General features: G+C 41.3%; 2 protein-coding genes across 2 annotated transcripts; one reads left to right on the top strand and one right to left on the bottom strand.

Moving 5' to 3' along the window:
• The first annotated feature begins 24,578 nt into the window (after positions 1 to 24,578).
• On the top strand, positions 24,579 to 32,676 carry VIM (vimentin). Its single transcript, XM_080716899.1, has 9 exons — positions 24,579 to 25,166; positions 25,756 to 25,816; positions 28,210 to 28,305; positions 28,392 to 28,553; positions 29,182 to 29,307; positions 29,820 to 30,040; positions 30,440 to 30,483; positions 31,153 to 31,238; positions 32,133 to 32,676. Exons 1-9 carry the CDS (start codon positions 24,604 to 24,606, stop codon positions 32,172 to 32,174), a joined length of 1,401 nt encoding a protein of 466 aa, XP_080573025.1. The 5' UTR covers positions 24,579 to 24,603; the 3' UTR covers positions 32,175 to 32,676.
• A 62,332-nt stretch (positions 32,677 to 95,008) lies between these two features.
• Positions 95,009 to 232,096, bottom strand: ST8SIA6 (ST8 alpha-N-acetyl-neuraminide alpha-2,8-sialyltransferase 6; the record flags this gene model as incomplete). Its single annotated transcript, XM_080716898.1, has 8 exons — positions 95,009 to 95,477; positions 97,140 to 97,232; positions 100,584 to 100,696; positions 104,831 to 104,975; positions 130,144 to 130,230; positions 162,965 to 163,054; positions 231,688 to 231,786; positions 231,996 to 232,096. The coding sequence occupies 8 exons, from the start codon at positions 232,094 to 232,096 to the stop codon at positions 95,009 to 95,011; spliced, it is 1,197 nt and encodes a 398-aa protein (XP_080573024.1).
• Positions 232,097 to 267,241: the final 35,145 nt, after the last annotated feature.

Here is a 267,241-nt window from a genome sequence, read left to right as displayed (position 1 = left end):
CCCTTTTTCAAAATAAAGAATAAAAACAATTAGGGCTGGGAGTGTAGCTCGGAGGTAAAATGCCCTGGGTTTAACCCCCAGTACCACGCAAAGAAATTCTTCTAAGTTTGGCATGATAGTGCATGCTTGTAATCCCAGTAATTGGGAGGCTGAGACAGGAGAATAGTGAATTCAAGGATGCCCTCCTCAGCAACCTAGTGAGACACTGTTTCAAAACAATAAATAAAAAGGTCTAGAGGTGTATCTCAGAGGTAGGATGACCCTGAGTTCAAGCCCCTGTTACACACACACACACACACACACACACACACACACACACATACACACAATTCTATAATGAATTTTGTTGTGGTTATAAATGCAGTCTAGTCATGGGCCTGCACTTTCTACCGATGTGACCTGTAGAAAGTCACTTAGCCTTGTTGAGCCTAAGTACACCTCTAGAATGTATAAATAATAGGACATATGATCACTGTGAAGATTCAATGAGGATGAAAAGCTCTTAGGCTAGTGCACAGTGGAATAAAAATAGGTGTATGCTTATTAAATAGTATATATTAAATAGTATATATTAAATATATACTAATAGTATATATTACTATAATATATTACTATAGTATATATTACTAGTATATATTACTATTAATATATACTAATAGTATATATTAAATATATATAGTCACATATATTATGACTTATTTGCTGTTTCTCTCTCTAGTTTCAGTTAACTGCAGTCAACTGGGGTCCAAAAATACTAAATGGAAAATTCCAGAAACAATAAGCTTTAAATTATGCATTATTCGGATTAACATTATGAAGTCTTGTACGATTCCATTCCATCCCGCCCTGGACATGAGCCACTTGTCTGCCATATCCATGTCCTATACTATTCAAGTCCCAAGTAGCCACCTGTGGCCGGAGGTAGCCTGCTGCTCAGCACAATTACAGCATGTTTCCATTCTCTATTCTGCTGGGCAGAGCTACTCTGAAATCCCCAAGTGACATCTCCAAGTGATAGCCTTTATGGGTAGACCACCCATAAAGTGCCAGTTGAGATGGGCATCAAAACACTAGGAGTTGCATCATGAACGCTGATTTAAAACATAGGTGCCCCAAAATTTGGAGTCAATGGAACTCAAATGAAAGCAGATCTTGAATCAGAACATTTCTTCTCTTTGTCTAGTGTTCAGTACTGCCAACGACATTAGTCATTAGATTAGCTATAGAGATATTACCATGTTTGTACTCAGTAACCTTTATTTTACTTCATAGGAACACCAAAACACAAAAGTTAATGACGCTGGTAATTTTAATACAGTATATTTTAATTGTTCAATTCTATTGTTATTAATTTCTTGCTGTGATTAATTTATAAATGAAACTTGCTCAGATAGATAGCAAAAAAGAAAAAAACTCACATCATATACAGAGAGTTCAGTACTGTCCATAACTTAAGGCATTCCCAAAGGTCTTGGAACACAGCCACGGAGGATAAGGGGGCTCTGTTATGAAAACCTCCGTGATGCATCCTTGGTCCTTCAACTCTGTCATGTGAAGTGAGTCAGACCCCTCATGTCAATCACACTCCATTTGATCATGCCCATCTTAGGAATAAGAGGTAAACAGTGAGCCCTTGAACAGGTCAGATCGGGACACCTGGTCTCCTGGGGAGCTTGGGGCCTCACTGGAGATGTTTAGGAGTAGACTGGGCCAGAGTAGAGCACAGACTGGACGTCTGAAAGCCACAGACCGAGGGATGCTGAGCGTGGAAACACAGGGAGTCAGAAGACAGACAGCAGGACACATGGCAAAAGACATCAAACAGTGTGCCTGTTAACAGCACACAGTCACTTACTGGCTCTGGTGCCAGGCACTGAAAAGTTTTTCAGTCAAAAATGTTAAAGACAAAAGATCTTTTCCAGACCATAAAATTTTCAATAGTTAAAAAAGGAAATACATTTTATTTCTTAAGCAAAGGACCATTTTACTAATTTGGTTTTCAATAAAATATTTTAATTGATTCTCTAGAGCTAACCTGTACAATAGGATATCTGCTAATTATAGCTGGTGATTTAAATTTACAGTTATTTAATTAACATTAAAAATTTAGCCCTGAGCTGGGTGTGGTGGCACACGCTGTAATCCCCGCACTTAGGAGGCTGAGACAGGAGGATCGCACAGGTTCAAAGCCAGCCTCAGCAACTTAGTGAGACTCTGTTTCCAAATAAAATATTTAAAAAAAAATGTAGCCCATCAAACACGCACATTCAAGTTCTCAATAGCTGCCGAAAGCCAGCTAGTCCAATGGGGCGCGAGTTTGCTCGCGGTCGAGGGTCTCAGTAAAGGTGGGGAAGGACAGAGTGATTTTCTGCAGATTCTTATCTGTAGCGGTTCTTTCCTAGGAAAATAATCCTATGATTGGCGCTTCTAAAAAGAACCTGACATGGATCGATGCTTCTTGTGCAATCGAACACTTTATTTTGGACACAAGATTTTTTATATATTCCCCTCTCCCAGTGAATTTCTAGTAAAAAGAAGTGCAAAACACCCAAGGTACAAAAGAGAGATACACATGCAAATAGCCACATGTGGCTGGTGGCTAACCGACTCCTCAAAGCAGATACAGAATATTTATATCCCCACAGGAAATTCTATTGGGCAGACCAGATGGTCTCTAAGTTTAAACCTTAACTGGTAGACTGTCCATAAACTACCAGTCAAGATGTGCATCAAACTGCTTACTAGTTGCATATCAAACACTGATTTTATTTTTTTTATTTATTTTTTAACAATTTTTTATTGAACATAAATAGTATACATTTACACTATATTTGGTGCCCTCTCCCCTCCGCCCCCGTTTTCCCTTCCCCCTCCCACCAATGGTTGTCCAGGTTAACCATGTCTTATTCATAATTTTACACATGTTCAGGTGTAGACCCTCATTAATCAAGATCAGCCTTCCTCCTCTCCTATCTTACCATCCAAACTTAGCTAGTATTTCCCCTTCAATATCTGGAGTCCCACTGGTATCCTTTGTGTTTCCTAGTTTGGGCATATTAGAGGAAACATATGTATCTTCTCCTTCTGTGCTTGGCTGATCTCACTTAACATGATGTTCTCCGGGGCTTTCCATCTTCTTGCAAATGATATAATTTTGTTCTTCTTTATGGCTGAATAGAATTCCATTGTGTGTATTTCCCACAGTTTTGCTATCCATTCATCTGTTGATGGTGATCTGGGTTGGTTCCATATTTTGGCTATTACAAATTGTGCTGCTATGAACATAGGTATGCATATGTTGCTGTATTTCTCTGAATTCAATCCCTTTGGAAAGATACCCAGGAGTGGTATAGCTGGATCATATGGTGGATCTATTCCCACCTTTCTTAGGAATCTCCACACAGATCTCCATAGTGGTTGAACTAGTTTGCATTCCCACCAACAGTGTAAAAGAGTTCCTCTTTCCCCACATCCTCGCCAGCATTTGTTGTTGTTTGATTTCTTTATGCTTGCTATTCTGACTGGGGTTAGATGGAATCTCAGTGTAGTTTTGATTTGCATCTCCCTGATGGCCAGTGATGAAGAACATCTTTTCATGTATCTATTAGCCCTTTGTATCTCTTTTGTGAAGTGTCTATTTAGTTCATTTGCCCATTTCTTGATTGGATTGTTTGTTTTGCTAGTGTAGAGTCTTTTGAGCTCTTTGTATCCTCTGGATATTAGCCCCCTATCAGAATGGTGGCTGGTAAAGATCCTTTCCCATTCTGTAGGCTTCCTCTTTAGGTTATTGATAGTTTCCTTTGATGAGAAGAAACTTTTTAGTTTGATGTTATCCCACTTGTTTATTCTTGCTTTAATTTCCTGAGCTTTGGAGGTTTTGTTGAGAAAGTTACTGCCTGTGCCAATATGTTGTAGTGTTGAACCTATGCTCTCCTCTACTAACTTCACAGTCTCAGGTCTAATTTCTAAGTCTTTGATCCATTTTGAGTTGATTCCTGTGTTTGGTGAGATATAGGGGTTTAGATTCATCTTTTTACAAATGGTTAGCCAGTTCTCCCAGCACCACTTGTTGAAAAGGCTGTCTTTTCTCCAGCGTATGTGTTTGGCCCCTTTGTCAAAGATTAATTGACTAAAGATGTGTGGGTTTGTTTCTGTATCTTTTATTCTAATCCACTGGTCAGTATATCTGTTTTTGTGCCAGTACCATGCTGTTTTTACTACTATTGCTCTATAGTATAGTTTGAAGTCTGGGATTGTAATGCCTCCTGCGTGTTTCTTGTTATTGAGAATTGCTTTGGCTATTCTAGGTCTTTTCTTTCTCCATATGAAGTTCATGATTGATTTTTCTAGGTCTCTGAAGAATGTCACTGGTATTTTAATGGGAATTGCATTGAACCTATAGATCAGTTTTGGCAGAATGGCCATTTTGATGATATTTATTCTGCCTATCCATGAGCACGGGAGATCTTTCCATCTTCCAAGGTCTTCTTCAATTTCTTTCTTTAATGTTTTATAGTTTTTGTTGTAGAGGTCTTTTACATCTTGAGTTAGGTTTATTCCTAGGTATTTTATTGGTTTTGAGGTTATAGTGAATGAAATTGTTGTTTTTGTTTCTTACATTGTGGATTCGTTGTTGGCATAAAGAAAGGCCACTGATTTCTTTAGGTTGATTTTGTAACCTGCGACTTTGCTGAATTTGTCAATCAGCTCCAGAAGTCTTTTGGTTGAGTTCTTTGGATCTTCCAGATAAAGGATCATGTCATCTGTGAATAAGGATAATTTTAATTCCTCTCTTCCTATGTGAATTCCTTTGATTTCCTTCTCTTGTCTGATTGCTGCAGCAAAAGTCTCAAGGACTATATTGAAAAGGAGTGGTGATAGTGGGCATCCTTGTCTTGTTCCTGACTGTAGCAAAAATTCTTGCAGTTTTTCCCCATTCAATATAATGTTGGCTTTGGGTTTGCAGTATAGAGGAAGTTAATAAGTGGGTCATTTAAGTAAAGAAGAAAGATCACACCACCCAAGAGTAGACAGAACACAAAATGGCAGAAAACAAAAATCATATTTCAATAATATCTCTTAATGTCAAAGGACTTAACTCACAAATCAAAAGACATAGACTGGCAATGTGGATTAGGAAACATAATCCAAATATATGCTGTCTGCAAGAAACTCACCTCACAGCCAAAGACATTCACAGGCTCAACGTGAAAGGATGGAAAAAAATATACCACGCCAACAGTGACCAAAAAAGAGCAGGGGTAGCAACCCTAATATCCAACAAACAGACTTTAAACTAAAACACATCAAAAGAGACAAATCAGGGCACTTCCTTTTATTAAAAGGAACAATACACCAAGAAGATATAATGATAGTAAAAATTTATGCCCCAAATATGGGTGCAACCACATTTGTAAAATAAACCCTTCTGGACATAAGATCCCAAGTAGACCCAAATACAATAATTCTAGGAGACTTTAATACGCCTCTCACACCACTGGATCGATCTTCAAGGCAAAAGATGAGTAAAGACGCTTTAGAACTAAAGGAAACCATAAACCAAATGGACCTAATAGACATTTTCAGAGTATTTCAACCAGGAACTACAGAATACACTTTCTTCTCAGCAGCCCATGGAACCTTCTCCAAAATAGATCACATCCTGGGACACAAAGAAAATACCAGCAAATTCAAAAAATGTAATATAATTCCATGCATCTTTTCAGACCACAACGGAATAAAAGTAGAAATCAACAACAGGAAACTCGAAAGAAAGTATTCAAATTCATGGAGAATGAATGATACACTATTGAATGACGAATGGGTAAGAGCAGAAATTAGGGAAGAAATAAAGAAATTTAGGAAACAAACGAAAACAGAGACACAACCTACCAAAACCTATGGGACACCATGAAGGCAGTACTAAGAGGAAAGTTTATTGCATTGAGTGCCCACATAAGAAGGATAGAGAACTACCAAGTATAGAACCTAATGACACAACTCAAGGACCTAGAAATTCTGCAACAGTCTATTCCCAAAGCCAGCAGAAGACAAGAAATCATCAAAATTAGAGCAGAAATAAATGAAATAGAGAACAAAAAAACAATTCAAAGAATCAATAAAACAAAAAGTTGGTTCTTTGAAAAGATTAATAGAATTGATAAACCCCTGGCCAACCTAACCAAAAGAAAAAGAGAATCAACTCAAATTATCAAAATTAGAAATGAAAAAGGAGATATCACCACAGATAGTGAAGAAATTCAAAAGATTATCAGAAACTACTTTAAAAATTTATACTCCAATAGATTTTAAAACCTGGATGAAATTGACAGATTTCTAAGCACAGTTAACCTTCCTACACTCAGCCAAGAGGACATAGCAAGCCTAAACCAACCAATAGCAACCAAAGAAATAGAAACGGCAGTAAAAATTCTTTCACCAAAGAAAAGCCCAGGCCCAGATGGGTTCCCAGCTGAATTCTACAAAACCTTCAGTGAACAACTAATACCAATACTACACAACATGTTCTGGGAAGTTGAAAGAGATGAAACTCTCCCAAATTCCTTCTATGAGGCCAGTATCACATTAATCCCCAAACCAAATAAAGACACCTCAAGAAAGGAAAACTACAGACCAATATCTTTAATGAACATAGATGCAAAAATTGTAAACAAAATACGAGCTATACGCATTCAAAACTATATCAAGAGAATAATACATCATGACCAAGTCGGTTTCATCCCAGAAAAACAAGGCTGGTTCAACATACGCAAATCAATACATGTTATTCACCACATAAATAGAACCAAGAACAAAAACCACATCATCATAGCAATAGATGCTGAAAAAGCATTCGACAAAATCCAACACCCATTTATGTTAAAAACACTGCAAAAAATTGGGATAGAAGGAAAGTACTTCAACATCATCAAACACTGATTTTAAATAAATGCCACAAAAATATGAATTCAAAGGAATACAAATGAAAATGAAATCAAGCCAGGTACAGTGGCACACACTTGCAATCCCAGCACTTGGGAGGCTGAGACAGGAGGATCCCAGGTTCTTGGTCACCCTCAGCTATTTAGTGAGGCCCTCTGCAACTTAGTGAGACCCTGTTTCAAAATAAAGAATGAAAAGTAGGGCTAGGGGTATAGCTTAGAGGTAGAATGCCCCTGAGTTCAATCCCCAGCACCACAAAAATAAAATGAAAGAAAGAATGAAAGAAAGAAGCAAATGTGCGTGTGTGTGTGTGTGTGTGTGTGTGCATGCGTGCGTGCGTGCGTGTGTGTGTGTGTGTGTGTGTGTTTTGATCCCAGGCCATCCCTATTTAAAACAAATTTTGTTTTGTTTTGTTTTGAAACAGGGTCTCACTAAGTTGCCGGCAGCCTTGCTAAGTGGCTGAGTCTGCCCTGGAACTTGCAATCCTCTTGTCTGAGCCTCCCAAGCACTGGGATTACAGGCATGGGCCACCATGTCCAGCTGAAAGCAAATCTTGAATCAAAGCATCCCTTCTCATTCTCTGGTATCCAGTTACTTTACTGATAAACTGTCACAAAGGAAAAGAAACAGGAAGTAGCAGATGTGTTCTATCAGAGACAGGATAAACTTTTAAGAAAAAGACCAGATGGAAAATGAACTTCCTAGTGTCTTCAAGGAGCAGCGCTTTTCTGTTGTAAAGTACATTCTAGTGACTTCCAGCTGTGAATGATGTTATTCCATTCTTACCTCAGAAGAAGAGAAAGAATAATGTTTTTAAAAGCTAGCGTCAAGAGGAAATTTATCTCTCTTCCGCTGGAATGCATAGAAGCCATGCAGTTTTCCTGAGAGCCTGACATGGTTTTGATCTTTGATGTTATTTCTGAGATTTCTAATTGAAAAAATGTTTTGCACAAAACTGTATGCTTTCATTAAAGATAGCGGGATTCTGTCTTCAAGACTATTTTCACAAGGTCACAGAAAGTTAGAGTTAGAATCTTAAGAACTATTTGGTCTTGTAGTTTGTTTGGTTTTTCAAACTATTTTTAGAAATAAAACCTTTTATTCAAACAAGATTTTATTTAGAATCAGGGCAGAGAGAGACAGAGTAGAACAAGTGTATGGGCCTGTGCACATGCCCGCTCGTCTGGTCGGTTGTGGACCCTCTAGCCCATCCACTGGAGGTGCCTCTGCACGGCACTTGCATCATAAACCCCTGCATCCATCCAACCTCAGATCAGGGATAAACACATGGAGATCCAGCAAGTTGCACAGATGCCTGGCTCCACAGCCAGGTGGAGACCAGGGAAGCCCAGCTCAGGTTCCTCCACAGGACTTTCCGATGGCTGGTTACATGATACTCTGGAACAAAAGATGCTAAATAGGCTGGCTGGAGCAAGGCCTTCTGGGCCCCTGAATACAGAAGCAAAGCCAGAGATTCACACTGAAGTTGCTCTAGGACCCAGAATACGCTGCTGCCTGAAGGCAGGCTGACCTGAGGACTGAGAGCAAATTTTGAGATCTATGAAGCAAACCTGAGCCAATATGGCAATGCATGTTACAAAGGCCACAACATAGGTGAACATTACTTGGTAAAAGGGATAAAACCTCCCAGACTAATTAGTAACCTTTATGAAAGACTCTCTGCCCATCACTCTTGCAAAGAGAGCTTTATCCAGTGTAAGGAACATGGTCCTTAGAATCAGGTTAATTACTGTGTCTTTCTTCCTGCTTCTAATATTCAAGTCTTCTCCTATGAAATGAATTTTTTCTAATAAGGCATTTGTGTGCATTCAATTATGTTTAATATGAATATGAATATATGAATAAATATATGCATATATTAAGTGTGCATACATATGAAAGAAAAGTCAGTAATATGCCTAAGATAATAAGCATTGGTTTCCTCCCACGTTCTGGTCAACTTTGTTATAACAAAGATAAAACCTATTCATTTCAAAAGAATTATAGTATACTTTCCAGAGAGTATTAGCAAGAGACCAGTTTGCATATTACCTAACAAGATGTGTATCCTTACTGTTTTCTCCTGTAGCCTTCATTCTTCCAGCTGGGAAAACAAGCCCCGTGTTGAGGGAAGAGGGGACCGGATGGGAAGCTGAGGGACAGAATGGGAAGCCTCGGAGAGCCGCTGCGGCCTCGCGTCCTTCCTTGAGGAATTCAAGGGAGCAGAACACACAGGCCAGAACCGGCAGATCAGGAAAAGGAAACACACACACACACACACACACACACACACACACACACACTTCATAAACCCCTGTGTTCATCTTCATAGTCTTTTTAAAAGTTGCTACATCATCATAAATGATAAATGAGAGCCAGGCGTGGTGGCGCACGCTTGTAATCCCCGCACTTGGGAGGCAGAGACAGGAGGATCGCTCAGGTTCGAAGCCAGCCGCGCGCGCTGGCTTAGGAGACCCTGTTTCCAAATAAAAATGTAAAAATAGGTCTGGGAGTGTACCCTGGAGGTAGAAGGGCTTCCAGGAACCCCAGTACCACCAAAAAAAAAAAAAATGATAAATGAGAATTCAAATAAAAATCATACAATAGATTTGAGTTTGGCCTTCCTAGGGAAGCAATACAAGAGTCATCACTTAAAATCATTCTCATATGATCCAACAATAACAGACAGAGATAAAATGTAGTAACAGTTCCCTGGCATTGCCATCACCAGATCTATGCACTGTAGGTAAAAAAAAAAAAAAAGCCTTAATATTTACTTTCAATTGGTAAGTTACCTTATCAGATTTCAAAGTCACTTATGTGAGCCTAATGCAAACACACTGTATTCCCCAAACTTGACTTCGCGCTTGGAATGCAGACTTCATCAATCCTGTTTTATAGGGTTAGACTTTTCCCTGAAGATCAACGATAAATGTTTCATTTCCATCTAAGGTAATTACTGCTAAGTAAAATGTCTAAATTCCCCAAAGGGATTTGCACGGTTTAGTCACTCAAAAAATGCCAAGTAACTAAAATAGACTAGACTTCACTAGATGGCAAAAAAATATGATTTAATTAGGTATTATCAGACTACAGACTTATATGCATTGAAGACTTTTATAAATGTTTTAAATGCTTATGAATCAACATTAGATCTATCGTGTTTTTAATATTTTTACAAAGAATAAAAATTCACCTTTTCAGGTTAACAAACTTATCTACAAAGCATTTATTTAAAAAGGAAAATTAGAATATAGCACCGGTTTTTGTAATGCCTACCCATCATCAAATAAACAGCCAAAAAAGGCGCTGGCATATATTTTGAGGGAGAATTTCACATTAGCTGTTAAAAATGATTCTGGTTAGGAAAGAATGCCAGGAATCTGCATGTCATGTCTTTTATTACCCCTGCCACTTTAAGACTACATTCTACAAAAGGGCCATAAAAGAATGCCACAAAGACCGTTGTTTTAATGTTCTTGCAGTTTTTAGTTTTAAAATCCAAACGTAATATCACAATTGCATCGTATTACCTGGTCCCTCTGGGGTGAGACATTATTTTTGGAAAACAAAATACTGAGTTTAACCTGAAGTGGAAGGGACCTAATAAACACACACCAGAAAGCTTGGAATATTGGAGACAAATGATTTTTAAATGTTATTTTTATTTTTCTAAATTTTAGAAATAACACATGCTAATTTTGAGGGATAAACAAATTATACAAATGTATAAAATAGAAAGGTACATTCTTATGTAAAAATTGATTCTATCTCCCCCCCACCCCAAGATCCACCAATTTTTTTTGTGTGTGTGGTACTGGGGGTGAATCCAGGGGCTTTTCTATCTCCGGGCTATTTTATACTTTATTTGTAACAGGGTCTCACTAAGTTGCTGAGAACCTCACTAAGTAGCTGAGGCTGGCTTCCAACCTGTGTGATCCTCCTGTCTCAGCATCCTAAGCGCTGGGATTACAAGCGTATGCCACTATGCCCGGCCAAATCTACCACTTTCAACAGGTTATTTTTTATTTTGTTTTGGTACTGAGGATGGAACTCAGGGGCATTCTACCTCCAAGCTACACCCCCAGCCCTATTTTATTTTTTTATTTTGAAACAGGGTGTCACTAGGTTGCTGAGAATCCTGCTGTGTTGCTTAGGCTGTCCTTGAACCTGCAAATTCTCCTGTCTCAGCCTCCCATGTACTGGGATTACAGATGTGAACCACCTTGCCTGGCATTAACAATTTACTGAATTTTCCTGCCTGATTTTTATAGTTCATAAACAATAATTTATTTTTCCATTCTCTCAGCAGTTTTCGTTTTTCACTATAGGGAAAACAACGTAATGAAAGAAATTATTACCTAAATTCTGGAAACATAGAGTCCCAGTTGATTTCCAGAAAGACTAGTGCCCAAATCCCATCAGCCATGCTGGAGAATGCTCAGCCCCATCCACCTGTCTCCGATTAACATTGAAGATAAATTAGTATCTTTTTTGTCTGTTACATGTGTTTATTCCATTAAAAGTAAGGACAATGTTCTCTTGGTAAGTCTAGGTTTTTACATTAGTATTAGACCCCAGATCAAAGACATAAAAAGGAAAATACCTTGCTGTAAAGCCTTACTTTTAAAATGCACATATCTCATTTTATATAGTCCCCAAACAGCAATATTCTCAAGGGTTATCACTTTGTTTGGAAAGAGGATAAATTATCTATTAGTCATCATCTGTATTTTGTCAATTGCTGGTCAGATGTGTTCTTTTCCTATTGGAGTAATAATGCATTTCTTATTGAATTATTACAATTTGATTTTTTGTCTGTTTTAATACCATTAATCATATATACTATAAAAACAATCCCCCAACTCATCATTTTCCATGCAGTTGAGCTTGCCCTGTTTTATGACACTAAGGTATTTCATTTTGTGATCTATCATATATAGTGATCTATCCCATTGGTGTTTTAACTTACAAATTCCTCTACTTAGGAAAAATGATCAAAATCCCCCTATATGTTCTTATTTTATATTTTCTTTTCATATATAATATAAAATGAGGTTTTTAAACTGAAATTTTCCCAATACTTAGTTTCCCTTCCATATTGGCTTATGATTTGAGAGGGAGGATACTAAGATTCAACCTAAAGGCACCCTGCCTCCAAGTCAGACCACAGACCTCCACCTCACTTTGTTTCTTTAATTTTTAAACGGGGACTCATTGAGTCGCCGAGGGTCTCGCTATATTGCTGAGGATGGCCTCAAAACTGTGATCCTCCTGTCTTAGCCTCCCAAATACTAGTATTACAGACATGTGCCACCATGCTTGACCAGAAATTTCCTTTTTTAACATATTATATTCTTATTTACTATGATCTGCATTCTCTTCTTTTGATATGTCTGTATTTTTGTTGAAAAATTAGCCCAGGTAGTCTGACTTCAGTGCCCCCCACTCCTTGTTCTCTAAAAATTAAATGAAATATAATCTCCCAGAAAACACATGTGGATCTCCCCCATTTCATAAGAAAATGAAAACACTCTGCTGCGGAGAGATTAGTAGACAAATAAACATCGCTTGTTTGTATAATCATAAAATCTGCTGATGTACATGCTCTCATTCCACAATTGTGGTGATGTCATTATGTCAACAGCGTGAAACTGAATCAACCCAGACACAAAACAACAGGAATCACAATACTATCTAAAAGTGGTCAGGCTTGGTTTTTTAAATTGCATTTATATACTTATCTAATTATATTTTCACAATAATTCTATGAGGATGTATTGTTAACACAAAGTTTTTTGATGGAGAAAGAAAGTTTAAAAGTTATTTTTTAAAATGTGGTTTGTTTAAAATTATACAACTCATACATGACTGTCTTAGGACAAAAAGGTACACATATCAAAGAAAGACTACAATAAGCCATTAATTTGTATAGCACTTTATCATCAATGTTCATATTATTCTTCATCCACATGTTTTGCATTTCTTGGGAATAAAAATGCTTCACAAATCCTCTGACACACTGACTCCCTTGCTTCACACAGATGAGATCACGCATGGCGAGGAGCAATGCATATGGTTTTCAGATGTGCACAATGGGCCTCAAGAGACAAGTTGGCCACGTCAGCCAAGTAGAAGCATTTTATAGAATTTTATAAGCCTGAGTTGAACTTATTTCCTAATATGGAAAAGCATGCCTTTTCTCACCAGAGCGAGAAATTATTCTAGAATTTCAGAACCAAGCTAATATAGTTCCTTGTCATCTGGATTGCTTCCCTTTGAGAAAGCAAAAATTCATGCAAATAATCAGTCCTGCAAATTAAGCTCCAGGATTTTAAAATACTTTCTTTTTTTTTTGAATTTAGAAAACATGCAACCATTCTTGTCTATCATTTCTTCAGGTCCTCATAAGTCGATTCATCAGTTTCCTCCACTCTCCAACCACTACACCATTCACACCCTAACATGGCCAGATATGCCCAGGATTCCCTAGCATGGTTTTTCTCAGAATCCCCTGGAAGTCTCGTTAAAACAGAGGTTGCTGATTTCCACCCATCCTTGGAGTTTCTGATTCCATGGTCCAGCCTGGGAACTGAGTGTTGGAATTTCTACCAGCTTTCCAGGTGGTGCTGATGCTGCCGCCCAGGACACCACGCTTTGAGAACCATCATAGTACAACGTCTCCAGCATGTTCTTTAAAAAGCTCCTTCTAGAAAATGGCTAAAATGCCGAGGCTCATGCACTTATGAGATGCATGCTGCCCAGTGCCTTGGCCTCACACCTATCATAGCTCATCACCTTCTTTCCTGCTTTTCCAGCTACAAAATTAAAAACAGAAAAGGCCTACAATTGAACGCACAATGGAAACAGCTAAAGTAACTAAAAGTAAAGTGTCTAAAATTCCAGATTTATAGGATGGTTTCTAGGTTAGGACAGATAATCTAACAGCGATCCGATGAGTCCTCCTGGCCACGCTGGTACCATAGAGGCTCCCAGCAAATCCTGGAGCCCAAGCTAGGGTGTGGCTGGAGGAATCCCAGAAGCCAGCTCAGATCTTGGGCTTCTGGCTTAATTTAATCTATCAATAATAAATTCTATATCATTCTCCCAATATAATATTGACTGACCATTCTTGTAAATTACTGATTTTTCTACAACTTCTCTATAACTGTTTTTATTTTTTAATACAGGAAAACATCAACTGTGAATACATACTATTAGAACAAGTCAGTAGACTGAAAATAAGAAGAGAGAAGCTGGCCGAGAATTTGCCTTAGGTTTCTTCGTTTTTTGTAATTGATCGTTTTTTGTAATTGACATCTCTAGAAAACTCTTAGAGGAAACCTTAATTTCATTTTTACTTCTTTGGAGGAAACATAAGGCACTTTATGTTACAGTACAAAGTATTTCAATATTCTATTTTAATTACCCAAACTGACTTAGTATTTTAAATAGCACTATCACGTTTTATACAAAATAATCAACCAGAAATGTTGTTTTGAGATATAACATTTCTGCTTAATAAACAAACTGCTAGTTGTACCATTAATATTGTCAACATATTGAAGAAACCACTGACCTTTATACGAGGAGTCCATTCCATTTCAAATTATGAGCAACGAATAATGTACTTCTGAGTAGTCAACTTCTCCAATACAAATGTAGTTTTAGTCCAAAGGAAAAAAAAAATAGAAGCATAATGGTAAGGTTACTGAATGCCCAGATTTTGAAATAAGTCACTCTGTATGAGGATTAGTCATTCAAACAACTTCCTTAGTGATAAAAGTTACCCAAGTAACGTAGATTTCTGCCTTTCCGTGCACAGAAGCGCATGGGCTGTGAGTCGGGTTTCAACCCACTAGTCATTTCCTTTACTTACTCGCTAACTGCTCTTCCCCGCTGCAGTTTGAGGCCTGTGTTTTATGCAGTAACCCGGCAACTCAGTACTGTTCTAGATTACCAGGGAGTACAAAACATCAAACTACATTCCCATGGGTTTCAGAGAAAAGTTATTTCCCCAAAGCCCTCTGACTTGCGGGGTGGGGCCATTATCACCTACAACTCAATGTAGCCACACCATTATGCAAAAGATAGAGACGAAATTATTAAGCAGAGAAACGAGAAGTAGATGAGGCACCCTTTAAGCACAAGGGAGGCAGGTGTTCTTAATCATTTTGTGTTCTTAGCACATAGCAGAGAACCTGGACATGAAAGTGATGGAAATACAGAAACTGCTGGTCTCTTCAGAATGGTCCTGTCTGCAGAGTAATGTGACATGACCGTGACACTGCTGGCTTAAAATTGGGTTTTTAAAGATTTGTATGCACACTTTTGCTCATATAGCCACAACAGAACCATGTTATGTACTGTTTTTGCCCCTCACATATATGAAGTGCTTTACGGATGCTCTCACCTTAAAACAAAAGCTTGTAGGTGGCCATTGATTATAGGTACATTCCTCTGATCTCAGTACTTGGGAGGCTGAGACAGGAGGATAACAGGTTTGAGGCTAGTCTCCGGAACTTAGCTAGGCCCTCCACAATTTAGTGAGATGAAACTGTTTAAAAAATAAAACAAACAGGCTGGGAGTATAGCTCAGAGGCAAAATGCCCCTAGGTTCAATCCCCAGTAGATAAAATAAAATAAAAGTTGTATTTATGAGCATAACTTAGAATAACTGAAACAGGTAATGGGATTAGTATTGCATAAGAAAATTTGAAAAATGGGTAGGAAGCTCATATGAATTACCTGCAATACTGCTTTGGTTTGGCCTTGAAAAATCTTAATTGTCCACTTAATTCCTTCAACCTCCTCTCTCTCTTTATACAACTTTTCTATTATTCTCAAACTGTACAAAATTGGTGTCCTGAAGGATGGAAGCAGCTCATAAATATCTCTAAAATTCAACTTAATAGAGAGTAAGTAGGTACAGGCAGTTGTTCTCACTTATGGAAGTCCAAGGTTCCAAAAATGTAGACTGATTTACTTTTCCACTAGCTCATGTGGCTAAGCATTTTTATTCATTTCACTGTATACAGGAATCCACTGTCATACGTATTAATTCCTTCTGACAGATTGAGTCAGAATCAAGAGATGACATCTCCACAGAAAAGCCCCTGAAATGTCTCTGAACATCACAATGATCCATCAAGGGCACCGTATTCTCTGAATCGGAGTCCTGGCTTAGAACAGCAGCAGAAAAATCCAAGAGACAGACACCATGATACGAATGGCAAAGAGACTCGGGGAATCACAACAGTGGTGCCAAATTGACGTGTATTTGGAGCACCGTAGTGCAGTGTGATTTAGACTTTGGAGCCTGAAGCTAGAAGTTCCAGGTTCAAATCTTAGGTCTGCCACTTCCTGGCTGGGTGACCTTGAGTAGCTTCTCTGGCCCTCAGTTTCTTCACTTGTCAAATTGGACAGTTATGCCAGGAGTGATGGCGCAAGCTTGTAAGCCCAGTACTTGGGAAGCAGAGACAGGAGGATCCTGGGTTCATGGCCAGCCTCAGCAACTTAAGTGAGTCCCTCTGCAACTTGGCAAAATAAAAAATAAAGTAGGGCTGGGGGTGGAGCTCAGAGGTGGAATGCCCCAGTTTCGATCTCCCGTAACACACACACACACACACACACACACACACACACACACACACACGGTCAGTTATGAGGTACGGCTACATAGTAGGCACTCAATGTATGGAAACAATCACTGTGATTACTGTTAGTGTTCTTATCTGTGCCAGACTCTAGTTCCAGTAATTGTATCAAAATGTGCCTGGTTATCTCTACTTAAACTCGTAAAGGGTTTTGAAAGCCAGCCTAGAGTTAGGAAAAGAGCAACATTGATTCAGACATGCAAACATTTCTGTACAGTCTCATGCGTGTCTAACCTTCTAACATTCTAGAGATGACTCATGAGTTAGCTGTAACATGGTATCAGAAGAATCCCTATTATAATTTCGTTGATAAATAACATACATTTAATCTATATTAAACTTAAATCCCATAGTGATCTTGGGCATTCTTCCTCATGCCCATATGAACTGCATGAGACAGCACTGTGTTCAGTATTTAACTAATTAGAAGTAAAAACTTAAATTAGTATCTTAGGAACCAGCACAGTGGAATCATGGAGAGGGCTGCCTATCCCTTTATTCTGCTATCGTTTAATTGGATGGTCTCCCTTGACTAATATCTTGCTGGAAATATAATGAAATATCTTAACCTTTTTTCCCGTGCATAGTTTTATCATTAGACCACTTTATATCCCCTTTACTTGCCAGATGATTTCATTTAGGGATACTATCTTTATGTATTTATTTTTCTATACTTTATATTTTTATTTTCATTTCTTTTTGTTCTTTTTTATTTTCAATTTATTGTATCTGTACATTGTGACTATACATCATAGTGAGATTCAATGTGTTTAAAAACATACATGCAAGCCGGGCGTGGTGGCGCACGCCTGTAATCCCCGCGCTTGGGAGGCTGAGACAGGAGGATCGCACAAGTTCGAAGCCAGCCTCAGCTACTTAGTGAGGCTTTCAGCAACTTAGTGAGACACTGTTTTCAAATAAAATATATATTAAAAAAGGTCTGGGAGTATAACCCGGAGGTAGAAAGCCTCTGGGTTCCACCCCCAGTACCACCAAAAAAAAAAAAAAAAAAAAATACATGCACACAGCTCTTTGAAGTTTCCCTCTACGTCCCAGCCCCCATTTCTAACCTCTGCAAACCATACTAGTTTTATTCACTATATGTAGAAACCAAAGCTCAATAGTGTAATATTCTACATTCCAAGTTTTTCAAACATACTCACAAGTAAGTGTTTTATCCAACATCCAAAAGAAAGTCCTTCACTGGCTGAATGGTGGGGTATGCCACATCTGAAGCCTCTCCCAATGGTTCATTTTTTTTAAAAAAACTGCTCAATTCACTAATCAGTTTTGAAATAAGGGTGATGTAATTATTTTATTTTCCCAACTATATAAAAAAAGGAATTCACGGCTATATAAATAATAGATATTCTCTTTTCCCTTATGGTCCAGGTTACCATAAAAACAAGTGAGAAATTACTTTAAACTTCTTTTCAGTTCTTTAAAAGAAAACTGTAGTGTGTGTGTGTGTGTGTGTGTGTGTGTGTGTGTGTGCGCGCGCGTGGTGTACTGGGGGTGTAACCCAAGGGCTTTTCTACCTCCGAGCTACACTTCCAGACCTATTTTTTACTTTATTTGGAAACAGGGTCTCACTAAGTTGCTGAGAGCCTCACTAAGTAGCTGAGGCTGGCTTTGAACCTGTGCGATCTTCCTGTCTCAGCCTCCCAAGCGCTGGGATTACAAGTGTGAACCACCACACCCGGCTAGAAAACTGTACTATTAAACAAAGTTATAATCATTATAATTCAATCCCTTACCAATACATCTGGTTAAAAAATACTCCCAGCACTTGGAAACTATATGATCCTTTCAAAGTAGGCAGAATAAATTCCGAGGATGCCACTGCAGCTGGCAAATTTTCTAGCAGTAGCATGACCTCTTCCTTGATCTTAAAAATGCGGCAAAACATTGTAAACCACTGAGGAAATAATCTACTAGTTTTCTTGTGATACCTCACCAAGTCAGTAATACCACTATATATCATTTTAGTCTCTTTTATATATGCCTTGTTTTTACAACTGGGTGGTGGCAGGATCTGTTGTTGTTGCTCCTTCCTTCCTTCCTTCCTTCCTTCCTTCCTTCCTTCCTTCCTTCCTTCTTCTTCCTTCCTCTTCCTTCCTTCCTTCCTTCCTTCTTCTTCCTTCCTCTTCTTTCTTTCTTTCTTTCTTTCTTTCTTTCTTTCTTTCTTTCTTTCTTTCTTTCTTTCTTTCTTTCTCAAACCAAGTCAACCAATTCTGAAAATCGAGTTCTACTTCTTTGTCTAACATTAGCCGGGATTTTTTTGCACTAGGTTTTCCTTCCTTCTGTTATTTAATGTCTTTTGTTCTTCCTACACCGGTACCTTCTTCACTTTCTTCTGATGTAGATTGTAAATAAGATTTGCACAGTGATATAAATTATGTATAGTTTCATGGAAAACTGTTATCTACTTTCTTCCCCTCAAAAGTCCAGACATCTTCAGGAGTGTGTCAATATAAGTTTCTTTTTCTCTGTTCCTGTAAAAACTGTTTTCAAGAATACTGAAGAAGTCCCTGGTTTTATACTGTTGTGGAAACCAAACTAGCACACTGAAAGGAGCCTAAGAAGAGCAAAAGGCAATCAAGATGAACTATTCCTTTAAGCAGACAAGTTTGCAATGCAATAGAATGTAAACCTCCACGACCCAGTTGAACCTCACCTTTGCAAGATTTTACTTTACACATACTAGAGAAGGGAAGAAATTTCCAGGTCAAGGGACCCAAATTAATCATCTTTCACCTCAAATTAACTTCCCACCTCAATTTTCTACCTGGAATGAATCTGTTTTTTTTTTTTTTTTTTTTTTTTAGCTGTTCTGTCCAGAAAACTGAGTTCATTTGACTTTGTTTTTCTTCCTCCCTATCTTCAGTGTCTAAAAATCATTTCTGTTTCAGATTCCTTTTACCATCCATTGATCCACTGCTAACAGCTCTCAAATAATCTCCCCATATGATACCAGGGAAACTCCCTGAAGAACAACGACAAGTGTGTCTTTCTCATGAGCAAAGATTGCAGTGAATTCCCACTGCCCACCACATTAATTATCAACTCCTCTCCCTGGCATTTAATCCTCCAACGCACTGTCTCCTGTTATGTCTCAGTTTTCTTTCTCCTTTGCAAGTGCTCCATAAACCAGCAGCGCTGGGATTCCTGCCACTCCCTGAATGTCCCCAGCGCTCTGCCATCTAGGCAATTTTTGCTTGTACTGTTTGATTAGTTTAGGGGTGTCTTTTCATGACCATGAGAAGCTGTAGAAATCATGCCTAGTCCTCAAATACCATCTATGATAATTTCTTCAGTTCCCTTTTAGCATTTCATTGACATCACCGCACTGGTTCTCACTCACCACATTCTACCAATCGCAATAGCATAGGAACGAGGTATGAAACTACTGGGGGTGAATGACCGTACCTCCGCCCATGATGGGCACGGGCAGCAGCGAACCATGGTGCTCACTGGGTCTAAGTCATCCAAGGGTAAGGAAGTGGCAGTGCTAAGGGTTTTCTCTCTTGTTGCCCTGCTCTGTCGTGCAAATAAGAAAGCTGAAAGGAGAAACTGCTTGTGGCTGGTGGGTTTTAGTGTGTGAGATGAGCTAAGCCTGACTTTGGGTAGGATGCCTCTAAAGAGACACCAGGAATCTAGGAGGATGATTAACTCATAAATGAGAGTATGGGTTGAGAGTACAGGTCAAAATAAATGTGCATGTTTACCTTACATCCCTTGAGTAGCACAAAACATGGCATTCCATATGTCTGCCAAATTCCTCTAGGAATCTCCTCCTTCACAGCCAGATCTGTGTTTAGTATTCCATCTTTTGAGTTTCTGGAACATAGCAGGTACCTCAATGTTATCTTTTAATTGAATTGGTTGATAGTAAGCAAAATTTTTTGTAGTACTGGGAGTGGAACCCAGGGGCTTTTCTACCTCCGGGCTCTATTCCCAGACCTATTTTTTATATTTTATTTGGAAACAGGGTCTCACTAAGTTGCTGAGGGTGGCTTCGAAATTGTGCGATCTTCCTGTCTCAGCCTCCCAAGTGCTGGGATTACAAGCATGCACTACCATGCCCAGCTAATAGTAAGCAAAATTTTATCATCATCAAGGCCAAAATAAATAACACTAGCAGCCGGAAAGGCCTCGATTCAAATTCTTGCTTCTATAGTTAAACAACCATGAGAAGGTTATTAGCCTAAGTCTGTACTTAGGCTAATACTGTAATTTTTGAAATGAATAATCAAACCTATCTTGAAAGACATTGCGAGAGCATTACTTTGAATTAAATGTATGCACAATGCCTATCATCTGGTAGACACAAAAATTAAATGATCACATTATTATCTTTATTACCATCCTGTTAAGATTTGCCATGATTTTCAACCTCTTTTTTTTTTTTTTTTTTTTTTTTTTTTTAGTACTGGGGATGGAAGCCAGGGCCGTTCTACCTCTGAGCTACACCCCCAGCCCTACTTTTTATTCTTTATTTTAAAACAGAGTCTCATTGAGTTGCAAAGGGCCTCACTAAGTAGTAGCTGAGGCTGTCCACAAACTGTGATCCTCCTGCCTCAGCCTCCCAAATGCTGAGAGTACAAGTGTGCACCACCACACCCGGCTCTCAACCTCTCATTTTTAATACAATTTTAACCTACACATAATTAATACAATTTAACCTATACATAAAATTATATGTTTCCAGAGTATTAAGTGATATTTCTGCTTCTCTTTTATCCACCTTCTCATTCCTGCCAGCAGTAGCTGTGTTCCTGGCGTGGCCTCCTGTAGCTAGCGTTCCCAAAGCCTCCAGAGGCCACTAAGCTCCCGTCCACACGGCTGGCTGGCCTGTCAGTTCAAGTGGCCCAATTCAACTGACATCACCACTAGGCTTGCAAATTCCAAAATCACTGTTGGTATTTTAGATGTCATCGTCGTGTGTATGCCTAGCCCGCAAATCAGACAGCCATGTCCTTATTTATATGTAACTTGTATCACATAAATCCAGCCTTTCAAAATACTTCTGAGATAGGTTTTCACAGCAATCAAAAAAAAAATAAAAATAAAGCTATGTCTGTGCACTGTTCATGTAACTAAGCGCATAGCACTCACCAGCAGGGTGAGTTAGCGTGCTCCGTACCCCTCCCTGACCACCACCGCCCACTGGGTGAGGCAGGTGCCAGGCACCACGTATTTTATCTCAGACAAAATAAATTCTTTCCGAAGTGTCCTAAATTTTACATGGATGAGTAAAAGTGTTTTTGTAGATTTCACCTCTGTACACTCAATCCTTCTCCCAAATACAGTAATTTCTAATAGGAAGGACACATTTTATACTGCACATGTACGTATATATACACAGATGCATGCACATGCATACATACATACATGTATTTATTAACACTGGGGATTGAATCTAGGGGCATTCTACCCCCAAAAGCCACACACCCAGCCCTTTCTACATTTTATTTTGAAACAGGGTCTTGAGGTTTTGCTAAATTGCTGTGGCGGATCTTGGGATCTGTGATCCTCCTGTCTCGGCCTCTCAAGTACTGGGATTACAGGCACAGACATACACTTTATGTATTTTATGGACATCAAGCAAACATCAGTTGTAAGAAGAGAGCAGCCATGGGACTGCGGAATGGGGGCAGGTGAGAAGGGATACCCCTGGATGACTAGAAAGCCAGAGCCTATCCCAGAATAAGTCATCACAGCCGCGAGGAATGTCCTGTGAGTGCCCACAGGACAGGGCACCCTGCCACAGGGCTGGGCACCGGAGCCTTTGCCCTCATTTTCCAGAGTGAGTCATTCAGCAAGTGTCCCCTGACAGCGCCTCGGGGCACCACAGCTTTGCCCTGGGACCCACATTTCGAGCAGGGGGAAGGTTCCCCTCCGTCCCCCATAGGGAAATCACTTTTCTCAGCCTAAGGGCTCCAGGCACACTCACAATGGTGACATTTGCTGAGCAGTGGTTTAAATAAAGAGCTCTCAGTGAGCAAGACGGTAACGTGAAGCACAGGCTAGCCCAGGAATGCTCTTTGGGAAGGCCCCGCAGCCTCTCCCAGTGAATAGAATAAAGAAAGCCTCAGTGCCAGAGCTGGGCCCCAAAGGGTCCTGCAGCCCAGGCTTGGCAGATCTGCCAGAACCCCGTGAAATGGGGTAAACAAAATATTGCCTAAAAGAGACTTGTACAAAGGAGGGAGCACAAATCCTTCCTTCAGCTCTAAACTATTTTTCTAAAATACCAGGTAATCTCCAATACTCTCTGCCCACCCCACACACAGAAAGACTTCTCTTTATCTGTTCACTGTAGAAATAATTTTACAGTGGTTTCTGCAGTACTTCAGAGACACACAGGAAACCTGCTATTTTTCAAATGCTGTGTAATCACGGGAGACTTTGCCTCGTCCCTATCGTACCCTGGGGCAGGAGAGGGAGCAGGGGGAGCTGGTTACCCCTAAGTCCTGTTACTAATGCTGAAACACAGCCCTTGAGTGGAGGGATTTTGCTAGAAAGATGAAGGCCAAGTCCGAATGCTGTGTCCTGAGCCCCAAACTTTTTGCTCTGTGGACCGTTTAACCAAAGTCAGTAGCGTGATGCTGTGGAAGGCAAGACCTGCGACATTCCCGTCACCTGGCCCCTGCACGGTGCATGGGTATCCTAAAATTAACACACACAGTTATCTCCTTCACATATCCCATCATTTGAGTGCTATGACTGCGTTTTATTTGAACTTATTACTCAAACAAGGGTATTTAAGTAAGACCTAATTAATTCTTTTAATCGGCTCAGATTATACCACTAATGACTTCCACGAGCAGAAACTCAGCGATCTCCGAATGTGATTTTGAAACGACAGACGCGCTTCCTCTTTCGCCCAGAACTTTCAGATCCTGTTGAGCCCCGGGTGTGGTTTCACAGCGGGGAGGGGAAGCGCGGGGGGGGGGCGGAGGGAAGCGGGTGGCTTCGCAAGAAAAGCCTTCCCGAGTGCTTGGGCGATCCCGGAGACCCGCTTTGGCGACCCTCCAGGGTCGGCAGAAGTTTCTTCTTGAGAGAGTTCCGTGCATTGAAAGGAAGCCAGGCTTTGAAGGGTCCTTAAGAACTCAGAGGCGCCCTGGTTCGCCAAGGCCGGGGGTGCGCACATCTAAGCAGCGGCCCAGACCGAAGTTGGCAAAACTCAGAACAAAGAGCGCGCGTCCGCCTCGTCTAGCGGTTTCCCGGGAACCGCCGGGAGCCCGCCCGCCACCCCCGCGGGGCTCGGAGACCCTCCCACCCTGTCCCGGGCTTCCTCGGCCGCGGCCTCCCGCGCCCTCCGTCCCAAGCCGGGCTGAGCTCCTTAGGGCCCCGAACTGGACTCCCCAGAACACGCCCATGAAAGAAGCGCGGGCCGCGCTGCCCGAGCTCTGCGCCCCGGGCGCGGCGCCCCCACCCAAGCCCCAGCCCCGCGCCCTCCTTTGTTCCCTTCTCCCCGCCCTCCGACCCGCGGGGTCTGCTCGCCCGCCTCCCGCCCCGGGCCCGGGGCCCCCGCATCCGCCCACTCCCCCGCGGCCGCGCCCCTCCCACCCGCGCGCCCCGTCCCTCGCCCCTTGGCGCGGATCCCGGACCGCTTTGGTCCACTTTCCGCGCCCCCCCCCCAATACCGCGGGACCCCGCCCTTTTCGGCGCCCTGGGCTGGGCAGACCCCTGCCACCCTCGGGAAAGTCCCCGAGAGTCCCAGCTCAGCCCTAGAAGTAACGGGACGGCGCCCAGCCCGCGGCCGAGACTCCAGGGACCACCCCCCAGCCCCGGCGCTCGCGGCGTCCCATTGGCTGGCGCGCCCCGCGGCTGGGATGGCAGTGGGAGGAGACCCTCTTTCCAAACGGGGTTATAAAAACAGCGCCCTTGGCGGGGTGCAGTCCTCTGCCACTCTTGCCCCGGGATCCCCGCGACAGAGACGCAGGAGCGCTCCCGCCGCCCACACCCTCCACCGGAGCCCGTGCGCACCGCCTGCTCAGCCATGTCCACCAGGTCCATGTCCTCGTCCTCCTACCGCAGGATGTTCGGCGGCCCGGGCACCGGGAGCCGGCCGAGCGCCAGCCGGAGCTACGTGACCACGTCCACCCGCAGCTACAGCCTGGGCAGCGCGCTGCGCCCCAGCACCTCCCGCACCCTGTACGCCTCGTCCCCGGGCGGCGCCTACGTGACCCGCTCCTCCGCCGCGCGCCTGCGGAGCAGCGTGCCCGGGGTGCGGCTGCTGCAGGACTCGGTGGACTTCTCCCTGGCCGATGCCATCAACACCGAGTTCAAGAACACGCGCACCAACGAGAAGGTGGAGCTGCAGGAGCTGAATGACCGCTTCGCCAACTACATCGACAAGGTGCGCTTCCTGGAGCAGCAGAACAAGATCCTGCTGGCCGAGCTGGAACAGCTCAAGGGCCAGGGCAAGTCGCGCCTGGGGGACCTCTACGAGGAGGAGATGCGGGAGCTGCGCCGGCAGGTGGACCAGCTCACCAACGACAAGGCCCGCGTCGAGGTGGAGCGCGACAACCTGGCCGAGGACATCATGCGGCTCCGGGAGAAGTAAGCGCGCCTGGCTGGGCCCGGGGACGGGAGGCGGGGACGGGCCCCGGGGGCTGCCACACCCTTGAGGATGTGGCCTGGGCGGCGGCTGTCTGGGGGAGAGGGGCTGAGCCCCGCCCTGAACCCAAACCGTGCAGAAAGCATCGCCCCTCTCCCCCAACGCATTGCCCCAGAACGCTTCCCGTTACAGATTTTTAAAGCCACCACGTTATCTGCTAGTTGAAGGTCCTTGGATGGCATGAGAGCAATTTCTCCAAACTTTCAGGAAGTTTCTTGGCCTCCTGGCGAGCTGCCAGGTGCCTGGCAGCAGGAGGAAGAAGGGGTGGGCGACGAAGGACGGGAGACAAAGGAATGGCAGAGGCTCCTCGGTGGAGGTGCGGCCACCGTGATGGCCTTCGCACCAGGCTCCAGGTCTCCAAACACCTGTGCAGCGCCGCAGCTCTGAACGCAGGAGCCCCGGGTGCTGGGCGGCGGCTGTGGTGCAGCCGCTTCGCTGGGGCTCGAGCTGGGGCGACGTGGTGTTTGGGTGTGGCCGCCCCGCCCCGGGCGGTTTCCGGGTTCCCCTTTGGCTAATGTGCAACTGTTTCAGATTGCAGGAGGAGATGCTTCAGAGAGAGGAAGCCGAGAGCACCCTGCAGTCTTTCCGACAGGTTTGTAGACTCTCCCCACTTGCAGCCGCAGGACCGCACCCAGCCAAACCACGAGCAGTTCTCCAAAGTTACTTCACCGAACTCCCCAGAAGCCTAAACTCACATATGTGCGCAAAGCCTCCTAGTGGTGGAAAGACCACAGATCCGAGCCTTTGAGAGCAAAAGCAGTTCCTCAGGACCTAAAGGGTTTTTATCTGTTTTTGTTTTGAGATTTTTTTTCTTCCCTAAGAAACACCTCCCCATTTCATTTTTGCAACAGATTGACGTTTTGATTTTTTAACAGTTACAGTTTGATTCAGGTTATACTTTGCCTAAAGCCAAGTTGGCTAATTTTCACAAGGTCATGGGAAAGCAGTTATGCCTCCCAGTTTAAAATGTAAAATGTATTGGATGATAAGGAACTCAGTTTGGCTGGACACAAGCCAACGGGCTTCTTTTCTCCTCTACACGTCCTATTGTGGCAGTAAAGTTGGATGGAAGTAATCACCATGCACAACTATTTTGTGATCTAATAAGGGTGAAAAGAAGCCATCTGTCCCCATGGCTGAAGGGCATTAAAGGTTTCTATGGGCTTCGGTATGGAATGTAGATAGACATTCTGGCAAATGTGGTGGCTCTGGATAGAAATAATAGGAGTCTTTGTGTTCCCGGAGCAGCCTTGCAGCAAGCTACATTCTTACTGAATATGTAATGATGTAAGCACGGTTCTCACTCTGGACACAGTATTTGCTAACATCCGTTATCTAATATCTGGCCCAGACTGCTGTAGTGTGTGGTGTGAAAAGTTCTTAAAGCTGCTGTCACCCCCTCACATTTTGAAAAGCCCTTCTTTTTTTTTGGGGGGGGGGAGTTATAGTCTTTAGCGCTCTCTCCATAAACAAAAATAAACTCAAGGCTGAAGAAAGGAATTTTATGAAAGGGCTTTTTTTTCCTCCAAAGAAGAATGGACTCACAGCAGGAAGATTCTCAGGATAGGTATATTCTCAGGAACACTTATGGGGATTGTCTGCAAAACTCTCTTGATAAATAGCCTAGGCGATTTTGTAGCTGAAACATATTTGCCAATTAATTCAAACACAGTAGTATGTGGTTCATTTAGTCACTAAGCATTTTTAAGATGGTTTCTGTAATGTTTTCTGCAAAATAGTGAGTTAAAATAGAACATAGAATAAAAATTTCCCTGTTTAAGGAATAATAAATAAATTAGGGCATCACATTAAACTTTAAAAAAAATAAGTTACTAAAATATCTTTTACCATTTTCAGGGCTTAACAAGAAGCAAAACTGAATTTTCCCACACCACTTTTTTATCATTATTGTATTATTTTTATTTTTCATGAAGGTGATAGTAGTGTTTCAACATTTTAAGACAATAATCTCTACTCCAATACAATTGCTTACAAGATAAGGAGTTAAGTACTATCATGACAGTTCCTTGAGAGGAAAAAGAGTTTGAGTGGCAAGATTGTATATTCTGGTTTGGAATGTACACTTTATAAAGTATTGGCAGTATAGAAGGAGAGTCAGACCAATAAGAAATCTATGCACAGTCTCATTCTGTGTAAACGTCTTGACCAGTCACTCTGAAACAGACAAGATAACTGCACTGACATAGTGACAGACACACCCTTGCAGGATGAGTCAGGGAAATTTCAGGAGGAAAATTAGTCAAAGAAGACAAAACAAATGTATTTCAGGATTACATTTACCCTACTTTATTTCCAATGCATATCCTGAATTGGAGCATTGAGTTGCTACTTGATAGAAATTTGGCTGCGATAAGTATAAATCTATAAATATATATGATAGACTTACATAAATCTGTAAATCTATGCCAGATAACTAAATTCTTGCTCTGAATTCCATGAATAAGTATCAGAACATTTGCGCAGACAGAAAAAAGAGCTTAGGTATATACTGACACTTCTCACACACATATGTCTGTTCTACACATATACATGTAAGACACGCATACATGAGGTTGTAAAATCTGGTCACCACCCTTCATCACAATTAACTATGACGTTACAACCAAAATTTGAAAAAATGCTATCGCGTTGATTTTCTAGACTTAGTAATAAAACTGCACTGGTTAAAAATGGGGACTCAATAATAATTGAGTGTACTTTACCTTGTTGGTACACATTTATTTATTTTTATGTTGTTTATTAATTATGTAAAAGAAAAAATAATGGTCACAATTCAAATTTCGCACTAATTAGAAAGCACAGTATAATGTAGCACTAGGTGATTTATAAATGAACGCAACGGTCATAACGTTGTCAACACCTTTTCTGTAGTCAGGAGACAAGGTTTACAGGATTGAGGTGAGAAATGAGGCCAACATGGCCATTAGCATCCTCTATATCCTACCTTTTCTCTGTTCAAAATAGGATGTCGACAATGCCTCTTTGGCGCGTCTTGACCTTGAGCGTAAAGTGGAGTCCTTGCAAGAAGAGATTGCCTTCTTGAAGAAACTCCATGACGAGGTAAGTGGAAGAGCTTTCGGAGAATGCGTGAGGTTGAAGCTACCCCCGACTCAACGCCGCTGACCTTCTGGCTGTTCTTTCCTCAGGAAATCCAGGAGCTGCAGGCCCAGATTCAGGAACAACATGTCCAAATAGATATGGACGTTTCCAAGCCTGACCTCACAGCCGCCCTGCGTGACGTGCGCCAGCAGTATGAGAGCGTAGCCGCTAAGAACCTGCAGGAGGCAGAGGAGTGGTACAAATCCAAGGTAAAGAGCAAGCCAGTGTGGCACCAAAGAAAAGCAGTGCATTCTGGAAACGTGAGGCCCATGAATGACTCCTAAATATCCTGTAGCTCTACTCGAAAGCTGGCTTTAACATGTTCAGATTCTGGCATACAGCCGGGTGCGATGGTACTACTTGTAATCCCAGTGCTTGGGAGACCAAAACAGCTGTATTGTGGACCCAAAGCCAGCCTCAGAAATAGAATGAGGGGCCGGGCGTGGTGGGCACGCTTGTAATCCCCGCGCTTGGGAGGCGGAGACAGGAGGATCGCGCTGGTTCGGAGGGATCCTGTTTCCAAATGAAAAATATAAAAAATAGGTCTGGGAGTGTAGCCTGGAGGTAGAAGGGCTTCCAGGAACCCCAGTATCACCAAAAAAGAAAGAAAGAAAGGAAAGAAAGAAAGAAAGAAAGAAAGAAAGAAAGAAAGAAAGGAAGGAAGGAAGGAAGAAAGAAGAGTGAGGTCTGCAGCAACTGAGTGAAACCCTGTTTCAAAATAAAATAGAGCTGATGATACAACTGGAAGGTAGAACACCCCTAGGTTCAATCCCCAGTACTACCAAAACAAAAATTCTGGAATGTAAGCAATCTCCATTTCTGTTTTCTATCCAACAGTTTGCTGACCTCTCCGAGGCTGCTAACCGGAATAATGACGCCCTGCGCCAGGCCAAGCAGGAGTCCAATGAGTACCGGAGACAGGTGCAATCGCTCACCTGCGAGGTGGATGCACTCAAAGGAACTGTGAGTACCCTGCCACAGTCAAAGGAGGGAAGTAATGGGCTTGGGTCCATTCTGTTGACCAAACAGCTAACGGTGACAACTGAACACAATTTTTAAGTGGAAAAATATTATACTTTTATCCAAAGAAAATAAGTTATCAAAAAGCTAGGTATGGTGGCATATGCCTGTAATCTCAGTATTTAGGGAGCTGAGACAGGAGGACAGTAGGTTTAAAGCCAACCACAGCATCTTCGCAAGGATTTTAGCAATTAGTGAAAACTTGTTTCCAAATAAAAAATAAAACAATAGAAAAAAAGAGTTATAAAGACAGATTCAAAAAGCACTTGATGGCTAGCTTGAAGGTTTTAGCTTACATATGCCATTGCTTACAATAAGAGGGACTTGGTTCTTGCATGCTCTGCCCAGATTAGGAGAGGGCACCATTTACCATGAAGGGACCAGTGCACTTTGGTCTGTCTTGGTTGCTGGAATGGCTGGGTGTTTAACCTTGGAAACCCTTCTCACCTCCTCAGAATGACTCCCTGGAACGCCAGATGCGTGAAATGGAAGAGAACTTTGCTGTTGAAGCTGCTAACTACCAAGACACTATTGGCCGCCTGCAGGATGAGATTCAGAACATGAAGGAAGAAATGGCGCGCCACCTTCGCGAATATCAAGACCTGCTCAATGTCAAGATGGCTCTGGACATCGAGATCGCCACCTACAGGAAGCTGCTGGAAGGCGAGGAGAGCAGGTAAAGCGCACAGACGTGCACGTGTGAATCAGTAGCCAGCATTCTCTAGGCACATTTATGCACATCACCACTTAACCCTTAGAACATTTCTTCAAAGTTGCTCCTTTCCAGTTTTTATAGATGAGGAATTTTAGAACATCTTGCCGTAGAGCTGATTAATAGTGGAGCTGCTGTCTGAACCTACAACTTTGTCAAAACACTCTTTCCCTTGATTGTGCTTTCATTTATGCCTCCGTAGAGAAAATGCTTAGAGTAAAATATTTTAGATGACCTAATGAGACCAGCCATAAGTAATGCTCCTGAAATAGATCCCTAACATATTTAAGAAGTATGTAATGTGTCCCTTGTCAAAGCTATTGTCCAATAATCTGATTGCCTTTTTTTTTTACTCTTTTATAGGATTTCTCTGCCTATTCCGAACTTTGCCTCCTTGAATCTGAGAGGTAAGCATTTTATTTCCTATTATGACAAATTTCACCAAGTTGTAACTGTACTATTTGTGGTAGAGTATTTATTTTTTATGATGCCTAAAAAATGCCATACAAGAAAATATAAAGCATCCTGTGTCAGGCACCTTCTCACTGCTGTGCCCCCAAAGACCTGACCACAAGTTAGAAGAAGTAACATTATTTGCTCACAGTTTTGGAGATTTCAGTGGTTCTGTTCATGCCGGGCTGGGTGGAGTCTGTGGAGTGCAGGGTATAGCATGGGAAACGGGAGCAGAAGGGCTGTTTCACATCACTGAAGCCAGAGCAAGAGAGACACAAGGGAAGAAAGGACCATATTATAACCCTGAGACCACACTCCCAGGGACCAATCCTCAGCAACCAAGCCTCACTTTCAACACCTTATCTCTGTGAGATCTAGGGGTACATTGTAAATCTAAACCAGGAGGCATCTATAATTTTCAAATCCAAGTACTCGCTTGCACAATATATTTCATGTTGAATGTAAACTCCACTTTATTTTTTCCTACCGGAGTACAAACTAAGATGCCATTATTTGGAAATAGCACTTTAAACAACTGCAAAACAAAATCATACCTCTTTGAGTAAAATAAGTACTTTTAAAATTTTTTCACTTTTCATTCATTTTTTACCTTCTTTCTTCAGAAACTAATCTGGATTCGCTTCCTCTGGTTGATACCCACTCCAAAAGGACACTTCTGATTAAGACAGTTGAAACTAGAGATGGACAGGTTGGTGTCATTTAAGTAGAAAACGAGATAAAATAAAATTAAGATATTAAAAAATAAATAAATAAAATGGAATAATTTCAGATAGGTTTTTATCCCTTTTAATATCAATAAACCTAGAGCCAGCCGCGCTGGCTTAAGAGACCCTGTTTCCAAAAAAAAAAAAAAAAAAAAAAGAATGAGCTTCTCATTCCAGTAGTATAGATGGCCTAGTAATTATTTGGCTGCTGGATGTTAAGGTGAAATAGCAATTTTCTGCTGGCACTACAAAATTAGTGATTTGCTCTGGTGCTTAATTTGAAATTAGAATAAAACTTCCTTAAGTGACGTTCTAGATCAACTTTAGACTACTTCACTAGACTACCTCCATCTTAGGAATGTTTTGATCTTGGGCATATGGTCCTCTCTTCCTACCTGTCACCTGAGCACTCTTCAACCCATTTGCATTGTACAATGATGTGCTACGGTATCAGTCTGTCTCTTGGTTACCTCTCTATGCCAAGAAGGAAATGGTCACAGTTTACTGTATGGAATCTTCCCTTGTACATAAATTTAAAATGTATTTGCCATACATTTTCATATGTCTTAATTGCTTTTAAACCTTACTGCACATGATTATTGTAGTATTCTTCATAAACACAGTTTTTATTAAGTTTTCTTTTTGTATGTCACAAAATTCCACTGGATAATTATTTTGCCTGGAGGGGAGGGATATCTCACATTTGTATCTGTCTCTCCTTGCTAAAGACCTTGCCATGTAGAATCAGTACAACGTGTCCTAGATCGTACAATAAATTATATCTGTTTAGTAGGATTTCTTTCTGCCATGATTTATCAGATAGTTTTGACTTTACATGATATATTGTATTTGATTTGAGTTTTATTGGTTTTTAACAGGTTATCAACGAAACTTCTCAGCATCATGATGATCTTGAGTAAGAACTGCACACGTTCAGTGCAGCAATATATTACCAGCAAGAACAAAAAAGAAATCCATATCTTAAAGAAACAGCTCTCAAGTGCCTTTCTGCAGTTTTTCAGGAGCGCAAGATAGATTTGGAGTAGGAATAAGCACTAGTTCTCAACAACCGACACTCCTAAAAGATTTAGAAAAAAAAAGTTTACAACATAGTCTGGTTTACGAAGAAGTCTTGTGCTAGAATACTTTTTTAAAGTATTTTTGAATACCATTAAAACTGCTTTTTTCCAGCAAGTACCTGACCAACTTGTTTCTGCTTCAATAAATCTTTGGAAAAACTCTTGGAGTATGTTCTTTATTTCCTAATATCCAGACAGCTCTGTCTTTGGTCCTGTAGGTTAATCTGTCACTAAAATCATTTTGAGATTTTAAGTTGATAAATTCAACTTAGTTATTCTTGACTATAGTTTTAATTTTATAGTTATTTTAGATAAATCTCACTTATTTTTATTTTTATTTATTTATTTTTGGTGGTACTGGGGTTCCTGGAAACCCTTCTACCTGTGGGCTACACTCCCAGACCTATTTTATACTTTTTTATTTGGAAACAGGGTCTCTTAAGCCAGCACAGCTGGCTTCGAAACTGCGCAATCCTCCTGTCTCCGCCTCCCAAGCACGGGGATTACAAGCGTTGCTTGTAGTCCCAGTACTTGGGAAGCTGAGACAGAAGGATCAAAGGTTTGAGACCAGCCTCAGCAACTTAGGGAGACTCTTAGCAACCTAACAAGACTCTGTTTCAAAACAAAAAATGAGCTTGGGGTGTAGCTTGAAGGTAGAATGCTCCTGAATTCAATCCTAGTAACACACACACACACACACACACACACACACACACACACACACACACACGGCCCAGTGGTAGAGTACATACTCTACCACTGAGCTTGGTTCTCAGCACCAAAGAAAACTTTACAAATAGATGCCCTGTTGATATTCCCCGACTCATGATGGTTCGGTTTGTTTTTTTAACTCCACGAGGATACAAAATCCAAACACATTCAGTAGAAACTGTACTTTGGATTGGGGTCTTTCTCTGGGCTTTCATAAGCAGAAGCCATAGCTGACATCCAGCCACATGATCAGGAAAGAAAGCAACAGATACACTATAGTGTACTCTGCTTCTAAGCTACGATATTCAGTAGGTTAGCTTTACTAAGGGCATTCTCAATTTGTGTTTTCACTTTATGATGAGTTTTTCAGAACGTTACCCCATTGTAAGTTACAGGGACATCTGTATAAGGAAATAGCTATACAATAATGATGTTGGCCTCTTCACAAAATAGATTCAATTGCTCCACTTTCATGAGTGATATCAATTCTAACAAATGGGCTTCCTAACATTAAAAAATGAGTACATTTTTCTAATATGTGCAGCCTACGAGGAGCACAAGTTCCATCTTGGGATTGAAAGCATCGAGAGTGATGGCCAAGAGGCAATAGCTTCATCTTCTGTTAGCAAGATGCACACGAAAGGGGCAAGTTCACCACGTTTTGATTTATGACACTGGCCTGCTTTTGTGGATGCTTGCCTGTGCCTATGTTTAATATCTACCTCTCTATAGATACAGAACTTTTATAGCCCTCTCCAGGCCTGTCCCCTGCAGCCATTCTAGCTGCCATTCAGGGTGGCACCTGTGGAGGACAGAAAGATATTTTTAATGACCTTTGCATTTGGAGAATGGTACTACGTACAAAATGAAAAGCCCTGTCTTTCCAGGGGAGATGTGATTATTGCACGTGACTCAAATGATAAAACACTGCTAACTCGAAGTATAAGAAGGTTTAGGAAGATTTCAAAGCCTGGAGCAATGAGAATAAGTAGTCTTGGCACGAGGAGCTTCCTCTAGGCCATGCCGCCTGAGCAGGCCTCAGGGCGGTGCAGGAAACTCAGATACATCCAGGAGGGAAGGCTTTGTCCAGATGCAACAGAGTTTTCATGGTTCCTCATCTGTGTTCTGCAGTGAAACTCCTTTGGTACATCTTTAGACTTCTCTATGTCCAAAATTCCCATATCATTATTATGACCTCTCCTCCAGGTATTGGTCGTAATTTTTCTGTGTTTGCATTTATCCTCTTTCTGGAGTTGCTGAGGGAAACGGTAATTGTTTCTGTAAAACTCTACAAGTAGTCAGTGATGTTGGCTGTGTTTTATTTTTAATCGTTTTGTGACCATGGGCATGATAGGAGTAAAGAGAGGATTAAGCCTGGGGTGGTGGTGTATGTCTGTCATTCCAGTTCTTGGGAGGTAGAATCAGAAAAATCACAGGTCAGAAGCCAGCCTCAGAAAGTTGGCAAGAATATCAGGATCTTAGTGAAGCCCTATTTAAAAGCAAAACGTAAAAAGCGTTGGGGTTGCAACTTGGAGGTGAATTCCCCTGGGTTCAGTCCCCAGTGGATCCCTACACACACACACACACACACACACACACACACACACACACACACACAGAAAAGATTGGCTACTGAAGTGACATCTAACTAGGGAGACTTTTTGCATCCTGACCTAACTCGGACAGTCATAGTTTATAGTTTGTATATTGTATCAGCATATTTTTTTCTTTTTCAATTTTTTATGGTATTGGAAAGGGAATTGGAGGCACCCTTCTACTGAGCTACCATCACCTGCCTCTTTTTTCTTTCTTTCTTTTTCCCTTTCTTTCTTTCTTTCTTTCTTCCTTTCTTTCTTTCTCATCTCTGGGGTTGGAACCCAAGGGCATTCTACCTCCGAGCTACACCCCCAGCCCTATTTTTTTTTTATGGTACTGGGGTTCCTGGAAGCCCTTCTAACTCCGGGTTACACTCCCAGACCTATTTTATTTTCAGAAACAGGGTCTCTTAAGCCAGTGCGGCTGGCTTCGAACCTGTGCAATCCTCCTGTCTCCGCCTCCCAAGTGCAGGGATTACAAGCCTGCGCCACCACGCCTGGCCCCAGCCCTATTTTTTATTCTTTATTCTAAAAAAGGGTCTCACTAAGATGCTTAGTGAGGCAGAGGGCCTCACTAAGTAGATGATGCTCTTCGTGAACCTCGATCCTCCTGTCTCAGCCTCCCAAGTACTGGGATTACAAGCGTGCACCATGCCTGGCTTCTCTTCTCTTCTTTTCTTTTCTTCCTTTTCTTTTCTGTTTCTCTTCTTTTCTTTTCTTTCTTTTTCTTTCTTTCTTTTTTTTTTTTTTTGAAAACAGGGTCTTTCTAAGTTGTCCAGGCTGGCCTCACACTCATGATCCTCCTGCCTCGGCCTACCGAGATGCTGGAATTATAGGTGTGCACAACTGCACCAAGCAATACCATTGGCAAAAATATTAATAATGCCCCCTTCAGACTAAAAATATAACATTCAGATGCTCTTATCCTTAAACTAATCTAATAGGAAAGGTTATTCATCTGAATTTCTATTTATTTATTTATTTATTTATTTATTTATTTATTTATTTATTTATTTGGTGGTACTGGGGTTCCTGGAAGCCTTTCTACCTCCGGGCTACACTCCAGACCTATTTTATACTTTTTTTATTTTTTGAAACAGGGTCTCTTAAGCCAGCACGTCTGGCTTCGAACCTGCGTGATCCTCCTGTCTCTGCCTCCCAAGTGTGGGGATTACAAGCGTGCGCCACCACGCCCGGCCTTGGATTTCTTTGAATGAGCCTGGCCTCCTTGTTCCCCATATTCTAACAGCTGATGATGTGTTGAATGGTGTGATCAGCATTATCAGTGTAAACATCAAGACCTTTAGGCTTTTAAAAAGTATTTTCTAAGCCGGGCGTGGTGGCGCACGCTTGTAATCCCCGCACTTGGGAGGCAGAGACAGGAGGATCGCGCAGGTTCGAAGCCAGCCGCGCTCGCTGGCTTAGGAGACGCTGTTTCCAAATATAAAATGTAAAAAGAGGTCTGGGAGTGTAGCCCAGAGGTAGAAGGGCTTCCAGGAACCCCAGTACCACCAAAAAAAAAAAATAAATAAATAAAATTAAATTAAAAAAAAATAAAAAGTATTTTCTACCCAGGCATGGTGACGTATGCCTGTAATCTCAATATTTGGGAGAATCACACGTTCAATGCCAATCTTAGCAACTTAGTAAGACCCTCAGGAACCCAGCGAAAATTTGTATCAAATTAAAAAAATAGTAGTAGTAGTAGTAGTAGTAGTAGTAGTAATACTAACAATTATAATAAAGGGCTGGCAGTATAACTCAGGGTAAAATGCCCCTGGGTTCAATCTCAGTACCATAAAAATTATATCTACATATATATGTATGTATATGTATACACATGTAAATATATGTATGTATATGTAGATACACACACACACACACGCACAGGTACAGCTCTGTATGTACCACCTACAGAGGGAAGAAGAGCCAGGGAAATGTGTCCACATATAGTTCACTACCAGGATTCCCACCCCTCAACATCTCTTATAACTCTTTTAAAAATTGCATCTCAGAAATGAGCTAGCCTCTGTTATCTGTGACTGTCAGAAATTAGACCTGTTGAAAAGCTTCACAGGGCCAATCTCAAAGGAATTCAAATCTCATTAAGTCTTATTTTATTTTTATCTTTAATTATACTGTTAGCATGTTCCTTATCTTCTACTTTGAAAAACTCATAGAGGGAAACTATGTTCTTGCCACCTGGGGTGAGACAGAGATTAATGCTTGGTTCTTTTATGTATACCATTAATCCGAGATTGAAAGGAGATAACAACGAAGCAGGGGTGGGGAGAAGGAAATGATGACATAAAGCCAAGTCTGACAAAAGCCTCGAGGGCCTGGAGAAGCTCGGGAATGCCCTGCCCGGCCCAGCTCAGTTTTCTCACGGCAGTGACAGGTGGAAGCTCTGGTGCTTGAAACAGGTGGTCTGGCTTTAGCCTGACGTGTGCACTAAAGATGCACCTTCTCATGACCAGCCTTAACAAAGGCACTAAGAAAACAGTATCTCTTTTCTAAAGCTACCAGGTTAAGGGCGTGAGGGATGATGGGAGAGGAAGAAGGGGAGGAATGCAGCTCTCAGCCCAGTGTGGTCTGAATGCTCACCCACCCCCAAATCCGCCTGCTGAAGCCTAATTCCCAACATGCTAGCATTCTGAGAAGAGCCTTTGGGAGGTAACTAGGTCAGGAGGGAGGAGCATCATCAGTGGGGTTAGTGCCTTTATCAAAGACGCCTGAGGAACTTCTTGTCCCTCCAGCAGCAGAGCACAGCAGGAACGCACCATCTATGAAGCAGGTGGCGGGCCCTCACCAGGCACGGAGTGTGCTGTGGTATGATCACAGACGTTCACCCTCCACAAAGATGTTGCTGTTGTTTCGAAGCCACTCAGTATAGGCATTTTGTAACAGCAGCCCAAACAGACCGAGACAACTCTGGAGTCCTATGGCGCCCTGAGAAAGAGAGAAGTGAGCCCTATGCCATGAGGACGCTGCTGAGCAGCCCAGAAGACCCAGCTAAACGAAGCTCGGGATTGCTCTGCTCAGGCCGCCCCAACCATGGAGCTCAGGCACAGAGGTCTCAACAACAGGGGTGGGTTTTCTCACAGTTCTAGAAGTCAGGGAGGCCAGGATCAAAGTATGGAGAACATGGATAATTTTTCTTGAAAAGAAAAAAAAAAAAAAAGAACAAGAACAGATGATCTAACAGTTGAGTCCTGTCGTTCAACTTGCAAATTTCAAATAATCATAAACACTTCCCGATTATAAAATGAGGGAACGCTTTTTAACTCGTCATATGAAGAGAGGTTTCTTAGTTATCTTGGCAGCCTTTACAACATACCCGAGACTGGTAATCTATGAAAACATACATTTATTTCTCACAGTTGGGAGAAGGCTGGGAGTCCAAGGGCAAAGCTTCAGCCAGTTTGGTTTCTAGTGAGAATCTGCTTCCGAGATATACATGGAGTTGTCAGTGAATCACACTCCCCAAACCAGAAAATGTTAGTGATAAATTTTTCTCACCACTACATAAATCTAGCAATGTGTTTTAAAAAGTCTCCATGTGTTATAAACATATTAAAACCTGAGTTACGTTGGATATAGCTCAGAAATATAAGATTATTTGAAACTGGTAAATATAATTTAACATCTTAACATGTTAAAGATCCTAAGATCAACTTTCTAGATAGAGAATAAAACATTCTATGAAATTCAATATTTAATCATTATCAAATATTTTAGGAAAATAGGAATATGAAGACCTTACTTAACTTGATAACAGGTAGCTATAAAACAATAAGAATAAAGATAAAAAACTCTAAAATAATATAATTAGTCTTCATAATATTAGTATGAATAAGGATATCCACTATCTTCATTCCTATCCAATATTATATAAGAGGAAAAAATAGAGAATTAAAAGGCATAATATTAAGAAGGAGACATCAACAGGTCACTTTTTATTTGGAAAGCCCAAAACTATCTTCAGACAACTTATGTATCAAGAAAAGCAAAAGGCCAACAGGAGAGAAGACACTCCTAGATAAGATAAAATAAGCCAGACATGGTGACACACGCTGGTAATCCCGGCATTTGGTAGGATAAGACAGGAGGATTCAGATTCATAGGCAGCCTCTGCTGCTTAGTGAGGCCCCTTGCAACTCAGTTAGAGCCTCTTTCAACATAATAAAAAATTAAAAAATAGGGCTGGGGTGTATCTCGGAGGTAGAATATCCCTGGGTTCCACCCTAGAACCACACACACACAAAAAAGTAAGTAGAATATCAAGGTCAGAAAACATGTTCTTCCAGGAGCACTACATTATAGTAGAATATTATAATAGTATGGATTGGTATAAAAATAAACAAGGAACAAAAGTATGCCAAAATAAACCCATGTATATAAAATTTTCATTTATGATGCAGTGAAAATTATTCTAATAAGTATAACATTGAAATTAAGTTGGGGGTCACAAAGGAAGAAAACACCAGCCAAGTTATTAAAGACCTCTTTAATCAACCGGCACCTTGGGGCAAGGTCTGCCGACCATGGGGGAAGGGACCAATGACTGAGCAGCAGAGTCAGGCAGTTGGCAGAGTCACGGTTGGTCGGCAGAGTCACAAGGATATTTATAGCAGGGGTGGGGCTGGGGGTCTTGGGGTGAAGCTAGCAGCTTGGGAATGCTGGTTCTCTCACGACATCCGGAGTTTCACGGCATGTGGCATCTGTATAGCGATGTTTGGAGTCTCGAGACCTCTGGAGTCTTGGGACATCTCTGGCTTCCAGGGTTCTGCCTCCAGTACCCACTGTGGGGTCCCACGGAGGAAAGGAGGGACCCGACCTATCAATAAGCATTTGTTGAACAGTTATTATATGTTGGGGTTCTTACATGGAAAATGCTGTCATTGCATGCCTAAAGTTTTTCTGATGGTTTCTATAACATGGACCCAATATTCTTTTTCTGGCCACATTCAGCCTAAACATGAAGTGACATGTACCTCTTTTAGGAAAAGAAATGACAACTGAATGGTTTTAATGTTCCTTAATGACTTTCCAAATATTTGACAATACATAAATTTTATATTTACAGGTGTGGTGGCACATGCCTGTAATCTCAGGATTTAGGAGGTTGAGACAGGAAGAAAACAGGTTCAATGCCAGCCTCAGAAACTTAGTGAGGCCCTCAGCAACTTAGAAATATCTTATTTCAAGATAAATAATAAAATAGGGCTGGGGGTGTAGCTTGGAGGTAGAATGCCTCTGGGTTCATTCTCCAGTACCAAACAAAAAATTATATCTAATTGTTCACTGTTTATGAACAAATTAAGTGTACATAAGTATTCAGTCTGAAGTTAACTCTAGGAAGCCAGCCTAATGTTTGACAGTCTTAAATGTCTTTATTTTCCCATTTATTGATGACTTCCCTTTACCACAATGCACCCCATCTCTCAACTCCAACTAAATATGTAGCTTATGGTTAACATAAGCTACAATTACATAATCAAGTATATCTAGGGTTATGAGTAAAGTAAATGAACATTCTCTTTGCCACCTCCAGACAAATTTTCTTCCCCTCTGTGACTCATCAATCATAAATTGGTTTTCTGTGAGGAAAAAAAAAGAAAAGAAAAGAAATGGATACGATACGGTGAAGCTGTCCCCAGGTGGTAGATAGGATGAACTACTTCTGAAACAATGCAATCTGCTCCAAGCAAATTTCATTTCAAAATGTTTCTCCCCATGGGGTTTGACAGAAACAGGCAATTTTTGTTCCAATTGCCATGTGCTTCAACAAATCATTCTGCCTGTTCTCAGTTGTCACCTTTCAAGAGTTACTGTTTGAGTTCTTCCGCTTCAAACTGGCAGAGTGGAAGCAGAATGTTTCATCCACGCTGCCCCGGTCTTCCCTCTGCAAGAATTCAACACACTCAGACCTAGAGCTGACTTTCAGAATCAGAGATGAACGGCATATCCTGTGGTCATAACGTTCTCTTGACAAGACCATGTGGGTGAGATCTTATTGTCTCTGCTAAAGTCAATAAATAACATAAATGCTCTGGGAAACTACACGGTGACCTATTCCAAAGTAACTTTGCATTCACATAATTTGGTTCATGGAACTTCTTTAAACAGGCCTTTGCAAATAAAGCTTAAGTTTATAAAATTTGAGCCTATCAGAATGCCACAAAATTGAATTTTAAATATTGTGTGTGTGTGTGTGTTCTAAAAATATGTTGTTGCTGTGTTCTTGCCAAGGATCTTTAGGCTAAACCTGGAGAAGATGAATGAAGTCTAAAATCCAATCTTTTGCTCACAGAACAAGTAAACCTTTTTTTTTTTTTTTCGGTACTGAGGATGGAACCCAGGGGCATTGTACCTCTGAGCTACACCTCCAGCCCTGTTTTCAGTCTTTTTAGTTTTGAAACAGTCTCACTGAGTTGCAAAGGGCCTCGCTAAATAGCTGAGGCTGTCCACAAACCATGATCTTCTGGTCTCTGCTTCCTGAATGCTGGGATTATAAGTGTGCACCACCATGCCCGGCTTAGTAAAAATCTTTTTTTTTTTTTTTTTTTTTGGTGGTACTGGGGTTCCTGGAAGCCCTTCTACCTCCGGGCTACACTCCCAGACCTCTTTTTACATTTTGTATTTGGAAACAGGGTCTCCTAAGCCAGCGCGCGCAGCTGGCTTCGAACCTGTGCGATCCTCCTGTCTCTGCCTCCCAAGCGCAGGGATTACAAGCGTGCGCCACCACGCCCGGCTAAAAATCATTTTTTGATTTCTGGTTGCACATACCAAGTGTAGAGGTCCCCTGAATCTTTTTTGTGTGTGTAGTACTGGGGTTCCTGGAAACCCTTCTACCTCCGGGCTACACTCCCAGACCTATTTTGTATATTTTTATTTGGAAACGGGGTCTCTTAAGCCAGCGCAGCTGGTTTCAAACCTGCACAATCCTCCTGTCTCTGCGTCCCATGCGCGGGGATTACAAGCGTGTGCCACCATGCCTGGCGAAGTCCTCTGAATCTATATCACAGGCAAGGGTGGGCAGGCTATCTTGAACTTTCTAATCTGAATCAGCAGTAGCTATGCTCTAGTTCGAGGGTGTCCCATAATAATGACTGGCTAATGTTGAAAGGCCAAGTCATTTTCTCCACGTGGTTCTTTCTTCCGTGGAGTATGCTTTCTGGTGGGCACTAACATATGATAAGTTTTCATATTTTATGCATCTTCTATATGTAGCCAATTTCCTTTCTAGCCCTTGACCAGCCAGATGTAATATTGATCTCAGCCCAGGAATCTCTATAAACTGTGACCTTGGACCACTCCTTTCATGCCAGGTGTACCAGGTATATTCAAGGCCACCCACAAACATGGTAACAATGGAGCCCCCACGTGTTTTCAATTTATACCAAATAACTGAGCCGACACTTTTGTGGAATAAGCCAGGTTGTTCCTTCTTCCTTTGGTTATATAGCACCTCTACCCATGCAGTCACCGGTGCGAGCTGGGGAAGGTCACTAAAGCAACCAAGCTGATGGCCTGGGGCCTGAGGTACCTGCATTGCACCTGTGCTCTCTGCTCTTGCTCAGGCTCAGTGTGTGTGTGTGTGTGTGTGTGTGTGTGTGTGTGTGTGTGTGTGTTACTGAGGATTGAACCCAGGAACATTCTACTTCTGAAGTACACCCCAGCCCTATTTTATTTTGAAATAGGGTCTCACAAAGTTGCTGAGGCTGGCTATAAAGCTGCCATTATCCTGTCTCCGCCTCCCAAATCCTGGGATTACAAGTGTGCACCAGAATGCCCGGCTCTGGCTCAATTTTGGATGTACCAGTTTTCATCTTTACTAGAGCTTAGAAATGGGAATTGTTCCTCAATGACATGGTTCTTCCGGAGACACAGACTTCCTTCCGAACTCAGAGCTCTACGTAGTATTTCTCCAACTCGGGCTTTCCACCAATTACAGTCTGCCTCTCCTCTTCCCACGAGCCCTCCTTAACACCTTGGAGTCCATTGGACTTGATGGCCAGTGCCTCAAGGCTACTTGATCCATGGTTTGACCTGATGTACAGCCCTTTCCTGCCAGCAGCCTCTGTCATATTCCCTGGCACCCGGCAGAGCAGTCAGTGTTCCTGTGGGAAATATGTTGCTTCCATAACCCAAAGAGGTCTCAGCAGTAGTGTGCTATTCTTTGTGGGAAAAGGATGCAAATGTAGCAATTGTTTTTCATTTTAAAGGGAATATGCAAGCGTGCCTCTGGCCACTAGGTTTCTAATACTTTGCCCAAGTAGCAGGGCTTTGATTCTTGACAGGATGGACCTCTGATTCCTGGAGCACATGTTTCTTCCCATGGCCTCTGGTGTGCTAGCCACTTCATCCCTGCTCTGCTCCATCGGCTCGGTGGCGTCAGTGGAATGGGCCAATGTGAGGCTCTGTGGGATGGCTAGATGCTCTGTGGGATGCCTAGATCTCTGAATTACGTTATGACTGAGGGTGGGAGCATCAACAGAAGGCTGGAGCAAGACCGCAAGTTAAATCTGTATTCCATGCAAATGTAAACTGTTTTAGATAAGAATAGGGAAGAGAAAAAAAGCCCACTTTTGCCAATTCCACAGTCACACACCCTCGGCCTGAGGCGTTGTCACTTTGCATTTGCAATAAGACCATGTCCAGCACAGCAGCTGGAATTGGGCTACTGCTTGGCTGAGTGTACAGTACACAGTGGTCTCCACTCATCTTCCTGGACCTAACCAGTTTCTGAAAGGCTCAGAGACCAGTGCATTAAACCTGATAGAGCCACTGCTCCTGTAGTCTTTTGGGGTTCCATGGTAGCAACCTCCTGGGAGGTGGTATTCTTTCTGATTTACTATAGGTACTAAAAGGGTGGGGGGACAAGAGTTGGACCAAGTTCTTCTTGGTCTTTCCTAATGAGAGAGTTCTTACTTCATAGGTTAGTGTCCCAAGGAGATACTCCAATTTTTAAGTATCTCAATTTTAACAACAAACCCAGGGACTGGGAAAAAAACCAGTGGGCTAGTCCATGGGCCCACCATGAACTGGAATTTATCCAGAACTCTGAGGCAGAGACAGGAAGATCACAAGTTTGAGATTAGCCTCTGCAGCTTAGCAATCTAGCAAAGCCCTATTTCAAAATAAAAAAATAAAAAGGGCTGAATGCCCCTGGGTTTAGTCCTCAGTACCACACAGAAAAGTGGCTTTTCTTGACCTTTGTTACTTTCTATTTCTATTTCTATTTCTCTCCAAAACGTTTATTTTTCTTCAATGCACTCATTATTGTTTTATTACCTATTGATATGATTGTTCATGTTACGGTTTTCTGTTTCTCTCATTCGAAGGTGAACTGCATGCGCGGGCACCTGCTTGGTCTTGTTCAGTGGTGTAGCTCCAAGATGGAGCAGACACTGGCTGATATGCAGTATGTTTGTAATAATTACTGAATAAGCAAATCAAACCTTTCAGGCAGAATAATCTCCTCATATATTTTGGTTAACGTTTTCACTTTTGTAATACAAAATACTGACCACATAACTTAGAGGAAGGAATATTTATTCGCTCATAGGTGGCAGAAAGAGAGAGAGAGCCAGGCATGGTGGGCACGCTTGTAATCCCCGCGCTTGGGAGGCAGAGACAGGGGGATCGCGCAGGTCCGAAGCCAGCCACGCCGGTTGAAGAGACCCTGTTTCCAAATAAAAATATAAAATAGGTCTGGGAGTGTAGCCTGGGGGGAGAAGGGTTTCCAGGAACCCAACCTGTACCCACCTGCCTGGTTATCACCCAATAAATCCACCATAATGGATTTATACACTGATGAATTATAGTCCTCATGACTTAATCACATAAACTCTGAACATTAAAACATGAGCTCTTTGGGGGAACATTTATATCTAACCATTTACTATACATATCTAAAACCAGTTCCTGGGGTGGGAAATGGAGATAGAGAAAAGATGTTTTCCTCATTGCATTATGGACACATCATAGTGATTTTTTTTTGTGTGTGTGTGATACTGGGGGTGAGAACCCAGGGGCTTTTCTACCTCCGGGCTACACTCCCAGACCTATTTTATACTTTATTTGGAAACAGGGTCTCACTAAGTTTCTGAGAGCCTCACTAAGTAGCTGAGGTTGTCTTCGAACCTATGCGATCCTCCTGTCTCAGCCTCCCAAGCAGGGGATTACAAGCGTGCGCCACCACGCCCGGCTACATTATAGTAATTTTATAAACCAAGCATTATAATCCCCATTTACAGATAAGTAAGATGAGATCTATGAAACTCAAGGGATAGAAACAAGGTCATCTAGCTAGGTAATTATAATCTGTGATTTTAATCCAGTTCTAAACATGTGCTGTCAACCACTAATAGAAATAAAGAATGAATGAAGAAAAGAAAGAAAATAATAATAATAACAGCCTGTAAATAGATGAATTCTGAGAAACACTAAGGTACTCAATTTCCAAATTTCTTGAACATAATGGCTCTTGCCATCATTCTACATAATTGCCAAATTATAAAACAGGCATTGTGAATAATTCTAAGGCACTTCTGAATTTTTCAGCCAACAATTGATTACATCCTCTTAACAAAGTGAAGTAAAACTGTTTGCTAATCAGGCCTCAATAGGGCTTAAATGCACCACGTAGCATATTAGAAACCCAGAGAACCATTAAGTCGTTACCTAATGCCAAATTGAGTGCTACGGTGTATTTTTCTAGTATTTTAACCTGTCTAGCATCTAATGACTCAATAAGTGTTTCTCTTCTTTAATCCCTCTCAGGATTCTTTTTTCCCTCACAGAGAAGCTACTAATAACTTCCCTTGTCAGGGAAGCAAGTCTCTTCAGATGATACCTGTCAAATGATTCTATGTGGTTAATCTTAAGCAACAGTTTAAAAGAAAAGTAGCAGAATCATTCTTGAAAGCAAACAAAGGAAAGATCCAGCTGAGAAGATTCTGATTGTTATTAGCACATCAAGTCCTGGCAGGAATAGGAGCAAGCCACACAGATCACACAGCCTCAAAACCCAGCCCCAGTCACTGGTTAACCCCATCGATTATTTGGCCTTCTTCCACATTTCATCAAACTCTGAAACAGCATCCAGAACATATTTGCATATAAAGTATTATTTGAGAAATACATAAAGCTTGGTATAAAGTTACAATCTCACTAATGCTGTCTGTCCGTTGAGGCATGACTCTTTTCAAAGGGTTATTACTGGCAGATTGGCTTTAGCGTGGTGGGACTTCTAAATTCCTGGATGGTGAATTTTGCTTGATTTACCAGCTGGAGTGAGATGTGCTTGATTTACCCTGACAAAAATCTGGCTTCAGTGTGCTCAGCATCGTCTTCCACATCTGCACAGAAACGTGTTCAGAGAAGGAAGTCAACTTTCCAATAATAAAAAAAAAAACTGGGTCTGGCTTATTTTGCTTAACAGGATGATCTCTAGTTCCCCACATTTCCCTGCATATGATGTTCTTTATGGCTGAATAATACTCCATGTTGTATCTGTGCTATATTTTCTGTATCCATTCATTTGTTGACGGACACCTAGGCTGATTCTATAACCCGGTTATTGTGAATTATGCTGCAATAAACTTGACTATACAATTATCTCTGGTATGCTGACTGGAATTTCTTTGGGTATGTAGCATGGAATGGTATAGCTGGATCATATGGTAGTTCTGTTTTTAGTTTTTCAAGGACCCTCCATACTGATTTCCATAGTGGCTGCATTAACTTATGTTCCCACCAACCGCATATAAGAGCTCCCCAGAAAGACAACTCTGGCCTCTTTCCTCTCATATGCAGAACCTGGGGTGTGGAGACAACATAAAAGTAGAAGGAAGACTGTTATAAAAGAGAAAGGGAATCATGGAGGGTGTTGGGGAGGTGAACAGGATCAAAGGAAATGTGTATGTTACATGCAAGTCCAAGTAGACCACAATAAAACCCATTATGCTGTGCAGTTAGTGTGCACTAACAAAAAAAACTGAGTGTGCAGGTGAGTGAGGCTGTGAGGAGAAAGGGAAAGGAGAAAAGGAGAGGGAGGGAGAGAGAGAGAGAATTTCTCTGCGGCTGGGGATATGAGTCAGTGGTAGAGTGCATGCTCAACATGCACAGGGTTCTGGGTTCGAACCCCACCATCCCCCACAAAAGAGTGATTGCTTTGGGTTCACTAATATCCTTGAAGCTATTTGCCTTCTAATGTGCCTGCCCCTTCTTTAAGCAGGATTACTCAACTGAGGCAGAGTGGGAGGGCAAAACCTTGAGAAACTCTTTCTGTGCCCAAAGAAACACTTCCGTCTACTTGCAGGTCCATAATTTACAGGGTGTCTACAAGGGCCATATTTAGCTTCAGGAAATTAGAAGCTTGAAAACCCAGTGCTATAACTCAGCCTTCACGAGGACCTATTGTAAGTAAAATAATAATAGCAATCTGTATATTTTTGAGACTATTTACAGGCTTCTACATTACTTATTACAGTTCTTCAATCCACCAAAGTCCCTCTGTGTTTAGACACAGAGAAGCACAATCCAGGGAAGAGTAAAATGAACAAAATTCTCTTCTCTTTAGACCCCAGAACACACCTTTCAAAAACAATGCTTTGAAGAGCAGTAAGAACGGTGGTCAGTAATATCACTTAGAAGACAGACCTGGGGTGAAACGCAGGAACCTCCATTCGTGGGCTGCCAGTTCCACCAAGTTACTTAATGTCTTTGGAGCTCAATCTCCTCCATTGGGAGAGAGGGATACAGACAGCTACAGTGAATGACTCTACCAATGATGGGAGAGTGGTACAAAACGCTGGGATCACACTAAACACTAATAATGGGGCTGCTATGACATTTAAGGGACAGAAACATTCTGGAACCGTTTGCTTCTTGACTGACCTAGCAGAGATTTAGGAGAGTGCCTCTCAAACTTCAATCCGCACACGAATTACCAAGAAACCTTGCTACAAGGAAGGTTCTGATTCAGCTGGTCAGGACAGGACCCAGGATTCTCCATTTCCCTCAGATTCCCGAGTGCTGCCCTACTGCTGCTGCTGCTGCTACTGCTGCTGGTCCAGTACCAAGCACACTGAGCAGCAAAGATCCATGGGGTGCAGCCCCCTCTAGTGGCCAGGAGCATCATAATGGCCCCTATCAATTATCTTCCCTGATGGGGGGATTTTTTTCCTTCATTGGTGCATTTTAATTATACAGACTGATGGTTTTGGTTGAGTCATATTTTCACATTCAAATATCATACTTTTATGTCTCCCCATTATCTCATCTCATCTCATCTCCGTCCTCCTCCTTACTCCCTTTCTCTTCTCTAATAATTAATCTCCCTTTTGTTTGAGTCCCCAGATTCCACATATAAGTGAAAACATGCAATACTTGTCTTTCTGAGTCTGGCTTATTTCGCTTAACATTACGATCTCCAGTGAGGGAGCTTTTAAAATGAGGTTAAATGGCTCCGAAAGCTCAGTCATCTCAGTGCATGGATGAAGGGTGCATCCGAAAGCTGCGGGAAGATGAATGTGCCAGATGTAGCAAAACTGAAAACTTAATTTCCGTCCCTGTCCAATTTATGGATTCCACTTATCACGAGAGAGCTGAGATGTGTGGGTTCTGAATCAGAAATGCTCCTGGAAGAGGAGTTTGGAAATTAAAGCTCAGCGGTTAATTTGTTCTGTTTCAACTTCAGGCTTTCTGCACAGTCTGGCAAAGGCGAGCAATTAAAACCATGGGCCTTGGAGATGCAGGTGAGTCTGCATACTGGCTTTGCAACTCACTCTCTGCAGCACTGTAAGAAACACCTTTTTCTGGGCCTCAGATTTTTGGGTTTATTTGGAAAGTTAAAGGAGATAATGCCAATAAGATGTTAGCATACATATTGCTCAATAAATCATAGGATTATCATGAATTTTGGATAAAACAGCACAGTTAACATTTTCTTTTTTAAATATACATTATAGCTTTGAGGAAAAGGGTTTTAGAGCAAATAGTGGAACATCACAGAAGGAGGTGCTGGAGGAGGCAAGACAAGTTTAAATCCCAGTTTCATCACCAGCTGAATGGCTGTGGGGAAAGTTATACAACATCTCTGGGATTCAGGGCCCATGTGCACAACAGGAAAATTCAATTTGCTTAGATGGTCTAAAGATTAGAATAGTCAGGCTCCTGCTACATAATCAGCCCACAAAATAAGGTGCTAATATTAGTGGAATATTAATATCAATACAGCATTTTTGACTCATCAAATTTAAGTCATGGAGATCCTGGTTCTTCTGACTCTCTTCCTAGAGACCTGCTCTTTCAGGAAATCAATCATTATCCTCTGTGTAGCCAGCTGAAGAATGAACACAGGAATTGTAGCCCTTACCTTTTGTTCATCGGGTAACTGTGTGAGTCATATTTTTAAAGTCAGATTTTAATTATTATCATTAGTTCCGTGGTATCTTAAATAGGTTTATGCTAGGCACTGTAACAAATGTCTATAATTTCAGTACTCTGAGGCTGAGAACAGAAAATCACAAGTTCGAGTCTAGTCTTGGCAACTTAGCAAGACCCTGTTGCAAAAAAAAAAAAAATTTAACAAAGGGTTTGGAGTGTAGTTCAGTGGGAGACTGCCCCTGGATTCAATCTCCAGTAAACACACACACACACACACACACACACACACACACAATAATATATTGGTACTGGGTTCAATCCTTAATATACATACACATACCCAGACACACAAATATATACATATATACATATATATATATACACATACATACATATATTTGTTATATATATATATATATATATATATATATATATTGGATTCAATAAGCCCCAGTACACACAGACACACATATAACATTTATATGTCTTACATGTGCATATATATAACATATATACATATATACACATATATTTTTAAAGTTATGCAAATGTTTTTCTTATGAGTTATCACAATAATTTTGTAAAACAGTGGCCTAAGATAGGAATAATGAATGTATTTGCAAATTTTACAGGTAAAGAAACAAACGTCCTGAGATTAAGCTATTTAAGTTCATGGAGTTTTTTGTGGTACTAGGAATGGAGCCCAGGGGTATCCTACCTCTGAACTACACCCTCAGCTCTATTTTTTATTCTTTATTTTGAAACAGCATCTCAATAAGTTGCAAAGGGCCTCGCTAAGTACCTGAGGCTGTCCAAGAACTGCAATCCTCCTGTCCCAACCTCCCAACTGCTGCGATTACAAGTGTGTGACACCATGCCTGGCTTATATTTTTATTTTGAAACAGGGTTTCACTAGGTTGCTGAGAGTTTCATTAAGTTGCTGAGGCTGTCCTCAAACCTGTGATCCTCCTGTCTCAACCTCCCAAGTATTGGGATTACAGGTGTGAATCCCAATAGTTTCCTGCTGAAACTATTACTTTCTGAGTAATGTTGGGCAACCCATGGTTACTCAGAACTTTTCCCATTACCTATAAAAGAAAAACTTTGAACAATATTCTTGTTTTTATTTCCTTTAATTGAATGATCGTTGTTGCCAGGGAAAGAGAGATAAGATGAAATATAAGAATATAAGCCGGGCATGGTGGCGCATGCTTGTAATCCCAGTATTTCGAAGGCTGAGACAGGAGGATCAGGGTTCGAGGCCAGCCTCATCTACTTAGTGAGGCCATTTGCAACTCAGTGAGATCCTGTTTCAAAATAAAGAATAAAAAAAAATAGGGCTGGGAGTGTAGCTCAGAGGTAGAATGCCCCTGGGTTCCATCCCCCCAAAACAAAAACAAACAAACAAATAAAAAACATGTTATCTCGGTCAACATTCTCACTGCTATAATCCAAAAGCCTGACCACACAACCTTGAAAAAGAAAGATTTATTTGTTCTCAGTTTTTTAGAGTTTTTTATTCAGTCCATGTCGAATTAGACTACATGTGCAGAGCTCAGCATGGTGGGAGGAGCAAAAAGAGGGCGAGAGCAAGGGCCCTGTTCTCATATCATGGAGGATGGAAGCAAGAGAGCAAACAAGCAAGGGAATTCAAAGACAAAAGAACAGGTCCTGAGGCCACATCCCCAGGGATCACCTCCTCAGCCACAACTCACCAGGCTAGGTTAGCACCCAGCCATGGTAAATCCATCACAATGGACTGATTAACTGATGAGATTACAACCCTCAGGACTTAATCATATCAGCTCTCAACATTAATACATGACTTTTCAGGGGACATTCTATATCTATCCATCACATGTTATATGCTCTATTTTAGACTAGCTTGTCCTTGAAAGCCGGGGGCATATAACATCTGAGACATTGTCTAACATTCAAACTAACCTTGCATTGGTATGTTGTTCTCCCCTTAGGGAAGTCTCCTGTAGCGTGGAAGTCTTTCTAAGGAAGCTTAAGTAACTAAGCATTTCCTCTCTCTACCACAACACAATCGGAGAGAGGGGCTCTTCCATTGGATTGCACATCTTCTTGAGTGTGAGAAAAGTAGAGAGATGGTTGGAGGTTGATGCTGTGGCCCCAATGTTGATGATTTGTGAACTATGCCATGGTGTCACTCTTAAACGTTTCCATAGCCTACTTTCCCCGTGTTTCTTGGCTGTTTGCCATGCTTGGTGCTCTAACTCCCTTATCATTCCAGTAAATACCCTGTATGTTCACAACAGCCAAAGTTGGATTCTGTTGGTTGCCACTAAGACCCTAACTAATCAAGCAAGAGATTAGCAGCCCTTTTACATTTCCTTCTTTGCTAAAGCTACTGCCAATATTCTTGTTCATTATTGTGTAAGGTCCATGCAGCACTAAGAAACGCAGAGGAAGGAATTAAAAAGTTGTTATCCATCTTCTAAAAATTTTAATTTGAATATCATTTCATTCTCTGTGAGGCAGGCAGTAATCTTCCTTTCTAAAAAGGTACTGGCACAGTACAAAAGTCTGTTAGATAAATTTATGTATGTGACTGGCACCTTGTGATACTGTTAGTATAGGAAAAAATGGCTGTATGCTTTGTACATTTAGAACTACATTTCCTAAATGTCAAGTGTTTATTACCAGGGGAAAAAAGGAGGAAAAATAACTCTACAATTTAAAAATGTTCTGCAGCTTCATTGATGAGACATTTTAAGGATCATTAGTTATCTAAATAAAAATTGTATTTTAGAGAGGGGGAGAAGAGGAAAGATTGCTCTGTAGTTTAAGGTTACATCATTTACCTTGGAATAGGGTTGATCTGTAAACTCAAGTAGGCCTCTGGTGTTCTGCTTTTCCAAGTCATCTTTCTTCTCTCTCCCCCTGTATGCCTCCTTCTCCATTTTAAAAATAAACACATTTAAAAATACCTACACAGACCCAGATTTGTGGGGGCTTAATAGGTATTGGTTTGTTTTCATTCTTTCTTTCCTTAATAGGCAGAGTAAATTCTATGACTGTAATCTGAAGGCTAAAAACAATCCATCTCAGCCAGGCCCCATGGCACATGCCTGTGATCCCAGTACTTGAGAGCCTGAGACAGGAGGGTCACAGGTTCCAGGACAGTCTCAGGAACATAGCAAGAGTCTCAGCAACCTAGCAAAACTCTGTTTCAAAACAATACATAAAAAAAAGAAAAAGGGCTTGGGATGTAACTTGGAAGGAGAATGTCCCTGGGTTCAATACCCAGCAACACACTCATACACACACACACACACACACACACACACACACACACACACACACACAGAGTAATAATAATATTAATAACCTATATGAATTTTAGAAGGCGATAACTGTTTTGAAAGAAAATTCTGCCCAGATTTTAATAATAATAATAATTTATTCATAATTGTTTTTATGTGGTAAACTAGAAAACCTTTTCTCATCTGCTTTCTTTTTTACGTTTTTTTTCTTTAAACCAGGGTATAAAGAATATAAAAGTCTCATTTCATCAGTTAAAAACATCAAGGAGAGTAATGTATAATGGATACATGCTGTTTAGGAAGAACACCAGTGGATAAATAAATGAGCCAATATTTTGGAAGAAAAAAAAAAGAGTCTTGAACTGGCTTCTCTTGACTTGGTTTGTGTAGGCTGCAGAGTTGAATCCAAAGAGGTTATCTCTTACTCTCTTAATCTCTGACTTTTCTTGATTTAGTGGTTGCTACAGCGAACTAGAAGTCTTTGGTTAATCAACACTCAATTTGCCAACATTTATTACACATAATTTACATGAAGAACAGTAGGCCTAGGCACTTAATAACAGTAAAACATTGTTTTCAAGAATGCACAGTTCAATATAGCTAATGAGTGCATGCCTTACAATAACCTAAATATGAGGTAGTCCTTAAGAAGAGAGGGACTTTGGTGGTAGGAGACAAGGAGTCCCTTTTATGGGACAATCAAGCACAAAAGCTATATTGCATGACGTCTTCTACTGCAGTCCCAGAGAGTAAATAGTTCACCTTTTCATGGGAAGACATGAAGGCTCAAGCAGGATGGAAATCCTCCAACAGGCAGAGGACCTCAACTGCCAGCGATACAGCCTGGTCCTGGGGCCCTGTTTGCTTAGCACCTGGCTTGTTACTGTGTTAGTTTAAAAGTTATTAAATGGTGCCATTATCTTTTGCATTAAACGTTATCTCTCAAGTGGCTTATTGGCTCTCCTTGAGAAAGTTTTTTCTAGAATTAGGATTTTCTTTACTACTATGAAGACTTGGAGTTCTTGGGATACACAGAAAAAAGAAATAGCACCTTCTTTTTTTGCTTGGTGCATTATAATCATACATCTTGTTGCAGGCGGGGTGATAGAGGCATACATGCACACAGCACCCATTGAGCCTCCCCCAGTTCCCACCGCATTCCTTCCCCTCCCTCCCATGCTCAGCACAGTGAATGACTTTGATAAGTTGTGTATGTATACCATGTCCATTGAGGTGCTTTCCTCTTCCCCCTCCCATGTCCCTCAGCTAGGTCTCCTTCTTCACTCATCTAAGGTTTCTCCTCCTTTGTCTGGAGTCCCTCCTATGTCCTGTCTTCTCCCTAGCTTCTGCAAATGAGGGAGAACATCCCACCTTTCTCTTTTTGTGACTGATCTCACTTACTATAGTGTTCTCCAGTTCCATCCATTTCCCTGCAAATGACATAATTTTGTTCTTTATGACTGAGTAAAATTCCATTGTGTACATATCTCATAGTTTTGTAATCCTTTCATTGGTTGGTGGACATCTTGGCTAGTTCCATAGTTTGGCAACTGTGAATTATGCAGATAGAAATAGCACCTCCTATGCGATACACCAGAATTCTTTACACAGGCAAAGAATTCTTTGATCTTAAGTAATCAAAGCCTCAGTCTAACATCTATGATGATTACATCAATTATCACCACTAGAATTTTTTACTGGGCATCGTAAAAAGTCAACATGTGCAGCCAGGTGTGGTGGCATATGCCTGCAATCTCATTACTTGGGAGGCTGAGATAGGAGGATCACAGTTTCAAAGCCAGCCTCAGCAACTTAGCGAGGCTCTCTGCAAATTAATGAGATCCTGTTTCAAAATAAAATAAAATAAAATAGGGCTGGGGGTGTAGTTAAGAGGAAGAGTGTTCCTGAGTTCAGTCCTCAGTACCACACACACACACACACACACACACACACACACACACACACACGTTAACATGTGTAATGAAGTAGTTCTTTAAGTCTCAAGGTCAAAAATCTAACTTTGGCCCTGGCTCTGCCACTCATCAGCTCTGGGTTCTACATTTCAGAGGCCATATAGAACCTCACCAAGCTGTGGCTTTTCTTTCTGCAAAATGGAGACATGCACCTGCTTGGGCTGTATGGGTAGTGATATCTGTAAAATGGCTATGAGGATTGCAAAATTCTACCCATCTATCAGTGTTGCATTATTATTGATGACTAATATGTTGGAAAGAATAGATTCTGATGTATAATCCACAGAAGAGAAAACACTCACAGAAGGAAAGGAATGGGTAATAACAGTTTAAATAATCGAGACAGTGAGGTTTGTCGGCACAGCAAACTTTTATGCCACTTTCAAGTTCTGCGTGATTGTGGTGTATAAAGCATCCCAGAAATGAGACAGAATCCATTGAGCTGCCTTGACAAGCAGGAAGAGCAATTATTTCCTATTAAATACATGTTACAAAGCTGACTAATACATTTCCAGCCAGAACATACTGCTGCTCCATTAGCTGGATAATTAAAAAGGAATTTCATATAAATTTTATATAAAAACACTATTAATAAGTGGCTCGGTGATAGAGCTCTTTCCTTGGGTTTGATCCTCAGAACCAAGAAAAAGAATCACTACTAATATGAAAAATGGAGGAAGCATGTTTTAGCAGGATGATCCGGGGTTTATGGCAAGAGTAAAAGATCAACATCATGAGTTTTTCTTTCTTTGAGAATAAAACTTTTATTTTAACTTGAGAAATAAAGCTGTTACTACGATATAACCTATAGTTAGCACATCAAGAACTCTATGAATTTATTTAACATTTTGAGAAGCCTTAAAACAGCTACATAACAGACCACAGCACCAGGACATTAAATGCAAAGTGTGGCATCATGCAGAAGAAACTGGCTCAGTCAAAGCAGCACTTTCCTGCTTTCCCCTCATTCTCCTAACTGCTTCCCTAACCTCGAGCTCCAATTCAACTCAAGGAGATGTTTAAAAGTTGCGGTTTACATGAGATAATTTTAAAAAGCTTGAACGAGATGAACCTCATGGTGCTTTTTAATTCATCGTTTTTTCAAATAGAGAAAGCCCAGCTTCTCAAGAGGGCCCACTTCCCATTTTGTTTTATTATTTTATTTTTTCAGTGCCAGGAATGAAATGGAAGACATTCTACCTCCAAGTTACACCCCCAGTACTTTTTATTATTTGTTTTGAAACAGGTTCTTGCTAGGTTGCTGGGAGTCTTGCTAAATTGTTAAGGCTGGCTTTGAACCTGTGATTCTCCTGTCTCAGCTTCCTATGTACTGGGATTACAGGCATGAGCCACCATGCCCGACTCTCTTTTATTTTTAATACTTCACAAAGAACTGAGTGGAGATAATCAAATGAAAAAACTCCAAGCAAAATATAATATGTAACCTTATTTAGGAGCATAAGCACGTTAAAACTGTTAAAATAATATCAGTCTTAGTTTTGGTTCTTTTCTAATCTACCCTCTCACTGATCTAAAGATAAGAAAAAATCCAATATTTATTTCCATCCTTTTGATGATTCCTGCTCTGTCCAGCTATCTTAAAGAGTAAATATAAAATCTCAGCTTGATGGCTATGTGAGATCTGGAGGTGCATTAATACTCCGCATCACTGTAGACGAACTGTCCTCCCGGCTGAGCCACGGTGCACATCATTCCTTCTTCAGAACCCTAAACTATCTTTTACTTGCAGTAGATCAATATTATGAAGCCCATTTTCATTCTTGCACTTACCTCAAATCCTTTAGAAGGAACTTTAAAAATATGAAAGGTTGCACTATTTCTCTTTTACCAAACAGATGAGCTCACAGTCCTCCTAAAATACTAACCTCTTTATAGATACACTTTTATATATTTATTTCTTGGTTTAAAGAGGAACATGGAGCATAGAGATGTTTTTTGGAAGCATGAGGAAACTATTTTTAGACTCATCTCTAACTTATTTAAACACCTATTCTTTGTAATAGACCCTTGCTGTGTAAATTGAGGAGTATGGGGTAGTTATTATTACTTATTTTCTCCTAAATAAACATTAATGTCCCAAACCCTATGAAGATAGGCACTATAAATAACATCTTTCAATTGCTAAAGCAAAATGAATAAAATTAAGATGTAATAAAGTAGAGGAAGTAGATAAAAGCTTTATTGAGAAATCAACTATAAAGTCTATTTCTCTATTCTTGTCTCAATAGCATCTAAATTTGATATTATATAAATATCTGCCAACAGTTCTCTGTGGTTGCAGAAAAGACATTAGAAAAGCATAAAGTTTGACTCAAAAAGTCAGAGTTACAGCAATAATATCAGAAGAAATATCTGTAAAAGTAAATTTAACATGTATTTAGTCCCTCTGGTGTCTCAGGTAACAATTTAAGGGCTGAGGATGCACAGTAAACAAGATAAAGTAATCCCTCCAGGAGCTTAGGCAGTAAAAACAAAATCACTTTAAACATTACTAACTAAACAGCACACACACACACACACACACACACACACACACACACAGTGAATTCTCTTTTCTTTCTGAGACTGAGTTTAAAGGGACATTTAGCATAATATCTAAAATATTTCAGTTCTCACAAAGGAAGTACTAAAATCCCTTCCTTCCAGGAATGAAACCCCTGCTGTATACTAAGCACTTGGCAGGCCTTACAAACCCTCACCAAATGACAGCTTGTGAAGAAACAATGATTAGTTGCAATTAATGAAGTCATTGAACACCACATGAAAGATGTTGTCAAGTGCTAGAACACATGCATTTAACATGAGATAGAATGAACTCTTGGACTTGAAAGGATTTGGAATTTACATATGTAATTTTGTGTTGGGTGCAATTGGGGATTGAACCTAGAGGGCATCCCATCTCGGAGCTATGCCCTCAGCTCCTCCCCCTTTTCTGTAAACAGTCTCACTAAGTCGCTGAGGCCGGCCTCAAACACGTGATCCTGTGATCCTCCTCTCTCAACCTCCCAAGTAGTGGGATTACAGGTGTGCCACACTTGTTTTACTTCATTTTGTGAGGTGTCATTATCCTTTAGTCTAATTTTCCCTGCCTTCTACCTATTTTTGCCCATGTTAATACAAAATGTTCATAGAGAAGCGTGCTTGAGAGCAAATTTCCTTCATTAAAAAGAGTACTGCTGCATATATATATATTTTTTTCCAGTTAGCAGTAATTATTGTTAAATAGAGCAAGGCTTCTAATTAACAAGCAAATTCCATGTTTTAAGTGGTGTACCAGACTACTTAATTTGATTTGTTGCTTTTAAATTCCCTACTGGGAATCTATCTAAGGCATGGATTTCTATCCATCTAGATAGTCCTTGTTCCTAGCCTTCTCTTGGTTGTATCTTAGATCCTGTGAGTTACTCCCAATACTTTGCTTACCCTAGGTAGAGGTCCGGTTAACACAGTTCAAGGAATGTCAAAATCTCTGACACCCAGTTCTAGTTCCACCTCTGACAGTGCTTTTTAAATCCAGTTCTTTTGTCCCCCTCCCATTTCTATCCTTTTGCCTACAATGTTTACACTCATAACACAAGTGAACACTAAATTTTTAAAATTTTTTATTGGTGCATTGTAGTCCTACATCTTAATGAAGTACAAGATAGTAGAGGCACATATGCACACATCACCCAGTTAATCCTTCCCCAATTCCCAACCCTTCCCTCCCCCTCCCTCCTTCTCATGATTGGCTTAGTGATTGACTTTGATATGTTTGTGCATTTATACCATGTACAGTAGGGAGTTTCCCTCTTGTCTCCTCCCATCCCCCTCAGTGAGGTCAACCTATTTGCTCATCTATAGTATCTCCTTCTTGGTCTAGAGTTCCTCCCATGACCCATTTTCTCTCTACCTTCAGCATATTAAGGAGAACATTCAATTTCTTGTTTTTTGTGACTGACTAATCTCACTTAGCATAATGTTCTCCAGTTCCATTTGTTTCTGTGTAAATGACGAAACTGTTTTTCTTTACGGCTGAGTAAAATTTCATTGTGTACATACCCCATAGTTTTGCAATTCATTCATCTGTTGATAGACACCTTGTCTTGTTCCATAGTTTGGCAATTATGAATTGTGCAGCTATGAACATAGATAGCCATGTATTAATTTGGTGGTTTGGTTTCCATTCTTTTGGTAGATACCCAGAAGTGGTATTGCTGGATCAAATGGTAAGTTCGTTCTCCTTCTTCGCTATACTGTTTTCCAAAGTGGTTGCACTAATTTGCAATCCCACCAAAAACATATTAGAGTTCCCACTTCTCCACACCCTCACCAGCATTTGTTGTTGTTTGTGTTTTGAATGATTGCCATCCTAGTTGGAGTTAGGTGAAATCTCAGGGTAGTTTTTATTTGCACCTCTGATTGCTCACGATGTTGAGCATTTTTTCATGCATTTATTGGCCATTTGAATTTCTTCTTTTGTGAAATGTCTATTTAGTTCACTTGCCCATTTTTTGATTGGGTTATTTGTTTTCTTAGTGCTGAGTTTCTTGAGTTCTCTGTATATTCTTGATATTAGTCCTCTATCAGAGGTGTAGGTGGCAAAAATCTTTTCCCATTCTGTTGGCTTTCTGTTGAGGTTCTTGAGAGTTTCCTTTGGTGTACAGAAGCTCTTCAGTTTCATGCAATCCCATATAATGATTGCCTTTTAGCTTCTTGTGTCTTTGGGGTCTTGTTGAGAAAGTTTTTGCCTGTGCCTATGTGTTGCAGTTTTGGACCTATGCCCCCTTCAAGGAACATAACTGTAAGGTCTCTGGTCTAATTTTCAAGTCTTTGACCCATTTTGAATTGACTCTTGTGCAGGGTGAGAAAGTTGGGTTTATTTCCATTTTTCTGCATATGGTTAACCAGTTTTGCCAACACTACTTGTTGAAGAGGCTATCTTTTTTCCAGTGTATGTTTTTGGCTCTTTTGTCAAAAATCAATTAGCTATAATTGTGTGAACTTGCTTCTGAGTCGTCTATTCAGCTCCATTGATCTATGTATCTGTTTTTGTGCCAGTGCCATACTGTTTTCATTACTATGGCTTTTTAGTATACTTGAAAGTCATATTGTGATTCCTCCTGCATGGTTTTTGTTGCTGAGAACTACTTTGGTTATTCTGAGTACTTTGTTGTTTCAAATGAATTTAAGGACTGATTTCTCTATGTTTGTGAGGAATGACCTTGGTAATTCAATGGGTATTGCATTGAATCTATATATCACTTTTGGAAAAATGGTCATTTTGATGATATTTATACTACCTATCCATGAACATGGAAGACCTTTCCATCTTCTAAGGTCTTCTTTGATTTCTTTTTTCAATATTTTATAATTTTCTTTGTAGAAGTCTTTTATTCCCTTGGGTAACTTTATTTTTAAGTATTACTTTTTGTGTGTGGAATATTCTGAGTGAAAATGTTTTCTGGATTTCTTTTTCAGTGAATTTATGGTTGGTATACAGAAAAGCTTCTGATTTTTTAAGATTGATTTTGTATCCAGACACTTTGCTGATTTTGTTGGATTTTGTCAAATGCTTTTTCAGCATCTATTGAAATGATCATATGATTTTTGTCTTTGGTTCTGTTTGTGTGATGAATTACATGGATTGATTGTCATATGTTGAACTAGCCCTGCATCCCTGAGATGAACCCTACTTGGTCATGGTGTATAATTTTCTTGATGTGGTTTTGAATGTGTGTTGTTAGTATTTTGTTTAGCAGTTTTGCATCCAGGTTCATCAATGATATAGCCCTGTAGTTTTCTTTCCTTGAGTTGTCTTTATTTGGTTTTAGTATTAATGTGATGTTGGCTACATAGAATGTATTTGGGAGAGGCCTATTTCTATTTCACAAAAAAAGATTGACGAGTATCAGGATGAGCTTTTCTATAAAGGTTCTATAAAATTCACTTGGGAAACCATCTGGTCCTGGGCTTTTCTTTGATGGTAAGCTCTTTATTGTTGCTAAAATCTATTTGATTTGTATTGGTTGGTTTAAATTTTCTATATCTTCTTGACTCAGTTTAGGAAGGCTGTATTTATCTAGAAAGTTGTCATTTTATTCCAGATTTTCCATTGTCATTTTATTCCAGATTTTCCATTTTGTTGGAGCATTGTTTCAAAGTAGTTCCTGGTGATCCTCTGGATTTCTACATTGTTGGTGGTAATATCTACTTTTTTATCTCTTATCTTTGTAGTTTGAGTTGGTTCTTTTTAATTATTTAGTTGGCTATTGGTTTATCTATCTTGCTTTTTTTTTTTTTTAGAGAAACCAGCTTTTGGCTTTGTTGATTTTCTGTATTTTTTATTCTCTACTTTGTTGATTTCTGCTCTGATTTTAATAATTTCCTGTCTTCTACTGGCTTTGGGGTTAGACTATTTCTGTTTATCAAGGGCTTTAAGGTGTGTCATTGGGTTATTTATTTGGTGATTTTCTGTTCTTCTTATGTGGGCACTCAGTGCTATGAATTTTCCTCTTAATACTGCCTTCAAAGTATCCCAGAAGTTTTGATATATTGTATTTGTTTTTTATTTTTATTTGTTTTCAGGAATTTCTTGATTTCACCCCTTCTTCTATGACCCATTCTTCATTCAGCAGTATAGTGTTCAGTCTCCGCATGTTTATGTGGTTTCTCTGGTTCTTCTTATAGTTGGTTTCTAGTTTCATTCCATTATGGTCTGAAAAGACACAGGGATGTATGTCACATTTTTTTAATTTTCTAGAGCTCACTTTGTGGCCCAGAGTGTGATCTATTTTGGAGAAGGTTCCATGAGCAGCTGAGAAAAATGTGAGCTCTGCTGTAGTAGGGTGGAATATTCTATATGTGCCTAATAGGTCCATTTGGTTGATGATGTTCTTTAGATCTGAGGCATCTTTACTGACCTTTTGTTTAGAAGATTTGTCTAGCAGTTTAAGAGAGGTATTGAAGTCTCCCACTATTATTGTATTGGGACTTATGTGTGACATAATGTCACAAAGAGTTTGTTTTATGAAAGTAGCTGAACCTATGTTTGGGGCATAAATGTTGACTATCGTTATTTCCTCATCCTGAATTGTTCCTTTTACCAGTAAAAAAAGATTTGTTTTGTCTCTTCTAATAAGCTTGGGCTTGAAGTCTAAGTTACCTAATATCATAGTTGCTACTCCTGCTTGTCTTTAAATTCCATTGACATGGATTACCTTCCTCCAACCCTTTACCTTTAGTTTATTACTATCTCTACTTGTAGGGTATATTTCTTGCAAGCAGCAGATAGATGAATCCTGGTTTTTAATTTATTTTGCCACCCTATGTCTTTTTACTGGGGAGTTGAGGCCATTTATGTTCAGTGTGATTATTGAGAGATGAATCTTAATTCCTAACATTTTGAGTTTTAACTTCTGTTTGAGGTAGTGTTTGTTCTTCTTTTCTTAGTTGTTTGCTGGGTTAAAATTCTTGTTTCTTTGGTTCTTATGTGTATTACTTATTTCTTTGCAGTTAATCTCTTTGAGTATTTTTTCTAGTGCTGGTTTGAAAGACAAATTCTTTCAGCTTCTGTTTGTCATGAATAATTTTTATTTCCTGATCTAATTTGAGAGATAGTTTTGTTGGATAGGAAATTTTTGGCTGGAATTTGTTTTCTTTCAGAGTTTGGAATACGTTACTCCAAACACTTTTGGCTTTCATGACTTGGTTTGGGAAGTCTAGAGTGATTCTAATTGGTTTGTTTCTGAATGTCACTTGGTCTTTTGTTTTTGTTGACTTTAAGATTCTCTCCTTGACTTCTACTTTTGTCAGTTTGACTATTATGTGGTGTGGTGAATCTTTTCTCTGATCTTGTCTAAAGGGCTTTTATATGCTGGGTGTGATGGTTCATGCTTGTAATCCCCGTGCTTGGGAGGCGGAGACAGGAGGATCACACAGGTTTGAAGCCAGCCACGCTGGCTTAAGAGACCCTGTTTCCAAAAAATATATAAAAAATGGTGTCTGTCTGGGAGTGTAGCCCGGAGGTAGAAGGGTTTCCAGGAACTCCAGTACCATAAAAAAGTAGTTAATTAATTAAAAAATAAAATAAAGGGATTTTTATAAGTTTCCTGTACCTGTGTATCAACCTCTTGTTCTGTTTGAAAAATTTTTTGATATTACTTCTTTGAAAAGATTGTTGATTCCTTTGGTTTTACCTTCTATTCCCTCTCCTATGCCTATTATTTTTAGGTTTGCTCTTTTAAGATGGGTCCATATATCTTCAATGTCCAATTCATGCTGTCAATTTGTTTTTTTCTAAATTATATACTATGCATTTCATTTTGGAGTGATCATCTAAGAGCGAGATTCTATTCTCCATGTGGTCCAATCTATTGTTTATACTTTGAATTGATGCATTCATTTCAATTATTGCATCTTTTATTTCTTTCAAATTCTTTCTAAATTCTTTTCGGAAGGCCCGTAAAATGTCTACTGTTAAAATTCTGATTTGTTTTCCTGGTGATCTATGCATTTCTGTGTTGTCAGGTTCTATTATTGTGGGGTTATGGGAGCTCATTGCTTCCTTATTGTTTCTCCATCTCATGATAGATTTCTCTCATTCTCTAGTTGTCAGCTGGTATTCCCAAGGTCTCCCTCCACACTTTCCATGGATGCAGAATCTGAGTTTCTCCCTGCCTGAGTAGGCAGTGGGTGCCTCTGGAACCAAACACAGTGTAGACTCTCTTCCACACCTAGGGCTGGGTTGGTCTGACTTCTCCCCCTTCATCACAATTGAATGGTCTGTGGTATTCTCAGAGATCCTATTAGATTTGTAATACTAGATCTTAGAGATCTAGTATTAAGAATAGATCTCCCTCCAAGATGATCTCCATCATTCCACTGATACAGATCCGGAGTCTCTTGGAGCCTCTGCTATGTCCAACAGTAGACTCCACCCCACCTTCGCTGGGTTGAACTGCAGAGTCTCAGTCCTAGCCAGTTTATTGTAGCTATGGGTTCTCCCATAGGAATGATGTGTTTACTTATGGTGTTTCTAGCATCACTATGGACCTCTAGAGGGCTTGGTGAGCTTGGCCACCACTTCTGCAAGTTGTAGCTGCAAGTTTGCACAGAAGGAACTGATGGCTTACAATTCCAAAGAGCCATAGCCACTTACTTCATTTCAAGTCATTGGTTGTTTGCCTGTGAGTCTCTGGCAGTTGGGTTCTGTGAGCAGGATGGCACTGCCATAACACCATGGCTGCAGCCATTGGAGGCAGGTGGAGTCCTTTTCTGCTCTCTGATTGGCCTTCTAGGTGTTTTTTTTTCTGCCACCTTTTACTGATTGTGTTTTCTTTCTTTTATAAGAAAGCTGTTTTTATTGCTACAGAGATCAGGTGTCAGCAGTACTGATATGTGCTGCTTCCCTCAGTTGCCATTTTCCGGAAGTCCAGACTTCTTAACACTAAAGTTGAAACAATTCAGAAGAGGACTTTGTGGCTTATTTTTATTAAGGAAATGACCCTAGGGCTAAAGTGAAGGTACTTTGCTAGAAATTGGCAGAAGGGAAGATTTAACCAGCAAGTAGTGGAGGCTTTAGCCAAAGAGATCCTATATGCTTCATTGCTGTCCCCTCTGGACTCCAGTTTCCACCTGTTTCTCTACAACCTGATACCTCCTGGCCATTAGCACATGCACGAGGAGGAGAGGAGCAATTATATCTTTTTATCTCGCTAACAGGAAGATGCTGAGGTAGGAGTTATTCATCTTGTTGCCAGACCAACTATATTACATTCCTATCACTGCTGTTACAAATTATCACACATGTAGTGGCTTAAAAAAAGGATGAGTTCATTATATTGTTCTGGAGGACAGATGTCAAAATGGGTCTCACTGGATGAGAATTATGGTGCCAGCACGGGTGAGCTCCTTCAAGAGGCTTTAGGGGGGAATCTGTTTTATTGCATTTCCCAGCTTCTAGAGGCTGCCTGAATTTCTTAGGTTTGGGGCCTCCCTTCATCCTCAAAGCCACTAGAATAGCATCCTCCAATATCTGTGGGACTCTGAATTTTCTGCCTCCTTCATTTACTTATAAGGACCCTTGTGCTTATTGGGCCCACCTAGATAATCCAGTGTAATTTCCTCATCTCAAGACCATTGGATTAGTGACCAAAATTCCATCCACAACTTTATATCCCCTTATGATGTAAGATATTTAAGGTTCTTAATATTAGAACATATTTAGGAAAACATTATTTTACTTACTATATCAACTAAGCCTAGGATTCAACAACTGTGAGTTCTAGAAGCATGTATATCTTGTATATCCTATGTATATCCTATGTATATCTTGTCAACATTCCTGAATTCTAAAATAAATAAAATTTTACAACATTGTAGACAAAAATATTAATTCACAAACATTTTAAACTGGCATTAAGTTTAGCTTTAGGATGAACATGGAAAATTACTGATACCTACAAACTAAAATTTAAAAATAGATGTATTTGAGCTGGGCATAATGGTGCACACCTATAATCCCAGTGCTTGAGATAAGAGGGTCATAGATTTAAAGCCAGCCTCAGCAGCTCAGCAAGACTCAGCAACTTAGCAAAATTCTCTTTCAAAATAAACAATAAAATAGTGCTGAGGTATAGCTCGAAGGTAGAATGCCCCTGGGTTCAATACCCAGTAACTAACACACACACACACACACACACACACACACACACACCCCTATCATTCACTCATCAAGGAAAATAATGATATTTATAAATACACAAAGATTTTAAAAATACAATTCATAAACCTCAATCAGTAAAAATCTTAAAGAAAAAAAACTTTAAACCAGATAATAAAATTCTTAGAGTTAGCTAGAAAGGTCCATGATCTCTGAAATTAAACTATACACTAACTCAAATGAAGATTTTATACTTAAATTTACTGATAATTATGAGGGGGGAAAACCTCTTGAGAAAGACAAGGCTGTGACAACCAGGCTTGTAAATATAATGGCTTAACCACAACACTTCACTGTGTTTGTGAAGGAAATTGATTTTCTTCACTTCACCTGTAAATTAACTCATCAGCTATGTGATAAATAACCTACCACTCTGATGTGAACTTTCTGGCCTGGTGATAATGAATCCACCACACTCCGCTTGCTCTCCTGGCGTTCTGAGAGCTTTTTACAGGTTCTTTCCCCAATAGTCACCAAAGTGCTTCAAGCTGCCTCTGACAGATCGTATCCATGCAGAGCACAAAGCTTTTTTCCTCTGCACACTGTGAATGAAATACCAATAATAGCCTTATACTAAGAGTTATAACTCAGCAAAACCTGAGACTTGAGGGGATAAGAGAGAGCTAAGTAAAATTTTTAAAATTTGAAATTTTTCTTTTCTCTGGTATATGGGGAAGCGGTGGAGAAAGAATATCTGAACTCTATAGTGATTATGTCTTATTTTGAAAAATAGCAAAGAAATAGTATGTGATTATGCTCTTAAAAAGAAATCTTAAACATTTTTAAAAGTCAAAACAATGTGAGGGAGAATGAAAGGAAAAGGGGAGACAGGAGAAGGAAACAGATAAGTAATGTCCCATGCATATGTGAGTGCATCACTGGGACCTCACTGTCATGCACAACGATGCCTGGGTCAAAAATGATGTGAGCGTTTATGTTTGTGTCATTTTGAACCTCACTTTGACAATAATTACAATGCACCAATAAAAGTACAACATTTTCAATAAAAATATTAAGAAACTATATTAGACAGAATAAATTAGACACAATAAAAATATGACCTTGTTACTTAGAAAATAAGAAATGTACTTCTAAATAAATCTGGCATATGAGAGAAAAATCAAAGTGAAACCATGGATTATATAAGCAAGGACAGAGACCAGTGGAATAGTGGAGCAGGTTGGGGAGGGAAAGGGGGAGGGAAAGAGCCCCAGGGAGGGTCAGCAATGCTGTGTCCACTGGGGCAGGATCCAGAGAAAAACACACCAAGTGCTATGTGCGTGTATGTCTGTGTCACTTTGAACCTCACTAAGATGTAAAATTACACTATGCCCATAAAGGTACATTCAAAAACAGGAGTTACAGAGCCAGGTGTAGTGGGGTACACCTTGTAGTCGAGTACTTGGGAGGCTGAGTCAGGTTTGAGGCCAGCCTCAGCGTAGCCAGGTGCTCAGCAACTTAATAAGATCCTGTTTCAAACTAAAAAATAAAATAATATTGAGGGAGTAGCCAAGAGGTAGAATGCCCCTGAGTTTATTTCTCAGTACCACAAAAAACCAAAACAAAACAAAACAAAAAATACATGAGCAAAGAAAACAATTACAGAAAGACCACTGCATTCCAGGACCTCTGAGACACAAGAAAACTGTACTCGCTGGACGATTATAACCTCAAAAACTGTGTCCAGGCTCCCCGGGCCTGCCCTTGGGCTCAGCCACTCTCTAGAGAGGTCATGGGACTCAGAAAAGCCATCGTACTTACAATATGATTTATTGCATGGACAGGATCTGTATTAAAACCAGTCAAGGGAGAAGGCTCTGGGGTAAGGTCCAGAGAAAGCGAGTGTGAACGTCCGAGCGTCCTCTTCCAGCTCAATTCTCTGAAGCATTAAACCTCGCTACAAGGCTGTGCCTGCTCAGGGCCTCTGCCCCAGCGACAGCGGACCGCAACCAGCCTCCAGCACCCCGTGACTGGCCTCGGCCTCTCAGAGCAAAACAGGCACTCGCTGTGACCTTCCTGTTAACATAACTATACGATTAAACTAGCACCTTGTGGCCCAAGGACTCACACAAAGACACTGGGAAGAAAGAATCTCCAGGCTCTCTTTCGGCAGAATTCGCGCTTCTCCCATCGAGAGCTGGAGAAAGGCCCCCCGCAGGTACTCAGCAGCTTCCCTCAAGGCTCCGTGGACAGAGCAAGGGGCAGGTGTGGGAGGGACGGAGGAAGAGAGGAGAGAGGGAGAGGGAGAGGGAGAGGGAGAGGGAGAGGGAGAGGGAGAGGGAGAGGGAGAGGGAGAGGGAGAGGGAGAGGGAGAGGGAGAGGGAGAGAGAGAGAGAGAGAGAGAGAGAGAGAGAGAGAGAGAGAGACTCCAGATAAAGATGTCTGAGAGGCTGAGAGGCAGGGGCCAGGATTAATTAGGGTGATGGGATGTAAGGAGATGTTTTACTCTCTTGTCCTGGCATTTTTTTTTTTTTTTAGTATTACTGTTTTAATTAGAATGTCCTAGCATATTATTACAGTAAAAAATAAAACTTTTGAGAAATAAAAGAAACCCAAATATATGTGTGTATGTATTCACCTGTGTGCGTGCATATACTTTCATGTGTTAGTGTGCATATGTATGTGTGTTATGGGCACATGCAGTAATTTGATTTAATTTGGTACTGGGGATTGAATCCAGTATTCTACTCCTGAGCTATACCCCCAGACCTTTTTATTTTTTATTTTGAAACAGGGTCTTGTTAAGTTGCCCAGGCTGACCTTGAATCTCAATCATTCTTTCTCAGCCTCCCAAGTACTAAAATTACAGGTGTGAGCTACTGTGCCTGACTCCTTTTTAAATTTATTTTGAAACAGGGTCTTGCTAAGTTATTGAGGGTCTCACTAAGTTGCTGAGGGTGTCCCCAAGCCTGCAATCCTTCTGTCTCAGCCCCCCAGGTACTCGGATTATAGGTATGTGCCGTGCCTGAATTCACATGTAGTAAATTATCTTCTCTAAGTCATAATTTCTCTGAGAAGACTAATTCTGTGAGATATTTATTAGACATAGCTAAATTAGGAACTCCATAATTTAGTAAGTTTGGGAGATACCCAACTAAATGAACCTGAATGGCTATTTTTGCTTTGGAACTCTCAGAATCTCCCATATACTAATGTGCATGGTGAGTCCACCCAGTAAATGGTATAGTACAAAATCCTTTTTAAAATTTTATTTAACCACAAAATCTTTCACTCCCGCCCCCTTTTGGGTTGGGGAGTTTTTTGAGACCCGATATTTCTTGGACTTTCTCTAGGGAAGGGAAAACCACTCAAGTTTTTTTGAGCTGGCAAGTGTTTTAGGAAAATTAATGGAGAAATGAGGTGCTAGACACTAATGGCTTGTCTTTCTGAAGACATAAGCCCCAGCCTAGCAGTAGGGTTTTTCAGGCTGAGATCATTAGTGGGACATTTTTCTTCACTTTGTCACTGGTATGTCCCTTGTGATTTATGCTGCTTCACAGCTTTGTAGTTTCCTTATCTGCAGAACAGAGAGAGGAGGAGAGCAGAGGCTAATATCAACTCTCTGCTGGGATACCTGGTGGTAGAGACACCTCGCAAAAGCACAGTGATGAATTTTGCTGTAATTGGTGTAGAAGTAAGTGGAGCATCACCATGGTTGTCCAGAGAATGGTATTAGCATTCATTATCGTAAGCCGCTCCATGCTTCGTTTTAAATGTTCCAAATACTTTCTTTTACTTTTATTCATCTAGCTCCCAGAGAGGCCCAACTCAAATGCTCCTCTGCCTCCCTCATCTTTCCTAATTGCCACAAATGAATGCACCAGCCACTGTCCCACAAAGTACTTTAGCTTTAAATATCAGTGCAAACTGCCCAGGGATGAGAAGTCAAGATAGAAGTATACATGCAAGAGTAAGTTTAGTAGAGATATGACCTTGGAAGGTGAAAGGGGACAAGAGCCTGAAGACCAAGTCTGGTACTTGGGAGAGGAGACAGGAGGAAGGAGGGGAATACAAGAAACACCTCTGACTCCAGTGCAGCCTGATGTGGTCTCTCCAGCTCAGGAGGAGCACTAGACAAGCAGATTGTCTAGTGGAGTCCTGCATTGGGCAGGAATGGTTGTGCTCTGGGACTCCAGCTTCGTTGGCTAGGTGCATCCCAGGAAAGGCATGTCCAGGGTGACAGCTTTGCAGGGAGTCTTGAGCTCCTTGGCTAACTGTACTCCTCACCGCGGGCCCCCCTCAGGATGGAAACAGGTAGAAGGATCTGTGTAGCACACTACACTGCCATGCCTCCCCACAAGCCGTGCCTCACTGTCAGGCTTTTTTGAATTGTCACATATCTTATCTGTTAGCTAGTTCATTGGATTCTTGGGTGTAGGACCCATGTTGGGTTTAATCTCAGGATTGTGCTAAGCTGTGACAAACTTGGAGGGACCTAGAGACTGGTAACATAAAACAAATAATCAGAAATCAATTTAAATTATAATCATTGTTTCTCTAGTGCATTGGATCATGGTGTAGTGGAGGGCTTTCTCAGCTATTGCAGCTGCCTTTAGCAATTTTGTTTCCTAAATACTTTGCCTTCCTCAACAGTGGCATGAGGCTGAGTGAGGCAGTCATCTGTAGAAGAAAATACTTGCCCAACATCACGTTTCCCAGTCCACTTGGATGCTATGTATATATAACAGGAATTCTACACTTAGGAAAACTTTACTATGTACTAGGTAAGGGTCCAAGTTACATGTCAGTGCCACACATTACAGAGGCACCTGATGAATAATTCTAGTGTGAATGAATCAAATTCAGCTCCCCCTTCTTACAGGATAGACGCATAAACACACAAAAACTAGACTTTGCTACACACACCAAGACTAGTCCAGATGATCTCCATTCTCAACAATCCCTTTTAGTAATATTAGATGTGTTAGTTGGGTTTTCATTGCTGTAACCAAAATTCCTGAGAAAATCAACTTAGAAGAGGAAAGATTTATTTTGGTTCATGGTTTCAGAGGCTTTAGTCCATGGCCAGTGGCTCTAAGGCAGAAATACCATAGCAGAAGGACTTGTAGAGGAAAGCTGCTCAGCTCGTGGCAGTGGCAAAGCAGAGAGAGACAAGAAGGTCCCAGGAGAGGATGAACCTTTGCAGGGAATGCTTGCAGTAACCTACATCCACTAGGTTCCACCTCCCAGTGGTCCATTTAGCTGTAGACTAACCCGCTGGTGAGGTTAGAGCCTTCCTGACCCAATCAGTGCCCTAGGCCCACCTCTCAACCTTCTGCACTAAAGACCGTCTTAGTCAGCATTCTCACTCCTATAATCTAAAAGACCTGACCATGCAACTTAGAGGAAGCAAGATTTATTTGCTCATAGCTTCTTTAGAAATTCTGAGTTCAGTCCATGTGAGTCTGGCATCTGAATCTCAGGGAAGCAGAGAACGTGAGGGAGAGCATGCAGGCTCTGCTCCTCACATCCCCGAGGCTGAATGCAGAGAGCAAGCAAGCAAGGGTAGGTGGAACCATATATATTCCCCAAGCCCACACAGCCCCAGGGACTTACCACTCCCTACCAGCCACTCCCTACCAGCCCCGGCCACCACCCAGATGCATCCACTAATGTCAACTCTGAGCTTAACCCATAAGCCCTTCAGGGAGTGCTCTGTATCTAACCATGACGGAGACCTTGCTTTCAACACATCAGTCTTTGTTAGATGCTCCAGATCTAATCCATAACATGGAGCCCGCATTTTTAGATTGTATAGTTATTTTTTCTTTCTTTCTTATTTATTTATTTATTTATTTATTTGTCTTTGTGGTACTGAGAATGGAATCCAGGGGACTTCTACTTTGAACTACACCCCCCAAGACTTATTTTTATGTTTTATTTGGAAAGAAGGTTGAAAGCCTCACTAAGTAGCTAAGGTTAGCTTCGAACCTGTGCAATCCTCCTGTCTCAGCCTCCAGCATACTAGGATTATAAGCATGTGCTACCACACTCATCTTGTTTTTTTCTTTTAAAATAAAACATAAAAGTTCCTCTTCAGAACTAACGATTAAGAGCTGCCACCCTGAAGACCTCGTGAAAAAAAATAAGGGAAAAGAAGTGATAACTCTTTTATTTTCAGTGTGATGTTAATATTACTCATGCTGACCAAATCTACTATTCTGCTTTCTTAGAAATCATAGTTAATTAAAATCACAGAAGGTGACTTACATACATGTAAGCACACATACATGCATACACAGAAGTTGACCTTTCCTTTGAACTACTGTATTTCAGAATGCTGAGAACATTACACGATTGATGTCTACCCTGAGAAAGGGGAGAAGGAGAACTGTCTTACTGGCCATTATTTTATTTAAAAAGAAATGCTATTCTTTTATTTTCCCATCATTTGTACCACATCTATGAAATTATGAATCAGTAAATATATTTGAGTTCCCACTAAGTGACTTATATAGATATAAGAGTCACTTGGAAAAAGAGATTTGGGTTAAGACTTTTTAAAACTGTCTACAATAAAGAGCATGTGAGCTCAAGTTTATAAATACTGAGGCCTTATAAGCTAAACACTGAGCAAGTGAATGGAAGACTCTCCTCTGTACTGTACTTTGTTTCTGAGGGTAAAATTCTCACTATACCCAGGAGGTAAGAATTTTATTTCTCTATGAAAAAAAAGAAGAACACTGACTATGAGCAATCAGAAACATCCTTAGAAACCTTGAAAGTTACAAGCAGATCACTACCACTTCAAGGTACCATTTAGCATTCTGGGTGGGGGGGATGGTTTAATTTTTGGTTAGTGCTGTGATTGGGAACCTATAATTTTTCCATCTCCAGAGCCTACAGTTTGTTTGTCATGTTCTGTATATAATAAGGAAGAATCAGCCATTAGTGAAAATACCTTTCTATGGGGCTAGCAGCATTTCTGCATTCTACTGGACACCTTTGTGTTTCATATGGTGCCAATGCTATCACCTCTTTCAAACTGCAGAAAATAGAAGCTTACACCAAATTGCCGTCTCAGCACCTGCAATTCCACTAATCCTTCATTCCAGTCCAAGAATAAATCTGATTGCAACACAGTGCGAGTTATTAGGAGATGGTGGTGATTATGAAACGTCTGACCCATGATAGCTACTCTCGGCTGAAAAGTAATAATCCTTTAAGAAAATATGATGGTGCTCCCTTCCTTCATCCTTCACATATTAGTTCTGCACCTAGTGGATGAAGTCAAATAACATGCTGAGGAAAATTTCTTGATGGCCAGGTGGGGCTGAAGCTGAGACTCAGCCTTGATGGCTTTACCTCTGATTTTACTTCTGATTGGAACCAATCTTGGAGATTGCAGTTCAGTCCCTAGAGGGCCCTACAGGATAGTAAATCCACATCAAAAAGCCATTGTATGTGTGAGCTCCTGCTGATTTTATGTGACAGCTGTCTCCATTCAGACAGGTTCTAGCACCACAGAGCGGTATTGTGTGTCTCCTGGTAAGATTAAAAGCATGCTCATTTCTGCACAGAATTTTTCACCCAGTATTGCTCTTATTACTTCTTGTTTTCCCAGAATCATAAAAATCTTTGCTTGCTCATGACAGCAAACATTTCATCATCAATCATTCACCTTCGCTTCTCCTTGCAGAGCAGACATGCTAACCAGGGAACCAGCTGGTTCATATTGGGCGCCTTCATTGCAGTTAACAGGAGAATTACAGGGCTCTGACCACAGCGGAAAGTCAGCACTGAGAATCTAAAAATGTCACCGCATGAGGAACCATTTTACCTACTCAATGGGGTTCTCGTTTTTATTTATCAAAGAGGTAAACATTTTCCCTTGTATGTAATTTCTGGGCTATCCACTGGATTTAGTGGGAAAAAAATAACATGAAGACTTTTAAATCTTACTTGTTTCTTCAGTGTTGAAGAAATCCTAAAGGAGATCAGTTAATCATTATATATAATTGACATATGCATTCATCAATTATTGTGAAAATGATTACAATTGTGAAATGATTACCAGGATTTAGCTAATGAATATAACTATCACCTACATAGTAACCATTGTGTGGGTTTGAATGTGTTAAGAACACTCAAAGCCAGGCGTGGTGGCGCAGGCTTGTAATTCTGGAGGCTGAGACCGGAGGATCACGGTTAGCGGACAGCCTCAGCTACTTAGTGAGGCCCTCTGCAACTCAGTGAGACCCGGTTTCAAAATAAAGAATAAAACATAGGGCAGGGGGTGTAGCTTGGAGGTAGAATGCCCTTGGGTTCCATCCCCAGACCCGCAAAAAAAAAAAAAAAAGAACACTTGAGAGGTATTCTTTCTTTCTCTCTCTCTCTCTCTCTCTCTCTCTCTCTCTCTCTCCTCTCTCTCTCTCTCTCTCCCTCCCTCCCTCCCTCCCTCCCTCCTTCCCTTTGCAGTATTGGAGATGAAACCCAGGGACATTCTACCTCCTAGCTACATCCCCAGGCCTCAGGCCTCTTTTTTAGTCTTTTTATTTTTTGAAACAGGATCTCACTAAGCTGCAAAGGGCCTTGCTAAGTAGCTAAGGCTGTCCGCGGTCCGTGAACCAGGAACCATGCTCCTCCAGTCTCCACCTCCTGAATGCTGGGATTACAAATGTGCACCACCACGCCCGGCAGAGATGTATTCTCTTAGCAAACATCAAGTTTACAATACATAATTACTTGGACACTAAATTGTATGTAAGGTTGCTATATTTAATTTTCCTAAACTGAAAGTTTTTATTCTCAGACCAACAAGTCCCCATCTCTTCTGAGTTCCCCAAATCTCCTGTTATCACATTACTGCAATACATATATTGTATTGCATATATATTGTAGTAATGTGGTGTATGAGCCCAGGGTTGGTATAGTTAAGTCTTGAGTGTTGGTATATATCAGATATATGGTATCTGTATATGAATATCCTATACATATATATGTATGAATATGAATATTCTATACATATATATGTATATGTATGTGTATATGTATATATACACTTATATATCAATATATATAGTAATTCTTTAACATATTAATGCTACTCCTAGAATTTGAGTTTCTTAAGAACCAACTATCTCATGTTTACAAATCTAGCAATGAACAAATATTATACTACTACTTGGAGAATTAAAGAATGGAACCTTAGTTTTCATATGAAAGTACACACTAGATTTTAAAATTGGCTTATTATCACTTACTTCTCAGAACCTAAACCTCAACATATTTAAGAAATAGAACTGAAAGAAAATGGAGAAAAATGTTATTTGACAGGCAATAACAGCTTTCTAGAGTAATTTTCTCATAATGATAAGTCCTAGATGTTAAAACATAGATGATTATTTGTAAAAAATGTATATCTCACAATAAGGCAAATTTAGAGGTTAAAAAAACTGTTCTTTCTTATAGTATATGTGTGTTAGAGGTATGAACCAAACTAGGAGCATTCTACCTCTGAGCTATACCCTCATCTCTATGTTTTTATTTTTCATTTTCAAACAGGATCTCAGTAAGTTGCAGAGGGCCTCACTAAGTAGCTGAGGGTGGCTTCGAACCTGCATCCTCCTGTATCACACCCCGAAGTGCTAGGATTACAAGCATGAGCCACCATGCCTTGCATTCTCTTTCAGTTTTTATTGCATATTTCCTCAAGTCTGGATCAATTGGAGCATTTATATTATTTAATATTGAAGAAAAAGTATTTATTTTTAGTTTAGAGCCAACTACTTCCAAAATTTCTTCAGGTAACTGATAGGTGAATATATAAATAACATTTTGAATCTCACTATGATATTTAATCATATTGTACCAATGAAATTCTTAAAACATAATTATTTGTGTCTAAAATTCTCACACGAGCCATCTGCTTCACTAATGCTCTTTTTCTTTTATCTTGGACAAAATTATCATCACTTTTTTTTTTTTTGCTTTGGAGGAGTCCGAAAGGAAAGAACTGCAGCACTAAGAACAAGGGACGTTAAGGTCAGGGGTCTCTGTGACCTGGTGGGCTGCTGAGCAGACACAGCTGAGCCAGAGAAGGAAGAGGGCTCCCCAATTCAGCCAGCGGGTCTGATACACAGAGAAAACACTGAAAACTTCAACAGCACGATGGCTTTGAGGCCAGAGGCGCAGCTCATAGTACAGCACTTGCCTAGCATGAATGATATCCTAGTTCCATCCTCAGCACTGAGGAAAAAAATATTTCAGCTTTAAGCTTTGATAGTGCAGACATATAAAAACTAAAACAGTATCATTGTCTCCTCAGGAATTTACCTTACACCGATGTTAGGTGTAGAGTAATATACGAACTGTCTTGAGTGTTGTAATCTTGTCAGTAGATAAATCCATTCTACTGGATAAATCCATTCTACTGGATTTATCTGGGTGATAACCTAGGGTAGAGAAGGTGGGCCCCTGGGGTGTGGCCTTGGGGATCGTGTGTGCCTCTGAACCCCCTTGTGTGCTTGCTCGATCTCTGCTTCCAGGCTTCATGATGGGAGGAGCAGAGCCGTGAGCTCTCTGCTTCCTGCTGAAGCCCTTGTCTCACATGGACTGAACCCAGAATCTCAAAAAAAAAAAAAAAATGACTGTGTGGTCAGTCATTTTGGATGATAGCAGTAATAACATTGACTGAGACATGGTGAGCGTCACAAGCACCTTTTCACACTGCTGGCCATTCACCAATGTGCTTCACAACCTCATGCGTCATGGCCACTGGAGAGTCACATTTCTAAGTGCCCAATATTCCACAGATAATTTTTCTGTATCTATAGAGCAACTTGAATTATAAGCCAAATTTATCACTTGAGATGGAATGATGGAAGGGTTGGGCGTGCTTTTGTGTGGGCACCAAAACTGAATGCTCAGAAAACACCAGGAAGTAAGTGTGCAGCTCAGTTTTGGGTAATGAAATCATAAAGGTTGAAATTCACTGGTTCCAGCCTGTATTATGAAGAAGAAAGGAAATATCCTTAGGACACATCCTTGGGGAGGAGGCAGAATCCTCTGCTTGAGGTCCTGTGTGAAGCGGGCTCACCACCCTGCTGGAAAGGAGTGGACACAGGGGAGCCATGATGATAGGGAAGCCGTGAAGCCTTCTGTCCTTAGTAACTACCCCAGAACTCCTGGGAATAAAACGCACCGCTTGAACATTCTCTTAATGCATACAGAAGTCAGAGGCTTTGAAGACCTGAGGGTTCTCTGTTGTTTGATCCCCTTCGGTAAACACATTGGTGGATACTGTGTAAGAGGAAATCTGCTGACTCGATTTCCTGATTTGCATCCAGAGGTCATACAGGCTGTTTGGAAGCTGGCTAAAAATGAGTTACAATAATCAAAATTTTGTGAAGTGTCTTCAGACTGCATTTCCTGACAGATCAAAATAGCACAGCAAAAACACTTGAAAAATTATTCCCAGAACCCAATAAATGATTGAATTGGGGGATATACATGTAAATAATACTTTCGTTTTTCATCTAGATAAAGGACACAGTCTAGAATGTTAGTCAGAAGGAAGCTTGTTTCCTGAAGTTCATTACTAATTCAATTGGGGTTATGTAAGAAAATGACCCAATTCTTAGAAAACACTTGCTGATTTAGTATAAATAATCATGAACTCATCCATTTCCCTCAAATCAGTCGGTGATTCCTTGTAAAAGAGCACATAGGGAATGTTTTATGTAATTCTTGCATATTTTCTATACATATATTTCAAAATAAAAAATTACAAAAATGTAGATTCTCAGGTCTTCCATTTACCAACTATGTAATCTAGTTAAAGTTGCTTTTGCTCTTTTGAAGCCTCAGTTTCTTCATCTTACAGTGAAAATAAAATACTGGTGACAACTTCAAATAAGTCAATGAAATAATCAACTCAAGAAAAGTTAGTAATAATTTAAGACAAATTTTAAAAGTTATTTTCTACTTATCCCTGGTGATACATTTTGGTTTGGGTCAATTATCAGCAGCTAATTCTTTACACAATACTCACTATGATAATAAAATACACTAATCATCTTGGTTTAGTATCCATTAGCATTTAACAATATTCAATTTTTGTGAATACAAACATTGCCAAACAGATTATTATAAAAATATGATTTAACTATAAAACAAATATGTACATCTGAAGATACTGAGTAACTGAAACTTTTTGAGAATTTATGAAATATTAATATTTAATAAACTGTGGAAATCTAAGAGCTTCTCAAAAAATATGACAGAATGGAAAAAGAAAAACCATGAAGCAAAAAAGATATTTAAGTTTTCCTAGATGCAGCCAAAATGGTAATAATCATTTTTGGCATGTAGAGACAATGAAGTCTTTTACTGCTATCACTGTGTCATGGAAGTGGAAGAAATATTTTATCCAGAGGAAAAATAAGTATTAATATTGCCTCTTGTGTAGGCTAACACTCATGCTATAATTGAGACCGGCGCTATTCCTCACATGCAGATGATTTTCCTCATCTTTATGAGAGTTATAATTACTCTACCAACTTTCATGTCTCACTTTAATTCTACCTAGAAATATTTTGACAAGCTGACAATAGTTAAATCTGTTTAAAGAATTGAATGATAGGTTGCTTTTATCTTTAAAGCACCAAAAATATTAATGCATGAAGATCATCTGTGGAGCAGGTACCTGCAACCACATTTCTTAGCATGAAAGAAAAGAAGAGAGAATATTAAATATATTCACACCCCCTCAAGGAACCTGGTATTAGAATGGATCAGAGAAGGACTGAAATCGACCATTAGTCTTCTAATTATGTACCTTTAATAGATAGCTGCACACTTAATAGATACAACCTCCATCCACTTTGGATACAAAAGGCATTCAAAATCCAGAGCTGGTTGTGGTGGTGCATGCCTATAACCCGAGTACTGGGAAGTCTGAGATAGAAGAAATCCAGATTCAAAGCCAGCTTTACCCATATATCGAGCCTCTCAGCAATTTTTGGAGACCCTGTTTTCAAATAAAAAATAAAACAGGGCTGGAGGTGTAGCTCAGAGGTTCAGAGGTAGAATGCCCCTGGGTTCAATCCCCAGCACCACACACACACACACACACACACACACACACACACACTCCAGGCAATTCCTGTGATGAACTTTATACTCTCACTACTGTCTTCTTGAACCTCAGATAGGTGACGGTATCCCATCTATAGCCAAGAGATTTCACAACCTGAACTTTCAAGTGTGTGTATGTGTTGGGGGGAAGGTGCTGGAGATGAAACCTAGAGACATTCTGCCTCAAAAGTATACCTTTGACTCTTATTTGATTTATTTTTGAGACATGGTCTTGCTAAGTTGCTGAGGCTGGCCTGAAACCTGTGATCCTCCTGTCTCAGCTTCCCAGGTACTAGTATTACAGTTGTGTACCACTACTCACAATGACAATAAAATACTGTTGACAACCTCAAAGAAGTTAATAAAATAATCAATTAATGGCGGAGGTGGCGCCATTCCTGCTGTATGACAGGGTCGCAGCTGGGAAGAGAATTCCGCAGGGCTGGAAGACTCTGGCAAAACTGAAGCCATTATCCCTCTTGATTTTAATTATAATAATGATAATATTAATGAAATTTGAATATTGCTTTGATTGAGGATTGATGTTTTATAATAATCTGAAAATTGATGTGAATATGATTGTAAAATGCCCTAAGGTTTGTGATGGGAATACTGTGCAAAGCCCTCCATATGACTGCTTATAAGTTAGGGGGTCGACTATAGTATCCCCCTCAAGGGGCTAGCGCTAATCAGAATACTTTTCCACATCCAACAATCCTCCACTTTCCTGTACAGGAGCGATGATCATTGGAAAACACAGAGTTAATATTACTGGAAAATGGCTTGATGTCAGGACTCCGCCGTTCCTATAGAGGTTTGGGCAGGCAGGGACCTTCTTGGTGCCTGCTCACTAAAGACAAAAGAGTTCTCTTGGTAAACAACTTAATAGGTATTATAGGAAATTAGATGTAGGCATTGTATGTTAAAGAAATAGAATACGTTTAGCATAAATTTGGCGGTTGGGTCAAAATAAGTTATAGAATACCTAGTAGTTAGAAATAAGAGATAAAATTAGCAGCTATTTTTAGAAGTAGAAATAGTAAGTTTAGCATTTAGTAGTTAAGGATAAGTTTAGTTAAAGTTTATTATGTGTGATGGAGAAATCGACTAGGCAGACCCCCTCCCCCTTTCTGGTGTTTTTTATTAAAGATCATAAAAATTTAGGAAAATTAATTGTATATTTAGTATATTAAAATATAAAATCTAAAAGTAAAATGATTTGTGCCCCTTAAAGATCTTTAAAAATCTTTGTGTTCCTTCTAAGGGAAAAGCCCCTTGTTTTCTGTACTTTCGGATTCGCTTTAGGTTTGAACGTGCTTTGCAGAGCTCCATTGTTAGGTTAATAATTAGAATAAAATTGATGTTTGTGGCTAGGTAACCAGAATGATTTGTATGATGTTAATTTGGATCATTTTGGGTACTGGGATATGAGCTCATTGAGGCAGGTTGAATTGTTCCAAATAAAGTGCAAAATATACCTAGATATATTAAAAACATGTATTGCTAAAAGTTGTTTATATCCAGGTGTATTAAGGACATGTTTTGCCAAAAGTTGTTAATACCAAACATTTAAGTGTAAAAGCATACAAAAAAACAAAAAAACAAAAACAGAAAAAACAGGTGGCTTCAAGGAGTGCCTGCTACATGGAATTCAGGTTAATGAAAAACTAAATGAAAAACAATGTATGTGTAGTGTGGTTTTAAAAAACTAAATGAAAAGCAAAATACGTATGATGTGGCTTGCTGTAATTTGTCAGATTCACGTATAAATAAAGTATATTCTAGGGCACAGGCAGAGATGCCTTCCCCCTGCTACTAAGCACGGCGTCTCTCATTTTTCAATTTTGCCGACCCTACACTCCTTCAAGACCCCTGGACTGGCCGAGGCTGAACCCCAGCAAATTAACTCAAGGAAAGTAACTTGTTTAAGACAAGTGTTAAGTTTATCTTCTACCTATGCATGCTCATAGATTTTGGTGTTGGTAGGTTATGAGCAGCCAGGCTCAAACTTTCAACTTTTGTCTAAGTAGTATGGCATACCCCAACTTAATCCTGTTTATAAAATTGTAACTTCGAAGAACCTGGGTTGGCTATGGACACTGCCATTCCAACTTAACACCTCAGAGAATGAACAGGGGTGAACTAGGACCATCTGGGTAAACCAGGACATGGGATTACCCCGTTAAAAATAAACTTTCCATAACTGTTGACTTAGTGATACAAAATGGACGAGTGGATTTTCTTCAGAGATTTTTATGGCTAGGGCACCAACCATTCCCTTCTGACTAGAACTACTATGGCACTGCTAATATAGAGACAATTTCATGATCCTTAAGAGAGGAATGGGGTGAACACCTAATGAGAATGTTACCATTCTGGGAAGCTGTCTGTTTGACCTCTTTGAAAAAAGCGTTAAAATATCACTATAAACCAGTCATGGTGGTGCATGTCTGTAATTCCAATAATTGGGGGGCTGACACGAGAGGATCACAGGTTCAGGGCTGGTCTTAGCATCTTAGCAAGAACCTTAGCTCAGAGGTAGAATGTCCCTGGGATCAATCCCCAGTACCAAAAAAAGGGAAAATATCATATAACCCAATGACCCAATGACCAATGACCCAATGAACCCAATGACCAGTAGACCCAGGCATTTAGTATTAGGTGAAGTTTTAATAGCTATTTCTAATGCTTCACATATGAGCAAACATTTCATTTCACATATTTGATGAAAAATGAATCAAGGCATTGTCTTATACGAAAGGCAAACAGAAATACTGGATCTAACACATTATATTTTTATTTCATGCATACAAAGGATCAATGCCCAAAAGGAATTGTGTAAAGCTAACATTTATAGAAGAATTGCTTCTGAAATGAATGCATTTCACGGATAGTAACTAATTTTGTGGAAAAAATTAAAAATGTTACTTATAGCATATTTTTTCATTAAATGTTCATGTTGGATGGCATGCTAAGAAGCTTCAGGGCATGAGACGACTATGGAAATTGAAAAAAGAAAGACTTGGACTCAAATTCTAGTTTGATCGCTTACTAGATGAGCGACATGAGGAAAAGTACTTGCAGAATGTGGCTAGATGCCCATCCAGCAGCAAATCTGCTCTTCCTCCTTCCCATCAGAACCTCCAATTTATTCGGATGACACTTGGAGACCCTATGTCAGGGTGTACTAAAGTTAAGGCTAAAGCCACATCCCTTTGTCGATGATTGGCTCAGAAATAGACACATGGCCAATTGGAACCAAAAAGAAGCACGAAAGGGTTTACTGGAGTTCTTCCTTCTTCTGAGATGGTCCAGAGGTGATGCTCTGCTCTTCTCTGGATATGGATGGGTGTACAGATATGAGGTCCACATATCTGGATTTATGCAACAACCAGTCCAGTCCAGAGTTTAAGTCAACACTCAGAGGTAAACTGGGCTGAGACACACCCAGGGAAAGGAAGACAAGGCCAGCAGATAAAGGAAACTATTAAACTGAAGTGTCTCTGGACTTCGAGATCTGAGGGCCAAGCATTCCAAACAGTTTAAGCTATACTTATGAATATTTTCAGCTGAAAGCATTATAATCTTTTTTAGTTTTTCATCTGCAAAAATTAGATGGCTATCTTCTTGCAATCTTACAAGAATTCATTATAATATGTGGAGTATTACATGCAGTGCTTGGCTCAGTACAAGATTTTAATACATGATAGCAGACCTGGGGGGCTGGTTGTCTGCACACTGTGTACTTGCTATTAACTTTGTTAACAATTAATTTAGGCAAATCTATAGCAGCCTTGATCCCTCTGCCCCACTGAGCTACACCCTCAGCTCAGCCTTTATTTTTGATTGCTTGCATTTCCATATCTGATGAAACCAGTGGTATTAGCCTCCAAGGGACATACTTTAATAGCTGAGCTAAGGATTAAAATCTCTCTGAGATCCACTAAGAAAAGGAATAGAATAATAATGTAGTGACATTTTACTGGCTATCACATGCTCACACACACATATACAAGCATACACACACACTTAAAAAGCTCCTAAGAGAAACTAATTTATTACATTAAATGATCATTTTAAAAATAACTCAGGATGATACAGCATGTTGGATACTTCCAAAATTAAAATGAATCTAGTAGCCAGGTGTGGTGGCGCACACTTGTAATCCCAGTATTTGGGAGGCTGAGACCGGAGGATTGCAGTTCGAAGACAGCCTCAGCTACTACTTTAGTAAGGCCCTTTACAACTCAGTGAGACCCTGTTTAAAAATAAAGAATTAAAAATGAGGCTGGGGATGTAGGTCAGAGATAGAATGCCCCTAGGTTCCATCCCTAGTACCGCAGAAATTTTATATATAACACATATATATTAAAAATGAATCCAGAAGAATACAATAAAAATTTATAACAGCCGGGCATGGTGGTTCACACTTGTAATCCCTGCACTTGGGAGGCGGAGAAAGGATGATCGCGCAGGTTCAGAGCCAGCCTCGCTGGCTTAAGAGACCCTGTTTCCAAATAAAAAATATAAAAAATAATAGGTCTGGGAGTGTAGCCTGGAGGTAGAAAGGTTCCATCCCCAATACCACCAAAAAAAAATTTATAACATAATCCTGAATGATAGTTTCTTAATTTAAAGAATAAAAATCTGAAACTATATAAAAGTAATGACAAATAAAAATATAACAATATAATAAGATTTTAAAATTTAAAAATTTTCACTAGTATTATGTTTCCAAACAAAACACCAAACATATCAACGTCAATCACTAAGCCAAACATGAGAAGGAGAGAGGAGGAGGGAATGGGGCAGGAATTGTAAAGGGCTAATTGGGTGATGTGTATGCTTCACCATCTTGTACCCCATTAAGATGTATGACTAAAATGCATCAATAAAAATTATTTAAAGGCCCACAAAACATCACCAAGAACAATAAAACTGAAGAGAGGATAAAATACCAATTAGGCTCATGGGCTTCAGGTACACAATCTGAATTTGAACTTGAACTTTGAAACTTGTGTGTTATATAAGCTTGCATAAGTTTCTTTTTTCTTCCTTTCTTTCTTTCTTTCTTTCTTTCTTTCTTTCTTTCTTTCTTTCTTTTCTTTCCTTTTTTTTGTGGTACTGGGGGTTTTCTACCTCTGGCCTATACTCTAGGGGCTTTCTACCTCCGGGCTATACTCCCAGACCTATTTTATATTTTATTTGGAAACAGGCTCTCACTAAATTGCTGAGAGCCTCACTAAGTAGCTGAGGCTGGCTTCAAACCTGTGTGATCCTCCTCTCAGCCTCCCAAGCACTGTGATTACAAATGTGCCCCACCACGCCCGGCTCCTTGGGAGAGTTTCTTAATCTAATGAAATCTATAAGTCAACAGATCCAAGAATCTCAAAAAAAAAAAAATCCCAACTACTAGGAAACGAAGAAAATGACAACAATGAACATAAATAACAAAAGTGCTTAAAACCTATGATAGAAACATCTTAAAAGCAACCAAATAACAAGATAAAATATGTAACTGGGAACAAATAAATGACAAAAGATTATAATGGAAGCAATTTAAGTCAGAAGAGAGTAGTGTAGTATCAAAAGAAAACACAGTCAATTTAGATTTCATACCCAGCAAAAACACCTTTTCAAATAAAGATAACATATACATTTTTTTTAAATGTACAAAAACTGAAAGAATTTGTCACCAGTAGTCTGGTACTGAAGAAACAGTAAAGGAAGTTCTTCAGAGAAATGACACTCAGTGAAAACCTAGATCAAAATATGAAGAGCACTGGAAATGGCATGTGTTTGTGGATATATATTTTTTCTTCTCAAAAATATTTTAAAACAAAGCATCCAATAACAAAATGGGCAAGTGAACTAAATAGACACTTCGCAAAAAAAGAAATTCAAATGGCCAATAAATGCATGAAAAAATGCTCAACATCACTGGCAATCAGAGAGATGCAAATCAAAACTACCCTGAGATTCCACCTAACTCCAACTAGAATGGCAATCATTCAAAACATAAACAACAACAGATGCTGGCGAGGATGTGGAGAAGTGGGAACTCTTAAGACATTGTTGGTGGGATTGCAAATTAGTGCAACCACTTTGGAAAACAGTATGGAGAATCCTCAGAAGAATGGGAACAAATCTACCATTTGATCCAGCAATACCACTTCTGGGTATCTACCCAAAAGAAAAGAAACCAAACTACCAAACTAATGCATGTGTATCTATGTTCATAGCTGCACAATTCACCATAGCTAAACTATGGAACCAGCCAAGATGTCCATCACAAATGAATGGATTACAAAACTGTGGGATATGTACACAATGGAATTTTACTCAGCCATAAAAAAAACTCAATTACATCATTTTCAGGGAAATGGATGGAACTGGAGGACATTATGCTAAATGATATTAGTAAGTCACAAAAAATAAGAAATCAGATGCTTTCCCTAATATGTGAGAGTTAGGGAGAAATGAGTCATAGGAGGAACTCTAGATGAAAAAGGAAATCCTATGGAGGAGCAAACAAGACAACCTAAAGGAGGAGAAAGGAGGGGGGAAGAGGAAAATCTCTAAAACATACAATGTACTTAAACATATCGAAGTCAACCACTAAGCTGAGCAAGGGAGGGAGGGACGGGGAGGGAATGGGGTGGGAATTGGGTAGGGGTTAAATCAATGATGTGTACATGTCTGTACACACAAGTGTTTTACCCCAATATGATGTATGAATATAATGCACCAATAAAAATTTTTTTTAAAAAATAAAAAATAAAAATATTGGTCCATACTTAAAAAAAAGAGATGACAGTTTAAAGCAAAAACAATAGCAAATGTATATGGAAATAAAATGGGTGACATTTTATTTATAGATGGCATGAATGACATTAATTACAAATGGTATAAATACACCAAATAAAAAGCAAATTTTCAGGTTGTATACAAAAGTAAAATCCACTAAAATACTGTATATAAGAAAGTGATATATATATATATATATATATATATATACATACAAATATCTTGAAAGTTAAACTATAGGAAATACACATGCAAACACTAATGGTAGAAAAAAGCTGGTGTGGCTACAGTAATATCATCAGACAAAGTAGATTCAGAAAAAATGAACATTACTAGGGAGAAAGAGGATCATTTCAGAATGATAACAGGCCACCGATTGGGAGGATATTGTTATCCTAAACATGTATGTACCTACTAACAGTGTTTCAAATAAATAAAGCAAAAATCGGTAAAACTGCAAGAATAAATCGATGCCTAGTTCCAGCTGAAGATTTAACATTCTCCTCCATATAACTGATAGAGCAAGTATACAGAAATTAGAAAATATGCCAGAATATATGAGTAACTATATTGACCATATAATCTACTTGGTATCTGTAGGATATTCCAGACAACAATATATAGTAGACTATCTATTCTTTTCAAGAAAGATCATATTCTAGATTGTAAAAATCTCAAGATTTTTAAGTGGTTTCTGATCACACAAAGCATGTTCACTGACCATTCTGAAATTAATGATCTACAGTAATGGATCTGAAAAAGTTAAGAAATCTTTGGAAACTAAATGACAGAGTTCTTAATAACATATTGTAGAAAGGAGAGAGCAAAAGTCAGTGTTTCAAAGTGAATGATAACGAAAATGTTGTATCAAAATTTGTAGAAAGCAGCTAAAAGAATTCTAGAAAAATCGAGCACTAAATTCTTAGGTAAAAACACTAGCCAGGTGTGGTGGCACATGTTTATAATCTCAGCACTTGGAAGGCTGAGACAGGAGGATCGCAAGTTCATGGCCAGCCTCAGCAACTTAGGGAGGCCTTCGCAACTGAGTGAGATCGTGTTTCAAAATTAAAAAAAATAATGAAATAGGGCTGAAGGTATAGCTCAGAGGTACAATGCCCCTGAGTTAAAAAGCAAGTAAAAATGAAAGAAAAGACAAGGAAGGAAATAAATATGAGGGATCCAGTTGGAAGCACAAAAGCCGCTTTTAGATAATCTGTAAAATTCATAAACCTCTAGCCAGATGGGTAAGGAGAAAAGACAAAAATACGAATGATCAACGTAAGTACAAATATAAACCAATTGATCCGCAACATAGGTGTCAAGAATACAATGGGGAGAAAACTCTTCAATAAATTTTACTACAATAATTGGATAGATGTATGCAAAACACTACCTTTGACCCTTACCTCAAACCCTAAACACACACACACACACACACACACACACACACACACACACACATTAACTTAAATTGATGCATGCAACTAAATATCAGAGCCAAACTATAAACTTTCTAGGCAAAAAAAATGAAGATATTTGGAAACCTTGGATTTGGCAAAGCTTTTTAAAAAATTTGACACAATAAGCCTAAGGCAAAGCACAGACTGGGAGAAAAATGCTTGCAAAACATGACCCTATAAAAGACTTTAATTTAGAATATATAGGACTTATTTCTTTTAAGTCCTTTTTGATTTTTGGTACTGGGGATTGATTGACCTCAGAGGCATTTTATCTCTGAGCTACAACCTTAGTCTGATTTTAATTTTATTTTGAAATAGGGTCTCAGTAAGTTGCTAACAGTCTTGATAAGTTGCTGAAGCTGACCTCAAACCTGTGATCCTCCTGAGTCAGTCTCCTAAATACTGGGATTATAGGCCTGTGCTTGCTTATAAATTAATTTTTAAATATTATTTTATTGGTGTATTGTAATTATACATCATAGTGTGATTCAGTGTGTTAGAAACATATGTGCCCACAGCTGTGTATTCCCCTCCAAATCTCATAACTTTCCTTCTCCCTTCCTCCCTCCCCACAAGTTAGTGAGTTAGAAATGCCTTCACATATTGCCATAGTGTGTGTGTGTGTATATATATATATACACACATATATATATATATATATATATATATATATATATATATATATACACACACACACACACCTAGGATGGTTTCACAATTTGACTATGTGAATTGTGCTGCTATTAACATGGGTATGTGTGTATCACTAAGGTATTCTGATCTTTAAGAAGAGATCTCTATTAGAAATGGTCATACTATTTGGTCAGATACTTCATCAAAGAAGATCTATGGAAAAAAAATAAACACATCAAAAGATAACCATAAGGGAAAGGCAAATTAAAAATAAAAACAAAAGCCAGGCGTGGTGGCGCACGCTTGTAATCCCTGCGCTTAGGGGGCGGAGACAGGAGGACCGCGCAGGTTCGAAGCCAGCCTTGAGAGCTTAAGAGACCCTGTTTCCAAATGAAAATATAAAATAGGTCTGGGAGTGTAGCCCGGAGGTAGAAGGGTTTCCTGGAACACCAGTACCACACACAAAAAATCAAAATAATATACAAATACACATTTATTTGAATGTCTAAATTTGAAGACTATGCCAAATTTTATCAAGAATGTGAAGAAATTACAGGCATCCACTCCTGATAGGAACATAAAATATTATTACCACTTTGGAAAGAAGTTTGGTAGTCTTTAAAAAATGTTAGACACACATTGATCATGCTACCAAGTCATTCCAAACCTATATATTTGTCCCAGGGAAATAAAAATACATGTTCACACAAAGATTTGTACATGAATGTTCATGACAACTTTATTGGTAATAGTGAAAAGCTGGAGACAATTAAAAGATATATAGACAGGTGAAAGAACAAACAACTGCAGCACATGCGTATAACATAAATGTACTCGACAAATAAATGAATTATTGATATACAAACAACCTGGGTGAATCTCAATATTATTATATTAAATGAAAGGGTAAGACAAAAACTGAATGAAGACTATGATTTCATTGATACAAAATTCCTAAAAATATAAACAGCCTGTGGTGTAAAAATGTAAACTAGTCTATAGAAAATCAGAACTGGGACCTCTTGGGGACTAGGGTAGCATGAATCAGGAGGAGCAAGATGGAACAATCAGTTACAAAGGTGCACAAGGAAACACTGTCTTGATCAGACATCTTCATGGGTATACACAGATCAAAACTTTTCAAATTGTGTACTATAAATATGTACAGTTGGTTACATGTCACTTATATCTAATGGTATTTTCTTCTTCACTTTATAGTTGCACACTGGAAAAATATTAGCTTTACGGTCACATATGTAAGTTTGAATGCGAGCTTTGCTGTTCCAATGCAGCCTTACGCAAGTTACTTGTTTTGAGTCTCAGCTTCTATTTGTTTATGTGATAGTTGGGATACCCTGTGTGATGGTAAGTAGGTATGTGTACATAGCTTGCTGTAGTAAACATGATAACATAAATATTATCCTTACCCTCCTCCTTTACCCACAATAGGCACCCCTCTTGTATTTGATATGTTCCCTTGAATATGTATGTGTGTATTCATGTATATGCTTTTAGGTAATTAAGTGGCATTATGCTATAGCTCTTATTTTCCTGTTATGGTAAATTTTAAGGACCTATTCTTGTTACTCTATGTATCCAGTAAGTTGCTTCTAACTGCTCTGATATTTTCCACACTACATATCCAGATTCCTGAAGAGATGGCACCCACATGTTCAACTGCCTGCTACCAGAAACAGTAATAAACACCTTAGTACTTGTCTCCTTGTGGACCGGCACAGGAAGCTTTCTAGAACATATATTTAAAAATAAGTGTTCTAGACCACAGGACAGACATATAATTAATTTTAATCAGTACTTCCAAATTTTTCCCAAAAAGGCTGAATAAGTTTATACTTACACCAGCACTTGAAATTAACGGTGTTAATGGGGTTACTATTTTTGCCAGTCCAATGGATATAGTATCTCTCTTTAATTTGCATTTTTCATATTATTATTACGTTTGAACATCACTTCCTATTCTTACCAGCATCTTAGCTTTTTCCCTTAAGTCACATTCTTTTGCTCATTTTATTTTGGGTTTCTATCTTTTATTTATTGTTATACTCCCTGGAAATTTCTCTCAGCTGGGGTTGGAGATGTGGCTCAGTGATAGAGTTCCTGCCATGAGGCCCTGGATCCAATTCTCAGCACTGAAACAAAAGTTTAGAAAACTTTTCTCTATTATCATCATTAATTTTACGTATTCTAAAGGCTATTCCAGCGTGTCACTATTCTGTGAGCTCTAGGGTGTCATTTATTGACTAGAAACCTTTTTTTTAATATAGTCCTAGGCGTAATTTCTTAGCCTTATTCCTTAAAAAATGTTTTGAGGTTCTGTTTTGGGTGTACAATTCCTCACCTATATTCAGACATTACAGTCCTACACTTCCTTCTGTCAGTTTTATATTTTTACTTTATCCTTCTTCAATCCATCAGCAGTCCAACTTTCTACGTGGTATATCGCAGGCGAGTTTTTTTTTTCACAGAAATGTTTCAATATCATGCTCAAGAGTTTCTCTTGTCTCCATTATGTAAATGGTATATCTTTATCACATGTCGTTCACTTTTTTTATCTGTTCTTTTGTTTGTCGTTTGTTACTGGGGATTGAACCCAGGGACATTCTGACCTACAAAGTCTCACTAAATTACTGACCTTGAACCAATGACTCTATCTCAGTTTCAGAAGTGCTGGGATTATAGGCATGTACCATCACGTCCAACTGTGCATTGCTTTGTTGTGTTTTATAAACAGAAGAATGATCCTGGAAGTGTTTTATAAACAGAAGAATCATCCTAGAAGTGATGACCCAGAACAATAAAGGTCAAGAAAAACTCTTGCTTGTCCACCCTCAGGAGGAGAATGAGCCGCTGACTATGAAATGACTTAAACACACCCAATGTTTCCAAATGAATATTTAAGGAAGAAATAGTATTCTTAGGCCAAGTGCCTCAGGTATATCAAGTAAATTCCTGCAATACCATTAATGTTTTAGCATAATAATATATTTCCATGTAATGCTACAAAAATATTTTGAATGCCATAAACATATTATATATCACATCAAAACTATACTTCAGCAATAACTATTTATAATGTTAGACCAATTATCCACAAAATTTTCTAATTTTTCCAATGCCGCCTCCTGAACTTCATGGGATGATTTAGGGTCCTTCATACGATACAGTTATTTAACTGGTAAATTTTCTGTAAGGAAAAATCTAGGCAAAAAATAGGTCTGATTTATAACTTAATTCAGCATTCTATGCACAAAAAAGTTTTCAAAATGACCTTGTCTATCTGGCTAAGAGCCCACATGTTTACTGGATTGAAATTTACATGCAGAAGGAAATATTTTTCTTCCATGGAAGTCCAAATCTATTTATCTTTGCCTTCTGTTCAGAGGAAAAAATACCAGAGGCTTCAAGGGCTGTTACACTGTGTAAAAATTAACTCTGTGCCATTCTTCATAAAGTTGTTTTTAAAACCACACAGCAATTTGTACCTGAATGTTTCTTTTCTGTTCTGAACTTTGCTGGAAATTCTTTTGAAATCTCGCTTTTCTCTTACACTCTCCAGTGTACCTACCTAAACAGGTAGAAAGTAAAACTGTAGAAACTATTTCCCTTAAAAACTGGTAGTGTATGGCATCTATTATTGGGTAGCATCAGTTCAATTTCAATGCCCACAGATGTCCTTGAACTTTAAGAGCAAAAGATCAAACTTAATCTAACAACAATTAAGTAATGCTTGTTACACATGGAGACTTTTTTTTTTGCAGGTCTGGGGATGGAACCCAGGGGCATTCAGACCTCTGAGCTACACCCCCTGCCCTATTTTTTATTCTTTATTTTGAAATCGGGTCTCACTGAGTTGCAGAGGGTCTCACTAAGTAGCTGAGGCTGTCCGCGAACCACGATCCTCCCGTCTCAGCCTCCCGAATGCTGGGATTACAAGCGTGTGCCACCACGTCTGGCACATGGAGACTTCTTGAGAGTATTCAGTCAGACTTGGTGGCAGCTAATCTACAGGTCTACAAGAAGTTGTTTAATTTTGTGTGTGTGTTTCAATCTTGATGGAACATTTGCAATAATTCACCATTATAAAACAACAAAACAAGAACCCACGGCTTACATTTTACAACTTACATAGATGATATGCTGCATTGTCAAAATGCATGTATCCCATTTTAGAAATGCTGTGTTTTGGAACAAAAGGACATTATTGACATCAGAGTGGAACAGGTAGAAGGTCATGCTCTATCAGGAAGAAAATGTTATGTTATAAATGAGGCATATGTACCTTCCAGCCCATGTGGTCTCCACAACACTTAGACTAAGCTTTAAATAATGGATAGGAATCCTGACCTTTGGTGAAATCACAGCGGAAGATCAATTTGGGCACCACACATAAAGAATGTACATAACACATACATGTTGCACATGTTAACATAACATACATAACATATACATGTTGCACACGTTAACATAACATACACAACAGAACGTGCATTTTGACAATACACTCTTATCAGCTATGGGGATTCAAAGACATTACTCATAGTTGTTTTTTATTCTATGGTGGTGAATTACTACAAGCTTTTTACCAAGATCAGAACAAAACAATACCTATGAACTCCATTACGTAGATTGATAGTTCAAACACCATTAAGTCAGACTGTATTCTAAAGATACCTCAGAGTCCTTCTGACCAACGTGGGTGATGTGGCTCTACACAGAGTTGTGACAAAATTTCAAATATGTTTTTAGGATAGCACCCTCAGTGTTAAACATGAAATAAACTTTAGGTGAGCAAAGGTCTGCAATTTTCTCCACAAAAAACTGCACTTCTTTTTATTAACCAAACTTCACTGGAACGTGAGTAAAATTTCACTCCTTGATCTCAAAATGTTTTTGATATTTCTGAAATTTATGGCAGTGACATTGGAAATCTGTTTTGATATTGTAGAGAAAATTACCTCAATTAAAATAGCAGGAGCCAGGTGTGGCGATGCACTGTAATCTCAATACTGAGCGGCTGAGAGGGGATCACAGGTTTGAGGTTTGTCTCTCAACGTAGTGAGGCCCTCGGCAGCTTAGTGAGATGTATGCACAAATAAAAATGGGTTGTGGGTGTAGCTTGGAGATAGAACACCTCTGTTTTCAATCCCCAGTGCCACCAAAAAAATAAACAAATAATTTGTGTGTGTGTGTGTGTGTGTGTGTGTCACTGGGGTTCCTGGAAACCCTCCTACTTCCAAGCTACACTCCCAGACCTATTTTATACCTTTTTATTTGGAAACAGGGTCTCCTAAGCCAGCGCGGCTTCGAACCTGCGTGATCCTCCTGTCTCCACCTCCCAAGCGGGGGGATTACAAGCGTGCGCCACCATGCCCAGCAAACAAATAAAATTTTAAAAAGTATTTTATATGGAAAAAATGTTAGTAGACTCTAAAGTTCCTAGTCTTATATAATTAAAATAACATGTAAAGTCTCCATATTATACATTTAATGATTTATTTCAGTATATTCTATTATTTTTACTCAGCATTTGTATATTTCCAACATCACTAAAAAGCAATAGTTTAAATTATTCTCTTATGAAACATCTTATTAACTACAATACTAAAGAGTTTTTATCTATTTTTAATAATACATTGTTAGTAACATGATTGAAACATTACTAATTCTGTTAAGAGTTTATATAAAATTAATCAAATACATTAGGAGAAATAGAAAAAAGTTACCCATTTACCACAAAAAGAAAAAGAATAAATAAATTAGACTTCATGTGACAAGAAGCACTATCCTCTAGAAAATATTTATACTTAAACTTTCGCTCAAATTATGAAGCTAACACATTTCATTTACTACAAAGAAGCAAATGAAAATGCAAACTCAAAATAACATCATAAATGTCAAGTAGAGAGTAAAGGTGCACTTTATCAAAATAAACAATTTACAGCACAGTGTTCTTAAAAGTAGTATTTAGTAAATGATAACCTGGCTCAGAAAATAATTTAAAATTATTTTGATAATTATTTGGCATTCTTCCTATTGTTATATCTCTATTTCTTTGTGCAAAGAAAGATAGTGATGTGCAGGGTATGTGCTCATGTAAGTCAAGTAACCTATTGAGTAGATACAGGGATGAGCTGCAGTAACCGACGCCCTTATAATGTACGGGAGAGGCATAAAGATGCTAACATTTAATATTCACTTTAGTTATTTTTTATTGGTACCAAAATTATAAGCCTTATCTCTCATGTAGGAGTACATCTTTGCTTGCGAGATTAAGTTTTGGATGTTTTCATCCTTAGCCTTCCTATAAAATCACTCAGGTGTGACTTATTCCCACTTTATAGATGTGAGCCCAAGCCCCCACCCACAAATGGTACCTTCACTTTATTATTATTATTATTATTATTATTATTATTATTATTATTGTTATTTTTGTGGTACTGGGGTTCCTGGAAGCCCTTTTATATCTGAACTATACTCCCAGACCTATTTTTTAATTTTTGGAAACAGGGTCTCTTAAGCCAGCGCGGTTGGCTTCGAACCTGCGCGATCCTCCCGTCTCCGCCTCCCAAGCACCGGGATTACAAGCGTGCGCCACCACGCCTGGCTACCTTCACCTTATTTTGCAGGGGTTTTCTTAGGAGGTGCAGAAAACATGATTTACCTTCAAACATTCTCATTTTGATGGATGAGAATTAAGGAAACAGCTCTTCCCCATCATATTCTCTCTTCCTAGAATTTTCATTTGGTAAAATCTTACTCATTTTCTGATTTTTATTATAAAATTATCTCTTCTAAGAAGTAGGTACATTGAAATAGATTACACTGGAATGTATCTAATTATTCTCGCCTCTGATATGACACTTTATTTATAACTAGTGTCATTAAAACACTTATTGTACCACATCAGTCAATGATAGGCATACCTGTCTCCTGCTAGGGACAATCTTCTTCATGACCCTTCCACAGAACCTGGTACAGGCCTGGCATAAAGTGGCTTCAATACAGTTTTAGATTAAATGGAATGAGTGACCCAACAGACCCAGCAGGTAAGATAAACAGGATATTGTGGCTATTCATGTCTTTGAAATATAACCCATCTGTGGGAGGGAAAAGGCCTAAGGGTGAGGTAGGAAGTTAATATAAAATTAGAGCAAGTGGTTAAACATGTAGATAAAGGAGGAATAGAATGGCTACCACATCCAACTTACACATCAACAAAGGTGATAGGACAAGTGGATTTAATCAGGAGCAGGCACATTACCATATGAAAAGCAAAATTTCATTCCTGAATAATCAAGGTTTTCTCACTTAACTGTGATTTTCTTGTATGCATTCTACCTCTGAGTGACCCCCATCCCCAATTTTTTATTCTTTATTTTTGAAGCAGGGTCTCACTGAGTTGCAAGGGGCCGCACTAAGTAGCTGAGGCTGTCCGCACACTAAGATCCGCTGGTGCCCACCTCCCGAATGCTGGGATGACAAGTGTGCACCACCACGCCCGACCACTGTATGCTCTTTGAATCAGGGAAAGCAAAACAACAAAGTTGTAAATAAAGACAAGCCTGTGAGAGACAAAAACCCAGTAGATCTTGGCAAATTCAGTCGTCATCTTTGGAAATGATCTTCAAATCAGCATGCCTTTTAAGACATTAATCAGTCTAGTGAGGGTGAAAATCACTGTTACAAATATCAACAAGGAACAAGTCATTGAGTCCCTACCTCACACCAAATGCTATGCCACAAATGTTTACGAATGATTTTACTTGTGTAAACCAGATATCATGATCCCTATTTTACAGGGAGGAGACTGAAGATTGGAATGATTGAATGACTTCTGGCAGTTGCAAAGTTAGTGAGGAGCTTTGGTCAATACAAGTTTTGTAGCTCTTTCTATAATATTCCACAACCACCTTCTTAACAATGTTTGAAAGCATCGTTACTGGTTTACTGCAGTATAATAAGATTATTCTCCTTTTAAGAAACTTTGATTAAGCTATTTCACATTTGCTGAATTGTAGCTTGAGGATTCCTTTCACGTGAAGTTGGAGAATCTGGCTGTATTCTTTGGGCATCTGATGGAAACCACGTTTTGGTAGCGTGTTGTCATAATAGTGATGGCTAACAGGTGCATCTTCTATGGTTTTCGAGAAGGGCCAGAATCCATACAGCTTCACATTTTCACACAGCTCCACAGCAACACTGGTGATCATCAAGCCGGTTGACAAGCGGTACGCAATCACACCTTTAGTTCTCCAAAAAAGGGCAAGATGTTTCAGGTATTTGGGATGGAAAAAGAGAACTTTTTGTCTTGCTTTAGACTCCTTGAGTGTGTAGTACACTTTAAAGGACGCACCAGTGTTGGCTCTGAAGGAAAATGCTGGCAGGAGGAGGAACGCATCTCCATAGGTTGCAATGTCCTCCAGAAACAGTTCTTTCTTCTTCTTTAAGTTCCCATATCTGCCAAATTTTAAGAGATCATAATGATCACAGTAATAATAACCAAAGTGGCAGTGTTGGTAACATGAGGCTGAAGTTACCTCTGGTCAAAACACTGAACCATTTGTATCCTCTATACAAAAGAGATCAACCAGGAGCTCGAGGAGAAATTGAGTATCACGGAAATAAATATCAAGGGTTACATCTTCATTCCCTTGGTATATCTAGGTTCTAAATTTCTACATTCTTACTGGACTACACCCTTATTGGACAGACATTTCTTATATTATTGAAAATTCCATCTCAGTAATATTTTTCTAATATTGCTTTTCGATGTTTAAACAATTTCCAAGTATATGACCAAATATTTTTCAAGCGTAGCATATATCTATACATTTTTAAAAATTCATTGAGCTATACCCTTGTGGTTTTTGTGTCTGTTGTAAATATTTAATTAGGCAACAGAAGTTTCCTTTGGAGGACCTGAAGTATCTATGTGCAAATACAGACAGACATATATTGGCTTAAAAATCTCTATGCATTTTGCAATTGCAACTATGTGTGATTTAAGGGACATTTTAGTAAGTGTCCTAGAGTTTGTGTGAGCATAATTCTAAGTGGTTATAAGGTAAAATTTTGGAAGGCAGTTCTCATACTTTTTTTCTCTAGAGCTTCTACAACTGTTTGGAGAAGCATATTCCACTAACAATTATCAGTTACTTTTTTGTGTGTATGGTACTGGGGCTAGAACCTAGGGGCCTTCTACCTCTGGGCTACACCCCCACACCTATTTTATTTTTTTATTTGGGAACAGGGTCTCACTAAGTTGCTAAGAGCCTCACTAAGTTGCTCAGGCTGGCCACAAACCTGCCATCCTCCTATCTCAGCTTCCCAGTACTGATATCACAAGCAGGCACCCCCACACTCTGCTATCATTCACCTTTGATGAACATGATGGATTAAAACTATATATGCTATTTTTATGAACCAATCAGCATTTTATAGTAGGCGCACAGCACAGATGCAACATGGAAATTATCTTATAATAATAAACTATCTGAAGTGAAAACTCTATTTTGCCAGTCTATCCTAGGGCTTAATTTGAAATTTCTAAATAAACTATCTTCTCAAGAAAATGCTATCAAGATAAAAGGTTAATGCTAAAACTTAAAGAAAAAGGAAGAGACTAAATTAAATATTGTTGAAAAAGAAAGAGAGCTGGGTGTGGTGGCGCACGCTTGTAATCCCTGCGCTTGGAAGGTGGAGACAGGAGGATCGCACAGGTTCGAAGGCAGCCTTGATGGCTTAAGAGACCCTGTTTCCAAATAAAAATATAAAAATAGGCCTGGGAGTGTAGCCTGGAGGTAGAAGGGCATCCAGGAACCCCAGTACCACAAAAAAAAAAAAAGAAAAAAGTAAGAAAAAGATGAAGAAGTAGATAAGTCCTGTCTCGATTAGAAACATCGATCTGATAACATTAGAAACACACTGAGTCATTCCTCTTATGAACCACACCTTGAAAGGATGTCAAATTTTGCTAATGTATTCTTTTATATTTCCCCCAGAATCCATTCCAGCTGTGTTGCCAGTCATTCTCATCAGCGAGATTAGCTCTTAAACTGAGAAACATGTTAAACAATGAGCACATGTTCTCTAACAGTTATGTAACTTGGAGGTACTTACTTTAGTGTTATGATACTAGGGTTTACAGTCACAAGATTTGTTTTACTGCCAACATCTTTACTAATATTTCCTGTAATTGGAGGAAGGTTACATCTGAAATATGGAGAGAAAAAAAAAACTATTTTCAAAATTCAGCTTGTAAAAAAACAAGTGCCCATGCATATACTCCTTTGATAACTGTCCTCAGAAATCTAAGGCGCTACCAGTAAGAGACCCTCAGAATCCATCTGATTTTCCTCTTTAAAACCATTTACTAACTACTGAACTCTTAGCTGAAATTTCAAGATTGTACACAATATACAAATATGATAAGTGCTTTCTATATTTTCAATGACTATAAATATCAAAATCAGAAATAAAACAAGAGTGGTGGCACATGCCTGTAATCCCAGTACTCAGGCTGAGACAGAAGGATCGCAGGTTTGACAAGGACAGCCTCAGCAAGCTAGTGAGTCCCTGTTTCAAAAAAACAACAAAAAAAGCTGGGGATATACCTCAAAGGTAAAGTAGCCCTGGATTCAGTTCCCAGCAAAACACACACACACACACACACACACACACACCATAATTATACTTTGCCTACTTTTTGAAACATTTGTAATAATTTAACTAAAATAACAATTTATAATGATTATATTTCCCCAGTGATATAATAACTAATTTTTGGATTAAAAAATGAGGCTCTGGAAGTAAGGTTAGAGCATCTATCAGAAGAAAAGGCTATATAAAAACATCTAAATCTCCTGATTCTTGTGAGGATTGTTCTGCCAGAAAATGATGGCATTGATAAATAAAATATATTTTTTTTGGTGATACTGGGGTTCCTGGAAACCTTTCTACCTCTGGGCTACACTCCCAGTACCTATTTTTATACTTTTTTATTTGGAAACAGGGTCTCTTAAGCCAGCGCGGCTGGCTTTGAACCTGCGCAATCCTCCTGTCTCCGCCTCCCAAGCGTGGGGATAACAAGCGTGCGCCACCACGCCCGGCGATAAATAAAATCTTAATGTTCTTATAGCAAATGGTTTCACACAGTTGTTCTCGTCTTCCTTTAAGTACTAATTTTTTCACTGTAAAACAAATTAAAAGTATACTTTTGAGTATATTCCAATCATATAAAAAGGGGAAGATGGTCATGACACCCTAAATATATGTTAAATTTCGGGTAGATTATTTCTTGAAAGCTAAGCATAAAAGAGTATTACGTGCTTCCCAAGAAAGGCTGCTTAAAAGATGACATAATCTGTGATATGACTGAGGTTGAAATATCCTATAGTCCATGCTCTAGGACACATTTGGATAAGTGAAACATTCACCTTTCTGAGAATAACTCAGAAAGTAAATAAGGTGCCTTGAGAAACATTAATTCTAGAGATGAGGCCAGAGAAATGACCTTATTAGCAGGGCTCCTATAACAAGTCACAACATCATATTCTTTTGAGGAATCAAAAGAGAGTTCCAATATAATATCACATGAGACTATACTGGAAATAATTTCCTAGGTGAATTGGGATTATGTAAATATATGTAACATATAATATATCACATATATATGCATAGAATATTGTATATTATACAGCATTGTATGTAGCATATTACACATGGATATATAACACGTATTTATATATCACATATGACTGTATAATATATACATGAACATTATATATGTGTAATATACAACATATACACACAGACATGGTAGTATAGTCTTAGTCCTGTTTTATTTCTCATGCACTTAATTCATGGTTTCTAAGCTTTTTTTTAATTATTATTGGTACTGGGGATGGAACCCAGGGGCATTCTACCTCCGAGCTACACCCCCAGCCCTATTTTTTATTCTTTATTTTGAAACCGGGTCTCACTGAGTTGCAGAGGGCCTCACTAAATAGCTGAGGCTGGCCGCGAACTGCAATCCTCCGGTCTCAGCTTCCCAAATGCTGGGATTACAAGCGTGAGCCACCACGACTGGCAAGTTTCTAACCTTTTGAAATAAAAAATAAAGTTTTAAACTGTCTTATAAGTGACCAGAGTGGGACATGGCGGGAAATACTGTAAGTGTTGTGTGCATGTATGTCTGTAACACTTTGAATCTCACTATGATGTGTAATCGCAGTGTACCAATAAAAGTATAAAATGCCTATCGACATGCATAGGCAAGATAAGCGCAAGCTTAAAATATTAAATACAATTTACACCAACCACATCTTGCCTTCATTTTGCCTTTAAGTTTGAATGGCCAGCTTCAAAGAGATCTCTATATTCAGAAAAAATGCCTTGCCTCAGCAAAAGTAGGATCTAGAAACACAGGTATTTATTTGAGAGTTATAAATCAAAGAGCTGCTCAGACTTTGTTTTTTAGGCTTTAAACCTATACTCGTATTTCCTAGACTTGCTATAAAATAAAACTGATGTTTAAGCATAATATTCCCTACAGATGTTCTAAGAGTTTTAGGTCCATAAAAATTCTATTGTATGAAGAATTATGTATCTTCATTATGGCTTTTATTTTTCTCCCCACTGAGAACTTGAAAAAAATGGCCAACTCATTCAGATACTGACCATTGTAGTGCTCACCATAGAAAACACATTTGGTAATTGTTGGACTGTGGGGTTTATTCTATCACTAACTCCAGCATAAAATTTAAAACTTAGATTAAAGCAGGGAGGAGTTACTTTTTTGAAAATTACATTGTTGTTGTTTTTAATTTGTAAAAGAAGTAACGTCAAATCACTAGAGATCAAAGAACCTTTGATGTATGAAATCAATGCTCTGAAAAACAGAGAGAAAGAGATTTCCATGTACTCTTAAAAAGTTCTACTTCAATTGAAATCCATCCTCAGATGAATGGATCACCTTTGTGTCATATTCTGAAAGTGGAGTTGCTTTGTAGCATGGCTCATTAGTACTAAGTGCACATGGAGACAATTTTTGTTTCTATTTTTCCAAACTAGCTGGTATTGAGATAAAAATGTTTAAAGGACCAGAGTTGCACAAAATCTCTCTTAATTTCCAGCCCCCCCAAAATGAAACAATGATTTTGCATACCCATAAACTGCCTAAATCAGCAACTTCCTTAGTATTATTAAAGAACAAAACTTCCTTGACATGCTGTAAGGAAAAAAAGTCATCAAGGTCAGGTGAGTCTGAGAAATATTCTTTGAAGGAGTCATTCCAAAAAGCCATCACTGTGCCCAGTCACGCACTAAGGCTCTGATCAGTCTAAAGCCCTCTTTCTCCATGATTTCACTCCATTTCCTAGAGAAAGATGACCATAGTATCTTGTTTTTCTGGTATGAACATCCCGAGGAATTCATGAGCTTACTTGGGTAATTTGTAGACTTCAGCAAATGCAACTCAAAAGTCAAAATGACACAGGGCATTTTACCTTTTTAATATAGCCAACAGATCTTTGGTTTCAAAGAAATTATTTTCACAAGTCTTACCTAAAGACGAAGTCAGATTTATCTATCTCTGCTCCACAGAGAGACCTGTTCAGAATGCCTCCGTTTCCAACCACTGCACACTGATTATAAGGGCGTTCCACAAAAGGCTGGGCCTGGCGGGGAAAAGCGAGGGAGCTGCATGAGACAGTGGTTAAGAGCCACGAACATCAACAGCTTAACATCAGCAATTCACCTTTTCCTAATGCCAAGGAGAAAATAAACAAAAATGGCAATAAAAAATAAGCACAGCATGCAACGTAAACCTGTGTTCTCTCTCTGCTTTTGCTTAGGTGTTTTTTTTTTTTTTTTTTTGGTGCTCAGGATGGAACCTGGGGCATTCTATCTCTGAGATACACCTTCAGCCCTATTTTACTTTTTATTTTGAAACAGGGTCTGGCTAAGTTGCTGAGACAGGCTTTGAACCCACAATCCTCCTGTCTCAGTCTCCAAAGTCCTGGGGTTACATGTGTGCACCACCACACCTGGGTTCATTTCTCTTTAAAGGAATAGATGACATAAAATATGGACTAAAACTTACGCATACAAAGTATAATATTGTATACACAAAGCAATATCATATATCTTACAGCCCATAATGAAGTAATAAAATGAGAATTGTGAAATTCCACATTATGCCAACAAATGGGGACATTTTCAGCACAAAAGGGAGAAAATAAATTCAAAGGTAGCATGAAACCTTTTATTGTAGGGCATAAAATTAATAGGTAACTTAGCAAACATTTCCTGTGTTTCTTAAATAGTTAGACTTCCAGGCTTGATAATGTTATTAGATTAATACTTGCTGTCTCTGCAAAGGACCAGCCAAGGTGCTTCAAGGGACCTGCCACCTCTGGGATGACGTATTTCAGATTACTTTCAGAGGTCTGAGTATTTTTCAATTCCTCCTACGACAGGCCTTGCTTATCCCCAAATGTTTCCCATGCCCTCTAAGTCCTCCATAGTCTGAAATACAACTTTCCAGTTCAATAGTGCATGGCTTCTTCCCTGGTCACTTTCCCTCAAGTCACGGTCTGTCCTTGAGCCAGCAGCAGGGGTCCAGCTCGTATCCCACTGACTCGCCCACTTTGTCTTTAGTATTAGAATGTACGTCCTCAAGGGCAGAGAATGGTCCTTAGTTCTGTGTCTCTCCGTCCTTCCCTGAACATCCACACCATCAATCTGTGAGCATATTACAGGTGGGGAAGTGGAGGTGGGAATTTAAACATCAGCTGCACAGAGGCACAGCTGGACATGAACCCCGGAGATCTGCTTCAGAGAACCAGCCCTTCGCCATCACAAAGTGCACACTTTACTAGTTGGCAATTACAATGCTAACTCAATTATGTACCTTACTTCTCTTTATATATACAAGGCTTAGAGTGTTGGCTCTTAAATGGGTCGCAGATACCCAGGCTATTCCGGGTCACTGGACTTCTAGCCCAGGATGTCTTCAGACTGTGTTCACTCAATGAAACCACAAGAGATTCTGAATTTTATAGATTGAGTAGGATGCAAAAATGCAAATATGCTCTTGATGGTGCAACAGGAAAGATTACTGAGGGAAACATATCTCACATTCAGCACTCCAAATAATGAATGTTTTCACTGGCTTCTTGGTAAATTGGGGGAGAAAATATCCATATGCTTTGGGATCTCATGTTCAGGAGGAGTGAAATAAATTACAAATCTCTGACATTCCTAAGATAAACCTCCCAAGGAAAATGCAAATTTGCACGGTTCAGCTCCCTGCTTATTGCTCATTCTGGTTGAAAATCAACTTTCCTCTTATCCTTTCCAAGGAACTTAGCAACGATTTTGGAGGAAGTTACCTTGCATTATTTATTCAAAAGCCTTTATCGCGATCTGCTGTGTGCAGGGCACTCTAGCAGCTGTGTGCAGGGAGGGCAGTGTGGAATGGGGCGGCAGGGGGGAAGTACGAAGGGAGGAGGGCAACCCCACTCTGAGCCCCATTCAAGCAAGGTGAAGGCTGAAGCAACACAAGAAAGTGACAGTGCTGGGTACAGTGGCATATGCTGTAATCCCAGTACTTGGGAGTCTGAGACAAGAGGATTGCAAGTTCAAGGTCAGCCTTCGCAATTTAGCAAGACTCTTAGCAACTTGGCAGGTACAATGCCCTGGATTCAATCCTCAGTACATAAAGAAAAGAAGAGAAAGTGACATAGCTTTGCAATGGTGGCTGTATTGATCATACAATTTTCTCTCCCCAATTAGAAGAAAAAAATCAGTCTAAACTGGAAAAATAGGTGCAGTAGTTAATTTCATTTAAAATTATCTGCCTTATGTTATTTATTTCAAGGTGCCAAGTGAAAGACAGAATAGCTGTTGCTTTTTGGTGCTACTCAACTTAAAACAAGATAAACAGCAAAAAATACACTGGTAAAAGAGTGGCTTGCTGTGGAACTCTCCACAGTCTTCCCTAATAGGGAATAGAAATATTCTTTTATTATCTTTTCAATTATTGGTAATTTCAATTCATTGTGAAAATGCTTTTCAAGATTTTTCTTTAAGCTTTGAGGTACAATTAAGTAAAATAAACTGCATTCATTTTGTTCACAATTCAAAAGACAAAATTTTGTCTTCCTAAAATTTTTTTCTGCTGCTATTGTCTTTGAGTTACTTTGTGTCCCTCTTCTCTTCCAGAAAGTTTGCAATGTGTTGTTTTCTTCCATTGTTGTCGATTTATTTCTCACTAGATCTCAGTGAATTATATTTCCTTTGAATTATAATCCCCCAAAATTTTGAAACAAGTTTCATCAGCAAAAATGAGTTAGTTGAAAGAAGTCAAAAGTCCAACAATTGGAGCTTAATTATAGGAATCTAACAGATGGTAAACTGCTACCATCCTGACTTGGCCCAGGTGCTTCTAAACACATGAAAAGATACGAAGAATATGTTTATAACCAAATGGACTTTCTGTAGGACAAAATGTCTGCAAATTTACATTTGTATTTTGTGATGAGTTTCTCCAGGCTGTGTCCAGTGGACTATCGTTACTCATTTGCTTATTTAATAAATTTGTAACGAGTGCTCGCAGATGTACTACGGAGTGTTCTAGCAACTTGAGATCCACAGAGCAGATAATAATCTCTATGTTGTACATATCATGTTTATTCATCACAAATTCTTACATATTTACTTCCCAAAAGTAAGCCATATAAACAGTTTCTTTTCTCTTTCTTTTTTTCTTTCCTTCCTTCCTTCCTTCCTTCCTTCTTTTCTTTTCTTTTTTTTTTTTTTTTTGAGATACTGGAGATTAAACCCAGGAGTATTCTACCTCTGAGCTACACCATCAGACCTATTTTTTAATTTTTTTACTTTGAAATAGGGTTTCACTAAGAAGCTGAAGCTGCCTGTGAACTTGCGATCCTCCTGCCTCAGCCTCCCAAGTACTGATATTACAAGCATGTGCCACCATGCCTGGCTGACATAGCTTCCTTTTGAAGGAATTGATTTAGCCACCATAAGGGTTTGGATATAGAATATGCTCTGGAAAAGCTCATGTGTAGGCAATGCAAAAACATTCACAAGTGAAATAATTGAATGTTTAGGGTTCAAATTTATCAGTGGATGTGTCAACCGATGAATGGATAACTTGAGTGGATTTGCTGGGTGGTAACATAGGCAGGAAGGCTGTGGTTGGAGGAGCCAGGCCCCTGGGGATGAGACTTTTGGGATAATATGTGCCCCCTGTTCCCTTCCCTCACTCTTGTGCTCTGGCCTCCATGGTGAGAGCAGCATCCCTCTGTGCACCCGCTGCCACTACTTAACACTTCAGAGCAGCCCTATGGACTGACAACTCTGAAACCTTGAGCCCAGTAAATCCTTCTTCCTCTAGGTTGTTCTTGTCAGGTAATTTGGTCACAGCAATGGGAAAGGTAACAAGAACAGCCACCAAACATTAAGTCACTGACAACAACAAGAATCTTATTCTAGGTTAAAAGAAAATGGCTATCTTTGCAAGCTCCAGAGATAACAGTGAAGAAAACTCAGGTGCCTCATCTCACTCAAAAAAGAGTTAAGAAAAGTCAAGGACTGATCTATCACTTAAGATATTAATGATAAATTCCCTTCTCTGCAGAGCCATAACACATTCAAAACTGCCTTTTTAGGGAATAGGGTATAACTCAGTGGTAGAGCATGGTAATATTTCAATCATTCATTCATTTATTGCTATAAGTTACAACATGAAAGGAAAGAAAATCCACCCCGATTAAATCTTTACTCACCACTGGAAACATATGAAAAATATTTTCTTTAATTGGGATTTCTTTTTTACTTTCCACCTCGTAACTCATGTTAGTTCCAACTGGAGTGTTACTCTGGGAAACCACGAAGTTTTGGATAGCATCACAACAGGAAGCAAGTTTTGCTCTGCAGGAGGTAAGAATAAAGGTAAGCCAAGGAAGAAAACGAGGCAGCCAATAATGGAAACCGTGACAGATGAGGCAAAAGGTTTTGCCATACAGACTTTCAAAGGAAGTTAAATAATAGAGATGACATTTTTATACCCTTCTGTTCTAACTAGCCCTGGAAGGTAGGATGGTAGTAACATGATCAGTTAAAATAGCAAAGCATGTTAAACAGTTACCTAAAATCAAGCTATATTTCAAAAATATTACCGTGGAATAAAACATAATTATTAGAATGCAGTTTCAGGAAAGTAGATTCAGGGATCGTGAATTAGCGCTCAGCCTCTGGCAAGTGAATCAAATGACTCAGAATTAGTATTTTTGTTGATGTAATTCTCCAGGGATGTAAATTCCAAAGAATCTCTTCATAATTGCTTAAATGTTTAATCAACCTCAAAGTCAGGAGAGTATTCCATTTGCACACACACAAAAATCTCTCTAACACATTTTTTTGTTAGATTTTCATAGACTTTTTTCATAGAAACACTTCATGTAATTGAACATAGTAATCAAGCACTTGATCAACCTTTTGATCTTGGGAAGATTTGACAGAATTTCCTCTTGTCTCAGACTTTCCTTATAAGACCAGTTTTTCTTTGTTTTAGGTATCTTGTTCCCCTTTAGACCTCTCCATGTTACTTTAAGAATAACCAAAAAGAAAGAAAAAAAAAACCCACAAATGCAAGATGAATCCAACCCCAGGAGGAACGACAGTGGGCAGTGAGCAGGAGCTGACTGTGGGTGGGTTGATTATAATTGGTCCTTCCCCATTCAACACTTTTATTACGGGGTCTTGGTTCTAAAGGGCATACTTTTATACATGTTCCTACTGAATTTGGTCCTTTTCAAAAAATACAATGCTCAAATTTGTCATGTTCACTTTAAATGCAGTCTCCTGAATTCCAGTAATTTTAGGGGTTTGTAAAGTCAAGGTGACATTATTGCATCCCAAGGTCAAGGTTTTCAACAGTGCTGCTTAGCATTTAACTAATTTAATAAAATAGTATATTTTTCTTAATTGAATTCTGTCACCTGCTCATTACTTTTTTTTTATTATTTTAGAACTTACCATATATAAAAGATAGTTCATGGAGATTAACAAACAAAAATAATAAAAAATTAAATTATGTGTATTTTATGTAATGACATGTGCTTCAAAAACATGGTATTAAGTGGTTTTAATTATAAATTCAATTTGATAACAATTCATGTGGTACACTGCAAACTCAGAAATCCTTATGTGTTTGATTTTTAAATATCTTTTTTTGGGGGGGTAGTACTGGGGTTCCTGGAAACCCTTCTACCTCCGGGCTATACACTCCTAGACTCAATTTTATATTTTTATTTGGAAACAGGGTCTCTTAAGCCAGTGAGACTGGCTTCGAACCTGTGCGATCCTGTCTCTGCCTCCCAAGTGCAGGGATTACAAGTGTGCACCACCACGCCCGGCTAAATATCTTTTTTATCCAGCAGTCTCATTTATTTTTGACAAGTACCTTAATGTCACCAAAGATATTCAGTGTTTATACACATGTTGCACCACTAGAAACACTAGCCAGAATTCCCTTTGTCCATTTTTAGATTAATAGGTTCCCCTTCCTTCCTTCCTTTCTTCCTTCCTTCCTTTCTTCCTTTCTTTCTTTCTTTCCTTTTTTTTTGGTACTGGAGATTGAACTCAGGGACATCATACCTCCAATCTATATCCCCAGCTTAATTTTACTAATTATGTATGTATGTATGTATGTATGTATTTATTTATTTATTTATTTGCAGTACTAGGGATTGAACCCAGGGGTATTCCATCTCTGAGCTACACCCCAGCCTGATTTTTTATTATTTATTTTGAAACAGGGTCTCACTAAATTGCAGAGGGCCTCACTATGTAGCTGAGGATGGTCACAAACCTGCAATCCCCCTGCATCAGCCTCCCAAGTACATTACAATAGTGTGCCACCACATCCAGGTCTACTTTTTATTTTGAAACAAGGTCTCACTAAGTTGCTGAGGATGGTCTTGAACCTACCATCCACCTGTCTCAGCTTCCCAAGTACTGGAATTATAAGTATGGGCCACCATACTTGGCTTAGATTTTTTTCTAAAATAATATTTTTTAGTAAGACTATGTTTCAAAATTTAAAAAGACAATTAAAAAGGGCTGAGGAAATAGCTGGGTTCAATCCCTAGTACAGGAATAAAAACTAGCAAACAAACAAACTAGAAAGAAACAAAGTAGATTTCAGATTTTAATAGTACACATCACTTCTAAAACACTTCCTTCCTCCAGCCCTTTCTTAGCCCCAGAGGCAACCACGTCTGGGGTTATTTACTACCACAGATTGGTTTTGTTGTAACAGAAAATCATTTAGCATGGATGCTTTTGTGTAAGACTTCCTCACTTAGCATCAATGTTTTTGCGATTCACATGTTGCTGGTACATCAGTAGTCGCCTCTTTTTACTGTTGCAGTAGTATTCCATTGTAGGACGGTACCGAGGTTGAGACACTCATCCTTCTGACATTTCTTAAGAAATCAAAAACTAACAGTAAACACCTAATCATGCATAACAATCTCCTAAGAAAAATTTTTGCATAATAATCCAAAATGCTATTCCTGAAGCTTACTTTAAGTCACAAACAAATAGGACGGTTAAAGCCATTATTCTGCGGCAGATGATAAATGCATGCTCTTTGCCCCTCCCTAGATCACCCAGGTGGTAGAGTAGCAGCTGATAACAACATAAAACTGAGAAGCTTATAACAACCAAAATAAAGTGGATCTTGCATTTGTTCTTGCATTTCCGTCAGCCCTAAAAAGAGTTGGTTCTGATCTTCAGTTTCCCCAAAGTCAACTAGGCATGTTCATAGTATGGCGGTGTTGCCTTCTTGTGGAGAAAAGGTGAAGACATTAAGGTATGCATGGTAGTACATGACTATGATCCCAGTACTTGGGAGGCAGAGGCAGGAGGACTGCCAGGTTCAAGGCCAGCCTCAGCAATTCAGCAAGACCCTTAGAAACTTAGACCCTGTTTCAGAATAAAAAATAGGTCTGGGGTTGTAGCTCAGAGGTAAAATGCTGCCAGGTAAAATTCCCAGCATCACACACACACACACACACACACACACACACACACACACACACACACGAGAGGATTAAACCCAAGGGCATTCTACCTCCAAGCTATATTCTCAGTCCTACTTCATTTTTCTTCTTTTGAAACAGGGTCTTGCTAGGTTGATGAGAGTCTCACTTCTTGCTGAGGCTGCCTAACCTGTGATCCTCCTGTCTCAGCCTCCTGAGTACTGAAATTACAGAGGGTTCCACCACACCTGGCCTGGAGAATGCTATTGATATATTAATGTTAACTAGAATGCCCACCCATTTCATGACACCCAACCTGCCCATCATGGGAACTTTCACCTTCCCCAACTGTCAGTGTCCTGGCCAGCTCAGCGAGAACAAGCCGGCCTGTAAGCACGAGACACGCCCCACAGCATCTGCACACATAATACCCCATCTGATTCTCACGGTAGACGAGGAGGTAGACATTACTAACTACTCTTTCCATTTTACAGATGGCAAAACTGGGGATGAGAGATAGTAAATGGCACGACCAAGGAACGCAGGCCATACACCGGGCGTGGTGGCACAAACCTGCAATCCCCCTACTTGGGAGGCTGAGACAGGAAGATAGCAGGTTTGCGGCCAGTCTCAGCAATTTAGTGAGGCTCTCAGTAACCTAGTGAGAACTTGTTTCAAACAAAATATAAAAAGAGCTGAGAGTATAGCTTGGAAGTAGAATGTCCCTGCGTTCAATTCCTAGTACCACATACAGCCAACAAACAAACAAAAATAGAATTGCAGGTTACGAAGAACTCAAACCTGCATCTTACGACATTTATTTCTCTGCAGTCCACCCTAAACTCTATTGAAATTGGGACAACACATTTAAACTTCTTCCTTTGGGATGCTTTTCAAGATAGTACCATGATAAAAAAAAAAGTTGGCTGTGCACAGCTGCCCAGATGTGACTTGAAGTAACCATCCCATTTACAGCAGTGATAAATGCTTCAAAACCTTTCACATGGCGGAAACATCTGAACTCTTCTTTTACACCAAGGGTGCCCAGGGTTAGCAGGTGATCCAGTCAATGTGCCCTAAACATTTTCTGGGTCCCAGCTACTACAACTTCCTCCCCATGACCCAGGTTCAAAAGATACTACATGGTTCTCCACGCCTAGAAATAACTGGAGCCCTCTGAACTTCACAGAGTCCCACAATTCAGAGGAGCTGTCATACCTCTGAAAGTGCTTAACTTTCAAGGAGTAGGATAGTCCAGGTAGAATCCAGCTTGATACTTTTAGCCTTGGTCTATAAAGATGGAACCTAGACAAGGTGCAAACTCATCATTACAGATGTATAATACATATACTTTTAATAAAAGAGTATTTGTTAAGGTATTGGAAATTCCTTTTCCTTTTTTGTGATATTTACTTTTTTATTTTTTGCTTGATTTTATAATTTTTTAAATTCACTTAGAGTTGCAGATCAAAATCCTCCTTGAGTTCTATGTGGAATGCTCCCTGAGTGCCCATGGAAGGGTAGTGACTCCTTATGGCATACACTGGGCTGGACACTGCAGGACACGCTGAAACCAGCCATGGCTGCCAGGCGCGCTTCTGCTCATGGAACTCTGTCAGGCTCACTCCTGAGATGCGGGCCGCTCAGGCAAAGGCGCAGGCACTGCCCAGTACTGACAAGAGGCCACCATTCCAGGACTCATTCTCTGATTCTAATGAGGGTCTTGGAAAAAGAATTTTAAAATATAGGCATTTGAAGAAATACAAATGATATATTTGCCAGTGTAAACACTGATAATAAAACAACCCACTCTTTTTTCTTTCACCAAAACCATGGCATACCTAGGCCAAGCAATACATCGACCGCCTCTCTCCTGTTAATGTCACCCTCTTCTTCTTCCTCTCCTTGCCTCGCCGCTCCTCTTCTCCTCCTTCTCCTTATTTTTCCTGTTAATGTCACCTTCTTTTTTCTTTTCTTCTTCCTCCCTCCTCCTCCTTTTTCTTCTTCTATTCTTCTGTACTGGGGATTAAGCAGGGGCATACTAACTCTAAGCTACACCCCAGCCATACTTAATTTGTTTATTTTGAGATAGGGTCTAAGTTGCTGAGGACCTTGGTAGGTTGCTGAGACTGGCCTCAAACCTGCAGCCCTCCTGTCTCAGCCTCTCTCTTTCCTCTTTTCTTTATTCGTTATTTTTAACTTATCATGAACAGAAACTTATGTGGTGCTCCTCTCTTTTTGCCTTTCCTCTGGCCCCAGCTCACCTTATAAAATTCATTGATTGGCCAATAGTCCCAATCACAAATATTTAGTGCAATTTTACTGGGTGCTAGATACTTCATAGAGATTATTTTAATTTTTCTTATTTGTGGTTATAGGGATTGAATCGAGGGCCATTCTACCCCAGCACATTTTATATTTTTGTTTTGAAATAGGATCTCATTAGGCTACCAATATTCTTGCTATGTCACTGAGGCTGGCCTTGAACCTGTAATCCTCCGGAGTCAGCCTCCTACTGACTAGGACTGCACATGCATACCATCACGCCCGCTCAGAGTATAATACTAAGCCCTTTAATAACTGGCCAAATAGGTACAGCTGACACTCTCTTACAGGTAAGGACAAGCTCACAAAGTCAAGGAAGTCACACATCACATATCTGTTTATCTACTCATATGTACTTAGCATCTACTAAATATTAAGAAACGTGTGAGTACTATCTATACATTGGGGAATAAAATTAAAATTTTCTCTGCCTTTATAGTAGTAGGGAAGATAATATGGATGAATTATAAAGCAGTAAGTGGAAAGCCAGGTATTTTAAGTCATTCTGGGGATTGAACCCAGGGGCACTCTACCTCTGAACTACACTCCCAGCCCTTTTAAATTTGTTTATTTATTTGTTTGTTTGCTAAGAGTCTCACTAAGTTGCTGAGGCTGTTCTCGAACACGAAATCCTTCTGTCTCAGCTTCCCAAGTACTGAGATTATAGGCGTGCGTTACCATACCTGGCTGAAGCCAGGATTAAAACCCAGGACTCAAACCCTTACTCTAAAACCCACGCTCAGTGCATGCCCTACATAGAACCACATTGGGCGATGCTCCCCCAAACGATCTTGTGGATTTTTTGTGTGTGTGGTACTGTGTTTCTTGGAAGCCCTTCTACCTCTGTGCTACACTCCCAGACCTATTTTATACTTTTTATTTGGAAACAGGGTCTCTTGAGCCATCGAGGCTGTCTTCGAACCTGCGCAATCCTCTTGTCTCCGCCTCCCAAGCGTGGGGATTACAAGCATGCGCCACCATGCCCAGCGATCTGGTGGATTTAACATAAATAAAATGTTCTAGTCTGAATCGCCATATCTTATTACCAATTGGGTAATGAGAATAGAATCCCCAGTTCATAACTGGAATCACTGTTGGGTAATGAGAATAGAATCCCCAGTTCATAACTGGAATCACTGCAATAGAGTAAGAGAGCTGTGCAGACTCAAAGAAACTCTCCACCAGGATCCATGTCCCCTCAGCCTCCACCTCTCTACACAGTCGTCTTGTCCGAGTGGCCGGAGACTGGGCTCGTCTGCATATCTACACGTGGACCTGTGTGCGCAGCTGCAGGGGCCAAGCATGGGGAAGGAGGGAGAGAAGGAATAATTTAGTTTTGGAGGCTGAGACTGAGTCAGCCCTGGTTAGGGGCCATTTAAGGGATGCTGGATTTGCAGGTTTTTAATTGTCTAGCTATAACTCAGCAGTGTGCACTGGCTTAACTAAATTCAAAGGTGGTACGGGCTTGTTTAATTAAAAGAAAAGAGGCGAGGAGAAAAGGGAGAGATACATCCCACTCCATGATGCTCCAGTCACTTGGATCTATTGTTAGAGGCTTTTCTTTCCAAGGCACAAACATTCCTGTCCAGAGGAAGTAGATTGAAATCCATGACAGATGAGAAACTACTAATGTCTGGAAGGGAGAAGAGCAGGTTCGGGGGATTTAAGAGTTGTCTATTTTAAGGACTATAAAGGAAAGGAAGAATTAGAGTTAACCTGTATAACTACAAGATATAGAAAAAGGAATGCTATTGTTCCTCAAATTCATATGTTAAAATCCCAGCCCCCAGAGAGATGGAATTTGGAGGCTCAGATGAGAGGATCCTAGGGTCAAGCCATCCTTGATTGTTTAGAAACAAACAAACAAAAAAATTTACAAAGCACTGGGGGTGTAGTTCAGAGGTAAAAAGTCCCTGAGCTCAATCTCCAGTACTACAATGAATGAATGAACAACATTTAAAAATACTGGGCGTATAGTTCAGAGGTATAATGTCTCTGGGTTCAATCCTTAGCGCAAAATGCATGCACACATACATACACACATACATACATACATACATACATACATACATACATACACACTAGCCAATGCTAAGCAAGTGGTTTTAAGATGAAAGGGGAGGACACAGATTTGAGATCTATTGAGTAGGTGCAAAGACCAAAGATGAGGGGTAAACCAAGATTGCCAGGAGGTAAGATGATGGTGGGGGAGGAACTTCTGGGGTGTTTCCTCCTAAACATGCCAGTGGAGTTCACTCATCTCTCAAGTGTTTATCAGGAGTGTCTCGTGCCCTGGGCACTGGGCTGGGCCCAGATAGAAGCCATCACATGAATGAGGTCCCATCCCAGCCCTCACCTTGGCACTGTACAATTTTGGCCAGAAATCAAAAACAGAAGCTTCAGAGCAAAGCAATAAAGGAGATTAACAGGGTGTTAACCATGATCTAGAGGGAAAGGTCAGCCAAAAAGGGGAATCTTTTTTTTCTACAAAAGTTTGCTGAACAGGAAAGGAAATCAATAGATCCTTGAGCAACCAAAGAATAGTTTAACCCCCACCCCGTCACAGAAAATAACAAATTAATATGCTTATAAATTTTTAAAAACAGAATAGAAAAACCATTTAATGCATTCAGAAAATGTTTCTTAATTCATTTTTTTCCCTGTTAACTGCAGAAGAGATGTAGAAAAGCTAACGGAGAAAAGCAAACTAAAAATTGTAGAGAAACCAAGGAGAAAAATGAAGGAGGAGGAGGAGGAAGAGAAGGAGAAGAAGGAAAATGAGGAGGAGGAGGACACAGTATGATACAGAGAAGAGACAGAAGTGATAGGTTTGTTAAAGAGAAACAAAGTTGGGTGTTGTGGTACACACCTGTAATCTCAGGACTAGGGAAGCTGAGACCACAGGATCACAGGTTCTTGGTCAGCCTCAGAGGCTTGGCAAAGCCTCCACAATTTAGTGAGGTTCTGTTTCAAAATAAAAAAATAAAATAGGGCTGGGGTATAGCTTGGAAGTAAAGCGCTCTTGGGTAAAATCTCCAGTATCCTCACCAGAGAAGAAAAGAAACAGAAAGTCTTGAGAAAGGATGAAAGAAAGTAAACGATAGTCCTACAGAAACATAAAGGATGGACGGCCACATAAATACACAGACACGCAGACACGTGCTGTCCACAGAACCACAGGTGACACAGAGAGAGCATTCCACAGACAGGATACACGCTGGAGGTCCAGATGACAACATCTAAAGGAGAAACATGTAGATCAGAGGCTCATAACACTGATACATCAGTAAAAACAGTAAATACGCACACAGCATTCTTCCAAGAACTTCCCACATTAACTTGTTTAATCTTTATAACTGCCTAATGAGGAAAAAACTACTGCTAGCCAGGCATGGTGGTGCATGCCTGTAATGCCAGTACTTGGGAGGCTGAGACAGGAGGATTGCAGGTTTGAGGATAGCCTCAGTAAGTAGCAAGACTCTCCGCCACCTAGTAAGACCCTATTCCGAAACAAAAAATAAAATGTGGCTAGGAGTGTAGCTCGGAGGTAGAATGCCCCTGAGTTTGATCCCCAGTATTAAACATTAATGAATTAACTAATTACTTAACTAATTAATTACTAGCATCATCCCCGATTTGTAGACATGGAAGTTGAGTCACACTTGAAGTTACTTGCCTTGAAATAACAGCTAGAGAATGACGGGACTGGGATTTGAGCCCGGCAGTCCAGTGTCTGCACACACCTCCTTCTGCTCTCTGGTCCCTCTGAGTGCTGTCTCCATATGCACAAATCAATCAGAAGAGAGATACAGGAGAAAGGCACAGACAGTTCACTCAGCCACCGTCTCAAGAACCATGGGTTAACCTGCCTTTGTCGGACAAAATCCACATCTTGAGCTATTTTGGAAATTGTGATTCAATATTTTTTAAACTGCTGAATTTCCACATCTATATTCAAGATAAAAGAGGGAACAATATCCAAATCCCTCCCTCCCGGAGGCCAGGGAAGAGTCAGGGGGGTGAGGATTGGGAACAGGGGTACGTGCAACCAAGGTTAAGGCTAGAAATTCCTACTCAGGCAACAGATTGCTAGGGGCTGGTGAGGTGGGCCAGAGGACCTGGGTACAGGAAGGGTTAAAATGGTCTATCTATATAAAGAACAAAAACAGGGAAGCTCAAAAAGTTATAAGAAGAAGCCGGGCGTGGTGGCGCACGCTTGTAATCCCCGCGCTTGGGAGGCTGAGACAGGAGGATCGCGCAGGTTCAGAGCCAGCCTCTGCTGGCTTAGGAGATCCTGTTTCCAAATGAAATATGAAATAGGTGTGGGAGTGTAGCCTGGAGGTAGAAGGCCCCTGGGTCCCATCCCCAGTACCACCCCAAAAAATAAAAAATAAATAAAAAAGTTAAAAGAAGAACAATGACCAGGCAGACTATGGATATCAAAACAGAACGTCAGCCCCTGCTGAGGGCTGCATTCTGAGGACATGTTAAACAAGGATGGGGAGAAGTGAGTAGACAAATGGCCTAGGAGATTAGAGCCCAGAAGCCCATGAGACAAACGTTCAAATTAAGGACTGAAACTGTGCAGAAGACATGGGCCCCCCAAGACTCATTTCTAGTCAATCATAAAAGAGCAGATGAGGAACTTCAAGAAGGTATAAAAGCTCACCTCTCAAAAACGTCAAGGGTTAGTCTTCTTCCGGGACACCTCCCTGCTGTGTGAGGACAGCTGTTTTGTCTTCTATCTTTCCTTGACTTAGATAAACTTTCATATTTCTATATCCTTCATTCATCGAAGTCCCCTCAACAAGGACCCAGTAAGAGGAGATGTCCTGTATCACTTTGACAACTCCGATGGGATTCTGAGGGAAGGACCAGTGAAGGAAGTATTTGTTTAACTGGATGAACCAAGATGAGGAGTGGGGAGGGAGGGAGGAGGGCACTGAGCAAGGTCAGTAGATTGGAAGCATATTGAGGGTGTGAAGTGATTGGTGATTGACTAGAAATGGGGACGGAGCGGGAAGACGAGGTGAAGGCCAGGCTTCTTATGGGGGCTCCTGGGAGCCTCCAGGAAAAGCCGAATGAGGGAAGGGAGGCACAGGCCTGTTGGTAGTGAAAGCAGAGACTTGTGGTTTGGATTCAAACTAAGACCCAGAGAGGGAGAATGGCATCACTCTGCAGCCGTGGAGCCAGAGGGTGACTGTGAATGGCAGGTGGGGAGGGCTTTGAACATGGGGACCGCTGGCTCCAGAGGCCTCAGGACGAGCACAAAGCCACCTGAACACAGTCTCTCCAGAAGCCCCCGGGGCTCCAGTGGATGGCTGCCCCCTGCCTTTTCAAAACTGTTAAGCTAAAGTCAATCGTGAATTATGTAAGTGCGAAAAAAGGCAAGTTCTAAAAATACAAAATCAACTGTGAAGATGAATGTTAAGATGTCTGAATATATTTTAGTTTCCAGACAAAACAAATCCAGGTCGCTGCCTTATCGTTCAATGTGTGAAAAGAATGTAAAGAAGTCGTTTATATCAAACTTGTACTAACAGTTTACACTTTTATTCAGGTTTTTTATTTCTTTTTTTCCTACTTGGGACTGAACGCAGGGGCATTCTACCTCTGTGCTACCTCCGCAGCCCTATTGTACTTTTTAGTTTGAAATAGGGTCTCACTAACTTGCTAAGAGTCTTGCTAAGTTGCTGAGGCTGGCCTCGCAGTGCAATCCTTCTGTCTTAGTCTCCCAAGTACTGATTATAGACATGTGCCACCACACCTAGCTAGTTAGATATTTTTAAGGGGAGGGAAAGAAAAGAGCAAGAAATTATTTATTTATTTATTTAGCTGACATTGCCCGGCAACATACTGATATTCTGAATTAACATCCTAAACCTAAGAAGACAGAGTTTTGTAGTTACAATGTTGAATCGGTCTTATGTTTACACCAATGGCGACTCTGGAAGCATTCATTTCTCAAGGGAAGGTTCCCAGGATACTTTCTGTCGATGCCACTTTCTTTTATTCAAGGCCTCATTGTTTTATAAGCTTCAGCTCTCTGGACCCAGTCTAACTGTATGCCCCAGTGAAAAGCACGCGCATCTCCAGGGGCTCCGTAATGCCACAGGTGGGAGTCAGCACGTTGAGCAAGGGGAAGGCCAGGGAGGTGGTCCATGTTCCTCCTCACTTAAGGAGCCCAGTTTACATACAAAAAGGGGCCCAGTGCTCCTAGAAAGCCAGCTCTGCCTCTGCCAGGGCAGCTCCTGGGACTCACAGAATTCCTCACCTGTTCTTTGGGCTTCAGTCCCAAGTTTAGCTCCCCCTCTGTTTGGCCTCTGGGAAGAGCCAACCTCAGATCTTGCTTTTGGCCTCTGGCTTCTGTCCAGTTTATGACTTATCTTTGCCTTCAGGCTTCACCAAACAATCTCAAATATAAGCTATCCATCCAATCCCCGGACTTGCCCTCCCTCATGGAGTCCCAGTTGTGGGCTACATAATCTGGGGAGGGGCAGGAGGCATAATTCTTGGCTCTGTCCATGATGAGAGTGATTGATTTTCAGTCAATTCAGAATCATGTCAGATTTGACCTCAGCGTGTGTGATTTCCGGCCACCTAGAAAGAAGGGACAAGCCCTGGACTATTCACGTAAAAGTCCTTTTCTACTGAAAACACTGCATTGGAGGATTGGGACGTGGAGTGCTGACGCGAGTACTTGCTGCTCGGTGTGGCCTGTTTTCCATCGTGAAAAGATCAAAGAAGATTCAAAGAAAACAAATTGAAGAGGAAGTGTTGGTGCTTGCCAAGTGCATGATACACGCCAAACAAAATGGCCACAAAGGCCAAACCAGAGCATCTATGTCTTGTACCTCTCAGCAGGCAAGAGAGGACTGGAACTGAGACTAGCACCACTTCATTGCTACATCACGGACTTGCTGTATGTATTATACACACTAAATGTCTAAACCATGCTCAGTAAAATACTAATTGCAGGCTATCAAAATGATATTAATTTAGAAATGCTGATAGTTACCAGGAAGTAAGATTCTAACATATAACAGATTCTGTACTGAGCATTTAAAATAGTGAATATTCATAAAACTCTAGAGACAAGTATTATCTCCGTTTTTTTTTTTTTTTTTAGTAAAGAGGCTGGCTAGGAAAAGAGGCTCCACCCAGGAAGAATGAGGAGGAGGAGGGGGAGGAGGAGGAGGAGGAGGGGGAGGAGGAGGAGGAGGGGGAGGCCACCAACAGCCAACCGCCAAAGGTAAAATGGCACCCTTAAGATTCTCTAGAGGAATCCATCCACTTACAGAGGAGGCCAAATATTTATTTATAACTTATTTATTTGGTATTGGGGATTGAACCTAAGGGTATTCTACCTTCAAACTACACCCCCAACCTGCGATTCTCCTGGTCTCAGCCTCCCAAGTCCTGGGATAACAGGTACGCAGCACCACACCCTGCCAGAGGAGACATTTAATATATAATAGCTCCTCGGATCCATGGTTTTGCTTTCTGAGGTTTCAGATACCTATAGTCAATCTAAAAAATGCGAAATGGAAAATTCCAGAAATAAACACCTTTCAAATTTAGAGCTGCATGACATTCTGAGTTACATGATGAATCTCAGACTGTCAGGTGTCCAGGGAGTGAGTCATCCCTTGTCCAGGGTACCCGTGTTGTAATATGCTATGTGCCTATTCCTCGTTTGGTGATCACATCAACTCTCATCATCTTGTAATGCCGTTTAAGTAACTCTTACTTAATAACAGCCCCAAGCTGGATGTGGTGGTGCGTGCCTGTAATTTCAGTGCTTGGGAAGCTGAGGTGGGAGGATTGCAGGTTTAAGACCAGTCTCGGGAATTTTTAGTGAGAGTCTCAGAAACCTAGCAAGGCCCTGTTGCAAAATAAAAAATACAAAGGGCTGGAGAGGTTGGGGAGTAGCTCAGAGGTAGAATGTGCTTGGGTTAAATCCTCAGTATCACCAAAAAATAAAGGCCTGAAAGTGCAAAGGTGTCGATGCTGACAATTTTATTAGAGCATGTGGTTATAGTTATCCTATTTATTAGTAGCAATTAGTTACTCTCTTACAGTACCTAATTTCTAAATTAAACTTTATCATAGGTATGTATGTATGTATGTATGTATAGGAAAAACAGTGTATAAAAAAGGTTTTGTACTATTTGTGGTTTCAAGTATCTACTGGGGATCTTAGAACAAATCTTCTGATGATAAGGGGGGGGGGCTTCTGTGAAATTAAAGCCAATGCAACAGGTGAGTGGACACAAAAACATGGAATATATACACGGTAGAATTTTACTCAGCCATGAAGAACAAAATTATGTCGTTTGGAGGAGAGGAGCTGGAATGAGAGAATATTATGCTAAGTTACACCAGCCACTCTCAGAAAGTCAGAGGTCGAATGTGGAAGCTAGAGAGAAAAGAGAAAAAAAAAAGAAACTTTAGATAATTGATGAGACTGACCAGTAGAATAGTGGACAGGAACAAGGGAGGGGAGGTGGGGAGGGCAAAGGAAGAACTGATGAAAAGAACAGTTCAAATTAGGCTGTGCTCATGTACAAAGGTGTCACTACCAACCTCACCATAATGCTGGGGGGACCTGAAGGGAAGCACACCAGGATCGGTGTGCACGGTGACTGTATCACTTGGAATCTCACGCTGCTGTACAATCACAACACAGCAATAAAGTAGAAAAAAATTAAAGACAAAGGATAATAAAAAAGGAAAGCCAATAAGGAGACACTTGGGGCAACTTAAAGCTGAGCCTATGCTCCTGAACCAGAGACTGAACTATACTCTCCAACACCCACCTCCTGTGAACCCACTTTCAGGACCTCCTGGAAAGGTTCTTGATTGGTCTGGTGAATAAAAGCTAATACTGTAAACTCCTTAAAGAAAACATAGACATAAATCGTGGATCTCAGGTCAGGGAATGCTTTCTTAGATATAACACCAGTAGCACAAGTAACTAAAGAAAAATAAATTGGACTCTATCAAAATGTAAAAGCTTGCCAGGCATAGTGGCACACATCTGTAATCTCAGTACTTGGGAGGCTGAGATAGGAGGAGCACAGGTTCAACAGTCTTCGCAACTTAGCAAGACCCTGTTTACAAATAAAAAATAACAAGAGCTGGGGGAACAAACAAACAAAAAAATGCTTTGCGCTTCAAAGCACATGGTCAAGCAACTCATCGAAGAGGAACAAATCATGTATCTTATGAGGGATTTGTGTCCAAAACACATAGAAAACATTCACAACGGCAAAAATACAGTCCAATTTAAAAAGTGAACAAAGAATAACAATGTACATTTCTTCAAAAAAGACATAAAAATGGCTAATAAGCACATGAAAAGATATTCAACATAGTGACTAGAAAAATCAAAATCAAAACCACAATGAGATATAATTTCATACCCACTTCAATGACACAAGAATTTATTTTTTATTTTATTTATTTATTTATTTTGGTGGTAATGTGGTTCTTGGAAACCCTTCTACCTCCAGGCTACACTCCCAGACCTATTTTATAATTTTATTTGGAAACAGGGTCTCTTAAGCCAGAGAGGCTGGCTTCGAACCAGCGCGATCCTCCTGTCTCCGCCTCCCAAGCGCGGGGATTACAAGCGTGCGCCACCACGCCCGGTGACACAAGAACTTAAAAAGACAAGAGGAAACCCTTCATGCCTGTCAATCCAATACTTGAGAGGCAGAGAGAGGAGAGTGACAGGTTCAAGGCCAGAGCCTGGTAATTTAGGGAAACTCAGTTTCAAGATAAAAAGAACCAGGGATGTAGCTCAGTGGCAGAATACCATTGGCTCAAACTCCAGTAAGACACACACACACATGCACACACACGCACACACATACACAAATGCACACACATGCGTGCGCGCACACACGCACACACACACACACGCATGCACGCACACACACGCGCACACGGGTACACACATACACATACACAAACGCAAGGACAATAAGAAATATTGCTGACAATGTAGAGAAATTAGAGCCTCACACATTGGCTATTGGGAGTGTAAAATGGTGCCAACATTTTGGAAAGTAGTTCTATAATACCTCAAAATATTAAACCATATGACTAGTAATTCCACTCCTAAGAATATACCAAGAGAAATTAAAACATATGGTGACAGACAAATACAAATGTTTATTTTTTTTAAAAAGCATGATTCATAATAACCGAAAGCAGAAACAAACCAAATGTTCAACAAGTAATGACTGGTAACAAAATATGGCCGGTCCATATAATAGGGTCTTACTTGACACTATGCAGGAGTGAAGTCCTGATCCATCTCAACAATGGACAAAACAGTGTTAGGTGGAAGCTGCCAGTAAGTAAAGGCCAGAGTTGGTACAATTCCATGGGTATGAAAGTTCCAGAACAGACAAATTCATAAGTGCTTAAGTAGATTATTAGTTGCCAATGGCTAGGGGAAGAGAGAATGGGAAGTTACTGCTAATGGGAATGGATTTCTTTTGGGGGTAATGAAAATATTCTGGAATTAGCGGCGATAGTTGTACAACTCTGAGTATACTAAAACTCACTGAATAATACACTTAAAAATGTCGCCATGCACTGAGCGGGCACTCGGGTCCCTTAATCTATATCTACTATGAGATGGTCTAGCACAGGTCAGTGGAGGCCTCCCACAGTAACCAAAAATTAGAGAAAGAAGGAGAAAGAGCATTCGGGAACGTCGAAACTGGACATGGCGGTGCCCCTGGGCGCCCCAAGCACTGCACTGCGGGAGCAAGAGGAAGTCACTGGGGCAATTTAGAGAAGACCTGAGAAAGGGGCGAGGGCAGGAAGTTGGCCTGGCATGGATATTCCCCCACTCAGAGTTCTCCTGCTGAGCCCGGCAGCCAGGGTTAGATTAGGAGGGCTGCGTGAGCCAATGGTCAACACGGATCTAACAAAGTCTCAGTCTAAGAATGAATAAGGGCCGAACACAGTCGGAACTCAGATAAGTGAGTTGTCTTGTTTTTCTGGGGTTTGTTTTTGTTTTTGTGCTTGCTGTTTTTCCTTTCATGGAACACATGATTGTTTTTAAGTTTATGAAGGAGAAACTCATATATTTATATTAGTAGAATATAAGACTAAAGCAAGGAAAAATAAAATGTGAATTAATATGATGATCAAAGCAGAGGAGAAATCTACTAAAATGTAAAGTGAGCAGTGAAAACACACTGGAAGACGTCTGTCTTCTGGACTTGTCGCTGGAGTTGGGAAATAAAGAGATACACAGAGGAAGACAGTTTGGACAGTGTTAAAGGAGAGAGGATTTGAAAGGCAGGGCGGCCTTGAAGGAGGTAATAGGGTTAACACTGAGCGCAACTCAAGAGAGAGGTTTTGAAACAACTTAGAAAAACAGTGAATCCCACGTGCGTTCAGTGTGTTTTCTTAGGGCAAAGTTTATCTTCTGAAGACTATGAGAAGCCTGTCCCTAAAGTATAAGAGTCCATTTCTATTATTAACTCCGGCAGGAGTAACGACATGGTGTGTTGTGTGTGGCTTTTATAAACGCTCAGGCACACTGTGTGGCCTGACAAACAGAAGATGATAGGACAGGATATTAACAGAGAAAATCGGCCTCTATGCAGAGGAAATGAGCTTTTCCAATATGACAAGTGACCCAAAACACCTATCATAAAGTACACACATCTTCTCAAATTTGAAAAAAATAACATATGTATTGGTTTCAGTCGTCCCCATAGTCACCCTGGATGAAATGTAAGTAGCAAAAACTTATAAGGAGGAATGAGTGGCTCAGAAAAACAAACACTGTCTTGTATAATCAAAAGAAGTCCATAACAGAGAGGATGTTTGCATCTCTCCAAAAATAATCTGTGCTACAGAACACAACGCCTGGAACATAAATATTGTTCAATAACTGTCAACTGAATGGAAAAGCTTATGCTCACCCTGTGCTTCCTAAATAAGCAGCACGATTGCTCTCAGAGAAATATCCCAGAGACAAGTGAAAACTGGCATTTCAACCAGTCTGGTTTTCCTGTTCTACAGTTTCTTGCAAAATTTGATTAATTTGTCCTTCTACTTATTTGTAAAATGTCTATCTTTGCACACAGCTACATCATAAAATGATGCTATTTTAACAATGCAACTGTTATGTCATTTTTAAAAACTAACATATGTGATATGGTCCGTAAATTTATTTTAACACTGTATTTTTTTCTCAAGGAGTTTGAAGAAAAATGAGAGCAACATGTGAGCTGTTATTTAAGGAAAATCAATGAATCTACCGATATAATATTGGGATCTTTTCTTACATCTCCAACATAAGATAGATCGAGGAATAACTTTTAAGACATTGTTTTAATTTAATCAACCCTGAGGGGATCATTCGAGAAAATAAAATTGCTAAATGTAATAGTTATCTGTAACAAAGTCATTGGGCAAAAAGTACCTGTTTTCCACATCATTTGAAAGGTATCTCATTTACATTGGTCTTAATGGATGGGTTTATATACTAACACTGTTTTCTTGCCACTAAGTTTCCAGTAAATACGTGATTGATAACATTCAATCTTTTGGATTTCATCCTGTGTCTTTGAAACATGAGGATGTTTAAAGAAATAAAATGGTATTAGAAGGTCCCAAGCAAAGCAAAACAATAATAACAGTGCATGTATTTCTGTGGGGGAATGGGATGGTGACATGAAAATTAAGCATTAATGCTATGTACCTATTATTTTGGTAATTGGTTACACAAATGGATACAGTTCTTTTAAGTTAGAAAACCATTCAAGAAAGCTAATGCAGTCATTACCATGCAAGTTACCTAGGGAATCTGAGACTAATTACTGATGCTCCGGATCTGCTGGGATAAAACCTGCTTACCAGAAGTTTCTACATCTTCACAAAGGATTTTCCAAGGTTGAAGGAGAGGAAGTGGGGAAGGAGCAGGAGGAGGCATTTCACGTCCATTCCCGCAGCTCAACACATTCTCAGACACCTGAGTGCCATGCTCAAGCACAGGGCTGGCCATTGGTTTCTAAAACCAAGAGGGAACCACTGTGAAGAATACTAATTTCTGAGACTGAAATCTGGGTTGATGTTTCATAAATTAGTTTGTGTACTGGCTTGTGGTTGAGGGGAAGAAACATAGCAGAAGAATTAATCAGTGATTTAAAAGTTATTAAATTAGTGCCGGGCGTGGTGGCTCACGCTTGTAATCCCTGTGCTTGGGTGGCGGAGACAGGAGGATCGCGCAGGTTCGAAGCCAGCCTCGCTGGCTTAAGAGACCCTGTTTCCAAATAAAAATATAAAAATAGGTCTGGGAGTGTAGCCCGGAGGTAGAAGGGCTTCCAGAACCCCAGTACCACCAAAAATAAAAAATTAAAAAATTAAAGTTATTAAATTATTTAGAAGCAGAGAAAGTAGGTAGCTCAACCTTATTGAATCTGTCTAGGTATATTTAAGTGGAATTATATATCGTCTCAGTTAACGTTCTCAAAATGAATGACTACACAACTTATAGGAACATTTATTTGCCCACAGGGTTGTTTTTTTTTCTTCTTTTATTCTGGGTTCAGGTCATGTGAGGCTAGGGTCTGAGGCTCAGGACATGGTAGTGTGAGGCTCTGCTCTCATAGAAGCCAGAGGGAGGGAGGGAGGGAAAGAAGAAAGGGGGGGGGGACTCTGTTCTTACAAAAGCTAGAGGAAGGGAGGGAGATGAAGGGAAGGAGGGAGGAAGGGAGGGAAAGAGAGAGAGACAGAGAGAACACATGCTCAGGGCAGGATTAAAGGAATTTATGTAATTCCAAGTCCACACCCGGGAGGACCCCTCCTGAGCAACCAAGCCGCACTTTCAACACTGCTGCATTGTCTCCAGAGGCAGAGGGAAACATTCTAAATCCAAACCTTTACAGGCTGTAATCCTAAGCAATTTAGCAACGCCCGCGACAATTTAGTGAGACCCTGTTTCAAAATAATAATAAAAAGTGCTAAGGGCATATCTCAAAGGTAGGATGCCCCTCTGTTCAATCCCCTGTACCAAAACAAAACAAAACAAACAAACAAAAAAAGCATCAATTCACATTTGAAACTTGGACTGGAGAAGAAGGAGGGGTAAATTTGAGCCGGCTCCATCCCTGGGCTTGTGATAACCATGCCTACAAGGAGGGTGAAGGCAGTCAAATCCCAAAGCAATCAGAACTCCAGTCCAGAAGCATCCTTAGAAATGATCTGGTCCATTTGGGATATCCTAGATTGCGCAAGAAGCTGATGGAAGTTATGGATCCTTTTCCCAGGAACATATTCCCATACAATCTCAAGGCCTCTATGAGAGCTCCAGCATGGACTTTGGATTAAGAACTATTCTAGTCAAGTCTCTCATGTTTCCAGGTAAAGGCTAAGAGAAGTTACTGATACAAACACCAAGCTACAAAGTTCTTGGCACATAATTAAAAACTGAACAGACAAGGGATGACGGCACACATCTATAATCCCAGTACTTGGGAGGCCGAGATAGGAGGGTTGCAGGTTAGCACCTTGTTGAGACCATATATTAAAATTTTAAAAAGAGAACAAAATGGGAGGGGGGCTGGAAGTGTCTGAGAGGTAGCATGTCCCTGGGTTCAATTTCTAGTACAATGAAAACGAGAGAGAGAGAGAGAGAGAGAGAGAGAGAGAGAGAGAGAGAGAGAACTGAATGCGTAAAACCTCCAGAATTAAAAAAAAAGGGGGACAAACTCAGAGCACAATGGATAAAACTATTGTAAAGACAGATTTCCAAGGGTATATTTCTACATAAGCCATCTTTTGGGAGGGAGAGGCCATGTACATTATCATATGCAATTATAATGCACAAATTAAAATTTTTCTTTAATTTCTAATAAAAGATCTCACAGTGATCTTGCACTAACAATAATAGTATTTATCGAAATCACTCATTCTGACATTAAATAACAAGCATTCATATTTTTCTTTCTTGTCTTTCCAAAGTGATCACACATTCTTTGAAGTCAGTAGAAAAACCTTTCTTCTTTTGTTACTTTCATGCATCCATTTAATTAATTAATTAATTTATTTATTTATTTGGTGGTACCGGGGTTCCTGGAAACCCTTCAACCTCCAGGCTATACTCCCAGACCTATTTTTTTTATATTTTTTTATTTGGAAACAGGGTCTCTTAAGCCAGCGCGGCTGGCTTCGAACCTGAACCTGCGCGATCCTCCTGTCTCTGCCTCCCAAGCGCGGGGATTACAAGCGTGCGCCACCACGCCCAACTTATTCTTGCCCATTTTTCTAAGAAAGAGCATATTTACTTGAGGAAGATGACATTTATGCTCTCTTATTTTGAGATCACTTAACCACAGGAGTCACATAATTTCCAAAGAGTCCCTAGGTATCAATTATAGGAAGCTTCGGCAATTGAGTTGCAGATGGGCTTAGAAATATTCACTTGCTCATATTCTTCAGAATTTACTGTAACTTTTATAATGGCTGCTAAAAGAATATTATGGCCTTTTTAAGGTTCACATTTTAATTCCCTTAAATTTGATATAAAATGCTATAAATAAGTAAAATGGAAAGCTACTTAGCTATCTGACAGCTATAATAACAGGGAATGTTTCTATAGTACCAGCTTTATAAATAGGGAGCGACTTCCAGACTTGGCCAGTTACATTAGCAAAAAAGTTAAGTGGCTAAATGGTTTATTATGATTTAATTGCACAGACTTCTGTTGTGGATTTGTATAATTTAGCTTACACATATGTCCATAAAATAAACATTATAATATAATGTATATCTGAGTAAATAAATGTCACCATGACTATTTTCTTGAATGATAATACACAATACGAGTATAGCCCCAGATGTTCACTTTAAATTGGCCCAGAAGGGATAAATAGACAATTGAGTAATTGCCATGGTTACTGATGCACTTTTTATAGTGAGATGATACCAAGGGGGAAATGTACCATCCGTCATATAGCTTCTATCAGTCACAATCTACAGCAAGGATGCTCACACAGCTTTGGGTTTAAAGGGACTGCTGATTTTTGTTTTGAAACAAGAAAAGGGAAAGGAAAGAAAGAAAACAACACTTTAAAGAGAAAATAGAGTTTTAAAAAATTGAGCCAGATATTGCGTGGGAAAACTTGTAGAGATCATTTAAGGCTCTGAGTGGCATTACCTTCTTCCAGGGAGGATTTACCTTGCTTCTATTAGTTATCTGGGCTAAGGGAGATCTAAATCCAGCTGAGGATAGAAATGACTCAAAGCCAGACTTCGGTTCTTCTGAGAACTGGTCTTTTCCAGGGATTGCAGGACGCTCTGCTCAGCTCCCTGCCTCTCATCCTTCCAGGGTCGGCAAGTCTCGGGAGGGGGGGGGGATATCCAGGATCAAGGCGCGGCTCCCTTGGCCGCCTCTTTGCCTGGATCTTGGTCTGGTCAAGTCTCCCTGCCCAGGAGCTTTATAACGCTCTTGACAGATGTTTGGGGTACTTTGTGTTGCTCTCAAAGGCCTGGTTTGGATTGAGTTTGCTGGAAGCAGAGGCTCTTTCTTCCCTGCTTTGATTACTGCTGTCACTCCTCAGCTGTCTATCTAGCCAAATCTTTTTTTTAAATAAATTTTTATTGGTGCATTGTAGTCATACTTCTTAATAGGATAAAAAAACCTTGAGATATACATGCACACATCACTATCTTAGCCAATTGTTTTGAATGGATTTGCAATAGCTTGATATCTACCTCACCCTTTTTTGCCTAGTCTACACATGCAAAAGGTCTGTGAACATCAGACCACTGCACTTGTTGCACCTGTGATGGTTCAGGCTATGAATGTTTGTGTAGCTTTCTATCAGGTCTCTCTGCCAACAGGATGTCTGAGGCCCGTCTACAATTAATTTCCTGGAGATGGAAACAACTCACAGAAATCTGTGTTTCAGCTTCTCACCTTGAAATGACGTCAAGGAAAAATGCTTAATGGGATCCTGCAGAAAGTCATGACACCCATGTCTACCCAGTGGAGGGAGACAATCACATTAAGTTACTCATTCACCCACGGGTCACTGGCCAGAACCCCTCTCATCCTGCCGGCAGAATCAGAGGCAGTTCACGGAGCTTTCCCAGAGCACAGTAACTGAGGAGGGACAAGCAGGACCTGAGCAGGAGGCAAAGAGAAGACCTTCCTTCCCACAGAAAGGAGCACAAAGCAGCAGGTATTTCTTAGAGCATTTCAGGAAAAAGCAAAATCTCATTATTGAGATTTCTAGACTTCATGCCTAAAGTAAACTTTGAAAATATGAACAAGCGAGGATAAAGAAACGCCTCTGGATTGTAATACACTAGAACAACTTGGCACAGATCAAAATCCAAGTGGGATACACTGCAAAGAATCAGATTCCAGCTGGGTGTGGCGGTGCACGCCTGTACGCCCAGTGCCTGGAGTGCTTGGGAGGCTGCGACAGTATGGCTGCAAGTGCGAGGTTAGCCTCAGCAACCTAGCAAGACCCTCGGCAACTTGTACCAGGACCCTGTTTCAAAATTTAAAAATAATTTAAATAGCAGGGCATGGTGGCGCACGCTTGTAATCCCTGTGTTTGGGAGGCGGAGACAAGAGGTTAGAAGCCAGCTGCGCTGGCTTAAGAGACCCTGTTTCCAAATAAAAAAGTATAAAAAATAGGTCTGGGATTGTAGCCCGGAGGTAGAAGGGTTTCCAGAAACCCCAGTACCACCAAAATAATAGTAATTAATAATAATAATAATCATCATCATCATCATCATCATCAGAACAACATAGACCACAGAAACACAGAACAGCTGACATAACTCTATGATGTGGATGTATGGATGGCTTGAGGAAAAAGGAGACCAAATAGGTGCCCATGCACCACAGCAGCATGACTTAACCGAAGTTTTTTCTATTTGGGTACACTGAAGTTCTGTAAGCACTGCAAACAGCTCATCAACAGCCAGTGGTAACCCAGTTTCACCAGGTCAATAGCTTCTCTAAGTCATTACCTAGAGCAGACTCATGCTCCTGTAAATGGCTTGTGTTAAGAAGCTAGAGAGCCAGCTGTGGTGGCAACTACCTCTAATCCTAGTACTCGGGAGGCTGAGACAGGAAGATGGCAGGTTTATGGACAGCCTCAGCAACACAGGGAGATTCTTAGCAACCTAGCAAGACCCCATTTCAAAACAAAAAATTTAAAAAAGGACTGGGAGTATAGCTCTGTGGTAGAATGTCCCTGGTTTCAATCCCCAGTACCTCCTTCCCCCCCAAAAAAAGCTAATGAAAAACTGCAAGAAAACATGTAGAAAACAAAACAATTTTGGCTCTAAGTGATGAGATCATGGATGCTTTTTGCCTTTTAAAATTTCCAAACATTTTCTGGGCGTGGTGGCACACACTTGTAATCCCCGCGCTTGGGAGGCGGACACTGGAGGGTCGTGCAGGTTCGAAGCCAGCTGCGCTGGCTTAAGAGACGCTGTTTCCAAATAAAAAATATAAAAATAGGTCTAGGAGTGTAGCCTGGAGGTAAAAGGGTTTCCAGAAACCCCAGTACCACCAAAAAAAAAAAAAAAAAAAAAAAAATTAAAAATATTCTCTAATGCTATTATACTTAGTTTACAAAATAAATTTATACCAAACACAAATGGTATAGAGAATTAACATTTTCTAAAACAATGAAACATTGATAAAATTTTCTTTTCATGTTTATTTATTTATTTGGTAACATTGTCATCACACATCATGATGAAGTTGGGAGTGCTAGAGAGGCTCCCCCATCCCCACACCCGCCTCATGAGACCTTGAGATAGGCAGTGATAACTGTGTGTCTGCAGTCATGCCTGCAGAAGTGTTTCCTTCGTCTTCCTCCCCGCCTGCCTCCCTCCAACACTTCACGCTCTTCTCCTTTACCTAGAGCCCTTTTGACTTCCAGTTTCTCCTTATCTTCCTCGTATGGCGGAAAACACCCAACTTTTGCTTTTGTGACTCACTAATCCCACTTAGCATAATATTCTCCGGTTTCATCCATATTCCTGCAAATGGTATAGTATTATTTTTCTTTATGACTGAGTAGAAATCCATTGTATGTTTATCCCATAATTTTTCAATTCGTGCAACATCATTAGCAACCAGAGAGATTCAAATCAGAACGACACTGAGATTTTACCTAACCCCAATTAGAATGTCAATCATTAAAAACACAAATAATAATAAATACTGGTGAAGATGTGGGGAAATAAGAACTCTGACACACTGATGATGAGATTGCAAATTGGTGCGGGCACTTGGGAGATCACTGTGAAGGATCTTCAGAAAAGTAGGAATGAACTTACCATAGGACTCAGCTATACCCCTCCTGAGTATCTACCAAGAGGGACTGAAACCTACAGACTACAATAGTAACTCACACATATCAATATTTATAGCAGCAATTTATAACAGTCAAACTATGGAACCAGCCTAGGTGTCCACCAGCAAACACTTTCTTTGAAACTTGGTATTTTTGCAATGGATTCTGATAGCAAAATTAAACATTTCTATGTACACAGTGGGGGTGGAACATCTCGTGCCCCACAGGAAGGCTTTCTTAGCATTTAGTCATCCTGATTGCCAGTTGGCCCCTCTATCTTTCTTTTTAATAACACGTTGTCTATTTTTCTGTGAAGCAAATGAACATTTTTTTCATTTAAAGAATTTGTGAAAAGTCTTTTTTTACCTGAAATTTGCATATTCCTCTGCTTGTCGTTTCCATGGGCAGCTCTGTATGTTTGTGATGATCTGAAGATAATCATCTTCTGAATATCTGAAAGTTAAATGTCGATGAGATTAGAAAATAAAGATCTCACGTAGTGTATCCTCAGAGGACACTTCTATAATCTATTTCTTTTAGCCTCCAAATGTTTCTGAAGTAGAAAATATAATTAAATACTATACCCATTTCAAAACACCTAGGAATCTACAACTTGCAATTAATTACTATCTTGGTTTAGGTATGTGAATTACACATCAAGTCTAGTGTCACAGACCGTATGTAAACAGCACACCAACTCATACATGGGTCTTACAGCCATTTCATCTTAGCTTTAACTTACTGACAAATATAAACTTACTTTATAGATGTTTATTATGAGTTTACTATGTAATATTTCTTAAGACTAAGTTGACAGATGTACTTTGGGATGTATAGTTAAAACTTCCCCCAAATAATTTCTTAAATTTTAGTTTTGAACAGTATATTAAAAAGGCAGATCGTGCTAAGGTAAGATACAGAGAGAGAAAGAGACAGACAGACAGACAGAGGCACTGTTTGAAAAGCATGGAACAGGATCTCAGTCCCCAGTGTACCAGTATTGGGAATGGCCTAGGAAGATTTGAGAAAGTTCTGATTATTAATAAATATATTTCAGAACTAATTGGGTAAAAATGGAAGACCTGGGGAAAGACTTGGTTTCGATTTTGGTCAGGAAGCGAACAGCTACTGAAACTTAAATTGACTTAGCTAAAAGTAATTAGCAAGTCCATAGGAGAGAGGAGCTAGGACTTCCTCTTTCTAAAGACAGATCTACATAATAATTGAATAATCTAGTTTGAATGGGAGGAGGGGGTCAACCTTTGGGAAAGGAGAAAAATGGGCATAAACTCAGTTCAGTGGAAAAGTACGGGGAGGAACTTAAAGGGACTTTTTACTATGTCAGAATTGTGTGAAACAGGCCGGGTGTGGTGGCGCACACTTGTAATCCCCGAGCTTAGGAGGCCGAGACAGGAGGATCATGCAGGTTCGAAGCCAGCCTCTCTGGCTTAAGAGACCTTGTTTCCAAATAAAAATATAAAAATGGGTCTGGGAGCGTAGCCCGGAGGTAGAAGGGTTTCCAGGAACCCCAGTACCACAAAAAAAAAAAAAAAGAATTACGTGAAACAAGATGGAGGATGTCATGTATATAAAATGTCTGTTCTGTGCTTTGTATTTCGGTGATTTCGTTTGAAGCACCCCCTCATGTTGGGTAACATGAGACTGTAACTGTCTTCCATATTTCTATCTTTTCTTTTATTTGTTGGTACTGGGGTTCCTGAAAGCCTTTCTACCTTCAGGCTACACTCCTAGACCTACTTTATTTATTTTTTTTGAAACAGGGTCTCTTAAGCCAGCCCGGCTAGCTTCAAACCTGCACAATCCCCCTGTCCTGTCTCCACCTCCCAAGCGCAGGGATTACAAGCGTGTGCCACCACGCCCAGCATATTTCTATCTTTTGAATAAACTTCTTTAAATCTTCAGCAAGAGTCCGGACTATTGCATATTTATCCTTAGATCAGGACAAGAACCCACAGTTTTTTTGTGTTGGAGGGGAATTATTCCCAGGGGTCTAACAAAGGTCCCTGGGACAGTTTCCCCAGACGGTAACAGTTACAGTCCCAAACGGTAACATCCATCTTTCACCATAACATCTTCTTAAACCGGAACACCAAGAGACTTTCCTATCTGAAATTGGAACATTAAAAATTAATTTCTAAAGCAAAGACTACTAAGTGAGTGAGTAAATACTTAAATGTTGTTTCAATTACTCCTTTAGACATTCATTTCCAACAATTACAGATCAAGTCTGTGCAACAGTGAGATGGAGTACACATTGGCGAGGTGGGGAAGGGAAGACGCAGCCTTGTTCTGAAAAATCACTCCCCAGCCCACATAAACAAAATGAAATTTGTCTAATGTTCTTTCTTACCCACCGGCCCTTCCTTCCTTCCTTCCTTCCTTCCTTCTTTTTTCTTTCATACTGAAGATTGAACCCAGGGCATTCCACCTCCAAGCTACACTACCAGCCCTTTTTATTTTGAACCCGGGTCTTGCATCTTGCTAAGTTGCTGATGCTGGTCTCAAATTGAAGAGTCTCCTGTTTTGGCCTCCCCAAATACTGAGATTGTACCACTATACCGGACAATAAGGTTTATTTCTTTCTTTTTTTTTTTTTTTTTTTTTTTGGTGGTACTGGGGGTAGAACCCAGGGGCTTTCTACCTCCGGGCTATACTCCCAGACCTATTTTATACTTTTTTTGGAAACAGGGTCTCACTAAGTTGCTGAGAGCCTCACTAAGTAGCTGAGGCTGGCTTCGAACCTGTGCGATCCTCCTGTCTCAGCCTCCCAAGCGTGGGGATTACAAGCGTGTGCCACCACGCCCGGCTTGGTTTATTTCTTTTCTTTTCCTTTTTTTTCCTTATAAAGAGGAAATGTAGTCAACCAAGCAACTACTTTGTCCCTGAAATTTACTTTCCTCCTGGATTTCTCTCCACTCAATGACTATCAACATGAATTAAAAAATATTTTCCTTTGGATCTTACTGATCCAGCTGGGAAAAGTTGAACACTTGAGTTTGTTAAATACTAAAAGAAAAGAGCTACCACTAGAAAGACTAAAAAGACTTATTTTAGTACACTAAATACCTTGCAAGATCTGTGTTCTGACCCCAGAATTTTGTACAGAGGAAATGTTCCTGGGGAACATTTCCTGTCTGCACATGATGGATGACACCCAAGGATCTTTTGCAAGTAAACTCAAAAAGAATAAATTTACATTTAGCAAACTACCCCAAACTATGTCAATTCTAGTTCTTTAAGAGAGACATAACGTCATGACTTCTCTCATGTCTGGACCTTAGGCTTGTATTCATTTCTTTTCATAATATTGATGAGTCAACAATAAGAGGACTGACTGTATATGTATAAGGGTCCATGAACCAAAGTAATAAAAGAATGTTCTATCACAAAGCTCAACTGAAGAGACATTGTAAAGGGAGGGGGCAAAAATAAATATCCTCTCTAGAAATGACAATTGTGTTTAAGTCATCAAGTTAAACTATAACATGAAAATAAATGGAAAGCTATTGTCCTACTATAAAACTAAATGTTCCAGAGTTTAAATTTTTATTTAACTGTTATTTATTAGATGAAAAGAAAATTAAATTTCTCGTGATAGATGAATAAGATAAAAAGTTAATGAATGTGAAGATTTAGCAATAGAAAATATTGAAAATTAACATTAAAGAAAAAAGACAGAATAAAAAAATGAACAAAAAAATCTGTACTTGTGAGACACTCCAAAATGGCCTAGTTTATGTGTAATTATAGTCCTAATGAGAGAAAACAAAAGTAAGTATTTGAAGAAATTATAGTGAACTTTCCCCAAAATTGAATGAAAACTATGAATCTGGAGATCTAAGAAGCTAAATAAACCCAGAGCACATAAACAAGAACAAAAATGAGACACACAGTAATAAAATTCGTAAAACCGATGATAAAAAAATCTTAAAAGTAATTAGAGAAAAAACATATTTCCTCTAATATGTTAGAGAAAAACCATGCCATGTCTTTCTTGAAGAAACGGGGAATGAAGCAAGGAATGATGGGAGATTTCTTGTGGGGAACAATGTGAGCTGGAAGATAGTGGAACACTAACAGAAAATACCAAATGGGATTTGTGGGAAATTGTCATCCTAGAATTTTATACTCAGGAAATATTTTTTAAGATGAAGGTAAAATAAAGACGTTACCAGACATACAAAAGCCAAAACAATTCATAACTAGCAGATCTACAGTAGAAGCGCGGTTAAATAAACCCTTTAATCAGACTGGTATCTAGATTGTCCGAAAGTAGTGAAGAACACTGAGAATAAAATGTGTAAACATAGATGTAATTGTTTTATTTTTCTAAGTTTCCTTAAAAGATAATGGAGCATTTGAAAGTAAATATAATAATGTTATATGGGGGCTATAGTATATGTATAAATAAAAAATGTGATATGGTCAGAGGCCAAAAGGCAGGAAGGAAGGAAGGAAGAAGGAGCAGGAATAGAAGTGGTATAAATTACTTGAAAGCAGAAAGGAATAAGAAAAATATATGTACTCTAAGGTGACCAGTAAAAACAAACAAAACCATAAAAATTTAATCATAGGAGTTCTCAATCCAAAGGAAAGCAGGAAAAGAGGAAGAAGCAGAGACGGGGCTAATAAAAAACAAATTGCAAGATGGTAGATTTGAACCCAATCATAAGAATAATCACATTAAATAAAATGAACTAGACATACCAATTAAAAAGCAAAAATTGTTAGACCGGATTGTTTAAACCTACCGATTGTTTTATACATAAGAAACCAACTACACGTAAATAAGCAAGTAAGTTAAAATTAAAAAGATGAGAAAAGAAATACCATACAAATAATTAAAACAAAGCTGGAGGGTGATAATCCTAGTAGATTCTGAGAAAGAATATTGCCATAAAAAACACCATAAAAAAGTTGGGTAAGATACAAATCAATAAAATTACAAGGAAAGAATCAATGAAGTCAAAATCTGGTTCATTCAAAACATCAATAAACTAGATTAGACTCTTGCTACACGGATCAGGAAAAAGTGAAAAAAGACACAAATGACAAGTCAGGAATGAGAAAAGGTTAGTGCAGCAGTCTTAAAGGTATAATAATAGTGTAATAACTTGATTGACTTGAATGAAAAGGACATAGCTATTGAAACATACAAACTGCTGAAGTTCACTTAAGAAGAAATCGATACATGAAAAGTCCCATAATTATTACAGAATTGTAATTAAAATCCTTTCTACAAAGGCTAAGTGGCTTCAATAGAGATTTTATCAAACGCTTAAGGAATGTTAATACCACTCTACACAAACTTTATAAAAAATTAAAAGGGTGGGGGCATCTCCCAACTCACTCCATGAAAACGTGTTACTCTGATATCAAATCAGAAAAAAAATTAAAAGAAACTACAAATGTGCCTTATAAACATAGATGCAAAAATCCCCAACAACAAATTGAATTCAATCATATAAAAATAGGATTAAGTTTCATAATCAAGTGAAGTGTATATATTAGAAATGGAAAGTTGGCTTATTAGAATATCAATATTCTAACTGGTCTATTAAAGTATCAATACAACTCACCATATTAACATAATAAAGAAACATCAAATGAGAATCTTAATACCTTAAAGAAGAAAAAATCTGGCCCAATCCAACATAAATCCATGAAAAAGACTCTCAGGAAATTCAGGAACATAGAAGGATGTCGACTCTCACCACCTCTGCTCTACACTGTACTAGAGCTCCAACCATTGCAATAAGGCAGAAAAAAGAAAGAAAGCTACTCAGATTAAAAAAGAGAAAGTAAAATTGTCTTTATTCCAAAATGACATAATCATTAATAGAATCTACAAGAAAGCTACACTAATAATAATTTAGCAGAATTGTAGAATACAAAAATTAATGTACTAAATACTTACATTTCTATATATTGACAAGAAAGAACTGGAACTAAAATGAACATTTTCACTTATATAAAATATAGGAAATGCAGCCGGGCGTGGTGGCGCACGCTTGTAATCCCCGCGCTTGGGAGGCAGAGACAGGAGGATCGCGCAGGTTCGAAGCTAGCCCCGCACGCTGGCTTAGGAGACCCTGTCTCCAAATAAAAATGTAAAAATAGGTCTGGGAGTGTAGCCCGGAGGTAGAAGGGCTTCCAGGAACCCCAGTACCACCAAAAATAAATAAATAAATAAATAAAATAAAATATAGGAAATGCATAAGAATAAATTTGATAAAAGATGCAAAAGGCCTAATCACTGCAAAGTAAATACTGATAAGAGAAATCAACAAATTAAATAATGGAGCCACCCTGGCACAGTGGTATATCCCTGTAATCCCAGTAATTGGGAAACTGAAACAGGAGGGTCATAAGTTCAAGGCCACCCCACAATAATTTAATAAGACCTTGTTTCAAAATTTAAAAAAATAAAAATAAAAAAGGCTGGGAGTAGCCAGTGGTAGAATTCCCTTGGATTCAACACACACACACACACACACACACACACACACACACACACACACACACACTGAGCCAATGACCATGTCAGAGACTCAAGATCATCAATTTACTCCAAATGTAGCTATGTAGCTATAGTTTTGGTGCAATTTAAATAGAAATCCCAGCAGTAATTTTTATAAAAACTAAGATGATTCTTGCTGGGTGTGGTGGCACACGCTTGTAATTCCAGTACTTGGGAGGCTAAGACAGGAAGATCTGGGTTTGCAGCCAGCATCAGCTACTTAGTGAGGCCCTCCGCAACTTAGTGAGACCCTGTTTCAAAATAAAGAATAAAATTGGCTGGGAATATAGCTCAGAGGTAATATGCCCCTGGGTTAAATCTTCATACCACAAAAAAAGGAAAGAAAAGAAGAGAAAAGAAAAGAAGATCCTTAAATTTGTATGGAAACTGAAAAGCCTAGGATATCCAACAGAACTGGAAAACTAGGAAGCATACTAGAGTAACTATACTACCTGATATATGGACTCACCATTGCACCACAATAACTAGATGAGTGTCTAGCTTGTATCAGAACAAAGAATCAATTAATAAAATAATAGAAAATCCAGAAATAAAAATGTTCAACAAGGTAATTCAGTGGGAAAAGAATAATCTAAAAAACACTGCTTGAACAACTGAATAGTTACATCAAATGACAACAGCAAACCCTCAACTTTTACCTCATACACAAGTGAATCACTAACCTAACCTGAAGAGCGATAACTGGAAAACTTCTTGAAGAAAACATTAGAACAAAAAAATCTAGTGACATCGGGTTTTATTCATATTAACAATTACTAGGAAAATGTAATTAAAATCTAATGATATATAGCCGGGCATGGTGGCACACGCTTGTAATCCCTGTGCTTGGGAGGTAGAGACAGGAGGATCGCACAGGTTCGAAGCCAGCCTCCCTGGCTTAAGAGACCTTGTTTCCAAATGAAAAATAAAGTATAAAATAGGTCTGGGAGTGTAGCCCGGAGGTAGAAGGGTTTCCAGGAACCCCAGTACCACCACCAAAAAAAAAAAAAAAAAAAAAAAAAATATAATGATATACCACTATCCATCCACCAGAATGGCTACAACTAAGAAGGTGGATCATACAAAATTTGAGAAGAAATAGAGATTTTGGACCTCTCATATGCTTCTGATAGGAATGTAAACTTACTTTGGAAAGCTTTTTGGCAGTTCCTTCAAAAGTTAAACATACACCAATAGTGTGGCCCAGCTGTTCTACTACTGGGGTATTTGGTGTTCAAGAGAAATGAAAATATATGCTATACAAAGACTTGAACAATTATTGCTGAAAACAGCTTTATCTGTAACAGCTCCAAACTGAAAATAATTCAGATGTCCACTGAGAGGTGAATTCAGAAGAAAAATGTGCTATCTATATAAAGAGGTCATATTAAAAGTCATATAAAGAGGTCATATAAAGAGGTATTAAAGGAGAAACAACTATTGACAGTTGACACTGATCTATCTCTAAATAATTTTGCTGAGTGGAAGAAGCCAAACACACACACACACACACACACACACACACACACACACACACACACACTGTAGATCGCATCCAGAAAATGCAAACTAGTGTAGAGCATGTTAAGTGATAAAAACTGTGCTCCTAATTTTTTTTTTTTTTTTTTTTGGTGGCACTGGGGTTCCTGGAAGTCCTTCTACCTCCGGCTACACTCCCAGACCTCTTTTACGCTTTTTAAATTTTTTTTTGAAACAGGGTCTCTTAAGCCAGCACCGTTGGCTTCGAACCTGCACGATCCTCCTGTCTCCGCCTCCCAAGTGCGGGGATTACAAGCGTGCACCACCACGCCCGGCGTGCTCATAATTTTGATTGGAGCAAGGGTAATAATACACTAAAACCCTTCAAATTGTACACTTATATTGGATTTTACTTAATGTCATTTACTTCTAAAAAAAAAATACTGGAGATGGAATGCAGGGGATATTCTACCTTTGAGCCACACCCCCAGGCCTTTTTTTTATTTTTTAATTTTGAAACAGGGTATAAGTGGCTGAAAGTCTTGCTAAGTTGCTGAGACTCGACTCAAACCTGTGATCCTCCTGTCTCAACCTCCAAAGTACTGGGATTACAGGTGTGCTCCATGATGCCTGGCTCAAAAAAGTTTTTTTTTAAATTAATTTATTTTTTCTAATTGGTGCATTGTAGTCATATATCAATCACATTGGAGTACAAGATTTGAGAGGATATACAAGCACACATCACCCAATTAGCTCTCATCCAGCCCCCATCCCATTCCCTCCCCCTCCCTCGATCCCATGCTTCTTTGGTGATTAATTTTGATACATTTGTTTATGTATCTCCTGCGTTTTAAAGAGGATCCGTCCTCACTATTCCATACCCTCTGATTGGTCCCATTAGTTGCTTCACTATAGGGCCCTTTCTATAGCTCAACCTCTTCCTGTTGCCCCTTTCCTCCTAGTTATTGCTGATTAGGGGAAGTGTCTGATTTATATTTTCTGTGATATTTCTCTGTACATGCCGCGTTGCAAGTACCGATCCCACTCTTGACGGCCCCAGTAGTGGCCTGGCTACCTGGTGGACTGATCCAGACCTTGCTGGCTCAAGCAGTGGCCTTGCCTCATGGGAGGCCCTGATTCTGGTCTCGCTGGCCCCCACACCAGCCTAACCCCTCAGCTGGCTTCGATCCCGGCCTCGGAGGCCACAGTAGTGGCCTTGCCTCAAGGCAGGCTCTGATGCCGGCCATTGTCCCTGAAACCGGCCTAACCCCTCGGCAGGCTCCGATCCCGGCTTCGGGGGCCCCAGCACCGGCCTTACCTCACGGCAGGCTCTGATGCCAGCCTCGCTGGCCCCAGCACCAGTCTAACCCCTCAGCAGGCTCCGATCCCGGCCTCAGAGGCCTCAGTAGCGGCCTTGCCTCACAGAAGGCTCCGATGCCGGCCATTGGCCCCGGTAGTAGCCTAACCCCTCTGCAGGCTCCGATCCTGGCCTCGGGGACCCCAGCACCGGCCTTACCTCACGGCAGGCTCCGATCCCGACCTCGCTGGCCCCAGCACTGGCCTACTCTCTCGGCAGGCTCCGATCCCAGCCTCGGAGGCCCCAGTAGCGGCCTTGCCTCATGGAAGGCTCCGATGCTGGCTGCTGGTCCCGGCACCGACCTAACCACTCGGCAGGCTCTGGTGCCGGCCTCGGAGGCCACAGCACTGGCCTTGCCTCACAGCAGGCTCCAGTGCCAGCCTCGCTCGCCCCAGCACCAGCTTAACCCCTCGGCAGGCTCTTATCCTGACCTCGGAGGCCCCAGCATCGGCCTTGCCTCACGGCAGGCTCCGGTGCCGACCTTGCTGGCCCCAGCACCGGCCTTGATTCACGGCAGGCTCTGATGCTGGCCTCGCTGGCCCCAGCACTGGCCTAACCCCTCGGCAGGCTCTTATCCTGGCCTCAGAGGCTCCAGCACTGGCCTTACCTCACGGCAGGCTCTGATGCTAGCCTCGCTGGCCCCAGCAAGGGCCTAACCTCTTGGCAGGCTCCGATCCCAGCCTCAAAGGCCCCAGCACCGGCCTTGATTCATGGCAGGCTCCGGTGCCAGCCTCGCTGGCCCGAGCACCAGCCTAACCCCTCGGCAGGCTCCAATCCCACCCTCGGAGGCCCCAGCACTGGCCTAACCCCTCGGCAGGCTCCGATCCCGGCCTCGGAGACTCCAGCACCAGCCTTGCCCCACGGCAGGCTCTGATGCCGGCCTCGCTGGCCCCAACACTGGCCTAACCCCTCAGCAGGCTCCGATCACTGTCTCTGGGGTTATTGTTTCAAAGTTTCCAGGTGTATTGTATCAGATCTTTGCTTCCTCTGAGTACTGGCCACTGCCATTGCCACTGCCTCCACCATTTCAAATCCTTCCAAGGCTCTTTTTCCATTCTGAATGTTGTCCAGTGTTCCTAAGCATGCGTGACGGTAGCATTCGACATTTGGTGTAATTTCTCCAAAAAATAAGGTTGGTAGGATCCGGTTTCTGCTTCTCCTGAATACAAGTCTCCACCGCCATCGCGGAGACCACTTTCAACACCACCTTTCTCCTTGGTCTCCGCTAAACTCTCTCCTTACAGGTGATCTCCAAGAATCCTAACAATATAGAGAAACAGCAGTCCTCCTTCACAGGGAATTTTTCCAGAAGTTCCAGTGCATTTGGATAAGTTTTGTCTGCATCTCCAGTGTCCTGGCATCTGCAACAGCTTTCTTAACTCCTCTCCAATATTTTTCTTTTTCTTCTTCTTTTTCTTTTTCTTTTTTTTTTTTTAATAAGAGAAGACAGTATATGTGGTTTGAGGAGGTAGTGGGATCAGGCACTCAGTAGCACTGTGACCCGGTCGGTTTCCCCATGGGTCCAGAGTGCTCTGCACTACTCTGCCTGGGGCCCAGAGTCTCGCGACCCGGGCCCCAGCTGGCATGCCTCACGCGGCCCCCACCTGGGACCCAGGATACTGGGCCCGGTTTCTCCTGGGGTCTGGCGTACTACGCGCGTTCCGGCCCGGGGCCCAGAGTCCCGCGACGCGGGCCCCGGCTTGCATGCCCCGCGCGACCCCCACTCGGGACCCAGCGTCTTACTGTGCCCGGCTTCTCCAGGGGTCTGGCGTGTTACGCGCATTCCGGCCCGGGGCCCAGAGTCCCGCGACCCGGGCCCCGGCTTGTGTGCCCCACGCGACCCCCACTCGGGACCCAGCGTCTTACTGTGCCCGGCTTCTCAAAAAAGTTTTAAAATGTTTGTTATTGGACTAAAAATTACAATGATGATAAAGCAAAGACAATAATAAAGCACAATTTTATCAGCCACTGTTATGGACCAAATATCTAAAACTGAAGTTCTAATTACTATAAACCCAGAACATATTTCAACCTATGAGGTACTTTTTAAAGAGTTTCCTGGATAACTAAGTTGCTATTTCCTCTGAGCTCTCAGAGTATGTGCCCAGTATTTACACAACAGCTTTTCTTACCCTGAATTTAATGATGCATTCGCATGTTAGTTCCCACTCTATCCCCTTCCCCTCAAGCCTTTGAAGCTCCACATTTCTAACCCAGCATACTCCCGAAGACATGCTGATTATTATTGCTGATCTAAGAAATGAATCCATAAATATAAACATGAAAAAGACTGAGACTGTAGGCCTCAGAGTGACATTTCCCTCGTCCCTTAGTGGTGGCTTCTACTTGGTAACTCTCCCAGGACTGACTTCCACTGACCTGCACTATCTACAAGTCATGTTCTCACATGACAAGGACTCCAATAACCCAACACACCCTGCCTTGTTTCCCAGTTTCTTAGCATGAAAGGGCCAAGTATATGGGCATCTTCTGCTACTTTTGCACGTGTTGGCTTTTTTACATGTTGACTGTACTCATCTTCTTACCTGAGCTCCTACAATAGTGAACAATGTAGAACTTGCTGAACACTTCACACAAGAACTCAAGAAAGAGCCAAGTGTGGTGGCACATGCCTTGAATCCCAGTACGTGGAAAACTGAGACAGGAGGATTATAGATTTGAGGCCAGCTTCAGCAATTTAGCAAAACCCTGTTTCAAAATTTAAAAAGGCTGGAGTATAGCTTGGAGGTATAATGCCCTGCATTTTATCCTAGAATGAAAATAAAAAGGGAAAAAAAAGTAAAAAGATATAAAGAAAGGGCCGGGCATGGTGGCACACATCTGTAATCCCAGTACTTGGGAGGCTGAGACAGGAGGACTGCAGGTTTGGGGCTGGCTTGCCTCAACAATTTAACAAGGCCCTCCACAACTTAATGAGACTCTGTTTCAAAAAAAAAAAAAATAGGGCTGGGGTTATACCTCAAAGGTAGAATTCCCCTGAATTCAATCCTCCGCACCACATACACACATACTTAAAAAAAGAAGAAAAAAATAGAGAAAGGGCTTATGTTGTTATATGGTCACAACATAATAAAAACCTCTGCAATTTAAAAACAGAATACAATTCCTGCCTGTTCTTTTTGGCTAACTCTGGGATTTAAGTGTACTCTCCTTTCCCTACTCTCTATTGGCACAGGGTGGATATGGACGACCTCTCTTCCCTTCCTCCATCCTCTCTCATTAGCGTGCTGAGTTGGTTCACACAAGATGGTGGGAACTGACTGCTAAGCTTTGGGGAGTGTTGTCAGCAGGTTGTTAAACCGTTGGTAAATTGAAACTGGCCAGGGTGGGAGTATTTACACCGTAAGAATCGGCAGATGTGACAAATGAGGCCTGTCTGCCCAAGCTGGTTATTAAACTTGCATGAGTTCCCGCCGTTTCTACATCTCTTCACTTAAATCGTGCAATGCTGGCCTGGCTCCCAATTGCTCCCTATAGCTTGAGCCTTACCGTGGCCACCACAGGGGCAAGGAGAGACTTTGCTGCCATGCCTGACTCATCAAGCAAGACCGATCCAGAGGGGTCTAAAATTATGGAAATGATTAAACAAATTATCATCTAGGGGCCAAAACGTGACTATTACTTTGGGAAGTTAGAGATGGCCTTATTTCCACCGAGACTGTGTGCAAATGATCTTGAGTTGTTATAGTTGGACTTATTTGAAAAACAAAGTGGTGCCCTTTTGAAGTTATTCTTGCCTATATGAGTTTAGTGTGGAACAGTAAAACTGCCATCCATTGTCAACAAGAATAGAAGTGCACTGTAAAGTGTGCGGTCTTTAAAACATTTTGTAATGAGATATGTCCCCCAATAAATTGTAGCTGGCTCCAATTTAAGTTAATATTGAAAGCTGTCAATCATGATGTATCTAATTCTGCTAGGGAAGTAGCTGCCTGAACTGGCTTTTGACATTATAGTCACTCACATTTAAAGGCATATAAGTGAGTTATAGCAGATGCAACTTTTAAAAAGAAAAAACTATAAATAATATATTAGAAAGAAAAATATATTCCTTTCCATTTTATAACAGGAAGATGATACTCAAAATACTCACTCCTTTGAGATATTTGTGTTCAAAGACTCCCGATGTCCCATCTAGAAATGAAGCATTATCTTCTGATATTATAAAGGGGAAGACTAAAAGAATGTGGACTATCATAGAGAGTTTTCTTTTACTAAATACTTATTATTTTCTACTGAAAAAGAAATCACTTGTCTTGGAAAATCAAGACTGGCCCAGTGCCATCATAGTCATAATGTGGTCTATGGCTATAGCAGAAGATTGAGGGGAGGTTTCTACACGTGTGGACCGGTTTGTGGCATAAATCTCTCCAAAAGCTGCCTGTTCAGTAAAATACTCTGAAGCACAGCACACTTTCTGCTCGTTCACTTTACAGTGGCTTTTCAGTTTATAAAGCCCCGCTTACGACATGACTTCTGCTTTAATGGATGACGAGATGACGAGTCCTGGCAGGTAAGCTGGTCGCTTCATGCTACATTGTAAGCGGCTGAGCTAAGAATTAAGCTCGTGTCTTTTGATTCACGGCCTGCCTTTCTTTCCAATATATCATGCGACATCTCATCTATTTTCATAATGAAACTTAAAATTAATCCCATCAGAAACACTTTCTGGTCCCAAGACATACAATAAATCACACTAAATAATGTAGCAAGTTGTTTTCAAAAGAATAAATAATGTCTATTTAAATCATTATTAATAGTACTCAAAATGAGATAAATTATAAATAAGATAATAACTGATTCTAAGCAAATAGCATATTAAATGTTTAAATATTCTTTCCAGAAATATCCCTTTTAAAGATGAAGACCCACATGCTGAGACTCATTTTATCTCAATTAATATACAAATAGGGCATTTAAGTGCTCTAGTTTATGGTTAATTAATTGAGCATTAAATATTTATTGAATACTTATTAGGTGCCTCTAAGTTATCTCAGGGAGATTCACTTACTAGTCTCATTCAATCAGCTGACACACTAATTTAGTTTCTTATAACAACTCTTCATGGTGCAAGTCAAGCTCTTCTGTCCACTGAAACAAATGGGGGCAACCCATTAATATTAAGTTGGCAGGTTTGCAAACGAACACAAGGTTACCGGATTTTGAAGCAATATTTCCATTCATTTTCTCTGGAGAATTACATAAATTTATTTTATTTATTTATTTATTTATTTATTTATTGTGGTGCTGGATATGTAGGCAATACATCTATCTATCTATCTATCTATCTATCTATCTATCTATCTCTCCTATTCTGAAACTCCAGCCCTTGGACTGCTTGACTGGCTGCCGGCCCCTCCACTTCTGCCTGCTGGCAGCCACATGGGACTACACGGCTTTTAACTGTAGGCTGATTTGACAAATCCCCCTTTACTATATATATATATATATATATATATATATATATATATATATATATTCCTGTGAGTTTTGTTATGCTAGTGAACTCTGACTAATATGAAAGCTACACTAAGGGAAGTATATGGCCCAGAGACTGCATGGAGCTATGCAGTGGTACCAGCACAGCTCTACTCATGGTAGATTTCAGTTTCTATTGGTTTTTTAATTCTTAATGATGGTAACTTCTAATTAGCATGTGGCAGGTATCATCAATGGGTACGGGAGACAGGCACCTCAAACTTCCATTCATTCTCTTCATAATGTTTACTATACCTCAGATCACTTAGATAAATACAACAAAGCAACTTCAGAGATTAATTCCTAAACACACCAATATACACCAAATGTCATACCACATAATTCAAAAAGAGTCAGATATTGATTTTTTTTAAAAAAAATACTTCATCTGCCCTAGAAAATTAAATTTGAGGGTACTGGTATTGATTACATAAAACAGGTGCTAGGAATGCTGCGAGGAATGAGTAGCCTTAGCCAATGAAGAGGACCGAGGAGAGGCCTGGGAACGGTCGGGCTGGCAACCAGGTAGAGTGGAACTATTGCCGCTCCGTGTCCACAGTTACCCAGGTCAAGAAAGGGCTGCCGGGCATGAACTGCGGTGCACAGTAGAAGGTCCAGGCATCCCTGACCTCAGCCCACAGAGAGATCCAGGGGAACAAAGCCTCCAAGTCCTGCCCGGGCCAATTACTCTCACAGGCTAATCCTATCCAGAAGCCCAAGGGTAAGAGAGTCCAACTAATGTGGTCCAAGGAAGTCAACCTCCAGTAACCCAGCAAGAAGGAAAAAATGGAGAGTACACTGGACAGTCAGCAAACAATAAAGAGCACAGATGAAAAGCTATGCCCGGTGCTGTTTCTTGGTATTATTTGGGAGTAAACGTACTTTACTTGAGTGAACTAGTGTGATATGATGCAAAAATAAAGCAGTGCCCCCTCCCAAAACACAAAATGTGATTTCTAGTATCTATAAGTCACTTTTTCACAAATACATGCAACATTCAAATATATCATCAGGACATGGATAATAAGCACAGAATGGACCTGTTATTTAAGATTTTCATATTTTCTCTTGTAATATGACCATTGTCAGATCTCTGAAGATGAAAAATGATGACTTTCTTTTCAAGTGTATACAAAGACACCTCCAGACACAGGAAAATATGCAGAGATGGAAGTAACAATATATGATCTTATTGTGCCAATTTTTACAAATATCTAATACACTGCAAATGGCCCAAGAAACATCAGCAAATTTAACATTTTGCCATTGCTTAACATTATATGAAGTGAGCTATAATCGTTAAAGAGCTAGCATGATAAAGCACAAGATAAGATTTTTCTTTTCCTTTTGCAGTGCTGGGGGTGAAAGCCAGGGCTGCGTGCGTGCTAAGCAAGCACTCTCCACTGAGGGACATCTGCAGCCCCCTTTTTAAAGCCCCATATGAGTGGTTATTCACCCTGTCAAATTCTTCTCACTCACATAGGCAAAGGTGATTCTTCCCTCCTCTGTTTCCCGTTTATCACCTCTGTATCTGTCACACATACCTACAAAATTTAGCCTCTTATTATTTTTGAGGGTTAATAGGAATGGAGCCCAGGGGCATTCTACCTCCAAGCTACACCCCAGCCCTATTTTTTATTGTTTATTTTGAAACAGGGTCTCACTAAATTGCAAAGGGCCTCCCTGAATAGCTGAGGCTGGCCACAAACCTCATCAGCCTCAGCACCGGCCGCAGACTCAGGTGCTCAGCCCGCACCAGGCCCGCGCCCAGTTCCTGGGCCTGCTCAGTGCCTTCCCTGTGTTTGGCTCCTCCTTCTTCTTCATCCAGAGCTGCAGCAACAGCGGCTGTGCCAGCCCCCTGCATCCTTGCCGTCAACCACAACGGCCTCAACTTCCTCAGCACCGAGACCCATGAGCTGATGGTGAAGTTCCCCTTGAAGGAGATCCAGTCCACATGGACCCAGCGGCCCACAGCCAACTCCAGCTACCCGTACGTGGAGATCGCGCTGGGGGACATGGCGGCCCAGCGCACCATGCAGCTGCAGCTGGAGCAGGTGGGCCAGCCCGTGGTCAGAGCCTGGCTTCTCGTTCTACTCTCTAGCTCTTTTCTGGGTCTGCTCCATGAGAGGGCAGGTTCTGGCCCTGCCCGAGGAGCATCGGCCCAGGTCAGGGGAAAGAAGTGCAGGCCGAGATAATGGTCTTCCAGGAAAGTACGCGGTGGCGGGACTGTGGGAAAGGGCCTGGGATTGTTTGTAGAATAGTGGGTAGAAGAGCCAGGTGTACTGTGGCCCAAATAAAATATAAAATAGGTCTGGGAGTGTAAAAAAAAAAAAAAATCCTCCTGTCTCAGCCTCCCAAGTACTGGGATTACAAGCGTGCGCCACCACGTCTGGCTCTATCCTCTTATTTTCATGTATTTATTGAATAAATATTTATTGGGCATCTGCTATATATGAGGCATTATATGGGCACCCTCAGTACACTCAACTAACGTAAAAATCCATATTCTCATGAAGTTCTTCTTGTAGTAGGAGACAATAGACAGTAAAACAAGATAAAACATAAATTAATGGCATGTTAAAGTAATAGGTACTTCTATGTACTAAGTAACATGAAGAAATACAATCTGGGATAGGATTGCAGTTTATGTAGGGTGGTCAGGGAAGCCCTCACTAGGAGGGGCTAACTGAGCCAAGATTTATTTAGGTCATTTTTAGCTTCATGTATTTGGGGCTCTGTTATTAGATGCATATTTGTTCATACTTGTTACAGTTCTGATAGATCTAACCTTCAGTCATTGTAAAATCTCACTATTTCTTAACATTTGTTTTAAAAGTCTATTTCATCAGATATCAGTAGGGTCACCCAAGCTTTCATGTGGTTGCTGTTTGTGTGTCTTTTTCTTTTTACTTGTTTTAAGTCTAATGAATATTTTCCAGACAACACAGAATTAGAGCACGTCTTTTTTTGTTTTGTTTTGTTTTGGGTACTTTGAATTGAATGCATTCTATCTCTGAGCTACACACCTAGCTTTATTTTTTTCTTATTTTGAAACAAGGTAGTAATAAGTTGCTGAAGCTGACTTTAAACCTGCGATTCTTCTATATCAGCCCCCCAAATACTGGTATTACAAGAATGTGCCACCAGACGCAGGTAGATCACATCATTTAATCCAGTCTGACAATCTCTGCCTTATGATTGGGTGATTTAACCCTTTCAAATTTAATGCTATCATAGGTACAGTGAGATTTATGTCTATTTTATTTTTTATGTTTCATATATTTCTATATTCTCCATATGTTCCATTTTTACAGCTTATCTAATGTAGCATGTAAATGTCTTTAATAATTTTTAATTATTTTACGTGGTTACTCTATGATTTACCATATATATATCTTACTACCAAAATTAGCTGCATATTTGTTTAGCTTAATTGCACTGATATAATTAGTACCATATAAGTCTCCTTCCTTTTTTCTTTAGTGATATTTTTGTTACACACATTACATTTATTAATGTTACAAACCAAACTAGATATATGGTTTTAATTATTTACTTATTAAAAAGTAAAGTCGCCGGGTGTGGTGGCACATGATTGTAATCCCAGCATTTGAGAGGCTGAGACAGGAGAATCACAGTTTGAGGATAGCCTCGGCTACTACTTAGTAAGGTGCTTTGCAACTCATTGGGACCCTGTTTCAAAATAAAGAATGAAAAATAGGGATGGGGGTATAGCTCAGAGGTAGAATGTCCCTGGGTTCCATTCTCAGTACCACAAAAATAAATAAATAAAGTAATAAAGTAATCTCCACTCATTTCTTTAGCACCATGTGGTCGTCCTCCTACCCACCTCCTTTCTTCTGTTATTGGCAAATACATTGCACATCCATTGGAGAACACTGTCTTTAATTTTGAGTGAAATTGAAAGCAACTGCAGCAGGAAAATTATCTGACTTACAGAAATGGGTCCCTGTCCACTTTGCTAAGGAGAGTCTCTAAGACAGCAAGTTGGGAGAGCAACTGAGAGAGGCCTGCCATACTCCAGAAGAGAGGTGATGATGACTTGGCCCAGAGTGGGACTGGTGCGATGGCAAGAAATCATCTTCTGGATGTGATGTGCTGGTAGCTACTATAATGACAGAGGAAACATGAATGGATAAGAGGAGTCGATGATAACCCCACTGTTGTAGCCCTAGCAGACGGAAGGACAGCCAGGCCCCTGCTGAAATGGGTACAAATGCTGGAGCGGAGTCTAGGCAGAGTCCAGGAGACCAGTGTGAGGCGTGCTGGGTTGTTCTGCTGTCGCTGTTGTTTGCTCGATGCTGGCGATCGAAAACAGGGTCTAGTTTGGTTGATGAAAGTCTCACTACTCGCTGAGGCTGTCCTCAAACCTACTATCCTCCTATCTCAGCCTCCCAAGTACTGGGATTACAGGCATGCACCATCACTTCCAGCTTTTTTATTTTTTTTTACTTTGAAACATGATCTCGCTCAGTTGCTGGGCCTGGCCTCTGACCTGCAATCCTCCTGTCTCAGTATCCCAAGTATTGGTTTTGCACTCATGCGCCACCATGTCCAGCTTGACATGCCAGGTTTTAGGTCCCCTGTGGACATTCTAGGAAAGTGTGAACTGGGCAGAAGTACATACACATCTGGGGAAAGGGTCGGGCAGTAGATATGAATTTTGTAATCACCAGTAGGTTGATGGTATTTAAATCTATGGACCTAAAAGAGTAAAGAGAAATGAGGCTGAGAATTGAGCTCTGGGGCAAACTAGTGTCAAAAATGAGGAGAGATGAAAGGATCGGAAATGTAAGAAGGGAGACGCCAGTGTGTCGTAAATGTCTCTCTTGATATATTGCAGTTTGTTAAAAAGTAGAAAGTGTGTCCATTGCCATGCTCCTGGTGCATGAGTTCTCCGTCTGTTTTCAACCATGCATACTTCGAGAAAGTTCTCCAATGAATCTGAGGCATAGCCCCACGTGAGGGCTTGGCATATGCTCCCTGTGTTATCACAGTGCTGGGCACACAGTACTTACTATAGATTTTTGATATTCATATTTAACATATGAGTTGGGCATAATCCCAGGAGTACTTAGGGGCTGCAAAAGGAAAATGGCAGATCTGAGCCAGCCTCAGCAACTTAGCAAGACCCTGTTACAAAATAAAAAAGAAAATCTGGCTGGGGGTGACCTCAGGGGTAGAGTGCCCCTGGGTTCCATACCTAGTAACAAAACGAAAAAAATAAGAAAAAACATATGACAAGTATGTAAAAGGCTTCCGATACTAATTTTGAACAAGGACAGTAATCAGCAATCAGTCACGATCTTACTAAGAAAAGACACCTTGATCCTCTCAGCTGCCACTTGAGAAACTGCTGTGCAAGTATTTTATTTCTCATCTTCTACTAACAAGTTGCCTGACTGGACCAAGTCATAATACTATTTTTTAATCTTTAAGCTGCCATTTCTTTAAAAATTAACTCTTAAATTCTGAAAGTAGACACAACTTCCGGGAAGATGGTGACCGAGAAAAGCGGGGCTTAAGAGCCCCGCTAACAACCAATCTCCATGACCACAAAATCAGCGCCTTTCATAGCCAGAAAACACCATCACCAGAGAAACAAAAAAATCACCAGGCTCCAGAGAGAAAGCGGACTGAGAACAGAGCTCAGAGCCACAGAGGAGATACAACAGCCTCACGCCCAAGGACGCGGCAGCAGCGCCATACTGCCGGCGGCAGCGGCGAATTCACCGGACGGCTACAGCAAGCCGAGGTGAGCCGCTGCGAAACAGCCAGGCGGGATTTTTCAGTGCAGAGAGCATCTAAAGCTCCCAGTGGCTGAGCTCAGCACACGCTGCAGGGATTCAGAGTGGAATTCAAAACCAAGAAGAAATAAGCCAGCCTCACGGCCAAGGGCATAGCACCGGCGTCATATTGCCACCGGCGACAGCAGCAGTGAATCCACCAAGTCCAGTACAGCTACATCTGCGAACTCAAGAATAGTGAGTCAAATTGCGGGCCACAGAGGAGCAATCCCAGTACTGTACTCCCAGGGACTTGACACAGTGGGGGAGTGGCGGTGGCAGAGATATCACACCATAGGAGAACGCCCAACCTGGCACCCCACCCCCCATAGTTTAAAGCAGCCTCTATCGACTCCCTGGGTCGGAGACTCTGTGATACAACCCAGTAAAGGAGTAGTGGGGTCTGAGATACTACAGACTCGAGATCCAGAGCACCTTAAGTGAAGTCATAGTGACCCAAGGGAAGAAGCCAGAGAAGGCACAAACTCCCGAAATCATGGGAAAGAGGAATAATACTGGAGCAATGAATGCCAACAACCCCACAACATCAGAACCCGATAAAACAGAAAATCAGAGATTTCTAGAAGATCAAATCAGGAAAATAACTGTAGAAATAATAGAGGTGCTTCGAAAAGAATTCAGAGAGAGCCAAAAAGAGATAAAGGATGCAATTAATGAATTAAAGGCCTCGATTCAAAGCACAAACAACCGATTAGACCACATGGAGAATAGAATCTTGCTCTTAGAAGATGATCATTCCAAAAATGAACGCATAGTTTCTAATCTAGAAAAAAATATCCAACAGCAGGAATCTGACATTGAAGAAATATGGGCCCATTTTACGAGAGCTAACCTAAGAATAATCAGAATAGAGGAGGGAAAAGAAAGTGAAACCAAAGGGATCAACAATCTTTTCAAGGAAGTAATAGCAGAAAATTTTCCAAACATAGAGCAAGAGGTTGATACACAGATCCAGGAAACTTATAGAACTCCCTTTAGACAGGATCAGAGAAGAGGATCCCCACGCCACATAATTGTCAAAATGACCAATGTGGAAGCCAAGCAGAGAATCTTAAAGGCAACAAAAACAAAGGGCCAAGTGACATTCAGAGGCAAACCAATTAGAATCACTCCAGACTTCCCAAACCAAGTCATGAGAGCCAGAAGGGCTTGGAGTAACATATTCCAAACTCTGAAAGAAAACAACTTCCAGCCAAAAATTTTCTACCCAGCAAAACTTTCTATCAAATTAGATGGGGAAATAAGAAGCTTCCACGACAAACAGAAACTGAAGGTATTTATGTCTTCAAATCCAGCGCTAGAGAAAATACTCAAAGAGATTAACTACAAAGAAGAAATAGGTAACACACACCAGAACCAGAGAAACAAGATTTTCCATCCAACAGACAACTAAGATTGGTTATCTGTGGAGATTCATTATTTATGTTAGTCTTTTACCTATCTCTAAAGGGTATTGTTTGCCTTTATTGTTGTTAATTTTTAGGATTTCTAGTTGGAATATTAATATACCTTCAGATATAGCAATTGTAAATATTTTATCCAATTCTATTAGTAACTGTTAACTCTGTTTACATTGTCTTTGGATATACAATATTTTTTTATTTTTTAGGGAGTTTGTATACTCCTCTGTTGCCTGTGCCATTGAAATCATATCCAAGAAATCACTGCCAATTTCAGTGTTGTGAGGTTTAATGACCCAGATTTTCTCCTAAAAGTTTATAGTCTTAAGATTTATATTTAGGTCTTCTATCTATTTTGAGTTAATATTTGTATATGGGATTAGGTAAGGGTCCAATTTTATTCTTTTCCATGTAATTATTATTTTTCAACATTATTTAGTTAAAAGATTATTATTTCCACCACCAAATGTTCGTGGAAACCTTGTCAAAAATAACTTGACAATATATGGAAGAATTTAGCTCTAGGCTAGTATTTAACTCCAATGGTTTATATATCTGCCTTTAGAACAGTACTACACTGTTTCAATTATTGTAGCTTTATATGGTTTGAAATCAGAAAATATATATCTTCTAGCTTTGTTCTTTTTCAAGATCGTTTTGGGTATCTAGAATCCATATTCCATATTAGGATAGATTTTTTTCTGAAAAATAAATATATAAATATATGATAGTTTCACCTAAAAAATAGAAAAAAATATTCTCTGGCAAGAAAGAAAGCAAAAAGAAATATTGAAATGTTATCTTTAAGTCATCAAAAGCTTGGTATCAGACAAATGAAACTGTTATGTGAGATTATCATTTTTAATTTTGGATAAATTGCTATAATACTAGATGTCAACCACTAAGCCAAGCATGGGAAGGAGGGATGGGGAGAGAATGGGGTGGGGATCGGGTGGGGGCTGACTGGGCAATGTGTGCATGTATGTCTACAAAAGTTTGTATCCCACTATGATGTATGAATACAGTGTACCAATAAAAAAAAAATTCTCAAAGTAAAAGCAAAAAAAAAGTATATGGGTTAGGAGAATTTAAGAAACTATTCTTTCAATCTCTTAGATTGTGATTCTTTTCATATACTTTTTTTTTTTTTGCAGGTCTGGGGATGGAACCCAGGGGCATTCGACCTCCGAGCTACATCCCCTGCCCTATTTTTTATTCTTTATTTTGAAACAGGGTCTCACTAAGTTACGGAGGGCCTCACTAAGTAGTAGTTGAGGCTGTCTGCAAACCGCGATCCTCCTGTCTCAGCCTCCCAAATGCTGGGATTACAAGTGATTGCTAAGTGACCTTTGAATAGGCTTGGTATAACTCTTTGGTGTAAATGCGAAAGGGGGTTCAGAGATTGATGTGATGGTCTCAACATTAGTTTACATACCTCCCAACTTAAAATTTTATAACAGAAAACAAAGCACTGATTTGGCTACCAAGAGAATTTAAGATATTAAAAACACTAAGAAAGACCAGCCGGTCTCAGAACGTCGAGGGTCACATGTTTTCTCTCTAGCGAAAAAATAGAAAACAAAAGAAACTTCAATTACATGAGGAAAGAGACCAGCAGAACAGTGGAAGGGGATTAGGGAAGGGAGGCAGGGAGACGAGAAAGAGAACTGATGAAGGAAACAGTTCCAGTGATGCTGTGTCTGTGTGAAGGTATCACTACCATCGCACTAACGTGTACGGGGCAGGGTGGGACTCAGAGGGAACACACCAAGTGCTGTGCGCAGGGATGTTCCTTCACTGTGAACCTCAGTATGATGCTAATGATGACGCACCAATAAAATTACATGTATGTACATGTGTGTGTGTATGTGCACTATGTAATAGATCATGCTGGTCGAATTGGCCATTTGGTATTAACTTCATCTTTTCTGGCCTATTTGCCCCCATCAATTAAAGAAAGAAGTGCTAGATTTTTGGAGCCTCTAAAAGATGACCAGAAAAGGCAAGTTTAAAAAGTCAGAGGTAAGCAGACAGACAAAAGCGTATGCGGCACTTTGAAAACCAATTAAGGCACCATGGTTTGAAAGCTGGAGAGGAACAAGTCATCTCTCATTCTAGATGACTAGATCCACAGAAACATCCTGCCAGTGACCAAAAGCCCTTCTTCCTGGCAGACGACTTGAAATTTAGGAATCCTTGCTTTGTTAGCAGGCTGTCAAGTGACACGTAGGGCTCCGGCTTTTTGAAGTTGGATCTGCTGGAACGTACGCCTCCTCTCTTCATCCAGGAATTCAGGTCGCGCTGTTCTTTCCAGGATAATAAAGAATGAGGAATATCCAGGGCCAGTTTTCAACTCACTAGCATCGTTATGCTGCCCATGAAGACAGTATCTTACAGAGAATTCTACTGTTGCCAGTGATTTTAAACACAACTGCCTGTAACATCTTGTCAAATGCATAAGCCCATCAGACAGTGCATGGTTCAAGCCACATGTAGGCAGGGGAAGGCAGATAGCCTAAATTTTTTTCCTAGGGGTTCAAACCAGGGGCATTATACCTGTGAACTATACCACATCCCTAGTTTATTTTTATTTTGAAACAGGGTTTCACTAAGTTGCTGAGAGCCCTGCTAAATTGATGAAGCTGGCTGCGAACCTGTGATCATTCTGACTTGGCTTCCCAAGTGCTAAGATCGCAGGTGCCACCACAACTGGCTTCAGAGGTTCCGAATCTTAACTATAAGTATGTCCATCTTACCTCCCCCAAAGCTATCTAAATAAAAGTGAGTCCTAGCCAAGCATGATGGTACACACTTGTAATCCCAGCATTCAAGAGGCTGAGACAGGAGGATCACGGTTCAGAGACAGCCTCAGCTACTTAGTGAGGCCCTTTGCAACTCAGTGAGACCCTGTTTCAAAATAAAGAATAAAAAATAGGGCTAGGATATGGCTCGGAGATAGAATGCCCCTGGATTCCATCCCCTGTACTGCAAAAACAAACAAACAAACAAACATTTAAAAATTTAAAATAAAAATAAAATAGAAAGTGAGCCTTTCATGCCCCCTCAGTTTTGCCGAAAGTTATAGGGTAGTGGCTTGCACTTTGTTCCAAAGAAGACCTCTAAATTTTTTCACTAGAGATATTATTTAAACTGCTTAAGAGTTCAAAAGCCATACAAGATTGCTGTTGTTTAAAAAGGGCTTCTTCATTCCTTTTTAGATTTTTCGGTTCTCTGCTATTTTTACAGTAACTGTTTTGTTTCAGTTTCCTACAGGCTAACTTCATGTGTGCAACTGAAATAAAATTGTAGTATATTAAAAAAATGCTTCTTCCCATTTAAGGGATACCACTGGAGCCAATCAATAAGATGATGAGGGTGGCATTTTACTGTTAGGGTGGGGAGGTGTTGGGGATTGGACCCAGGAGTATTCTGCTTCCAAGCTTACACCTTCCAGTCCTATTTAATTTTTATTTAGAAACAGGGTCTCACTAAGTTGCTGAGGCTGGCTTCAAACCTGTAATTCTCCTATCTCAGCTGCCTCAGTGCTGGGATTGTAGGCATGTACCACCACGCTCGGCCCATTACTTAATATATATGTGGCATAGATGTATAACGTTGTTGATGCGAGCAGCTGCCCAGCCAGGCACTATAGACCCAGCACCAACCCTCCACTCTAATGGCCACAACCAGTCACATGACCCCATTGCATAGAGTCAGTGCTCCCAGCCAGTGGAATGTGAGCATGACTCGTTATCCGAGTCCCTTGGGCTGGTGGAGGACAGGCTTCCACGTGTCTCCCCTTCGGCAGCAGGCCGCACACCCCCTGCTGCAGCGGTAGAAGTCATAACCCCTGCGCCAAGGCTTGGGGAAGAGCTTGACCAAGAGTTGCCTGGTCGAGAAGGAATGTGAAACATTGCCTGAGAGAGCACAAGTCTGTACGGATGCAAAGGGCTTTGCGAGATTTTGTTAAAGCAGTGTAATTCATCTTCTGACCAAACAGCAGAAACTAAACAAATTTGCTTGGGATCCCAGAGTCACGGTTATGAAAGAGGAATCCAGGGCCGAGGAAGTGCCGCACTGCTTATTTAGAAAAGTGGAGGATACATATTCAAGAAAGAATGCCAGCCACCTCAAGAGTGAGCGAGACCCTTTGGGCGTGCGGGACTCTTCCTCTAGGGGCCTCCGTGAGGGGCGTGCAGGGGGTGTGTGAGGATGACCTCAGTCCCGTGCCCTAGTCACAGGAGGCACAGGGTGTTCTGGTCCTGACCTGCACTGTTATCATCCATCAGCCATGTGTGTTGAGGGGGGTGCTCTCCTGAGTAGCGCCCACGGAGATCCCTCTTTTGTGTGATCTGTTGTTTAATAAACAGACACCACCCAACCACCCAAGAATAACAGGCCTTGTCACAGGTTTCTATGTTAAAGTCCCATTTTCCTTGTTTTGTGTCTCCTTTCTACCTACTTATTTCTTAAGTCTTCCAAAGGCCCAGGTGTGAAAGGCTTAGTCTCCAGTTCGGCACTACTGGGAGGTGGCAGAACTTTGGGAGTGAGACCCACTGGGAGGCTTTAGGGTGCTGGGGTACCTCAAAGAGGACTGTGAGGCCCACTGGGAGGCTTTAAGGTGCTGGGGTACCTCAAAGAGGACTGTGAGGCCCACTGGGAGGCTTTAGGATACTGGGGTACCTCCAAGAGGACTGTGAAGCACACTGGGAGGCTTTAGGGTGCCGGGGTACCTCAAAGAGGACTGTGGGGCCCACTGGGAGGCTTTAGGGTGCTGGGGTACCTCAAAGAGGACTGTGGGGCCCACTGGGAGGCTTCAGGGTACTGGGGTACCTCAAAGAGGACTATGGGGCCCACTGGGAAGCTTCAGGGTGCTGGGGTGCCCTCAAAGAAGACTGTGGGGCCCACTGGGAGGCTTTAGGGTGCTGGGGTACCTCAACGAGGACTATGGGGCCCACTGGGAGGCTTTAGGGTGCTGGGTACCCACAAAGAGGACTGTGGGACCCACTGGGAGGCTTCAGAGTGCTGGTGTGCCCTCAAAGAGGACTGTGGGGCCCACTGAGAGGCTTTAGGGTTCTAGAGTACCTCAAAGTGAACTGTGGGGCCCACTGGGAGGATTTAGGGTGCTAGGGTACCTCAAAGAGGACTGTGGGGCCCACTGGGAGGCTTCAGGGTGCTGGGGTACCCTCAAAGAGGACTGTGGGGCCCACTGGGAGGCTTTAGGGTGCTGGGGTACCCTCAAAGAGGACTGTGGGGCCCACTGGGAGGCTTTAGGGTGCTGGGGTACCTCAAAGAGGACTGTGGGGCCCACTGGGAGGATTCAGGGTGCAGGGGGTACTCTCCTACAGAAGGACTGAGGACTGTGGGATCCAGGGCTCCTCCTCATTCGTATCTCAGTGATAAAATGAATGGCTTTGTTTTGCCATGTGCCCTCACCAAGGTAAACTTCCCCACACCAGAGATCTAAAAGCAATGTGTCTGTCCAGTCCTGGCCAGGAATCTCCCAAACTATAAGCTAAAAGAAACTTCTCTTAATAAGTCAGTTTATCTCAGGTTTTGTTACATCAATGGAAAACTGACTCATGGTGCAACCGTGGCAGAAAAAAACCCAGAGGGAAAATGAGTTTATTTCCTGGGTCAGAACCTCTGAACAACTGCGCCTAAAAAAGTCACTGCTTTTATCTGAAGCAATGAAGACTAAGTTGGGCAGCTTGGCTCTCCATGGAGCCCTTTTCCTAAAATTATAAGCAGAAAAGACGGAGTAATAAGTGTGCCATTCTGCAAAGGGAGCAAACTAGGAATGGTAGGATGGCTATGTAACAGCGTGGATACAGGGTAACATTTTATCTGGGAGATGACCTGGTGAAGGGACTGTACCGGAGGAACCCAGAAAAACAGGAAAGTAAAAGATGAGGCAGAAAAAGAAAGAAAAGCACAGATCCAGAGTAAGCAGGAGGCGGGCGGGTGCATGGTGGCGCACACCTGTGACCCCAGGACTTGGGAGGCTGAGTCAGGAGGATCGAATGTCCAATGTCAACCCCAGAAACTTAGCAAGACTCCATTTCAAAGTATAAAGGGTTACGGTGTCACCCAGCTCAGAGGTGTAAAGCCTCTGGGTTCAATCTTCAGAAGAGAATAAAAGAGAAGTGAGGAGGGAGGAGAGATTCAAGCTAAAATTGATTTCAAAACGGAGCTGAAGATTGTGGATTTATAGATGACTTTTAACACCTATCAGAGATGGCATAGAAAATGTTTTGAAGATCCAGTGAATACATTAATTCATTCCATTAGTTTTTTGGGGGTACTGAGGACTGAACCCAGAGGCATTCTACCTCAGAACTATAACCCCAGCCCTCTTTTGGTTTTCTTGTTTTAAAACGGGGTCTTGCTAGGTTGCCGAGGGTCTCGTTAAGTTGTCGAGGCTGGTGTTGAGGCTGCAAGCCCCCCGTCTCAGTCTCCCAAGGACTGGGATTATAGGCATGTGTCACCGCTCCTGGGTCATTTGTTTATTCAACAGGTGTTTCCTGAGCAATTATTTTATGCTCAGGCCTGTGATAGGCACCAAAGATAGAAGCATGTACGAGACACTGTCCTGCCTTTGTGTCTTAGAGAATCCCCGACACACGGTATTCTGTTCCCACTGGCCATCCTTAACTTTTATTCAAATGTAGCAGGCCTATCAGAGGAAAGAAGCGCCACTTTTCTGCTACTATAACTGTCTTCCTAAATAAATCCTACTTTAGCAACATGAAAGGGACAAATTGGCTGAAGAAAGAGAAAATTCTAGTCTTTACCAGACCATGACAAAAATAGGGCTAAATAATTATTTCTAAGAAAATGAAATTACTTTTATCACCGTCCGTGGAATGGCTTCCCAATTGTCCCCTGCAAGTCTGTAACAGCAGTCGTTGCAGAACGCACAATTCCTGACAACAGACAATGCAACCAAAAAATTAGTCTCCTGTGTGCAAAATAACACTTTCATAACAATGGGCAATTCGGGCCTGCTCTCTCTAGACCTTTGCCGTGAAGAACACCCGTGCGGGCTAATTACACGAGCTAGCTAAAAACTGTGTGCTTAATGGAAATGCAACCCCCTAAAGAATAGCTGAGAAAAGGTCTTACCATCAAATTCAAAACAACTGCAAAAAACAGAGAGCAAGCTGGTGAGCGTGTGCCCCGGTATCCTCATTAGCAGACAGACTGCCCTTCACCATTGCTGTTGATGCACAGGAAAAAGCTGGCAAATTCTGTCTTAAAAAAGATGCCCTCGGTGATTAGAGACTCCTCCTCCTCTGCTGACTCAGGGCTTTGCCATGATGCCTCTCTAACTGTCATCCTTAAGCTGAAGACCCCTGTCACTTGAACAAAGTCAAACGCAAGTGACACATGTCTGATATATGCACTGGGCAAGAGTAACCAGGTGTCCGCGGTGCATACTGGAGCAAGTACCAATATTTCCTAGTTGTACTGTTATTTTTTTCCTGGTATGTAGAGACTGAACCCTGGAGTATTCTACTTCTGGGTCACAGCCCCAGTTTATTATATATGTATATTTGCAGTAATGGGGATGGAATCCAGTGGAATCCTACCTCTGAGCTACACTCCCAGTCTTATTTTTTTGTGTGTGTATGTGTGGTACTGAGGGTGGAACCCAGGGGCTTTTCTACCTCTGGGCTATAATCCCAGACCTATTTTATACTTCATTTGGAAACAGGGTCTCACTAAGTTGCTGAGAGCCTCACTAAGTAGCTGAGGCTGGCTTCAAACCTGTGCCATCCTCCTGTCTCAGCCTCCCAAGCACTGGAATTACAAGCGTGCACCACCACGCCCAGCTCCAGCCCTACTTTTTTATGTATTTATTTATTTATTTATTTTTTGTGGTACTGGGGTTCCTGGAAGCCCTTCTCCCTCCGGGCTACACTCCCAGACCTATTTTTATTTTTGGAAACAGGGTCTCTTAAAGTCAGCGCGGCTGGCTTTGAACCTGCGTGATCCTCCTGTCTCTGCCTCCCAAGCGCTGGGATTACAAGTGTGCACCACCACGCCTGGCTTTTATTCTTTATTTTGAAACAGGGTCTCACTGAGTTGCAAAGGGCCTCACCAAGTAGCGGAAGTGGTCCATGAACTGTGATCCTCCTATCTCAGCCTCCCAAATGCTGGGATTACAATTTTGCCCCACCATGCCTTCCTTATATTTTTATTTTGAAACATGGTTTCACTAGTTGCTGAGGCCGGCCTTGAATGGGCGATTCTCTTGTCTCAGCCTCCCAGGAACTGGAATTACAGGTGTGTACCACCACGTGTGGCTTCTCAGTTGTACTTTTCACGTTTCCTTCACACCATATGTTTTGTGTGTGAAAGTTAGTGCAAGACATTTGGAATTAAAGCCCCTCTAGAAATGTCTGAGAGTCCTGTAACACCCACACACCCAAAAACAAAGCAACCAGTTCAACATGATCAAAACATATGTGCAAGTCGGGCGGGATGGCACACGCTCGTCATCCCAGCATTCAGGAGGCTGAGACCGGAGGATCAAGGTTCGCAGACAGCCTCAGCTACTTAGTGAGGCCCTCGGCAACTCAGTGAGACCCGGTTTCAAAATAAAAACGACTGAAAAAATAAGGCTGGGGGTGTAGCTCAGAGGTACAATGCCCCTGAGTTCCATCCCCAGCACCATGTATAAAACATGGGCAGAAGTCCAGAAAGTTTCTCATTGGCAAGAAGCATTTGTACAAGTCGTCTAACCAATTAGCAGTAACCTAGGGTCCCTGCGGGAACCACGGCCAGCTCGAATTGTATAACCTAAGAAGGGACAATTCTTAAAGGTCTGGGCAGGCTGTCAGACTACTAACTTATTCCTAAATTGAAGGTTTCAATGAAGGAGATGGAGATGGAGATGGAGACAGAGCTAAGGGGGAGGGAGAGGGAGAACAAACATGCCAATACAGAAAGAGCAGGAGAGACCTAATTAAAGACATGACTTTCATTCAAATGGTACAGCGCCTTCTTTAGTCCAAAGATAAAGTTAACTAGCAACAACACCCCTAGGATAGAGTTGTGTTTCCTCCTCTACCTTTTCTGATCTTTCTCACGTGTTCTTGCTTAGTCAAATCCAAAGGAAAAAACGAAAAAATATATATGGCAAAATAGCCCAGAGCTGGTTGATGAAGTCCTTGTAGTTCACTCTTCTCTGGGCAAAGGAAGGACCAAAGCAGAGTGAAGGGCTGCGGGGGTGGGAGGTCAGCAGGTGCGGCAGCTCAGAGGGCTCTCCTTCTGTGATAAACAGAGCCAACTTAGGATTGGGTGGTCAAACCATACTAATTAAAATCAGAGCTCACCTCTGGCATTAAGCTTTCTAATAACTCCAAGGATCCAGTCAAACAAAGGGTTCATATTAAGAGTGACCACACTGGTCCTGTCTTCCCACACTGGATCAGGCCCAAGAGCCAGGTGAGGTCTCTAAGTGAGGTCCATGGTATTCCTCCCACAGCAGGAACATTTGAATTAAAAAACATTTCCCTTTGGCTGCCCAAAGAATTACATACAGGCTGTGCATGTAATTTTCTAGGGAGAACTAGAACCTTATTACTCCTGGCTCCTGGGTTCCATTTACTGTAACTGCTGCCTGAACCAGGGATCCGTTTGCTCTGATAGGCAAAAGATGGGGGTCTCCCTCCAAGAAAGTGGTGTAAATCTATCTACCTAGAATGTCAGATGAAAAGCAGGTTAGACCAGGTCACTTACCTTGGCTTCTTTTCCTCCAGGGCAACGTCCCACGCCCCCAGGAAGGGAGAATGGGTTATAGACAGCTGTTTTAACTCTTTCCGCCCACAAGCACTATTTTTAGAATTAAAAGATGCAGAGATGTGTGTGTGTGTGTGTGTGTGTGTGTGTGTGTGTGTGTGTGTGAGAGAGAGAGAGAGAGAGAGAGAGAGAGAGAGAGAGCGGGGGGGGCACTCTGGTTATTAGGAATTAGAAGAGAACAATTCGAAGGAGGAAGTCTGAGTCAACTGTCGTCCTTGCTGGCATGCTTTTTACCTGGACCATCTTTTAACTTTATCCAGCAAGCACACAGCCAAGTGAACCTGAGTTCACCTCCTCGCTGGAGGTGACAGGCTCACACCCTATTCTGCGTGGAGACCTTGCCCCAGCACTGTTTAGACTCTGCTCCTTCCAACTGCAATCCAAATAGTGCTCCTCAGATCAGAATCGGAGGCCGCCCGGGGCTCTTCCATGAAGCACTGGGGTTTGGAATTTCATTCTATTTGGAGGAGATAGTGGACTCTAATGTGGATTGTAAGGAAAAGTGAGGAAGTGAGAGCCACCTCTGAAATGGGGTAAGTTGTTACCTGAAATAAGTTTGCACGAGGCAGGTGTTTTTCTAGGATAAGGTCCAGAATGTATATGCGTTCTCAAAAGTGTTGAGGGTCTTTAAAATATTATCCAGCAAAATTGCCCAGTATTTTTAATAAATGTGTACTTAAGGACAGATGGGTTGAGTCTCACTGCCATGATGTGACCCTGTTCTGCATGGTTGATGCCTGGTCCATCCTCCTCATCAACAAAGGCTCCTTAGAGCCCAACTGCAAGGCTGGGAGTGAACGGTCTTGTTTCTTACACGGACACCATAATGGCCTGGATGTACAATGTCCCCTGGGAAAACTCAAGCGTTGGCCACTAAAAAATGTTCACAGTTCAAAAAACTTAAAATGTGAGACAGTTCTCATCTCATTGGTGGAGAAATTCACTGAGAGATGAATCCTTTGGGTGTACCGAGTGGTAACTTAAGCAGGTAGGCTGTGGCTCGAGGAGGCAGGCTGCTGGGGTGTGGTTTGGGTACTAACAGGTTCCCTTCTTTCTCTGCTTCCCACACCCATCCCCTGACTTCCACAGATGTGACCTGGCTTAACACAGACTGAAACCTTTACAACTTCCAGAACTGTGAGCAAATAAATTGTGCTTCTTCTAGGTTGTGGTCATCAGGTATTTGGGTTCACAGCAGTAAGAATGCTGACTGAAACAAACACGTGGAATACAAAACACTTTTAAGATGAAATCAAATGTGAAGAGTGCAACTTACCTTCTTGTTTTGTTAGATAAAGACTGTATGCCATAATGCAGATTTTTGCATTTCTCTGTCAGTTCGAGGGATTTTTCATTCAGATGTGTGCTGTTTCATGAAAGAGATTAAAAAGAAAAACAAAACATTGAGTTAAAATGAAAGTGTATGAGATATTGTTAACCAAAATCAGATTTAATTGATAAAAGTGTGTCCAAATGAAGCCTGACTTTCATTCCATTATTGAATTTCTCCATGGAAAAGGAAATTGATATTTTTACCTCAGAGGGGTCTAAACTAAAAAAAAAAAAAGCTTAAACTACAAAGTCAAACTGAAAAGAAATCTATATTGAAGACTTTCTATTTCTAGGTTTTCATATTTTGAGGTTAGCATTTACAGTGAGCAGATTACTGAATAGTTTTAATAAAGAAAGTAGCCTTTATTTTCAAAAGATGCTACCTCAGGTAAGAAGCGGGCAGACACATGAGACTAATAGTCTTTCTATAAAGAGCACAGGTAAAGTCGGCCTTTGAATTACAATCGCGGTGATATAAGGGCCTAACGCTATTGTATTATGAATTTGGAAAACAGAAGTGAAATAAAATCAAACTGAGAAGCAGGCTGGGAGAATAGGGCATGGCGCCTTGGACATACTAAACCCCGTGGACACAGGCATGGTACTTACTGCTCCATGGTCCTGCAGCTCTAACATGAGGATAACAGCCACCGCGATCACCGTCATGATATGTACGAGCTACGCGAACATGATTATGCTCAGGATGCCACGCCTCAGACATACTAAGTGCCCAGAAAATGCCAAGGATCGCTTCCCGTAGGCTTTAGACATCTGCACACTATTAAATGTACTGTTAACACACTTATTTAATCATCTTGAGATTCTGAGATTCATTTGAGCATGTATCATGGGCTGGGGGCCAGGCACAGCATGCTTAGGAAAGAGAAGCAGAGAAAACAGACACGGCGCCTTCTCCTTTCCCTAGTGGAGCCCGCTCTTGGCGAGGGAGAAAGATGTTTGCTATAGAAATGGCCACATGAGTGAGAACACAGGCTCGTGAGGTGTGATGAGGAGAGGTGAAGCAGAGTGGGAGGCATGGGTGACGGGACGGAGGGCCTCCCACCCAGCCGGGCCAGAGGCAGGGGGACTGGGGAGCTTGGGAAGTCAGTGGGGGTGGTGAAGGGCTTCCCAGGCAGAGGCAGAGTGTGTGCAAAGGGGGCAGGCGGGCGAGTGAGGACCCTGAGACTAACTGCTAAGCAGCTCCTGTGGTGTGTGGAGGGGTCAGCGCGGGCCAGACACGCAGGCCGAGGAAGCCATGTTAGCAAGTTTGGAATGTATCGTAATAAAAAGGGGAAGCAGGGCAAGGTGTTGGATAGGGATGTGACCTGATGTATGTTTAAAAAGTTCACTGAGATGCTTTGCAGAGAAATGAGGGATCAAAGGGATACAGAAGAATTAGGAGGTTTATACAGGATTCTAGGAGAGAGACAGAGCAATCCTACCAGTTTTACTCTTCAAAATAGAATAGCGATTTTCTTCCCTCCTTCCCTCCCTCCCTTCCTTCCTTCCTTTTTTTTGTGGTACTGGAGATTGAACCAGGGCATTCCCCTGATGAGCCACACCCACAGCCCTACTTTATTTTTGATTTTGAAACAGGGTCTTGCTAAGTTACTGAGGCTGGCCTTGAACCTGCAATCCTCCTGTCTCAGCCTCTCAAGTACTGGATTACTGGTGTGTGGCACCATGCCTGGCTTTAGAATAGCACTATTATATTATGATATAATAACAAACTGCACCAAGCGCTCAGTTGCTTTACACAACAAAGGTTTTGTTTAGTTTGTTGTCTAATAAAATGTCCCCTGCATTGTATAGATGGCCTTTTAGGGCAGCTGTGCCTCATGCAATTTAGAGACTGTGATTGTTACTTTTATGTGTCAACTTGACTAGATTAAGGGATGCCCAGATAGCTAGCAAAACATGACTTCCCTGGTGTGTCTGTGAGAGTGTTTCTAGAAGAAATTGGCATTTTAATTGATGACTAAGTAAAAAAAATCCACCCTCACCCGTGCAAATGGGCCTTGTCCAATCCACTGAGGGCCAGAACAGCATGAAAGTCCAAGAAGGATGAATTCTTCCTTTGCAGAGCAGGATGCCCTTCTTTGGCCCTCAGACATCAGTGCCCCGGGTTCTCAGGCACTGGTGCCCACACACTGGGACTTGTACTCCCTGATTCTCAGGCCTTTGGCATCAGACCAGGATTTCCACCAGGGTTTTTCTGCTTCTCAGGCTCCTGGACTTAAGACTGACCCACACCACTAGCCCTTGTGGGCTGACAGATGGCACAGCATGGGATGCCTCAGCCGCCATAACCATATGAGCTGTCCATCACAAAGCATTCTTTAAGCCGGGCATGGTGCTGTATGCGTGTAGTCCCAGTACTTGGGAGGCTGAGACAGGAGGATCACAGGTTCATAACCAGCCTCTGCAACTTAGCGAGGCTCTCTACAAGTTAGGGAGACCCTCTTTCAAAAGAAAAAAATAAAATTGGGCTGAGGGTCAGAGGTAGAATGTCCCTGGTTTTAATCCCTAGCAACACAAGAAAGAAAGAAAGAAAGAAAGAAAGAAAGAAAGAAAGAAAGAAAGAAAGAAAGAAAGAAAGAAAAAAAGAAAGAAAGAAAGCATTCTCTACAACTGTATCTGTTCTATTGGTTCTGTTTCCCTGGAGATCCCTGACTAATAAATGGACCCAAACTATTTCAGTCTTATATTCCTTTCAACAACCTACTTTCATAATTACTGTGGCAAAAGAACAAAGTGCTGGAAGGTCTGACTCTGTATCTGAACATTTCATCAAAGAGGGAAGATGTGCCACTGGCCAGAGTCAATGCCTAGCTGATAGCAAAGTAGGAAACAGCAATGGGCAACCATCCTGTGTGCCCAGACATAGGTGTGCACTGAGGGCCACACCACACTTGTGTTGACTGGAAACAAGAGAAGTGGACAAATTTGAGATAATTCTGGAGGTAAGATGGGCATCGTGGTGTATGCCTGTAATCCTGGAGGTGCAGTTCAGAGGTAGAATGCCCTTATGTTCAGTTCCTAGTACCAAAAAGAGAAAAATGTTACGTGTGGGGTGTGTGTGTGTGTGTGTGTGTGTGTGTGTGTGTGTGTGTGTAATCATGGAAGCAGGTGGCATGGCAGTGTTGAGCCAGGCTTGGCTGTATTCTCCACAGTGGGCAGGTCTACTACAATTTATCTGGGCGGTGGCCCAGGCAGGTAGGATGTGGGTGGAGGAGGTGGGTCGCTGGGGCTACAGCCTTGGCGATTAGACAGGGCTCCTCCTCCCCTTGCTCGCTTTCTTCTTCTGGCCTCCATGATGTGAGAAGCACAGACTTCTGCTCTCCCTCTTCCCACTGCCTGCCACCACCATGCCCGAGAGCTGGGGTCTCCAGCCTCACATGACTGAGCCCAAAACCATGAGCAAATAAATTTCCTTCCTCTAAGTTGCATGGTCGGTCTTTGAGATTATAGGACTGAATATACTGACGAATAAAATACATATACACGTACATACTAAAAAAAAAGGCATACACACATACACACAATTAAGTCCTCCTGTTCATCTTTTTTCTTTTTCTTTTTGGTACTGGGGATTGAACCCAGGGGCATTCTATCTCCAAGTGACATCCCCAGCTCTGTTTTTGTTTTTTGGCTTGTTAGTCTGTTTGCTTGTTTGTTTGAAACAGGGCCTCATTAAGTTGCTGAGGCTGGCTGTAAACCTGTGATTATTCTCCTGTCTCGGCCTCCCATGTCCTGGGATTACAAACTTGCACCACCATGCATTAATATATTTGATGTGGGAGATATAAAGGTAAAGATATAAACAAGAAAGCTTTATATTTAATTCTCCAGGATTTCTCAGAAATGTTTTCTAAAAATGCTGGGTATAGTGCATAGATGAGCTCACAAAATCCTTCTTAATCCTGATATAATTTCTCTCCTTACCACTTCCTTTCTCCCTCCCTCCTGTTCTGTCTATATGCCTCACCTTCTATGTTTTCTGAATATATTATTCTTCTTTCCAAGGATTTGTTTATTTCTAATTTGCTGTGTGTTTTATTCAAGCAGCAGCGTTAATGAACTGAATTACTGAGCTAGCAGTGCTTTGAATAATGATGGCTTGGTGATAGTAAATAGTAAAATTCTGACAACCAGGCACTAGTAGAATTGTGTCTCGTGTCCCTTTCCTTAGTATCTGTCTTAATAAAAACTCAGCCGGGCATGGTGGTGCACCATTGTAATCTCCGCATTTGGAAGGCAGAGACAGGAGGATCGCGCAGGTTTGAAGCCAGCCTTGCTGTCTTAAGAGACCCTGTTTCCAAATTTAAAAAATACAAAATAGGTCTGAGAGTGTATTCCGGAGGGAGAAGGGTTTCCAGGAACCCCAGTACCACCAATAAAAATAAAAAATAAATAAAAAATAAAAACTCAAATTAGCCAGGCGTGGTGGCACATGCTTGTAATCCCCATGCTTGGGAGGCTGAGACAGGAGGATCACACAGGTTCAAAGCCAGCCTCAGCTACTTAGTGAGGCTCTCCGCAACTTAGTGAGACCCTGTTTCCAAATAAAATATAAAATAGGTCTGGGAGTATAGCCCAAAGGTAGAAAGCCCCTGGGTTTCACGCCCGGTACCAAAAATATATATATTATATATATATATATATATATATATATATGAAAGAATAAAAAGAATAGGGCTGGGGGTGTAGCTTGGAGGTAAAATGCCTCTAGGTTTAATCCCCAGTACCGCAAAAAATAAAATAAAATAACAAAATAAAATGCCAGACATAAAGAAATCAATAAATAAATGTTGCTGGACATGGTGGTGTTTAGAAAAAAGATAGGACTTGTAGGCAGATCTTGTCTGAGAGGTTGGCACACCTGCAGAGGAAGAGGTAACAGTGTATCCTCCTTATTCTGATTTGAGGACCTTTCTCAGATGAGTCAAAGGGCGCATAAAATGATCAAGATGAAAACAGGAACTCCAAAGACTTGGAAAGAGAAGCAACGTGGCACGGGGAGGCTGCCACAGACAGGTGAGGGCTGACCCAGATCCCAGGAAGGGTTTTCAGCAATCAGGTCAGATTATCCATCCTAAAGGACATGGCCGTCAGGGAGATGGCCGTCAGGGTGAACACGAGCAAGGCAGGAAGCTGCCCTCGAGGTGGAGACATCACAGCCTGCACTGGGGTCTCATTTTCAGTAGAAGTCCTAAGTATAGAGGGAAGGGGACCCCTCCCCACCATTCCCTTAGCATTCTCACAGTCATAATATAAAGACCTAACCCTTAAGTTAGAGGAAAGAAGATTGATTTTCTTAGGTTTGGGGCTCAGTTCATGTGAGGCTGGGGACCAGAGATCCTGGAGCGTGGTGAGAGGAGGCAGACAGAGAGAGGGCACGTGGGCTGTGCTCCTCACATCATGGCGTCCGGAAGCAAGAGAGCGAGCAGGGGGAGGAGGAGCCGTTCATATAATCCCCAAGGCTGCACGCCCAGGGACCCACCTCCAGCCATAGCTACAGCACTGGGTCTCCACTGAGACAGACCCATCAAAATGGACGAACCCACTGCTGGGATCACAGCCCTCGTGACTCAGTTACTTCAGCTCCAAACATTAATAGACGAGCACTCTAGGGGACATTTATCTATAACACCTGCCCTAAAACTAACTTAAGCTGATGGTCTGAGCAGTTGGTGTAGGGAGAAAAAGCCAGAACAAGACTTAGGAGGGTGCCAGGCATGCCCTCAGTAACAAGCTACCTGGGCCAGACTCTGTGGCTCAAAGTAGGAATTCTGTTTCTAGCAACTTCAGGCCATTTTTTCCTTTTAATTTCCATTTCATTCCAATTTCCTGGTGAAAGCATTTTCAGAAACTTCCTGCCTAAATTAGATGAAGCGAATGAAAGCATCGGCTCATATACAGACTGCCAAACCCTACCGTGAAAAGGGGAGGGGTCATGGACAGGACACAGCCCTCCTGCTACCGAGCTGCTGGAGCATTCGACCAGGTTAGCACCTGCAGCCCCCCAGACCAGGGAGCCGACACCAGGGAGCCGAGCGGGTTCCCACCATCCGGCCAGTGCGTCTGCGGTCCTGCATGCAAGAGCGCTCTGCTCAGATGGCACCTCCGCGGTGTGCTTGCCCGCCCATCTGTAGCATCTGTCACATCTTGCCACACTCAGCTCTCTGGCCGTGACATCTCATATCACAACAATAAAGCAATACAGCTCCTGACAATACAGATGTCCCTGTACCTGACCCCTGACGGCCCAAAGGAGAGAGAAATCACACAGGCGAATGGTCTGGTGCTTTCTATCAGTTTGTTTCTTCTGTGGTGCTGAAAATTGAACTCGGGGGGCATTCTACCTCTGAGTTATGCCCTCAGCTCTTGGTTTATTTTTTCATTTTAAAACAGGTTACTAACACTAAGTTATTGTCCACTGGCCTCTAGCCAGCAATCCTCCTGTCTCAGCCTCCCAAGTACTGGGATGAAAAGTGTGCCTCACTTGCCCAGCCAGCCTGGTGCCTTGATTCACCCCTGGTGTCCAATTGCCTGGGCCTTCTGTACCTAACACCTCTGCTCCAAGTCCCAGTTCCCTCACCCCTGCTCTACACATTTATAGTTTTACTGTGCTGGCCCGTCCTCTGCCCTCCTGTTTCTCATTAATGGACTTTCCTGTTTCAGAGAGACATGACGCTGTTGAGTGTGAATTAATCACTGGCTGTCAGTCATCCTGACCTTCCATCTCTGAGAAAGAGGTGTCTCCTCTCTTGCACAAGGATAACCCACCTGCCATCTACCCTCCTCTGTCTCCTCTGAGACCACGCCGCCCCCTTAGCTGGGTCTTTACCCCATCTGTCTCTGCCACTGTCTCCTGCTCTATTCTCTACCATCTCAAAATTAAAAAGTCAAACAAAGCTGGGTGTGGTGGCACACACTTGTAATCCCCACACTTGGGAGGCAGAGACAGGAGGATCGCGCAGGTTCGAAGCCAGCTGCACACGCACTGGCTTAGGAGACCCTGTTTCCAAATAAAAATGTAAAAATAGGTCTGGGAGTGTAGCCCGGAGGTAGAAGGGCTTCCAGGAACCCCAGTACCACCAAAAAAATAAAAGTCAAAGAATCAAAATATTGTACTTTGCTATACTCCATTCTCTGTTGCCCTGCCTCTCATTTGAATTGCAACCTAAGTTGGACATGGTAGCACATGCCTGTAATCCCAGTACGTGGGAGGCTGAGACAGGAAGGTTGCAGGTTTAAGGACCACCTCAGCAGCTTAACCAGACCCTCAGCAACTTAGTGAAGTCTGTTTTAAAAAATAATAATAATAAAATAGGGCTGGGATGTGGCTCAGATAGAATGACCCTGGGTTCAATCCCCACTACCAAAACAATAATAACAAAAAAATGTAACCTGTTTTTCCTTCCTGTCTATCCATCTTTAACTGCTCCAAGATTTGGTCATGTCATTTCCCTGCTCCAGTGCCCCCTGGGGGCCCATCACTCTGGGGGCATGCTCCCCACTCCTTAGAGGACATACAGAGCCATCGACCATCTGTCCTGTGACTCTGAGTTTGCTGACAGTTTACTAACCATTAAATGCTACAAATTTATCTCTTTCCATTCCTTCTAAGTCTTGTGTTAGATTCTGATTTTTTTATACTTTTATTACAGAATTTATTTGCTTGGTACTGGTGACCAAAGCTTCAGGCACATTTTTAATAAGATTGGGAGGAAAAGATACACAAAGGCAAGGTTTTCCGCTCTCACTGTTATCTGTGTGGATGCTCTGCCTTTTAAAAATTCTGTCTTTATAAGTCATTCTTGAGTTGAAAGTGATCGCTTTACAAGACCGGCTGGCAAGATTTCACAGAAAAGCAAGAAGCGTAGAGACTACATCAGGTATTGCAAAATAATAAAAATTAGGACTCCGATAAAGCGAAAAACATCTCTAAAAGGGAAGGAGTTATTCTAGCTCGCCAAAATAATGTCATCAGACCTAGCAAGCATCCAGAAAGACCTCTAAAGCAGAGAATTGATGTCACCTTCTGAGTGCGACCTGCAATCATGCAATCAATCCCCCAGCCAAGCAAAACACCCCAAAGAACAATCTGCATGTAAGTGACCGAGGAGTTCTGAGCACATCCAAATTCTATTTGTGGTGACCATAATAAGGTCAAAACTGAATTGTGAATCTAAAGCTTAAGGCCTAATCAATTTTACTCTCTCTAAAAAATGAATTCATTAACAGATAGGATATCTCCTAATTACAGAAAGACCAAAGAACAAATTTTTTTCCATGTATTTCTCACACTCCTTCTTCCTTCCAGCGCCCCACCCCTTCTAGCCCAGGGTATAACAGGCTAGTTGCCCGACTCAAGCGCATCAAGCCAGCTTCTCATTGTAATGTATCTCCCTGTGTCGTTTTCTGAAGGGATACAGGCAAACACATCCCAACCTGCTATATAGTTTGATCACTCTCTTTAATGACAAAGTTAATATTCTCATTCCTAGATCATCTTCCTATGAGTCTGATTTATCAAAGTCTGCCTTTGAAATACCCATTATACCCAGAAATTGAACAGAATAATAAAACAAGTCTTGGTGCCTATGACGATGAGGGGTAGATCCTGGTCTGCCTTTTTGTTTAGTCATTTGACAGACTAATGTGGTGCCCATGTGTGAGCCAGAGAGAGGGTAGGCAGCCAGAGATCAGCAAACAGGACTTGGCCGCTGTGGCCTTGAGCTCGCAGTGTGCAGTGAGGATGGACGATACTCACTAGTTACTACCTGGCTTTGCAGAAGGAAAGCCAGCTATTTTCCATAATTACATGAATTTCAAGAAACCACAAATCTGTGTTTTGGTGGAGGCCATTTAATTCAAAATATGGGAACCGCTTTTACAATGATTACATAGACCTTTACTCTTTTATACATGAAACTGCTGGCAACTTAAATTGTAAAAGGTTCCACAGATCATTTCTGCTTATTTGGCTTCTGTTTTCAGTTTCCCTTGATGAAGATTAATGAGCTAGCTCTCTACTATTAAACCAGTTACCACAATGCAATCTGCCCCCCTACTATTATGGAAAGTGTTCTAAAAAATGTAAAATCATAACTACAGATATAAAGTGAGTATGTATGAAGGATTTTATTTTGTTCAAAATAAGGAAACCAGTTCAAACAAGAATCTGAAGCAACATTATAAACTGGACCATGGAGATGAATGGGCAAACAGGCACAAAACAGGTTTTTCCCTCTCCCAACCAGTTTTGGCTCTCTACCAGATAGAGAATAATTTGCGTATTTTTTGAGGGCCTGGGAATGGAACCCAGAGGCATTTGACCTCCAAGCTGCAACCCCTGCCCAATTTTTTATTCTTTATTTTGAAACGGAGTCTCACTGAGTTGCAGAGGGCCTCACTAAGTAGCTGAGGCTGTTCGCGAACCGCGATCCTCAGGTCTCAGCCTCCCGAATGCTGGGATTACAAGCAAGCTTGACGCCCGGCTGCATATTTATAGATAAGAATTACTTTACATTGCTATCAGTTAATTACAACTTTGAGTTGTCAAACAGCTACCTGGGATCAGAATCAGATATCCAGATACTGCAGAAATATGTGGTTTACACAAAGCCAACTTACCCCGTGAAACACCAAATGTCTCCCACACCTTTAACATCATCACTGCCCATCTCTACAAGTTACAAGGAGGATTCATGCTTCTGAATCTCAGCTTCCACTTACCCCACAGCTTGCCTCCAAAACGAGCTGAAGGACCTGGTTAGGTAGGAGTTTGGGCATCAGTCAGGAAGCACTGACGTGTGGAGTCAACTGAAGTGAAGGCTACTGAATGGACAGGTCTGATCTGGAGACTTATGAAAACCCCAACTCTTACCAGATGGGTAAGAGTGGGGTCATAACGAGAAAACGGTGTCCTTAGCAAAGTGGAGAGAAGATAACTAGGAGCCGCCTGCCTGGGAACAGGTGTCACATCCCTGAGCACCACACTGCATTTCACTGGTCCAGAAGTGTGAGCCCCTGGGAGCTCCAGGCAAGCTTCAAAGGGTGGAGTCGGTGGAGGTCTTCTACAGTGCAATGTTTCTAAGCTTCCCCTCTCTTTTCATTTTTTTTTTAAATACTGAGACAGGACTCACTGAGATCAAAGGATGGCAGGTTTGCCACCAACCTGAAAAACTTAGCAAGACCTTCAGCAACTAGTGAAACTTTGTTTCAAAATGAAAAAATAAAGAGAGCTGGTGGGGGGGGCGGGGGTGTCCTGGTGGTGCACACTTGTGATCCCAGAACTTGGGAGGCTGAGACAGGAGGACTGCCCGGGTTCAAAGCCAGCCTCAGCTACTGAGTGAGGCTCTCAGCAACTTAGTGAGACCCTATTTCCAAATAAAATATAAAAGAGGTTTGGGTATAGCCTGGAGGTAGAAGGCCCCTGGGTTCCATTCTCAGTACCACAAAAGAAAAAAGAGCTGGGGGTGTAGGTCAGAGATAGAATGCTCCTAAGCTCAATTCCCAGCACCAAAACAAACAAACAAACAAACAAACAAACTACGTGAGCCAGGCATGGTGGGGTATGCCTGTCCTCCAATATTTGGGAGTCTGAGAAAGGAGGATCACAGGTTTGCAGCAGGCCTTGGCAACTTACAAGACCCTCAGCAAGTTATCGAGACCCTGTTTCCAAATAAAATATAAAATAGGGATGGGGTTGTAGCTTGGAGGTAGAATGCCCCTGGGTTCAATCTATAGTACTACCAAAAAGGAAAAAAAATCCTTTAACACTGAATGAGAGGGCTGAAAGTACTCCTGAATTGAATAAACAGAGCATGGTGATCTAAAAGAGAAACTTGAGTGGCAGGAAGACAATTCCCTTCTCTACTCTGCTACATACGAGCCAAGTAACCTTAAGAAAGGTATTTGACCTTCCCACGCTTTCAACTTCCTCCAGTGCAAAATGGGGATAAGACTGTTTCTAAATGGGTCTAATGGAATCTGTAAGAGGTAATGCGGGAAATGTTGAGCCTGGAACGGGCAGTGCTGCCATCAGCGGTGCTCAGGGGTCACGGTCCAGCGGCAGCCGCGGTCTCGGCATACCTCTGGACGCACTGGTTCTCCAACTCCACCATGCCTGTGAGTCACTTGGAAAATTTATTAAATGCAGAGCTTCAGCAGAGCTGGGGCGGAGCCTAAGGTGCTACATTTCTCTTCTAAGGTTTTGCTGTGCACTGTAATCATGTATCACGATGAAGTTCAGGGCTACAGAGCGAGGCAACAGCGCGGCACCTGGCAGCTCCCAGCTCCGCCTGCTCCACCCTCCCCTGCACAGTCCTGAGGCCGGCGCTGGTGATGTGTATGGTCACCATGTCCACTCAAATGTCTCCTTCATCAGATCTAAGGAAGCCCCTCCCTGCCTCCCTTCAGCCCCTGCATCACACCACCAAGGGTTCTCCTCCCTTGTCTAGAGTCCTTCCTGCATCCCAGTGTCTCCCTATAATATGCTACATTTCTAATAAGCTCCAGAGATGCCAATCTGCTGACTAAGGGTTGCACTAAGGGATGCTCTTTGGGTTACAGTGTTAAAAGTCTCACAGATCAAATCCTTTGGCTCTGGTAGCCTTTTCATAATAATCTACACAGTAAGACTTCACAAACCAGAAATTTGAGAATTTTTTGTACCTAGAAGTGAAGCATTAGGATGAGAGTAATGAAATGACTTGAAAATTACTACATCAAAAGCTGGGCATAGTGACACTTACAATTCCAGTACTTGGGAGGCTGAGACAGGAGGATCCCAGGTTCCAGGATAGGCTCAGCAATGTAGATAGACTCTCAGCAACATAGTGAGACCCTGTTTCAAAATAAAAACATAAAATAGGGCTATGGGAAGGTGTGTAGCTCAGAGGTAGAATGTCCTTGGGTTTGATTCCCAGTACACACCACACACACACACACACACACACACACACACACACAAAATTACGAGAGCAAAATGAATTCTAAGTCACATACCAATAAGTGCTAGTTTTTTTTTCCAGATAAAAAGTACAACAACAAAAAAATTAGTAGAAGAGGTGACTTATGGACTGAGAACACTTAGCACAATTGCTTTACTGACTCAGATGTGCAGCTTAGACTCCTGTGAGCTCAGCTCTGGAGAAGATACCGTAGCCTCCAGGGAGTCTTGAGCCTCTAGCTGGGCCCAGCACAGCAAATGCAGCCTTGAATGGGAACTGTCCGAGCCAGCAGTGACAGAAACCTGAAGGGTGCTGGTTGCTTCTGAGAAAACATCAAGGGACACAAGTTCTCAAAATGTCTTTACGACCGAAAAAAGCGGGGCTTAAGAGCCCCACTAACAACAAATCTCCATTACCACAAAATCAGCGCCTTTCATGGCCAGAAAACACCATCACCAGTGAAACAAAGAATCACCAGGCTCCAGAGAGAAAGCGGACTGAGAACGGAGCCATGGAGGAGATACACCGGGCTCACGCCCGAGGACACGGCAGACGCGGCAGCAGCGCCATACTGCCGGCGGCAATGGCGAATTCACGGGACGGCTACAGCAAGCCGAGGTGAGCCACTGCGGAACAGCCAGGCGGGATTTCTCTGCGCAGAGAGCATCTAAAGCTTCCAGTGGCCGAGCTCAGCACACGCTGCAGGGATTCAGAGTGGAAATCAAAACCAAGAAGAAAAACACCAGCCCCACAGCCGAGGGCATAGCAGCGGCGCCATATTGCCACCGGCAGCAGCAGCAGCGAATTCAGCGAGGCCAGTATAGCTACATCTGCGTACTCAAGAACAGTGAGTCAAATTGCGGGCCACAGAGGAGAAATCCCAGTACTGTACTCCCTGGGTCTTGACCCAGTGGGGAGGGGCGGTGGCAGAGATATCACACCATAGGAGAACGTGCAACCTGGCACCCCCCACAGTCTAAAGCAGCCTCTATCGACTCTCTGGGTCGGAGACTCTGTGATAAAACCCAGTAAAGGAGTAGTGGGGTCTGAGATACTACTGACTCGAGATCCAGAACACCTTAAGTGAAGTCATAGTGACCCAAGGGAAGAACCCAGAGAAGGCACAAACATCTGAAATCATGGGAAAGAGGAATAATACTGGAGCAATAAATGCCCACAACCCCACAACATCAGAACCCGATAAAACAGAAAATCAGAGATTTCTAGAAGATCAAATCAGGAAAATAACTGTAGAAATAATAGAGGTGCTTCGAAAAGAACTCAGAGAGAGCCAAAAAGAGATAAAGGATGCAATTAATGAAGTAAAGGCCTCAATTCAAAGCACAGACAACCGATTAGAACACATGGAGAACAGAATCTCGCTCTTAGAAGATGAGCACTCCAAAAATGAACGTATAGTTTCTAATCTAGAAAAAAATATCCGACAGCAGGAATCTGATATTGAAGAAATATGGGCCCATTTTAAGAGAGCTAACCTAAGAATAATTGGAATAGAGGAGGGAAAAGAAAGTGAAACCAAAGGGATCAACAATCTCTTCAAGGAAGTAATAGCAGAAAATTTTCCAGATATAGAGCAAGAGGTCGATACACAAGTCCAGGAAACTTATAGAACTCCCTTTAGACAGGATCGGAGAAGAGGATCCCCACGCCACATAATTGTCAAAATGACCAATGTGGAAGCCAAGCAGAGAATCTTAAAGGCAACAAAAACAAAGGGCCAAGTGACATTCAGAGGCAAACCAATTTGAATCACTCCAGACTTCCCAAACCAAGTCATGAGAGCCAGAAGGGCTTGGAGTAACATATTCCAAACTCTGAAAGAAAACAACTTCCAGCCAAAAATTTCCTACCCAGCAAAACTTTCTATCAAATTAGATGGAGAAATAAGAAGCTTCCATGACAAACAGAAACTGAAGGTATTTATGTCTTCAAAACCAGCACTAGAGAAAATACTCAAAGAGATTAACTACAAAGAAGAAATAGGTAACACACTCCAGAACTAGAGAAACAAGATTTTCCATCCAACAGACAACTAAGATTGGTTATCTGTGGAGATTCATTATTTATGTTAGTCTTTTACCTATCTCTAAAGGGTATTGTTTGCCTTTATTGTTGTTAATTTTTAGGATTTCTAGTTGGAATATTAATATACCTTCAGATATAGCAATTGTAAATATTTTATCCAATTCTATTAGTAACTGTTAACTCTGTTTACATTGTCTTTGGATATACAATATTTTTTTTATTTTTTAGGGAGTTTGTATACTCCTCTGTTGCCTGTGCCATTGAAATCATAACCAAGAAATCACTGCCAATTTCAATGTTGTGAGGTTTAATGACCCAGATTTTCTCCTAAAAGTTTATAGTCTTAAGATTTATATTTAGGTCTATTATCTATTTTGAGTTAATATTTGTATATGGGATTAGGTAAGGGTCCAATTTTATTCTTTTCCATGTAATTATTATTTTTTAACAATATCTAGTTAAAAGATTAATATTTCCACCACCAAATGTTCGTGGAAACCTTGTCAAAAATAACTTGACAATATAGGGAAGAATTTAGCTCTAGGCTTTTATTTAACTCCAATGGTTTATATATCTGCCTTTAGAATAGTACTACACTGTTTCAATTATTGTAGCTTTATATGGTTTGAAATCAGAAAATATATATCTTCTAGCTTTGTTCTTTTTCAAGATCGTTGTGGGTACCTAGAGTCCATATTCCATATTAGGATAGATTTTTTTTCTGAAAAATAAATATATAAATATATGATAGTTTCACCTAAAAAATAGAAAAAAAATATTCTCTGGTAAGAAAGAAAGCAAAAAGAAATATTGAAATATTATCTTTAAGTCATCAAAAGCTTGGTATCAGACAAATGAAACTGTTATGTGAGATTATCATTTTTAATTTTAGATAAATTGCCATAATACTAGATGTCAACTACTAAGCCAAGCATGGGAGGGAGGGATAGGGAGAAAATGGGGTGGGGATTGGGTGGGGGCTGACTGGGAAAAGTGTGCATGTATGTCTACAAAAGTATGTATCCTACTATGATGTATGAATACAGTGCACCAATAAAAAATAAAAAAAATTTTAAAAAGTAAAAAAAAAAAAAAAAAAAATGTCTTTAAATGTTGGTTATGTCCCTTAGTGTCTATATCAGCTTGTAATCACAACTGGAAGGGTCTTCCAACCAAATAAATAATTTTCTCTGCCAACTAAATATTCTTTTATTAAATTTCAGAAAAACTTATTTTGAGATACTGATAAGTCGGGTCCCTCCCCTCCCCCACGTGATCTCACAGTGGGAACAGGAGGCGGAACCCCGGAAGCCAGAAGCAGAGATATCGTGAGACTACAGGTATTGTGAGACATACTTGAGATCGCAAGACTACAGATGTCGCGAGAGAATCGGCATGCCTATGAAATAATCTACCACGTGACTCAGCTGGCAATCAGGACTATGCGAAACTCTCCAGACCTGTGGCCTGTCTGTCCCTTCCCCCACAGCCAGCTGACTCCCTGGAGGGTACCAGGTCCGAATAAAGCAGTGGTCTGATAACCCCCTTGGTGTTTTTACCTCCCTCCTAAACTCCCTAACTCTATTTTCAACCTTACAGATACTTGTTTTGTTTTGTTTTTGTTTTTGTTTTTGTTTTGATGTGCTGGGGATTGAACTCAAGGAGAACTCTGAGCTACATCACAAACCCAATTTTTCTTTCTTTCTTTTTTTAATTTTGAAACAGGGTATCACTAAGTTGTTGAGGCTGGCTGCCAACCTGCAATCCTCCTGTCTTAGCCTGCCAAGCACTAGGATTACAGATGTGCACCACCCTGCCTCTTTGAGATAAGAGCTTTAATGAGACACATCATTTATCTAGGCTGGGTGTGGTGGTGCACACTCGTAACCCCAGTCCTTGGGAAGCTGAGAAAGAAGAATTGCAAGTTCAAGGCCTGCCTCCAGAACTTAATGAGGCCCTCAGCAACTTAGCAAGACCTTGTTTCAAAGTAAAAAAAATAAAACAGTGCTAGGGTTGTAGCTCAGAGGGAGAACACCCTGGGTTCACCTCCTACTAACAAAAATAAAATAAAAAGATATTTTTTATCTGTATTGAATGTTGACTGTCACTCTCGAGAGAGTGATAGTCTGCTATAGCACTCCCTCACTCAAAAATTTATAAAAACTTAAATATTTGAACTATAACAATTTAAAAATAATTGTAGTCATCTAAGAATGAAAATCACAAATCCTATAACTCAGCTTTTACATATTCATATTTTATATATTCATAGTTTATATTCATTTTGAGGAAGGTATTATGTTAAAAAAAAACAAGGACTTCCTGTAAATAGTTTTATAAAATTAAAAAAAAAATGAAGAGCAAACTTCAACAAGGCGGTGTGTCCACTTCTGACCATCAGAGCCAGAAGGGACGGAGCCAGTGAAGACAGGTGCAAGGCTGAGTGCCCATCAGGAGAGGCAGCCTCAGCAGCGCTCGGCTCCAGGGATGCTGTGGACTACGCGAACCTGCGTACACACCGGGTGGCAAGCAGGTGCCCAGCTAACCAGCTGGACAGTAGAAAGTGGCGATGGTTTTGCATCTTCTAAAGGCTGTTTGGGGTTTATTTGTAGAATTCAGGTTAGTGCCATCAGAACAAAGATTCATGCAAAAAAAGAAAGTCAGAAATCATGACAAAATGTTTAGGGACACCACCATAAATCTGAATTCAAATAACAAGAAGAGTAATAATAAAAATAGCAAATGGAATATCACATTTTACCATGGCAATTTTATAACATGAAATGAGGTAAAACGATCCTATTAAAAAACAATGATTTCATATTTTACCATGACAATTTTATAAACATGACATAAGGTAAAAGAGCCTATTAAGGAATAATGATTTTAGCTAGGTCTATACCTAGAATTTCAGGACTGGGGAGGCTGAGACAGGAGGGTCACAGGTTCAAGGCCAACCTCATCAATTTAGTGAGACCCTGTTTCATCATAAAAAATTTTGTAACTCAGAGGTGGCATGCCGCTATGTTCAATCCCCAGCACCAGAAAATACAAACAAAAAAAAAATATTTCTGAAATTCTGAAATGCAGAGAAGCGAACTACTTCATTCTATTTACACAAAGTATACCAGAATCTACCAGCCAAGATTTTTTTCCTATGACCAATATTTTTTAAGATAATAATGAAAATACTACTGCCTAGGGTTTGCTGAGAAAGCCACTCCAGGGTCCACCCTGGGCCCACTGTTCCTTCTTCCTCCCCTATCAGTTGCCTTGAATAAATTCTGGCAAACAAGTAAGTGAATAAGTAACAAATTAACCTTGAGGTCTGCAGTATTGCCCTTCACCTAGGAAAAGTAAATTCTAGAACAGATCAGACTTAGAAATAAAAAGAACATTCTAGGAAGAAAAATCAACAGGAAGAATTAGAAGCAAAAAAGATCCCCTGATTAACCTCCAGCTAATTATAAGTTAACTGGAAGATCTCCATCTCTGTTCCTTCTGCTTAATTGAGATTTTATTGTATTTTAAATGATGTTATTCAAATGTCCTCATTAATATTTAATGAAAGTTTAAGAGAGCTGACTAACCAAATTTACCATGCTTAGGTAAACTATAATTAGAAAAGGTTAGAAGAGGTCCCAAGAGACCTATGCATCACAAAATGAAGCCATATAATTATTGATGAAATTTAACAAGGAAACCGCATAACGTAATAATCTTTGAAAAGATGGAATAGAATTACATGAATGCGGTGTTAGTTTCTGGGAAGTACAGTCAATCAAGTGTCATTTCAGGCAACTCAGGAGCAATAAACCTACTCAACAAAATTGAACTCTTGATTACATTAAAGTGTATTAATCTCTTATCCGCTTACTCAGTTTCCCAGCTGATAAAATGCCCTGCTGTTATTTCTCTTACAATTTCAAATCATCTGAATCTAGTTAAACGGGAGCTGTGTCGCTGTGGTAGGGGTTTCGTTTCAAGTTCTTCCTTCTGTTCCGCTCTCTCCTATTTTAACTGGGCAGATCCCAGGGGCCATTTCCATTCCCTAAAAAAGCCCTTTCCCAAGACCTCTCCTGCTTTCCTTTCAAGCACTTTCCCCTTGGAAGGTACCTGTTCTTGCCTTTTCACTAATTTCGAGTCCCATTTCTTATTCACTTGAAAAACTAGCCTTTGTGAGTAGGATCCTGTAAGGTAGGGAGTTGTAATGAGCTTTTAATGTGTCACACCTTACAATGAACATACTGCATTTCAAATGATGCTTTTTTTTTTTTTTTTTTTGGTCTGGGGATGGAACCCAGGGGCATTCTATCTTACAGCTACACCCCCTGCCCTATTTTTTATTCTTTACTGTTTTGGAAACAGGGTCTCACTAAGTTGCAGAGGGCCTCACTAAGTAGCTGAGGCTGTCCGGGAACTGCAATACTCTGGTCTCAGCCTCCTGAATGCTGGGATTACAAGCGTGAGCCACCACACCTGGCTCAAACACTGCTTTTAAGGGATGTTTCTTTCTGCTCCCACTCCCAACTCTGCTAGCTTTAAGACGAACCAAAAAGAGCCCCAGCTGTCTGTTTAGAGAAGGCCAACAGTTCAGTCCTCTCTACCATAGTTCCTCCTGCCCCTGCACACCAGGTATCAGCTTCAAGCCCCACTCCTGCCAAAGCGATCTGCTGTCTCAGTTTTCCCCTTGGAAAGTCCTTCTTGGCCAGGGTTAGTGATCCATGTAACCTTCCACCTGGATCTGGATCTCATTGCCCTGGGAAACACTTGTGTTCGTTCTTGTTCTTGCTCTTGTGCTCGAGCGCGCGCACACACACACACACACACCCCTAGTCTCACCTCTATCTCCCTTGACTAGAGCTTAAAGAAATTATTAACTCAATTAAAGGCCCTGAAGTAGAGATTTTTTTTTTCTTTTTTTCTTTTTTTTTTTTTTTTTTGGTGGTACTGGGATTCCTGGAAGCCCTTCTACCTCCAGGCTACATTCCCAGACCTATTTTTTTTTTTTTTTTACCTTTTATGTGGAAACAGGGTCTCTTAAGCCAGCAAGGCTGGCTCCAAACCATCGCGATCCTCCAGTCTCAGCCTCCCAAGCGCGGGGATTACAAGCATGCGCCCCCACATCCGGCCTGAAGTAGAGATTCTGATGGTAAATCAGGTCTCAAAGTTTGGACAAAGAGAGGCTCCTTAAAATGAAATAGGAAGGCTGGGCTTGGTGGCGCACGCTTGTAATCCCCGCGCTTAGGAGGCTGAGACAGGTTTGAAGCCAGCCTCAGCTGACTTAAGAGACCCTGTTTCCAAATTAAAAATAAATATATATAAAATAGGTCTGGGAGTGTAGTCCAGAGGTAGAAGGCCCCTGGGTTCCATCCCCAGTACCACCAAAAATAAAATAAATAAATAGGAATTTGGTAACAACAACAGAAAGCTTCAAAAGAGAAGCTTCCACGAACCACTGGAATGTTAGAAATACACAAGAACCACTGAAATAAAAATCTAGCAGGTCCTGAGCAAAGAGACCACATCCTTGTGCCCAATGTATCAAGAATGTAGCCTGGACAAGACCTTGTGAGCCAGAGGGAAACTCGCAGGAAATCACACAGTCCTGCCCAGACTCCAGCTCTAACTCAGCCCGACTCCTGACCCAAGGAGCTGCTTCTCACTCATGCCATAGCCCGCACGCTGTCTCTTTGAGTGTGTTTTCCTTGCTTTCCTTGATAAATCTCTGCTTGCACCTTCCATGATGTAATGTGTCTTTAAATTATTTTCTGGACATTCATCAAGAACCCTGTCCTGAGTTGAGGTCTCCTTCTCCAGAACTTCCTCTGATTTTTCTCTGCTAATTTTGAGTTTGCCAGCTGATGAGATGTCTTGCTGTTATTTCACTTACAATTTGGAATAATCTGAATCTACTTAAATCAGAGCTACTTGGTCTTGTTTTGGAGTTTGGGCTTCAAGTTCTTCCTTTTTCTTAGCTGCCTCCCATTTTAACTTGGCAGAGCCCAGGACCTCCAGAGACAAAACCCTCAGCATCCTTGCATCAAGGGTCGGGCAGTGGGCGAGGGAGACGGTGCGGCCTAACAAGGTGGTGCCTGGGATCCCGTGAGAGAGGACCCGTGCTGTCCTCTGAGAGTAGACGCCTTTTTGAACCTGTCACTGCTGCGTTAAATGGCTGCATCAAGGTGTCCTCATTTCCAAGAGAAGGGACATATGTTTTCTCTAATATGCTCGAGCTAGGGAGTATCTGGGATACCAGACGGACTCCAGGTAACGGAGGAGATTCTCAGTGGAGCCAGGGAGGAAGGGTAGGGGAGGAGGAAGGCTGAGGCTCATTAATGGACATGCTACCTGCATCTATGTGTATACATGTGAATAAAAAATCATCAGTCTGGACATTAGTATTGAGAGGAGGGAAATGGGGAGGCAGGGGAGGGTCACCAAGTACTGTGTGAATGTATGCCACTGGCAACATGGTCTACATTATGATGTGAGGTTATAATGCACCAATAAAAAAAACTTTTTAAAAGATGTCCTCATTTGGTCTGAACCAGTATTATCTGGATATATGGGGCTCTTACAGAATTTTCCAGAAATAGACCAGCCATCAATGTAAATGCATATAAATATAACTAAGGAGAATTTGAGATAAATGGTATCTAAGATGCCACCTTTTTCAACTCTACCAAAGACTGCATGCATTTTTTAATTCAAGGAATAGAACATTCAGAATGATTATTCTTGTTACAATGGTTGGGTTTTTCTTTAGTCATCAATTGCATATATCTAATTCAACTACTTATTTTCTTTTTGTCCTTAACTTTCTATTTCTTTCCCAGTAATAATATATATTTTATCATCTTCTTAAATCTCTTTCTTAGATACAATTGAATATAATTAAGAATTTACAAGTCTTATCACATTCTTATTTTGCCTGAGCAATTCTGGATATAAAAAGTACAGACTGTTCATATATTTCTTCAGAGTTCTTGTAACTCTTTACTGAAAATTACTGAAATTAAAATGATGGTTCCTTGATATCTTTTCCACTGAATTATTATTGGCATCTGGAAAACTTCAAATACCTTCCTAACACAATATTGCATTCTGAAATTTCTCATTTAAGCATTGTCTGACATGGACCTATCAATAATTTGTCAAGACTGTTGGCTCCAGCATTAGCCTAGACCAAAACAAGTGGACTCAACTATTTTAATGTCCTCTTCAGCCAGCCCTAAGTTCAGCTCTGTGTCCTCTTGTACATACTCTGATTTTGCCCATGAGTGTCTTGGCTAGAGTAGAATCTGAACTATGAACAGTTGAGGATTCTGAATTGAATGACTTTGTAGGCATCTTAAACGAAAATGATGTAATTCCTTTTCTCTTTCCCTCTCTTTTCCTCTTGCTTTTTTTTTTTTTTCTGTGTGTGTGTGTGTGAGGTACTGTGGATAGAGCCCAGGGGCATACCTCCAAGCTACAGTCCCAGCCCTATTTTTTTTTTGCTTTTTTAAAATTATTTTTTAAACAGAGTCTCACTGAGTTGCAAAGGGCCTCACTATGTAGCTGAGGCTGTCTGTGAACCACGATCCTCCAGTCTCCACCTCCCCAGTGCTGAGATTACAAGCACCACCATGCCTGGCTTCCCCCTAATTTTTCCCCTTCTTTGTTTCTTCCTTTCTTTCTTTCTTTCATTGATTGGTTGATTGATTGATTGATTGATTGCATGTTATTTTCTGCTTCCTAGACCTGAACTACATGGGAGGTTACCTGCAGGATCACAGTCATTCTGTAAATGTGGCAAAATAGAATTAAAACCCCAGACTTCTGCACACAGTAGGCCATTTGGATATGTGGTCTCCTACTGTTGCCATTTTTTTCTAATTGTTCATAGTTATTTACTTAGTTACTTAGTTATTTGTACTGGGGATTGAACCAGGGGCATTCCCCCTCCAAAGTGCATCCTCACCTCCACCTCCTGCACTTTTGATTTTGAAACAGGGTCTTTTGTTCAGATTTTGAGAGTCTTATTAAGTTGCTGAGGCTGGCCTAGAACCTGAAATTCTCCTTTCTCAGTTTCCTAAGTATTGGATAATAGGTGTGCACTACTATGCCTACACAGTAATTTAAATCAATTTGCCAATTTTGGTTTCCAAAACACATCTTTCTCCTTCTTTTAAATGTCAAACTAACACTTGTCCCCTTTTTAGTTTTCGTGTGTGTGTGTGTGTGTGTGTGTGTTTTACTGAGGATTGAACTCAGGGGCATTCTACCTCTGAGCTACACTCCTAGCCCTATTTTATTTTTAGTTTGAAGCAGGGTTTCACTAAGTTGCTGAAAGTCTCGCTTCTTGCTGAGGCTGTCCTCAAACCTGTGATCTTCCTGTCTCAGCCTCCCAAGCACTGTGATCACAAATGTGCGCCACCATGTCCAGCTCCCTTTTTAGTTTTCTATGTCCACTGCTCTGCGATCCTTAAAGAGCACACGTAGTGAGCATCATTTTACATGCAAAGAACAGTCAGTGCCTGGTAGACCAGTTGTCTCCTTCTGAAGAAATGAAATTACATCCAGTGGAAGGCATTTGCCTAGCTCTGCCACCTTGGGTTTTGTTCCCTCCCTTCTGTGCCACTGTGTTTCAGGTTTAAAGATCACTGTCCTTGAAAAGGAAGCTGGAAACAGAAGTGAACAAAACAGTCCTGATGTTCCCACCAGAGGAGAACAATACCCAACACACCCAAGAAATGAGCAAATTCCATTCTTGGTTTTGCTTAAAATTTAAAAAAAACTATTAAAAATGTGTCTCGTTTTTCCGTGATCTTCTAATGGTAGGACACTCTTTCATACACATCCTTCTTGTACACTCTTATTTTATCTGTCCACCTAATCTTTCTGAATCTGAGATCATCCTAATTTAAAAGATGTGTCCCAGACCGGGCATGGGGTGCACGTTTGAAATCCCAGTACTCGGGAGGCTGACAGGAGGATCATAGTTTCATGGCCAGCCTCAGCTACTGAGTGAGGCGCTCGGCAACAGTGACACTATGTTAAAAAAAAAAAAAGAATAAAAAGTAGGGCTGGGGTGTAGCTTGGAGGTAGAATGCCCCTGGGTCCAATTCCAGTACCACAAAAAATTAAAATAAAATAAAATAAAATATGCTTCTCAGCTGGACACAAGAGCAGATGTATTTAGGAGGCAGAGACAGGAGGATTGCAAGTTCAAGAACAGCCCTAGCAATTTAGTGAGACCCTGTTTCCAAATAAAAAATGATAAAAGGGCTGGAGATGGAGCTCAGAGGGTAGAACACCCCCGGGTTTAATCCCCATCACCACAAAAAGAAAGAGAAAAGATGCTTCTCTATAGTTTCATTTGCATTTATATCATCAGATTTTCCTTTTTAAACCATTCTTCCACATGGAAAGCTATATATACACTGGTTTTGCAATCAGATAATAATGAGGTATTAAGAAACCAAGATATTTTTTATTATTTTTTAAATGGTGCACTGTATTCATACATCATAATGGTATAAAGAAAATACTTTTGTAGATATATATGCACACATCGCCCAGTTAGCCCCTACCCGATCCCCACCCCGTTCCCTCCCCATCCCTCCTTCCCATGCTTGGCATAGTGGTTGACATCTAGTATTATAGCAATTTATCCAATATTAACGATGATAATCTCACATAACAGTTTCATTTGTCTGATACCAAGCTTTTGATGACTTAAAGATAACATTTCAATATTCCTTTTTGCTTTCTTTCTTACCAGAGAATATTTTTTCTTTTTTTTTTTTAGGTGAAACTATCATACATTTATATATTTATTTTTCAGAAAAAATCTATCCTGATATGGAATATGGACTCTAGATACCCAAAACAATCTCGAAGAAGAACAAAGCTAGAAGATGTATATTTTCTGATTTCAAACCATATAAAGCTACAATAATTGAAACAGTATAGTACTGTTATAAAGGCAGATATATAAGCCATTGGAGTTAAATAAAAGCCTAGAGATACATTCTTCCATATATTGTCAAGTTATTTTTGACAAGGTTTCCATGAACATTTGGTGGTGGAAATAATAATCTTTTAACTAAATATTGTTGAAAAATAATTACATGAAAAATAATAAAATTGGACACTTACCTAACACCATATACAAATATTAACTCAAAATAGATAAAAGACCTAAATATAAGTCTTAAGACTATAAACTTTTAGAAGAAAACCTGGGTCATAAAACCTCACAACATTGAAATTGGCAGTGATTTCTTGGATATGATTTCAATGGCACAGGCAACAAAAGAGTAAATAAACTCCCTAAAAAATAAAAAAAATATTGTATATCCAAAGACAATGTAAACAGAGTTAAAAGTTACTGAGAGAATGGGATAAAATATTTCCAAATGCTATATCTGAAGGTATATTAATACTCCAACTAGAAATCCTAAAAATTAACAACAATAAAGGCAAACAATACCCTTTAGAGATAGGTAAAAGACTAACATAAATAATGAATCTCCACAGATAATCAATCTTAGTTGTCTGTTGGATGGAAAATCTTGTTTCTCTGGTTCTGGTGTTACCTAATTCTTCTTTGTAGTTAATCTCTTTGAGTATTTTCTCTAGCGCTGGATTTGAAGACATAAATACCTTCAGTTTCTGTTTGTCGTGGAAGCTTCTTATTTCCCCATCTAATTTGATAGAAAGTTTTGCTGGGTAGAAAATTTTTGGCTGGAAGTTGTTTTCTTTCAGAGTTTGGAATATGTTACTCCAAGCCCTTCTGGCTCTCATGACTTGGTTTGGGAAGTCTGGAGTGATTCTAATTGGTTTGCCTCTGAATGTCACTTGGCCCTTTGTTTTTGTTGCCTTTAAGATTCTCTGCTTGGCTTCCACATTGGTCATTTTGACAATTATGTGGCATGGGGATCCTCTTCTCTGATCCTGTCTAAAGGGAGTTCTGTAAGTTTCCTGGATCTGTGTATCGACCTCTTGCTCTATGTTTGGAAAATTTTCTGCTATTACTTCCTTGAAGAGATTGTTGATCCCTTTGGTTTCACCTTCTTTTCCCTCCTCTATTCTGATTATTCTTAGGTTAGCTCTCTTAATATGGGCCCATATTTCTTCAATGTCAGATTCCTGCTGTCGGTTTTTTTTTCTAAATTAGAAACTATGCGTTCATTTTTTGAATGATTATCATCTAAGAGTGAGATTATATTCTCCATGTGGTCTAATCGGTTGTTTGTACTTTGAATTGAGGCCTTTACTTCATTAATTGCATCCTTTATCTCTTTTTGGCTCTCTCTGAATTCTTTTCAAAACACCTCTATTATTTCTATAGTTATTTTCCTGTTTTGATCTTCTAGAAATCTCTGAATTTCTGTTTTATCGGGTTCTGATGTTGTGGGGTTGTGGGCATTCATTGCTCCAGTGTTATTCCTCTTTCCCATGGTTTCGGAAGTTTGTGCCTTCTCTGGGTTCTTCCCTTGGGTCACTATGACTTCACTTAAGGTGCTCTGGATCTCAAGTCTGTGGTATCTCAGTCCCCACTATTCCTTTACTGGGTTGTATCATAGAGTCTCAGACCCTGGGAGTCAATCGAGGCTGCTTTAGACCATGGTGGGTGCCAGGTTGGGCGTTCTCCTATGGTGTGATATCTCTGCCACTCCCCCACTGTGTCAAGTCCCTGGGAGTACAGTACTGGGATTTCTCCTCTAGGGGCCACAATTTGACTCACTGTTGTTGAGTGCACAGATGGAGCTGTAGTGGACTCGGTGAATTCACTGCTGCTGCCGCCGGTGGCAATATAGCACCGCTGCCATGCCCTCAGCCGTGAGGCTGGCATATTTCTGTTTTTGAGCTCCACTCTGAGTCCCTGCAGAGTGTGCTGAGCCCAGCCTCTGGGAGCTTTAGATGCTCCCTGCGCCGAGAAATCTGCCGAATTCCTCCGGCTGATCTGCAGTGGCTCACCTCAGCTAGCTGTCTGCCGTTCCTCTCTGGAGCCTGGTGGGCTGTTGAGTGCGCTGGTCTGTTGCCATCCTGTGAGTTCGCCGCTGCTGCCGGCAGTAAGGCGCTGCTGCATCCTCAGATGTAAGGCCGGCGTATCTCCTCTCTGCTTCTGAGCTCTGTTATGAGTTCCCCTCCTCTCTGGAGCCTGGTGCTGCAAGGAAAGATGGCACCCGCCGCTTCATGCCGCGGCTCCGGCTGCAGCACTGCGGTCTGGTTTCTTTCTGGTGTCTCGTTTTTCCAGTCCTATTTTTCTCTGTCCCTTGTAATTACATTTTTTGTTTCTCTGCTGATGGTGTTTTCTAGCTATGAAAGGTGCTGGTTTTGTGGTAATAGAGACTGGTTGTTAGCGGAGTTTGTAAGCCCCGCTTTTCTCCATCGCCATCTTCCCGGAAGTCCCCGATAATCTATTTTTAAAAACCATAACCTCAAGATTTTATGAATGAGAATGTGCACTTTTCTATTTTGGTGAAAGTAGTGGAGTCTTTGTATTACTTGTGAACATCCTCAGAAATTCTCTATAAGAACCATCCGGGGGAGAGCTACTTCTGTGCACCTCCTGGAGCCAATTCAGGTGGCAGAACTTGGGGGTAATGTTAGCAGAGCGTGCTGTGGCATGCCACACAGGCCCCTCTGTGTGGACTGGAGTGTTCATTCCTTCAGCTGTTGGGAGTTTGTAGAATGATGCTGACACTGAGTCCTTTCCAGAAACCATCCTCATCAGGAGGAGATGCCTCCTCCAAGGCACGCTGTATGGAAGGCAGCCTGTGCAATGGCTGACCAAGGCTGGCCTTGGCCTCAACTCAGCACTGCTCAGAAGAGCTAATCCAGCTTCGGAACTCCTTGTGAAACTAGCCAAGTCACCCAAGCAGTTGAGGAACCGCCCATCTTCTCCCTGCGCCCACTCCTGCTGTCCTTGGGGGTATGGCTGCAGGGAGCATGTCCTACGGGGCTTCCTGCACAGCAGTCTCCATCGCAAACTCTGATTCTCAGGAAGCACATTCACAATGCTCCCCAGTGCAATCCAGACTTTATTGTATGTAGTTTAATTGACTTGGGCTTCTGACGGATACACACAATAATGTCTATATAAACTGTCCAATTAGTTAGCCCTGACTGAGTAAGATCTTCCAAGTTAAAAGGATGCCCACAAAGTTAGAACAAGGATTAAACAATTTTATTGCCTTTCAGGGACATTCTCCCTAGGAACAAAGCCATTAAAGTAAAGGCATGGGGTGCACACCTGGAATCCCAGTACGTTGGAGGCTGAGGCAGGAGGATCACATGTTTCAGACACTTCGCAAGGCCCTCAGCAACTTAGTGAGATCCTGTTTCAAAATATTTTAAAAAATAGAGTTAGGAGTGTAGTTCAGTGTTAGACACCCTTAGATTCCACGGAGAAATATAAAAAGTTTGCAATGTTTTGCTTTATACAGTGCTTTTAGATTTATTTTAGGATCTAATAGTTTGTTTTTTATCACAATAGTTTAGATAGTTTCAATTCCATGCACACAGATAGCTCCAATCTAAATCTCCTTAAGGTAGAACATGTAACAATGATATTAGGTCTTTCTTCTCACTTTTAATCAAGAGCCAGTTGGAGCAGTATTAAATCATGTCGCAAAAGGAAAATGTTGACATTTAAAAATAAAACAAAGCCAGGCGTGGTGGCGCACGCTTGTAATCCCCGCGCTTGGGAGGCAGAGACAGGAGGATCGCGCAGGTTCGAAGCCAGCCGCGTGCACTGGCTTAGGAGACCCTGTTTCCGAATAACAATGTAAAAATAGGTCTGGGAGTGTAGCCCGGAGGTAGAATGGCTTCCAGGAACCCCAGTACCACCAAAAAAATAAAATAAATAAAATAAAAATAAAACAATATTCAAAAATCTTTAGGGGAAAGCTTATATTTGAATGAGTCAACTATTCTAAAACTTTGATGAGATATCCTTTTGATTCTCCCAATTAGTGAATTTATGCTCTGGGTTAGCATTTTGCCTAAAGTGTCTCCTGCCTCCCCATCAGTGAGTAAGAACTGGTTTTCAGGACAGGCTTTAGCCAGTCAGCTCCAATTACTGTGAGTCTGAAAGGCAGCATTTGTGCATTCCTTTCTGTCCTCACATAATACGGCTCCTCTTACCCACCGGTAGCCAACAGCTACTTTAATCATAAACCTGATAATGAACTAACTACCCAAGGCAAATAGAGCCTGAGATAATCCTATCCCCTCTTTCTGCTTTCCCTGTGCTAAGCAGTGGAAATACACTGACGCTGCCATGGCTCATGACACATTGATTAATCAGGTAATATACATTCTAAACACTTAGTGAAATGGACTGTAGGAAAACTATTTTACTGACTCTTGGGTGCAACAATTTATCTTCTCCTTTAATGACGATGCTAAGTCTATGTCTTTACAGTCAATGGTACTTGAAAACTGTCTGAAATGCCTGGGTTGCGCTGATTCCATTCCACTTAAAAAGTCTACTGAATTGTGCCACAATTTTCAAAAAAATGAAACAGGAAATTCTGAATAAACTTAAGCAAGCTAAGGGAGAGAGGGAGGATAGAAAATACAGAAATTGTTTAAGGATATGTACTCAACGGGATGATAGACAGTGGTAATTTTGCCTTGAATAAAACCAACTGGAAAATGATGAAAATCCCTCTCGTTGCAACAGAAAATAAATGTGCATGGGAGTGACTTTAATAGAATATCAGCGCCATTCATCTGGCAGCTCCAGAGCCAAAGAGACACTCAGGGAGTGCTGGGTAACAAAAAAAAATATGTGTCTGATATATTATGTGGCCAAATTAGCAAATAATTAGAGAGAAGTGTTGAAACTACACCAGAAGCAGCAGCCATCCCACAAATTCCAGCCGCATAAAATAAACAGGCGTTTGGGAAAATCACCAGATTAACTATAAAAACTGCTCATTCCTGTTTCCCCAACCCTGATAATTTCCTTCAGAAAACCTCGAATCCCCCAGAACTGATCCCATGGCCCTGTCTTCGCAGCCTCCGATCCTCTTTCTTGCACATAACATGACAGGAATCCGGAAATTTCTATTTCCCCTCTTCCACCTAGGCCGACAGCCTGGCAAGACCTCGTGGCTGTTCACGCTCCTGTGCACCTCGGCAGAGCAAGCTCCGTTACCCGTTACGGGCGCTGCTTTTCAAGGCACGATCAAATCAAGGCACGATCCTGGCCTAGTGGCAGTCTCCTCCATTTTCCCTTCTCTGGTTGGCTGTGGCTGGCATTTTCTCTAGACACTCTTGCCTTCTCTTCTGTGGCCTCGCTGATGAGACTACATTAGCAGACAGCACCCCAGAACACACGTGACCCTTGCAGAAGTGGGTCCCTCCCATCCCTTTGCGCTACGCACCCCAAAATAGACCCCTTGTTCCTATGATCCTGGCGTCCACTCTGGGCCTCAAACACGAGGCAGTGACCTACGAGGGACTCACATGGCTCACGGAAATCATCTCTAGAAAAACACAATATATATTCTACTAGGCCCTTCATTTTATTTATTCATTCACTCTTCCATTTTTGTACTGGGGATTGAAGTCAATGGCCTCAATCCTCCAAGCTACACCTTAGCCCTATTTTTATTTTTTATTTGGAAACATGGTCTCTCTAGGTCACTGAAGCCTCGCTAAGTAACTGAGGCTGGCTTTGAACCTGTGATCCTCCTGTCTCAGCCTCCCAAGTACTGGGATTACAGACATGCACCACCACCCTTTATATGTAAGTAAAGTGACACTGAGATCACAAGTCTTAGTTGAGCACCTACTGTGTGCCAGTTATTACAGAATTACACGACATCAGAGCTGAAGCTGGAGAGTCTGGAGAGCCAGTCAGGAGCAGCCTCGGACATCCCTCCCTCATCTTTTTCTTTTGCAGGACTGAGAACTGAACCACAGGGTGCTCTACCACTGAGCTATACTCCAGCCCTTTGGATTTTTGATGAACAACTCGATAAATTGCTCAGGATGGCCTCAAACTTCCTCTTCCAGCCTCCCAAATTGCTGGGATTATGGTCCTGTACCACAGCTCCAGACTGAGCTAGGACTTTTCATTTTATTTACTTTTTTTTTTTTTTTTTTTTTTTTTTTTTGGTGGTACTGGGGTTCCTGGAAGCTCTTCTACGTCCGGGCTACACTCCCAGACATATTTTTATATTTTTATTTGGAAACAGAGTCTCTTAAGCCAGCGAGGCTGGCTCCAAACCAGCGTGATCCTCCTGTCTCCGCCTCCCAAGCACAGGGATTACAAGCGTGCGCCACCATGCCTGGCATTATTTACTTATTTATTGTCTTTTTATTATTTTTGGTACTAGGGATTGAACCCAGGAGAATTCTACCTCTGAACCACCCCCAGCTCTTTTTGGTTTTTTGTTTGTTTGGAAAGAGGGTTTTCCTATATTGCTGAGAGTCTTACTATTTGCTTAGGCTGTCCTGGAACCTCCCATCTTCCTGTCTCAGTCTTCCGAGTACCGAGATTACAGGCATGTGCCACCGTGCCCAGGTGCACTGGAACTTCTGAGTCAGCTCTTATCAGTCACCTATGATTGCTTCTTCCAGAGTCTTCAGTTCTCCCACAACTCAGGCAGGGATGCTGAGCCTGGCTGGTGGGAGTGGGCCGCACTCCTGCTGGAGGCCTCAGGGGAGATGGCCAGAGCCCCCACTGATGGTATGAAAAAGTGACAGAATGATGGCCATACCAAAATAGTGGTTCCTGATTTTTCAATAAAATTCACTAATCCATATACAAAAAATTCTTTTCATACAGATAAAATTCAAGGCATGAAAGGAGGAAAAAACAAAAGTAAAGATGTTCAATTCTATAAGTGTGTGTGTGTGTGTGTGTGTGTGTGTGTGTGTGTGTGTGTGTTTTAATGGGTATTGAACCCAGAGACATTCTACCTTCAAGCTACATCCCCAAAACTATTTTTATTTTCTTATTTTGAAACAGGATCTTGCTAAGTTGCTGAGATTGGCCTTGAACTTGCGATTCTCCAGTCTGAGCCTCCCAAGTCCTGGGACTGCAGACCTGTGTTGCTATGCAAGGCTTAATGCCATGATTTGATAAACTATATGCCACTAAACCTCCCTTCCCGCTAACACTCAGGATTGAGGTGGGTCTCAGACTAGCATGTGTCAGAACCTTTTGGAAGGCCTGGGTCTCGATGTGGAGGCTGGCAGAAAGTCGTCGGGGATGAGGCCTGACAATGTGCCTATCTGAGGAGTTCCAGATGAGGCCGATGCTGCCAGTGGAGAGGCCCTACTGGTCCAGGGCCAGCCTCTGCAACCCAAGTCTTCAAACGTCGTCATGGAGACCTGGGCTGAAGGATAGGACATGAAGCGGCCACAAGGAAGATAAGGAAGATAGAGTAGGCCACTTCAACAGTGGGACCAGCCATCGAAGAGGGAGGGGAAATCAGAGAAGAAAATTCATCAGCTTTGTTTTTGCTCTTTTGTACTTAGAGGAGATAATGAGATTTCCTTTATGTCGATCAAGGTCAAGGAGACAGGCAGAGTCCTGAGCCACACAACAAAATCCCAGTTAATGACCGACTTTTACGGTTGGTGACCCCACATAATTGCAATGGAGCTGACATTTCTGTGGCATGGTGGTGTCAGAGCCATTGTGATGTCCTGGTGCAGTCAGTCCCTCACACACGCTGATGCTGTTGTGAACAAACTTACTGCTCGGCCATTAGTATAAAAGTGTAGCACATATGATTGATTATGTATGGATATACTACTTGCTAATGACAATAAGTCCCTACCTTACTAGTTTATACTTTATTAAATTATGCTATTTTTTGTTTGTTTGTTTGGCACTAGGATTGAACTCAGGGGCATTCTACCTCTGAGCTACATCCTCAACCCTTTTTATTTTTTATTTTGAAACAGATCCTTGCTATATGGCTGAAGCTGGCCTCGAACCTACAATCCTCCTGTCTTAGCCTTCCAAGTACTAGGATTACGGGTGTGCCCAACCATGCCAGATGTATATTGTATATTTTGCCATTGTTTTAGTGTACCTATGCTTCTAAATAAAAAAGGTTATGTAAAACCAGTAAGCTGGCAGGAGCCTTCATGGATCACATGTTAATCATCTCTTGACCATTTCAAGGGGCCACATGAAGGGATCGATCTAGACCACCTAGGCTTATAAAAATACACACTAATGTTCATAAGACAACAAGATTGCTTACCAACACACGTCTTGGAATGTATCTTCCTCATTAAGCTATGCATGATTACATTTAAGGACGATAGATGAGATCTGCCATAGTACTGATGTATCTGTGACCCAGGTCATGCGCAGATGATTCATGTACTCGCCATGTGCTTCTGCATCAGGCAGGCTGTTGTCATAGCAACAAAGATAAGATAAATGGAGACGTTGGGACCTAAAGGGTTACAGACACTGGGACTTAAAGGGGATTGGAAAACACCACATATCCCTTCACCCAGTTACTGATGAAGACATACCCTGTTGTGATGGTCCTGGCCAGCTCTAGCTGTTGGCTCTCGTGAGATAAGGAAATAGGACTTAAATATGAACCCTGAAGATTCAGATGCAGTGTCTCTCTCGAGCACTCCATCTCACCCTTCTCTGTGCATGAGGCACTTTCCTGTCACTCTAATAAATCCTACTTTAGCAGCACATTCAGGTTTTCTGGTTCTTTATTTCTAAACTGAGCTAAGAAAAAGACCCACGGTGACTTCCACACAGTAACACCTGGATATTCTCCTGAATAGACAGAGTAATGAAGAGTTTCCAAAGGCCACACTGAGGTGGACATCGGGGCATGCCTGCCACTTCCACCCTTCATCCTGAAGGGGTAGATGCAGGAGTCTGTTGGAAATGGCCTGGCAACTTGGTTTAATGGAAATCCCTTCACTCACAAAAAGTGAACAAGACTAGTAATGTTTTTGTCTCTGAACTCAAGAATGCAAAAAGTACAGAGTTCCTCCACTTGTGTGAAGAAAATAAAATCATTTTGTTCATTGTCAATGTTTAGAGACATTGTTTTTACTTCATTTTAAGCCCTATTAACTTTTAGTATTATCCCAACCAGTTTCCTTCACTTCCTAGCTAAGTGACTAAATCTCTCTCAATGTCCATTTCTTTAAATACTATAACATAAACATGATAATAGATCCCCAGGTTACTATGATGATAAAGTAATATAGGTCATCTGCCCAGCTGGGCCCATCCCACTGAGCCATCCATCCCCACATTCCATCCACCTAAGTAGCTGTCTCGATGCATTATAAACCTTAACACATTATTTTTGCTCACTCACTGTCTTAACACTTATTTTTATTTGTTATGTGGCACTCAGTAAATGCTGGTGATATAATATTGATCGGCAGTCTCTGCTGTTGCAAAGTTCTCCATCAGCCTGAGAGCTGGGCAGAGAGTCTAATTACTCTAGGGTGATAGTGGGCTCTGTAGAGGAACACAGGAGGAAAGGTGGTTGGAGACTTTCCATGGGAAAGGGAGACTGAGCTAGGTCTCCACACAAGGAACTTTTGAGAAACAACCAGTAGAGGAGGTGGCCAAAGAAAAGAAACAGCAAGAAAGAACAAGGGCTCAGAGGCCAGGGCATAGGATGTGTCTGAACCACTAGAAAAAAGGCCCGGGAGGGGCAGGCCAAAGAAGTTAGACCCACAACCTTGCCTCATGGCATCCCAAGGAGAAAACCAGGCAGGGAAGAAAGGAGGGTCAAATCCACAGAAACGCATAACCCAGGCCTTCACAAGTGTCGGTTGGCCATGTTGCCGATAAGTTCAGCAGAAAGATGCTAAGAACAGGAGGTGGGGACAGAAGTCAGCCTTGTGGTAACTTGAGCAATTAACTCGAGTTGAACATACACGCACTCTGTGGTCAGAGCCACACTACCCCAATTCCTGTTACATTGGGGATTCGTGTTTGTGCCAGTAGATGTGGAGTGAACACAGGTGCACTGCAGGCTATTGACAGCTAGGGTTTTTAAATCTCAATCTTTCCATCCATAGCTCATGTTTTAGACTATATCTACCATATTTTTTTAAACAAGCTCTGGCAAGTTTTATTAAAGAAAAATATTGCATGGCTTACTTTTCACCAGTCTGTTCTGGCATGCTCCTACTGATACCAGAATCACTTGGATCAATGATAGTATTTTCCACACGCTGTGCCCAATTCTATATCATTGCCACTGTAGTGATGAACACCTGTTCTGGCCAACATGGCAAGTACTCTACTTCAGATTTCCTTAGAGCTGGGCAGTTGTTGGCAAGGATGAACAATTTCACTCTGCCCTGTTTGATCATCTTCAGAGTCTGCTTGTACCCAGCATGTACTTTCCATTCTTCATAACAAGCTGAAGCCTAGAGATGATCGACTCCAGGGACTTTCTCATCTTCTTTGTGACCACAATCTTGCTGCCTTAGGCGAGGGACAGCAACCAACCAAAAGCAGCAGTCAAGATGGCCGGGGAATGAGAAAGTCTACCATCTTTATTACCTTGTCAGACCTTATATATTCATATTGCCAGTTTTCTCTCTTTAGGAATAGCATACACCATCAGCAACAACCCCACTACCAATACCTACACATACTTCAGTGGACGTTTTCGCTTTTGTCTCTACCTCACATGATATGATCTGGGGCTTCACTTAACATCTTGTACTTTGTCCTGTGGTGCTCTTCCCCCCTCTAACTATCTATATTCTTAGTAAGGTTATAGGAAGCACTTACTCATTGTGATCAGGGGTTTCCCTTTTGGCAGACTATGGATCACAGTCCCAAAGCCCTTTCTTTTGCCTCCCTCTAAGACTTAATATACAAAAGCTAGAACATGTCCAGGCAGGCTGGACATGTAACAATTATAATCAAGAATACTTAGGCAGAAATCTCTGAATTGGAATTTTCTTCCCAATGATAAAGTCAAAGCCTCTTCCTCGCCCTTCCCTTTCCTCCTAGCTACAATGCAGACCTTGCAGGGGAAAGCCACCCCGGGAAGGCAGGAGGATGAGAACTCCCATTGAACAGACAGACGGAAGGCACATGAGAGTATGACTACGTAGCCAAGCTGCCAGACTGGCCTGGACGGCTGGCCAGGACTTCTTGCCTAGTGAGAAGTGGAAATCCCTGTCGTTACGAGTAGCCCCTGCTACCTGTTGCCAAAGACAATCCGAGGTGACAGGGTCCTGGAAGCCGCAGACGCAGGCACTTGGTTGCTGCTTGCTACTCTGTGTGGCCCTTGAGTGTGGGGAGCCCTCTGACCTCGTGCCACCTCACCAGGGAGCTCCCAGTCTGCACAAAGGAAATCGCCTCTGTTACCAAGCTGCTATGGCACGCACAGCCCCTGCTGGCACGGCATCCATCAGACAGCTCTGCAGCTTGGTTACAGGTTATTGATCCTCTGGACAAAAAGCACCAAAGTGCTCAGAAACTTGCCTAGGCAAGAAAGGGCAATGTTGCGTGAGTCCCACCAAGAGACAAGGATGTGTAGCTCCCCATCCCAATACACTGAGAGCTAAAGAGAAGAGAAACGGGATAGGAGGGGAAGCATGTCTAGCCTTTTCATGGGAGTCTCAAGACCCTGTACGCTCCTCATCAGTCAATCAGAGACAAGGAACGTGTACAGGGTGTTGAGGCTTCAGTGAAAAGGGAGAAGCCCACAGGCACAATGGTCGGCAGGAAGCATCGACCGAGACCAAGAAAGCATGACATGGCCGGTTTAAAAATGCAGGGAGGTTGAGAGGGGAGGATGGCAAATTCAATGCTAGCCTCAGCCAACAAATTAAAAAAAATAATAAAACAGGCTGGGAGTGTAGCATGTAGGGCTCAATATCTAGTGTCCTTCCCTCAAAGAAGCAGATTCCTGGGACCTGCCCCCGGCATTCTACCCAGGAATCTTTGTTTGTCATGAGCACTGCAGGTGATAATAATGCATAAGGACCCAGCTTCTTAAACTCTGCTAAACTATCAGCTGGTGGAGGAGGCCTGGGCTGAGCAGTGGAGAAACAGGGGCTTCTCTGGGCCTCCGCTGTAACCAGTTCAACAAGTGGGTCTCAAGCTTAGCTGCAGGGCTTGTTTTGTTAACTAATAACATTAACACAAATCTGATCACTTTGTACACAACTGATGAACAGGATGCACCTTTATGAAGAGTGTGGGGACCAAAGGAGTCCTGCCCTCATCTGTCACCTTCCCGCACGGCCTCCCGGGTCCACTCCAACAAAGGACTTTAACAGAGTGACAGAGATGAGGGGAAATCTTTGTGGTCTTTCTTTGATGGCCAGGCAAATTCCACCCTGAGATGGAAGACAAGGAAAGAAAGTCAGGGAGTGTATTTTAAACCTCATTCATTACCTGTATATAAAAGGAGTTTCATCAAAGTGCTATTTTAGAGGTATTTTAAGCATGTCACTTCAAGGTGTGACCAGAATAATGATATATTGATTTGAAAGTAGTCATTTTAGTGAACAATAAAAAATTTATTTTAAAAGGGGTGTGTGTGATTGTAATACAGATTCATTTGGATTTTTGAAAAATATAGGCTTCCCAGGCTATAGTGAAAAAAGCATTAACTATAAGAGTGATGGAAAACCTGCTATAAAAACAAAGAAGAATTCTGAGAGCCTCTCTGTACTAAAAATAGCGCTGGAAGGCCAGTGGGGTTCAAGGCCCAAGTCTTACACCTGTTACCTGTGCAGTGTTACGGAAATCACTCACTTTCTTTGTGTCTTGTTTTCTTTCTTTGTAAAACAGGAATTAACTTAAGCAATACATATGCAGTGTCTTGCTGTTATTCCAGGATTAGCTGTAAAGAAAACAGGCAAAATGCCAAAGCCACGTGGAGTTTACGGCCTAGTGGGAGGAAAAAGAAAACCATTGTCATAAGGTGAAAAGTGGGATAGGGAAAGGAAGGAAGCACAGGGAGCAGGATTAGGAGTAGAGAATGTTCTGGGTGACAGGAAGCAGGAAGCTGGAAACTTGAAAGGCCTCGAGGAGGTGAGGGGGCAGGCTAGGTGGGTATTTTGGGGGAGGGTTGGGGAGCACTGGTCCAAGCAGAGAACCAGCAGAGAAAAGAGATCCGATGAAAGAATGTTCTAGAAATAGCTAGAAGTTCCTTACGGCTGGAACACAGTGAGGGAGGAGGAGAGCTGGAAGGGGTGAATCAGAGGAGCAGCCGGGGCCAGAGCTGATAACAACTCACAGGCCTTGGGCTTTTACTGAGTGAACCAGGGGTCAGCAGAGGAGCGTGACAGGAGAGTTAGTATCTGTGGGGACCACTGAGCACGTTGTTTGAGAACGGACACGGCGGGGCCAGGAGTTCTGAGGCAATGACAACACCCCAGGCAGCCAGCGGAGCAAGGCCTTCCCGCTCCACCAGTCTGCTATGAAGTCATGCATACGGACCTAAGTTACAAGACACCGGGTGCAGGAGATGCATTACGCTGCCAGTGTCTGACCTTTATGCTAAAAACATGCTGGGAGGAAAAAATACAGCCCACGAGTGCGGCTGAATATTATGAGCTCACAGAAAATGATGAAGGCACACTTTTCAGCTTTTCAGGGAACTGACACTGGATTAGATCAATGTCACATTTAGCGCCTGCTCAATGGCCCAAGGAAACAGATGAGGGACACTGTGGACAGATCACACTCCAACTTTTCTGGCTTCTCTATGTGACTCGGGAAACTAATTGGTCTTCAATGTCTGGAGGCGGGGAGACCTGTACTTTTCCTCAAAGGGGAAAAAACAAATTTCTGCATCAACCTGTTTAAATGCACATAACACATCTACATCAAGTTGTTACACACACACACACACACACACACACGCACGCACACACACACACACACACACACACACACACACACACAGCCTTGTCTTAATAATTGTTGAAGACTTCTGGTAAGAACAACATGGCATCAACTTATTTTTAAGGCTAAAGTTCCAAGGTAGAGCTTTATAGTCAGCTTAATAATCAAAGAAACACAAAACATAATAATATCTAACATGGAAAAACTGAAAACGGGAATTTTTACATTATAGAAGTGAGAGTCTAAATTGGCATGATCTTCCCAGAATATGAAATTTCAATATGTGTTGCTATAGCAAAGGCCTAGAACATCCCCCAAAGACCCGTGTGTTACAGCTGAGGCCCAGTTTGGGCTATCGGGAGATGGCCGGTTAGGAGGGGCCCGGAAGGGCTGCTGCCTGGGGACAGTAAGGCTCTGAGGGGCCTGGCTTTGTTCCCAATCAATCATGGACTGGAACCTCCAAAACTGTGGGCCAGTGGGCCAGAATAAACCTTTTCTCTTTATAAGTTGACTATAAAGGTATTTCTTTAAAATGAAAAGCTGACTTGCATATGAACCAAAGCTTTAAAACTTCTCACCCCTGCCGATGTGCCCATCCTCTCAAAGTGTCTTAGAGAAAAGAATCTGCGAAGTGAAAAGGTATGGACAAAAATTTGTTCACCACAGCGCTTACTCACAGGTTCAGCAGACACTTGCTGACTACCTATCCTATTCCAGATTCTGTTCTGGAACCTGAGTAGGGAGAGTAGGGTGAGAGAACTGAAACTTTAAAAACCTCGCAGTGAAGCCGGGCGTGGTGGCGCACGCTTGTCATCCCAGCATTCGGGAGGCTGACACCAGAGGATCGTGGTTCACAGCCAGCCTCAGCTATTTAGTGAGGCCCTCTACAACGTAGTGAGACCCTGTTTCAAAATAAAGAATAAGAAATTGGCAGGGGGGTGTACCTCGGAGGTAGAATGCTCCTGGGTTCTATCCCCAGACCCACACAAAAAATAAAAAAAATAAAAAAAATCTCCCAGTGAGACAGACAACCAATTCATCGATCAAACATGTGCATATCATGTGTGGATAAAGGTCATGGAAATATAACGGGAGGGGAGATGGCATTCTACCAGTGAGAAACAGAATGAGAAGAGAGGAAGAGTAATTATGGGAGTCTCGGGCAAAAGAAGGTTCATTTAAAACATGTATTTATAAGGAACTTGTAATAACGTTACGTACAAACAGGAGTAGACAAAATTATGTGTATATAATCCCACCTGTATTAAATGTAGATGTACACATGCACATCAAAATGGGAGAAAGTACCCCTATATCAAGGAAATAATAGTTTCTTTCAATGGTGATAGAGTAGGTCATCTTCGTTTCCCTTTTCATAATTTGTTATAAGTTTTCTAAATGGCTCTGTGATGCTTTTATAATAAAAAATACTCTCAGCTTTTAAAAAGTTACTTTTTTAGATGACTTTGATGTGCTTCACAATGACATACTAAAGAGGGCAAAAAAAAGTCAAGAAAGTGCTTTGTTCACAAAAATTGGTGAGATGGAGGACGCTGCATGTAGGTCTGAGAAATCCAGGCCCTTGGATGAACACGTTTGGGCCGCGGGAACTCTGAGGACGAAATGGAGCTCCCTGTGGGGTCTGCCGGACCCGAGTCCTCCAGGGTCGCCCGATGGATGGAGCCTCTGTTGGCTCCACCAGAGTCCTGCCCTGGAGGCCAGAAACCTGCCGTGCCTCGGCTCCCAGCCTCCCCGGCCGGCCTCCACTCTGGGTCCCAGGGTGAGTCCTGGCTTACACCACAGGGAGAAAACCCTGAAAGAAGAGGAAGATTTTCTGTTTCTGTGTTTGGCTTTTGTTTTTATTACAAATCCTTACCGTCACATCCTTTGTTTTAAATGGCATGTGCTAGAATAAGATGATCTCAGCAGGAGCAGCTCATACCATTTTTAACATTTCCTGTGACAACAGAAGGCTGGTAGGCCTATCATCCAACCTAAGAAAAGAATCATTTGAGTCTTAGGTGCTAAATGAACATAAATACGTCTATGCTACAGACTGAATGTTCGTGTCCATGCACAATTCATACGTTGAAATCCTAATTCCCAAAGTATCGGGAGCTGAGGCTCTAGGGTGGTTAGGTCGTGAGGTGGGGCTTTCGTGAGGAGGGACCCCAGGGAGTCCCCTCGTCCTTTTTCTATCATGTAGGAGTGCTAGGAAATGTTGGCCTCCTGCAACCTGGAAGATGGGCCTCATTAGTACCCGTGGGCACCATCACTTGGCACCTTCAGCTTCCAGAACTGTGAGAAATAAATACCCTTTGCCATTAAGCCACCCAGATATGGTATTTTCTTACAATATAATCTGTTTTAAAATTAATATAACAACTTATAAAGCAGCCGGGAGTACCTGGAAGGCTGAGACAGGAAGATTTGGGGTTTGAATCCAGCCTCAGCAACTTAATGAGACTGTTTTAAAATGAAAAATTAAAAGAAGGGCTGGGGGGATAGCTCACAGGTAGAATGTTTCTTGGTGAACCAACACACACATTCACACTCACACTTATAAAAAAAAAGACTATCTTAGTACAAGTTCTAAATCAATAAATGTTTCATCACAGTGGGAAAGAGTTCCCTTTAGTGTAACTATAAACTTTATCCCTATCAAGAAAACTCTAGCCAGGCATGGTGGCGCACGCTTGTAATCCCAGCATTCGGGAGGCTGAGACCAGAGGATCACAGTTCGCAGACAACCTCAGCTACTTAGTGAGACCCTCTGCAACTCAATGAGACCTGGTTTTAGAATAAAGAATAAAAAATAGAGCAGGGGGTGTCGCTGGGAGGTCGAATGTGCCTGAGTTCTGCCCCCAAACCCGCAAAAAAGAAAAAAAAACTCTAATAATAATGTGGGGAATTCTGCTTTGAGAAAATTTTAGGTATCTACTTACAAACTAATTTGTCAATTAATATGCAAAATCTATAATCTAAAATTGGAAATAGACACATACTCTGCTTTGTAATTTAAACAAATACGTTAACACAGAAAGTAAATATTCATTTAGATTAAAAGGTTGGAAAAATACTTCACAATTTGAGTAGGAACATGACAGTAAATGAACATGTTTATCTCTGCTTTCCACTAAATTCTCACTAAGATAATAAAGAAGATTAAGTAACAAGAATATAAATACATAAAGAGAAAAAAGAGAGAGAATAGCAAACGAGAGCTATAAGCAACTTTTGGACAGACAGTCCATGTATGAATAGGAACTGGCTTAGCAAAGCAAGGCTCAAGCTTTGCTAAGGGAGACCCACCAATAAAGAGGCCTAGCACCACACAGCCTCAGAGGACACGAGGGCTTTCAGAAAGACAGAGTGGGACGGACTTCCGGGAAGATGGCGACGGAGGAAAGCGGCACTTACAAGTCCCGCTAACAATCCAACTCTACTACCTCAAAACCAGGGCCTTTCAGAGCCAGAAAACACCACAGCAAAGAAATAAAAACGGTAAATACAAGAAACAGAGAAAAAGGGCTGGAAAAACAAGTCACCGGAAAAAAACCAGCCCGAAGTGCCGCGCCCGCGCGGCGCGGAGCGGCCGGAACAGCCGGAGCGGCCAGAGCCGCAGCGCGGATTGGGGGGAGCCGCGGAGCAGAGCGGCCTGAGCAGCCGGAGCAGCCAGAGCCGCGCGGCGCAGAACGGCCGGAGCGGCCAGAGTGGCCAGACCCGCGGTACAGAGCAGCTGGAGTCGCGGTTCCGAGCAGCTGAGCAGAGCGGCCAGAGCAGCTGAGCGGAGCGGCCAGAACAGCCGGAGCAGTCAGAGCTGCAGCGCGGATTGGCTGGAGCGGCGGCGCGGAGTGGCCGGAGCCGCGGAGTGGAGCGGCCGGAGCAGCCGGAGCAGAGTGGCCAGAACAGCTGAGCGGAGCGGCCAGAGCAGCCGGAGCGGAGCGGCCAGAACAGCCGGAGCAGCCAGAGCCGCTTCGCGGAACGGCTGGAGCGGCCGGAGTGGCCAGACCCACGGTGCAGAGCAGCCAGAGCCGCGGTGCAGAGCGGCCGGAGCAGCCGGAGCGGCCAGAACCGTGGTGCGGAGCAGCCAGAGCCGCGGCGCAGAGCGGCCGGAGCGGCGCGGCCTACATCTCCCCTAGCAACACCAGGCTCCAGAGAGGAGGGAGACTCAAAACAGAGCTCAAATCCAGAGAGGAGGTACTCTGGCCTCGCGGCCTAGGATGCAGAAGCAGTGTCTTACTGCTGGCGGCAGCGGCGAGTTCACCGGACGGCCCTAGACCAACCCACTCAACCAGCCACCAGGTGCCTGAGAGGAGGGGTGGACAGCGAGCCGAGGTGAGCAGGTGCTGAACAGCCGGGCGGCAGTCAGCAGTTTTGTTGGTGTAGGGAACATCTAAAGCTCCCAAGGGCTGGGCGCAGCACAACTGGCAAGGACTCAGAGCAGAGTTCAAAACCAGAGAAGAAATACGCCGCATCACAGCCGAGGGCGTGGCAGTGGTGCCATATTGCCAGTGGCGGCAGCAGCGAATCCACCGAGTTCACTACAGCTCCATCAGCGCACTCAACAACCGTGAGTCAAATTGCGGCCCCTAGGGGAGAAATCCCAGTACTGCACTCCCAGGGGCTTGCGCAGATAGTCTCCCTGGGTCGGAGATTTTAGCAGTGCAGCCCAGTGGGAAAGTGGCAGTGGCAGAGATATCATACCATAGTCACAACTCCCCACTGGAGAACGCCCAACTTGGCACCCCCCACGGTCTAAGCAGCCTTGATTGACTCCCTGGGTCTGAGACTTTGTGATACAACACAGTAAAGGAGTAGTGGTGACTGAGATACCATAGACTAGAGATCCAGAGCATCTTAAGTGAACTCGTAGTGACTCAGGGAAGAACCCAGAGAAGGCACAAACTTCCAAAATCATGGGAAAGAGAAATAACAATGGAGCAGTGAATGCCAACAACACCACAACATCAGAATCTGATAACACAGAAACCCAAAGGTCTCTAGAAGATCAAATTAGGAAAATAACTTTAGAAATAATAGAGGACTTTCGAAAAGAATTTAGAGAGAGTCAAAAAGAGATAAAGGATGCAATTAATGAAGTAAAGGCCTCAATTCAAAGTATAAACAACAGATTAGACCACATGGAGAATAGAATCTCGCTTCTTGAAGATGATCATTCTAAAAATGAACGCATAGTTTCTAATTTAGAAAAAAAAACCCGACAGCAGGAATCTGACATTGAAGAAATATGGGCCCATTTCAAGAGAGCTAACCTAAGAATAATTGGAATAGAGGAGGGAAAAGAAGGTGAAACCAAAGGGATCAACAATCTCTTCAAGGAAGTAATAGCAGAAAATTTTCCAAACATAGAGCAAGAGGTCGATACACAGGTCCAGGAAACTTATAGAACTCCCTTTAGACAGGATCAGAGAAGAGGATCCCCACGCCACATAATTGTCAAAATGACTAATGTGGAAGCCAAGGAGAGAATCTTAAAGGCAACAAAAACAAAAGGCCATGTGACATACAGAGGCAAACCAATTAGAATCACTCCAGACTTCCCAAACCAAGTTATGAAAGCCAGAAGGGCTTGGAGTAACATATTCCAAACTCTGAAAGAAAACAACTTCCAGCCAAAAATTTCCTACCCAGCAAAACTATCCATCAAATTAGATGGGGAAATAAGAAGCTTCCATGACAAACAGCAACTGAAGGAATTTATGTCTTCAAAACCAGCGCTAGAGAAAATACTCAAGGAAATTAACTGCAAAGAGGAAATGGGTAATTCACGCCAGAACCAAAGAAACAAGAATTCCCATCCAGCAGACAACTAAGCAAAGAAGAATAAACAGTATCTCAAACAGAAATAAGATCTTAACATGTTGGGAATTAAAAATTATCTCTCTATAATCACACTGAATGTAAACGGCCTTAACTCCCCAATAAAAAGACATAAAGTGGCAAAATGGATTAAAAGCCAGAATCCATCCATCTGCTGCTTACAAGAAACACACCTCACAAGTAAAGATAGGAACAAACTCAAGGTAAAGGGCTGGAGCAAGGTAATCCATGCTAATGGTACTCGAAGACAAGCAGGAGTAGCAACTATGATATCAGACAAGTTAGACTTCAAACCCAAACTTATTAGAAGAGACAAAGAAGGTCACATTTTACTGGTAAAAGGCATAATCCAGCAAGAGGAAATAACAATAATCAACATCTATGCCCCAAACATAGGGGCAGCTACTTTCATAAATCAAACTCTTTGTGACATGAAGCCACACATAAATCCCAACACAATAATACTGGGAGACTTCAACACACCACTCACAATACTAGACCGATCTTCCAGACAAAGGGTCAGTAAAGATATCTCAGAACTAAAGAACACCATTAACCAAATGGACCTTTTGGACACATATAGAATATTTCACCCAACTACAGCAGAGTTTACATTTTTCTCAGCTGCTCATGGAACCTTCTCCAAAATAGATCACATCCTGGGACACAAAATGAGCACTAGCAAGTTTAAAAAATGTTACATACTTCCCTGTGTCATTTCAGACCATAATGGAATGAAACTAGAAATGAACTATAAGAAGACCCAGAGAAACAACATAAACATGTGGAGACTGAACACCACACTTCTGAATGAAGAATGGGTCATAGAAGATGTAAGAGGTGAAATCAAGAAATTTCTAGAAACAAATGAAAATAAAGAAACAACATATCAAAACCTCTGGGACACTTTGAAGGCAGTATTAAGAGGAAAATTTATAGCACTGAGTGCTCACATAAGAAAAACAGAAAATCTTCAAATAAATACCCTTACGACACACCTCAAAGCCCTTGAAAAGCAGGAACAATTGAACCCCAAAGCCAGCAGAAGACGGGAAATTATTAAAATTAGAGCAGAAATTAACGAAATAGAGAATAAAAAAACAATACAGAAAATCAACAAAACCAAAAGCTGGTTTCTTGAAAAAATTAACAAGATTGATAAACCACTAGCCAACCTAACTAAAAAAAAGAGAGAATCAACCCAAATTATGAAGATATGGGATGAAAAAGGAGACATTACTACTGACAGCGTAGAAATCCAGAGGATTATCAGAAACTACTTTGAAAAACTATACTCCAACAAAATGGAAAATCTGGAGGAAATCGACAACTTCCTAGATAAATACAACCTTCCTAAACTGAGTCAAGAAGATATAGAACACTTAAACCAACCAATAACAATCAAAGAGATTGAAATAGCAATAAAGAGCTTACCATCAAAGAAAAGCCCAGGACCAGATGGTTTCCCAAGTGAATTCTATAAAACCTTTATAGGAGAACTAATCCCAATACTACTCAAACTATTTCGGGAAATAGAAAAAACCGGGACTCTCCCAAATACATTCTATGAAGCCAACATCACACTAATACCCAAACCGAATAAAGACAGTTCAAGGAAGGAAAACTACAGGCCTATATCTCTGATGAACTTGGATGCAAAACTATTAAACAAAATACTAGCAACACGCATTCAAAACCACATCAAGAAAATCATTCACCATGACCAGGTAGGGTTCATCCCAGGGATGCAAGGCTGGTTCAATATACGAAAAACAATCCATGTAATTCATCATATAAACAGAATCAAAGACAAAAACCACATGATCATCTCAATAGATGCTGAAAAAGCATTTGATAAAATTCAACATCCATTTATGATAAAAACACTGCAGAGAATTGGAATAGAAGGAACATATCTCAACATTATTAAGGCAATCTACAATAAGCCCACTGCCAACATCATATTAAATGGGGAAAAACTTCAAGAATTTCCCCTAAAAACTGGAACGAGACAAGGATGTCCACTATCACCACTTCTCTTCAATATAGTACTAGAGACTCTAGCCAGAGCAATAAGGCAAGAAAAGGAAATCAAAGGAGTACAAATAGGAAAAGAAGAACTTAAGCTTTCACTATTTGCAGATGACATGATACTATATTTAGAAAACCCAACAAACTCAACCAAAAGGCTTATAGAACTGATCAACAAATTCAGCAAGGTATCTGGATACAAAATCAATCTTAAAAAATCAGAAGCTTTCCTGTACACCAACCATAAATCCACTGAAAAAGAAATTCAGAAAACACTTCCACTCAGGATCTCCCACAAAAAAATAAAATACCTAGGAATAAACTTGACCAAGGAAGTAAAAGATCTCTACAAAGAAAATTATAAAACACTGAAAAAAGAAATCGAAGAAGATCTTAGAAGATGGAAAGACCTTCCATGTTCATGGACTGGCAGAATTAATATCATTAAAATGGCCATCCTCCCAAAAGTGATCTACAGATTTAATGCAATGCCCATTAAACTACCAAGATCATTCCTCACAGACATAAAAAAATCAGTCCTTAAATTTATCTGGAATAACAAAAAGCCCAGAATAGCCAAGGTAGTTCTCAGCAACAAAAACCACGCAGGAGGAATCACAATACCTGACTTTAAACTATACTACAAAGCCATTGTAATAAAAACAGCATGGTACTGGCAAAAGAACAGATATATAGACCAATGGAGCAGAATAGAAGACCCAGAAACAAGTCCACACACTTTCAGCCAATTGATTTTTGACAAAGGGGCCAAAAACATACAGTGGAAAAAAGATAGCCTCTTCAACAAATGGTGTTGGCAAAACTGGTTAACCATATGCAGAAAATTGGATGTTAATCCCACTTTTTCACCCTGTACAAAAGTCAACTCACGATGGATCAAAGACTTGGAAATTAAACCAGAGACCTTGAAGCTCCTTGAAGAGGGCATAGGTCCAACACTACAACACATAGGCACAGACAAACATTTCCTCAACAAGACCCCAAAGGCACAACAAATTAAAAGGAGAATCAATACATGGGATTGCATGAAACTGAAGAGCTTCTGTTCAGCAAAGGAAACTATCAAGAACCTCAATCGAGAGCCAACAGAATGGGAGAAGATTTTTGCCACCTACACCACTGATAGAGGACTAATATCTAGAATATACAGAGAACTCAAGAAACTCAACACTAAAAAAACAAAGCATCCAATAACAAAATGGGCAAATGAACTAAATAGACACTTCACAAAAGAAGAAATTCAAATGGCCAATAAATGCATGAAAAAATGCTCAACATCACTGGCAATCAGAGAGATGCAAATCAAAACTACCCTGAGATTTCACCTAACTCCAACTAGAATGGCCATCATTCAAAACACAAACAACAACAGATGCTGGCGAGGATGTGGAGAAGTGGGAACTCTAAGACATTGTTGGTGGGATTGCAAATTAGTGCAACCACTTTGGAAAACAGTATGGAGAATCCTCAGAAGAATGGGAACAAATCTTCCATTTGATACAGCAATACCACTGTTGGGTATCTACCCAAAAGATAGGAAACCAAACTACCAAACTAATGCATGTGTATCTATGTTCATAGCTGCACAATTCACCATAGCCAAACTATGGAACCAGCCAAGATGTCCATCAACAGATGAATGGATTACAAAACTGTGGGATATGTACACAATGGAATTTTACTCAGCCATCAAAAAAAACTCAATTACATCATTTTCAGGGAAATGGATGGAACTGGAGGACATTATGCTAAGTGAGATTAGTCAGGCACAAAAAATAAGAAATCAGATGCTTTCCCTAATATGTGAGAGTTAGGGAGAAATGGGTCATAGGAGGAACTCTTGGAAGAGGATCAGTAACTTTTAACTCTGTTTACATTGTCTTTGGATATACAATATTTTTTTTATTTTTTTAGGGAGTTTATTTACTCTTTTGTTGCCTGTGCCATTGAAATCATATCCAAGAAATCACTTCCAATTTCAATGTTGTGAGGTTTTATGACCCAGATTTTCTTCTAAAAGCTTATAGTATTAAGATTTATATTTAGGTCTTTTATCTATTTTGAGTTAATATTTGTATATGTGTTAGGTAAGGGTCCAATTTTATTCTTTTTCATTTATTATTATTTTTCAACAATATTTAGTTAAAAGACTAGTATTTCCTCCACCAAAAGTTCATGGAAACCTTGTCAAAAATAACTTGACGGCCGGGCGTGGTGGCGCACGCTTGTAATCCCCGCGCTTGGGAGGCGGAGACAGGAGGATCGCGCAGGTTCGAAGCCAGCCGCGCTGGCGTAAGAGACCCTGTTTCAAAAATATAAAATAGGTCTGGGAGTGTAGCCCGGAGGAAGGAGGGCTTCCAGGAACCCCAGTACCACCAAAAAAAAAAAAAAAAAAAAAACTTGACAATGTATGGAAGAATTTATCTCTAGGCTTTTATTTAGCTCCAATGGTTTATATATCTGCCTTTAGAACAGTACTACACTGTTTCAATTATTGTAGCTTTATATGGTTTGAAATCAGAAAACATACATCTTCTAGCTTTGTTCTTCTTTGAGACTGTTTTGGGTATCTAGAGTCCATATTCCATATTAGGATAGATTTTTTCTGAAAAATAAATAAATAAATGTATGATAGTTTCACCTAAAAAAAAAAAAGAAAAAAATATTCTCTGGTAAGAAAGAAAGCAAAAAGAAATATTGAAATGTTATCTTTAAGTCATCAAAAGTTTGGTACCAGACAAATGAAACTGTTATGTGAGATTATCAATGTTAATATTGTATAAATTGCTACAATACTAGATGTCAACCAGTAAGCCAAGCGTGGGAAGGAGGGATGGGGAGGGAATGGGGTGGGGATCGTGGTAGGGGCTAACTAGGCGAGATGTGCATGTATGTCTACAAAAGTATTTTCTTTATACCACTATGATGTATGAATACATTGCACCAATAAAAAATAAATTAAAAAAAAAGAAAATAAAAAAAAAGAAAGACAGAGTGGGGAACTATACACCAAGGGGTCACTTACACAGGAAGACCCTCAATTCCTCTCCAGCCATCCCTCATACACACCGGGATGCATAATCTCTGAAGAAATGGAATCGGAGAGTCTACACCCTTGATACAAACGTGGCCAGAGGGTGGGGACAGCCAGGCGTGGTGACACATGCCTGTAATCCCAGTACCTGCGAAGCTGGTTTGAGGCCAGCCTCAGCAATTCAGCAGGACTGTCAGCAACCTAGTGAGACTCTGCTTCGAACAAAAATAAAAAAGGCTAGGGGTATAGCTTGGAGGTAGAATGCCCCTGTGTTCAATCCCCAGAACCCCTACCCCAAACAGAGGATAGGGAAGATAAGTGAAAATCTATGTAAAGACAGAAAATGAAGGTCTAGTGCTAGCAATCAGACTCACCCCCAGGCAAGGGATTGGGGCGTCCTCTGGAAATAAATACTAAATAAATAAATATTGGTCATATTAAAAAGATCAAAAAGTAAGCAAGTTTTATGAAGTCAGAAACGTTTTCGATTTTGTTCTGGATTCCCATAACCTAAAGCGAGCCTGGCACATAAGTGAAAGAAACAGTTCCCTAGATATTTGTTGGATAAGTGAGTGGATGCATGAACTGGTGGACAGTCAGAACGCAATGACAGATTTCTGATTTCTCAAGGACAGCGTGAGAAGCTAGCGATGGTCTTCATCTTCTGAGTGAAAGTGATTTCCAACCTGGACTTCCAGGCTTAACTTTCATGTAAGGGTTAAGGTGGTATCATAGATGGATATAGAATATCCCCTGAAAGAGCGCGTGTATTGGTGTTCAGAGTTAATATAATTAAGTCATGCCGGCTGTAATCTCATCAGTGTAGTAATCCACTGTAATGGAATTACCAGGTGGTAACCTAGGCAGGAGGTCCCTGGGGGTGTGGCCTTGGGGACCATGGGTCCTGGAAGTCAATCAGTCTGTCTGTCTGTCTGTCTGTCTGTCTGTCTGTCTCTCTCTCTCTCTCTCTCTCTCTCTCTCTCTCTCTCTCTCTCTCTCTCTCACACCACCATGCCCTGAATGTTACAAATGTGACCTGACCTAACCTGGACTCCACTTCTGAAATATCCGAATATCCGGTACTGTGAGCAAATAAACCACCTGGGTTTAAATTGTTCTGGTCAGGATTTTTAGGGTCACAGAAGTGAGAATGCTAACTGAAACAGGTGGGATAAAGAAGTTTTCAGACATTAAAACAAATTTTATCTTAAATGTGTCCTTTCTAAGAGAGTGATTGGAGGATGTATCCACCCAAACAAGGAAACATACAAAAAGGTTTGAGATTTTGGAAATGGGAGTCCTGATTTAAGGGAGAGACAAAGGAAATTCCATAATGGCCCTGAAATGCAAGACTAGCATCACACTGAAATAGCAGAGAAAGCGCCGGTCTTGATGGGGAGGGACAAGAGGTAGGCTCTAAGGAGGTGTTTTCTAGAAAAGAAATCACGCTGATAAATTATCTGATTATTGGACTGGAGAGTGGGATTTCATAGCTCCTTTGGAGAATCTGGGGTAAAATTTATGACAACTACTTACAATCTAGGCAAACAAAAAAGAAGTAGGAGAAAAACAAAAAGGAGATGTAAACACAGACCACTGCAATGGTTCGGCTGTGAATAATATTTGCAAACTCATACTAATGTAACTGAATAAAGAATCGACTGAAAATTGGCATAGAAATATCAGAAGTATGGAGAGAAAAATGTGCATGTGTATATGTGTTTGTATGTGTGTATGTGTGTGTTGTTCTGTCTTTTGATGAAGAATAAAAGGATAAATCTAGTCCTGCCAACAACCAGCACTAGTCTAAGTCACAAATAAACCCTTTTTTGTTCAAGAGAAAATGTATTTACTAGTACTCTGGCTTTCTAACTACTCAATGGACTACTTAGCAAAAAAATCTCAAATCAACTTAAGTGTTCTTAGGATCCAGATGTTTCTAAATATGAAGTCAACTCTTATTAGAGCACATACATGGATAATCTGGACACTACAGACACGAGGAATATCATGAGGGTGCATCTGCTTTAAATGTTGTACCAAGTCACAAAACAAAACTATCTGTAGGGGCATGGGCACTGAGGATTCAACCAGGTGCATTCTACCACTGAGCTAAACCCCCAGCCACCACACCCATCTGAGACTGTTTCAAAATAAAAAACAAAACAAAAAAAAAGGGGTTAAGTATGTAGATTGGAGGTAGAGTATTCCTAGGTTTAATCTCTGTTATAAAAAAAACACAAACAAGTATATTTTATCACTTTTTGTTGTTGCTGTTGTTTGCAGTGCTGGGGATAAAACCCAGAGGCATTCTACCTCAGAGCTATACATCCAGCCCTATTATTTTAATTTTTTAATTTTGAAACAGGGTCTCACTGGGTTGCAAAGGGCCTCACTAAGTAGCTGAGGCTGTCGGCAAACCGTGATCCTCTTGTCTCGGCCTCCCAAATGCTGGGATTACAAGTGTGGGCCACCAAGCTTGGCTCAAATTTTTTTTTTTTTTTTTTTGCACGTAGCAAGTTTCTGCACATAATTGGTTTAACACATAGTTAATGGTATTTTGTAACTTTATAGAAGTATGCACCCATCACCCCAACCCAGCTTTAGAACAATTTTATCATCCCAATGGGTCCCTTATACCATCTGCAGCCAACAACAGTTCTATCCTTCAGCCTCCAGCAATGACTGCTTGGGTATCTATCTTATGTATTCTGTGTCTAGCTAATTTCCCTTGCAATGTTTCTGAGGCTCTTCTGCTTGTACATGTGAAGCATGTATCAATCTTATCCGTTTTAGTGCTGAATAGTATTTTATGAGTGAACCTACCACCTTTGCTCAGCCATTCCCCCAATGATGGACCTTTGGATTCTTTCCAGGGTTTGCTACAAGTATTCACAAACAAGCCATTCATGCGGGCATATGTCCTTATCTGTCTTGGGTAGATTCCTGAGAGCAGAGTTCCCCATCATATGACAAGTTCATGTTCAACTTTTCTTGTTTTTTTTTGTAACTGGAGATTGAACCTAGAGGCATTCTACCTCTGAGCTACACTCCAGCCCTTTTAATTATTTCTTGTTTTTGAAACAAAGCCTCACTAGGTTGCTGCGAGCTTTTCTACGATGCTGAGGCTGTCCTTGAAGTCAAGATCCTCCTGGTTCGCTTTCGTCTCCCAAGTAATGGGATTACAGACATGTTTCACCATGGCTGGCATTCATGCCCAACTTTCTAGGAAACCCCAACTTTTACAAAGTATTTGCACTTGAACCTATTCTAATATCTATTTAGTGCCAGCAACCTCTAGCTTCGTGCCCCACTCCTGTCTGTCACTCCTACACAATTCTAACACATATACATTCACCCCCATGTATCTACTGTGCAGGGGCCTGGCTGGCTGGGACCAAATGTGGAGCAGCTATCGCCGTGTAGCATGCTGAGGACTGTCCTCCCAGGAGAGAAGCCCAGCAGAACTCAAAGGGCACCGCGTATCTTGGCAGCTTTTCTGCAAAACAGGGAACCCAAGTACAGGTTTCTTAAATTGTAAAACACAGACTAAAACCTTCTAGAGCTGTGAATCTTCCTGAAGAAAGAAAAAATTTTGATTGGTTTTCACCAGCCGCACTCTTAGATGGGCTGGAGGCTCCTGTTCCACCCGTTGTCATCTGAATGAGAGGACCACAGGCGTAGGTGACCAGGCCCGCGGCTTTTGTGTTGCTGAGATCTATTTCCAAACGACCTGCGGGGGATTTCTAGTTGCTTCTCTAAGAATCCTTCAAATTGCAGCCTTGCCACACTCTTAGGGCTCCCCCGGATTCACCAGGAAAGTGCAAAACCGCTGGTCACTGTCTACTCTTACTTTGTTCCAGATTCGAGAGCTGCTATACTCCCTCCCCTTGCCAGGACTTTCCTCCTACCTGAGTGAAGAGGTCGTCTGTGGTCATACTAAAGGACTTCTGTCAGGAATTTCAGCATCAGAAACTAACACTGACAGGGAGCTTCTCCATGTCATAGTGAATTTGCTACCAAAGTCATCATAGGTGTAAAATAGTGTCTCATTGTGTTCTTGGCTTCCATTTTTATAATGAATAATGAAGTTAAACATTTGTTCATGAGCATACTACACACACACACACACACACACACACACACACACACACACACACCTTCTATGGTGAAATTTCTTCAGATCGTCTCTGTTTTAAACTGAGTTGTTTGTTGCTTTCCTATTATTGAGTTGAAAAAGTCTTTTACATATTCAAGACATGAGTCTTTTATTAGATACATAATTTGGAAACATTTTCTCCCACTCTGTGCTTGTATTTTATATTCCTGTTGGTAAACAGCAAGGAGGGCCCCTCCACACCCTAGCATCATGCCATTAGACTCTTCTGCCTCCAGCACCCTAAGTCAAATACATCTCTGCTCTTGTAAATGGCCAAGTCCCTGGTACTCTGTTATAGCGGCAGGAAACAGACTAACATGGTTAAATCTTTTGCATGTAGAGATCTAATTTTTCCAGTATTATTTGTTGAAACGACTATCTTCACTAGACCATCTGGAAATCTCACCTCTAAATGTGTTAATTAATTTAATTAATTTCATTGGAAAGACTCTGTCACACTCAATAACATCACATTTATATGAAAAAAGCTTATCTAAAACTTCCACATTTGAATTTTTCTCCAAACAGCTGTTCTATTCTGATTTTATTGCTTTCATATGAAAAATAATAAAATACACTCTTAAATGTGAAACATGTCATATTTTCTTCAAAAACATTCTTAATATAAAATGGAGAAAACCTTACACAACATTCAAAACTTTGTAAAATATTAACAATTTTTCAAGTTGTCATGGTTTTTCTCTAAAAAGTCAGCCTAAAGTTGGTGTACATGGGTACTGATGTGCTATAAAATAATAATAAAAAAGAGACTTTATAGCTTTAAACATGCCACTTTGTTTAAAAGAATCTTCTAGCAGCAGCCCAGCATAAAACTCAGTAACACTACATTCTTGCTTTGGAGATATTTTTTATCATTATATATCTAAAGTTACATCCCTATAAAAAGTTTCCACTGATATGTGGTTTTTCAGAGAGTGTTAAAAAAAAAATTCCACAGAAGCAAGGATGTTAAGATTAACTGAAAGCGGACTTTGTGGTACACTTGTAATCCCAGCTGAGAGGGGAATCCCAGGGAGGCCGAGACAGGAAGATCATGGTTCTTGTCCAGCCTCAGCTACTTAGTGAAGCCCTCTGCAACTCAGTGAGACCCTGTTTCAAAACATAAAGAATCAAAAATAGGGTTGGGGAATGTACCTCGGAGATAGAATGCCCCTGGGTTCCATCTCGAGTACTGCAAAAACAAAAATTAAACTAAAGAGGCATATGGTCAGTAATCCCTAAATTTTTTTATTTAAAAACTAGATTCTTCTAATGACAAATACCACAAGACTTCATACCTACTTATTTATTTATTTGCAGGTCTGGAGATGAAACCCAGGGGCACTCGACCTCCAAGCTATACCCCCTGCCCTATTTTTTATTCTTTATTTTGAAACAGGGTCTCACTAAGTTGTAAAGGGCCTCACTAAGTAGCTGAGGCTGTCTGCAAAAGGCCTCCCAAATGCTGAGATTACAACCGTGTGCCACCATGCCCGGCTGCCTATTTATTCTAATTCTTTGTTAATATACACATATTCTGGACAGATGTTATGGTGCACACTGTAATCCCAGTACTTGGGAGGCTGGGATAGGAGAGTCACAGGTTCAAGGGAAGTCTCAGCAATTTATCAAGGCCCTCAGCAACTTAGTGAGACTCTGTTTCAAAAAAGAAAAAATAGGGCAGGGGGTATAGCTTGGAGGTAAAATGCCATGAGCATTGAGTTCAATCCCCAGTACAAAACACACACACACACACACACACACACACACACACACACACACGGCTTAATTCATTTTCAACCAATTATAAAATTTTATTTTATTTACTAACATACAACTATATCCTAGACACACTCTTTTATCAGATTGATATAATTTGAAAATACTTTCTCCTAGTCTATGGATTTTTTTTTATATTCCAGTTTTCTTTTTCATATTTTTCTTCTTCTTCTTTTTTTTTTTTTTTTTGGTATTGGAGATGGAACCCAGGGGCATTCTACCTCTGAGGTACATCCCCAGCCCTGTATTTTATTTTTTATTTTGAAACAGGGTCTCACTGAGTTTCAAAGGGCCTCACTAAGTAGCTGAGGCTGTCCGCGAACCCAGATCCTCCTGTCTCAGCCTCTCAAATGCTTATAAGCGTGCACCACCATGCTTGGCTATATTTCTATGTTTTATATCCACACAACCAGAAACTCAGGTTTTACTATCACTGGTATTTTACCAAGTAAATCTCACGATGAGCCAATCTTTCATTGTAAAATGACAAAGTGTATGTCCAAAAACCAGTACCATCATGAATACAAGACACATGTCCCAACACAGCAACGTTCCAGATCGTAGAGGGTGCAGTGGAAAGAGATAGACAGGCGTAGACCTCACAGGACTAGAGCCTGTGGCATGAGTGCTCCTGTCCAGACACAGACGGCATAAATACTACCTCCAAACTGAACAGGAGGGTACGATGAATACCCAAGTCAGAAACACAAAAATATACCCATAAACTTACTGTGAAAAGAAAGAATAATGCTAGCTTGACAAATATTCACATGCAGGATATAGGCATCCTCCCGAAACAAGGAAGTACCGAGGATATAATAAAACACATACTGCGGCATTAAAAGACATATTTCAAATATCAGGTTTGGAAATCACGTATCATATTTCATAAATAAGGAAATAATGAGGCCGGGCGTGGTGGTGCACGCTTGTAATCCCTGCGCTTGGGAGGCGGAGACAGAAGGATTGTGCAGGTTCGAAGCCAGCCTCGCTGACTTAAGAGACCCTGTTTCCAAATAAAAATATAAAAATAGGCCTGGGAGTGTAACCCCTGGAGGTAGAAGGGTTTCCAGGAACCCCAGTATCACTAAAAAATAAAAAAGAAATAATGAGATAAAATTTCATAAATGAATACATGGAATACAGAGCCAGGCATGGTGGTACACACCTGTAATTCCAGTACATGGGAGGCTGAGGCTGAGACAGGAGGATTGTAAGTTTGAGGCCAGCCGCAGGAACTCAGCAAGGACCTCAGCAACTAAGATCTTAAAAAGGGCTGGAGGTGTAGTCCCAAGGTCCCAAGGCCGCTGGGCTCAGTTCCCAGTACACACACACACACACACACACAGGAATATGGATGCATTTTCTAAAGAAGCATAATAGGAAACCACTTCCATCCCAACCAAGGCTTCAGCAGACAGTGAGAGACTAATCACTTGCAGAATTAGTGACCCCTTTACCACCTCAATTTCTTTGGATGCTACCGTTTAGAAATTATATGTTAAAGACTTTTCACATACTCCAAAATAACTAACAATAACTAACAAGATAACAAAATTATTTTACAGTCAACTGCAAAAGGACAGGTTGTACCCTAGAAAGTTATCTTCAGAAATAATTATAGCCATGGATATAAACGTTCCCAAGAATTACTGACTGATTATCTATAGCACATACCAATCATTCTAAGTACTTCACACTTGATCCTAGCTAAAAGGTCAAGAAGGGAGCATTCTAAGTCGATGGTAAACACACACACACACACACACACACACACACACACACATACATACATGATAAGCATATATACACAATATTTTTTTGTGTTACTGGTGGTGGAACCCAGGGGCTTTTCTACCTCCGGGGTATACTCCCAGACCCATTTTATACTTTGTTTGGAAACAGGCTCTCACTAAGTTGCTGAAAGCCTCACTCAGTAGCTGAAGCTGGCTTTGAACCTGTGCGATCCTCCTATCTCAGCCTCCCAAGCACTGAGGTTACAAGCGTGCACCACTACGCCCAGCTTATATACACAATCTTAAAGTGCAGAAAAGACGGATTTAGCTGCCCTGGACAGCTAGGTTGCCAAGTGTGTGCAAAGGAGCATACCACGGCAACAGCCATCTTCCTAATGACAAAAGAAGACCCAGCAAAGGTGTCAGGGCAACAGCACTTCTCTGGAGCTTGCAGGCAAAGCTCCAGGCTCTTAAAAGGCTTCTCTTTCTGCACCCAGCTAAGAGGCTGTACAACCTTTGCTCCCTGCAGCCGTGCCCTTTGACCGAGGACTATAAAAAGCATCACCTGCACCTTTCTTCTTTTCACAGCCTTCCTCTGTGCCCAGCCTCCTGTCTTCTTTCTGCAGCTGTACCCACACCGTGACCTTGCTTCTTCACCCCCACAGGAAGCCAGCAGTTCTCCTCTTTCCAATCCACTCTAATGCCCATCCGTGCGAGGAAATGTTCATCGGGGCAGTGACAGCCACACAACACGAAGCCAACCTGGAGTGATGTCGAAACGCTACCACCTTCACCCTGACATATGTGTGCGGAAAAAGACACACCTAAACTGGGCGTGGTGGCTCACGCCTGTAATCCCCATGCTTGAGAGGTGAAGACAGGAGGACCACAGGTTAAAGGCCAGGCTCAGCAACATAATGAGACCCTCAGGAACTTAGCAAGACTGTTTCAAAATAAAATAGAACTGGGGGTCTTAGAGGTAGAAGGCTATGGGTTCAATCACCAGTACCAAAAAAAAAAGGAAAAAAGGAAAGAAAAGACACATCCCGACTTCTCTTTACAAAAGTACAGCCAAGTAAGTACCGCCGGCTTTCAGTGTCTGTGGGTTCCTACCCACAGAACAAGACCAGATTTTTCAACACCTATTTACACAGCGTTTACACGATGTCACAGCTTATAAGTAAAGGACTCGAAGACTATGGGAGCCTGCATGGGTTATGTGGAGACCCAACACCTTTTTATCTCAGGTGCCTGAGCATTGGGGTGTTCCTGGGGCTCCCAGGAGGCCGTGGCCTGGACTCTAAGGGACACTGCACCGTGGGATCCCACCTTCTGAAGCCTCAGAAACCACAGGCGGGTCATTGGGAAGCGGCTTCGTGAACTGCCTGCCCCATCCCCCAGCTCGCACAGTGACAGCGGGCAGCTCCTTGCACCCTGAAGCTCCAGGCCCGTCCCTTCCCTCCTCAGGAGCCCCAGGCACCCAAGCAGGCCCGCAGCCCAAGCTCTGAAGCGCTCTCTGGCTGCACCACCGGGACGCCCTACAGCTTTCCCAGCACAGGGCGGCCAAGGGGTGACGTGGAGCCAGAGGATGAAGGCACAGAAAACCCTCACCTGGGAGGCAAGGAACCACCCCCACGCGATGGACGTCAGGAGAGGAGGGCAGAGAAGCCCCTGTGCCTTCCAAGAAGCCTGCCAGGAAGACAATGAGGGAGAAGAGAGGCCTCGCGAGACTTCAAGCCTCATTTCAGCGATTCAGAAACCAGCCTCGACGGGAAGGGAGCCATGATGACCAGCCGTCCCGCGCCTGGGGAGCTTGCTGGGGTGAAATATCTCAGTGACAGACGCATAGCCACGTAGACGGCGGGATTCACAACACTCAAGCAACAGAACCAGCGTAGCTGTCCATGGACAGGTGAGTGGATTTCAAAAACAGGGGAGAGATACACAACTGAATTCTACTCAGACATAAAGAAGAACAAAATCATATCATCTGCAGGAAAATGAATGGCACTGGAGAATACGGTGCTGAGTGAGACCAGCCCGTCTCAGAAGTGGAGGATCACGGATTTTCTCTCATATATGGAAACTAGGGAGAAACTAGGATCCAAGAGGGGCTCTAGATAAAGGAGGGACGGAGGTGGAGGGGACAGTCTGCACATACAGGAAATTATCAATGGCAACCTCAACACCGTGTACAGGGAAGGGAGGGAGCCGCACGGAGCGGGGGCTCGCCACGTGCTGTGTGCGTGCGTTTCCTATCACTCCAAATGTTACTATAATATGAGACGCAATGCACCCATAAAAATATGTTTATAGAAAATCATCCTGGGGGTGTGGCTCAGCGGTAGAGCACTAGCCTCGCTTGTGTGAGGTCCTGGGTTCGTTCGGCCCCTATACCCAAAAACAGAGTGTTCTTCTGAATTTAAACATCAAAATGCAGCAGCATTATTACTTCCAAAAGCAAAGAAGCAGAGAAACAGAAGTGGAAAGGCTTTATTGCTCTCAGAAGTGAAATCCAATGGCCTTCCTGGAGGGGTGGCTGGGTGGGGAGGGAAGGGCGAGAGGCAGGAATGAGCTGCCCTGACTGCGGCACGGATGCCTGCTAATATGGTCCTTTTTCCAAGTCCTAGTTCATGCTCCTCTTGAATTTTCTGAAGCCTGCAGTTATGATCCCAGTGTGAACATATACAACAGAAAAAATGTCAAATAAAACATTATTACAACTTTCAGTATATGACAGCGGAGAGCAGACTGGGCCTGATCTTCCCTGGCCCAGGCTATTTACATTCTCATCAAGGCGCACACGTCGACGCGGAATGACAAGCACGTATCTGGGTGGGAACAGATCGGCTGCTCTGGAAATTTGTCTAGTTCAGGGAGAGATGCTGTTCACCAGAAGGGAGGAGGAGGCAGACCAGAGCATTACCAGCGTGGATGTAAATTTTCACCTTGGAAGTGAGCTTGTCCAGGGAGGAGGACCTAGTGTGGCTGTGATTCCCCTCCCATGTCTGCCTTCCTCCACAGGGAACGCACAGACTGCCCAGACCAGAAAATCAGGTGGCTTCTCCCACACAGGAAGGACCTGCTTCCTGTGGCAGGAAGGTGTTTGCGTGCTGCTGAGCCAAAAATTCATTCATTGTTCTCCTTCTACATCCTCTTGATATCATGCCTCGATAGTCATGTCATTCTGCCTTGTACTGTATTACATTACACTACACAGCAGTGCTAAAGGAATAGAGGAAGACAGGACAGGGACTCAGTCAGTCCTCGCACACTGGGACCTGACGGGTGCGTGGACTCAGAGCCCAGAGTCTGCACTCTTGACAGTTTTAAGTGCCATTTGTCATGCGCCATCCCTAGCTGTAGCAAAAGTCTGGGGTGATCAAGGTCACCCAGGAATACATGCACTTTCTTTATTTTTTATTTTTATTTGTTTATATTTATTATTTATTTCTTAATTTGGTACTGGGGATTGAACCCAAGGGCATTCTACCTCTGAGCTACAACTCCAGCCCTATTTTATTTTGATTTTGAAATAGGGTCTCACTAAGTTACTCAGGGCCTCTAAGTTGCTGAGGCTGTCCTCAAATCTGCAATCCTCCTGTTTTAGCCTCCCAAGCACTAGGATTACAGGCACGTGCCACCACGTCAGGCTCTTACATGCACTTTCTGACAGGCAGGAGACCAAGACATGAGAGCAAGAGACAGCCTTTGGATCTGATCCCTAAAAACTCAAATTGGTCAATTTTGTGTTATATGCATTTTATCACAGTTAAAAACAAACTCAGCTGGGTGCAGTAGCACACACCTATAGTCCCAGTGGTTGAGGCTGAGAAGGATCACAGGTTTAGGCCAGCCTCAGCAACTTAGCAAGACCATGCTTCAAAACCAAAAATAAAAAGGCTGGGAGTTGGGGGTGTAGCCCAGATGTAGAAGTCCCAGGATTCAGTCTCCAGTACCAAAATTTAAATAAAAACAAACTGAAATTTGGAAGGCTCTCTGGCTCAGCCTCTCATCTGACATGTGCCCTGAGAAAGGCGTTCTCCCAGGTGCTGGGTGTACAGCACAATGCCTAAGACCCCCATTCCAATTAACATATGGCCAAAGAAAGGCCTCCTCATGGAGGGATATCCAGATGAGCAGACCAAAATAACTGTAAAGCTTATGAAAAGATTCCATACTGTAGAAGGAAAATATTGCTCTTCAAATGCAAAGAAAAGTCTTACTTTTGAAAAATATTTACTACCAGAAACAGAAGACATCTTTAGAGAGCATGGGCTTCGCGCTCTCAGTAAACACGAGCACAGGAAAGAAGAGAAGAGAAGAGGGACTTAGGTTACTGAGGCGCAAACCGACAAGATACGGGGTAGCCTGGGAGACCAGAAAACTGCAAAGACTCAAAGTGGAACTGATGTGCTGTTTTAGCAAAACAGAGATCTGCCACTGCAGAAACATAACTCAGTCAGAGAGAGGACACGACTGGGACGCCACCCCAGAGCACAGAGGAGGAGAACACAGACCAGAAATCCAAAGTTGTTCACAGGGAGGGGGTGGTGAAGAATGATATTTAAACACGAGGGATGGACTGGGAATACGGCTTAGTGGCAGCAAGCTTGCCTAACACCTGCAAAGCCTAGGTTTGATCCAAACTACCAAGATCAAAAAAGAAAGAAAGAGAGGGATATACATTATTTCAGGGTAGTATAAATAGATACATTTAAAAGTAGAATTAAATAAAAGTAAATATAAGGGATATGACAACAGAAACACTAAAATCCTGTACAGAATCAGGCAAGAGGTGCATGTCTGTGATCTCAGTCCTTGGGAGGCTGAGACAGGAGGATCGCAGGTCCACAGCTTGTCTCAGAAACTTAGTGAGGTCCTCTGCAACTTAGTGAGACCCTGTTACAAAATAAAAACGAATAAAATTAAGCTGGGGGTATAGCTTGGAGGTAGAACGCCCCTGGGTTCCATCCCCAATACAAACACACACACACACACACACACACACACACACACACACACACACACGAAAGAAAACCTCTACAGACTAAGCAACCACAAACAAATGTTAGCTAAACTGTAAAATATTTTAAGTGCATGGTGAAAAAAAGTCTTAATAAACTTTCAGTTTGTATAGACCTCTTATAAATCAATAAGAAAGTAGGCTATCTTAATGGAAAGATAGGCAAGGATAGAAAAAGCCTATTTAGAAAAGAAAACCAATATAAATAGCCAGCAAATATCTTAAAAATTAAGTACAATGGTAAACAATTACAAATTAAGGTGTCGGTTTTCATCCTGAGGGTGAAATTAGAAAAAGAACTTTAAAAATCCTAATATACAGTACTGGAAAAGGTTAGGGTTGACAATTGCTCTTCTATACTTCTAAAAGGGTAACTGAGACAACCATTGTGATAAATTGGCAGACAAGTCATAGCAACAGTTTTAAATTCCATATATTCTGTGATGCTGGCCCTCCATTGCTAGGTACTAATCCAAATAATCAAAATGTATATAGGGCCCTAAAGACATTCATATTAGAATATAAATCAAAATCAAAGACAATAAATATCCCAAGTGTACAGAAGGAAAGAACACATTAATTAGGATATATCCATAAGATCCACCCCATGCCTTAAAATCATTACAGGAGAATACTAATGGCATGGAAAACTGTTATTAATTCAGCCAGGCTTAATGGTGCACCCCCGAAATTCTAGCACTTGGGAAGCTGAGACAGGAGGATCACAGGTTTCCAGCCAGCCGTGGCAGCTTAGTGGGGCACTGTTTCAAAATTTAAAACTAGGGGTAGGAGCCTGGTGTGGTGGTGCATGCTTCTAATCCCCATACTTGCACAGGAGGATCACAGGTTCAAGGACAGCCTCAGAAAGTAGTGAGACTTATCAACCTAGCGAGACCCTGTTTCTAAATAAAAACAAACAATAGGGCTGGGGGTGTAGCTCAGAAGCAGAATGCCTCTGGGGGTTCAGTCCCCAGTATCTATCTATCTCTCTCTCTCTCTCTCTCTCTCTCTCTCACACATACACACACACACACACACACACACACACACACACACACACACAGTTAATAATTCATATCAAAATACACATAGCAAAATTACCAGGCAAATGCATACAAAAACATTGAAATGGTAACAAATTATGAATAGTAGCCATCTTTTAAATGTTAAAATGACAGAGAATTTTTCCTTTGGTTTCATACCTAAAACATAACACAATGGCCGTCTGACTTCTGCCTGCCCAAGTTCTCAAACATGGACAAGTTGAAGCATCTTTGCAGGAAGCACAGAAAGAGAGAGAAAGATCATTAAAGAAGATAGCAGACAAATCTGTCTAGAAAAACAAACAAGTGGAAATGGGTCCCCACACCTTTAAAAAACTATTTGTCCAGCTGGGCGTGGTGGCACATGCTTGTAATCCCAGCACTTGGGAGGCTGAGACAGGAGGATCGCACAGGTTCGAAGCCAGCCTCAGCTATGTAGTGAGGCTCTCAGCAACTTAGTGAGAGCCTGTTTCCAAATAAAATATAAAATAGGTCTGGGAGTATAGCCCGGAGGTAGAAAGCCTCTGGGTTCCACCCCCAGTACCACCACCAAAAAAAAAAAAAAAAAAAAAAAAACTATTTGTCCGGTCATTCCCCACGAGCCAAAACAGACACCAAAACGACATTCAAAAAAGAGGTACTACTGTCCAAAATGTCCCAGCCAGCTACAGGACCATTGATGTTCAAGCCAGAATGGACAATGGCCACTAAATGGTACTAGACCTGGACAGTTCCCAAGGAGAGACCCCTAACTCCAAATTAACTAGCTATGCAAGCTTGTACTAACCATTTCATTAAACTCACAATAATCGAGCTCCTCATTTTTAATAGTTGAATATTTTCAGGAACTCACTTATGCCATTTTACTAACATTTTATTGGATTTCTTTCATAATAAAAAACAAACGTTAAGAAAAATGTTAAATCAATCCTTAAGAAAAAATTTATTACTTGGAAATTCAAAAGTAAAGCCCTAAAATAATGGTGGAGATAAAACAAAAAAGAAATGTAATTATAAAAAATTAGAGTACACTTATATAAATATGGACATTTTGTATTCAAACTTATGAAATAACACCAGGCATGGTGGCACATGCTTGTAATCTACCAGCATCTGGGAGGCTGAGACAGGAGGATTGCGGTTCCTGGGCAGCCTCAGCTACTTAGTGAGGCCCTTTGCAACTCAGTGAGACCTTGTTTCAAAAAATAAAAGACTGAAAAATAGGACTGGGAGAGTAGCTGGGAGGGAGAATGTCCCTGGGTTCCATCCCCAGTACCGTTAAAAAAAATCTTAAGAAATAAGACTAAGGCTAGTAATGTAGTTCAGGGGTAGGAATATATATATATATACTGGGTTTGATCCTTCATAGTTCCAAAATTTTTTTAAATACTTTTTTTGTTTAGTCCAAAGCTTCATTCAAAGGAAAATTCATAGTATTAAATATTTTTGTTACAAAGGAAAAGGGGAAAGTTAAGTATGTGAATAAAAAATGCATTTCAGGATATTACACTGGGAAAAAAAGAATGATATTTCAAAATAAAAAAAGAATACAAAGGGAATAGAATACAGAAATACAACAGAATTGAGAAATAAATGCAAAAAACAATTCTTCTGATGGAAATGGTGACACATGCCTATAATCCCAGTATTTGAGAGGCTGAGACAGGAACTAGCCCCAGCAACTTAGCAAGGCTCTCAGGAATCTAGCAAGACTCTGTTCCAAAACAAAAAATAAATAAATAAAATAAAATGGGTTGGGGGTTTGGCTTGGAGGTAGAATGCCTCTGGGTTCAATCCCCAGTACTATACATACATACATACATACATACATACATACATACATATATACATACATGTATAAATACATAAACACATAAATACATAAAAAAATAATAGAAACTCATTGGAAAGAAACAAGAAAGCCAAAGATAGACTTTGACATAGTTTAGTTAAAAGAGAAAGAATGCCTTGTAATGGGGCATATTTTGAAAACTATTAGTATATTTTTTCTTTATCTTTCTGAGTATATGAGCATCCCCCTAATCAATTTGAAACACCCTTTCAGTGGGCAGGGAAATGGAAAAAGACTTTTTACAGAAAAAATAAAAACACTCTACTCTTGTGTGTGTGTGTGTGTGTGTGTGTGTGTGTGTGTGTGTGTTTTACTGGGTGTGAAACCCAGGGGCTTTCTACCTCCGGGCTATACTCCCAGACCTATTTTATACTTTATTTGGAAACAGGGTCTCACTAAGTTGCTGAGAGCCTCACTCAGTAGCTGAGGCTGGCTTCGAACCTGTGTGAGCCGCCTGTCTCAGCCTCCCAAGTGGGGGGATTACAAGCGTGCACCACCACACCCAGCTAACATTCTACTCTTGACAAACAAAATAGAATGTACAGCAGCTCTAAGACTAGATTTCCCAACCTCCTCCACTCCTTTCCTCTAGCTGGTTAACCACATTACCTGGAAGTACAAGTCCTTGAGTTTTCCCAATTCCTTTACTCTAGTCCCCACAACTCACCAGCAAAGCTTATGTTTGAATCAAGGCAGAGACAGTATGAAGCAGAGGAAAGCCTGCACATTTCTAGCATCGAGTATAGGGGAGAAGAAACCAAAGGCAGCAGAGCCTAAAGGCTTGTATAAAAAAGGCAGGGGAAGTAACTGAGGTAACATGGGCAGAGAGGGTTTTGCCTCTTGGCCCAATTAAAAAATCAATTCTAGAAACAGATCACCTTTGGCAGTACCGTATTTTGAAGTTAACTTTGAATAGGGTCCCTCCCATCTGCTTGGCGGAGCAAGTAGAAGGAGCCCCTGACCCAACAATGCGTCTTATATGCATGAATTTTTCTCCTTGGCTCTAGAACTTAATATGCGTGGATTTTATTGTTGTTTTGTTTTATTTGTTTGTTGGTGTTACTGGAGATTGAACCCAGGGCATTTCTACTTCTGAGCTACACCCTAGCTCTATTTTATTTTTCATTTTGAAACAGGGTCTTGATAATTTGCAGAGGGTCCAAGTTGCTGAAACTAATCTCAAACCTGGGATCCTCTTGTCTCAGAATCCCAAGTACTGGGATTGCAGGCATGTACCCCCACACCAGGCTTGGTTCTTAAATGTTTAGATGGGGTCCAAATATAGCTAAAAGCCTGGCCATGGAACTGAGCTGGAACTCAGCTGGAACTAGCCAGAACTGAGTGAGATACTGAGTGAGATAGTGCTGTAGGAAATGTCAAAGACTTGTGATATTCCTTTGTGGTAAGACCACAAGGGAATTTTCTCCAATGACTTAGGGGCAGCCTCAGTGAGCCTTTGGACAACTGGGGAGTCCTCGCAGGTAGAAAGACTGAGGAAAAAAGAATGAACCCTAAGCTTCAATAACTGGCTAGTGACAAGGTGCCTCGCCACCAGACAGAAGAGAGACAGCATCATTCTGGAGATAAGAGGAGTCAAGGTACATCATGACCTTCAATCCAACTCATACCTCACCAGCACATCATCAAAGCCCCTCTGCTCTGTATATGGAGGTGTCATCCTTATGTGAGAAGAGATGGCAGAAACAATCTGAGAGATAAAGCATTTGCTCCTAGAGAGAATAACTCTTGCCAGAAAGAGTGGCTTACGTTGTCGCTTCTAAGCACACATACATACTGTCTTGGTCAACAGTCTCACTGTTATAATACAAAACGACTGACCACATGACTTAGAAAAAGAAAGATTTATTTGCTCACAGTTTCCTGGGGATTCAGAGTTCAATCCATGTAAGGCAGGTGGTGGGGAGCAGAGAGAGCATCCAAAGCTCCACTCTCACTTCATCGAGGCCAGAAGCAGAGAGACAAGAGAGCAAGGCTCTGCTCTCTCTTCATGGAGGCCAGAAGCAAGAGAGGAAACACAAGGATTCAAAGACACAAGCACAATCCCCAGGACCGCACCCCAGGCATCCACCTTCTCCAGCTACACCCCACAGCTGAGATGACTATCCAGATATATTCATTACAATAATAATAGTAGTAATAATCCATTACAGTGGATCTACTTATGAGATCACAACTCTCATGATGTAACTGTATCAACCCTATGCATATCAGGGACATTCAATATCTGACCATAACACATACACACGCCAGCTTGTCTAGCACCTATGAGAGGCTGCACAACAGAAAGATGAAAGTGTGGGATTCTTAATCCACGTGCCCTGGGTTTGACTGCTAATGACATAGTTTATAAACTTGGAACTTTGGGCAACTACTTAATTTTTCTATTCTTCAGTTTCCTCTTCTATAAAATGAGGACAGTAGTTTTTCTTAGTATATTTTAAGGATCAAGTCAGTTAATAAAATAAAAAGTGCTTAGATCAGTGTCTGGCATATAAGGACAGTTCATTAAGTTCTGGCTACTCTTATTACAATCAGCATCACTAATGAGAGAGATCAGACCAGCTACAGAAAAAAAAATTACATTTTCTCTATACAACCAAATTGCATGGTGACTTAAAATCTGCTTTCCTACTATAGAAATAATCAAAATCATGAATGATAAAGGGGATATAGAATAGATCAAAAGACAAAGAGATTTCTACTAATATACCAGTATGGGCATAAATGAAAAACTCTTAATAAAATGGACCAAATTCAAAAATATGAATTACCTATATTAGTTCAAGAACTATGCCAAGTAGAAAAGTATGCCAAAAGAAACTGAAAAATTCATCAAAGAATTACCTCACAAGACCTGGGTCCAGATCACTTAATGAGTACATGCTTTCAAACTTCCTCTAAGGAGCAACCCCAGGACGCATTAATAGTTGAATGACTTGGGAGAAAATGGAATGCTACCCAGTTCACAGAGAAAGCGCGGTCACCTGCAAACAGGAGTCTGCATAAAATACAACAACAGGCCGATATTTTCTCAAAAGCTTTGGTCACTCCAGGATTTCTCGGTGCCTCTAATATACTATGAAATTCCAGTGAGGGACTGTGGCAGGGCATGCTCATTTTTACCCCAGTTTTTTTAGGTACATCCATACCTTCTTAGCTTCCCAGGACCACATAGAAGGAAGTCTCCAATCATGCAATCAGAAGAATAAGGTGGTCCAAGAACCAAGAATATACAGGACGCACAAAGAGATGCCCAAAGAGGCAGACCGTAGGAGATTGCAGTATTAAACAGGGGTGTGGAGGCACACCGCCCGGCACTGTGCGAGTGAACCCATACATTGATTCGGCCCTTCTAGGAAGCAACTGGAAGGTGACTTAGAGCTGTGAACGCACACACTCTGACTAAATAACCCAACTTCTATCAGTCCATTCTGGGGAAATAATTTGAAATGAAGACAAAGCTTTATATACAAGGATAGATTTAATAGAATTTTCATAACAAACAAAAGCAGGAAACAATCTAAATGTCTAAAACTGAAACAGTCAAATAAATTAGGGACTATCCAGATGATGAAGTCTATAATAACCAAAAGCAATGTTTGGGGAAAGTTGGTAAATGTACAGATCTCTGACTGTTTAGGGAGGGAGGCAGAACACAAACGACAAAACACAATCTCAACTGCATTTCTAAAAAAACACATGAGTACGATGCAAAACTGCTGGAAAAAAACCAACCTGAACGAGGGCTCGGAGGGCAGGAACTACGTGAACATTATTTTCGCTTCTATTATTATTGTCTAACTTTCTGCACTAAGTTGGATTATTTTCATAATTAGAAAAATAGAGATATGGGTATCGCACACCCATAAGTATTTATGTGAAAAATGCAAAAGGTAAGCCTTCATTCAACGAGGACAAAAAAAAAAAAACATTCATAGCACACAGAAGAATTCCATTCCTCCCAACCCGAATCATAAACACTGGTGCACTTTAAGGCATAGAAAACAATAGGCAAACTAACTAAATCCCTCCGTAGAGGCGGACTGCGCGGCTCCCTCGGGGGCTCTCACGCACACCTGATGCAGAGGGAGACCCGGTGCCATTTCTAAAGCCTGGCTCTTTTAGTATCCCCTGCCTTGGAAGAACACTCGCAAGGAGGGCCGGCTTTAAAGGGTTGGAGCGAGCCGTGGAGTTTCAGGCGCACAGCCGGGCAGCGGCTGCAGGTCTGGCCGCGGCTCGGCCCCTCGCCGCCCCGCAGCCCAGGTACCTGTTCGCGGCGCGCGGCGCCGGGGTCCCGGGGCTCCGGAGCATCCTCTGGGCTGCGGCGGTGCCGGCGGCGTCCTCCCGGGCTTCCTCCGCCGAGACCCTGCGCGGCCGGGGAGAAACTAAGTTGCTGGACCTCGCGGGCAGCCTCCGGCTGTGGGCGCGCCGGAAGCCCGGCCGGGGCGTCTTGGGGCACCTTTGCGCACCCCGACTCCGGGGACTGCCCCCCTCCGGAGTTGGGGAGCTCCGGGGCGGGAAGGGAGGACCGCGGAGCGCAGACCCGGGGCCCGCCGGCGGGGGCCGCGCGGTTACCTGGCGCGCGCGGGCGCGGCGGGGCAGCGCAGCAGGCGCAGCAGCAGCAGGCTGGCGCCCAGGCTGGCGAGCAGCGCGAGCAGCGCGCCCCCCGGCCGCATCCTGAGCCGCGGCCGCCAGCGCCGCCGCCGCCGCCCGGGCGAGGCGCAGCCGGGGCGGCCCCGACCCGCCGCCGCCGCCGCCGCCGCCGCCACGACGCTGCGCGGGCCGCCCGGGGCCGCGATGGCGCCGCCGCCCGCGTCCTCCCGGAGGCGCTCGTCCGCGCCGGGCTGGCCGCGCGCGGGGTCACCTGAAGGTTGGCGCGGGAGCGCAACTCCGCGCCGATCGCCGGCAACTTTGGGGCGCCCTCGCCGGCGCGGCGTCCGCGGCCCGGGCAGCCCCGCCGCCCGCCGGGCTCGCGCCCCGAACTTGGGAAAGTGCGGCGGCGGCGGGCTGCCGGGGACGCGGACGCCGCTGGAGGGATGGAGGCCCGAGGGAAGCGGCGCCCCCACCCCTGCCTAAACTCGGCCGCGGCCCGGGGCGCGACACCTCTCTCCAGAGGCTGGACCCGCGCCCCGTTTGATCGGAGCCGCGTCCATTGGCATCTTCGACGCCTGTGTTGGGCTGAGTGGTCTAAGGCCGCTTTTGCCCCCCGGGCTGGGTAGAGCAAGGGGTGGCACAGTCCCTAAAGCTCTCAGAGCCTGTTTACTCCCTGACACCTTCCCGGAAAAGTTGGCCTTCTGTTGGTAAAGAGCTCGTTAGCCTGTGGCTGTCTCTGTAATTAAGCTACTACTTAACCAGAAACCTAATGGAATAATAATAGGAGCTCCTAAATTTCAACCAATCACAGGCAACCGGCTTTCAGCCAATCAAAGGCAACCAACTCATCACACCATGCCCAAATTAGGCAGCCACCTCGCTGTAGCCAATCAGGTGTTCCGTGATCCCCCTATAAAAGCTTGCTGTTAGGCCTGCTGGACGGTTTACTCGGTTTTGGGGTGCTGCCTGGTTTATGAATCGTTCTTTGCACAAATAAACTACGTTTAGTTTGCCTAACGTTTTTCTTTTATCACTACCATGGCCTAAATGTCTGTGTCCCTCCAAAATATATGTGCTAACACCATTGGGTGGTATTAGGAGATGAGCTTTGCAGGAGGGTGGATCTCTCCTGATGGGATTAGTGCACTTAGAACAGAAAGAGCTTGCTGGCGCCCTCTAGCAGGATTCACGAGTCTATGCACTGGCTAGCTCGCTCTCTCCTGCCTTCCTCCCTTCCCTTCCTCTCCATTGTGAGCAAGCCACAAGAGGCCAACTGTCCAAATACATGTCATAAAAGTGGACCTTCATGGGAACCTGGCCATGCTGCCACTCTGACTTGGACTTAGCCTCCAGGACTTTGAACAATACATTTCTGTTGTTTCACTCACCCAGTCTATGGTATTTTTGTTATAGAAGAAACTGGGGCTGGGGCAAACTCCTGGTTTAGATCATCTTGAATTATATCTCATTTATTGGTTAGTATCTCGTTTATTACAGGAGAGTGATTCGGGGACAGTGTGATATTATCTGGCTCTATTTATTTAGACGCCGTTCTTCATTCTTTCTTCCCTAAGCAGGGACATGGATGGGACTGCCCAGGCCCCCACTCAGCAACTTCCTAAGATTCATAGGTAACTCTGGACCCTTGAGGAAAATCACAAAGTATATACACTTCGTAGTGTGTACACGCTTAGTGTATATACTTTATAGTGTAGAAAGTATATTACTTCTACATTAGACTCATTAGACTATTAATTCTACTCTTGTATAGATTTGAGATTTTCTTTTTTCCAAAAGCAACTCTTGGATTCCATCCCAAGAGTCCAAGAGTTCCTTGATAAAAGTGTTTCGAGGGGTGGGGATGTAGCCCAGTGGTAGAGTGCACGCATGTGCAGGGCCCTGAGTTTGGCCCCCAGCACTGACAGAAAAAAAAAAAAAAAAGTATTTAGAGAAAGTTTAAACTTTACAAAAGCCTTAATGAGTTACAAAAGATTTCTATTTCAACTGGAATCTCATGAAGACATCAGGTCATAGTCGAAAAGAGACCAACATGAGAAATTTGGAGGAATAAATGGGCTAGACAGCTGGATAAAGCTGTCACCGGTGATTTTTGTCAAGAGAAAAATAGCAATGTATGTCAACAACAACAAAAAGCAATAGTGTCTAGTTTCTTTCTGCTGATTCTGCATGCACTTGAAAACCTATTTGGTTGAAAACAAATCCGAATTTTGCACAAAGCAGCTGACTAATAAATGTTTGGTTAATGAATAAAAACAAAAACATTTGTGAACTAATTCTTTTTTTTTTTTTTGTACTAGGAATTAAACCCAGAGGCTTTTGTTTGTTTGTTTGTTTTGGTGGTACTGGGGTTACTGGAAGCCCTTCTACCTCCGAGCTACACTCCCAGACCTGTTCTATACTTTTTTTTATTTGGAAACAGGGTCTCTTAAGCCAGCGTGGCTGGCTTTGAACCTGCGCGATCCTCCTTTCTTTGCCTCCTTTACAAGCGTGGGCCACCACACCCTGCATTAACCCAGAGGCATTCTACCTCTGAGCTACACCTCAGTCCTTTTTAATTTAATTTTTTGTGTTGCTGGGTATTGAACCAGAGGCATTCTACCTCCAAGCTACACCCCCGCTTATTTTATTTTTTATTTTGAAACAGGATCTCACTAAGCTTTGACGGACCTGGCTAAGTTCTGAGGCTGTGAACCTGGGATCGTCCTGTCTCCATCTCTAAAGTACTGGAATTTTTAGGTATGTGCCACCACACCAGGCTCCTAGTGTTATTTTTAAAGAAAAAAAGGAACAAGAAGCCAAAAATAAGTGTGATTAAAAATATGATTTTCTTCTATAGCTCACCTCTGTTGCTAAAATATGTACTAATGAAGAAAGAAAAAGCTGCTATTTTCACATAAAACTGACATTTTTAGGGATCTGGTTGTTAATCTGAATTTGATATGAGAAAATAATGCTATGTTTAGATAGGGCAAAAATAATATATACATACTTGAAAGTGTAAGGACTCTGTTAAATAAGTAGATATGGCCTAATTATCCTGAAAAAATGGAAGCTTTACCTGAATTTGAAAGATATTCTGAATTTTATTTCTCTCAGTGCAGAAAAAATGTACAGACAACACATTCTAAGGATGGTTTGCAGAAAAAGAAAAAAAGAGCATTATTGTATCAGCCAAGAAGCTGCAATTTCACCTAATTTACTAAAGTTTAATATTTCAGCACAGCTGGGCTCAAAGCAACAGAAGAAAAGTGAGCCTTGCACTGGGTCCCTAAACACCCTTCCTGCAAATGAAGTTACTTTTTATCAAGCCAATGGCGATCAGCAGGAGACTCACAAAAGCCCATTTTAATTGGAAAACCAAGTGTAAATTTGCGATGGGAATCCCAGCCCAGTGTTAAAATTTGACAGTAAGGGAACTTTACCATAAGCTTTGTAATTTAAGATGCGTGTTGGTAAGATATGAATTATCTTGCTTATCCATGAGAAACAAAAGAACTTAATAAAGAGCGCACACACACACACACACACACACACACACACACACACACACACAGAGTTCCTCAGTAAACATAAAGCCGATACTAAAAAACTCTGCATCGGATGACTTAACTGTGCGGGTATGACAAGCAACCCCAAGATCTATGAAAACTTACAAACTTTCAAACTTAGTATGATCTGCGAAAGCTGCTCTCGAACAGGGCAGACCTCACAGCCCGTGTCCAGCAGCCCATTTGGTGGAGCTGGTGGTGACTGCTGCTCCTTCTCCTCTTCTTTTCTGGAATTTATTTTGTTCTTTAATCATTTTTAGAATTTGTATCGGTGCATTACAGTCAGGCTTCATGATGAAGCTCACAGTGCTGGACACAGACCTGCAAGCAGCGACTGGTGAGCCCCGCGCTTTCCCTTTCCTGTCGCCTGTCCTGAGAGCGGCATTGATCACGTCCTGTGCGTGCATGGCACTCATTGAAGTCTTTCCTTCATCAGATAGTATTTTTTGTTCATTAGCACGAATGTCTGTACTTTCAAAAATTACTTTTTAAAAAGTAATTGGAGCCGGGCGTGGTGGCACACACTTGTAATCCCTGTGCTTGGGAGGTGGAGACAGGAGGATCATCGCGCAGGATCGAAGCCAGCCTCAGCTGGCTTAAGAGACCCTGTTTCCAAATAAAAATATAAAAATAGGTCTGGGAGTGTAGTCCAGAGGTAGAAGGGTTCCATCCCCAGTACCACTAAAAAAAAAAAAAAAAAAAAAAAAAAAAAATATATATATATATATATATATGTATATGTTTATACACACATATTATACACACACACATATATATATAGTAACACTTGATATATGTGAAGAGAGATACACATATATCTATGTGTATATATATGCGTGTGGATGGAAAGAGATCCACTGATATACATGTGTATGATATTCATGTATATATCTGTGTGTATATATTCTTGTATATATGCATACATATGGATTCTCATGTACTCATATGTAAATGAGCAAGCATAGGTATATTTGTACACACATATGTATATTTATATATATTTGAGTTTGTGTGAGTAAGTCTCCTCAGTATAAGGGAAGGAAGAAATGCTGTGAGAAACAGAGAAAACTCAAGCACCAAGAATCTTTTCTCTCATTTGGATAGCTAGAAAGAATGACATCTGATATCTCCAGACTGCTTGATTGGTTTTTGTAATATTAAAACTCGTGAGGACTGAAGGGCAACAAGGCGTTCAGGACATCAACTCCTCCTTGGAGAGGAGATTCAGGCCCTTCTTAGCATAACAGGGCTGCATATTTTCAATAAGTCATAGGAGAGAAATAAAAGCAGAAATAACATGAAGAAATCAATGACCTTGTATGAGGAACATCTTCTCAGGTATGTCTTATTATAGATTCGTGCCCTGTGATGATTGAATATAACAGGTTGAGGCGATTGCATATATAAAGTAGTTTAACTTTAATGATAATATAACTAAAATTATAGGAAAAGTAAGAGTTACGACTTACTTTATTAAAGAGATTTTTAATATATAAAACATTCAAAACTCTTCCCTCTGAAATCCACTTAAAAGATCATAAAGAATCAAAAGGAGAGATGGAAACTATTTATCCTGAGTCTATAAAATGGTTACAATACTATATCATGAGCTCCCAAGAATGATAAATAAATGATAAAAAGAAGACAAACAATTGCAGAAGAATCCCAAGTCCAGACACAGCTCTCCATGTGTGACCTTAGAAAAGTGCGAGGTCCTCCTGATACTCAATGTGAAAGCTCAAAGGCCAGGAATAGGCCACGGCAAAGAGAAGTCGGAGTCGATGTGAATGGCCAGAAATACAAGGCTGAAAAAGAGATGGTAGGTAATATTTCAGTTTTTAGTGAATACTTTTAATATTTGCGTTTAATTTTTATTATATGAGTTTATTAATAGATCCAATGTTTCTGTGTGTGTGTGTGTGTGTGTGTGTGTGTGTGTGTGTGTGTTGCTGAGACTGAACCCAGGGCCTTGCACATATTAAGCAAGGGCTTTACCACTGAGCTACATCCCCATCCCTGATACAGCTATTTTTGCCAGAGTAATGATAACCTAAAGCTAATTCTAATCTTGGGGCAAGATACTACCAAAGATTGTTGTAACTACTGATTAAAGTCAATCTACCACAGAAAAAGAAGCACATAGCTTATCTGCCCAAATACAGGGAAATCCAGTGAGCCACGGGATTTTACATGATGCTGACTTCTCCAAGGGTATCCTGCCCAGTAGTCTGCAGACCAGGCAGAGCCACATCTATTTCAACAGACTGAACACTGGAGGGAGAGTGCAGAGACATCACACACCAAACCCTGCTGTATGCATCTCCCAGCTTTTCTTCCTCATCTCTTAATTACATACAACCTAGGCAATAAACATATAACTAAATAAAAATATCCAAGAGAAGCCCTTAATATAAAACTAAGCTTCCATAAGTGCACAAGTACCCGCCAGATGTGGTTGCTCACGCTCATAATCCCAGCGTTCTGGAGGCTGAGACAGGAGGATCCGGGTTTGTGGACAGCCTCAGCTACTTAGTGAGGCCCTTTGCAACTCAGTGAGACCCTGTTTCAAAATAAAGAATAAAAAATAGGACTGGGGGTGTAGCTTGGAGATAGAATGCCCCTTTTCCAGTAATGGACTCCATTTCCAGTAATGCAAAAAATAAAAAAAAATAAGTGCACAAATATAAAGGAAGGGCTGCAAAAAAAAAAAAAAATCCTCTTCACAATATCACTGGCAGGTAGCAGAGAGAAATAGCTATGACTTCTTCCAATGATGCACAAGCAGAAGTAAAATAGTTACAGAAAAGTTCTGCAAAACATAAAAAGAGAGGCAAACAGTAAAAAGGCAAATAAATAATGTATGTTGGGAAAAGACTTACTCCAGGAAACAGCAGAAAATTTAAGCAACAGCCACTTCGTGCTTTCCAGGAAATTAAGGATGGTTTAAAACACTATGGTAGAAGAATTCAGAGACGAAATAGAACTAATATAAGAGATAGTGAAGGAGGAAAATATTATGGAAACTGAGCTGACAAACAGTAAAAACAAAAATCATTGCAGAAGTTCAAATTATCTCAGAAGTCTGTGTCGCAGAACTTAGTAACAATCTGAACTGGTATCATAGAATTTGGACTGCTGACAGTTACACACACACACACACACACACACACACACACACACACACACAAGAGGACAGGTAAAATATATTTATTAGAAAAAAATTATATGTAGCCGGTGTGGTAGCGCATGCTTGTAATCTCAGTACTTGGGAAGCTGAGACAGAAGGGTTGCATAGGCTTGAAGCCAGCCTTAGCTACTTACTGAGGCTCTCAACAACTCAATGAGACCCTGTTTCCAGATAAAGAATTAAAAAATAGGGCTGGAGGTGTAGCTCAGAGGTAGAATGCCTCTGGTTTCCATTCCCAGTACCACAAAAAAAAGAGAAAAAATTATATGTATCAAAGAGATTGAATATGTTATATAGGTATAAGATATTCTTTTAAAAAGAATATAAATTAAATATTAAAAATATTTAAGGATCTAACAGAAGAAAAATTTCCTGAAACAAAAAAAAAAATGTGACTATGAGGTTCCATGTTTTATTGTTTGAACTTGCTAGGTGAATTCATTATGTTACAAAGAAATCTAATAGGGAACAACTAACTTCATGATATTCTATTAACAGAGATTATTCAAAGACATAGAAAGAATTCTAAAAATATCCAGACAGAAAAAATAAGTAAAAATTAATCTGAATTCCAACCTCACCTTGGCAAGGAGACTCAAAAGGAACATGATTTTTTTTGAGCAGGAAAAATTTGACCCCAAAATTTCATACCTAGCCAAGGTAGATTTCATACATAAAAGCAATTCTTTTTATGTATGATATTTTCAAATATTTAAGAACTCAGAATACATAACACTTATATATGTCTCCCGCCCCCCCCAAAAAAAAATTCAGTCACAATCCAGCCACCTACCATGAATCAAAATAAGTCCAGTCATACATCAGATAACAAAGTTTCAGTCAACAATGGATCACATATACAGCCATGGTCCCAACAAGATTGTAAGGGAACTAAAACATTCCTACCACTAAGTATCTTTGCTGTACTTTTTTTTAAGTCTTTATTTTTTTTTATTTTATTTTATTTTTTTATTTTTATTTTTATTTTTTTTTTTTGGTGGTGGTACTGGGGTTCCTGGAAGCCCTTCTACCTCCGGGCTACACTCTCAGACCTATTTTATATTTTTGAAACAGGGTCTCTTACGCCAGCGCAACTGGCTTCGAACCTGCGCGATCCTCCTGTCTCCGCCTCCCAAGCGCGGGGATTACAAGCGTGCGCCACCACGCCCGGCTAAGTCTTTATTTTTGAAACAGGGTCTCACTGAGTTGCAAAGGGCCTCGTAAGTAGCTGAGGCTGTCCTCGAACAGCGATCCTCCTGTCTCTGCCTCCCAAATGCTGGGATTACAAGCGTGTGCCACCACACCCAGCTTTTTTCTGTACTTTCTAATGTTTAGGTTACATAAATACCGCTATGTTACATTAACCTAGAGTATTTAGCATAACAACCTGCTGCACAGGTTTGGTATCCTGGAAGCTGGAGGCTCACCACGCAGCCCAGGTATGATGTAGGTCAAATCATCTGTGTAGTGTCAGGATACTCTATGCTGTTTGCACAACACAGAATTGGCTAAAGGAAGCATTTCTCAGAACACAACCACATTTTTAAACAATGCATGCATGACAAAGATTATAAACAACTCACATGTGAGAGATCAGTTTTAAAACAAAACTACATTAAGTATAAATAACAGAATTGTACAATGAGTTACATTTTCTTTTAAAGTAGCTACATAAATATAAACTAATAAGTTGATGCAATAAATCTGGGAGAAAACTCCAAGGATCAAAAAATGAAATAAGAATGAGGGATGAGGTGAAAGCACATTGCTGTCCTCGTTTTTCAAGATGGATAGATATGTGATCTTGTTCATCAAAAGAGCAATTTTGCCAAAAGATAAAAAGAAACAATGCTAAGTATCTACCAACAAAAGGGGAAGAGGAAGAAAACTCAGACTTCTTAGCAAAAGATAGAAAGACTACGCCTGGAATCCCGGTACTTGGGAGGCTGAGACGGGAGAATTGGAGATTCAAGGGTAGCCTCCGCAACGTAGCAAAACCCTCGGCAACTTAGTGAGACCCTGTTTCAATAAATAAATAAATAAAACAGGGTTGGGGGTGTACCTCAGATGTAGAACTCCCCTAAGTTCAATCTCCAGTCATACACACACACACACACACACACACACACACACACACACACACACAGCTGAGCCCTAAAGTTAGTATTTATCTTTAATGTGCTAGGGGGTAAAAAACTATCATTCTTTTTTTTTTTTTTTCTGGTGGTACTGGGGTTTATGAAAGCCCTTCTACCTCCGGGCTACACTCCCAGACCTATTTTTATATTTTTTTATTTGGAAACAGGGTCTCTTAAGCCAGCAAGACTGGCTTTGAGCCTGTGCGATCCTCCTGTCTCCGCCTCCCAAACACGGGGATTACAAGCGTGCGCCACTATGCCTGGCAATAACTATCATTCTTAAACTTTATATATCTGGCTAAACTATTATGTTAAGATGAGGTTAAACTAAAAAGTGTTTACAAAGGTAAAAAAGGTCTACCACTCATAGATTTGTAAAATTATATACAAAGGAAATATCCAAAAGAAATTTAAAACACGGATAAAAGAGTCAAGGCAATGAAAAGCATATACAAAAATAAAGAGAAGGATGGAGTGTAGTGTAGCAGTGGGCACTCGCCCGGCACGTATAAGGCCTTGAGTTTGCTCCTAGCATTGCAAAGAAAAAGGAGGGAGGGAGGGAAGAAGTAAAAAAAAAAGGAGGGAGGGAGGAAGGGAGGGAGGAAGGGGAAAGAAAGAAGAAAGAAAGAGGCTAATTTCAGAAAACTAAAATGCATATCTCACTAGGTAGAGATAAAAATGCTGAATCTATATGGAATAACCAACATCATAATTTTAAATTACATAAAACAAATCTGATAGATTCAACATTCCTTGTTTATCTCTTTCTCTCTTAAGGCCAAAAAAAATTTTTTTTAAAGCATGGATTAGACAGCACAATCTGAAAAACACATTCTGATCGAGTGAACCCAGAATGTCTCTGAAATTTTCTAGCTATATTTCAGTCCATAAAGCAAGCCCCAACAAATTCCACATAATTATAACAGTCATATTCTCTCCTCACAAGTCAGGAACACTATAAACTAATGTTTAAAAGATGAATAAAACCATCCTTATTTATAACCTCACATTTATAGAACAAATAAGTCATCTTAGTTTTGTTTAGAAGATATTTAACAAAACCAAAAATTAAAAGAATATACCAAATTGTGGGCTATAGGAAAACCAGGAAAATGTATAGCTTAGTGTAGCTATTAAAAATTAAACATCAAAAATCAATGAGCTGAGCATCTAACTTACACTGGGATAGCACAAATAAACCCAAAGAATGTACAATATGGCCTCTATTGTTGACATAAGAAAATTAGGAGACCAAGCTAAAGGAAGAATCTATCATCTAAACAATAGGCTAGCTTAGCAGCGGTCTCCTTCCCATCCCCACCCATCTTCAGAAGCAAAGATTTTGTGCAGGTAGTTTATTTAAAAATAAATCCCTGCCAGGCATGGTGGCACATTTCTCTATGGTTCCTGACACGTATTGCTTTGTTAGGTTGAACAAGAATACCATCTCCCCATATCAGATGTAGACTCACAGAAGAGAGTTCCTATATTCATAAATTCTTCCTTCTTCGAGCTTATAGTCTGCCTTATCTGCTTCAATACTTTCAATACCCAAATCCCAATGGTTTTTGCCAGTAGGTCCAGGAATTCTTTGGGTTGGTGCTCTTCTCTCCTAGAGGAAAGACTGTATTTCTTGCTTCAGCCATGCTGTGACCTCACCTACTTAGGGATATGCAGGCAATGAGGGAGATGCCGGCAGCTCCTGAGGAGGATGTCACGGTAAGAGCTACCTGCCATTGCTGAGGTCTTTACAGGGCATGGTGAAGCTGCTCTCTCTTATCAACAGGGAGGGGCTGCCCATGCAGAGGGTCTAGGGAAGCTGAGGTTCAAGACTCTTGGATAATCTTGCCGAGTGTCCCCAAGACAGCTCTCAAAGTCTCACTCCTTTTCTTTTATAATCTTGGTGTTTGCAAAGTAGACTTGACAATGCCCTCGATTCTCTTCTGGCCCCCATAAGATTAAGTCTTAGCTCAAAACAAGGGATGGATAAAGCATGGCTCAATGATCCTTTCTATGGGGAATGAGGCCTAGTCCCATCTGGCACCCTCTAAAGAACCGTATGGAGTACATCTCATAACTGTTCAACTGAACGTCAGACCAGGAGAGCCTTTCTCTGACAGCTCACGGGGTCAGGGCTGTCCTGAGAGGTGGTAAGATCAGGTAATAGAGAAAGAATTCTCAAGGGAGACTACGAGGGCTCATATCTAGGCCTTCCCACTTACCTGCTGTAGAATTTGGAGCAAAGTACTTAACACTTCTGTCCACATATATAAAATTAAGATAATAATAAAAGTATCTATTTCATAATACTTTTGTAAAGGTGAAATGAATTGTTATATATAAAGAGGTTATCACAGTTCCAGGCACGTACTAAACACTAGATAGGAGAGTAATTATTACATTCTCAGCAGCAACACCAGAAGCTAGAACAGTGGAATGATATCTTTGAAATTCTAAGGCAAAATTATTTTCAACCTAGAATTTATACCAAAAAAGAAGTAGAAAATGTCTTAATTGCCCCTCAGTAAGAGAACAATCTTTTTGTTTATTCATTTTACAACTAAAATGAATTAATAAGGTCCATATACCATAAATCCTCAAATTACTAAACAAGAACAATTAGCTTTCATTCCCACAATGCAAGGATGGCTCAACTTAAAAGTCTAATTGTATTTGCCGTTTTATTTGGTCATTGCAGGAAAACTACGGTTATCTTAGCAAACAAAAAATTTAGCAACCTTTCCCATATTTAGAAAAACATCAAGTGAAACAATATAAATTTGACAGTAGATTCTAATAAAATGATAAATAAATATGTTGAATCAAAAGGCAGTCTCAGGCTGAATAGCTTAGTAACAACAACTCCTCTCAGATCAGGTATGCGATTGTCTCAAAAATTTTTGTTGAGTGTAACATATTCCTGATCTGATTTATATTCTTGACCTGTTTTACATGCTGAAAATAAGCTGTAGTTTTTTATTTCTTGTTTTAGTTTTTGCTTCATTTTGTGTTTTGGGGGAGTACTGGGGATTGAACCTGGAGGCATTCTATCTTCAAGTGAACACTCTAACCCAATTTTATTTCTTATTTGAAAATAGGGTCTTCCTTGGTTGATACAATTTTCACTATTTGTGGAGGCTGTCCTTGAACCTGCAATCCTCCTGTCTCAGCCTCCCAAGTACAAGGATTACAGGCATGTGCCACCACACCTGGCTTAAAAACAAGTTTCTTAATATCAAAACTCTAAGCCTAAATGAGGCCAGATAAAATATTCAAAACCTTTATTCATAGTCTAAGAAAATTATTAATTGTTCCATTCCATACTTAGCAATCTAAATTAAAACTGGTGTTACTGCTGTGTCTAAGAAAAGAGAATAAAATTAGAAAATGTCTCATTTTATAGTCAGTGGTAATTAACAAGAATGATATTTCTCACTACTCATTTATATGGTCAGTGTGTTCCCCACCTCTGTGCATGGAGAATTGAGACTCTGTAGAGCGTCTCTATAAAGATAGAAATGATTGAACTTTTATTTTCACTAAATAAATCTTTCTCCCAGATATCCCTCTGGTATATGACCTTCTAATTTATAATTGAAGAAAAATAGAAATATATGGAAACCATAAATCTCAGATCATTATATTTTTGCCTTTCAACATGTCTAAGACTCTTTTCCTATACTGACATGAAGGAAATGTATTCAGCACAGGATGCCACTGTGACCTGGTCAAATATCATCATAATGAAAGAAGGACTACCTTCTACCCCAGATGCTCAGCATCTCCTGACTCCTTCCTTGCCTTATGTATCCATGGCACTTATGACCAAGCACATCATGTATTTATTTGTATATTGCCAATCTCTCCTAATTACGTAGAAGCTTCACAAAGGCATGGGCTTTGTTTTGCTTTATTTCTGTGTTCCTGGTGCCTGAACATGTAGATAGTACAAAATGAGTATGTATTAAATAAAGAAATGAATACAAATTCCTAAGTGTTTATACTATGTAATTGACATTTTCTGCAGCTAACCTAACCACTCTTTTTCCTCTGAACTAGCCTTTAGAATTGCTGGAAACAATAACTGTAATAATACAAGAGTAAATATAAAGGAATACTTTAGTCACTAAACAGTGTAAAATAAAGTGTAGTGGAAGACAAGGAAATTTTTTTTTAAGTTTGGCTGCAGACTGAAAAGTCAAAGCAAGTTGTTTTCCTATGAAAATATTTCTTTCCATTAAAAATTCTAGGTGGATATTGTTTCTCTGAAAAAGATGGCATGTGAAAACGTAGCAGCAAGATTTTAATGGACTTTTCCACCATCGTCCTATTTGATTCTCAGATCAACTGGGTGTGAGATAAATGGCGTGAGGCTTTGATCCCAAGTCTGCTGCATGTATTTATACACCCACATATACATACACACATATATACACATTTGCATATATGTGTATACTGTAGGTGTATATATGCGTATATATGTGTATATATGTATACATGTACATACACACACACACACACACACACACACACACACACACACACCACAGGCAGGGCATGGAACCCTGAGCAGCGCGTGTAGCCCATGTGTTTTCATCTGCAAAGCAGGCGTAAGAGAACTTTCTATTGATTCTATTTGTCCTCCTGGGTTCTCTAAATGAAGACCATCATTCGTCAGCAGAAAGCCCAAGCCAGAAACTACACTTGACCCAGATGTGGCCGGCCAGATGCTCAGGCTCAGCCCCAACAGATCTGAATACTGAGGAAGCCACACCAGCTGGGCGCGGGCAGCTGCTGGCACGCCCGGGCACTGGTGGCCTGGTGCAGAGCTGCGTCCCAGCCAGGCGGGTGGTCCGGCCTGGACCCCGCAGGGCCATGCCCATTTTCCGAGCCCTTTTGATGTTTCCAGAACTAGATCGTAAATACTCTTGCCTCTAATCCCGGTTCCGCTCACACCAGTGATCCATCCTTCGGGAGAGGCGAGCCCCAGCTGGCCTGTCCTGAGATCCCTCCAGCTCCCCTGCAGGGGCCCTGAACGCCTGGCCTAGCCTGCTCTGAATCGCCCGCTCACCTCGCAGTCGAGCTAGCAGGACACGTTCTCTCCTTTCTGGATTCTGCACTAGCCCCCGCCTAAAATCCTCCTCCATCCTCCCCTTGGAGACTTTCCACTCGCCCTTCAGAAACTCTCCAAATTCTCAGGTGGCCTTTTCTGAACCCGTAGCCCATGAACTTCCTTCTCTCAGTTGCAAATATCTCTGTTCGCCTCGCAGGGGCAGAGCCACCAAAGCCACTCGGACATCACCTTCAGTTGGAAAGTGTTCCGCAGGACCCAGTGTGCCCAGGAGCTCATCCTCCTAGCAAGAGGTCTAAGAGGGAGCCGAGAGGGTCCCGCGGAGTCCCCCACCTAAACGGCGCAAGTGAAGGTGTTCTTAAGTGTGTATAACTTACTATTGACATTTTCTGCAGCTAGTCTTTAGAAGTGCTGAACAAATTAATGATGCAAAAGTGAATATAGAGGAAGGCCTCCCCTGTCTGTGTGTGGGGAACTTTCCCAGGGCAGATTGACAATCATCCACAAACCCGCGATCCTTCTGTTTCAGCCTCTCGAGTTCTGGGATTACAAGCATGTGCCATCACGCCTAGATTGGAAGACATTTTTAGTATTTCCACATAAACCTTCATTTTCACATGGGAGCAAACAGATACCTGTAACTCACGAACCACCCCCCGCTGAAGCTCTGTCGGTGTCCTCACACCTATATCTGCAAGTCCTCTCATTGAACCAACCCCTTAAGTCAATATCTGTCTACCTGTTCAGGTCCCCACTTCCAAAACCAGAAACGAGCTGAACATGAGGTAGAACACAAGGCTCTTTTCAAAGAGAAAAACAGGCTGGTCTGGAAAAGCTAGGATGACATGAAAGCTACGGTGACTTACATATGGCTCTGGTTGCTAGGAGCAAGCCATAAAATATATTGTGGATCTAAGGAGCCAACACACACAGTGGGCAAAAGTAGCCCAAAGCAATGGCCCAGGACCTATCAAGTATTTATGTTGTTTTTCTAAATGCTGTACCCTTTTCATTTATGATAAAATTTATAAAATATTTACTTTTTTCTAAAAAAAGATACTATAAATTATTCAAGGTGCAGTAGTACATCTCACCATTTCTTTCCACAGGTAAAACAGGTTTTTGTGGATCAGTAGCAAAGATTTGAAAAAGCATTCCTGAAAGGCCAAAAAAATACAATTCAGGAAAATCAAACACCCCCAAGGAGACTTAATTGTTTCAAAAGCTAAATAGAGAAAACTGGATGCCCAAATAGAAAATCAAAAATAATCATTTGGGATTAGCAAATAGCACTATTATGATTGGAAAATTATATTATCATGTTGGAAAATAATATATTATCATAAAGAGTAAATATCCCTTCTTCTGTAGCCCACTGAAGTAGGAGATGAGAAATAAAAGCATAAAGTCACATGACCAGCATTGAAATTTTTATTTGTGCCCAAACCATTCTGATAATTAAGAAAATTCTTGGTGAATAAAATGCATCATGTTAGTTATCTTTTCCATTATATTACACATGGACCTATAAATGGGATTACCTTAGTAGAACTATTTATAAGGAGGGCCCTGTCTAGTATTTCACATCTGATTCACCATGCCTACCTTCAGGGAGCATTTTCTTTTTTTTTTTTTTTTTTGGTGGTACTGGGGTTCCTGGAAGCCCTTCTACCTCCGGGCTACACTCCCAGACCTATTTTATGTTTTTGAAACAGGGTCTCTTAAGCCAGCGTATCTGGCTTCGAACCTGCGCGATCCTCCTGTCTCTGCCTCCCAAGCGCGGGGATTACAAGCGTGCGCCATCATGCCCGGTTTAGCATTTTCATTTTTTTAAATTATTTTACTGGTGCATTGCAATTATATATTATAGTGAAATTCGATGTATTAAAAACATACAGATGTCAAAAAGTGCACAATTCTTTGTGAATTTTCCCCCACATTCCACCCATCTTCCCCTGCCTGCTTTCCCACATGAATTAGTGAGATTGGTAGTAATATCTTTACTTAGTGCCAGAGCATTATTTGAGCTGTTTCTTTCTTTAGTCCTTCCTCTTCCCCTCCTAACTCATTCCCATCCTCCTTCAACTACTCTACAGATCTTTCTTTGCATTATCTAAACTTCCCTGTGTTTCCTATTTTCTCTCTAGCTTCCACAAATGAAAGAAAACATACCTCTCTTGATTTTCCGAGACTGGCTAATCTCACTTAGCATAATATTCCCCAGCTCTGTATACTTTCCTGCAAATGGCACGATTCTTTTTCTTTTCATGGCCAAGTACATTTTCATTGTATGTATGCACCACATTTTCTTTATCTATTCATCTGTTGATGGATACTTGGCTTGGTTTCACAATTTGGCTTTTGTAAATTATGCTGCTATACACGTGTATGAATATATCACTATAGTATTCTGACTTCACTTCTTCAGGAGAAATACTGAGAAGTGGTATGCCTTGTTCATGTGGTGCTTTCATTCCTAATTTTTTTTTAAAAAAAAAAACCTCCAAACTGATCTTCATAATTGCTACACTAATTTATAATTCCAACAATGTGTAAAAGCTCTTATTTCCCTAATGTCTTACCAGCATTTGTTATTCATTGTAGTCTTGATGATTGCCATTCTAACTTGAGTTAGATGGCATTTCAGTGTAGTTTTGATTTGCATTTACCTGGTTCTTAAGCATGCAGGAAATAGTTAAAATCGGATCAGAAGTCAATGAAATAGAGAATAAAAATACAAAAGTAACCAATCCAAAAAGAAGTTGATTTAATGAGAAGATAGGCAATATTGACAGACCCTTAGCCAACTGCACCAAAAGAGGAGAGAAATTACCCAAATTAAAAAAATAAGAGACAAAAAAGGAGAAATCACCAGACACTACAGAAATCCAGAGGGTCATCAGGAGCTATTTTGAAAAGTTATATTTCAACAAATCAAAAAATTGAGAAGACAAATTTTTGACACATACAACCTACTCACCTACCTAACTAAATTGAAGCAAGAAGATATAGAAGACTTCAAAGACCAATAACAAACAATGACATGCAAGCCTCAATAAAAAGCCTTCTAGCAAAGAGAATCCGCTGAATTCTAAAAGACCTTGAAGGAAGCACAAACTCAATGCCCATCAAATTATACCATTTAAGGAGATGGCATACTCCCAAAGTCATTCTATGAAGCCAATATTACCTTGATACTAAAAGCAAATAAAGATACGTCAAAGGAGAAAATTACAGACCTTGATAAACATCAATGAAAAGGCTCTTAATAAAATACTAGCGATTCACACTCAAAACCAAATTTAAAAAAATAGTGCATCATGACCAAGTAGGTTTCATTCCAGGAATACATTCAACATATGCAAATCAATAAACATAATCCATAATAAAAGCAGAAAAATGACAAAAACCACAGAATCATCTCAATAAATACAGAAAAAATATTTGCAAAATACAATACTGGTTTATGTTAAAAACACTGAAGAAATTAAGGATAGAAGGCAATTACAGCAATATAATAAAAGCGATATATAATAAACCCAAAGCCAGCATCCTACGGAATGGGAGAAACAAAGCAAGCATGTCGACTATCAGCACTCCTATCCAATGTAGTACTTGGAATCCTAGCCAGAGCAGTAAGTGAAGAGAAGGAAATAAAGAGATACAAACAGGGAAATAAAAAATAAAATTATTTCTGTTTGTAGATGCCTTGATCCTATACTTAGAAGACCTTAACCAGAAGACTTCTAGAGCTGATAAACTTAACAAGGTAGCCAGATACAAAACCAGCTTACAAAAGTCAACAGCTTTTCTATATACAACCATAAATTCACTGAAAGAGAAATGCAAGAAACAATTTCATTCACCATAGCCTCAAAAAGAATAAAATATTTAGGTATAAATCTAACCAAGAAAGTAAAGGACCTCACAACAAAAACTATAAACACTGAGAAAGATCTTACTGTATGTGTGGGGGGCATTTTACCTCTGAGCTACACCCTTATTCCTATTATTTTTATTCTTTATTTTGAAACAGGGTATCACTAAGTTGCTGAAGTTGTCCATCAACCTGCAATCTTCCTGTCTTAGCCTCCTGGGATTACAAGCGTAAACCACCATGCCCAGCTTGGAAGATCTTAAAAGATGAAAAAATTTCTCATGTTTTTAGATAGGCAAAAAAAGTATCATCACAATAGTTACACTACCCAAAGTGATCTACAGATTCAGTGCAATCCCAGTCAAAATACCAGTGACATTCTTGACAGAACTAGAAAAAACGATCCTAAAATTCATATGGAAGAACAAAGGCCCGAAAGAGCCAAAGTAATTTTGAGCAATAAAAACCATGCTGAGTATCCAGGCATGGTGGCACACACTTGTAATCCCAGTACTTGGGAGGCTGAGACTGGAGGATTCAGGTTTATGGCCAGCCTCAGCTATTTAGTGAGGCCCTCTGCAACTTAGTGAGACCCTGTTTCAAAATAAAAAAATTAGACTAGGGGTGTAGCTCGGAGGTAGAATGCTCCTGGGTTCAATACCCAGTATTTAAAAAACTGCCGGAGGCATCACAATACCTGATTTTAAATTATACGACAAAGCTATAATAACAAAAGCATCAATGTATTGACATAAAAACAGACACACAGACCAATGGAATAGAAGAGATGATACAGAAACAAATTTCACTTATTGACAGTTGATTTTTTACAAAGGAGCCAAAAACACTCTGGGGGGAAACTGGCTTTTTAACAAATGGTGCTGGGAAAGATGAATATCCGTATGTGGAAAACGGAAATTAGGTCCCTATTGTTCACCCCGCACAAAGATCAGCTCAAGATGGATCAAAGTCCTTGAATTCATATCAGAAACATGTAACTACTAAGAGGAGCCTTAGGACCAGCTCTCCAACATGTAAGCACCCATAGAAACTTCATAGAAACTCAGGAAATGAAGCTGAGAATCAACAGACAGGATGGCACCAAATCAAAAGGCTTGTGCAAAGCAAAGGAAAAAAATAAGAGCCCATAGAATTGGAAAAAAAGTCTTTGCCAGATACTTCTTACCTCTCTGATTGAAAACTAATATCTAGGATGCATAGTTGGGGGTGGTGGCACAGGCCTGGTATCCTAGCACCAGAGAGGCTGAGAAAGGAGAGTCACAGGTTCAAAGACAGTCTCAGCAATGTAGCAAGACTCTCAGCAACCTAGAAAGACTCTGTTTTAAAACTAAAAATAAAAAAGATCTGGGACTGTAGCTCAGGGGTAGAATGGCCCTGGGTTCAATTCCTAGTACCACATACACACAATGTATAAAGAACTAAACACACATAAAATAAAGCAACAAAAATGGGCAATACAACTGAATAGACACGACTCAAAGCAAGAAATACCACTGGCCAGTAAACATATGAAAAAAGATGCAACATCAAAGAACACTTTCTAACACTCTTATCTTCACTGAGTTTTTTTGTTGTTGTTTGATTGGTTTTGAGGCGATTGAACCCAGGGTCATTCTACCTCCAAGCTACACTCCTCTGTTTTTTATTTTGAAACAGGGTCTAACTAAGTTTCAGAGGGCCTCACTAAGTAGCTGAGGCTGGCTATGAATCTGTGATCCTCCATCTCAGCCTCCCAAGTGCTGGGATTACAAGCGTGCGCCACCATGCCTGGATTCATTGAGTTTGTTAGGATGGATTCATACAACTACACTGATCTCTGCAATGTCCCAATACATTTATGTTATAAACTAGAATTCTTATTTTCCTGGAGTCTCACATGATGTATAAAGTAGCAACTTCGCATTTAACTTATGAGATAACCCATATGTTTACTTAGTTAATTAATTTCCCCTTGGAAAATGTTCCTTTAATTATGTTTTGCATATTTGAATGATTCTCATTTTCCACCTGTGTTCAAAGGCACCTGATGTTAATGGATTCTCTAGGTTAGAGAAAAGATACCATTACATTTTGTCCTCTTTGATAATGGACTTTACATGTTTGACCTAAATGGCATTTTATAACCTATTTTACCATCTCATTAATGCTATTAAGATATTTCAATGATATTTAACATCTTACAGCTATGTAATTAAAATATGAATTAGTTAAAATTTTATTATAACTGAATTATAGTACCAAGACAACTTGGCATTCTCAGTGCGTGTTCTCTGAGAGACTTGAACTTTGATCCTCTGGACTAAATATCTTCTCTGCTTTTATCCACAGGCACTTTTATTTGTTTTGCATTCAAAAAATTTTTTTGCCTGCTTCACTCATTTCCAATATTGACAAAAATATAAAGTCTAAGAAGTTGTTCAGATCATTTGAGCCAATATCATGTTTTGTGTTTGAATTATTAGAGTATGGTGAGCAGAGCTAGAATTTTCTTCCCTGCCTTAGCCAAACAACAGTTTAATTACCTTTTCTATTCCAGCTGTAAAAGTCCTACCAGTAGGAAGTAAAATGATTTTGCCCTAGTCCCAGAGCAAGTTATTAGTAGATGTGGGCTCAGGAATCTCTACTGTCTACAAAGTTACCCTTCAAATATTCCCCCATACAGGCCTCCAAGGCCAGGATGGGAGCCTGCCATGAGGCAAGGCTGGTGCTGGGGCCAGCGAAGCCGGGATCAGAGCCTGCCATGAGGCAAGGTCGCTGCTGGGGCCTCTCAGGCCAGGATCAGAGCCTGCCGAGAGGTGAGGCTGCTGCGGGACCGGCGAGGCTGGGATTGGGGACTGCCATGAGGCAAGGCCAGTGCTGGAGCCAGCAAGGCTGGGATCAGAGTCTGCTGGGTTGCCAAACCAGTGCCGGGGCCATCAAGAGTGGGACCGGAACGTGCAACACGACATACACAGAGAAATATCACAGAAAATAAAGAAACAGATGCTTCCCCTAATATGCAAAAACTAGAAAGAAATAGGTAATAGGAGGAGATCTAGTTGAAGAAAGGGCCCTATAGAGGAGCAATTAAGGTGACCAATCAGAGGGGATGGGATAGGGGAGGATGGAATTTCTTCAAAACTCATGATGTACGTAAACAAATTTATCAAAGTTAATCACCAAGCCGGGTGTGGTGGCGTATGCTTGTAATCCCTGCGCTTGGGAGGCTGAGACAGGAGGATCGCACAGGTTCGAAGCCAGCCTCAGCTACTTAGTGAGGCTCTCAGCAACTTAGTGAGACCCTGTTTCCAAATAAAATATAAAATAGGGCTGGGAGTATAGCCCGGAGGTAGAAAGCCCCTGGGTTCCACCCCCAGTACCACCAAAGTTAATCACCAATCAAGCATGGGATCGAGGGAGGGGGAGGGAATGAGATGGGTATTGGGTAAAGACTAATTGAATGATGTGTGTTTATATATCCTCACAAGTCTTGTATTCCATTGTGATGTATGACTACAATGTACCTATATATATATATATATATATATATAAACAAAATAAAAATATATATATTGCCCCATACATCCACTGATTTAGAAAAGACACTTTTCAATTTTTCTGAGAATAGCTGTCGATTATTGCTGTTACACTCCACCTTAGAATTTTTGATTTCCTAATTATTTTAAATCTATTCTGGAAAATAGTTTAAAAACCATGACAATAATAATATTTGTAGCATTCTTTGGGCTTATACCTTTAGTGAAAAATGCTTTAAAAAGTCAAAGACTTTTACTTAGGTTTTTAAAAATACATAAGTACAAATTGGAGGAAGTTCTTGGTGATGTAAGGAAAGAGAGAGCAAAATAGGCTAGTGCCTCCAAAGACTGTTTAGAGATTTAACTAAAAGCAAAGGACAGCTGGAGAATTAAAATTTAATGCTAAAGATTGAAAAGCCTAAAATTATAGACTGAGAATGAGTTGCCATTTTAAGAACTCACCTGTTTATAGAGTCAGTCATGAGATTTAGGGAGAACTGCATGGACAGATGTCATCCAACATAGATAAAGAAGATAACACCACGCTGGAACATCCCTTACACATCCAATGGAAGGAAAATCATCATTCTTTTTCCACATCACCTTTTCTTTTAATAAAGCACATTTTCAGAATTCATAATGTTTGATACAGTTAGCAGAATGCCCTGCACAAAAGTGGCCAACGGTTCTCCCATCTTTTTTTATTTCACAAATGATCAATTAACTTTATTTGATTTTTTTTTTACTTATCCAGATAGTTAAGAAATTTCAAACTCTCATTTTTATTTCTTTTTGTTTGTTTGCTTTTGGTGCTCCATATCCCACCCTTGACCGTAAACGCTAGACAAGCACTACACCATCGAGCTAGTCTCCCACTCCACTTACTTCCTTTCTCATTGTCCAGTTCACTTAAGAAAATACATTATAGCTCAAAGTCTTTCTGTCTGGATGTCAAAGGTCTCTGAGGACGAGAATGATGATTGTCTTATTCACATTATCTGTAACACTCAGAGCCATACTGTTACTTAAGTAGGCAATATACAACATTTACAGAATGAATGCTTAAATAAAACATGTAAAACACCAAGCAGGAGACGAGGAGTTCATTTGCAAAATATCCATCATTAGCCAGATGTGGTGTTGCATGCCTGTAATTCCAATATTTGGGAAACTGAGGAGGATTGCAGGTTCAAGGCCTGCCTCAATAACTTAGCAAGACTCTCAGAAAATTAGTAAGAATAAATAAAATAAAATAAAAATAAAATAAAATAAAAAAAATAAAATAAAAAATAAAAAATAAAAAAGAGAAGCTGGGCATAGTGGCACACGCTTGTAATCCCAGCAATTTGGGAGCCTGAGATAGGAGGATCTGGATTTGCTGCCAGCCTCAGCTACTTAGTGAAACCCTTGCACCTCAGTGAGACCCTGTTTCAAAATAAAGAATAAAAAAGTAGAGTTGAGGGTATGGCTCAGAGGAAGGATGCCCCTGAGTTCCATCCCCAGTACTGCAAAAATAAATAAATAAATTAATTAATTAAATAAATAAATTAAAATAAATAAATAAAGGGTTGGGGATATAGCTCAGAGGTATAATGTCCCTAGGTTCAATCCAGTAAGTACACATGTACATACATACATACATACATACACACATATTCACACATTATTATACTCTTTAATGCATATAAATAAATTTCCTATTATCTTGATATTTTAAAAAATGTAAGTGACCTCTTCAACTTGAGAATGACAGCTCAGTGGGATTCACTAGAATGACAAGTCATGGAGCATACAATTTTCTTCTGAGACCACTGAGCAGCCAGCCTTAATGCTCCCATTTTTACAGGGGAAAAAGAGACAAATTCTATTTTAGAAGTAATGACACCAACACCTGCAGCTTTCGTTTAGAAATGGAAAAACCAGAAAGTTTAAATTATAGCTTGTTGAGGAAAATCCACAGCTATAAAAAGTGCACCATTTAGCCAGTTGAATACACACACACACACACACACACACACACACACACACATACGCTGTAGAAGGCAGAGAAAGTCATTCTTAAACAGAAAGAATGTTTCATTATCAACATCTGAAAGGAGCCATATCAGCGTCTAGTTACACTGCTTTTTCCTAAATTGTTGATGACACGAGTAGGTTGTATATCTTAGAACTGAGTGTGGAAGATCAAAAGCCTGACAAACAATAATAATGGTGGCAAGGATGTGGGGAAATAGAGACCCTTATTTACTGTTGGTGGGATTGCAAATTAGCACAGCCACTATGGGAATCAGTATGGAAATTCTTCAGAAAACTGGGGACAGATCCACCCTAGGACCCAGCTATTCCACTTATGGATATCTTTTCAATGCATATCCATATTTATAACAAAAAATCACAATAGCTAAAGTATGGAACTAGGTGTCCACCAACAGATGAATGAATTATGAAACTGTGCGATACAATAGATTTTACTCAGACATAAAGAAGAAAAAAATGTCATTTGCAGGAAAATGGATAGAACTGGGAAATTGTATTCTGAGATTAGCCAGTCTCAGAAAGTGAAGGATTATATGTTTTCTCTTACATGTGGAAGCTAGAGAGAAATTGGTAAACAAAAGGACTTCAGATAAATGAGGATACAAGACAATAAAGTAGAGTCAAGAGACTTGGGAAGGAGAAAAGAGAGACAAGATGAAGGGGTCACTTCAAATGATTATATGTGCACATATAAAGTTGTCAATTCCAGTATCAATAATATGTAAAGAACAGGGAAGGCAAGGGGTGAGATCAGGAGGGAAACACACCAAGAGCATGTGTATGTATGTTCCTACTACTTTGAGCCTCATTATGAGATATAATTACAATGCACCAATAAAAGAATATTTTTTAAAAATGCTCAAAAGTCTTTGAAAAACATAAGCATTTCCCTCTGAGGTCTAGTACTCAGTCTTACCACTCTGTTGTACTTCTCAGGAAACATTTAATAGGTCTGGATTGGCTCCCTTTCTTTTTTAACTGGATAACTTCTTTTTTTTTTACACTACTATTTTTTTTAATTTTTATTGGTGCATTGTAATCATACATCACATTGGAATACAAGACTTGAGAGGATACACAAGCACACATCATCCAGTTAGCCCTCATCCAATCCCCATCCCATTCCCTCCCCCTCCCTCAATCCTATGCTTGATTGGTGATTATCTTTGATACATTTGTTTATGTACATCATGAATTTTTTTTTTTTTTTTTGTGTGTGTGTGTGTGTGGTACTGGGGTTCCTGGAAACCTATCTACCTCTGGGTTACACTCCCAGACCTATTTTTATACTTTTTTATTTGGAAACAGGGTCTCTCAAGCCAGCGCAGCTGGCTTTGAACCTACGCGATCCTCCTGTCTCCACCTCCCAAACGCGGGGATTACAAGCATGTGCCACCATGCCCGGGTACATCATGAGTTTTCAAGAGGTTCCATCCTCCCTCATCCCATCCCCTCTGATTGGTCACCTTAATTGCTTCACTATAGGGCCCTTTCTATATTTCGACCTCTTCCTGTTATGCCTTTCCTCCTAGTTTTTGCTAATTAGGGGAAGCATCTGGTTTTTATTTTCTGTGATATTTCTCTGTGCATGCCACATTGCAAATTCCGATTCCACTCTTTACGGCCCCAGTAGTGGCCTGGCCACCCGGAGGACTCTGATCCCGACCTCCCTGGCTCCAGCACCAGCCTTGCCTCTTGGGAGGCCCCAATTCTGGCCTCGCTGGCCCCCGCCCCAGCCTAACCCCTCTGCTGGCTCTGATCGATCCTGGCCTTGGAGGCCCCAGCACCGTCCTTGCCTCAAGGCAGGCTCCAATCCCAGCCTTGCTGACCCTGACACCGGCCTAACCCCTCGGCAGGCTCCTATCCTGACCTCGGAGGCCCCAGCATTGGCCTTGCCTCATGGCAGGCTCCGATCCCGGCCTCACTGGCCCCGGCACCAGCCTTAACCCTCAAGTGGGCTCCAATCCAGGCCTTAGAGGCCCCAGCACTGGCCTAACCCCTCAGCAAGCTCTGATCCCGGCCTCAGAGGCCCCAGCACCGGCCTTGCCTCATGGCAAGCTCCGATTCCAGCCTCACTGGCCCTGGCACCGGCCTAACCCATCAGCAGGCTCCGATCCCAGCCTCAGAGGCCTCAGTAGCAGCCTTGCTTCACAGCAGGCTCCGATGCCGGCCTCTGGCCCCGGCACCGGCCTAACCCCTTGGCAGGCTCTGATCCCGGCCTCAGAGGCCCCAGCACCGGCCTTGCCTCATGGCAGGCTCCGATCCCAGCCTCGCTGGCCCCGGCACCAACCTAACCCCTCGGCAGGCTCCAATCCCAGCCTCAGAGGCCCCAGCACTGGCCTTGCCTCAGTAGTGGCTTTACCTCATGGCAGGCTCCGATCCCGGCCTTGCTGGGCCCGGCACCGGCCTAACCTCTCGGTAGGCTTCTATCCTGGCCTTGGAGGCCCCTTCACCAGCCCTGTCTCACAGCAGGCTCCAATCCCAGCTTTGCTGTCCCTGTCACCAGCCTTGCCCCTTGGCAGGCTCCGATCTGAGCACCCTCTTCGCCCAGCAGTTTTTCCTATGTTCCCGAGGGTGCGTGGTGGTAGCATTCTGCCTCTGGGGTTATTTCTTCAAAACTTCCAGGTGTAATGCATCAGATCTCTGCCTCCCCTGAGTACTGGCCGCTGCCATTGCCACTGCCTCCACCATTTCAAATCTTTCCCAAGCTTTTTTTCCACTCTGCATGTTGTCCAGTGTTCCTAAGCATGCATGATGGTAACATTCAACATTTGGGGTAATTTCTCCAGAAGATAAGGTTGGTAGGATCAGATTTCTGCCTCTCCCGAATACAAGTGTCCACCGCCATCGTGGTGACTGCTTCCAACACCGCCTTCCTCCTAGGTCTTTGCTAAACTCTCTCCTTACAGGTGATGTCCAGGATTCTTAAGGATGTAGAGAAGAAGCAGTCCTCCTTTGCGGGGAATTTTTCCAAAAGTTCCAGTTCAGTCAGATAAGTATTGTCTGCATCTCCAGTATTCTGGCAGCCACCGTGGCCATTTTGTCCCCTCTCCTATATTTTTCTTTTCTTTTCTTTTACTTTTACTTTTTTTTTTTTTTAATAAGAGAAGACCATATGTGTGGTTTGAGAAGGTTGTGGGATCAGGCACTCGGTAGCACTGCAGCCCTGGCCCTTCCGGGGGTCTGGCATGCCCCACGCGACTGCCCCCAGGGCGGCTGCCCCGTTCCTCTGAGGGTCCAGCGTGCCCCATGCGACCCCTGCCCGGGGCCCAGAGTCCTGCAGCCTGGCCCTGGTTTTTCTGGGGGTCCGGTGTGCCCTGTGTGACCCCCACCCAGGGGGGGGCCTTGCGACCCGGGCCCCAGTTTTCCCCGAGGTCTGGTGTGCCCCGAGCAACCCAGGCCCCAGTATTTCCGGGTGGACATGCCCGCGGAACCCAGGCCCTGGTTTTTCCGGGGTTCCGGTGTGCCCCGTGCGACCCCCGCATGGGGCCCAGCGCCTTGCAAGGGGTGGGGGGGCCAGCGTGCCCCGCGGGACCCCCCACCCGGGGCCCAGGTAACTGGATAACTTCTAAATATGAACTCCAGTGTTATCCTCTTTAGTGAATAAAAAGTTCCTCTTGCTGTAATCTTCTTGAAAACTCCATCTTTATTTTTACCAGAACCTCACTTAAATTCCTCAACCAAGCCTTGTGATGCTCATCTGTAATCCCAGCTGAGGAAGACTGAGGCAGGAGGATCACAGTTTGAGTCTAGCCTGGGCAACTTAGTGAGACCTGAAAGATGTGAGTCCCGTAGGAGTGCAGGGGGAGGGGCCGGAAGGGAGGTAGGAAGAACCCACCTCCCTAGGCGTACCCCGCGAGAGTTCCGTATCCCCACGGGTGGGACCACTCCCCTCCTCAAAAGGAGGATTCCCGTCTCTCTCAGCCCTCCCTCTCCCACTCCCGCTGGGACCACTGGAGGAATGTGCGTGGGCTCCCTGGACTAATAAAGGCTAACCGCACTCATACTGGACGCCCCGTGTATTTGTGCGCTCCGAAGACCTGCGGTCTTTTCATCTTACAAGACCCTCTCAAAATGAAATGATGCAAAGGGTTCGTGATCCAGCCCAGCAGTAAAGCAACCATGGGTTCAATCTCTAGTACAACAAAAACAACAAAAAATGTCTAAAGCTGGGCATGGTGATGCATGCCTGTAGTCCCAGTACTTGGGAGACTGAGACAGGAGGATTGTAGGTTCAAAACCAGGCTCAGCAGCTCTCAGCATCTATTTCCAAATAAAAAATAAAATAGGGCTGGGGGTATAGTATGAAGGTAGAATGCCCTTGGATTTAATTTCCAGGACTGCACACAAAAAAAGAAAGGAAGAAAGGAAGGAAAGAAAGAAGAAAGAAAGTTCCAAGATTATCGGCTCCTCCACCCCAAACTAAACTTACCCTTCCTGTTTCATGTGATGACTCTATGGACCGCTGTCAAGCCTCTTATGGTAGATTCTCTGGATTCATCCTTCATTCCGCCCCCTCTCTTCCCACCACTGCAACACACGCTCACCAGGCTCATCATCAAAACTGGGGCCTTGACTTCATTTATTTCCTGTTCTGGTTCATCCTACATGCTGCATGCCACTGCCAAAGAAAGTGTGTGTGTGTGTGTGTGTGTGTGTGTGTGTGTGTAACTGGGAATGGAACTCAGGGGCATTCTACCTCTGAGCTACACCTCCAGGCCTATTTATTTAATATTGAAACGGAGCCTCACTAAGTTGCTGACACTGGTCTTGAACCTGTGACCCTCTTGTCACAGCCTCCCAAGTACTGGGATTACAGCGTGTGTCACCACCCCGGCTCAAAATACGCCTCTCTAGAGCTGCCACACTGAACCATGTTGTGCTGCTGTCTCCAGATGGAGAGTGTCTCTCCGTTGTCTGTCAATTGAGATTAAACTCCACAAACAACACCCAGATGTCACTGCCATGTTACAGCTGGACCACCAGACACCTGAGTTCAATGTCCTGGGCTTGTCACCTACCACCTGTGTGAGCTCAGTTGTTAGCCCTGTGGGCATCAGCTTCATCACTTGGAAAGTTTTCTTTACGGCGACTCATTTGTCATAGGTTAAAGGAGTTAATTTATGTGCGCTGGGCACTTAGAACAGTGTCAAGTAGTTCACGTTGTTTCAGGGTTTTGTTTTGTTTTCTATCAAATCTATAACCTAATGAAAAGGACCACTTATGATTTCCCAAATATGTCTTCACTTTGACTGTGTTGCGACTTGTTTAAATTTCTCCCTCTGCCTAAATTATCATTTTGCCACTTAAACTCTACCCATTTTTCAAAATTGACCTCAAATTTCAGCTATTCCCTTGAGTTTCTGATTTAAAATATTGTCTTTTTTTTGTGTGTGTGGGTCTGGGGATAGAACTCAGGGGCATTTGACCTCTGAGCTACACCCCCTGCTTTATTTTTTATTCTTTATTTTGAAACCGGGTCTCACTGAGTTGCAGAGGGCCTCACTAAGTAGCTGAGGCTGTCCGTGAACCGCAATCCTCCAGGTCTCAGCCTCCCGAATGCTGGGATTACAAGTGTGTGGCACCACGCCCGGCAAAATATTGTTATTTTTAAAAATCCAAGATAATGTATCTGCCCTACACTTACTTGTACGTGGAATGATACATATTTTAACATTATTTGATATCTATGTAAGATACTAATTTTAGATGAACATGACAGCAACTGCCTCTAATCCTAGTATTTGGGAGGCTGAGACAGAAGAACCACGAGTTAGAGGCCAGCTTCAACAGCTTGGCAAGAGCCTGTTTAAAAATAAAAAATAAAAAGTGCTGGAGTTTAGCTCATGGGGAGCATATCCCTGGTGGGTCTGGCTTCAACCCCATGTACCAAAATATACTTCTTCCTAACAGTAGCTCTTGTGTTTCTCAACTTATTTCCTTATTGCTGCCACATATCAATAATTTTACTGTTACTTGACTTCACTGCAACTCTAAATTTGAGATTATTTTCAATAGCGAAATCAGAGAAAAAAATGATAGCTTTAGAAAGAAATATATTAAAGTTATTCGAAAACATAAACCCTTAGAGTTTAGGAAGAGTTTTAAGAGAGATTCGAAATTGCTAAGTAGAGACATATAAAACATTGCCAAGGCCGGGCGTGGTGGCACACACTTGTAATCTCTGTGCTTGGCAGGCAGAGACAGGAGGATCGCGCAGGTTCGAAGCCAGCCGCACGCGCTGGCTTAGGAGACCCTGTTTCCAAATAAAAATATAAAATAGGTCTGGGAGTCTGGGAGTGTAGCCTGGAGGTTGAAGGGCTTCCAGGAACCCCAATACCACCAAAAAACAAAAAAAAAAAAAAAAACACATTGCTGGGGAATTTGAAGAAACAAATTTTGCATTGTCCCCGTTTTGCACCATTTCATGTTATTTCAGAGATGATTTTAAAATTTGACTTCTTTCCCTTTCAAGTTCACCTCGTTCTGCTCTACTTGACACCTCTCAAGGTTTTAAAGGTTGGCCTCTTGTGAAGGCAAATTATACCTGGGGAGACTGGCCCAGGTGCAATCAATTAACTGTGGAAGAGAAACTCCCAGGTGAACAGGGCTGAGCCTCCCACCAGCTTCTGTGCGCTCAGCTTCTGAGATGACAGACCTTCACTTTTGGTGAATGGAAAGTGCCCCCATGTGGCTTTGGGTCGGGTTTTAGATTTTTTTTAATCTAATGGTTATGTGGTTTCCTTGGGCTTGTGGGGAGAAGGCAGTGTACACTGTACTCAGCTTCCAGTTTCCCCCTGGATGGAATTCTTATCTGTATCAGCTCACCTGCCAGGCTGTCCTTCGCCCACCACTAGCCTCAAATCAACGTCCTCACGCTGTCCCCATCCATTTTCCTGTGTCTTCCTTCAGGGCCTGGGCCCTTTGATAGGCCCATCCATTCTGGAGAAGCAAAAGGGCTGCTTTTAGGAATGGCCTGTGTCCAGTTCTCTCTCCTCATCTATTCATTATTCTCATTCCTCCATCACCATCCACCAACCTCTCCAATATCCGAGATGAATACCCCTTTATCTGTATTTATTCCTATAAAGTATTTATTTAATTTTCTGTGCATTTCTTACAGCTTTATATAAATGGTATTGGATGTCAGTACTACTGATACTATTCGTTCTTACATCAGCGAGTTACTTGCTATTCCTACATCAATTGCTCGATGGGACATTGCTGGGCCACTTTCTTCCCATCTTGTTGGTGCCTGCAGGTTACTGGAACAATCTGTGAGAGCATCGCTGAGGAAGCGGAGCAGCTGGGAATTTCCTGGAGGGCCACTCAACCCGGCATCACCTCCGCGATTCTGAAGATGGACGGCGAGCCGCAGGAGGGCGGCTTCGAGCAGCCTCTCTTCTCACCCCCCTTCATGAGTCTCAGAAGCTCACAGCACAGAAAAGTCCACTGAAATAAGGCTGTTCTGGGTGCGTGGTGGGCGTTTCTAGAAATCTGTGTAGATTGTTCATTTGTTTAAATAGAGCTACTTGAGGAAGGTCATCATTGAGCTGCCTGTTAACGTGAGAAAGCACAGGGTGAGAAAGTCAAAGCGTCCGCGTTGCTCCACGCCGCTGAGCCAACTTGACAATGATTGAACCCCAGGTCTATGTAGAGACGCAGCCTCTGGGCAGTGGTATAGCCCAGTGCCAGAAGAAACTTCCTGGGACTATGATTAAACGGATGGATGTCAGGAATGGAAGAAATGGCTCTGAAACCTTGTATGAGAAATTTGGTGGATCTGAGGATACCCAAAGATAAAGCAGAGATGTCTTGTCATCTCCTTTCCTTCCTCCTCTTCTTTTGTCTGTCTGTTCTGTTTTGGGTACTGAGGATTGAAATTAGGGACACCTTACCTCCAAGCTATACCCCCAGCCCTATTTTATTTTGAAACAAATAGGTTGCTGAGGCTGTCACTAATTAGGTTGCAGAGGCTGACCTGTTCTCAGGATCCCAAGTACTAGGATTATTGGCGTGTGTCACCATGCCTGGCATGTCTCATCTTTTAAGACAAACATTAGAAAATCCCCAATCCAAAAGACCAAAGAGCCATTCTAAAGAGCAAACCACAGAAAAAAAATATCAACAGTGGATAATACTATCAGCAATCAAACCAGATGGATCTAGAAGTGATACCTTCACATGCTGCCTCCTTTTTATCTACTTCTGAAACTTCAGTCTATCGCGTCACCTCCCTCTAGAGACAGCTTTGTCTATTAGTATTAATTAAACATGAGTGGTAACATGTAGGGAGATTTATAACTTCCTGGGACCGACAGCCGTGCTAGAGCTGAAATGTATCACAGAGGATGAATGGCCCCGTCGGCCACACGTGAATTATCATCCACTTCTCCAAATTGGTAGAATGCTTTTAAAAGTATTGTGGGGAACTTGCCAAGCATGATTTTCCCATTCCACCTTTTCACCCCTAATAACAGCTGCCATCATAAACAGACCACATCTATATGAAGCAGAGGGTAAACCCAAAGCCCAAGTTTAAAAAGGAAAATAAGTAAAGGCCTAAGCGAACAACCAGCCAAAGACAAAGTGGTGAAGAAACCAATGTTTTGGCCTAGAACCCACTATTTGGACCATGGCCAACCTGGGCAAGTAGAACAACACATTTTTGTGAAATTTAGCTGTACAGATTTAAGATAGGTCGGAAACAAAGTTCTTATCCTCTTTTAAACCGGGGAGCCAGACGACAAAAAGAATGAATGTCAAAATATCTCCAAAATTTCAGAACAGAAAATAGAAGAAACAAATCTCAAGCTGTCAATCTCTCATAATTGTAGTTTTATATAGTTCCCAAACCCCACTTTTCTAAAATTAAAAAAAATTGTTGCACAGTGTGCTTTATGGGAATCGCATAAAGATGTGTAAACCCTGCCTGGCTTTACTATATACTCAATATGTTTATATGGTCAGTGTATCTCCTTGAACATGACCTAATTTACCATTGTTTTTATAACTTTATTAGCATAACTTTACTATTCTGGGACACTCTTGCCCTGGTAAATGATTTGAATATTCACTACTGGAAATTTCTAAAAGATCCATCACCACTTCCTGTGGAAGCACCAACAGGTTGCTTCATGATTCCTTAAGACACTCTTGCCTCAAATGTCTTGCTTTGCTCTTTCTACCAGCCCTAAATTGTTAAACATGATCCATCTCTGCCTCAATCAAGCCTCTACCTTGAAACCATGGCTTTAATCAAGTTCCCAGTTCTCCATAAAACTTGCCTCTCCTTCTCTTGCAGGCCCAGTAGAATCTATAGGAAGCAGCCTCCTGTCCTGCTCTGAACAGGGAGCTCAGCTTTGCTGAGAATCAGGGAGCAACAACAATTAGCAATGCAGGATCCTACAGATTCAGCTCAGGTGCTTGAACTCACAGAGGAGAGAGTTATAAGTGGTATGCTTTCTCTATTAGTAAAGATGAGCACTCAGCACCAACTGGCATACCGAACACATATTTATATACACGCTTGCTTATTTGTCTGTCTCTGTTACCAATAATTTTGGTTCCCCCCTTAAAAGAGGGAAGCCCCCAAAGCAGGATGCTTTTTCCTTTGGGTTTTGAAAGCCAGAAACTCAAGCCCCACAATGAGCCCATTAGCAGCTCAGGTTTACTCAGTGGCCGATGAATGGAGGGATGGAAGCTCTGATCACAACTCAACTGTGCATCCAGGGAGGTCGAGGAGTCGCCAATGGGCTAATAAGGGGGAGGCATCTTCATGTCTTTTCTTGGAACAAGCAGATGTGGGAACATACACATGAGATTAGAATGAAATGTGAGGGTTCTGTTGGTGTTTTCAAATTCAAAGAGGGGGAGAAAGACTGGGTAAGTCTAGGTCAAGGGTCCCTGTATATAGTTCTGGACAATGCATTCCTTAAGTGATCAACATGCCTACAGGCAGAGCTGAGCAGAATCTGCCCCAAGGTCAAGGCTTCAAAGGACTCAGATGCAATCTTAAGGCAGAGTGGGCATCTGCAGACCTGAGTGAAGAGTCAGCGCTTCCAGCAAGAGCAGCCTCCAGGTCCCTGGAAAGTAACCTAGGCAACCGTTATCATCATAACCGCACGGGCAGAGGTGTCTTGCAAAGCTGGTGGATGACTAATAATGTACTGGCCAGCTGTGGAACCTCTGAAATTGGTGATTTTTAAGTCAACAAAGAGCAAGAGAAGCTAGTGGGTTTATTCGGATTTCCTCTTGATTACATTTCTACATACCATCCTAAACCAAATGTTAACTTCATAAGGGCTAAGGCTTGTTTTTACCTGCTGTATTCCCACCCAGCCCCCTAGGAGAGTGTCACATTTAATGAAGGAAGGAAGGAAGGATAGAAGAAAGAAAGGAAGAATGAATGCAGGCAGGCTAAATTCAATTAAATACCATAGTTTCATGGCAATGTTCCGACTGGAAAGTTAAATCTAGATTCAAATGTGTTTACCAACTTACTAGCTATATGACTTCGAAAAAAACACTATAGTTCCCTAAGTCGCCAGTGTTCTATCTATAAAATGGAGATGATAATATCTCTATTGAGCCAGACATGATGGCACATGCCTTTAATTCCAGTACTTGAGAGACAAAGACAGGAGGATTGCAGGTTCAAAGCCAACTTAAGGACGCTCTCTGCAACTTATTGAAACCCTGTTTCTAAATAATAAATAAAAAGGGCTGAGGATATAGCTTGGATATGGAATGCCCCTAACTTCAATCACCAGCACCACAAATAACAATAGCAACAACAACAACAATCATAATAATATCTATATTGCATAGTTATGAGAATATAACATTTATTAAAAGCATTTTTAAATGCTTACTATAGTGGCTTGGAAGCAGTGAATATAAGACCCCCATATGTAAAAGAGGAGAAAAATCAGTATTTAGGAGACAGTGATGTATTACCTTTGCTTTTAAGGGAGGGAAAGGATCTTATTCATTTTAGTGGGAAATGTGATTTCAATTGAGAAAAACTCACCTTGGTGAATCTTTTTGGGTAGAAATCAGACAAGTCATAGAGAAGAGAAATTAGGCAAAATATTCAATTGTTTTCCATAATTAAGGAGCAGGAATGGAAACTGTTTTCTGGTGAGAACTCTGGAGATAAGAGTAAACAGTGTAGGGACAAAAGTTTTGTTTTTCTTCTACTCATCTGGAGGCTGGATCCCTACAAATTCCACTGACAATGATTCACAAGAGAAAAACAAGTTTAATAACACACACATTGTGGACACACACAGAGAACTCGGAGACGAGAAACTCAAAGGGATAGGTGGAATCTGGGCTTATATAGCATCTTCACAAGGGCAAAAACTTTGTAGAAAAGTGAAAAGACAAAGAAAAGAAAAAAAAGACAAAGTTGAGGCTTTTAGAAGCAACAAACCGTGGCCTGGTAAATATCTTAGGGCGCTGTGTGAGGCTCGCTGCTGTTCCTCTAGTGTGGTCCTCTGCACTCACTACAGTCTCGGGGGTCTCCAGGCCTGCCGTCCCTGGAAAGTGGGTGCTATGGTGGGTCCCAAGTGTGCCCAAAGACCATGTGCTAAGCTTGGTCCTGCTTGGCCACTGGGAGGTGGTGGCCCTTTAAGAGGTGGGCCCAGTGGCAGCAGATGAGATGAGGGGCTGCCCTGGAGGGACCTTGGGACCTGGCTCCCCACCTCACTCCTCTCTTCCTGCTCCCAGGCAACCTACAGCTGCTCAGCCTTGAGGGGCACGGCTCTGCTCCACCAGGGCTCTCCCCTTGACCCTCTGCCTCACTGCAG

Source organism: Muscardinus avellanarius (assembly GCF_963383645.1).
Source record: "Muscardinus avellanarius genome assembly, chromosome: 20".
Lineage (NCBI taxonomy): Eukaryota > Metazoa > Chordata > Mammalia > Rodentia > Gliridae > Muscardinus > Muscardinus avellanarius.
Note: the sequence above shows the minus strand (reverse complement) of the source record. Positions and strands in the feature narration are given on the sequence as shown.

Coding starts and splice junctions, on each gene's coding strand:
- VIM (XM_080716899.1), top strand. CDS start 24,604: ATGTCCACCAGGTCCATGTCCTCGTCCTCCTACCGCAGGATGTTCGGC. Junction 25,167..25,755: donor ATCATGCGGCTCCGGGAGAA/GTAAGCGCGCCT, acceptor CAACTGTTTCAG/ATTGCAGGAGGAGATGCTTC. Junction 29,308..29,819: donor TGGATGCACTCAAAGGAACT/GTGAGTACCCTG, acceptor TCACCTCCTCAG/AATGACTCCCTGGAACGCCA.